The following is a 227,534-nucleotide window of genomic DNA, read 5'->3' on the forward strand; positions in this document are numbered from 1 at the left end:
GGGATGCAGCATGATACGTTTCTGTAAGTTCGGCGTGGTTTTCAACAATTACATTTATCCGTCTTTTGAAGTTCTACATTTCGACTTAGTTCTTCCAAAGAAAATATTTGGCTCTAAAATTTGCATTTGTTCCTTGCCTTTAAAATCTGGTGTCGCATAGTTGTGATAAAACGGTGAAAATTTGATCATCGATACTGTTTAACTTATTAGAGTGAAGTCAAGTATTTTCAAGTGCTGTTGGATCGAGTCAAGTAAAGTCACTTTTGTATTTCCTTAGAAAGAAACTCGAGTCAAGCCAAGACTCTGGAAAACGTGACTTAAGTTGAGTCGAGTCTCTAACTCCACCACCAAGCTAACTGCAGATGTTTTTGGAACACAAAATCCGAACAAGCTTTATTCGAAATATCCAATTACCTGCAATAATGCTTCAGAAATTTTGAAGCTGCCACGAGAGCGAGCTTCTCTACTCATGATGAAAATATTCGACAACATTCTTAACTTTAAAGAAGACAATAGCAGCAGTGACCAATCTTTGCAAGCGTCCGGAATTGATCTCAGAGAGTCGATATTGTAGAGATAGATATAAAGGTATGTTGCAGAAAACTTAAACAAAGGCAAGCAAAACAAAAAAGTATATATACAGTACATGTAAAAATGATGAACAAAATGAGTTACTTCTGGCGTTTAACCCAGTAAGTCAGTTTTGTTGTTAAAAATCTAAACATCATTCATATAAATCAGAGAGTTATTAATGGAAGATTTTAAAAAGTTTGGATTTTGAAGTTTGAATTTATTTTTCAGAAATATTGGATACATTAATGGATTTGTTCTTCGCAAAGCCGCCAAAAAAGTTCCAAAAAATTGTTTTACCAATGAATTTGAATTTTGGAGATCGTGTAATAGTTTGTGATTGCACTCGATTGCTTTCCCATGATAAAGTATGACATGGAATGTTTTTTTGTTGCAATCGATACCCCTGTGCACAAGTTATAATTTTCCAGATCATCTAAACCAGATTACAGATTACAATAAAACTCACTGGTACTTTTCTTTGTGTAACAACTGTTTTATATGATCTCCTTTACTACTGTCTCGTATTGATAAATAGGAGTTGTTTAGAGCATTTCTGTGGCATTTTTCCTCCTCTGATCTAGCAAACTCTGGACGCTTAATTTTAAACAGTGATCTTTTATTTTTCCAGTTATCCGTCCAGTATGTACACCCTGAAATGCAGCAGTTTTACATTTTGGAATGCACTCTAACCCTAAAACCTAAAACCATAATCTAATTTTTCAATCCAGGAGGAAAGTAATGGTAGGTATAAGTTATTATGTTGTGATATAAAAGTTATGTTTCTTATAACAATAAACTCTGAAAAATTACTTTAAACGTTTGCTTTTTGGAGAGAGTGAGATGGTGACAGGCCAACCTAGCCTAAACTTTAACATAGAATAGGAAAATACTTCCACCCGATTAATACCATAGTACAGTAGATAATTACGGTAGTATTGTTACGCTAAATTCTTCTTTTCTGGCTCTTCCCGCTTCTACGGCTAGTCACATAGCTAGCGTTTGCTCTTCGAACTTTTAATAATATTTAATTTCTTCATTGGTACGCAATAAAAACAAAATTCTTCATCATTCATCAGTAAAAACACAAGTCCATCTTACCGAGAACAAAACGTAGAAATCCCGGTAAAACTCTTGTCCACAAAACCACTGCGTTATCAACTATAATTAAGGTGTGAGAGTAGAAATTGCGGGCAGCGTCTAAAAACATATCAAAGTGCAGTGCTACATTAACACGCCTGTCAGCATGTCTAATACACGAAGAATCACCAAACGTGAAATTTGATGACAGTAGGCCTATAACATAGTCATTTTTCCGGAATTTTTTATCATCAATTCTGATTCAAAATTCTTCAAGAATCGAAGTCCTTGTATACCTATCATAAGCTCAGCGTCGTCAGCGTCGTCAGCGTCGTCAGCGTCGTCAGCGTCGTCAGCGTCGTCAGCGTCGTCAGCGTCGTCAGCGTCGTCAGCGTCGTCAGCGTCGTCAGCGTCGTCATCGTCGTCAGCGTCGTCAGCGTCGTCAGCGTCGTCAGCGTCGTCGGCGTCGTCAGCGTCGTCAGCGTCGTCAGCGTCGTCAGCGTCGTCAGCGTCGTCAGCGTCGTCATCGTGGTCAGCGTCGTCAGCGTCGTCAGCGTCGTCAGCGTCGTCAGCGTCGTCAGCGTCGTCAGCGTCGTCAGCGTCGTCAGCGTCGTCAGCGTCGTCAGCGTCGTCAGCGTCGTCAGCGTCGTCAGCGTCGTCAGCGTTGTCAGCGACCCTATAGAGCAGAGACCTATAGTGTGCTTATTCAACCTTGACGCGTTTTTAAGTTTTCTGCAGTTTCCATCCTTATTGTTAGCAGTCTTTCATACTACCACAAGAGCTCTTTCGACAGGACGGGGCCCTTCCAGTTTCAACAGCTACATTCTACAATACATTTACAAATACTGTATTTCACTCCGTTTATGAGCATTCTGATTCCCACTTTATCTTATTTAAATTTTTCTTTAGTGATCGATTTATCACGGTCTGCAACAACAAAATATACACTTCTAAGTTTTCAAACTCTGAAGTGAGCGTAAGAAGCATAGTTCTTCCATTGCAGAAACAATTTAATTTTTACCTTGCGTTAAAAACAAACGGTTCGACTTTATAAAATATTTAACCGCTCTATACATAACAACATATAGTTCACAATGCACCTATAATAATTACTTGGCAGCGAAAACTCAGAGTTGTTGCTTAGATATAACTTCAGTTTTACGTTCCTAGTCGCAAAACACAAAAATCTTCCACGTTCCAGAAGAAGGATGCCCAGGACAAAGTAACTATGAGGCAACTAAGCGAAGTCATGAATCCCACCATAGAACGCACTATTGCTGTATACGCTAAAACGTAGATTTTCGGTTTTAGTTCAATCATCAAATCGGATTGGGATAAACATCAAAATTTGAAAAAAAAGCGTTAACAAACAAGAAATGGAAGTCAGTGTTGTCAAAAACTTATCAACCGGAAACGTAACGTCGCATAAATCTCTGATCGGTATCTTTCGATATGGAATGTATGTTATTGTGGTGATTATTTCTGGAAGCCGTGTGCAAGTAACCATCAAAACATGCAAATTGTGCATATCGTCTTCTCCTTCCAGAGAAGAAAGCTTGTTGTAAGGTAATGAGAAAAAAAATAATTTTGACAATAGTTTATTACTCCATGGCATAGACACGCAATTGATAGCCTTGCTTCTGCCGCTAACTGACAGTAGAGGGATAGGCCAAGAAAATAGCTCGTTTCTCTGAAAAAACGTATTCTTTAGGTTTTCACATAGGCTTATATACTTCAATTAGAAAATTATTGGATTGTTTTATTTGTCTTTGATGGTCAATCGCAAGCGCAGAAGTTCGGTGTATTACGCACAAATTACTATATTCGAAATATTTCGGTGGAAACTCGGCGCTTTCATCAAATGGCTTTTGAAAAATCTAACACCAGATTTGAGACCCGTAGATTGTACATGATGGATAACTTATAAGTCTATGTTCTTGCACAGGATATTTTTTATAACGCAAACCTCTTTGTACAGGTTTCACGCTAACAAACAAATTTTGATTATAGCTGCTTGGTAGGGACTCATGATAGCATAGATAGATGGCTATAGCACTAATACCGATACTTACCCGCACAAATCGGCTACGGAAAACATTTCCATCAAAGAGTGATGCTTTTTGCATTCTTGAGATGGGCTCACCATGAAAATGCCTTCTTTGATTATTCCTTTCCTAAAACAGATTGCATATAACTTAGTAATGAAACTTTATACAGTGATGAAATTCAAGCTTAGTAGCTTGAAAATACTTGAATACCGTAGAATACGTCTACTTACAATCTTTGGTCAGATTTTATTTTTCAAATTTTCCAATGTTATACACAGACTTCTTACGCTCATAACTTTGTCCACGAGACACCGTAAAACCTTTATTTGCCTTTTAATTACATAACTATAAGTGAAATAAGCAGTGCAGCAAGGCAAGTGTCCTAAATTACTAAGAATAACTCAAGTTTTATCCAAATACTTATCACAGGCTTATACAGACCTACGAGTTATTTTGAGGTGTCATTGTAACAAAAACTCATCAACGCTTCTTGCGACTCTGCCTAATGATTGTGATTGCGCATTATTCTTTCCCTGTGCCGGGGTTTGGGAGCTGGACGTAAATGTTGCTTTTTTCTTGTTTTCACCCTCCTTTTTTTAACCAATTTAATGCGTTTTAAACAGTTGACTAAAGTGGTCATTCAGGATCTCTGGCGGTCCATTACAATGAAAAATAATTGAGAAGTAAGATGAACCTACTATGTGAATTGATGAATCTACTTGTTTTGTTTAGCTATAAATCACTTCATTAAACCATGCTATTAGGTTGTCCCCATTCGGCAACGAAATCATAAAGTTTGTTTTGCAAGTCTGCTGACACCAGTACCCATTTTCAATGCATGTCTTTGGATTCGTATTCGATTTGGCAAATCTTTACAGTCAATTCGGGTCGGTAGAAAAAACTACAAGTTTTATTTTTGGTTAAAGCTACATCTTTTACGACAAATTTTTTTAACGTTTTTGCAGGCCTACAAATGCTATTAAGATGGAACCGAAAATTTGACGGCAGTTGGCATAGCGTTATAATCGACAGCATTGTGACGAAATTGTAAAAACCACCACATATTACGTTACGTCCCGTTTTAATTCAATGCAAAATACAGCGTTTCCACATATAGACAGCGCTGATAAAACAACTTGGACCATGTGACTATGCAGACCCATCATTTACACAATATACAAAGCGGAAATCGTTTATAACGGTTAGAGTTAGCAATACCGTTATTTTGTCGTTTTATTGTTGCGTCCTTTCATGCGTTATGTTTTTCTATGCGATGCCAAAAGCAAATGCGTGTAAAACCAACCGCAGTTAATAATTTTCTTTTGTTAGTGCTTGTACTTGGTTGGGAAAATATTAGTTGCCTCAATTTTTCTTCTATAGACAATTTGTTATAAAACAAACGAAAAATTAAAATATAATTTTTTGTCTCTTTTCTCCCTCACCTATGGGGTCGTGTTTCTAACTCGACATCCGGGTTTGCCGCAAACTGACAAGAGAAATCACATTAACTGGGATTGCACATTACAGCAAAAAACAAAAGCTACTTTCCATGTGTTCCAAGTCAACTTAACCCACGGACGATTCAACCCAGGACGATTAAGCATAGGATGACCCAACGAACATACGCGTGTTAAATTGTCTTTGGGGTTGCTCACCCTGGGTTAAATCATTCGTGAGTTGAATTGACCAACCATCATTTTAACACCGTTCTTGCTGAACGTATTTAAAAACCAAAACCTTCAGTAAAAAGTCATAAGTTTGGTTATAAATTTGTCTATAACAACTAATAAAGCATTTCATCTTTTAGTGGTGGAATCTAAATGTGAAAAAAGTGCAGCATAATAGAAATATCGTCTAGTATATTGATTATATAGTTGCCATTTATACAAGCATGCACGATGTAAATTATTTCCCTGTAATGTAACTAAATATTCAGTAATCATTTACGTCATTAAGTCTTGTCATCAAGTTCTCCACTTCTATCAGCAGGGAAGCAATATTCGTTTTGCAATTCTTCCTTAAGTATATATTTTTATTTGCAAAGCAGGCTTTTAGTGAATTTGCAAGAAAGACGAGAAAGATATTGTTAGTTGTAATAGAACGTTTTATCAGAATGAGTAATTCAATTTGTATACACAATTTATTGCATTTTACAATACGTTTCGTTGTCGCCTCACAGTTTAACACTAAATACTGTACCAATACTTCTGCAGACACCAGTAATGCTGCAAAACATTTATCATTTGCCCCGTTGAGCACTTTATCACGATTTCTATGCAATTTCTTTTCAAAAAGACCAAATTTGCAGTGAAAAATACCAACTATAAGGCACATTCATAAAGTTGCTCCAGAAATGTCAAGGGAAAAAGCTGTAAAACGCAACTCAATAAACATAAGTGGAAACCAGCGTGTGCCGTTTTACCATGCAGTGCTGTGCATTAATGCATAACCACCAGTGAACTGTGTGAATCAAAGCTTTGTATAAGTAAAAGTATAACCAAATCGTTTTGTAGTTTTTAGTCATTTATTTTCCTACAAGGTAGTGTTATTCCCGTGAGCGTTTCTTTCCATCATTGCGATAAAGTTACCAACACAGGATGAAGGTAATTGGATCGTGCATCATCGTGTGACAATATAAAAGTAATTGGAACACCATATTACTTATAAAACGGAAATTGATAGAAAAAACGAATTAGATCATTTGTCGTATTTGATCGTGTATATGGCATGCAGGCCTGCCACTGTATTTTTAGTCGTAAAAAAGCGTTCAGTTTCATATACAGGCAACGTGCGATATTTTTCGTAGTTACTGAATAACAGATATAGAAAAAGTCCATTTTGGGCCACCAGTAACCAGCGGTATAACAACCTTTCTGTTTGCTGATGTTCAAAGCGACGCAGATGCAAATGGGTGCAAAGTCGACCTTGAATAAGGCCAGAGCATAAAACTGGTTATACATAAGCGCAGGTTAGAAAGAATTTTCGACTGCATTTGTCTGGCAGCTTACTTCGGACCCTGGGCCAACAATCAGGCCAACTAGTAAGCTAATGGCTTAGTATAATTCTAACAGCTGTTGCAGTTTACTCCCAGATTAACCCTACCCCAATTAGACTGTATCGATTCAATGCACAATCGGTAAAAAACCTGGCTACAAAAACAATTTCTGTCATAAGATTTAAAATTTTCTGAGATTTCCAAAATCGTTACTTGGCCATCACCCGATATTTGATTCATATTATTTTACCTGGCATTTTTCAAGATATTGATTTATTTGTGCGAATAGACACTTTACCCGCGATTAATCACCTTGATTTGAGTCAAGAGTGATGCTCCATTAAGCATAAAAAGAGCCATAGCAAAAGAAAACCTCTTTCTCATACCCTTTGATTTTCATGCGTTGCAGCAGCAGGAAAGCCGAAAATTCAAGGTTGATACAATGTTGTACAACTTGCAAAAGTCAGTGTTTCACACAAAATTATACATGTAATTAGATTCATATTTGAATTCAAATCGAATGCCTTTGATGCCACCTTATGAAAGTTGATTGTCCTTGACTCTAAAAAGAGTATTTTTCTTGTAATTAGCAATTAAAATATGTGATTTACTGTAATAGCCTACACACTTGTTTCTGTCTAGAAGTGATGAGCTTAGTTGGAATAGGGTTAATTAGAGTAAATAACATTTATAATGAATCGAAAATGCGAGTTGCTGGTTTTCCTTTTCTGCATGTCTTTCGTCATTTTATCCTCAAGCGAATCTAATCATCCGATGCTCTTTTTCTCCGAAGAGGATTTGCCGAAGATGCGAGAAAAAGCTGAATCAAGCCATCGCCGCATCACTGCCTTGATAAAAATAGCAGGACAAAGATTAAAAACAAAATCAAAAGATTACTTGCCACCCGAGTCTTTCGAAACATTTGGAAGCAAATGGAACGAGCGTTACGGCAATAGCCTGTGCACGTTTGCGTTTTATTGTACGCTTTACCCTGGCGACGAAGAAGCTTTTAACCTGGTAAGATATACTCCATTTTGGATATGGATTTATGTTGACATATGGCTTGATTAACCACATGTTGTCTATGGATTTTGTAACTTAGTTTTGCTGCGTTCGTTGATTACTTATATGTTGTAGTGACGTATTGAATGAACTAAGGCTACTAACTGGTTAAAATCATACACACAATCAATAATTTCCAAAGCAAACTATTTACGGCAGCTAACAAAACTGTTCAGGTTACACGTACATGAGGTTTAATGGAAAGAAACCTTTACAGAACTAACTATTGCAATGACGCAACGCCGTAACCCCTCTTCAGTTTCTTCAAATATATTCAATCTATTCCCAGATAAAAACTTACATGGACCGTATGGCGTCGTATCCGGATTGGTACGTCACATCCAGTCGCGGGAATGATGAAGTTCCCATTGGACACAGCTTAACAGGATTCGCAACCGCGTACGATTTTCTTCATGGTCGCTTCGAAGACGAACGAAAAAAAGTTTATCTTGAAAAGATAGTGGAAGTGACGTCAAACATGTACCGCCTGATGCGCAGCAAGTGGAAAGCATGGGCTCGGGAGCACACTCACAATCACGCCCCAACTAATATAGTTGCTGTACTACAAGGAGCTTTAGTGGCGAAAAAACACGAAGTAGAGAAAGGTGATCTTTCAAAGATACGAGAAACGGTTTGATTGTCCATTACAGTCTTATTCTGTTCTCTTTTTAATCTAGATATGTTCTATGTCACCAATTAGCCATTAAAGTATTCATGAAAACGTAACAAATAAATTATTCATTCCAATACATAATACATCTTTAAAATTACCCGATTGATGCCTATAAACATAGTTTTATATGTTGAATTCGAAATGGATTAAATCGTGACTAATCTGATTCGATTCCTAACAGTTTGAGAACTTGGTTGTGATGGTTGGTTCATTCAACTTTTCTTCTTCTTTTCTTTCATTCAACCAAACTTTTACATGTTTCATAGCCAATGTATGGAAGGAGAAAGCTGTCGAATTATTGGAAATAGGATTGAGGACATTACAATTGATCCCTGATGGCAGTAGCGACGAAGGCGTAGCTTACGCATCCTACGCTGCCAGAGGATGGATGCAATACATTTTTTTGGCAAAGCGTCATCTGGGCGTCACTCATGAAAACCACCCTTGGTTAAGGAACCATTTCTGGTTGTACTACTCTACCGTCTTGCCTGGTTATTACGGCAGCGTTGGAATTGCAGATTCGAATGCTAACTGGTTTCACGGTCCATGTAGCCAGCTGGTCTTTCTGGACGCATTTGTGATGAAGAATGGCTATGGTAACTGGCTTGCGGATCGCATTCGAGAATCTAGGATGGAAAAAAAGCTTTTTCTTCCGGATTGGACTCACGAATACAGTACCGTCCACCTTGAGTTTATATTTTATGATGAGCGCATACAAGCCAGACCCCCGCCCAAGCACTTCGAAAAACTTCATTTTTTTCACGATTGGGGTGTGGTAACCTACGGGGGTGGACAAGCTTTGAAGGACGGCAATAGCTTTCTATCGTTTAAGTCAGGCGCAGTGAATGGAGAAGCTATTGCTGACTCTGTTGAGCAACGTTTGTTCAGTGACATAATCAGACCCTGGGCAAGCATTAACAGCGGGCACGAACACCCGGATCAGAATTCTTTCACGTTTGCCCCAAATGGACGCCGTTTCATCACCGAGGCGCTCTACGGACCTAAATTCACTCACCTTAACAATGTCTTGACTTTTTCCCCGTCCAAAAGCGCTCAGTGCCACGAACCTTGGGAAGGGCAAATTGGAGAATGTAGTAAATGGCTAAATTACGAACATGTCCCGGTCCCTAGAGGCAAAGTTGTCACGGCAACGAATTGCGGCGACATGGTTCACATTGCTGGCGAAGCAGTAGATGCTTATAGGCAAGTAAATACTAAACAAAAAGCTTCTATCTGTCACAAGACGGTATAGAATAGCAATAGGGTTTGTCAAACTGTTTTTTGTATTTTTTTTCATTCTTCTTTTTATAACTTACATTACTTAAGTAATTTAACATAGAGCAATGTGCTATCGTCTTGGATTTAATTTGCAGTTCAGAATTGGCGCTAGAGAGTGTACAACGGTCAATGGTTCTTCTCAATCCTGAAGTCCTTATTGTTGTTGATAGCGTTTATCTCTCAACGAGGAGCCATTTGCGAAAAGCGAGCGCCTTTTTTCACAACATCGATTCTGCTTTCAGGCAAACTCAGTTTCAACAGTTAAACGGTAAAGAGTCTAATTTCTGTTTTTATTAATCTTTGTTATTAGTTTCGGCAACACCAACAGCGTCACTAGTACAACAAGGTATGGCTTTAGCAAATTATTTTCTAACTTCTTTTCTAACTAAGCATGTTTACGTAATTTCAGGAGCTGAAATTCTTCACGAAGACGGGAGCTATCGATTCGTTTGGCAACTTTGTGGCGGTGATTCCCCTAAACCAACACTACATGAAGAAGCCATCGCCACTGAAGGGCCACCAAGAACGACTCACTACGTGAACGTAACATTCCCTCTGAAGCCTGGCAAACTCACTCGTATGGCGTACGTATTTTTTGGACCAAATTCGAAGGTTGAGTCGATTCACTGTCCGAAGACTGGACCCGATCATATAATAAAATTTTCCGCAAAAGTAAACGGCATCCACTATAAATTAACTTCCATGCCGCTTAACGCAACGCTGAAGACAAGAAACGAATTTTTGGGCTTCGGAGGATACTTGCGCGTCGAAAATAACAACAGCACATATTACTTTGGGATGGGTGACAATTGCAATCTGAAGGATTATCCACAAACTCCAGTTTTCTTAAAAGAACTGAGGCTTCCGGTGTTATCATCGTCAGGAAAAGTTACAGAAAAAGAAGAATGTTTCAGCAAAAGTTCTGTATGGCACTGCGTCTTCTTGTACTCGTTTTTCGTCTATTTCATCATTATTATAAGAACAAAGTCAGATCGTTATTATAAAAGGTAAGTGTACGCAACTAAGTTCAGTCCCATAGACACGCTTGTTTGATAAAATTTCACTATGCATCCTATGTAGTACAGTATAGAGGTAGTACGGTATATATGTCTCTAATCTGCTTTATTCTACTAAGTTTTTACGTGATTTTAGGTATTATGTTTTTTGCTTTCTTGTATTATCCGTCACCTGGATGGTCGTCACACTTTACTTCTCTACTCGTGCTGCCTGTGGGCCTGCTTCAACTGACTCTACTGAAACTGAGCAGGCCATTGCTGAGAATAAACTGTGAGGGAGTCAACGTAGAATTGAAAAATTTTCCGCATAATTTTTTTATTCTTTAAACATTTATGACACTTTAATTTTAGCCTCACTGCCCCAAAAGCTTCCCTCCCTATCCTTCCTATGGTGGTAATTACGTCACTACCCGGTTCTGGAAGTGAAATATTGGAAACGGTTTTTCTTAATTCGAGTGATTTCACATATTTATCAACTCATGACGTCACAATTCCAGTACCGGATGACGCAACGAAATTTAATCCTTGCTACTGGCCAAAGAACGACATTAAAGTAAGAAAGTTGTGGCGTCATAATTTCTCGTGTTTAGCTGCTGTTTATAGCCTGAGCATTTTTATACGACTAACTTAATTCCGTGCAGTTCTTGGAAACGAAGTCGAAAACGGCCGGTTGGTTCCTCTCAATGAAAACAGAACCTTTGAGTTTCTTCAATAATATTCCTGAAAAAAACCCGAGAGTGTCCTATGCTCGACGAAGAATAAGAGAATTAACAAAGAACTCCAGCCCCGCAATCAATTTGTTGAACGGTTATTGGAACACAAAAGTAAAAGTTGATTTAAGTTTGATTTGAGTATCACAAAGGCATCCATTTTGGGAAATTCGCAGTCAAATTTGCTGCAAGGTTAAATTACAGTACTGACGTTACATAGATAGTCAAGACACGAAATGTTGATAGTTTTTTTACCGCAAGACGTCGCTGTTCATTTATTGGCAACGAAACGTATCACAAGTTTTAAAACAACCCAAATCTTTACTCCATATATTTTTAATTTGTAAATATAAGTGGAATTGTTTTCCGAAGACTTGTTGTCGTCGGCTAGCGCTAAACCCAGTGTTCCTGATCACTATTACAGAATGTTCTTCGGTATAAGGAAGACACATAAAATGCTATTGCTTTTGTTATTTATAAATCCATATAGTTAAAAAGTGCCATTTTCATATCAATAAATTTATTACATTGAGAAAATAAGTGCGTCAATCTGAGCGGGTTACCGCATATAGGACAGTTAGAATTAGACCCCGCCATGTAAAGCGAAACTCTTTGTGATTGGCTGATGACTAATTCTTTTCCTTTTATCTCTGGTTTGTATTTAATATTGTTGTGTTGCGTTTAGTTGATGAAATAATTGGTAAACATTTAGAACGTACTTTATTACAGATCTCATGGCTCAACGAGGTCTTGGGAGAACAAATGCGGTCAGTTTACGTAGTGCGTGACCCACGTGATTGGATATACTCCCTGATCCGTGACGATTTAACGATGGATAAAATGAGAATGTTAGTAATTTGGACGAACACAACTTTACTGCTGTTATCATAGCATCACCTGACTAGGAAAAAGTCTTAATTTATAAACTTTTTATGCAGTCAGCAGGTGCTCTTAAGAAATTTTCTTCATCCTGAAACATGTCGCTCGCCAACATGGCTGCCCCGACCTTATCGACAAACACAAAGTCACGTGACCGATAACTTGATTGAAATACTTTCCATGGTATGGAAAGCTGATGTGAAAACTGTGATCGGAAATGCAAAATCACTGCACATTGTACGGTTTGAAGACATTCTTACAGATCCTCATAAAACGGCGGCAAAACTATTGATGCAGTATGGGATAACGATTTCCTTGCCTCAAATAAATCGCATTACGAGGTAAAGTTTTGCTAAAATTTTACCAGAAAATTTATACTGTGCATAAACTCTGGTACAGCTTTTGTGCGTTGTAAGCACACGCTTGTTTTCAAACGACATTTGTAATTATTTGATTTATTGTAGTTGTTTCATTACCATTATTTAATTATTTGAAAGTGTAATAACAAGCTTATTTCGCCAGTGAACAAATATATCAAGCTATTAATAACCCTAACGGTATCACTGCACAGTATTTAACGCAGTCGTCGTGTTAGCCTGCTTACTTTTTCAGGGCAGCACATAGCGGGTTCTATAATATTTATTACGAAGGTCCGCTCCATAGAGATTACGCCGGTCAATGGAGAGGAAAAATGACGCTGAAAGATGTCAAAATCATAGAAGATATTTGTCGAAACCTCATGAAGCAATTATCGTACTTATGATAGCGCTTAAGATGTTTATTACAGTTTAACTCAGTGACATTACATGATTTACAAAAATCTCATTCGATGTTTTTTGAAAAATATTCCAGACTTATACAGTATATATAATCTACAAAGTTGATGTTGTCTGAACTGTGTTAACCAAATTTTTGAGTAAAATAAAATAAAAAGCAGGATATAGTTAGGTACTTTGAAGGTTAATTTTATATTTTTCGACACGAGCTTTCGCAAGCATAAATTTGCTTCTTCAGGTGTACTGTGAAATGATCACAGTAACATAAAGTTAACCTTCAGAGTGTCAAACTATGTCCCGTTTTTTATTTTACAGCATGTAATGTTTGGTTTGTATTTTTCAATTTTACGTGAAATAAAGTTATAAACGGCTTTCCGAAACCTGTAATTCTTGTCCTATTTGTCATACTTGTGATACCCTTTCTGACTTACAGTTTTTTTGTTGTTTTGATGACAAAAACTTTAAACGTGTCTTAACCCCAAAGTTTTTCTCATGAATCATAAAGCAATTTTTGTTATTACAGAAACTGACGCAATATTGTGTGAATGACGTTTCCATTTTAGCGGTTCCAGTTACTATATTTCTCGAATTGGTTTTTCCGAGAAAAGGTATTTAACTGGATTTACCTTTGTTATTGAGATTATTTGGGATCAAACGACTTAGGTTAATAAAGTTCATTTGAACTTTCTTTAAACGTGCCGTAAATCGTTTTCAAATATCCTGTTGTCATTTCATAAGGTTTACAAAAATAGCTTAGGAATATTTCTTGCTCAAAAACATTGCTTTATATAGCGTTGAAAAACATCCCTGTTTTTATCCAAAAAGCCAAGCAGTACATGCACGATTTCAAATCATTCACTGACAATTGATGGTTTTCAAAATCTGACGTGTACATCGGGTGAGGTTTCAGATGCGGGACCTATACTTGTACATCCGGCAAGCATGCGACGGGATCATTTCTTATGGTGTAGCTTTGTCTTTTTAATTCTGGGGCACGGATCATTGCATAGCAGCCTTGTCTGCTGGGATAAGTTTGCTTCATAAGTGCTTTTTGACGTCTATATGCTGGATTTTCTTTGTCTTGCCTTCTCACGCTATCTGAGTCGAGCCTTTTCTATTCTTGCGTGGTAATGAAATCTCGACAGTTATGCCGTTGCAGAATTTTGATGCATTTAATTTTTGCCTAACAACAGATGTTATCAAAGCTCTAGGACAATAAATACCTCCCAAACGGAAGGGGCTTGGCACTTGGTCCCCCAAAATGTCTGAAATTTCAGCTAATTTAGTCGATCTTAACCAAATTGCGATCTTAACGAAATTATCTATGAACTCTTGTTTGCACAAAAGATTTCCTTTCCTTAGGTTTCAATTAGTCTGCGACGAGACACCAAGGTATCAATAGTGACCCTTTCGTTGAAGCTGTAAAATTTGGCCGATTCTGATGCCTTTCACAGGTGAGAAGTGCGCTGTTTCCTTGTGGATAAAGCAACAAAGTCAACCGCGAAATACAAACTTGCTGGGAAACTTGTGTCAATAAAGACGACATTTTACGCAAATGACGCAAAAATCATTTGATGTCGGTGACGTTAATGACGCATTACGTAAAAGACGTTTACGCAAAATTCTTTTCCCTGCCCCAACCATATATGTGACGTAACAAGAAATAAGTTAATACCCTTTTTTAGTAAAGTAAACAAACTCAGAAACGATTCCTATATACCTTAGAATTTTGCTTACGCTATACTGTGACGAAATGTTAAGCGCCATTTGTAATCTAAACTTATACATTTTCACCATATATACAAGGACGTGATCATTTATTATTGTTTTTTATCCTTTGGCATGACTAACTATAGTAAATATTCTTATCTCGTGGTTTTAAGTTGTTTGATGTGATGATAAAAGGATCTACAAGCCATATGAAACGACAATCTTCTACGTCTAAAACGGAGAAAGAATTTCAAGTGTAAATTGAAACATTTCTTTGCGACATTTGAGTTTTTGAAAGACGTAATCGAGACCGGAAGCCTACGTCGTGCGTCACATTGTATTTCGGGTTGCCGCAACTCTTCAAAACATAGGGTTGAAAAAGGCAAAATATTTCCCCTGTGTATATAAATACTAGCATACCATCATTCAACTTTATCATTGACTGGCAATCAACGAAGCAAAAAGTATAGAACTTCTATTTGCTTTTCATTTGCATGTTTTATTGTGCTAGAGCAGGGGCGGGCAACTTCTTCGGTCGGCGGGCCTGATATGAGAAAATGAAGTACTTGGCGGGCCGGATTCCTGAATCGATACATTAATCGTGTATTTATCCACCTATGCAAGGAATAAATTGTATTTAATGTAAACTTTAAGTTTTAAGCATAGAGACCAAAAACAGTATCTTAAAGTTCTTCTTAAAGAATAACTAACAATCAATATATTTGACGTAGTAAGCAAGTAGTGAGGGATTGCGACAGACTGTTATCGCACCCCACATTATCATGTAAGACTGGATACTGTCTGCGGGCCGCTCAAAACCTCGTCGCACGCCGGGTCCGGCCCGCGGGCCGTATGTTGCCCGCCCCTGTGCTAGAGTTAGTGCGTCATAACTTAGACGTTTCACTGTAAACATATTAAGTTGTGTTTTTGATTTATTTACCCAGGTGAATTAAAAACTGTTTAAAATGCTATTATATTGTTATCTACTGCTATACACTACTTCTGCAATTGCTTCAGCCAATGAATCGACAGCGGCTTTAACAGAAGATTGTAAGTTTTACTTTTAACTTTGGTTTGCTCATTTTTTAATATTTTTTACTTGCGATAGAAACTTTTTTGAGTAGCTTGACTACATGTCAAGAAACATAAATAACTAATAAAAAGATGTTGACTTTAGCTAAAACAAATTTAAAAAATTTAAAATTATTTCATAACTAAACATGTTCTTATTGCAAGATATTTTCCAAATATGAAAAAAAAATCTAAGTCTATGCTAGACATTTAAACCTATAAAACTGTTTGCAGTCAATCCATGTTGTTCGTTTCCATGCCAACATAACAGCGTTTGCATGGCGCTTGCATCGAATTCCTACGAATGTGATTGCACCACTACAGGCTATTATGGTGCAAATTGCGAAACACGTAAGTTCTTAAAATGGTTCTTCTTATTTCTTAGAAACGCGTTTAATTCTTAGAATTCAAAATTTAGAGAAGTCTGCTCTATTGGGTCAGTCAGCATTTGCTTTACGGTAAAGTAATTATCGCTTTGCCGTATCGAGGTTTTGCAGAAAGCCGAGACCCATGGCGGTTTTAGGCGGCGGCCATCATTTGTTTTTAGCTATTTTTACTGTTTTGGCGGGACAAATTGGCCAATTTCGACCCTTCTGAAGAGGTGGTCCATTTGATTGCGGATTTTATAGATTTCATCGTCTTCGATTAAGTGATTTGGTCGATTTGATTACAAGCATACTGCGTTTATATGTTACAGCACGGTTGTGCAAATCGGCCATTGGTATTCCGTTTTCTTTTGATATGGTCAGTACGTATTTTACGTATTTTTTCGAATACCTCATTTTTCAATACCTCATACGCATTCTCACCGAAATTACCGTGTCGTTAATATACGATTTGCAATATAGTTGTGTAGACTCCACAAAGCAGGTAATTTTAATTTCACTGGAGCGCCAGTGCTGGTAACCATAAAAAGAGCAATGAAGGCAAAACTGACACCATTTTTAAGCAGATTATATATCAGTAATGAAATGTTTGTTTCACAGCCTACATCAGTACTACAGTGGTAAGTTGGTTAAAGCCGTCAAAAACCACTCTACATTACACTCTAACACATTTTCCATGGATTTGGAAGATCGTGAACAGTATTTCGTTACTAAGGCGATTTCTGATGAAGGCGGTGTTAAAAGGTTAGGATTGTAAAAAAGTGAAAACACTAAAGTTATAAACTTTTTGTTTGTGTTTAAAAAGTGGCTAAAAGTGTAAAAATGTTTCTCACCTCTTTTTGCTCAGTACTATTGTTTTTTTTTTGTAGTAAGAATTGGGTCGATTGTCGAACCCAGCCCATATGGGGCATTAACAAGCTACCCCAGCTGGGAAACTTACTCCAACAAAAGCACCTACGTTAGAACCTTACCAGCCGTACCCGAAAACTGTCCGACCCCTATGGGTGTGAAGGGTGAGTATTTCGTAACAATTATATAATGTTTTATTGTTGTTTAGCGTGTATATTTGTCAAGTATTTTCGAGCAATTGGATAAGTTCAAAACTTTTTGCAAACGACGATATTAAATTTAAGAAAACATAAACATTTTTTGAATTTTATTACTACTATTGTATTTTGTAAAAGGAAAAAAATATTTTCCGGACGCTGATATGCTGGTGGAAACGCTTTTCCGCCGACGAAAGTTCGAACCGTCCCCGATCCGCACATCACTTGTTTTTCCATTATTTGCTCAACACTTCACTCATCAGTTCTTTAAAACAAACACGTCTAAAGGCTTGCCGCACCAATGGGGACAACAATCTGTAAGAAAACGAGTTCATCTGAAAATAGACACAACAACAACAACACGTTTAAATAAACTTTAAACACGTTTAAACTTACACGTTTAAAACAACAACATGTTTAAATCTACGAATAGTTCAAGTTTTGCACTTCCCTTCTTTCGTAGGTCGATTTATCGCACATATACGGACATACCCAGGAGAGACAACACGCCTTGCGGCTCCACATCGATGGTAAAATGAAGTCTTCAAACATCGGAGGTGAAATGTTTCCTCCGCTTGTAGAAGATGCTCAAGTTTTGATGGACGGCATTGACAAAGTACCACAGGAATATCGCTTCGCTGTCGGACATCCAGGTTTCACAATGCAACCGCCGTTGCTCTTCTTCGCCACCCTGTGGCTAAGGTAAATATACTCTTAAAATATGTCGACTCGACCCTCTGAGTTTCAAAAAAATTATGTGCCGTCCACTTCTTTTACAGAGAACACAACAGAGTTTGCGACATTTTGAAAGCGGAACACCCAAACTGGGATGACGAGAGACTTTTTCAAACAGCAAGACTTATTTTAACCGGTAAGAGGTTTTTCATTTTTGCGTAATTGCTTAAAAATTGTTTTACACTAATGTGTACTAAAACCGGTACATTTCGTTCCATTTTTCGGTTCCAGTTAACTGATTGTTTTCTATTCAGGTGAAACCATAAAGGTGGTTATAGAAGATTATGTTCAGCACATCAGTGGATATTCCTACAAACTTATTTACGATCCAGAGCTTATCTTCGGAGCCGGTTTTTCCTACCATAACGAGATAGCAGTAGAATTTCAGCTTCTTTATAGATGGCATGCTCTTATGCCAGACGATTTGACAATAAACAACCAAGCTTATCCAATCCGTAACCTTATCTTCAACCCAAAGCCTTTCGTCGATTCGGGCATGGCAACACTGGTCGAAGACATGACGTCACAATTTGCCAGCAAAGTAGGTTTTCACATGACAAATAAACTCTTCGGTTTGACCAATATTTTTTCAGTTTTATTTTAATTTTAAGTGTACTACATTTTAGGTAGCCGGCGGCAATAGTCAAGGTGTTGCAACTTTAGGAGTAGCACGTCAAGCGATTATAGACGGCCGTCGCTTAAGGTTGCAACCCTTCAATAAATACAGAGAAAGGTTTGGAATGACACCATACAAAAGCTTCAATGAATTCACTGGTAGGTATAAGAAGATTTTATAGAGAACCAAACAAAACATTGTGCTAGAAGCATTTCCATACTTTAAGTGTTTTAACTGTGAGGACAAAAAAATCATGCCATTCTCGTAACTGTGTCATCATAATTTTTCAAGACGACCCCAACATGGCACGGGCCTTAGAAGAGCATTATGGCGACATCGACGCCGTAGAATTCTTTGTTGGCATCATGCTCGAAAAACGAAGATCTTCGCAGTTATTTGGACAAACGTTAACCGAGGTTGGATCGCCTTACTCCTTGAAAGGTATCACTCTCATGCAACGTAGCCTTGGATTCTAGTATCATTTTATATCATATGACGTTAAAATTGACACCGAACTTGATTCTTCTGTTAAATCTCAGTTTTTTGAGAGTTTGATTGACAACTGACGGTATTTGATTGTTTTGTCATCGGTGCAGGTCTCTTTGGTAACCCGATAGGTTCGCCTGCCTGGTGGAAGCCAAGCACTTTCGGCGGAAAGAAAGGCTTTGACATTATCAAGACCACAAGCTTGCAGGTGGGTGTACATTAATTGGTTTATCTACACTATTGTGATGTGATCTAAGTTTGTAATGCCTGAAAAGCCGGAAACTTTATAGCAGTGATTGAAACGGATGTAACTGAATCTTTTTAAAACGTCAGGGTTTGCTTAAAGCTGAGTTTTATCGCATTTAATTTATACTAACTCGCACTTTGTCTTACACGTATGTTGTGCAGACGCTCGTTTGTCGCAATGTCGAAGGTTGCCCTAGAATTTCATTTGAAGTACCCGTTGGTATTGCTTACCGGCCAAAAGTCAACGACACACAATCCATCCACAGAAACGACAACTCTTCTGAGATTCTCATGAAGATAAATCGAGGTTACCACGTTGAAGATCAGATTATCGAGCATTCAATCATAACCTCCGATGTACAAAAAGAAACTACTATTTCAGACAGCCCAAATCGGCGCAAGACCGAACTTTGAATGCTTTCAAGAGTGGTCAAAACGCTTGTGTTTGTCTATATTTATTGCAAAACACTCACTATAGGATAACAATTTGTTTTGTTTTTGTTTGATTTTGTTTTTTTATTATTGACTGTTTTATGCTTTTGTTTTTTTTATTGATCATAAGTATAGTTTACAATACACCATATTACCACCATTATTATTATTATTAACATAACAAAAGCAGAGCAATGCTGACCCCAAACACGCTTTTTGACGCGTTGAGAGAAAATTTAAAGAGCTCTTTTATCCTCAATTCGCTCATAAAAACATGCGTTCAGCCTTACAACTCAACAGACCAGAAAAACCTTAAACGACGTTGAAAACGTCTAAACATCGTGTCTCGATGTGATTGTTACGACATAATGAACAGCGAAGGCAAAGCAGTGATTACAAATTAACTTCAGTTTTGGTGCTGTACTGGAATACTTGTTGATACAATAAGTTAGTCTTCATCAATGGAAAAGTCTACATTTGAAGTTGTGTCGGAGTTGTCATACTGTTTCAAAAGTCAGATTATGTATAGCGGGTTACGGTGTATAAGACTGTAACCTAAATTCAATGTGAGGAACGACAAATCTTGCCAACTTTGTATGGGAAATAGAAACGTTGTTTAATTGGGCAAAAGCTTTTACCTTACAAGATTTAAAAGGCAAGAAGTTTAATTATTTTACCGCGCTTAGAGAAGCGTTGACTGCGATTGACTAGGCTTAGACTCTTGGTAATATAAGATTATTTTTTCGGTTGGCTTAACACTTTAAAAACGAAACAAATTACTGAACTCGACCGTAAAAATATGTTCAATGTTCATGGCGCATAACTCAGACGAGCGGCAAGTATTGTCAAGCTAGGCTATTCCATTACGAGAATCTATGTAATATCATTATATGAAATTTATTTCAGTCCCTAAAAGTAGCATAATTCATTGTAATTAGTTATCATAATATTCTCTGTTGCTTTTCCAATAGGTCAGTGTTGCCAAACGAAAGTTGCAAAAAGAAACTAAAGTTCAAAATAAAAACTGCTAAATCTTTTTCTATGTAAACACAGTGCGAAAACTCTGTAACTTAAAGTTTGAAGAAAAAAACTAATTGAATCACTTTACGTAATCCAAACGTGGGGAATTTCTGACAACCATATCCGTTTCAGATACTTCCTAAGCCTTAGTATGATATTTTTGAGCTATGGTTAAAAATTCGTAAAGCAACAATAAATTGAGCTAAATGTAGCTTCTCGAAACTAAATTGGCAACGCAGAGTAAGGATTAGTCTAGGGTAGACATCACCCATGGTATACACAGCAATGTACAGCACTTCGCATTGCTGTAATAGTGTTTAAAGTGACTATTTTACCCTTAGTAGCAGTCACCTGTTCAAGATAGGCAGCTGGGTTAGCAGAATGGGTATCCGAAGGGACGATTGTAGTTGCTTGGGAAGTAATTGAAGTTATTGTTGTTTAGATTAGAAAGCAAGCTTAGATTAGGTTTAGTTTACTGTGTTATAACATTTCAGTTAAATTAACAGTAAATTGTGAAAAATAGCTTCGCATGTACAATTTTTAAAAACAAATTGGTTGATCATACTGACCACTACCGATATGATATCGTCATATTATAACTTCCTGGTTGCAGTTATGGTTTTCTCAGTCGCAACAAGCACATACGTAACGGATTCAAAGGAAGCAACGTCATCGGCGTCAGACCAGTCGCTGCGTAAGTCATGAAATAAGGCAGTTATACATATGGTGTGATACGCTCCAATGCTCCACACTCTTAATGCAAAAATTGTAAGTTTTATCAAATGTTTTGGCATTTTTTCCGTATATGAAAACAGCTTTACTCAAACGTTTCAGACGATCCGTGTTGTTCTTTTCCATGTCTCAACAAAGGGGTGTGTACATCATCATTGTCTAGTTACGAGTGTGACTGTCATGCTACCGGCTTCTACGGAGCAAACTGTGAGATACGTGAGTAGAGTTACGAGTTACGTTACTACTCGCGTACATCGTGTAATCCATTTCAAAATACAATTTGTAATAGTACTATTAGTTTACTGTATTTATAATACTGATAGTGGACTGTTGTTGCCAATGATATGTTTCTAAGAACAATGCTAAACCACTTGTTTGTAAGGTTGTAAGGCTTAGTTATCTGTCATAAGTTTTTTTCTATCAGCATATTTTGGGACAAGAGTGAAAACGTGGCTTAAACCTCGCAAGGAAAACCTGCATTATTTCTTCACGCATTTTCAGTGGCTTTGGAAAATTGTTAATAACACAACATGGTTGAGGAGATACCTCATGAAAGTGGTGTTGCTGAGTAAGACAAAATGTCTAAACGTGAAAATATCTAAACTTTGTATCAATTTCCTTATATGACTATATTACAAGCACGAGTGTAATTATAAAGCCACTAGACATTTAAGTGCAAGTTATAATAAATAAAATTAACGTGATTTATGACATCTTTTTAATTTTGTAAAGTCAGAATGAAGTCAATTGCGGAACCAAGCCCATACGGTGCTCTGACGAACTATCCTTGCTGGGAAACGTACTCAAACAAAAGCATGTATGTTAGGACGCTACCCCCGGTCCCACAAAACTGCCCAACTCCGATGGGAATTGAAGGTAAAACCGTATGACTAACGTATATGCTATATATAAAAAGATATCTTTGCAGTCCCTATGCAGAAGCTTCGCAAAATGGCTACTAAACGAAACATAGTTTTATATGCAAACCTTCGAAACAATTCAATGAAACCACGATTTTTCCATCTAATTGTGTCAATGTTAATGCAGTAGGACGTCACAATGCAGGTTTTACATATCCTACGACGTTAATAACCAGGTAAATATCAATAACCTCCCTTTTGAGAGCGGCATGCCTGGGTGAACAAACGCTTAGACCTTGTTAAACAACAAAACAAACTCATTACGAGCGTGCCGTCGATTGCTAACATGAAAGATCTTTGCATTCAGTATCAACATTTAAACTTACTTACACGGGAAATTTCTTAGAGGAATTGGCTTTCAAGAAGAAAAAATAAGACGTGTCATATAGACTCCGGGTTGCCGAGTTATAAAGTATATAACCGGAAGCTACGGCATGCTTGAAGCACAAATCAGCCTTCACATTTTGCGATTAAAACTCAACTTACGGGGCTTCAATGATTTGAACCACATAGTGTATTATCAGCAACTGCAACATTTGCTTTGCCTTAAACTATACGATCAAACTTTTTACTTCCATTAGTTAACTTATATAAACTTGTATTATAAGTTACATTATTACTTATTTAAGTTATATCATAAGTTAATAGTTTAATATATAACAATCGATGGCCTAACAGTATACTCAAACACAATCACCGTGTTTGTTCGGCACTTTTGCGTAACTTGCTTCTTTTTGCTTTTAATTACAACAGTGTGTGTATTTTAGGCAGAAAAACGTTGCCCGATGTTGATCTATTGCTGCAGAAATTTTTTCGAAGGCACCAGTTTGAGCCTTCTCCTACCCGCACGTCGCTCTTGTTTCCACTTTTTGCACAACACTTCAGTCATCAGTTTTTCAAGACAGACTGGCAAAAGGAACTGCCCCACCAGTGGGGCCAAAATTCCGTACGTTTGCGTATATAATATGTATGACCAGTGTTGTATGGACAATATGAAGAATTGCAGAAAAAAGCGGCGATAAAATGCTTTTAAAGCTTTTGAACAAAAACAAAGTAAATGCTGTCAGATAAATGTTTGCAATCTACATTAACACTGCGTCTTTTTGTTTCCAATCGCTTTCATATATAGGTCGATTTATCGCACATATACGGACATACCCAGGAAAGACAACACGCCTTGCGACTCCACATCGATGGTAAAATGAAGTCTTCAAACATCGGAGGTGAAATGTTTCCTCCGCTTGTAGAAGATGCTCAAGTTTTGATGGACGGCATTGACAAAGTACCACAGGAATATCGCTTCGCCATCGGACATCCAGGTTTCACAATGCAACCGCCGTTGCTCTTCTTCGCCACCCTGTGGCTAAGGTAAAGTGATTGTTGCTGACATGACATGTGTTCCTGTATTTTGTGAAACATTTTACAACAGTATTTCGATAGCAAGTACAGTATTTTCAAAAGATGTTTAGTTAAAAGCAGTTTTAGTAAGTAAGCTTTAATTTTTGGCGGCAAAAAAGTGTAATAGCATGCGATTTGTGAACACTGAAGCACTATTATTGTTTCAGGGAACACAATAGGGTCTGTGACGTTTTGAAAAAAGAATATCCATCTTGGGACGATGAAAGGTTTTTTCAAACCACACGTCTTATACTCATAGGTGCATTATATTAAAACTATACGCGTTTAAATGATGGTTTGAAAAGATTTAAGTGTTAATTTTTTGTGTAAATAATTTAATCAAATCGATGCAACAGTGCTTGATGAAAGAAGGAAAATCATCTGCTGTTGTGTGTAACAAAGGCTGTAACCCATAATACTGTTATGATAAGACGAGCACTATTTCGTTGCCGTCGTCTCCAATTTTTTTATGTCATGCCTTATTCAATCATGTTTTACTTAGGTAAAACGCTGAAAATAATTATTGAAGACTACGTACAGCACAGCAGCGGCTACTTCTACAAGCTTATCTTCGATCCGGAAATAATTCACGATGTTGGGTTTTCCTATCACAACGAAATAGCATTGGAATTTCAATTGCTTTACAGGTGGCATTCTTTGACACCAGACCACATCAAAATTCAAGATCATATTTACGCAATTAGAAACCTAATTTTCAACCCGAAGCCAGTTGTTGAAGCCGGTATGAAGACCCTTGCCCATGATTTTTCGACACAATTTGCTGGAAAGGTGAAAACGTTTCTGTGTTAACCAGTTTTGGGTTCGGATGTTCTTAAAATAGAATTTTGTTATCTTTTACAGTCTACATGTTGGAATTTTTGTGATTGACTTTTGAGTGATGGTAACCGCATGATATGTTGTTTGTTTGCAGATTGTCGGCCTCAACGTTCAAGGGCCAGCGACCTTAGGAGTGGCGAAGCAAGCAATTCAGGATGGAAGGCGGCTGCGCCTTCAACCTTTCAACAAATACCGGGAGAGTTTTGGCCTTCCACCTTATAAAAATTTTTATGATTTCGTAGGTAATGCGATAGGTATCTAATCGATTTAAATGTTCTCACTGTCATGGGAAACATCACTGCACGTTAAAACAATGTAATGAGTAATGGCTTCAAAGATGTCTTGCAAAGTTTCTGCTGATTAAACATTGCCAAGGGGGATATGCTGTAAAACTACAACGAAATTGTTGTTCGATTGCAGATTTTGTTTAGCGTTTTTTTTTTGTTTTTAATTGCTCAGATAAGATTGCAAGGGTTTTTATCGCAAAGTGAAGTATAGGCGCCAAAAGACTAAAAAAGATAACGATAAGCTTCCAATAAACTGCATGCTATTATAATTGTAGGCGACACCAAAGCAGCTCAAGAGCTAGAGCTACTGTACGGTGATATTGGTGCTGTGGAATTTTTCGTTGGTCTCATGTTAGAGCAAAGAAGATCACATCAGTTGTTCGGCCAGTCCATGGCAGAAATTGGTTCGCCTTATTCACTAAAAGGTATGATTTCTTGTACATAAATAAGAGGCAATAACATACAGCTGGAATTACTTTAGATTTGTCACACATCTAAAAAAATTCTTAAATAAGCCGCATATTGTTAGGCGTGTTTAGCAATCCAATTGGGTCTCCAGCGTGGTGGAAGCCAAGCACATTTGGTGGTAAAAAGGGCTTCGATGTAGTCAACTCGGCTAGTTTAGAGGTATTACGTACACTTTATGCCTACATATATACTTTCTTAATAAATTTAATCCAGTAGAAGCTTATTAACTCGAAATTGAAGGTACCGATTAAATTGCTTCGAGTTAACGAACTTAATCCCACTGTAATTATTCTGAAACATTTTTAGAATAGGATATACTCCGGCTGATGCTGTGCTTTATATCAAACGGTAAAAGTTTTAAACTTTTGTTTACAGAAATTAATCTGCGAAAATATCGAAGGGTGTCCGTTGATAAGTTTTGAAGTACCGGATCATGTAACGTATAAGCCGTTTTCTGTTCATAATGGTAGCAACGAAGATAACTCTTCACACATTTTAAAAAAAGTGATGAGGCATCAGCATGTGGACGATGGAGTTTATGATAAACCGGTTATAATATCTGCACGGGAAAAAATATCAGACACAGAACAGGAAAGTGATAGAAGACCCCGAACGGAACTGTGAAAATATCTTTCGCTTTTTTAACAATTTTGCCTTTTAAATGTGTTGAAAGTGTTTGTGTTGGGGTTACTTGCTGCGTTTTCTCTGTCCCTGCTTGTTTGAGTTTCACTTCTTGTTACCCTTCTAATTATCACGTGACTTGGTATCGCAATTGATTCATAATTTCTCCACAAATGTCTTCTATGATTTTTGCCAACGTTCCTTTCCATTGGCCAAGGTAATCACGATGAATTGGAGCTTCGTATGTGAGATGGTGCAAACTACAAACCACTGTGTACGGCCCTATAGAAGACAATGATGACTGAAATACTAGGGCTGGCTATCTCGACGTTTACAATATTTATATTGTTTTAGGCATGTTACGTGCAAAGTAGATTTTACTTTTTCGTACACAACGCTTGTTTAACTTTGCTGAGATGCTTCGCTCTCCTCGTTATACTGTTTATTTGAAGTAATGAGACAGTAGCGTTGTAATGCGGTAATAACTCGGTCGCTGTGTACTCAGGATCAGCAATTAGGTCTTCAAATCGGTTGATCTCAACGGGGACAATACTTGACACAACCATGGTAACATCGTCACGCCATATCTGTGCGGGTATTTCTGGTTCTTTTGGCGTTCGACGTTGGCGTACAAACTCTATCGCACTTGCTTTTAGCGAGAATTTCTTTCTTTAAATTTCGTTGCCTATATGAAAAGATTAAGTGAAAGTGAGTTGTCAATGCATTCCGATATGTTGGAAACGTTTCATTTAAAATAAAAAAATCTTCGGCAGTCTCCGGTTTCGTGCTACTCCTAAAGCTATAACAAAGCTATTAAAGAACGTGCTATAACAAAGCTACTAAAGAACGAAATTTTTGCTGTTTTAGAAACTTCTAAATCTAGTTTTTTCTCGTTTGCTATGTCGCTACGCTTCAGTGAGTATATGCAGGGACGCGGATTACGTACAACTTAAGTTATTCTTGTTTGTCTTCCAAGCAAGTGTCCGATCCAGACAATTTGCAAGTATACAAAAAAGTTACAAAAACTGCATTTAAAACCACGTGATGACTGCACAGGGGGTCCAAACTTGCCGTAGTGTCTGACTAACAAGTTTGTCACAAATTGCTCCGGGAATTGATAAATTGTGCAGTAAAAAGCAACCCCATTCATCGCATTGATGTTGTTAGTAAACATGATTTAGTGTTATTTATTTTCGGGTTCGTATTATTCTTCCTCGTTGGTTAGACAGAAAAATTGATGCGACATACGGGGGTCCGAAAAAAAATATTTACAAATAGAGGTACGTGTCCCAAAAAGTTTGGGAAACCCTGGTATAAAACATAGGCTACCGTAAAAAACCTGTGCACGAAATTTGTCTTACTTTGCTATTCCAAATACCTGATAGTAAATTTAATGCCATGAATATGTGGCCAGATGCTCCATTGAGTCTGAAATATTCTTCTTGCAAATTAGCGCTGGAAAATTCGACAGAAAGAGCTTCAATGGAGTTGTGCGCAAGAGCAAGGCACCACCCAACGGTTAGTTGGTATAGCTGACATTTTGAGTTGGTAAGATTAGATTGATGAAAGGATTAAACAAAATATAACAAAGTCATGCTTTTAACCATTTTGTATACTATTTTTATGGCAAGTGTACAAATTATCAACGACTACTACCTTGTAATTTCATTAAGAGCAATTGCTTACTTTTATTCGTGCAGATGGCTGCCAAGAGCATAAATCAAATGCATTTATGTCACTGCTGCCAGGTATTGTTGTTTTAGCTGAAGAGATGCACAAAAAACTCACGCGAGTTTCTCCAAATGATCTTTTATCCGCTGACATTCCTCTACATAAGCTTAATCATCCAGCTTTAAAATCCTTGTTTGCCACTACAGGAAAGAATTTACCTTCTGAGACTGCTGCTCGAGCTAGCGTTGCCACGCTAGCAAGGCAAAAAGAAAATGAAATCCGTGATTTGGTATAAGATAAAAAAATTTTCATGGTCGTAGATGAGGCGGATGTGGCTGGGCAAAAGTACATCAACGTGCTTGTAGGAAGTTTGGAAACTCCAACTCAAACCTTCCTGATTGATTGTCTTGCTCGTGATGGTAGCATTAACAGCAGCAGCATTATTCACACTGTGGACGATGTCTTGCGACAACTTGGTATTAAGCGTGAACAATTTTCTTTGCTTTTGACGGATGCTGCGAGATACATGACTTTTGCCGGCAGGACACTCAAGGAATTTTATCCCTCTCTACTTCACGTCACTTGCTTAGCACACTTACTGCACAACTGCGCAATGCGAGTGCGTGCTTACTTCAAAAACGTAGACGCAGTCGTAGCAACAGTAAAGGCGGCAACAGTTAAAAACAAAGACCGGTCTAAAGATTTTCGTGATGCCGGCTTACCGTCGCCTCCGTTACATGTGGTTACGAGATGGGCAACCTGGCTTAGAGCTGCTTTTTACTACAGTGAGCACCTTCCTGCTGTTCGTGCCATTGTAAACAACTGGACAAGCGGCGGAATTTTGGTCACCAGGGCAATAGAGGCTATAAACGAAGATCAGCTGGCATCAGACCTGGTCCTTCTCTCAAACTATCAGTCGCTTACAAACAACGTCGAACTCTTGGAAGCTAGTGACTGCAGCATGGAAGAAGCGTTCAAGTTAAATAAAAAACATGCAGTTTCACGAGGATCCCTGTTCAATTCGAGATTACATCGAGCAACGTTTAGCCAATTCTGATGTGGAAACAATAATGTAGCCTACTGTTCAAACTCGAGCATTCCTCCAGCCACTTATGCGTTACTGCAAAAAGCTCAGCCAACATCAGTTACAGTTGAACGCTCATTTTCTATGCTGAAAAAGCTATTGAGAAAAGACAGAAATTTCAAGCTTGAAAATGTTAAAAATTACATGATGCTGTATTACAATAAATAAGTTGAAACACTTTTCTGTAGTGATTTCTTTAAAGCCGCGTGAAGGGGGTTACATTACTTCTTCCCTGTTTAATTTCCTGTTTATTAGAATTTACCATGCGGAGAAAATCGAGGCAAAGTGCCCTTTTCACAAGGAAAAAATAACACAAGCTACCTAAATCTATCGTCAAAAAACACGACGCACTTTTTATAATCCATAAAACACCTTGACTTTTCGACAAAATATTACGTTTGGGTCTGAAATCGACAAAATATTATGTTTGGGTAACTGGAGGAAGAACTGTGGCCTCTACAAATAAGCAATTTTGTTAGGTCAAAATTTGGTAAAAGCAAAGTCCAAACAAAATTTTTTTAGGTCAAAATAAAAATAGCCCTACTTTTGAGAAATCGTACTTTAATGATTCATCAAGCCAAACTTAACTCACGCATACATGTCAATAAATGTGTTTATTCCATCACAACGTAGAACGTAGAAACATTACTTTTCAGCCAGCAGCAAAGCCCAAGGACTTAAAACGTTGAAAAATGATGTTAACCTAAGATAAAGACGATCAATGGTTAGCACGGCCACTAAACCCAACGTGTAAATAACATTAAAAAAGGAATCATTGCAGGAATCATTGAAGAATCATTGCCGAGTTTAAGTCGTGCAAAACCTTTCCTCAGTCCGAGAAATGTTATGATACCATACCACCAAACAACCATACTAAACCATCAAAGATAGGTTTCAAAATCATCCCAAAAGAGAAATTACGTCTGCAGAAAATGCAGATTTAGCTAGCTAGCTAATTTAGCCTACTTACTAACTTAGACTTACAGAAGATACTGAATTTTGGTTCTTCAGAAATAGGTTCAAATTTGGTCAAAATATTCACCTCAAATTTTACTTTTTGCTTTTACCATGGAAAAAAAAGGGACAAGTCTTAAAAGTAGAAGTCTAGTCTTTTATACTTTTTGCTTTTATCAAACGCAAAAGTAACAGCTTGATTTAATAATTTTCCAGCTACCAACGACAGTGAAGAGTGGAGTAGCTCAAATGCTGAAAGTGTCGTTCTGCAGTGCCCAGTATGTTATGTCGATACAGAAAACTTTTCTTATATGACAAAAAGAGATGTAGACGATTGGTGTACACTTTACGTACCATGCTTAGCTATGGAGATTAAATAACATAAATTTTAGATATTTTAAGTAACCTAAGATCTTCAGATGTTCATTGTGTTTTCTCTTCATTTGCATGGCAAAGACAAGAGATAATGCCAGTTGGTAATATCGTTAATGAACGGGAAAAACCTAGGAAGCTTAAAAAATATACGAACAAATGATTGTATACAGACAACTGGTGACAACTAGCATGGCCTCTACATCTATCAAAAACAGAGTGTATCTTCACACTAAAACTTTCATAAAACTCTTCTTGTTTTACTTTAAATCTATAATCAGTTCCCTAACGGCCACCATTACTTGTAAAGACATCACAAAAAATGTGTTATCTTCCAACTGTGAAAAACCCACAGAATAAACGATTACCAATGGCAATGTCCAGACAGCTATCATGTGCCATAGACAGATAAGACCCTTTCCGAGATACCGCCGACATTTTTTTGGTTGGCAAGATTTTTTTGATCGCCTATACCTAACAATGGAAATTTTGATTTGTTTTTAATTTGTAATTAAATTTGTAAGGTGAGTTGCATATGAATTCCATTACGTGATAAAAAAAAATTTCAAATATGTTGCCTAGTTTTTATTTTACAGTGCTTTGCATTGTATGCACTGAACTTGTTCGAAATGACATCTAGAAACATGGTCAGCGAAGCATAAAAAAATGCGTAAGAGTTTGCCTGTAATCTACAATTCGTTACATTGGCTAATTTTCTTTGGCTTGTCAAGCAAAGTTTAAAATAATCAACTACAAGTAAATACAAACCAAATTATCACATTCAAATTCGCCACAGATACCACACAAACTCTTATACATTTTACTTTGCATGCTACGCTGACAACGTAATGTGACTTCGTATTTACCGAGTCCAGTGTGTAGGATTCAAATTGTTGTAAAATAAAAACTAGGAAACATTTTTTAAATTTTTCTTTTTAAGCGTAAAGGAATTCATATGCTACTTACTTGAGCGAAATCTTTACAATCCAATGGCCAGAATACTTTTGATTCAAAAAAGAATCAAGGTGGGTTAACGTTTCCATTGTTAAGTATAGGTTATCGAAAAAAATCTTACCATCCACACAGTAACTCGGAAAGGATCTATTGTTTTGCAGTCAAATGCATTATCAAACAGTAAATGAAGCAGCAGAATTTGAGTACCCAAGCCGGACATTTTTTTACCTTCACACTGATTTATAATAAATTAACAAATAATTAAAGTTTAGTGCTTGCTGTCACTCCAAAATTTGCGTCTTTGTCAAAAACTGCCATACTTGCCAGTCATGTTGCTATAAAATTGTATATATTGTTTTTTGAATGCTTACGAGTAGGCTATATATGTTATACCACATAAGTTGCCTACAAGTCGATCATAATTAATCAATCGGTCGGTCGATTGTTGTCTTAACTCAGGGGTGTCAAACTCAATCGCACCAGGGGCCAAAACTCAAAACTTATTTAACGCCGCGGGGTGTAAGGATAAAACTTGATTGAACGTTTCGTGACACGAGTACATGAATTGGAACAGGCAGCGAAACAACACCAAATTTTTGATGTTTTTGACGATTTTTGACTGGGATATTTTTGATTATTTCTCTCTTACATCATTATGTTTCATTCATACTCTTGCAAAAGCATTAAAGAATTAACAAACAATACAAAAAAAGCAGCCCAGATTACATGCATTAGAATAAATCGATTTGTTCTATTGTATAATGGAGCAACTGCTGTATTGTGCGATTTTTTATAATCTTCTTTCTTGCTTGAAAAAAGTAAGTTATACTGTACAATGATCTCGTGGGCCAAAAATAGTTCAATGTATAAAATAGCATTGCGGGCCAAGTTTTATTGTAAAGCGGGCCGGATGTGGCCCGCGGGCCGGGAGTTTGACACGTATGTCTTAACTGGTCAATTGCATTTGATTTTATGTTGACTTAACAAGATTCAAAAAAAATTTTTCAGTCGGTATTCCTATAGGCCTAGGGCAGTGATTCCTAAAGTATAGGTCGCGAAAGGTCAAACAATGGGTCATGCCAAGGCAATACAAATCCGAGTCTCGAAGGTCAAAAATGAGTTGTGTTGTATGCTTTTAAGGTTCCTCTTTTCCTCCTTTCAAGTTCTTTCATGATAGAACGAAATTTATATGATGCAATCAGTCAGTCTATTGGAAAGAAGTATTGCACCATACACATTGTATGTGTAGATACGCTGTTTGAGGTTTGGATTGCGAGATGTTCACCAAACTAGAATTTGGGTCGCGCTGATAAAAGTTTGGGAACCGCTGCTAGGGAGAGAAAAATTTTCCATCAACTTGGATAAAATTAAGCAAAACATTAGTAGACGTTTATTGAACCACATTACGACGTAGCAATGAAACAAGGCAAAAAAGATACTTCGGTTGCTGCTTGTGTTAAAATACTCCTGCATTTTGTAAAAATAATAAGTAAATTGTGGAACGTTCTTTTTGTATTTTATTTTCATGTACAAAATTAACTCTGAATTATCAAAATACCGCTTACTATGGAAATGTGTGATAAACATAAACCCATTTGCAGTAAAAGAGTCACAAATTGGGCATCCAGGCAGGATAGCGACTGTCAAAACAGCGACTGTCATAATGGCGACTTCATAATAGAGACGTAATCAAGTGAGCGACATTCCAAACAGCGATTGTCTAAATGCCGACCGCATTAAAACAGCGACTGTTATGATAGCGACTTAACTAGGCTTTCCATTTTTCCAAATTTTTTTGTTGTTTATCATTGCTTTTTGAAATAGGCTTGAACATTTGCTTAATTGCCTATTGATCCATCTTTCGATTCATCGAAGCTTTAAGACGGGAGGAAGCCCTTCAACGGGCAAACCGAACCCAGCTACTACAAGGCAGAGACCTGACTCAGCGAATGAAAAGATACGTGACAATGAACACACGAATCACTGTTGTACAGCAAAATCGAGGCCAGTATGATCTGCGGCAGTTCCTTCGAGCCCTTGCTCGCAATTTAGAAATAAACGTGTCTTGATTTTTATTGCATTTTTATTTTATTTTATTGCTTTTTAAATCATGTGACTATGGATAGTCCAAATAAAATGTTGTTTTAAAGTCCCTTTTGGTTTCAATCTTTCACTACGCAGTATTTGCCTGTTTCTGCGTGCATACGTGTGTAGAGAGGTGTGGGAGATGGAAGTGCGTGTGCGCGTAAGCCTTGGATTTAATAAAAGAAGTGAGGTCGCTGTTGTGGCAGTCGCTGTTTTAAATGAATCGCTGTCGTGTAGTCGCTCTATTGACAGTCGCTGTTTTAAATGAATCGCTGTCGTGTGGTCGCTCTATTGATAGTCGCTGTTCTGACAGTCGCTATTATGAACGCGAGCCCACAAATTGCATTATGACTTTTGTTCTTGTGACTTTATTTCCAATTGGTCGATCGCATGCCATTAGTAAATTTTGTAGTCAATCCATATCAAAGAAATGTTGACCACCTCTGTTATACGAAGTAATGTTTATCTCAACTCAAAGTATAAAGTTGTCAATCAACATTTTAGGCAAATTTATGTATTGTATAAATGTAGGCTTGATAAACTATAAGCAAATATGCCTGTAAAGTTTCGAGGTGTCAGTGAATATGCATCCACATATCAGTGGACCCCGTCGTACAGGTCAACTCAGTTCAAACCTACACAGCAGCAAACAATGCCTGAGGCTGGATTGAGATCTGATCAAATGACAATGCTTGTTGAACCAAATTTTACGAAGAAACGCCAGGTCCCTCATCGCAAGCCAGAAGCCAACCAGTGTCTCGTTTGGTTTCACGATGATGGCAGTTTTGCATCTTCTGACTCACCAAAGCCTGAAGAGAATGAAGTCTTGAAGAAGACCTATGTTGTCAAAGCAAAGAAATCTTCTAGCAAAACACGAGCAAATATTGATGTAGATGTTGCAAAAACTGGCACAAATGTTGCTTTGGAGAACAAACAAGTGAAAAGTTTAAATGAAAGCTTCAGCACATGGGAGAAAACCAACCTGGATAAAGTTAGAATTGATATTGAGCGTAAGAAGAGAGAAGAAGAATTACAAGTTTTGGCAAAACAAAAGAAATCTACAACCAAACCATTAACATTTGCAGTGAAGAAGCCGTCACCTAAACCCAGCCCAACAAAAGCTCAAAAACATAAAAATAACAGAACAGTATTGTCAAGTCCATCGAAAGAACAGAAACTGACTCCCAAGAAAGAGGTAAAGAAGACTCCTAAGAAAGAGGCAAAGACTGTTCCTTTAAGGTATCGACCTTTACATTATCGAATGCATACTGCGCATCAGTCAGAATACCAGCAGATGTTTAGAAAACCAGCCAAGTTTGTGCCGTCATCTCCTCTCATAAATGCACTTGATGTGGTACATGCTTCTTCTTCAGCCATCCCGCCACACAACAGAAGTCCTAAGATGCGTGCCAAATCTGAATATGCATCTAACTTCAAAAACCAGTCTCCACTGAGCAAATCCCTCCCTGCGTTTACATCCCCCGCATCACCATCAATGAAGCTGAAAGTGAAAAATCTACCAACCTCCCCTGCTCCACCTCGTTGCTCGCCAAGAAAGCTTCTCTCGGAATATACAAATCAATTTCCGGAACAAAAGTTCCCGGTGATGGATCATGAAAAAGTTCTCGATCAAGCAGAGCATAATAAAATGAATCGTGATGGTACAGGCTTTGATAGGGAGCACATCAATCAACTTGTCTCTCCAAAGAACAAGCTGTGGGACTTATCTTCAGTTACCAGCAGCCATGATCCGTCAGCAGACAAAGATAATCAAGGGAGTATGATAAGCACTGAACAAAAACATGTTCGAGCATCTGCACAATTCTTAGAGTCAAAATTAAAGAGGAGTAACGCTGGAACATCAGAAGCAGCCGATATTTCCGATAGTGTCAGAAGCAATGTTGGCTCCGACCACAATGCAGATGAAATTGAAAGCATTGCAACAGTGGAAAGGGATTCATTGGGTGCACCAAGTGTAGCATCAAGTGAAAGCATAGCAATTGGCATCAAGCCAGTAGCACGAAAATTAGCATGGGACGAAAACGATGAGGAAGATGGAACTGATGCTGTAAGTGAATCGGAAACTTTAGTTTCTACAGAACAGTCTTCAACCACTGGTAATAACTTTGAAGGACGACTCCCAACTCCCCAGCTAAAGGAAATTGGAGGCGGTTTACGTACTCATCATGATTTAACTACTCCCTGTTCAGGAGGAGCTCTTTTGACTTCACCAACTTCAAGCAAGAGAAAAATTGTGGTGAAACCTACTCCAGTTAATTCCCCGCAAACACCGAGCAGGTCCAAAATGAATACAAGAGATGAAAGCATTAAGAATAGGAAATCAGCAGCGGATGAAAAAAGTAAAACCTCACCCAGTTCTAAGGTATCAAAGAGTGTAGAAATACCACGTCGCATGCAACACACTTTCCATGCACCAATAAGAGGTTCACTACGAGATCAAGAGTTTCAACCGTGGAGCAGAAATTCCCGACCTGTGATTGCGTTTGATCAGCTCTCTCTTGCTTCGTCTCGGTCCATAGCATCTGCTGAGCAATTATTAGAAAAGTCACGTGAAAGAAAAGATTTCTGGGCAAAGTAGAACTGCACTTTTTAGTTGGTAGCTGTGTACATACATTTCTTGAAATATCATGCACCTGTATTTTTTTATCGCTTGGTGAAAGTTATATGGCATGTTTGTAGAACCGCTTGGTGAAAAACACAGACACAAATGAATTATATATCTTGCTTCAAATCCCATGAAATTACCTGATGTGTTTTGTGAAATTTAAATTAATGGTTTTTCTGTCTTTTATTTGGAAAGTTTTTTCTTTGATGACTGTGAAAATTTGTGTACCAAACTCTATTACTGTATTCATATCACTGTAAATGTTGTTCCTTAGTTTTTAGAAATATAGGGTTTTGGAATTTTGTACTACATTGTGTAAATAAGTGTAGGCTAATGTGTAAATGTTGTTTTTTGTTGTTCAGTTAGCTTTGCCTACCAGTATATTGATAAAGCTAACAAACAGCATGTTAATAGTAATAGTGGTGAGTAGTTTTAGTTGGCAATGTGCCAATATTAAAATAATTCATTATACAAGAAAGCCGTCATTTATGGGTCTGCCGCCCATACTCGGCAGTCTGTGACATACTCAGAGATTGTGCTTCGATTGTCTGGTGAATACCTTTAAATACGTTCAGCTTTTAAGCTGTGAAGTTGCAATGCGATCATAAAAAGGATACATCCTGGTTTATATTGATTCATTTCACTATGACTACCATCAGATTGTCTTTTCTTTTAATTATGACAATCCCCATATTTTGAAATTTAGGTTTTGAAGTCGGGCAAACCCAAATATTTTCAAAGCTTGACGCCTATGCATGAAAGATCAGCTGTCTTAATGTTAATGCAAACATAACTTGAAGATTTTAAATTTGACATTATATATAGCTATTTAATGTAATGTATTATTGTATTATCATCAAACATTGGTTTTGTAATGGAAAAGTTCTTGTGTTATTATCAGTAATTGCTTTTGCTTGACTTCATGTATGTCTACTCTATAAAGTCAATCAGGGAGACAAAATTATTGTGATTACTTGCTATATAATTGTGTGTTTTTTTGGCTTTGTGAAATTTTAAGGTATTTAAATACCCATTGTTTTAATTTGTATATATGTGTGCTATAAATTATGATTATGATACTGTATATTTTAGAGTTGACATCCTATATTGTGCAGCTTTCATATTTGTATTAGGTTTTATATTCTAAATTTTTTATATTTGAATTTATTTCACCAAAATGTTTTAATTTGCTACTTTAGGCATCAACAAAGGTTAAGACAATTTAGGAAATTATTTTGCATTTGCAAAGAAGTTAAATAGGTATAAATCTGATAATACACATTTACTGAAAATCAGAAATGTCGGATGATACTGGTGGCTATTCTGGTGAAAGTACTCCTTCTAGGGTACAATCATCAACAGACGACAAAAAGAAACGTTTGTTTTTTAAAGAAATCCGATGCATGATGTATGGCTTTGGCGACGACCAAAACCCATACACAGAATCCGTAGAACTCCTGGAAGAACTTGTCATTGAATTTATCACCGAGATCGCCCACAAAGCTTCCCAAAATGGACGCCAGGGAAGAGTGCAGGTGGAAGATATTGTTTATCTGGTGCAAAAGGACCCACCGAAATATGCCAGAGTAAAAGATTTATTGACAATGAATGAAGAACTTAAAAAGGCCCGAAGAGCATTTGATGAAGCCAAGTTTTAACACATGCATACCACCTCCTAAAAATATGCCATTCTATGCTTTTGTACATACTGTCATTTATGGGTCAAGTAAATGACAATCAAGGAGACCCACAGGAAAATGTGATTGCTTTTGAAATTAAAGCTATTTGATTATCTTGTTGTCAGAAATTCTACTACTTGCCTCTTGTGCAAATTAGCAGTGCGCATATAAATTATTATCAACTGGTATATTCTGCTTTTAAATTAGAAATATAAATGCTTTCACACTTTCAACGCTTTTGAGAATTGTACTCTTACTGATTGTGAAAACTGAAAAGTAGTTTTTTCACTGTGGTATTTGCAAACACATATAATTTGCCTACTTGCATTTTATCAGTTGTTGAGTCGTTTGGCTATGTACGTATTCATTAACTGCCAATGTGTATTAAAATGCCTTCTTTTTATGTAGGTAACACTTAGCCTCAGCACATCCTCAAAATGTCTGGGGATGCTGCCTTAAGTAATGGCGTTGAAACAACAGATTCAATACGCAAGCAGATACAGCGTCATGTGAATTGCTTATCCGATGATGGAAAAATTACCCGCAAAAGGGGCTTAATTGACCTGCGAAAGGAAACAATTGCTCGTCGTCTTGGAGGAACTCTGCTTCAGGAAATTGCGCCGGAAGTTTTAAAACCTACCCTAAAGTGTTTATCAGACCCCTCGGAAAAGAACCGGGAGTTATCTGCTGCCTTTATCACAGATTATGTTTCGGTTCTTCCTTCACCAGAACAGGTGTTACCCTACATTCTTCCAACACTCGTGCAACGATTAGGGCAGGAGGAGATTGTAGAACCGTCAGAAGAACTTCGCCTTCAGATTCTAGATGATATTTTGATGCCCTGCATCGAATTTAGTGGAAAAGCGATTGTTGGGTATCTCGACGAGCTCATTAATATTTTGAAGAAAACTATACTAGATCCTTACGCTGAGGTCAGGAAATCTAGCTGCAAGATTTCCAGCAAAGTTGCCCGCACTATACCTGAACACTTTCATCTACAGTCGGAGTCGTTGATAAAACCTCTGATGCTTTCGATAACCCATCAGCACTCTAAGGTTAACTTTTAGTTTGTTATTTAATAATGTGAAGTTCTTTTTTTCATATCACAATGTCAAACTTAACAAATACTAATATAGTCAGCCTCGTTAATCTGGACCACTTTGTTTTGTCACAGAATGTCAGTTTAGTGAGGTATTCGGGTAATTGGAATCAAAACAAGAATGGGATGAAATTTTTCGTAGTGAATGTCAAGAATGTAAATGAAAAAGATAAACGACGCTCAAATCTATTGGAGAAGTGTTAGGAGTCCGACTGCTGCTTTCGTCATCTACGACAAACACACAAAAACTTCACAACAAATCTTTTTCGCTCTACACTTTACAATCTGATTAATCGGATTCTTTTCTATGATTTGGCACATCTGTTCCAAAACTTCTATGTCAGAGTCGGACAACGGGGTTACCATATCAAAAAAGTAAAATGCATGGAAAGAAATCCATTCCCTGCAGTTTTGTGTCTGATAGCAGGGAGTCCGGTTGTTTGGGGTTCAGATTAACGAGGTCTGACTGTAGTATGTAAAACATTAGTTATATCAATGTGTGAAACATTAGGTGCGGGTTGCTGTGATAGAAGCGACGGCTGATGTTGTGCAGTTTGGGAATGGCAAAAGTGTTGATGATGTTGTGTCCCACCTAGCACAAAGGTTTTTTGATCCGTCTTCTCAGGTATGGGAAAATCACTGTTTTCACTTTTTTGATAACATTTTCAAAATCTGCTCTTGGGATCATTTTCCTATTGTGAGGCCGTTATTTCAGTATGAAGCCCACTATGAGCATAGACCACATATTGTTCAACCTACCTTTATCAAAAAGTCAACATTTTACTCCTGAGGTGTTCGCTTTAGGTAAACATCTTATGAAAAGCAAGATATAAATACAACCTTCATTGGCAGCTATGTAGTCTTGCTTGTCTTATTCTATGTTAACAAATTTTAGGTGCGGATGTGCGTTACTCGGATGATTGGAAGATGGTTATTGGAACTACCTGACAGATATTCGTTCTTCTACAAATTTATTCCTCTAATTTTGACTAGTTTTGATGATGAGATGCCAGACATAAAGTAAGAGAAACGCACCTTTTTAATCGATAATACACAATACATCCCGCTTATTATGACCACCTTGGAATCAGACCATTTTTGTTATAACATCTGAATGATCACAATGACCGAAACTGCTACAGTATCACACCTTTTAATCACACCAGGATTGATACAGTTAGACTGAAAATGACAAAAAACACCCAATTCATCAATTACTTCATTAACGTTATATAGCAACATGAAAGTGAATGTAGGTAGATCAAATGAGAGTACACGTGGCACAATGGCCACTGTCAAGTTGCATAACTGACACAAAAGATTGATAAAAAAAAAGCTGAAAAAGTGGTCAGAATATCCGAAGACTGATCACAGTAATTGGAGAATTTTACATGGCAAAATTCAGGATCATACCAAAATGGTCATATGAAGCGGGTGGTCATATTATCTGTAGTCACATTAAGCAGATTCTACTGCATATTTGGAAAAATAGATTATTTTTGTTGATGTACTCTCATTCATTTTGTCAGGTTTGCAATTTTTCCACCAAATAGGTCGCAGGTTGCAGTTTTTTGCGTTTAACACTTTTCAACGTTACGAATTATAAAGATTCAATCATCTTGTTACACCCTTAGTAAAACAGGAAATTCCCTTTTACAAGACTTGTTTTTACTTGTTGTACTTGGGCTGGTCTTCACAAGGCGATGTTTGGATTTTTTGCTTGGCAGCACTGCTTTTATTATATTGATATTTATACTTCGTACTTGCGCAGAACTGAAGCAAGGAGATTGTGGAATGAGGCAGGATTACTTTACGAGCAAGAAAACGAACAAGATTTAAAGGATAAGTTGGATTTTACGCAGCCTCTGCCACCATTGTATCCAGCAGGGGGTCTGTCATTAACCCAGCATATGTTGGACATCTATATTTTACTCAATCATAACTTATATTTTCAGTGGTAGCCTACACGGTGCCATTTTTGAATAATTAGATGTCTTATAAGTACATAGCTGCTTAACAGTTCTGTAAACAATAATTGTAAAATTCTGTTTATTTTTGTTAGTCAAACGGCCTTGTTTGGGATGTCGAGAACTAGTGCAACGTAACCTGAGTAAACTCACCTCTGCAATTATACGCGATCTCGGTGACTGGGTGGCTGAAACTCGAGTGAAAACATCACAACTTCTGTACGTGCTTCTTCTTCATGCAGAAGATTACACCACACAGCATATGCAGCCTCTTGTGCAAGCCCTTTTAAAAGCTTGCACTGATGATCAACCTATGGTTGTGCAAAGTGTAAGTTGTTATTTACCTAGCTATTTGTAATTTTCCTACTGTGATCAAACAATCATTCCCATATAGTCACCTATTTCAAGCCATGTCGGCATTTTGTCCAGATGAAACTTACCTGCCTATGTGTCAAATTGCATTTCCCATACCATTATGCTTTTTCTTTGATACAAGTTGCCTATGTTGTACTTTAATGATTTATTTGCAATTTCTGGCTATGTTTTTGGTGCTTTGGCTTACAAATACACATTATTATATCTGAAATTGTCTGTAACCAAAGTTGATTTATTAACCACATTCTTCTATAAATATAGTGTAGTATTTAAGTTGTCTAGGCTGTGGCATTACATGCTGCTTTCTATTGAATTTTATGCCATTTTAACTGCACTATAAGGTTAGAAGAATATAGGTTGATTATATCAAAGGACTTTAAGTAAAATGAAGTTGTAATTTTAACCATGAATTATTTTTACTTACTACCAAAAGACCATTTGTAATCATAACATCTGCCTAGTGTGCATTGATCACATGTATATACACGTTATTGTTGATCTCGTATACTCGGACAATTGTATGATATTTATTGGTGATAAATTGATCACACTTTTTGTAGGCCATGAAGTGTGGTAATCTTATCGGTGCGTTTGTCAAGCCTGAAGTATTTTGCAATATTCTTCTGCAGTCTGTTCAACTTCACTATGGTTCGTCGCCACCTTTACAGGTAAAAACTTTTCCCTGTTCACTGATGACTTTTAGCGTGTTTCGAGGGAACGAAATAGTCTCTTAAATATTTCTAATGTTTTCTCAAAATTTGTACTTCTGCTGCTATATATAGCAGAAAAATAGCAGTTAGTCTTAAAAATTCACAACCTCTTAAATTTTAAAGCGATCTCCAAAGCTAAACCTTAAAAAATCTGCTATTCACTAATAGTTTGTTTCAGTACGATGCTTTTCTAAACTTCGGTTATTTTTTCCCCTGGCATTTTTCTTATTGTCCCATACGTAGGGTAAAAAGTATATACACTATACTGTTGGCAATAAATAGATTTTACTTTTGTGGAGGCCTGTGGAAAAAGCACATGAAAATGAAAGTGATTTCATAACTGTAGTAGCACAAAAAGTTAAAAGATAAACGAGCTGACAGTAAGTTAAATTACAAAATAGTTTTTACCCCATTTAGCTATACAAATGTGACCAACAACAAGTATAGAGAGTTAGGTGACTTTTGTCGTGTATTTGTATATTTTAGGTGTTGTCTTTTTTAGATTTAATTTGTTCATATTTATGCAAACTGTGTTAAAACCCTACAATGCAATCTTGGTAAGAAGTAGACATTGAAATTAACTTAGTTTTCTTTATTAATCAAGGTAAATATTATAGCCTCATAATTAATCAATTAACTGTATAATCTTTAATTAAATATGAATGAATTTAATTCTTTTGTAAGAATAAAAAATGTTAACTTAACCTTAAAGTTGCCTACTGCGCTAAGAGATTAATACGGTTTGGCCATCATCCATTTGCATTTACTTACTAAACACAGATATTGTCATCGGCTATACGAGGATGCAGCGATGAAGTTATTGGTAAATTGTTATCAAATATTCTTTCACTTCTTGCTTCACCAGAAGTGTGCCAAGCATCTGAGAAGGTTGGTAACTAAGTATTTTTATCTTAGGAAGGGGCAAGTGCTAAAACTAGTTGACCTTAAACCAAAGAATAACTGTCAGTAAGCGAAACAGGACAAAAGCGTTTTCAAAGGTATTTAGTGGTTGGGCAGTTATTTCCAACAATACAGTATGTTCACTATTTGTGACATATGAGTATTTCATTTGAAATCAATGTGTTTGACACTGGTATTTGGTTCAAGTACAAATAGAAAGTTTCGTGCAGGCAACTAGAAACGTGTAGTTTATACGTACTTCAGTGCAAGACAGGAATATTATGCATTAGCTAGGTTTATCCTAACATACAGTTTGCGTATTTATACTGGTGAAGATAGTATGCTAATATGCCAAGCTACTAGTGAATATTGGCTGTTGGTGTTAGCCTATTCCAATAGGTGATTACGGTAAATAATGTAAAGACAAGGACGCTTCACTAGTACATGTACTGTCATATGTGACATTTCTGCGTTTAAAGACTACATTACCGGCTACTAATCCCCTGTAGGCAAGGTCGTTTTCCATCTGGTACACATTAGCTAGCCTATGCAGTGACTGTCATACTTGATTCAAGCGGCAGCTATTACAGGTATTGATTTCGCATTGTGACTACTACTGTGCTACTTCCATCATGACTAGCGACAACTTTGTGATACATTTGCAGCAATGATTGTTTGAATACTTAAAAGTGAGGGGCAAATCCAAAAACAAGTTGATCTTAAATGAAAGAACAGTACTCATTGAATATTCTGGTAAAATAGTTTTAATAAATAATTCTAGGTTAAGTAATTACAAGCAAAAGAAAATTGCAAAATTGGCCTTAATCGTGACGTTGATGAAGGCTCTTGTGATGTCATAGGTAACCACAGACAACATTCGCAAATTCATAAATCCAGCAATACCTACTGTATATTATGCAAGCAACTTGATATATTATTATACAAGCAACTTGACCAGTCTATGATATAACAATAGCCCTGTTCTACATCACAATGAAAGCCAAAAACTGAGATTTTTGTGATTTTCTTTTGCTGATAACTAACTACCTAATCTCTAATTATTTTACCAGAATGTTCAGTTAATAGTGTTCTTTCACATAAGATGAACTTGTTTTTGGGCTTGCCCCTCACTTTAATATTATTGAAAAATTCTTTCCCTGGTACACTTGTTGACAACTCTAGTTTGGTGTAAGGCTAACTTGTCTTAGAACTTGACCGTCACATTCATGAAATGCCAGATTAAAATTAGGTTGTGAATAATGTGGCCATAAAACCTTTTTACCTTATAAGGTAGGTATAAGAACGGAAAATAATTAAGGGATCGGCCAACTAATTTTGATATACTTCACCAAGCAAGTTCTTTAGTATAGTAATAGTAAATAACTTTACAAATCACTGTAATACAATAAGTAGTTTTACAAAATATGACTTTTATCATCAGCAGCATTATTCACGAATTAGATGTAATTAATAATAACCGGACGCTGAGAGAGGTAATATCTTTCTGTGTTTCAGGCAGATTATCATGTTGCACTTCTAGAATGTGTCAATGCTATCATTACTACTTGCAACCAAAGAGTTGAAAACTGTAGCTTACAATTATTCACAATTGTTGTCACTGTACTGGCTTTAAGCAAAGACGAAGATGTTCAAAACATGGTAACAAAGTTTTTCAGCTTTTTGAAAATATAACGTTTTTAGCAATGAAATATGTTGGTACAAAGTAAATGGTGCTTTCTGAACATCATTAAATTATGGTTATAGAAGTAGGTATGTAAAGTTTAAGTAAACACGAAAATGTTTTGTACCATTTAATTTATTTATTAACATATACTGTATATACACATATACACACAGCTTTTATCTATCTATTACATATTAAAACTTCAACTTGTGTACATATTCAGTGTGATGAGCAATTGAGAGCTGTAGCAGCTTCACAAGGCATTGAACCACAGGACTTGTTTGTACGTCACACCAAACAAGTGCTGGACTCGATGCGAGCTTCATATGAGTCGTGGACCATGTACTCAGTCGAGCAATTTATTTTTGATGCTCTGTTGTCAAGAGCAGGTTTGAAAGTCCAGCAAAATTTTCTTATACTTTTTTAACTTTGTCAGCAGTGGAAGCTTATACACTTACAATTTATGTTGAGGAAGTGAAGTTGGTATGAAAACTTTTTTTTAATTTTTAATTCGGCAGTTTTTCACACTTAGCAATAGTAGTAAATTAGCTTGGTTGGTAACGGCTGAAGATTAATACACAAAAAAATGAAACATGAGGAAACATTTATACAAAGTTTCCAAACATAAAGAAGTTTAAAAAAAAAAAATTAAAGATGATGTTCATATTATTTCTCGTATGCATGTAGGTCCAGTTGTAGGTGATGTTCTTAACGAAGTAATGCCGATGTTGAAAGCTAACCTACATCCCGACAAGGATCCCGAGTTGAAACTGAAGTTTTTCTCTCTCCTCTCCAAGCTTTTAATGAATGCAAGTGACACATTCAATTCAAAAGAGTAAGGTTGTGGTTCAGCAAACAAGCACCAAATCATTTCATGTTTTACTGTAACAGAAGTTTCCATGTAAAAATTTTGCACTTAACTTTTTTGTCAATGGTAATTTTAACTCTGTATACAGTACAGTTTGTGTTTTCAGACAATTCTCGGCGGACCATGCAGAAAAAATGGTTTGTGATATGATTGCACCAAACCTCGTGTGGAAAGCAGGGCGCAAGGCATCAGCAATTAGAAGTATTGCTATCGCAACACTTTGGGCGCTCTTGCGTAGTGGATTGGTCAGTACTGAGAAAGCTTGTCAGGTTTTTCCAGTTCTTCTTCCTCAACTAATTGTTACTTTGGATGATGACGTCAAATCAACTAGACTAACGACAACTAAAGTATTGACTAGGTGATTTTGAGCTGCTTTTTTTCATGGATTTCTCATTACAACATGCTTCTGAAATCTTACTCTGGATACATGTGGTAGTTGTAAATAATTACATATGTTTGTGAGTGATTATTGTTTATTTATACATGAATTGTTTTCATGAAGTGTTGTTGCAATTTGCGTCATTGCTGCTTGAAATATTATCATCACTTGTCTTATTAGGAAGAAACATTTAAACAATTTTTGCTAAAACGTGTCATAGCAACAAGCTCAGTATCAGAGTTTTAAACAAAGAATACTCAATGTCCTCAGACTGTTCCACACATGTGGACGAGAACTTGACCTGGACCAGATTCTCCATAAGATCTACATGGAGCTTCTCAAGAGGATGGACGATGCGAGTGACGAAATAAGAATCGCAGTCACTAAGGCATGGTTGCAATATTTCAAGGTATGTGGGTAGATTTTTCATTTTGTTGTAAATTTTTACTTAATTTTCGCTTTTCGCGTGATTGTAGTAATTATTGTAATTACTCTGGGCTTTAGCATCTTTTACCCTTGTTAAATGTAGGGCTGAGAGAATTTGGCCGGCTAAGAGCTTTTAGCGACTAAAGGTTTCAATAGCCATTAGCCGAAAACGTACTTGTAGGAAAGAATTTGGAGCAAACTTTTTGGTTATCCATCGGCTCACGGAAATTTGCTGCCCTTTTATAATTTAATCATTTTAATGTTTGAATACTTTGTTTTTCTGATGAAATTTGTGGTGTAGCATGACGTAAGCTGCTAAATCAATCCTTTTCATCACATACCTTAATAAACAACAGTAGTTTTGCTTGCAATTATCAATGTGACATGACAATTAGTGACTATGGCAGCTAACCACAAGCCAACAACTAAATTCCCAGCCCTACTTGAATGATGCATTTTACAGTTCCCTCAACCCTTATCAAAGTCTTATTACAGTGCTTTAAACCTGGCTATGACGAAGGATTATACAAAGCGCACTTAGAGTGTATGTACAGCGGCTTGCTAGTGCACATGGATGACCCGGAAACTGATATACAACTTGCAGTACAAAGTAACCGGCGTTTGTGATTAGTAAACAGTGATGTGAAGTTTTACTAATTTTTATTATATTACAACATTAGTGATGATAATGTTACACTTGCAGTAGAAAAACGTTACTTAATTCTAGCTGTCCTTAGCCCAGTGACCACTCAACGTTTTGCTTTTGCCCGATGAAGATAAAAACATCTTGATTATATAACATTTGTTCTTCAGGTGTTTTAAAAGAAGGCGGTGCTCTCTCTCCAACCATTTTACGTCAAGAAATCGAAAAAGTGAAACACAAACATCGGACTCAAGCATACTGCAATCAACTTTTTCAACACTTTCAGGAATAAGAATTGTTTCGCTCATCTGCAATGCGCCCATGATTAGGAACTTATTACGTCAGCAGAAATGTTGCTATCTATTTGTGAAAGTTATTAGATGCAAGTTTTTTGTGCAAATACTTTTTAATTGGTTTGAGATATATATCATTTCAATTGCTGCTTTATGTAAGCAATTTTGGCACAAGTTTCTAGGAGTGCCATAATCCATAACTAGTTTGTTATGCCGTGTGGTAGTTCGTTTTTTAATTTTTTTAAATAAAATCTGTCAAGGATTTGATGTCAGCACTGGTACCAATTTCAACACAAATAGGTTTACAATTACTGTTGTACTTGTCTACTTAACACTGATCCATCTACTGAGCTTGGAAGAAGACCAACACTGTGTTCAAGCTGTTAGCTAAGCTTCTTCGGTTGACAGGCTTAAATCGAAGCATCGACTGCCCCCTTTGAAAATGTGCTCCAAGTTTCATGATCATAACATTTGTGAATCACTGTCTGGTATCCTTAATTTTGAAACATCTTGTTTCAGATATCGGCAGTTTTCTGCTATAGTCACCAAACTGCGCTTTTGAACTTGAGACAACATGACACATTCTTATTCCACTTTCACCATATGCAAGGATGCTTTATAATATTTACGTCAACCATGACCACACAAAAGTAGCAAAATACAAGCTGTATAAATAAAACAAAAATAATAAAAAATATTAGAATTGCAGACCATTGCAAAATATAAACAGTATAGATAAGATATAAAGTTTTATAAATAGTAGCCATGAATTCTTATTGCTCTATACATATTGCCGCTTGCTGTCGTGCCATCAGAAAACTAAAATAAACCTACGTATTGTATGCTCATTCATATGTTACTAAATTTAACTCCAATCTTTGTGTTGGTGTCACCCACAAATCACATGCATTACATCTCGAGAATTCTTTGCATAACCCGCATACAATATTCTGGACCTGTGTTAGTGCCATGTTCTCTATATCGGTCTCGTGTTTATTTTTTACCTATTCTAGTTTATCAGAACTCTCAGGTTGCATACACAGCTGCATATTGCATTTATAAAATTGATAATCTATATTCAGGATGTAGCTGCATAAATACGCGCGATGTAAGACTTTCATTTTTTAAGACTCATGTGTACATGTAAATAATATGTAGGCCTACACTTAATAAACATTGATCGCGACTTCACTATATGATTGTTAAAAACAAATATTGCAAATACAGTAAATTAAAATCCTATGTATTTCAATTGATTTAGAAGAATGTACTGGCTGTCATGGAATTATGCGTTTTAATTGGGATCGAACTGTGTTTTTCTGTGTCTAAACCCTTACAGTGTGCCTGTTTAGAAAACAAGCATTAAATTTATTCATAAAACATGGCCACTATAGCTCTGGGATGTAGGCTATAAATAGGTTCGATAGGTGCTTGTGTTAAACGCACGCTTTCGTACGGTCCTAGTCTAAGACATATTATATGTACATTGTACCATACATCGTTCCTATAAAACCCCCTATTAGTTTATAGTCAAAAAGTGGCACATTAAAGAATTGTGATGTGACTTATCAACGTAAACGTCAAATAATAATATTCCATCAATGCAAATCTGTTCGTTAGAACGCACTTTATGATGATTAAAAAGAAATGAAGTCTCAGTAGACAATGTCAGGGTGAAAATTACGCCTTTGCATGAACGATTTCTCGTCTAGAACTCACCTACGTAGGCCAATTTCAGTTGGTTCGCAAAGTTATTGCCGTACCTTTTTGGTATCATTCGACTGAACTGTTAAACACTCACACCCAGTGACTTTGTTTGAACTTTTTAGTGCTTTATTTTTCTTCACTTGAAGCAAATTTGCAATAATACAAAATTGGAAAAATTACGTGAGACGATAAAAGAAAAATTAAGTCGCTTGCCGTCTCGTTACACCTTAGTTAAATAATAATCTTTTAAAAGCAACATGAAGACGATGAGGATGTTAGAGTTTTCCTCTCGCTTTCAGTGCTCTGCGGAGAATCTTTCCACTTCCTGTTTTTGGTATGACGTCACAAAATTCCACCCCTCCTCGTAAATACTTGTATTTGGCCACTTTTCCTTCGTTTATAAAAAGACATGGAAATCTTACACTTTAGTTTGAATAATTTAATTCATTGAAGTCACAACATAACCGAAAGTAGAATGTAGAGGTTAGTTCTATTTGTTGCATCATGAAATTCATTGCACCATTTACAAAAACGGTGACAAACTAGAACCACGTACAGTACACACAGTCAAGATTAAGCAGTAACATATTACTTCGCCGTAGAGACACACGCAGTTAGAGTCTGCACCCATGTTCTATAGAAGTGTAATTACTTGCTTCAGTGGATTTTTATACAAGTCAGAGTAACTTAGTGAAATAATAATCTTCGGTTTTACCAACACATTTGAATGTGTTTATTTTATTGTAAGTAGGTCACGCAGTCCGTTGTTAAAGATAGGCGGTTAGGTTAGGCGAATAGATGTGCAAAGAGTTGATTTTAGCTATTTCATGTTTAATTGAAGGTATAGATTTAGACAAGGTTTGTGTTATACTATGACAAATTTTATATTCACTTGTGCACTACTTGTGTGAAGTATTACACAACGAACATCTCTGTCATAAAGACCGCATATGCTAGCGGTAATTGTTTGAATATGAGTGAGGACGATAGATGGTTGATAACTTGTTTTACTTCTGCTTCGATGGATGAGTTCTCATTTCTCAAATTTGCGTGACTATGCTGTTAGTTGCTTGATTCTGTCTATACAAATTACTAAATTATAAAGTTCCCATTTTTATTTATTATAACACAAAGGCTTTTGCCTTTGGGGAAATCTTGCTGAATGTTACATCGCGCTCAGTAACAAGTGAAACGGTAAAAAGGGAGATCGTAAACATTACAACAGTATATATATGTGGCAAATCAGTTCAAGCGAGGAAATTATCTGACGTCATTAAGGAAAACTCAAGTCTGGTAAACAACTGAATTACAGGATTCCAAATTAAATTCCAAACATCTCAAAACAACTCGTGACTCGTGACGTAATCGTCACAATACTAAGCCAAAATATTTTAATTGAATTAGCAAAAGGTCGAGAAAAATAGCTTTGCAAAATTTTTCGATAAAATAGTGACAGGCAACAACCAACACTTCTACATACTGTCTACTGACCTTCAAGAAATGTGTGAATTTCTTCGGCTGTCAAAGTCGTTGACTTCCGAACTACAAATGCTTTGGGGAGTTCCCCAGCTTCGAAATCGGGTATTCCCACGACAGCGACATCTCGTATCAAGGGGTGACTTAATAAGACCCCTTCAAGTTCTGCTGGTGCCACCTTGAAACAATGCAAAGTGGGTCTAAATAAAATTCAAAATTCAAAATATTGTCCGCCAGTAAGTCCACACAAAAGTGAAGAAAAAATTTTATATTTCAAAAAGTTATGATTTAAAATAGGTCTATGCAATGAGAATATTTTTCTTAATTATTTTTCTTGATAAGTTAATGCAATTTAACTCCAACTCCGAAGCTTTTTCTACCGATTTCGCACTAGTTCTACCTGGAAGGCTTTATACTTTACTATTTCCTTCAACCGATCAATTAAAAAAATATTTCCTTTTTCATCATAGTAGCCGATGTCGCCGCTTCGAAACCAACCATCTTCATCAAAACATTCGGCGTTTGCACTTGGATTTTTGTAATAACCTAAAATGACCTGCATTACATAACAAATTAGTAGAAAAAGGTTAGGCAAAACGAAAAGCTTAAAGACAGTAGTAAATAATTTTGTAACCATGTTGAAAATCTCAATAACTAAATTCTGTATTGATGCCTACAATCAGAATGCACAATGGTATATCTAATACCAGCGCTTTATACCGGATATGATACAGGCTGCCACTATTTCACCAGAAAAAATCGTGGGTTTGAAGCTATTTTGCAAAGATTCTTGTCAACTTAACTTAAATGTTGTGACATTTTAATCTCAACCTACTTTCTAATCTAAATCTAACTCCAATAAAACCGAAATAACAAAAATTAGCTTTTTGCATATCCAGAATGGCCTAAACTAACAGCCTAACGTCAACAGCAAGCTGTTTAACCTACACATGGTGAAACTTCGTACGGTGAAACACTTCATTTATGCTTTACTTGACAACTAGTCACTGCTGAAAAACTTGACTTTCAAGAAAGGAAGGATTATTTATAAAAGCCACCCCGAAATCAGTAACGTCTTCCTATTTTTGGACAACAAGAGCAAAGTGATTCCTTTTATCATGTATTATCCAGATTATATTGTATCATATCATAACATATTTTCAATCGGCCACTAAAGTCATAATTATAAAAAATAAACACGTGATCCTCCTTTCCACGCGTCCCTATTTTTCCCTAAATTCTGTCACTGCATGTGCCATTAAGTTTCAAGGTTGCACTTTTCAGATGTAATGTGATTTTTCAGATTCCCAGATGACCAAACAACGCTAATCTGGTTAAAATACAGCAACCATAACTTACTTGAGGTCCTTTCAGCCATAATTCTCCCGACTGATTTGGTCCTAATTCCTTTCTAGTGTCTAAGTCCAATACCTATAAATAATAATAATTAATTAATCAGTAGGACAAGTATGAAAATGGAAATGTTAACGGCGTCCACATCACATCACACCAAGTGTGTCAGCTTACCTTTAGTGAGGTATTGGCGCAGAGATGGCCGACAGATTTGACGGGGCATTCTCTCGTGGTCATAGAAACAGGGCACACTTCTGTTAATCCCCACACTGCAATCATATATGATGAAATCATACCTATACTTATACGAAGCTTGATTACAGAAAACAAGACTTACTCTGTGATACGGTGGTCTTCATTTTTTGCATTATTTCCAGCGATATACTTTCTGCGAGGGGAGCACCAGCGGATATCACATGACGTAAACGTGACGTGTAGTACGAAGTTAGCTTGGGATGTTCATTCAAACTTATTAGCATTGGAGGTACACAATAGAAGAGGGTGATCTGAAGCAATATTTTAATTACAGCAGTATAGCGGCAATTTTGACAGAAGTCGTATTTTTAGTAAAGAAAGTAAGGGAAAGAAAATATTTTTAAATATTGCAGGTTAAATGTAAAAAAAGCAAAAACAAAAATCTTGGTTATAACTATATTGTAACCTAGATTTAGATGTTAGGAATTATTTTTAGGCCGGCTTACGTTGTATTTTTCGAATGCTCGAAAAAGGTTGTCGGCAGCAAACCGTTTGCTGATGACCTGCGTGCACCCTTTGAATAGCGCGGCAAACATAGACATCATAGCGAATGCGTGGAACATTGGCAGGACAAGGTATAACAAATCTTCTGGTGACATATTCAACGGTTCACTAGATAATATAACCTCAAATTGTTGTAAATGCAAAGGGTTTCGGTAAAGAGAAAAACGAAATATACTTACTCTGTAACTTTTGTTATCGCAGTCATAATAAACTGAGACAGATTAACCGCTTTTGGAAGACCAGTTGTTCCGCTGGAACTGGCCAAAATAAATGGATCGTTCTTAACATTTAGTTCAATTTTTCCCGGGAAATCTGTTGCATATATCAACTTAAAGCGTATGTTGCAATTACGTAGTTTTTGAAAGGCCTACACATTTTATCAACCATTTGTACAAAAGTATTACAGTATACAGTACCTTCAGTTTTGCCTCGACGAATATATTCCGTTAGGGATTGGCAAAATGAGTTGCTTTCAATGCAAAGCACATTCTACATAAGTATAACAGCTGTAAGCTTGTGAGAAAACGCTTTAATGTTATATGATATGTATTTTTCAGTATTTTAAACTTACTCGGAATGTTTCTCCTTTATTACTAAATAAAAAGCCTAGATTTTACTCTATTACTATTGAAAACATATTCACCGATATGTAGCCTATAGCCTAGCGACTGGTTCTAATCACTCAAGATATATAATACCCCTGCCTTAATCGAAGTGACTTTATCTCTTAATTGACTCAGCTTGGACCAAATTGCATCATCCCCAATGACCATTTTCGGTTTTGTTAGTTCCATTTGACGCTCTAGTTCGTCTAAGAAAAATCTCATATTAATGACACAAATGGTGTCTTAAAAACAGCAAGTGCAAAGATAAAAGATTCGAGTCAGGTTTTTGTAAAGGATGGCTCGACTTGTGTTAGCGTGTCAAAACAACTCGTGTGAAAAAGACTTTCCTCAGTCCAAGGACAAAGATTGTGATACATCGTGAAAATTTCAATTGACTTGACTCAAGTCAAACCCAAATTAATTCAAGTTACCATAGCATCAGTTTTTATCTTTATGAATTAATTTCTTAAAAAATCCTTATGCAAAACAGTTTATGGAATGCTGAAAAGTGTCAGAAATGAATAAAATTAATGGTATGTTGAAAAGAGCGCCGGCTTGCATTTGTGCTTACCGGGCTGGACATTTCACAGCGCTTATCATTGTAATACCCTTTATGCAAAATAGCTCTCCCTAGGAATGCCGGGTCGGGATTACAGTATCTATGTCTTGCGGGAAATGTAAGCAGTTTCGTAGCCTGATTCATCTTTTAGACTTTCTAAAGTCTAAGGATAAGTTATCAATACCATATGTTATCATCATACCTTAGCCAACTAAATCATATTTATGCATTTTAACCCTAAACAGGAAATGACTATATAGCGTTTGTCTCACCTGCTGTATGGCTGGGATTGCACGGGACAACTGCCAAGCCGCAACAAGCCGCCGCAATTAAGATGATGGGATATTCGATGATATTGCTACAACATAATGCAATGACGTCACCTTTAAGTAGACCAGAATTTACAAATGAAGACGAACATTTCATGACGTAATTGCAAAATTCTTTAAACGTGATTTGTCTTCTGGTTTCAGCGTCAATCTGTGATGAAAGAAAATAATTAAAGTTTTATCCCTGTTTAAGTTTTGGTGTTAATTTCGCATTTATATTTTCAACGCAATAGAAGTACGTCATTAAGTTATAGTGAAACTGGCTCTACATTAGTGTTGTCGTGTCGTTATAATTTGCACACTGACACAAAACTTTGCTTTTTGTCAGTTGTAAAATGTATCTACTACTATCCAAGTTGTAGCATGTCCTTTAACCTATCTGACAGCAATTTGATTACTAACTCAAGTTCCTCTTCTTGCATATGAGTGTAGGTTCATCAAATATAATCGGCCAAATGTTGGAGCCAGCCCTTCATCTCTTCACCCAGAACTGTGAGGCTTTGCGCAGTGTTGGGAAGGAGAAGGATCCCATAGTCATAATAGTAAATGGTCCGCGGTCGGGGACACTGCTGTACACACACATGCTGCTCATTCCAGGCCTCTATGGTGTTTTAGTCAGATCTATGACGTCTTGCTGAATAGCGGCGGGAGCTCAGACATTAGGTGTCAAGGCTATGAGAATCCGGGACAAGGCTGTGCAGAAGGTGTTCTTCAGTAGCCCAAGTCTTATAAGCTATCTTGTTGTAGCAAAGTCCCTTCGCAGCATTACTGAAGCAATTCCTGCTAATACCGGCAGCAGGTGAGTGGGGGTGGGCTTCAGACAGCCAGCAATGATCTGCAGTTTTTTGTCCTTCGCTTGTTTTTAGTTTTAGTTTTTACTGCGGTTGGACAGAATGTTTATGATGAAACGCACAAGGTGACGGTCTGGGATGGTGCAAAGGAGTTTTAGAGTGAAGCTCTGGTGCCAGGCAGTGACGTAGGCAGCTGTGAGGTCCACTAGGACAACTCCTTTTAAAAGCTCTTTACGACGTCGCTGGTAAGTTTGAGTACCTGTTGTACAGTGGAACACCCTTGCCTGAAACCTGACTCTTCTTTGGCAGTTGGGGATCAACTGCAGGATCAAGTCGAGCCAGAATAAGTCTTTCCAATACCTTGTAGGGCACACACAACGAGATGGGCCAGTAACTCTTGAGATCGTCCTCAGGCTTGTTAGGATAGTGGCTCTGCGCCTTGGGTACAACTAAGCGTTCAAGGCACGATGAGTAAAACTAACGGAGCCTGGCAAGGCATTTAGAATTACAGTCCATCAAGAACCCTGGTGGAATATTGTCAGGACCCTGTGCTTTCACACTTTTTAGTTGTTTGATGGCAGTCGAGAACTCAAGTTAAAGGAACTTAAAGCTATGGTATTAGTCTAACAAGCTTGGTATCTGTTAGTTTGTCTTGTAACGCAATCTTTCAAATGTTGACTGTTGCTTACCAGGGCAATCGAAGTTCCATGCCGAGAAGCGAAATGCAGCATATACCGGCCAAAGTTGCTTTCTGGAATATTGACTGTTGGCCAAGGACTCTGCAGTATCATTGTAATATACCTAAGCCAATAAACTGTACATAAACATATATTTCACAACTGATCTGAACTCTGTAACATCTTTACATCAAAAGAAACTTATCTCAAGTTTTGAACTTTGAACAGTATTCAACGTGTTAGTGTAAAATGGCTGACGAGTCGTCAGTTGCATTGGATGATCATAAACGATTGTGTTGGCAAAGTAACCCATATCGCTTGGGGTTTACAGTATACTGCATGCAAACCCTCAAACTTATTAATGAAGTCGTAGTAATTCTCTGCTATCATAGGGACAACTATAAAACCTTTCTGAAAAACTAAAACGCAAAACACGTTTTTATAACCACAAGTAACATCAGGCTATGCTTGAAGCTTGTATCATAATTGAAACTCAAATAAGCCTTGGGACGTAGGGTAACAAGTGCAGCGAAATCCACTCTCCGTGTCTAGTTTACTAACAGCCAACTTTTGCGACAAACCAAACAAACGCTGTTTGTTGAAGATCGACGTTTTAGTTTAACCCTATCCAAACCGGGCTCGCGACATTACTACTTTAACTGTGTAGCCGACACTGCACACAAATTTTAAATCGTTAAATACTCGAAAACTATACGTCGTATTCGTAAACTGATCAGATTTTTACAGGTTAGTAGCAAAAACATCTCGCTTCCTGTATACATCATAATTGTAAAGCTAAAGTAAGTGCATTTGGTGTAAATTAAGTATTTCTACAAGTGATACATTTCTAGAAGTTTTTCTTGTTACGCCGCGCCCCCGCAGTGCGTAAAACCAGCTGACCGCGAGAAGAAAACATAAGAAAATAGTTAGTCGAGTTAGTGGTGCGTAAAGCCGTAAATGAGTAAACAGAAACGATACGCTTTAATGCGGAGAGAGAGAAAAATTATGAAAATATGACAATATTTCAAAAATTACAAAATCCAACTTTATAAAACAAACATGGACAGATAGCAGAACGTTTTTTAGGAAAAGCCACCAAATTTCAAGTTTCTACACTCTACAGCAAACAATGCAAATATATGCCAAGTTTTGCTGTGACTTTATGCAGGGTCGGCCACAAATAGTGTAAATAGGGTTAAGTTGTTTCTTCTTCTGCAAATAATATTTTGTTACGTATTGAGTTACACAAATTAGTGTTCTAAACCCCACCGTAGCTGCAGTAGGCCTACATGCCCAACACAATTTTAAATAGAACTTTATTTTATACAGCACTATTTTATCTCTTTGCAAAATTGAGTGAAATTGTTAAACCATTTTATAGCCAATACATCTATATTTCGGATAACCAGCATATCTCAACAAATATTTTAATCTTTTTTTTTACTTTTGTAGTGACGTCACGTGCCGATGGTTTAGATTTTAGAAAATCCAGCGCCGTGGGCCTATATTAAAATACTAATCTGACGTATAGAAAGCATTGATTTACGCGCCATTGACTCATAAAGCCTTGATCTGTAGCACCATATGGGTACGTACGAGCGGGGTGTTTGTTGGTGTGTGCTTGTGATAATGGTCACGCATTTTACATAGATTGCACAGTATTTCCAGTATGTCTAATCGGTCCTACGCCCTTGTGCAAAACGTGGCTCATAGACTGCAGCTGTTAGTTGTTCCCGTTCGGCTATTGTTTTTCGGAATCTTGTGTCCTATGCCAATATCACTATACCGATAGTTGATTGACTGTCTACTTGTGACTTGACCACTAGTAAAAGGAAAGACGTGTGTATTCCAACAGTGTGAGTTGTCAAGAAAGGTGTTTTGTAGGTAGCTCATGTAGTATAGTAGGCTATGTAGTCACTACTTATACAGTAGGCTACTCAGTAGCCTACAACCAACTGATCAGAATCGTTCCAAAATTGTTTACCGCCAATTAAACAGTTTAAGCTTATTGAAGTCAACCCAACACAAGCAACGTCATTTATTTAAAAGTAATTAAATTTTTTTTCTGCATGAATGTTCAACAACGTAGGAGGCCCGACTTTACATACTATTGCAGTTTTTTATGGTGAGACATATAAATATCAGAATTTACATTGGCCTACTCGTCAACAAACGCGTAAAGCATTTTGGTGCCAATATATAATAAATAAGCAAGGCAATTTAGCGTGATTCAACTTCAAGTTATAAACAAACAATTGAAGCTTCTTTGCACACCGTCATAGTAGATTTTGTGTCTTAGGCTAAAATGTAAGCACGAAAAATTACTTCCCGCAAAAGATAAACAAATACTTTTTACATAGACTTGTTTATCTATGATTCTAGATTAGAGAAACAAAAACTTTTCTGGCACAATATTTTATTTTTCACCGTTTAACTAATTAGCGCACAGGTCTCGTGCCTGCAGGTGCCAGTGACAAACTTTCCACCATCAGACAATATTGTATGCCTGTACGGGAAAGGCACGCAACCAAAGTTGGTTAGTCGAGCAGGTTTCGGGATTGAAGAACGTAAACTAAAATTTAAGTCACTTGTTAGAAAGTGTTAAAACGTTAAGTGTTAAAACATTTTAGTAGCCTAACATTAATGTTTTGTCGACGGCAGTAATTTAAAGACGGGTTAAGATGAATAAGGGCTAGGGATGTGCCTTTCGCCTTTTGGTGGTTTCTATTTGGCCGGACTGTAGAATAAGGCAGTTTTCGCCGAGATCTCCGGTGTGCAGAAGCAAAGTTCCGGTGTGTTGGTGTGCAAAGTAGCAATCAGTGTGAAATGCAAGTCCTGGCCCAAGGCTTCCCGGCGTTTGTGCAGGTAAGGTGCGGCCCTATACGATATTAATAGGGGGGAAAATTAGTGTTAATTGATTTTTTTTAGAGATAAGCCTATCGGTTTTAAACACCAATTTTTTAGTATAAATCAGAGCAAGAGCTAGCGTCTCTTTAGAAAAAAAAATCCAGGTGTGCACTTGCCATACTCTCCAGTCTTTAGTATACTATTGCACTTTGACTTGAAAGCCTAAAAAGATAAAAATATAAGGTATCAAATAAAAAAAATTGTAATGTAATAATCCGAATTTCTCCGACGCAGAAAGTTGGCTTCGGTGCCGATTTTCTGGCGCAGAATTGCCGTTTTGCCCTATCTGCCTGTATTCTATATTACTTACTGAGTGTATTATATGGTAAGTATTCTGTTGCTGTGATACAAACTTTATCATTACATTTGTTCCAAGTTGTGACAGCTGCAAGCACAAGATTCATCAACGTGCGCGCCTCGTTTTTTATCTTCACCCTGATTTGTAATAAAAGAAAAGCTGGTTGTTTCAACATCAATTTATAGTAAATAAACAAAGAATTGAGGCTTTGGTGCAGGCCATCACGCCAAAATTTGCATCTTTGCATGCACGATTTCTCATCAAAAGCTGCCATACTTCCCAGCCTGGCATTTGTTGGCATATTTATCCAGCGCACTGAAAGCAACTTTCCAGTATGGTTTGTGTACTATAGCATATAGGCTAGCTATGCTACCTTTAACAGTTGTAGAGTTGACGTCTCAGATTTCGGGTTTCAATTAGAATCTGAGTTTCGGTACATGTCTAGCTTAAAAAGGCTCACACTCTGTTACAGCGTAATAATACGCTAGCAGGGTTTACACTTTTTTAATATCTGCCAATTAGGCCTAATTTAGCGTTTGTATAAATGTGTGTCCGCTGTTTCTGTTAATTTCTATAGCCTAGTTTAACCCTTTGCTTTGGACAAACTTTTTTGGAAGTAGCACATTTACTACCGGCAGTGTTTATGTTTTTGGCCACTGTTTCTATGTTTACTGAAGTTGTAAATCTGAGAAAATTGCGTAAATGGCATTTTATTCTATGAATTTGTGAACTACCAATTTTCAACCTAAACTATTTAAAATAGTGTTTTTTTTTTGAAACCTTAATTAATTTGGAACTGATCCCCTCAGATCCTAATTTTCACCTTTCACGACTTAATTACTATGTACATGAAATAAACCTTTTCAACCTTCTTTTTCTTAATCAGTCAAATGAAAATAATTGGAGGTAACCTAATTCAATTATCTGGTGAGTCCAAATGAATTAATTTTCTTTAGTAAAACCTTACTGGTACTTAGACAAACCTATAAACCTGTTTTAAAAACTGCTGCCAGGAATATTTAAACTGTGAATATTCAGCATGGTAATGACTGATTCTATTTAGTGATACTGAGGGTCTAGTATACAAGTGCACAACCACAGGATGCCTTTGTATACTAGGCACCCGCTACTCAAATTGTGACGTCATCTGGTTTTGCATTTGTATACTAGACCTGATACTTGTGCTTGATTAAACATAAATCTGCATATTTATGGGTGTATATCGAAAAAATCTTTCAAGCAGATTCAGGTCTAATTTTTTTTGCAAAAAATTAAGAAATACATACGATGAAGCGTTCAAGTATTCTGTTTAATGATCAATCATCAAGATAGTTAAATGGTTATGGGAAGCATTAGTTAAACCATATGAGCAAAACATAGAAACTTGTTTTTTCATTCACAAAGAAATTGACATATCTATGCATAATTAAGTAGTAGTTAGATAACTCTATAGGTAGTTAGATAACTTTTAGGAAAATGAACGAATTTGGCAGATTCGGATTCGCCTTTGTAGGCTAGCTTTCTTTCTTGGGTGATACCTTAGTGCAGCGGTTCCCAACCGGGGTACTCGTACCACTTGGGGGTACGAGATTGAACATCAAGGGGTACAAAGATCCTTGGGCCACAGAGCAATATATACATGAAAATGATTGAATTTTTCAATATATATAGATATGAAAAATTCCATCAGAATTTTTTTGGGGGTACGAAGAATGCTTTGACCTGACAAAGGGGTACGAGCAGCAAAAAAGGTTGGGAACCACTGCCTTAGTGTGCTTCGTAATTTGCTTCATAACATGGCTAGCTGTTTATTTATTTTATAATAAATTGATATTTGAACTAAAAAGTTTGCTTTCAAGTAAATACATACTATTAGAATGGTACTGATACTGATGTGAAATGAAAAAGTTAGGAAAGTAAACGCTCAAAAGTCAGTGACCAAACTGCTATTACAATTTTTATGATTTAAAACCTGCTATACATACTGTTTGCTGATGTAACTGCTCACTTACAGCTAGTGTAGGCAAATATATATAAAATTGCAAATTTGCAAGTATACATATGTACTGGCTTTTCTTGTGTAAGAAATGACGACAATGTGAAGCAGTTATTAGTCACTTAAAACACTGAATAAAAATGCGTAAAAGCCCAAGTGTTATAGGTGGTCACTAACTCTGGCCGAGATTACCGCTCAGTGCAAAGAAAAAGAGAAATTAAAAAACATCATGTGCTTTGCTTCAATTTGAATTAGTTGTGACTAATGCAATTTTATCTTGATTTTTGACAGAACTTTTTTCTTATAAAAATATTTATACAAAAAATAGCACATATACAGACATAGGCCATTTATCATCATAATTCTGCGGAGTGCAATATGGAAATTGTGTCAGCTTATTCACCAACAGAAATCACAAAGATCTTGCATGGAATTCCACATCTGACGTTCAAGTTTGTTCTTTTAGAAAACCCAATATTCACACTAGATGACCCAAAATACCTAGAAGTAAGTTCATTTTGTGCTAGAAAGTACACAAACTACATATATCAAGTGTGCCCATACACATTTAAGGCTTCAAGTGTTAAACTATAGACACCGCGGAGCTACTTTTACTACTACATCTGGATAGATATAAGGCCATTTGATATATATATATCAATTTTCTTTAGAGTCTGGCTATTGTGGCCTTGATGCCAGCATGTATTTTGCTGATCTCCATGATTGCCTTTCTGATCTTTTATTGCTGTGTTGGAGTAAAACGAGCCGCCCCAAACAAAGTCAACAGCTCATCGTGCTATTGCAGTGTATGTCTGATGGCAATATTTATCACGCTTGCATTGTAAGTACATACTGTAAATAAAATCGTATATGTTATAACTTATGTATATAATTGCTTCATGCTTTATATACTAACTCACCACAAGCTATCACAAAATTGGTGTATGCAATGTATAGCATCCACCATCATATATTTCTGTAATATTTTGCGGATATGGTTGTAACTAGTAACAGTGCCGTATACCAAGACGTCAATTGTCAGTATTAGGGGCTTTATTCATGTTTCTTTAAATTTTTTGTTGTATGTGCATTGAATATTAGTAACAGCACCATACTTGTATGTTTGGTAAACATGGAACTTAAGAACACAGTGTGTTGGTATAAGTTCATTAATAGTGTGCATACAAATATTTTGCTGAAATAAAGAGGTTTTAACATTATATACGATTCATCGAAAAATTCTCCTGTTTAGGGAAATTCTTAGCCTTGATTTATTATTGTGTCAGACAAGAAGACATATATGAAAGTAGTGATAACAATATTATGCTGTGGCGCATTGACAGATCACAGCCGTTTTTCAAATCAATCAATTTGGCATTAAACTGAAGTGCCTTTGTACTTTGCAGAGGTGCTGTAGGTGTCGGTGTGTACGGAAGTATACAAGTTCACGATGGTTCCACTGCTGCATCTGATGCGACATCGGAAATCAATAAGTCATTTTCCGCAATTACCGTTGTTGTAAGTAAAATTTTATTTAAACAAATTCATGCTTCAAATCAAGTTGCTTGGAAGCCCTAGTTAGAAACATTCAGTTTTTACTGTTTCACCCAAAATAAGATCATGAGAATTGTAATCTTGCAATAATTACAGTATAGTCAAACTGTCAGCCTAATACTTAGCTTCAAATACCTTAACCTTGTCAAGTGCCTCCTCCCAACTGATAAGTGGCCTTTCTGATTGCTATGTGGTTTGTGTGCACCATACTATGTGTATAAAATTTATATTTTTATCAAAAACTCCAGAACACTTGCTGTATGTATTACTATTACCTGAGCAACACAGTTTGTTACGTGAACTCCAATACTACTGCAATAATAGTATGTGTAAAGTGTTTCTTACAAGAATCTTTAAATGTCAGATGCCTTTCAACAGATATCGTGGTTTTTCGTTTCTCCCAACTCTTTTCGTATGAGTAACCCATATCAAGGTGTTTGGTTTTGGCTTTGTTACATCACTTTAAAAGCGCTACAAGTGGAAATAAAATTATATTGTACCTACAATTATAGCATTCCTGACACATTTTACAAACATAACTTTGTTTAGTTAAGGACCTGTAACACAGGAATTTGGTTGTGAGTTACAAGTATATTTAGTATTGCCCAACTTGACACTTCGTGATTAGGTCTAAGCTATAAGTTTGTGTCAACCTTGCATTGAAGGATACTGGTCATTCTAGTTATACTAAGTTAATGTTTAAACCTCATTATATATGTAATTTATTGGTGGTCTCTCAAGTATATTCACAATTCTCAGCACAGTTTCAAAAGAAAAACTATGTACATTTTAGAATTTACCTGTTATTGTGCTTTCAATTGTTCAAAAGCAAATGATAAATCACTTTACTTCATGTCAAACTTGTAAGTTGTATTTATAGTTCTCATAGCTTAATAGGTAGCCTGTTACCTTCATTTCAATCTAGCCAAGAATAGCTTTTGCAACAACAACTTGGGCTTTGTCACTTTAATCCATGTTGACATTTAGCATCGTAATAACAAAAGCTACTTTCATAAACATCACAAGCAAGATTGGTTTAAAAAAGTACAAAATTTTATCTTGCCTGAGGGAACATGCATCCAATAATTATTTTCACTTAATATCCTTAAACTCGTGTATCTACTTTTCCCATATATTAATTTTTGTATGACCACTGGTTCTGTTTGTGAGGCATTTGCTATGATCACATGGCCTCTTTATTTCTTTGACATTATTGCCTGTGGTTTTTTAAGCTTACTATTTCAGTGACTAAGCACCCATAAACCTGACTAATAGACCGTAAAGGGATCATAACTGTGTAAAAAATATAAAGCCTTGTATTGTTTGGCTAAGTATCAAGTGTTTATTTCATCTCTTCAAAGTATGTAATTTCATAAAATATTTTATCGGTAGCTATTTGGTATTAAAGGTATTTCGATGTTTGCATTGTCTTACCCACCGTTTCCACAATGCACTTTATCGCAAAAGGTTGTCAATGATGAAACTTTATTCATTCTAGTCAACATAACATAAACCTATATCACAGATGACTTCTATTAATGGAATAATGGATGAGCTCAATGAGCAGTCTGATGACCTAATTGCAACTGAAGTCAATAACTCTGTAATTGATGTTTTGGTTGAATCAGTTTCAAATCTCTCAGAATCTGTAACTCGACTTCCACAACAAACAGAAGGTGCAAACGATCGCCTTATGTGGATGGTGCAACTTTTTCAGTTGGTGGAATACTACAGGTTAGCTATAAGCATTGTTTCTAGTAGATTTTTCTAATAGACCATATCTTAATTTATGTATGTATAATGAAATAATGCTGAAAAATTTATGATAATAATGTTGCCAGGTTAAAGACTGAAGTTGGCTCCATAGTTAAATTCATGACAAATTTACAATATATATATATAATAATTTTTACAATGAATAAAGTGGGGTGAATTTTTGAGTTCAAATATTATGTAGAATGTAGTGTATTCCCAGTATTTAATGTGGCATATTTCATATGTTCTTATTAAAAACTGAATGTTTTATTACTTTAATTCAGAACAACTTTTTATGAATAATTAATAGAAAATCCACAAGGAGGTTATATCTGTTTGTAATGTAGAGTAGGTATAGAATACATGTCTACCCAGGCTGGGAACACATTATATATAGTTTTTTGATGTGTCTCTTGTTTTTTTGCACATAAAAACATACAAAATGCTGCAAAAACATTTCATTTCATAAAATCATGCTTTTTGTATAACCATGATTTGATTCTTTTCAGAACTATAATAACATTTCTTTTGATTGGTTGTCATGGATTGGTGTGTATTTTGGCGTTGATGGGAATATGTTTTCGATCAAAATGTCTACTCATGGCGTAAGTAATTTACCATTACTCAACTTTGCAACCAATCAACAATTTATTCCACCAGTTTTTGGTTAGGTTACTTGATTAATTTACTGAATTTTAATCACGTATTGAACCTGGAATTATGTTTTCAGCACCACCTTCATCGGCTTGATATGTCTAGTAGCTACATACCTGTATGTTGGCTCTCTCTTAATGGTAGATGTGGTAAGTATTGTTATCTGAAATTTCAACACTTAAGTTGTTTACTTAAATCATTCATTGCTTTCAACATGCTACTATTCTAAGCCCCCTTTCCATATTGAAAGTTATTTCATGGATGAATTACTGTTTACTTAAACTTTCAACTGTGAATTGAATTTTGATGAATTGAATTTGATGAAATGAATTTGAAATGATTGTGATGTATAACGTGTTAAAAACTGTTTTTAAATGGATGTTTTTGTTATTATTATCGTCCATATTACATTACATTACATTACATTGTTATAAACTTAAGTTTGGACTTCGGTATCTTAATCACTTTAAACCATTTTATTTCCATTGGAGCAACATTAATCAGACCTAAAAGCAATTTGGCCAAAATCTCAACAACAGTTCCAACTAATATGCACTCATTTACAGGCAGTAGCTGACCTATGCATGGATCCATACACGTACATCAAAACACAATCAGTTGACAAACTTTATATGGATAATTCAACAGCCCTCTATTACTTGACATGTTCTCATGAAGACGATGCACGAGATCCATATCATCAAGCCACAAAAGACTCCCTAGATGCAGCAGAGAGCATGGAAACTGCCATACTAGAAATAAATGGTTTATCATCCAAAGGAGAGGTGCACTTCAATATTTGATTTTGGTTTTAATGGAATTGTTGTTTGTAGAACTGATTGCAGTTTCTTACTTAGATAATAATGAAAACATTCAAATTTACAACTTTGAAACGGCAAGTCGTTTCAAAGAAATTTGTGCCAAGCAATTAGTTACCTGCTCTTTTCAATCCCAGTGGTATTATTGTAATCTTCATATAACTACCGTAAATCGCAGGATGTGCTGGATAAATTGTATGGGAATGTCGGTACCATGATAAAGCGTCTTCAGTCACTTGAGGGAGACCTGCAGTGCCAAGGAGTCCACACTGCATTGGAGGAATTTGTTCCAGCGATTTGCATCTCATTTGTGGAAGGATTCTTCATAATTGGCGTGGCTTTCTTGTGCTTCTGCTTTGCACTCACTGCTATATTATGTGCTGCTCCGAAAACTTGGAAAAGGTTTACTTCGAAAAAGTGAGTGAGCTACGTTGCTTTTGGAAGGCTGACAATGCACTTTCCTAGTTAATACCATCTCATACAATAAAAGCTTGTTGTAACTTCATTTACTATTTTGCGCCCTAGTTCTTAAATGACTATTCTTAATATATGTAGTCAAAGTTAATAACCTTATTTTTTCAACTATTGTTTTTTACCGCTTGCTGTTGGGATGTGCTGATCATTTGACACTTTACTTAAACAACCCATTAGTATAACTTGTCTAGTCCATTTTTGCGAGACAAATCACAGAAGTTTTTATAGATGATGTAATCATTAGCCAAAAATATATATCTAGGACCAGAGAAGAATTGGATCTAGACGATGTGTTTCTGCCTTCGAACAACCCACGACCTATTGTGAGCCGAACAAATAATCCACTCTTCGTTCCTCCTGATGACCGCCATTCCAGGAGGATCAGCAGCAATACCAATCTTCCAGCTGCCACTAACAGCCTCAGCTTCTTCCGGAGGTCAGAGGAAGACATGACATTGCTTGAGCACCCACCTCCAGTAAGTCTTCCAAGTTATTTGCTTGATTTTGAGTAAGAGATTAACTGTTTAAGGGCAGTAAAATAACATAACGTTAGTTGCCTTTTGCGACCTGAAAATATTGTTGAGTTGTATAATTCTAACTTGAAAAAAACTGTCAGAAACAAAAAGCAAACTATTCAATGCGTATTAATGCTGGAGGCCTTGAATGCAACACCAGCGGTTGTATGATCAACCAGATTATTTTAAATTATTAATTAATCACAGCTTTAACAAAGCAGCAAACATTGATTTTAATTCAGGCACTATGTCCCATATTGCTTTCGATTGAACTTGAGTTCTAAAGGCTGCCGGCATTTCGAAAGCCCTTGAAACTCTAAAATGACCCTCCAATTTCAGTGTCATAAGACACTTGCTGTGATCAAAGTTGGACACACTGTAAAATTGAAATATTTGACTTTAACTTACTTGTTACAGGACTATTCCCCGCCCAGGCCAGGCTCGGAATACTGAGACAGCAGAAGTACCAAAGATGGCGGTCACGGCTGACGTTGTGACTTGTACATAGACTTTACCTATTATTTTTATGTATTGCCCACCTCGTTTTTTGCAGGTGCCTTTTTAGACAGTATAGTTTTGTGAAAATGGTGTTGCGTTGGTGCATTGTAAACTGCCTGTTTTTCTTTGTTACTGCAGTAGACTTACATCATTCGTTAATTTGTTGCAACATAGTGGTCACTATTTTTTCACAATTCATATATTTAACGCTTTCATTGTAACGTTTAAACTTCGTTAAACTTTGCGCAAAGTATTACACATAAGTTCATCGTGGCCACGTCAACATCGCCTCACAGTGAGACTTTGTTCACAGGATAACAGGCAAAATAGGAGTGACGTCGTTCGTTGATGGCAAGCGCATTCTTGTCCGTAAATAAGTCCAATTTTCTGTTAAGTATTCTATCTTGTGTTCAACCCGTTAAGGGAGGAACTGAGTGTTCTAAGGGAGATTGCGTCATCCTCATCCGTCGGTCCACCCAACGCGGCTCTCATTTGTGATGCTGTTATCAAAAGAAAGCGATCTTTGAGCCGGTATTTTTCGATATATATCAGGGTATAACTAGTAAAAGTTCCCCTTCACAAACAAACAGCTTCTACTAAAATGTTTCCCTAGTAAGTGCAGCCATGCGTAACTCTCATCGGTACATGTTGAAAACATTATACTGATAACAATTGATTAGGCCCATCAAGCATGCGAAATAACGATTACAAAATACCAATTCAAAAGTACTAACAACCCTTAACACACAGGTTGGTGGGTGCACATGTAGCCTACTTGGTACATAGTGCACCTAATGCAGATGGAACCCATTGTGTACGTGGCACTAAAGCTTTTCAAATATGCCAATTTTGCGTTTCGAATCAAAGTAGGCCTACCGCAAATATTGTAATATTCAATCACTTTGCAATCTTTAGCAAAGGTTGTGTGATGACTGATGAGTAAAAACATCGAAAATTGATGAAAAATATCGCTCTGTAAACTAAATAAAAGGGACTCTAGTACATCCAAGTACTTGATAATTGGTACTCGAATGAAGTAGTTCTTCGTTCGGCACATATTCCATCAGCATTTTGTCTGAAGAACTCTTACTTTAAATAAATCAAAATACTCACAAGATGATTGGCCAAGTCTAGTTGAGCGGGGCGTTGCTGTCTGTAACAGATAATTTAATTACAGGCCATAGAAAAAATAATATAGGCTACACTGTGATTCAAACTCTTGCTTTTGTTTTATAAGCGTTAATTGAATTTTGTTGAATCAGGTTATTACACCTACCGTAGATTCTGTTGAGTTTCTTCTGATAAGTCCTTTACGTATTAAAGCGTTCTCCGAAGTCCTACGTAAGAAATTAGACACGCATTTGTTTGAATAATTGGACAAAATATGTACAGTACTTTTATGTATTTTAAATTATATAACGCCCATGGTGACGCGAAAAAATGTAATCGACAATTGTTTGCAGTCATCACCATAAATGTAATGCAAGGTAGAGCATGTTTAACAAAAATCTGGCCCACCTTTCGCACTTCATACGTTCAAACCTTTTCCATATTTTACTCGACGCCGATGCCATGTCGACGCACGTCCTCCCTTGTTTATCTTTCGCTCTGACATTGGCCCCCTTTTCTATCAACAGATCAACAACCTACAAGCCAAATCACGTCATGAAGTCTCTAAAGTTGCACTGAACTTGCCTGTCGAAAACCATATTTTTTAAAGTAAACTTAAACATACTTCAAACACCTCGGAAAGATCTAAACTTAGCAGACACAATGAGATCTTAAAGCTTTTTGCGGTATGTTCATGAAAATTAATCGGTAAGTTTGCTTGTTGCAGTGACTTTATAGGTAGACCTATACATTGTTCGGTAAGCTATTTAAATTTAAAAACGACCTTGTCGTGTTCTTGAAAACAAGCAGCGTGTAATGGTGTCCACAGCGTGCCTTGATTTTTGTGATTTAAATCTAAAGATATTTAATGCAGAGTATAAAAAGAAAGTTATTGCAGTTAAAATAAGGCGAGATTCCATATTCCGTTAACTCCATTACCTGCACCATATTCAAGCAAAACAATAACAACGTCGTGAAATCCCCAGAAAGCGGCAGTGTACAACTGTCCTTGCAGGAATTCCTTCAGAGACGTTTGTTTGATAACTGGCGTGTCATTCAGAAACTCTTCTAGCAGCTGCCGTTAAAAAGATTATAATATTGTAATAATTCCAAAAGCTATAAACTTGCTTTCCATTTAAATAACTCAGCAGGAAGTAAGCACGGAAGGTGAAGAAACTAGCCTGCTGATGTTGCGATACAGTCAATGAACTAATGACTACGGTAAATGCAAACTAGCTGCTGACTGTTATAGGCTGTCACTTACAGAATTTATTAGTTTAACAGTTACTATTTTTAGTTTTATAGTTTACTTTTTATAGTTCTAACTTTTTCTAACTTGTGCTGGAAAAAACTTACTTTTTCATCACAGTGCATTGCAACAGTTGAGAGTTTGTAGGAATTGCTCGCCACATCCGTACGAGCTATCAGCCTGGTCAAATTCAAGTAAATCTCTTCTTGATCCTTTTCATTTGGAATTTTCTGACGTTCTTTATTCATTTTGTTGCTACTGAAAAATTTTCATTTATTCCAGCTTTATTCTACAGCCTTTCGTTAATCTTTACTTGTAATACAAAATAAGTAAACGTACTGTATCACGTTGAGAGTTTATTCAAAAGCAGGTTGTTGACATATTTCTCCCAGCACAATTATTTTCACAACAACTCATGAAACGTTAAATTTTATTTTAACTTAGAAGGAAGTAGTACAATATTGAAACGGAATTTATTCAATATTTGTTTTTCTTCGTTAATTCTTCATAGGAATATATTGACTAATCATATGAATTTTTATGCGTTATTAAAAAAAATGATCAATTTTTCTTAGCTGATTTTAAAATTAATTTCAAACGCACGTGTTCTTTGGACAATTCAATCGATTAATTTCAATAAAATGTTTTAAACATTTCTGAGAAGTGTTTAATATTGCGACTTGCGAGAATAAGGATCGAATCTTTTCTTGCTTTAAGATATAGGCTACAGTACTAGTTTAAGAGAAAATAATTCAAATTGCTCGCCAATCAACTATGTTGTGTTGTATTATTATTTTTCTGTTTGACGGCAAGATAAATATTGCTATTGACTGTGCAAATTTGTTCACAATGTTAAACATATCACAGTTAAACATAACTTTTTAGTTAAGATTAATAATTCGTTTCATGAAATGATTTGACTCGAAATCGATTTCATGTTTTCTAATCAAAAATTAAATCGAACAAAGTTTTATAGTTGCTGAGGCCCAAACAATGAATTTTATTAACGGGATGCAAAGGGAAGAAATATATGATTTTTCTAATCCAATCTATATACAGGTTAACATATTATATAATATATAGACGTTGTTCCAATAAAGCTCAGATATTGAGGGATGGCTCATGGGTTTGGCAATTGATTGCAAATAATGATTATTTTTTTTAGCTCTGAATTAAAATTTTTGAATTTTTAGATTATCGTGTTTTTATTAAATTCATCCTTATATGACAATTGAAATTAATGATGATCTGTTGTGATAAAGTTTGCATGATTTCTATGCGAAAGGCATGACCCGTTATTGTGATGACATGGCATTGAAATGCTGACTCATTGTAATTAAAAGAAGTAAAACCTCTTACGTGATGTTGGTCAGCTACAGCCTACAAGTTGCAACAGTTGGTGCTGAGTTAACTTACTTTTTCACTATCTCTTAGTGCACCTGATAAAGCAAGCTGATGCTTGCGAAATCTTGTGTAAAGAAATCAAAATTAAAGGTTAACCTCAGAGTGCCATCCAATATCCTGGTTTTGTTCTATAGCTATTAGAAGTTACTGTAATATTGATAATGATATAACCTACTGGTAAAAACAAAGAAAAAGTAGGTCTAATGCAGAAGTACACAACCAAATGAGGTCACAATGTAGGTAGTTGAGGCATAGTTATAAATGCATCACGCAGTTTTGCATTTATGCACTAGACCAGGGCTTCTCAAACTGTGGGCCGCGACCCCGTTTGGGGTCGAAAAATGTAATTTTGGGGTCGTGAAACAAATTTCAATTTTTATAAGTTGAATTGTTTTCGTTATTTTTTTATTCGTTTTGCTGTTTCCATTACGTGGCTCTTTAATTACTGTTATTGTAGTTTGGTGGATTGTGTGCATTCATATCATTTTGCTATAGACAAAATACCATTTGAGATACGTAATTGGACGTTTATTGTTTTAATATCATTAATATATAGGCTACCCATTGCTTAAGGCATAGGTGTCGAACTCCCGGCCCGCTTTACAATAAAACTTGGCCCGCAATGCTATTTTATACATTGAACTATTTCCGGCCCGCGAGATCATTGTGCAGTATAACTTACTTTTTTCAAGCAAGAAACAAGATTATAACAAATCGCACAATACAGCAGCACAACAGTTGCCTCATCATGCGATAGAATAAATCGATTTATTCCCAGCCAAAACCGCCAAAAAAACAAAAATTTGGTGCTGTTTCGCTGACTGTTCCAATTCATGTACTCGTGTCACGAAACGTTCAATCAAGTTTACGGCCTTACGGCCCGCGGCGTTAAATAAGTTTTGAGTTTTGGCCCCTGGTGCGATTGAGTTTGACACCCCTGGCTTAAGGGGTCGCATAGAAATTCATTTTGAAAAATGGGGTCGCAGAAGTAAAAAGTTTGAGAAGCCTTGCACTAGACCAGTAAAAGTGGTTGTTTGAACACCAATTTATTATAAATAAACGAAGAATTAGCCTAAAAGGCTTCAGTGCATGCCATTGTGTGTTTCCACGCACAGTTTCCTGTTTTAAAACTGCCAATTTTTGCTATAGAGTTCATCGAGGTTTAAACAAACTAACAAGTCACGTGTACACAGTCGTTTGAAGATTTTGTTGTATTTGCATATCAGTGATATCATATACTCACTCTTATACAAAGTAGATAAGATTTGATGAAGGTTTTGTCATCAGGTGTGATTGTGATGTCTGCTGTCATAATTTACTTTTACTAACCTATTAGACAATCATATACGATTAAGGCGGATCTCTGACTTTTATCCTTGCAAAATGGAAAATTATGTGAAAAAAAGTCAAAATATTTTGATTGTTTGGCACGAGGGAAGGCCAGAGGCAGATATGAAGAAAATCCTTGAAAAAATCAAGTCCAACATTGGTGGTGGAAGTATCCAACTTGAAAACCAGCAAAGACTCAAATTGGGTATGTAACCTGTTATGAGTATGGGTGGCTCGATTACTGTAGAATGGGAAAACTTCGAAAGCCAATTATATATATAAATGATAAATAAGACAAAAATGATACAGACAGTAAAATACATTGGGATATTTTTATTCTGTAGTTTAGTTTTGTAGTTTGTCCAAAGCTTTAACCATTTGACACAATTTGTCATTACTGATTTTTTCCTGTGCATTGTAATGCATTGTAACCCATTTCAATATTCCAAAAGCTTACATATCCTTCATTAATAACATAAACAGTTAAGTGAAATTTAAAAGCAGAGTTAAAGCTAATTAAATTTGTCACACATGTCATAGTTTACCAATTTATGGTAATAAAACTGAAATGTTACTTAACTTTCTTATTAACATTGTTATTTTATTATAACATTTATTCTAGCATCACATGGAAAATCATCGTTTGACATTTCTTTTCTTGGTGTTTTTTCACCAATCACTGCTATTTCGGAAGACATATTGATAGAAATTGCTCGAATAGTTAAACCTGGCGGTAGAATTGTTATTCGATTTGCTGAAGCAGGTGGAGTTTTGAGTATTTGTAATAATTTTGTATATATTGCAGAAATATTTCTATAGTTGATTTTATTTTTATTTGTAGACTCACAGCAGTTTTACATGTTCCCGATATTTACCCTACCTTGTTATGTGTATTAGGATATACTATGCTGTAGTTGCTTATACATACAATAAAAGATAAGAAACAGAAGTACTGAAACAATTTAAACAAAGTAAATTTTACTGTTGCTATTTACAGATTTTTCTGATGTTTCTTCAACACTGAAGTTGTCAGGCTTTGTTAATATTCAGCAGGTAGGCTATCATGTTCATAACTTGTCGTTTTTAACTGCTAAAATTGTATATTTTGTTACGTGATTTTTGCGTATGTTACGTCATATATAATGTATTTCTTCTTTCATAATTGTTATATGTGCATTGTCAGGATAAGGATGGTTTCGTTTTTGGCGAGAAACCTTCTTTTGAAGTGGGTTCTTCATTGAAGTTAAAGAAAGCTATCAAACCCACCACACCATTGGATAAAAATACAGTATCTGAAGCAAAAAAAGTTTGGAGTCTTTCTGCGATGGACATGAACGACGATGATGTGGTAAATAACCCGATTCTTTCAAAAACTGGACCGGTTTTATTGAAATAGACGTTATATACTTTTTTTTATTTTTGGTAGTAGTACAGACTTACAGGGTTAAATGAGGTACCAGTTTATTCGTAGATATATCTGACACGTATTTTTCATTTATAACCTTAAAGGATTTGATTGACGACAATTCTCTTTTGAATGAAGATGACTTAATTAAGCCTGATGCCGCAAGCCTTAAAGTTTCCTGTGGATCCGGAGACCGTCCAAAGAAAGCATGCAAAAACTGGTTTGTTTGATTTTTGGTACTTGCAAATAAACAGTAATATTTTTGAATAACTGTAAGTTATTTTTCATAAATTTTTGAAGTTGAGAAAGACTTTTTTCTAAATTATTTGGTTATTGTAAACAAGCGGTAAACTTGTAAACTTTGGCAAGCATTGTTATTTCTTTGCTACTTCTGTAAATTTTAGCTCACATAAAAATTTTACAATATGCCTTGACGGAGTTTTTCATTTATTTTTGCTGATTTTTCAATGGCATCGTTTTTAATTTGCAGTTCCTGTGGTTTGGCTGAAGAACTTGAAAGTGGAAAGAAGCCACAACCTAAAGCAGTGACATCAGCATGCGGAAGTGTAAGTTTCCGACTTTCAAACCATTGTGCAACAAAATGCTTTATCAACACTAAAACAATTACTGCAGTTAATTTAATATAGCGTAGAATCACGTGTGTGATTTTTGTTAACATGAATTGATAATGTTTCGTTAATTCCCCTTTTCTTTGCAGTGTTACCTTGGAGATGCTTTTCGTTGTGCAAGTTGTCCATATTTGGGCATGCCTGCTTTCAAACCCGGGGAGAAAATCTCTCTATCAGATCGTCAACTGAAGGCTGATGCTTGATAACGATGCATTAGCTACGTTTTTCTATACTAGTGTAGTATGCCAGTCTGTCAAATGAAAAGGATTTGACTGTACAAGGTTGCTTCTGGCAAAAATATTTTTCTTCTAGTTCTGTGTACCGTTGTTGCTTTTATAAATCTGTTACTTTTTACAATTGTTTGATTAATGATTTAAACGTTTTCAAAGTAGTTTGTGATTGGGTAGGTTAGGAAGGTTTGACTGTACTGTGTATACTGTATAGGTTAGGTTAAAATTAGTGCTAACTTTGTCAGTGACTGTGATTTTTCGTTTGCTAATATCACTACTAAGACAGAAGTGTCTTGCGCCATGTCGGGGAAAAAGTGTTGTGAGTAAAGTTTCCAGATGAGGCAGCATTACTTTCAGAAGTCTTGCAGAAAAAAAGTTGGAATGATGTTTGCAGTATTTTTGCGCGTTCATAACACCTGCCATTTCTAGATCGCATGTTCCAACACAAGCAAATACTTTAACTGAGTCCCGCTCTGTATGTATCCGTTGTATGTTTTGTGTCCTCAACGTAAAAGAAAAACATTGAATAAGAAACCTCAAATATACTTTCATAAATTTTCCCGTTTCGTTATCGGCAACATTTTTTTCAAATCTTTTTTTCTGATGATATTTTGACGCATTTCTATTGTCGTGAAACATTGGTCAGCTTTGATATTGCTCGTAATCAAAGTGTACAAATATAAGCCATGCAGTCGCCTCTTATTGACTAATGATGGTGCTCATGCATTACCGAGCTTAAATTACAGGATGGTGTTCAAAGGACCATGTTATCACAAATGTCATGTGTAGTGTAAAATTATTGTATTGGAATGCATTCGGTTAATATTTCCTTCCAAATTTTTCAAGTGTTAATTTATTTAGTTGTGTATTTGATGTAAGTCGGTTTTCATTGCGTTTCTCGTTTATGTTTTTCTCTTATGAATTTTTTCCAGTTGCTTTGATAACAAAGCTCAAAGTTTTTCATGCCTTCATCGAGCAGTCTTTTCAACCGCAGCTATCAAAATACTTCAAAGTATTTTAAATAATTTAAAAGATAGAAAAAACGGCTGTCGCCATTGACAGCGAAGCTCATGGTTTGCTAAGAACGCGCATACCTATGCTCCTGTCAATCACATTTTAAACGAATCGAAACTGATGTTTAATCAGTCGTCAGAACGAGTTAGTTGTATGGCTGGTAACAAGAATGACCTATTTTTGCTTGGCCATTGTTTGGCTTCAAAACAGAACGAGATCGCTTTTATACAAGTATAGTGCCCTCTGCTTTTTATATGAGTAATACTCTGCTGATAAAGACGACCACCCGATGATAACGAAGCGCTTTTTTTCTGAGAAAGACTGCAGCTCTTGAGAAAATTGAATTGTAATGGAAGGAGGGAAGAACAGACCTAGTTTTTGAAAGTTTAAATTTATTGTTTCCATTGTACTCGAGCACTCTCATCTACTAGTCTCGCAAGTTCCTTTAGCACTCAATGAAGTGGAACGATTATGACGTATGAATTGATAATTCTGCAGACTTACAGGTTTGTTTCGTAGTTGTAAACATAACCTTGCGCGAAAGGTATTAGCAAATGCTCAGAAAAAAATGCTTTTCAGTTTTCGGTTTAGAAAGGATTATTGAGTCCCCGAACGGGCATATAAGTCTTTGCAAGTTGTGCAGACGCCTATCTTTTGCTGATCCGCATTGTGGTAGTGTTAAAAGGCCCATAGTAATTATAGCGTCTACACTAGAACAACCTGCGTAGCCTGGGGCAAACGCCTTACAAAAACTTGACGCAACACTTGTTATGCTGCCAATGTTATACTGGGCGAGACATGTGATAGTAATAACAGGTGATCTGTTTATGTATTAGATGTTTCTCAGTGTAAGTTTTCCATAAAATACCAGGCCTTTGTTTAGCGCTGCTGGAGATTGTCAAAACATTTGATAATGTTGTTAGCATCGGATTACATTTTGATTGGCCTGACGTTAGGGATGGTAGCTAAAGACATAATAAGTGTCCTATAATGTTACTTTAGGAAATACTAAGGTTGATTTCCAATCAATTTAAAACCTGTCTTGCTAAAGGCCCGTGACTAAAGACATCTTGTTAATTAAACAGATTTTAAGGATTGAGTTGGCAAACTGCGCAGTACTGTATAAAGAAATAAGAAATGATACTCTATTATGTTATAGTTAGCTGTACTTCACAGTGTTATTTTTGCGCAACATGGGTGGAGTTATGTGATTTGTGTATTTGCGTTTCTTTCCTGGATATGATTTGTAAGGAGGATTATGACTTGCCAGCTCTGTTGACTTTTGTAGAAGGTTAAAAGCCTTTAAAACGTTAAGAAAGGGATCGCCGGCATGTTTGCTGGTAATGGCGTGGGTGCTGGTTAATAATTGTTATGGTGTCATAGCCGTCTCGCTCTGAAACACTATATGCTTCACTACTACCAGCAATGGCTTGCCGTTTTCAAGTGTCGTAATGTGTACTGCAACTGGTTAGTTTAAGACTTTGAAGTAGGTAGGACTTTTCACTTATTTATTTTTAGGTAACATTGCCAAAATGTAAGATATCGTGATTTTTGTAGTTGACTATTTATTGCTATTTTCAAGTTTAGAAGTATTCAAAATGAGATTATGTTGTAAATTTCAACTTCCGTGGATATATTTAAGTGTTTGGTGCATACTTGGTAAGTACAGTTTTGTCTTGCATCTTAAACAAATCTGGCTATACCCTGGTTAACATAAACAACAAACAATACCGTTATAATATTTGCCTGTGACTTTATACGCCTTAAAGGTAAAGTTTCGCTTCTGGGGCAAAGTTTTCTCGAAAAAAAGACAGTCAGAGTTGTTGGAGAAAAGTGGCTTTCAAATTTTAAGATATCATTGCATGTAAATTCGTCATTAGTTATTTAACACTTGGCGATGCTTGGTAGGGTCAAATTACGCATATTTGTGGTGTGCAGTTAGCACTTTCAAGTTTTTGTACTACAACCACGAAGTATTGCCATGAAACATCTTTCCTTGTTTATATTCTGTTATGCTATCTAACATGGCTGACCGTAATCTGTAGTTCCTTGCTTTATTAGAGTACTCTGTCGTGCCCATAAGTATTTGTTTTGTGTGGACGTGAAGTGACGTTCGTTTCGGTGATAAAATATTGGAGCCACTCTAAGTCAGACGCTTGATAGGACAAAATTTATTATTATTTTTATTCTTTACATTGGGCTATTCGCGATGACCAGCACAGCGTTTAGACTTTAGAGCTTAGATTATAATTATAGAACACCAAAGCTCAAATGAGATTTACAAGGCACCTTAGTAAAAACCAACCAAAGCTTTAAACTTGTCGGAGAAGTTTTTGTGTGAAAGTATGGTCGTGCAATCGTACAGATCACTCTAAATTCGTCGTGTCGACATTCACAATTGAATCCAAAGCATCCACAACGTGTGCCTGTCACGAAATGGACAATAGTTAAAGAGTAAAATAAAAAAACGACCTTGACATGATAATAGTTTTTTTTATCTCGTTTTAAATTTTTTATAGTACAGTGTATATTTTTGATTTCAGTGCTTCGGGTGTACGGCTACCTAAACATACTTTCAAATGAAGAGGTCCAATCGGTATTTAAAACCACCGCCGAACTACCCTGCACCATAGAGACAGACAAAGTTCTTAAAGAAGTTATTTGGTAAATTATGGAAATATTGTTTGGTCAAAGCTATGGTCTAAAACTTTTACCGTTCATATTTTTATGATTTATGCTTCTGGTATTTTAATTTTTACTCATCTTTTAATGGCGGATACCGTAATTCTTTCTGCGTACAGTATTTAATTTACTTTAAATGCTATAAGAAGGTGGTTGATGTTATATATTTAACATTCTCTCCACAATCGGGTTATTAAATACTTGAAATTAATTCTTGTCTATTAGGTGTTGCGTCAGAATTGATGTGCAATTTATCAGATATTTGGTGAGATAAGCTATAACTGTTATTACGCGGTATAGGCTAGATTAAGTAAGCTTGCTTTTGTACATTCCCGTTTGAAGTATTCAATTAAGTATTCAAGCGAAGTTTTTCGCGCTTACCATTTTCATTTAATGTTCCTGCACTCCGAGTTTACTTTGATTGTTGGAGATTTTGATTCATCTAATTTAAAGTAACACAGGCCCATAGAGGGTATGGGTCAAATGAACCGCTTAAAAATGATTGCAAATAATTATGTACCCCACACCAGGGTGGGGCGCGTCTCGAAAATGTGCTCTAAGGTAATTTTTATTTGGAATTAAATATTGCTCCCGAATTTGAAAATCGTTGCAGAACGTCAAAGACTAGAGGCTATATAAGCATTTACGTATTTTTAGTTTATACTCAGTCTATACTTACTATACGTACACATCATATGTATAGTACACGCATTTATGATATGTATAGACATACTGTATATATAAATATTGTATGATTGCAAAAGGCCGCCTAAATAGACAATAAGTTATGAAAATAGTGACTGTCCATGTTGCCCCACGTAATCTTTTGACCTTCTTTAACTAAGTCTAAGCGTTCAAATAATACGGCGGTGTGGTAGAGACTAGAAATATATACTAGTACAGTGGTACTTACCTACTTCATTGATGGCTGTGAAGTGAAACTAACTTTTCATAGTTTAATGCACTATATTCGTTATACAGGTACCGACTGTTTGGCAGCAACCAGCCAAAAAGAGTGGTTTACTACTACGAACCACCGAAATACAATGCAACCGGTCTTTTATATAAGGTAGAATTGGCAATTGTATACATTAATTTTAATCAGACACTTTGGATTAGAGCCTCTGGCTAACTTTTACATGCAAGTGGCAGAGAAAACCGAACCTTGCCGCAAACAAAATTTTCACTATAGAAATTACAATCCGATAATTATATGTAGTCTACTGCATGTGGAATTTGAAACCCGCACACCAAAAAGCAAAATTTGCAAGCTTCCAAAAATGTTTTAAATTTTGCTTGACCGACGTCTTCCAATAGAGCTTCTTGTAGCCTTATTTACCGAAAAAGGCCCCTACAGTTTCTTATAAAGTAAATGAGTGTAATTAGCTATGGTTGTGGAGTTTGCAGTTCTTGTTATATGCGTTTTTGTTATACATACTACCACACTAACACATAGAAAAAGAACAACTATATATACGGGATGATTTGTCCAGAAAGGTTCTGATACAAAGAATCCCTTCGAAGTTAAAATGACCATTCTGTTAGAAACAATTTTCGTGTGTCCATCAAATTAGTAATCCTGACGATACGCTATTTCAACATATGTCTCCTTGTCTCTGGTCTAACAACAACCATGGACAAAATAAGAAGAACTTAAATATACGCTATGGCAATATGACGTACGGGTATAGGCAATCACAACATTTGTGGCACACATGTCCACCTTAAGACTGCAAATATGCACTAAGATTTATGAAATTTTGCGTTGAAAATATGAGGTCACGGCTTTTTAATTTCCTGTTTTTTTAGAATCGAGCCCAGCTCGCGAGTGACGCGTCATCGCTTTTACTCAACTCCGTCACGATGGATGACGAAGGTGTCTATGACTGTCACGTGGCCGTTGCCGCCAATAATAATTCTACAACAAATCAGATTCCTGAAGAATCGGTGGCAACCATGTTGTTATCCGTAAACGGTACTATAAATATTTCAGTCAATTTCTAGTTTTTTGCTACTATGAAATGTTAATCTTATATTCTGCCAGCTTTGGCTGGGATCCAGCCCCTTAGTAAAGAATTATAATTATATTCTATTAATTAATAATTATTAATTGGGCAAACATTACTAAAAATAGAAACTTGAAATTTACAACGCTTCTTAAGATATCGGTATGTCTCGTGGTAAGATTATTATGTTTTCATCAACATATTCTTCGTAATTTCGCAAAAACTGGCAAATTCTTTCCTGCTTGTATCAGGAATATTTTGAACCTTTGAACTATAATGACCTTTTCTGTAGTGAAAAGCTTGAACAGTAGAAGCAGGTATATACATCAACTATAAGATCTCCTGCCGAGTGGACGACTCTGCCACCTTGTGTCCATGTTAGTTGCGCTCATCGCTCACCAGTATAACGGAAAGTATTTTTATCATTCCACGCTGATATTATCACGGAGTTATTTGTTAACAGCTAATTAAAATCTGTTCCAAATGCTTTTGTCCGTAGCCACATCGGTTAACATAATGCATCTGAGAGCTTTTTTACTCTGTTGTCCCAATAATAATAATGTTTTTCTTTGCGCACAGGCCTTTTTCTATATTAATCAATGCACCCAAGTGATTTTTATTCTAAAATACGTATTACATGTAACTTGTATTCATTTTTGTTTCATGTGTCAAGCGCTTAGGCAAGTTCTTCACGCAAAACCATATGATCGGCAACCGTCTCATAATCAAAAATGAATTGTGGTATCACAGTTATAAAATAATAAGGTTTTAATTAGGTCAAGACAAAAACGAACCACTACAAGCACTCAGATCAAGGAAACCCTTTTCCACTCTACCCTTGCTGCTTTGAGTTGCGAGCAAGGTAGAATACACGCTTGTCAATGTCATCGAAAAACGGCAACTCCGAGGAATTTCTTTTGAGAACCTCAAAAACTATAAACCCCTATCTTGCTTAAATAAAGATTTAGGCCTGCCCTACACCAAAGTATAAACTCAATGTCCAGTGTAAAGAAATAACAAGACAGCGTATGAAACTTTGGTTAAGAGTGTGCCAGAATGACCTCTCTATATAGCTATTTTAGTTTGTTTGGCATAGGCAAGCATTTTAATTTGAAAGATAGGGTTAAACAACAATTTAGGGCGAGAAGTCAACCATTATGTTAATCGTGTAATTGTTTTAAGCTGCAATTCTTGGGAGAAAATATTTTTCATTCAAGATCCCATTTTGTTTTTACTGAACACATTGCGTGTGAGGGTATTTTAAATCTTTCGCGTTTGGAATAAAATTATCATTGTTTATTATATGTTCTAGTACCTCCAAACGATGTGAAATTAACCACATTTTCCTCTGGAACAAATCTGACATTGACATGCCATGCGTTGGGAGCAAAGCCCGCTGCTGACATCTCGTGGACGATCACTGACAAGAATGGTAATTCAAGGGACACAAAACCGGCAAAGGTAAAAACTAATTTAATTAAGGGGTTTTGCAGCCTGAGGCGTTAGCCGCTATTTTGCGTTTGCGTTTTGTGAACAGTTGCATTTTCCAGCCTAACATGTTCAATAAGTAAGACGTTTTTTAAATTGGCTCGTCTTATTGAAGTTTAATTAGGTATATTTATCTGCATTGTCTAATTATAACCTTGACCAATTTTCGTCAAATCACCATGGCAATCACTATCATGTACAATTACAGAGTACAAAATATTTAACTTGTCCAAACAATTACAGGTTGTTATCCAGTACAAAGGCAAGTTAGCAGACAGCGTCGCTTATCTATACTGGAATGTCAAACCAAGCGACAAAGATTCCAATTTCGCTTGCACAGTGTTTCATCCAGACACTGGGACTTACATTGAAAATTCAAAAAACTTGAGTAAGATACTAATTAAACACTTTTTTAGAAGCCATACATTACCAAAGTAATGACACCATATTTCGATATCTTCGGCATAAACAATGAGTTATATGCGGTCTGGGTATATGCTAAACACAGTAACCTTACGTTGTTAGTGAGTAGGTTCAAATTTCTGCGTTTACAATTTTCCCAGACCGTGTATAACGCATTTTTTATGCCGGAGATATCGAATTTTATGATCTCACGAGCCTATATTTGAATGTCGTGTATCTGTTTTCTTAATCAACAAACAGCTTAATAGAATCAATCCTATCGTTTAACAGTCCTTGTATTTTTTTAGCCGCACCATCACTGTTACATCCCATAACAAAGTATTTTGACTGGTTAGGAGCCGATGTACCCTGTAAGTTCTTTTCGCGTTTAGTAGTTTATTGCGTCTAACAAAAAATGTGTTTGTTGGCAGATAAAGAGTCGGTATTAAAATTAAAAGCAAAAGTTGGACAGTTTGTGGCTTTGAACCGTTTATGCTGTAAAGCTTCTGCTATTATTATTGATGCTTGTTTCTCTTCTGAATTTACTTTCATCTTTTTATGACTTTTATCTTCCGACCAGACGCAACTTACGAATCCATGGTCTATTACGAAGAAAATCCTTCTTTGGCGCCACCTGCCGGCGCTGTGAAAGTGGGTGTTTTTCCGTCACCTAACGTTCTTCTAAATACGTCGGTTACCGTTTCTATTTCAGTGCCAGGAGCATTCCCAGAGCCCAGGTAAAACTTAAATGTTATATCTTATTTTTAAAAAGCGCACTGCTTTGTTGTCTATAGACGTACGGCAGCAAATCTCCGATGCCTACACATGTTCTTTTTAAAAAATTGCCATTGTAATTTCCTAATTGTTGGTTGTTTACCCGCAGACAGGTTTGTACACGATGCTAAACTCTGAATGTGGCGTATAGTTTAAGCTCTAATCGAAGTTTGTAAACTTTAGAGGAAATTTTGATTCAACAGAGATAAGAACAAAGAACTTTTTTCCTTTTTATATGTATTTTATGAGTAGAAGTTTGTCAACTCCGGAAGTGTTAAGTTAAACCTGCATTACCTTTTCATTCGCCACAGTAAGTTGAAAATGACCTGGATAAATGCTTTATGCTGCCCAGTTAGAACTAAGTTCAAATGAGCCATCGCGCGGTTCCCTCGCCCTGACCGGAACTCATCAAGCGCGTTACTTATCGCCCATCAACACGTCGTTTTACCTAAAGCTGAGGTCACATGGGAATTAACGATCCATAAAAGTGTGATTACGTGCTAATTGGACAGATTTATTGCAGTTGTTTATCAACCGCATAATGGTATCGTTAACGTCATGTTAGTAGTTTGAATGAACGTTTAAAACGTAGGGTTATTTGAGCAAAACGTAAATCAGAATATTTTGTATGATTTATTGATAATTAATTTACTGGACGTCGGAGGCACATTGTTACTTGCGGTTAATAGCTATTTCCGAATTTCCTTGTCTGTTCTGGTTAATCAAGCAATTTGCGAATATATCGCAGCTACACTTGGTGGTCTGAAGATTCTGAGACGAAGACCGGCAGAGTGTACCCGGTAAAACATCTCACTAGAAATCAGATTTTATTCTGTTTGGTAGAAAACCCGCTTGGAAGCGTTGTCATTTCAGTTAAGCTTGCAGTCACGACAGAGTCGGGTAAGTCAAAATGTATGTTATTTGTTAAATTTAGTATCGTGTATTTATGCTTCATATTGGAAAAAGAGATGTATTTGGGAAGTGCGCCATACGGCCATATAGGGGTACGTGAATTTACAAGTTTTCTGAAATGAACTGGTTAGCTTTCCAGTTGTTATTTGAACCAATTTTCAGGTTGCTGAAATCATTTCGAGTTTTTCACTTTCGTAAATTTGCATGATGTTTATACAATAAAATAGTAAAAATTTCCATGACCTATATTTCACTGTATAAAAACCCGAGCAATCGTAATCCATTTTGGATCATCAGCATAATACGCATCTCCAGTAAATAATGTCAAAGAGTAGTAATTTTTCCGAACAAATTAACGCGAACAGTAGCATCGATTTTCATAAAAGATTACACTTTTAAAGACGAGGGATCTAACGACTCTTCCAGGACTGGCGGTAACTCGGATGAGGAAGAGATGGTCAGTGGGGGAATTGTGGCCGCTATTGCTTTTGCAGTGATCGGCGTTCTTTTTCTTCTTGCCATCCTCATCTACTGTTGCCTGTTCAAGAGAAATTCGGAAAAGCCTTCATCTGCTGGTAGCGTTTTTTTCCTGCTCTTTTTGTTGCCTTTGAAAATTGGCCTGTTTTGTTCCTTAATTCTCGTTTTTTAATTCGCAGAAGGTTTGGAAGGGGGAGATTTCGACTCCTTTGTAGTCAAGCAGTAAGTTTGCGTTGTTAGTAGCTGATATCTTGTTAAATGTTTTCTGCTTTTGGTTTTCTTATGTGGTTTCACATTAAACAGGTTTATACTCTTAACATAATTTTTGTTTATTTTTTATATTAACGTGTAAGTTTTATGTCGTTTATTGTCTTGCAGAAAACCACTTTACTCGGCGAATTCTGCTGGTCAAACTGAGGTAAAGGCAAATTTTTCTACAAACGCCTTGTCACGTGTTTTATGTCAACAATTTTGACCCATTGTTTTAATTTACAGTACCGCCAGCATGACTACAACGAGGGCGTTGTTATAGCAACTGAAAGCGATGCACTTTTAAAAAGTGGCCAAGATGACACTCCGCGCAAGGACAAAGCGATATTTTCTTTGACTGATCAGGATGGCACCTCCACTTCAACATCGGGGTATGGGGACGAAAACGGCGGGAGAAACGCAGTCGAAAACGGGTCAGACGACGAACTATCTCCTGATGAGAAAGAAAGAGCCATAAATAAGCATCTCCATGACTTCGATGAAAACGCTTCTTTCGTCGACGAGTACGGTTCCACGTTCGGCTTAGACGGAGCCGATCCACCGGTTCTGGTGGAATCCGAAGCCCGCCAAAGTCCTTTCGATAACACGACGTCTGAAGACAACGAAAGTGATAACACTAGCATTGGCAGCGGTGCCAGTGGTGTCGAGGGTCATTATTCCTTGACCCACAGTTGGGACGAGATAGACCCAAATCAACCAGTACAGATACCGATATGATCACATATTTTTACACGTACCTTTACATACGTATCCGTTGGTTGTAGCCTGCAGTTAGATACGAGCCGTTTTAGTAAGCTTTTCGTTTCAGCCATAATATTCATTTCAAAACAGCTAGTGTGCCGCAATAAAACATTTTGTAATTCGCTTCTTAAATAAAAACGTTTGCACTTTTCACCTGTCCTGTTGTCACAATATTCTCTACATCTTGTGGTCTTGTTGCATTTAACAACATTGGCGAAAAGTTGCAGAAGGCGACGTGTTAGATAATATTATTTTAGTCTGGGAGGTAATCTTCCTCAGCACATCTATAAGGGCGTCCAGTGGTGCATTGGAGGGGGATCCCCGTCACCCCACTTTTTTGACGAGAGATCACGATCCTTTACTTTTTCTTGCTTTGTTTCATTTTATCCCCATTTTCATGTACATTTGGATACAATACCATACCTGTTTGACAGCGAATCTCACTTTCTTTTTAGGAATACACCGCTGGGGGCGTCCAAACTGCGGCCCAGATCTGGCCAACCGCCATCAGTCCAATTTATTTCGTACAATATATTCAAAAGGTAGCCTTGTGATAAAAACAATGGTTGTTGCATAAGATGTTTGACCACATGGTCAGAACGGAATGCCAGTGTGATATTCTTTCAAGCCTACTCGTTGTTAAGTTTCCGTATACAGTACTGTAGTTCATTCTTCAATGAGAGCCGCCCTTCAAGAACACTTTTCCATCAGAAAAGGCTTCAGAACTACGCACGAGTTATTGGCGGTTCAAATTTATGATTGTGTCTGTACATTCATCAACTCACTACAAATGCACTTATAGTAAACTATCAGTATTGGCCGTTGTTTGTCTATATTTGTCCAAATGTTTTGTGGGATACGACCAACATCAATTCCTAATCTCATGTCAGCTTTAATTTTGGCAACTTACCGAAAATCGATGCTTTGGAGTTTAAGGCTCATTTGTAAAAAACTCCGCCGTTTTCACGCCTGGTCTGCGGCAAAGCAAAAGCAGAGAGAAGTTTTTATTGGGATCAGCAGAACGTAAAACCGTCGTTTAATGATAATTCCCGAAGTTGAACTTACTTATCATTACCAGATTCACTAACGCTATAGCCTACTTTACGTTTGAAATGCAATATCTCACCACTAAACTGTCGGAGAGGGATGTAGGCTGCCCCGGAACAATTATTTGGTTGAATAGTCAGGTTAAAATATTAACCACAAAAATCGCACCTCGCAAAAATATTATTAGTGTTGAGCTGAAATTGATTCTGCGATAATGGTCCTAGCTCTGCACTTGATAAGAACACAAAATATGAGTTAAGACTTGGAGAGTAATTGAAAATTCATTAAGAGGTAATGGTGACGTAATGTTTATAAAAATATCTTTGTAGAAAACTACGAGCGACTAATCGTACATTAAAATGCTCTATAAAAGTTATAAATATTTGGCCATAAGGTATAATATGAAATAAGCACCGAAAAACACTCTCGAGTGTAAAAGCAAAGCACGATAACTGAAAAACACAGCAACAGCGCCTCTACCGCTAATAAAAATCGTCCTAGCTTTCGAGACAATTCGCATTACAGTGCTAGAAATCCTGGTAATATTCGTACTAATAACCCAGCGTCTGCGGCAATTTTTGATGCTATAACGTATAGTTGTAATGTCGTCATGCAAGACTTGCTAAACGAGTCCATTACTTTAGCCCACTCTTCACGATAGATCGCATTATTTGCCAGTCAGGCAATTTTTAGCAAGGTATTGAAAACATTGAAGTTGTGTGACGATTATGGTATTATTAGTCTCATACCTCTAACATGTGTTTCAAACAGTTCTTCATACTTTTCATGTTCAAAGATTACCGAGCATTTCAATGCGAATTATCTCAAAGGCTGGGCTGTAGCATTATGACGCAAGAAAGTAAACAGAATTGTTGTGTTCTACGAGTCGCTTTCACGCAAGCGAGCGTGCAGTTCCTCCTTGATAGCTCGAAGTACCGCAAGCGCTTCGATTGTGACGTTCAGTTTGCCGACCACCTCGTCAGGATTACGTAGGTCTTGCACAGGGACGTCACCATCGATGATGTCACAGCCATCTTCCAATATGGCGGCGAAGTCAACTGTCGCCGTTCCTTAAACAAAACCTTCTTGTGACGGAAATGCACTTGTTTAAAAAGTATTTCACAAATTTTCGTAAAATTGTTCTTATTCAATATAAGCAATATCGAAGAAAATTGAAAATGTTGATTAACGCTGAGTTTTTATTAACCAGAGACCACTGATGTTCAAGATATCGCGGTTGAAAGGCTGCAACTTAGCCTTGAAAAACGTCCCATACAGTCTAGGGTTGCCATACCGTCCGGAAAATTCCGGACATGTCCGGAATGTAGGGTTAAATTTTGCGTCCGGGAGGAATTTAAAAAAATGCTCAAATGTCCGGAATTTTATGATGGGCGTTTTGGGGGAATTAGAATTGCGGGAATAATCCTGTAAATCAGAGGTGTCCAACACGTGGCACGCGACGAGTCTTACCTAGACCCTAGCGGCCTAGCCTAGAGATCAAATCAGAAATAGTCCAATAGCCTAGTGAATTCACGACACTATGTTCAAAAATCCACTCCGGTATACAATGGATAGGCAAAGCATTGCTAGTGTGACGTCATATTGACAGACAATGTGTTCATACCTTATTTTTAAAAACCGCTAGTGGGCACTAAAGAGTGTCCGGATTTTAGGCCACGAAAATATGGTAACCCTACCATACAGTCTTTTTCATTTCACTAAACTAAGCAGCCAAAGTGTATAAGATTTAATATTTTAAATGTTTATGTGAGTGCATGAACTGTATCGCTTTACCTATCTCTTCACAATCGCCTTCCTCGTCGTTCGCTGGTTCTGATACCACCGTCATTTTGAATGACGTATGACCTGACGTCATCATGGTTGAAAGAAGGTTACGTTGTTCTGAGTGTTCTAACGCGTCCACCTTCATTTCTGCCGAAAATAAACATTTTCGAACAAATATTTTATTTATGTCGAAAAAAGTGACAGTGCAATTTACTTTACGGACCAACAATTAATGCGAACCTAATGTCTAAATCTAAATGTAATCCTTCAAATCATTTTGATTTTTAAAAAACAGAACGACTTAAACTTTCACTTAAAGTAGAAAACAAAAACATCACAAAGTAAACTTAACGTTACTCTGAGCACAAAAACTCTCAATACTGTTCACGTCGCTGATAAACAACCCATCAACTTACTCTTGTCGAACGTATACATTAATTTTTCCTCTTTGTTTTGCGGTTTGTCAACTGCGTCTGGGGTTTCTTCAACCGTTCCCAGGAAGTCGTATTCGATGAACAGTTTCTCAATTTCATCATCTTCCCAAACACTTGTATTTGGGTCAAGGGTCAGGTGGTTAATGCAAATATGCACAGTGTCAGAAACCTAAAAGAGCATAGACAAGGAAACGACATCACATGCAGCTTGGGATGACATGAATAAAATCTATTAAAATACAACTTGGCCAAGCTAATTACACTTTTGAAATGCTCAAAATACCACAGATTTTAAAGGGTTGTCGGTCCCAATCAAATGAATAGAATGAAAGTAAAATAAACCTGAAGGACATTTTGTGCCATGCCATACCTTGCTCCCTGGTGCTGTCTTTACCTCCTTAGAATCTTCTTCCACGGTCTCATCTTTTCCATCGGTTTCTTCTAGATCGGTACTGGCTCCTCCAGTGTCATCAGGAATTTCCTCAATATCTTCTTCAATCTCTGATTCTATTTCAATAGATAAGAGAAAAGATGGAAATGGTGTGCGTTGGTATATGAGTAAAATCATATGGTAGCACCAGGAAGGAGATAATAATCAAATAACCATTTACACTTGATACATCACGCATGGTAATATTAATTAAAAGTTAATCTTATAAACATCCAGCAATATATTTCACAATTATATCATAAAATATAACGATCAACAGCAATAAAATGTTAAGTCTTTGCAGTCACCTTCCTCATTCTGGTGTGGACTCCCTGACTGTTCATCACGATCATCTTCTTCATCCTGCCTAGCTTCCATCTTTTTCTCCGGTTTAACCACAAGAATCTGAGAATCCATAGATTCCACTTCTGATATATCATCATCTTCATGAACCAAACTAAACAGAATGATGTTGGAAAAAGTATGTCCTGTTTCACAAATTTGTGGCAGCAGAATGTTCAAAGACAGGTAAAACGTTCTTTACCAATGACTTTTAATATTGGTACCAGACATTGATACAAGTTATTTCATAATATTTTAAACTGCTTTAATTTCCTTCTTACTATCTTTTACTAATCATGATTAAAAGTACTTCAACTATCAATAACTTTACAACAGAAATCGCTAACACAATGTATTACACAATCTATGCACAAAAGCTTAATAAAATTTACACAAGATGTTTTTGATGTGTTATGCTATGATATAAAGGTTATGTGCATCTGAGTAAATTCCAAATTTATAAAACAGATAAAAACACACGTTTTTGATTCCTCTTCTTTCGTAGTAGGGGATGGTGTCTTCACATTCCTAACAGAGGAATCCTGCTTCGATGTGACTTGGATCGGTTTGGGGAATTCGTCATTTTGTAAGATCTCTTCCAAACTATCTACATCCTCATCATCAACAACATCAACTTTCTGTATTGGCTTCAAACTGCGAGTCTGATAAAAGATTTGCAAAATGCAAAAATTTGTATAAATAACATTGTTAATATTTTTACGAGCTGTGACAATCATAATTCTAGTTTAAGCATATTTAAGTGTTTATGGTAACTTTATTTCTAAAGGTCTGTTCACAAAACACAGATCGACAGTTGTATCAACATCAATCTACAGTAAACATGACATACTGTTCTTGCAAGAGGTATTGGTTTTTCCATTCCTGGTTCCACCAGAGTAACTTTCTTTATCTAAGATTAAAAAATGTTTATAAAAGAAACAAAAAAGTTATTATCTTCGACATTCAAATGACTTTAATCTAAAATCTTTCTTAAAAATGGTAGACTTAATTGATTACTAAATCTCTTCAACAAACTTGAAATACTCAAAAGCATTTAAACCTCTAGTTTGTCAGCATCCACGTCTTTATCATTTTGTTTAGTTTGAGCCACTTTGAGAGGTTCAGTTTCATCGTCTTCATCATCAAACGAAGCAACTTCGTCCTGAGTATCATCTTTTTCATCCTCATCAACTTTCTCAGCTGATCTCACTGACTCCTTTGCATCACTTTGCACTTCTTCATCGGGATGATCCGATTCCTCCAGTTCCTCTGAGATTTCTTCTTCAATTTCACTTTCCATTTCTTCTGGCTGATCTTTCTCCACAGTTTTCTGCTTTGCTGGAGGTTCTTCCTTAGGTTTTTCAAGCTCTGAATCATCAAGTAGGATTGATTCTTCCTTCTTGGGAAGAGGACCAGGATTGTCTTGCAGAACTCGTGTTGGTTCATGGTGTGGTGTTTGGATTGGTTGGAGAGCTGGTTGTGATGGTTTTGGAAGTTTGGTTGCGACATTTCTAAAAACACTTTTTATTTTAAATGTAAAAACAATAATGTACAACAACTGACAAAACAACGTGTAAATTCATTCATAACTTGAATAATAGTACAGTACCAAAAGTATGAAGAAGACGTAGCCAACACGAACAAAATAAAAACATACAACAGGTCCCGTGTAATGATCTTACTGTCTCTTCTTGGGGGTAACAGGAGGCTTCTTCATCAACTTCTGAGCTTCATTGATCTCCTTATCCTCCTCCACAGACTTTTCGCTCTTCATCACTCCTTCTGGGGATTTGTACGGCAACTGCCATCTGGCTCCAACCTCAACTGTGCCATTGTCAGATCCATCTCGCTGCAAACAATCCAAAGACTTATAATTCTAAATGCAAATTGCTGAAAATCGTGTACCTATGGCTACTTATTTATTACTCGTGTATTTCTTGCATTAAATTGGCATTTCAGTGACACTACAAGATCGTCTTGCTGTAAATCTCTTTAAAAGCAATATCATGTATTTGTTGTAAGGATAATATGCTGTTGTTGGGAGATTCCAGATAACTGTGAGATTATTGCCATACAAAGGTCAGCATTTTTAGCATTACCACGGTGCGGTTTAGTTATGCATCTAGACTAGTAGGCAAACAAAGGAGCAATGATGTCAAGATATCCTGTGTACAAAGATACGAAGTTGGGTAGAAAGCCATACCAATGATGGCAATAATATACACCATATTTTATACAACATACTCAATTTACTCATACTAGTAAAGCCTGAGAAGAAATTATGCATATATTGTTCTCTTCCAACCTTGATAAGCTGGAATGGGGCTTTGATGATCTTGTTATGTGCCAATGGTAAGAGATCAATCAATGCTTTGCCAAGATATGACGATACTTCAGGGTCGGTATCGTCGAACACGTAGATAACCAATTTCTGTGAAACAAAAATCAGATACATCATAAATTGCCTATGTTTATGAAAGAATAATTTGGCCTTGCATGATACCAGAAATTAATTGTTTTTGATAAAAATTTTAATAGAGAGCTAAAGGCTAAAATGTGCTAAAGACTTCTTATGGTAACAAGATACACAAAAAGTAGATGACCACTGTCCATAACAGCGCTATATGAGCTGTTGTCTATTGGCTCAATGTCTTAGTCAAAAAGGACAAATACGTTTACATGACATGATTGCAAGATTTTTAAAAATTGATCTTACCTCCGACTTAAGATAAGCATCAAGGTCAGAGTTCATGTGTACAGGGTACGCTTGTCTGTCATCAAAATGCGGGTTGTTTGTGCTCGGAATTATATTTGTGTCATGATCGGCAAAGTCGAAGAACTTGTATACACAGTAGATGTTGGGCTGTACACCTGGGAAAGTTCAAATTTTGAAATGACGAAAAGGCATAAATGAAAAGAAAAATTACCTGCACAAATGTAGTTTCTAAACAGAAATCTGATTGTGTTTGTGATTAACTGATTACAAAAACGATAAGAAAACACAATAAAATTTTGGTTGTAGTCAAGTCCATTACAAAGTGTTTCTTTATGACTTTATTATCACAGAAAAAAAAATCAAAATCAAGTTACCTTCCCTACGGCCCATTACGTGATTGCACGATATTATTTGCAAAAGAATTTGATTGCTGTTATCACTGGAGGTCACCTCCATTTGAGAGTCAAGAACTTCTAAGGTCTTCCTGGTTGCGGCTGTGTTTGCTGACAAGTAACCAAGCGCTTTTGTGCGCTCCTGCACGGAAAACAAGTTTTGAAGTCATTTTAACCATTGTGCTTCATATCAATAAATCACGTTCAGTTACAGCTAAGAAGAACTGGATAGATAGACATGGTCAGATGCAATGTTGTTAAAAAAGCTCTTTAAGGAACATTTTTCATGCCACTTTTGAAATATTATTATCTCTTACTCGATAAAGTCTAATAGCCTGATCCATTGGAACTCTCAAACGAACCCAGAAGTCTAAAGAACCATAGTTGCTCCCGTCCAAACCTAGAATAGATCATCAAGCTACACAAAACACTAGCAACCATTTACACAACATATCTGGGAGCTGACTTCCTCAAAACAAAATATGCAGTCACGATATCAACATAGGTTTACCAGTTAAACTTGCAGATCCATGTAGTTTGCCGTGCGGCTTGTCCAGAAGTTGATTGAATTTAATTTTACATGCAGCAATAGTCGTGTGTTCAATGCCCATGGCTTGATGCAGCTCAAATATCGTGCTTTCCTGTGGAAGCAATGAGTAAGGTTCATGCATCCACAATGAGATGTACAAAGAAATACTGATAACACAGCTTAACTTTGAAAAAAGCAAATTACTGTACGCAGGATTGCACATATATGGACCAGTATGAATAAGGACGATACCTAATCGATGAAAAACTTGCTCTCAGGTATAAAAGAGTTGAAAGCAAAGCAAAAACATGTTATAAAGTCTTGTCATATGTCTAACCCCACCTTTTGTAAATGATGTAGAAAAAGATCGTTCACTTTTACTGTAAACTGTGCAGTGAAGTCAAAAAGAGGACTGCAAGAGACAAAAACACTTTTCAAAAACGATGTCACAAAAAAAGAGAACATTCAACCATCAAAACACACACTACCTTGCACTTTTCTGTATTGGTGTGCTGACAAGCTCATAATCATAGAAGGCGTACGTCACGAACAGCGACGGATTTCGATCATCGAGTGCAATCTGCGCATCTTTGGTCAACGTCACTTTGCTGACATTGATCTCAAACAGATTTTCACCGCGCTCAAGTTGAATTGTTTCATCCAGCTGACTATCAACTTCCCACTAAAGCAAATTGTGATTTATTCTCTGATATTACCAAACAATGGTAACTAAATAGTAACCATCGGTAATTAGATAATCCACAAGACGTTAGAGTATTTTTGAGACCACAGGTAGTTATAGCTACTTCGTTATCAGGCTGGAACTTGAACTGTTTGGTTCCATATGCAACATCATGAAGTTGGTTTTCTAATTTCTGTAGACATAAAGGTATATAACCTATAATGTAATTACCAAATCAATTTTCTTGCAAACACCATTAACCGAGTAACTTAACCAACTTAACTTTACTGTAAATGAAATTTTACACACTGATGTAACTATCAAAAGCTGCAGCATACAATGTCTTTAAACAAAACATATTCTTTCCGACCTTTATCCTAGCGGCACGTGCATCGAGTAACCTTGCGTTCCGATCTAGTTTCTCTTCATAACCTCGCTTCACTTCTTCAAGTTGATTTGAGACGTTTTCCACCTGAATAAACACACCAAGACAAAAAACATGCTTGTAGAGAAAGTGAAGTAAGGAGTGAAATCAATCTAATCAGTGAAAAGTGACACTTCAGTGAAACTAAATGGTAGCCCCTAAATGCAATGATGCAAGGCAAAAAGCAAAAAGCTAAATGCAAAAAGATAAAAACATTAAGAGATAAGAAAAAAGGGGTCATAACACTATACTTAAAGTCTGATCATATGAAACGAAGGTTCTTGAAAGCAAAAACAATCGAGGCCATACCAAAATGGTTATAAATAGCAATAGTCATATTATCTGTGGTTACAATACGCATCTGCTACTGTAATTAATTAATCAAGCCATTGCAGGAATGGAGAACTGGAGGTATTACTACAATGCTGGACTACACTACTAATAAGCTCAAACAGTTCTGTAATTCAATAGCAACTGTAGTTGCTAAAACGGTACTACAACAATTAATCAGAAGTAGGGGGCGATATTAATATAATGGGACTAACAGAATACTTATTAACACCAAAGCAGAGATTTCATAACATGCCACACCTCCATCTGATAGTCCTTGTTTATCTTATGCTGCATCAGCAACATTTCTCTGGTCTTGTCAAGTTCCTGAATTGTTTCAGCATGCTGCGCTTGTAGTTCCGAGAATTCAACATTTATATCTAAAAAAAATTTATCTCTTCAATTTAAAATTTTAAGTAAAAATACTTGGCGACAGTTTAACAAAACTTTTTTAATGACATTACGACTACATGAGTTGACATAGTATATTTTTCAAGGATCCTCATGTTCAGGGAAATCATTATCGAAGTTGCCGGCTAGCTCGCCTGGGTATTGTCTTATAATAACAAATCAGTCTTTCCTGTTGACAGAGGTATTTGTCAAATAGTCATGTAAACTAAAAATCATCTCTATGTCTCCATTCTGCACTTGACTGTGAATGCAATTCTGCATGTTTTGTTTCCCAGGATAAAAATGTTGGTGCAAAATTCTTGAGAAATATTAAATTTGTTTAAACGGCAAAATATGACAAATCCTTCAAGTCCTAGTACAATGAAAGTTTAGTCATCACTAAAAAGGCATAAATGAACAAGTCTTCTCGACAGCCATCTCAATTCTGAATAAGTTTGTGGTTCTATATTTTTACACATGAACAATATTATGTTCGAATCTCGACTATAAATTTTATATACTACTTCTACATAGCACTTTTTGGCATTATTTGTTAAGATTTTGTAACGTACCAAACACAGGGGTTACGAAGTATGTAGAGTGTGGCACATTACAAACAGGAACAATAAAACCGGGTTTTAAATATTTCATTTGTATCAATATGCACGGCAAAGTTTTCTTTTCATTTTGGTCATTTACTTATCCTGAGCTTCCTAACATATCAGAACATAACCTTATGGTGGTTCATTGTAAATCTGAAGCAGACCAACTAGCTTCATTTTCACTTAAAGAGCCGCTGACAGAATTTTTAGCGTGGTTGCTCTTTTCAAAGAACATGAAGTATAAATGGTATAATGCTTAACGCTGTTTTGTTGCCTTTGTTTTTTAAGTGATACTAAACATTACAATGATTAGATCAAGCTTAGATTAAGTAGAACTATGCCGCTATACTGTAGCTAAAATAAAGTAACACTTACACTGTACGTCTACAATGAAAAGTAGCAAAGTCATAGCTGCATGCTAGCAGACATGACTTCAATATACTGTTTTAATCAAAAATAAGCATGCAAAAAGACCAAGTTAAAACTGTCCAAACATTATTGCGTCATAATGCGATAAATTCAAGAATATCTTCTGTAAAAACTGACACATCAAGCTTTCAAATTATAGCGTTAAAAACAGCACTGGCTTTTTAACCGTGGGATACAAGTAAAAAAGTAATGTTCGGTTTGAGCTGGTGAAAAAATAACACCGACTCATATCGGTCCAGTTCATAAATCCTGATATAAACCACTGAACTTCATGTGATAACGTGTTATAAATACAACTGCCAGTATTTTAGTTAAATCCGACAAACCTTTTGGCCCATCATCTATGCTCTCAAGGAAGTCGGGTCGTTCTCTTTGAGCTGCAGCATGTCGCCTCTGCCTAATAACAGATAACGCTTCACGAAGTTCTTCCACATTAACAGAATCATCTGGAAAAAAAGAGAGTTGATGAGTGTGGAGTTGGAGTGTTATGTGAGAAAAAAGGGTCTAAATCTGGCGTTTACCTGCTGCAGAATAAAGCTTTAACCGTTCTCTTAGGTCTTGATTCTCATGTTTTAGTCTATCTAATTCTCCATGGGCCTTTCTGCTATCAGAGTGTATTCTACTCACATAACCTGCAACATTACATGATAATAAGAACCTTCAATGCTTTAATGAAAAGCATATTTAAAATTTTTTTCCTTGGCTGATGATGATTAGATTTATTTTTTAGATGCAATATATAGTAGGCATATATATTATTTAGTAGTAAAGAAGAACACACCTATCCACTATTGTTCAAAGGTGTATCACTTGATAAAGCGCTAACATTAAGTTACCAAAAACCAAGCTAACTTTTGGAATAAAAACGCTAAAAACAATGGTAAGAATGTGCGGATTTTCTGACACATAACCTCTTTCATTTGATATTCTCTCTAGTACAATGTTCTTATCAGACATGTCAGCTTTGATAGCGACTTCTAATTGGGCAATTTGTGTCCGAAGTTTTCGTTCCATTTCTCTCCATTGTTGTTCCTTTTCTCGATCAAATGCACTGCAGTTTAGAAAATGCAGCTTAATTTCTGACGCATATTTAGCAGATGTGGTAAATTACTGTGTTGCCCCCAAGGGAGTATACTTTAAAACTGTAAGAATTAGAAATACAAACTTAAAATATCTGTCTCGGATTGGCGAGAAAAATACCTTAGAAACTTTATTGAAACTGTGTAATACAGCAATATTGCTTGTGAAAGGGTAAAATGATAAACGAGGTATTACCTGTCTGTAAGTTTATCATTTGCATCTTTCAATATGGCAACTTCATTTTCAAGTTCTCTTACGTGTTCTTGAAGTTGAACAATTGTCCTTTGATGGCCACCGCCGTGTTTTAATGAGTTCTGTTTAAATGTCAAGTGCGGTTATAAGATAGGTTCTGTTTGAAGAGTGGGTGGAAAACAAAGAACTTATTTGCAATGTAGTTTGTTGCGAGATTTTATGACTTTTGGCAGTATGAGCTTCGCCATTACTAATATACAATGGTAATTGGCACTGCTGTCAATCAATCAACCAATCAATATGCACTTTCCATGAATATATATATATAGATACAGTACATATAGGCAATAGAGGAAGTGTATACAGCGCATTGTGTATGTGCTTATAAATGTATATCAAAAAACGAGTTAATTATGTTACTTGTGTGAGAAAAGTTAAGCTGGTACTGTTTTTCAAAGCAAAGATTTTACTTATTGAAGGGTATATGCTTTAACACTCTTTTAGCTGTTTAAAGTATTTAGAAGCTTATTACTACTCAGGATCTCATTTATTGCTGTAAAATTAAATCTATTTTAAAAAAGTATTTAAGATTAAAGTCTTGTGCTTGTCCATCACATATCAGCTGTTTTAAAAAGTTATTGATTCAAAATATGAAGAAGAAAATAGTGCAATAACCTGAAGTGAGAGATTTTTTCTTTCTTCGTCTGCCACTTGTGCTTTCAATCTCTCCATTTCATGAATGACGCTGTTGTAACTGTCCCTTAGTCGTTCATAATTAGCATGGAGTTCACGCAACCTTAACATATGGTGATTATGAGATTAGTTTTTGAGTGCCGGTCTGATATTTTGGGTTATTCAATCGCTAACATTAAAAAAGGGATTCCATTTTTATGAAGTATTGTTTCCATGAAGGTTATCAACAAACATTATCTCAAGAAGTTTATTTTCGTGAAAGTTGAAGAAAAAAATACAATTACCTGGCATCTGATGAAATTAATTCGTTTGACTTTTCTTTCAGCAATCTTTGCACCTTTATGATTTCAATATTATCGCTCAAGGTCACCTTTTTGGATGAGTTGACGTGCTCATGAACCTTTAACAGCTCATTTTCATGATTTGCGTCTGTTATACAACAAAATCAAACATTCAGCTAACTGCATTAAATGACTTTTGTTTTTACTTCTTCTTACATTGCGGCTTCTGCAACTTTAAGAAATTATCACAACTTTACGAGAAAAGTCACAAATCAAATTTTGAATGATGTGTTGTACAAATATCAATAACTGAAATCTTCTTAAAAGCATCTGTTGATAGCAGTGGCAAGAAGTGACTATTTACTTCATAAATAGCGAGTTAAGATGCTTACTGTTTTTCAGTATGTCTTTCCTAAGACCCTGGGTTTCTTCTTCCATCCGTGCAATTTGCTCATGAAGAGCAAGTAGCTGCTGATGGAGACGATGGTTTTCATTTCTTGCTTCCTCCAGCAAACTGTGTCCATACCTGTTTGGTTGAGGTGAAACTGTACGAGTGCTGCAAATCAATAATGGACGTGATTTAAAATTCATAAACTAGAAAATACGTCATTGATCAATTTATTTGGTTCTTCATTTAGATGGCGGCATGTATACTATTAATCATCACCATAAGAAAACTTCAATTAAGTTGGTCTATTGTTTTCATAACTACCTTTTTCTGTTACATTGTACCTCATACAATTCCTGTTACTATAATATTATCATAACTGATATCAGAAAGACTCCAAAAAATACCTCATTTTGTCAGAGTATGTTCTTCCTCCTGTGCGTGATCTAGGACTCTCGTCAGGTCTCTTCGGGACTCTTGAATCGATTCGAGACTGTACTCCGCTGTAGGGTGTTTGGCGCTTTCCTTGTGTAGACATTTGCTGGTGCATCACACGCATCTAATATTTAAAGTGTCATTTCTTAGAACATTACTATTCTTATCAATCATTAATTCACATGTTCAATTTGTGAATATGGAATCAGACCGTTCCGATACAAATGATGAGGCAATTATTTGGGAACAGTATTAATTAATCAAAAGATATGTCAATTTTTTGAAAATTGCTATTGGAACCAAAAGATTTTTATGACATCTACAAATTCTCAAAACAGTGCAGGGTGTGAATAAGTGAAGTTCATCTCACTCTGTATATAGCTGCCTCAGTCAAAAATAATCTAAAGGTGGTTTTAAAGAGCTGAATGTACAATTATATATTCGATTTTAAGGGAAAATTCAAACTTATCACCAAGAAAAAACAAATAATAATATTGCACATGACATAATCTGTTAGCAAAGTTTTACATATGCTTTTAAATGTTAAGAAATGAAACAGGCATCACAATTGTACTCATTTTAATTGCATATAAACTCGCCTTGAAAAGTGAAATGGCATAGAGGGCTTTTTTGCTAAGATGCATATTGCATACATACATTTAATTTCGTTACCAGCAACTAACATGCAAAAGGAAATTTTGAATGGAAACGTTTTACTTTTTGTTTTAGCGCTTCGTTTTCTTTGTTGATGTCTCTGATAGTCTCTTGCTGAAGCTCAATTTTTTCTTCCAAATCAACCTCTCTTCCAGTCCGACGTTCTGCTAATTGAGACGAACGCATTCGTGACAGCATTCCACACATTAAGTAGCAAGTCAAAAAAACAATTTGCAATTGGTTAATTTTCCTAGTTTTGCACTTAACATTACCTCCTCCCATTGCAGCAAGTTTCTTCCTGTCACTGGCAAGCCTAAGCAGCTTTGTTGCCATTCTGCAAAACAACAATGCACTCATTAAATCAATAGATTCGTGTACAACCTGTTGTAAGTTAATTAATACTAGCAATGTACTTGCAAAAATTCATTAAAAATCAGTGAAATTTTTCATAAATAAGCATTCTCAATTGCATTAAATTTAAAGTGGTGAACAAAACAATCGCACATGATGCAAAAATTTTACATCTTTCGGCTACGTCAAGAAATACACATCTACAAAGTCACCTCTTAATCTTTTCCTCTTGCTTGCGGCCATGAGATTTAAGAATATGGTTTTCATCTAAAATTCGAAGATGCTGATCTTCTAATTCTTCTCGTGGTAACTTGGCAACCATTGTTCTTTGCTGAGTCTCATTTTTAGCAGTCATCTTAACATCCTAGAGTCGAAGCTTCGTAGGGTCTAGTATACAAGTGCACAACCAAATAACGTCATAATTTGAGTAGCTAGGGTCTAGTATACAAAGGTATCCTGTGGTTGTGCACTTGTATACTAGATAGAAATATCGTTACACCAGCGCTGGCATAAATATAAGCTTCAGCCTTTCTGGCGTTGCCTGACAAAATTGTATCAAAAAATGTCACAAAAAAACACACCAACAAAGATTGCAAGCGCAGTGAAATTTCTTTTAGTCTAGTTTAATCTCTTGTCAGTGGCAAAAATAACTAGGCCCATAAGAAGAAGTCGCAGGGCGAAGGCAATGGTTTTCTAATTGCCAATTCAGAAATTGGCTCCATTTATTAAAATAAGAATCAGTTGTGACAGAAAATAATTAATTACAGTTTTAATACTGGCATGGCGTAAAATATAGACCCTAATTTTTCGGTGTATAGGTCTATCTCTTTATGCTAAAATGCAAGCTTTCCATAGCCCACGGTCACATAACACATTCAATACTAACCTAAGTTTAACGGTCTGTAGCAAGTCGTTTGTTTTATGTTACTGGTAGAGTGGTAGTCTTGCTTATGTGAGTTGCAGAGTTGAAAAAAATAACAGAAATATCTTAATCTTTACCGTTCCTATCTTAATGAACAACTTAACATGAACATCAAGTTAAACGTCAATAAAACCACAATCTTTCAATAAAATCTTTCACGTCTGTTACGCTTGATTAATTTAAGCATCCCACGTGACATAACAACTTTTTGCAACCACAGACATCTTTCATAAAATTGAATCGAACTTTTATTAAAGTGAAATTCTTTTTTCTAATATTTTTTCATCGGATACAACTTGCATACACCACAACCAATGGATCAAGGATTTCTAAGTATTTGATAAACTTCCATTCATAAAGGCAATTGATTATTGGCAGCTATTAACAGCTTTAAATGTTTTTTTCAGTGGTTCCAAACATGTTGATTGTCGAGTATATAGCCCGACGAATCGCTTTTCAAAAAAAATCAGGATAAACTTGTGACCTCAACTCCTCGTACCGTCCCGTTTATTTTTTGCCATGGACTGTAAAGAACAAGAGTATATTGTTAAGCTTGTTATAGCATAATAAAAAAGCAATATGCTCAAAAATAATCAACGAACGAGAGTTATAGCCGATACATAGTCGCAAATAAGAAATGCAAAAATAACAAAAAACGTAAAAAGGGCAATGACTCCCAAGAATATGATTCGGCAGTAAGGCCATAGTCCAATGCACAGGAGTCCTGCATAATGTGTAGCTTATAGCCTACGGTACTCAGAATTTATAATAACGTAATCAGCCACGAAAAATCACTCAGTGGGTGTGGCTTCCTGCAAAAAAAACAAAGTAATTACAACATACAACAGTCGTAAACGCCGGGCTACAACTACCGGGAAATTTCCAGGCTTCCCAGCGGGCCAGGCTGACTCTGTATACAGAAATGTTTCTGGTTATGATTTTCTTTCTAGAAGTTATCATTTTAAATTAGGTCCAAGTGGAGCCATTTGGTCCGATAAATTAAAAAAGTTGAAGGCTTCTAGCTTGTGTTTTACTAACAACGTTCGTCACACTGATGTCGTGCTTTGATCTCCATAGAAACAGGAAATTGTGAGACGTTTTCGTGTGTCGCTGAAACTAGTCAATCATTAAGCAAGCTACGGTGCTGCTCATTTTTACTATATTATCGAGCTAAGCAATATATTTTAATTTGACAACAACAGCTTCCTTGTTGAGTTTCATAAATATCAAGAAAGTAAACTCTTTACTTACAATAAATTAGTTTGCCATGCAGTAACTTGATCATTAGATTTATGGTTTGTGGTAATTGTTAGCGCGCATCGTTAGTGATATGCTTTAAGCATACCTTAATCGTTAACCTTAACGTTTACCACATGTGCTTAAAATAGAATTCATTTATGTATTTACATTTGTTGTGGTTTCAGGGAGAGATCTCAATAATAGCCTGAATCAAGCATGGCATTATTGAACGTTTTTGCCTCCGTGAGAGAATACGGTATTAGTCTGCAAACACGATCATCATAAACGACGTCTTTTACCCATACATAATACATCCTAATTGAGATAAAAACTAATATTTTTTGAATTTACATCTGTAGTTTGCTGTCAACAAAATAATCCTTTGGGTGTTTTTACGATACGACACGACCCGACATGACAAAATTGTTATCGTCAAGATAGCTTTACTTTTTTATAACCAAAGCAACTTAGCATTGTTAAAAAGAAAGTTAGGCTAAGCCGAAATTAAATTTTTAGAATCGGCAAAGACCACGCCCAAACTCTTTTACGACACCAAATATATGATCACCAAACACGATTAAGCTACATGAATAAAAAAAATCTGAACAATTTTTAGGAATCTCGTAAACCAGAATTATGAAGCAGCTGCAACTTATGTATACAGAGCTAGCCTGGATTGAGACACTGACCTAAATGTCATTGATCGTGGGCAGATTTTTGGCCATCACCGCTTTGCCGTAACGAACAGAGCAATTAAATTTAATAGTTGGTAAACAAAATACTCCAATGAAATGCAAGATCTGGAGCTATACGGTTATGTAAACCAAACGATACGCTTTGTAGAAAACGTATTACATTGTTTTTACTAATGGCAAAAACAGCCTGAGTTGAGAAAATGTTTCTAATGTTTGGTTTTTGTGCATTAACCTAAAATTGGACTAGATTCATTAGGATGTGTTAGGAGTTGTGATAAAGATTTTTCGAAGTGACAATAGTAGATGCTGTCTAATCCATCTTGAGTTGGATTAGGTTTTAATACTTTGAAGTGATTGTAATATTTGCTGATGGACCAATCGGAATTTAAAGGAGTGTTTGGTCGTATCTAAAGCTTGTGTTCCAGTGTTCGTCGTTCAAAATATTTGCAAAGAAATCTGCTAGATAAAATCGACGATTACAAATGCATTATGCTGCCGTAGTAACTAAAACTATTACTAAAAGACTCGTCGAAAGACAGAAAAACCAGCATATATTTTTCAAAAACCAGCATATAGAACCAAAATTCTTTTAGTTGGATTTAGCGTTTGATAAACATATGTTCAAAGATTAAAATTAAATTAAAAGCGTCGTTAGAATTTAGAGGTAACGCCTTAGCTTCTAGTTTACTCTAAACTGTAACATACATCATTTTGGCGTGTTGGAATAAAGCCTTGATGAATTTCGAGATTTATTTGTGTGTAAGACAATATTATAGCATGACAAAGTTATCAATAATTTTCAAAGCGGTTAACATACTCATTTGTAATCTTTTTTTAGCATCAAAGTCATAAAAATATATTGCCTGTACAATCATGCAGCTGGATGATTAGGCCAAAATTAATTGAACTCACTCATATGGACAAATATTGGATCATCGTACAACAGCTTATAATGAAAGTTTGATTGAGTGAAACATCGCCACGAACAACAAACCATAGAGGCAGCACACACAAATATCGACTATCCAAGGTACGTGCTGAACTTGTTGAGACATGTCAATTGAAAACGCATATAAGACGAAACGTCGTAAATATTGTGCCACTTACTTTAGTCTTCTGTTTCATGATGTTCATTTTATTTACTACAAAATAGATAGAACAAAACAAGAAAGCTTTTCAATTAAAAAAATATTGTTTTAAGGTTTCTTATTTATCAGTTATATACATTGCACCAGAAAAAAGCAGATACATCAAAAACTATACGGAGTTTGTAGGTTCGCATTTCAGTGCTAATTTTTGTCCTAATCGATATGGGTTGTGGATCAAGCAGCGTGCAAGTTTCAATGGCTGCTGAGCCAAAAAGTAATCAGGCAGAAAAGGCATCTTTGCAGCAGGTGAATGACAGTACGTCGGATTACTCAAGTTGCGGAAATCTCACATCTGTAGTTGACGAAGACGCTAGACGCCTCAGTGTACTTACGGTCAGAAGCGGTAATCTTAAGTTTAACGAATACTCCAACGACGACTCGCCTATGATTGCTGTGCGGAGTTTGAGTACTGTGAGGCCGGCCAACTTAACCGATACGCCACCAATGAAACAAGCAATTAAGAACTCTATGTTAGTGAACAAAATTGCTAGTAAACGAGATGAAAAATTTCCCGAGTTTCGTCCAAAACGGACCAGACCGGGACACAGAATCAATCTAGTTCCGCCTACGTCACAGCGTTATGCTTCATTATCTCTTCCGAATTCACCACTGGTACGTGTCAAGGAGCGACCCGAAGCAGAATTCAGTGGAAAATCGTCGATGGTCGATCTGAGAAGTGACAAAAACCTATCGTAAGATGATAAGATCCTATTCTGTTTAGAGCTCGAAATATTTAAGACAAATTACAAAACCGAACCCCATGTTTTTCGATTTGATATAAACATCTTTCATCTTTCATCTTTCATCCAAGTCAATGTCAAATGTCAATGCAAATGTCTTTTTCAGGCAGGAGGAAACGCAAGTTTTGTTGAACAGAGCTCTCAAAGAACTCAGCAAAAGCTTATCGGACAGTCACGGAAGTATATTCCATATAGGTGCTGAAGATGACAACAATACAACAAGAACCGCAAGTAGCTATGCAGTTTTACTTTTATGCTATATGTCTTTGATTAATTAATCATATACTACTTAATGTTTCTGTTAATTAGGCAATTGAAACATATCACATATGCTAAACAAGTGCCAAAATATTGTCAAAACTAAATTAAGTTTTGGAGAGTTTTTTTTTTCTTTTAAAACTTGTCTGATTAATTGCGGTTGAGTTTACTAATGGACGTCATATGATTTTCAGGCTCCAGCCCGACTCTGTCTCCTCATCTTCACCGGATCAGCGTGAACTCAACAGAGCAGCTTTGCCTTCAGGGAAAAGCGGTTGTCATGGACATAGGGAGCGGATTTTGTAAAGCCGGTTTATCTTACGATGACGTGCCGTCAGTTGTCTTCCCAACTTTGTTGGGGAGAGCAAACGATGCGTCCGCTATTCCAGGAGTTTCAAAGGATGCGATATTTGTCGGAAATGATGTGATGTTGAGAAGGGGTGCGCTAACCTTGTCGGTAAGACATTCTAATATGGAGTATATTTTGAAAGATAAAAAAGAAATACGGGGAAGAGAAAATAAATTGTCTTGCTGTGAAACTAGAAGATAATGAGAACTTATTCCTTTGTGAGACAAGAAGATATCAGTATCTGATCAAAAATCCGAATAAAATCAAAAAACTATTTCATATTTCAGAGACCAGTGCAAAGAAGTGTGGTAATAGATTGGGACGACTGGAGAAACACTGTGGATCATATCCTCAACATGGAATTAAAACTTGATAAAGATGACATTTCGGCCGTCTTCCCGGAATCTCCCCTAAGTACTAGGGCAGCAAGAGAGACGTCTACCGAGGTTGCAGGAGGAAATGCGTAAAAACTAAAATAATGAGATTTTTGATGACGTAGAAGCATTCGGATATATGCCTTGGCTCGTAAAGAATTTCTTGTTTTCAGATAATGTTTGAAAACATCAGTGCCGCACGTCTTTATCAAGGCAGTAGTGCACCTATGACGTTGCATGCTTTCAACATGACGTCAGGACTTATGGTAAGCGTTGGACATGACGTCACGAGCTGCGTTCCGGTCATTCAAGGTAATAATAATAATCGTTAATTCAAGAATTTCTCGAAACTGATTTTGCGGGAATGCGGTTTTAAAAATTATTAAATTACAGGGAATGTTAAAAAGGGCAGCGTTAGGGCGTTGGAACTCGGGGGAGCAGACATTACGAAGAAGTTAAAAGATTTTCTGCACGAAGGAGGCAAAAAAGTGAAAAACGGAAAAGGTTTGTGGCGTCTGTAATTGTACAAAAATTAGAACATAACCTTTGAAGAATAAGAACGAAACTATACGCCGCTGATGAACACGCCACTTACCACTTGTGGAACAAGTTTTATTTAATGATCAATTCATGATAAACGTTTAAAAAATTTCTAGGAGACTCAATCGCAAAGGCGATGATGGAGCGGCTTTGTTATGTCACATATAACGGATCGCACGAAGATGACAACACGATCACAAGAAAGCAGAGGACTTACTCATTACCGACAGGGACAGCAGTTAACCTTGATAAGGAGAAATTCCTTGCTCCTGAGATCTTATTCAGACCTGAAACTTATGACGGTATGGATCAGCTTTCAGTTCAACTTCAAGTTTTTTTACTTGTCATAAAGTATGTTTAGTTTCAACAATCGCTTACTGAAATTTGAATCAATCAATCGCACATATAGGCCGCTTTAGCCAAAATTAAAACAGATTTAAACTATATGAAAACATTATAGCCTACTTTCTTAAATATACCTCAGCTTATGCGGCCACATTTACATATCTAATGCTTAAAATAAGACAAACATCAAAGCTAACGATGCATAAACAAATTTTAAATTTTCAAAGAAAAGCTACAGACATTGTTATTAAAACGTCATTAGATATCTTGTGATTCCAATTAACTTACATCAAAGCGTTGTAATTTATATCACTGCCGAACAAGCTTTGATTTTTAAGCCATTTATCAAAAGTGTCACCATCAGATTTCCCAAAGAGTCAATATTATTTAAGACAGTACATGCATCTTACGAGAAAGTAACTTAATCGTCATAAATAATGATAACTATGAGTATAGTATTGACTCTCAAAATCGAACGGGATTCACCGACAAGATTTTCGAATAGTTTTCAGGAGAAAAGAATTCCTTGGCACGCTGAACGCAACTGGAACATATTTCTTTGATATATCTCTTGTTCGCACATCGGTCTTGATATATCATACGTAGTATAGAAACAATATTATTGTGATTCATTCACAACGTGATCGCGTGTTTCAATAAACACGCTATGTGACTTTATAATGAACCGGACATAACCGCGGGCTTTTACGACGGTAAAGCAAATATTTGATGACAACCGTTTGTGAAAAAGTTTGTTTAAAAGGTTCGGTGTTTGTAAAACCTAAAGGTAACGCTCATCTTTTCCAAAAACGCACAACTCAAAAAAATTCTTGTTGAAAATTTAAACACAGCAAATTTAGTCGACCTATGTAAGAGTGCTGTAGAAGAAACCAAAGCGAACATAATTGTTAAAACACCAGTTTTTGGACAAATTTTTCAAAAATAACACTACGCAATACTATAATTTTAGTGCTTTACTTTAAAACGACGAAATAACCACGGTTGATACGTTTACAGGTAACTCAAGTTCTCAGACGGGTTTGCACAAATTATGCGTTGAAAGTGTCAATGCATGCAAGAATGACGACAACGATGAGGTCACACAAGACCTTTACAAAAATGTTGTATTAGTTGGTGGTGCTTCATTGCTTCCAGGTTTATCACAGAGACTAAAGGTACAATTTTTTTGGTTCAAATTTAGACGTAATTTCAAGATTTCAACGCAAAACTGAGCGAAAATATGTATTATTGCCAAGCCACGCTCAATAGCGATGAAAGGTTTATTGTTTAGATGTTATAAAGTGCAATGTTTTTAGTTATGCAGCCCGCTGTCGTGTTCAACTTCAGTAAATATGCGTGTACTTTTACCAGTCGGTCTAATAATATATAACCAATGACGTTTGTGTTATACGCACGGGCACACTTTTGATAATAGCAAATTCACAAGCATCTTTTTACATTCCAGGAAGAATTGGTTGCTCTCTTACCCCACCTGACGGAGTCAGATATCAAAGTACATGCTTATCCCAAACGCCAGTACGCAACTTGGCGTGGCGCGGCTTTGATGACATCATTGCATTCGTCACGAGGTAGATGGATGACAAAAGCTGATTATGACGAATATGGGCCGACAATCGTTCACAGAAAATTTTTTTGAAAGATTTTGGCGGCAGGAATTATTCAACATTTTTTCAGGGCACTTATTACAAACTTGTTCGTCTTTTGCTTTGTGACGTACTTGTTTTTTATGATTTAAATCAAATCTTGGTTTTGTATTTTATACCATATTGAAAACGTTTTTGTGATAACGTAGGTTATTTATATTCGCTGATCAGATATTCTTGAGTTTATAATAACTGCATATTGTAGCCAATTAAAAACGTTAAGTTATTACACAACCCAGAATGATCCTCAATTCAATTTTACTTCCACTAGTTTTAAAGTAGGCCGATGCGCCACTGTCAGCAAGGTATCACCTTGTATGCATACTCCCACAAAGCATAAATGTTATGACCAAATGAGCTTTCAAACTTTTTTTATTCTATGGCAGCGACACTTGAACATCATGGTTGTCGAATAAAGCTATAAATTTAACCACTGCCCAGTTGTGCAGATTACTTTATTTGGCTTATGTAATGGGCTAAGCGTTTAGTTTAGTACCGTGCTGTTCGTTCAGTCATTCGGATTCTGCGATTGTGCCCAACTCGCAGTTAATAAACTACCAGTGCAAAATCTGCGCCAGATAACTTTTTCTGCGCCGGCTGTAAGCCCTGGGCAAATTTACAAAATCTTTTCGGTGGCAGAAAAGCGTTGTGTCATGCGCCCTATACATAGATTTGCTGAAGCTGGCCAAACTTCGTGAAATCATACAGTGTATACCAACCGGGACGAATCAACACGATGATAGGTGCGATTGCAAACCGCTCCACAGCTGTTAACGTGCCAACTGAAATCCGAACCAGAATACTGACGCAAGTCGGGCCAATTAGTTAGCACTGATTACAGCGCTTAGTGGGACTTGGCCGCAAAATATAAGTCGCAATTTGGGGTTCAGATTACAACAGGTGGTTATGAATGTCTCCCTATATTCTCATGAGGCCATGTTTCAGTTTTAAACATTACACACTGTAGCGATAAAGAAACGTTGACCTATGAAACAATAAGATACAGTAGTAGGCTGCAAACTAAACACAGTAACTGAAGTTGATTTTCCTTAAAATAACTTCTTGTAAGAGTCTTCTACACTTTACAAAGGTATACAATAAGCACGTCCGTATAGTTCCTAAACTACTTACGCATTTATTACAAAAATGTTTCTAGCAACACTTTGTTGTGTTGATAAGATTACTGAAAAAAGGCCGTTTCCGGTTAAAAAAATGAAAAAATTGTAGTCATTTGTGAAATACTACAACAAAACCATAACTGTAGAAAGTTTTACATGTTGTACCAGCCCAACAAAAACCAAAATGCGCGCGTTACTAATCCTACGTGCTCGGAGCAAAGTTGTGGTCTCTTCCTGATATTGTGATTCTTAGTTTTCGCCAACACGCCTTTTCATTTTCTTTAAAAAATTCGGATGTTCACCAAACAAGGGATAATTTTTCTACGGGATTCTACCATTACCGAATTTACCACCGGGAGAGGTCCAGTATTATTTTACGTCTAGCGCCACCCTTGCGTATAATACTATATATTCTCAATTCAAAAATCTTCCAGTGGTCAACATAATTACATTAATCTCCAGTAAAATTCATGTGAAACGTTTGTATTTTACAAACATAAAATCACAGTGCGTTGCAAAGCTTTGACGTTTGGTTAGTAAGGGAACAAAACGGAAACAGACGATATTGTGACTCACAATAAACGATGGTGACGCAGCGACGATTAGTGCAAAACTTTATACAAATAGATTATTGGGCACCTTTTTCATATAAATAAGCGGTTAGTATAATAGGCAATCTCAGGCAGTACCATGCTGCTTCACAATGGACACTGAAGCCAAAGGAATGACCTAATAAAGATTGGTGCAAAGATAATTACGTACAGAAGTAAAGAAAAATATCAATATGCAGCAGAACTTGCATAAGAGCAACAAATCGGGTTTGATTGTACAAAGCAAAGACGAAGCGATACTTGAACACTTGAAAAAGGTAACAAAACGAAGGGGGCTTTCGTAACATTACAACATAATAGGTATTACTAGCAGTAAGTACTGCTCAACTAACGCCGCGGCAAATTTGCTTTTTACAGGAAAGCTGTGCTATTACAGTATATTAATTTGAAGGTAACGTATGGCTAACACATTAGATACTGTACATTAAACAAGGCTAGTGTACTTTTAGCAAAGACAAATATGCACAGAAAGCACAATGTTTGACAACATCGCTTCCGTTTTCCTTGCTTCGAACAGAGAATTTTGTAAAAGATCTCGCCAAAAAAAGCACTAAAGCAGATTTGCATTTTATGGCACAAGGCACAAATAATAGCCACCATGGTAGAGCAGAACTTCAGGGAAAAAGTCACTTGCAAAACTTGCAACAAACCAAAAAAACTAGTAATAACCGGTTACAAACTACAATTGCCGCAAAATACTTAGAAATAGCTTTGGTTGAGATAACCCTTTACTGGGTTCGGCAGCGGAAGCTTTTCAATGTGGTCTATTCTGGTGTACTGGCGTATTACAAAGCGGCAAAGGTACTGTAACGTCCGTACCTGGAGTAATTAAACGTGAGAATTAAAATTACTGCTACCTTTTTCTTAAAAATATGAAAATATACCTACGTGATACGTCGCAATAATTTGCAAATACAAGAAGTAGGAACCAGTGTTGTAAGTAACCAAGCCATTTTTTTTCTGATCGGAATCAAGTTGAATCAATTAAAATTGTGACTAGATTCAATGACTTGAGTCATTACAACAATGATAGCAACACAAGCAAATATTAACATTAGTCAATAGTTCAGATATTTAAGATAATATTGTGAGTTTGGGAAAGTTTTGGTAGTAAATAAACTTCAATGAATTGCAATATGAGTGTTTTTAAGAAGAGTTCATCACAATATTGAGTTAATTTGGCTTGAATTCAATCTAGATTATCGGAATGGAAAACAACTATTAATCTTTCTGATACAGTACCTGTGACAAACGAGATACAGGACTGGTAAGACGAACTGGAAACGTTGGACTTTGAGGAGACCTTGACCTGGAATAACAAAAGATTCCCGCTTCTTGAGAATCACGAACCGACTCCGTGATTAGATCTATCACCGACTTGTACGACTGAAATTGTTAAACATGAATTTCAATCCCGGCTCTATCAAAAACTTTAAAACTTTTACAGCAGAAAACACTATTTACTTCAAATGGTGAATTGTGTAGGTCAAGCATATACCTGAGCACCAGTGCTTGTATAGAAGCTAAACTTCCCGGTCGAATGTTCAATCCGCGTGTGCAAGGTGCGCCCGAAAGATCGAAAACTTAACGATAGCAGATATCTCTCATCTGAACTATCTCTAACAAGAAAAAAATACAAATTTAAGAGCATTGGTCATCACAATGTCAGTTTTGCATAAAGCAACTATCGGGCCCAATGTTTCAAACCCTGTAACTCAATTAAATACAAATGATCTAAGAACTATGGTTCAATTTTGAAACTGCTAACCGAAATACAAGTGACGATATGTCTGGCACAAGTTACTTACCTAACTAGGAAAGAGCCATTTGGTAAGTCGAACAACTTTTCCTCAGCTTCCGTCCTAGATAATGGTCCCCAGTACCAACCTTGCCTTTCCAAAAATTAATTTCAGATTTACTTGCAGGGTAGTTTAGGAGCTAAATCTACAGTATGTGCACATTACATAAAGGTGGGCAGTTGGTGCTTTGAAAGTACGGTCAGCAACAGTACTGGTACTTGGGAAAAAAATGTATCGACAGGGCCAGTATTCAAAAGTAGCTCGGTACTTTGTCGATACGCGACACTTTTTGTATAACGGATCCTGCTGCAGGTGCAATTTTTGCCTTGTTATATGGCTAAGTAACAGGCTACTTCAGGTCAAAACATTAGTGACCTCTCTCCTTGCAACTTTATTAGACATCTTTAGATTAAAAAAAGAACAGCGAAAGCTAAATATTGGAAATTAAGGTTTAACTAAAAATGAAGTTTTGAAAAATATATTTCTGAAAATCTTAAAATAATAGCTTAAAAAGTACCAAGTACCAGAACCAACTAAAATTTCTTGATTAAGTATATCGGTATAGGGACTTGGTACTTTCTTTCAAATGTACCAACGGTGCCAGTATCGGTATTGAAAAAGTATCACGGTACTATAGTACCGCCATACTGCCCACCTCTGACACTGCAAATATGTGTTACACCATAATATAGTAGCGTTTCTCAAAGCATGGGTTGCACTTGCAAGTGATATTTGTATTGGTCAGTGGTGGGTCGAAAATATGTTTTACTCAAGAAAAACCCCACAGTTAATATAATTGCTAAACAGCATTATATGCATACTTATTAACTTTGAACACATAAAACTAGTTATGGCAACAACAAATGCATTTAAAACATATTTTATTCATGTGCATTGCTGATTATACTTTCAGAGGATATTTATACCTAAAATCATCAAAATTTAGGTTTTTAAGTAAATAAAATACATTGCAACGTATAAAGAAAGCCTAAATATGCTTTATCTGCATTTTTATTTCCATCATTACCTCATGGCATTTCAGAAGAGATTTTACTCTCCCACCTTATATTGTTTGCGTTTAGACCTGCAGATATAGTGCTGAACATTTTTACAAACATTTGTGGGTCACAAAACCATGTTGCTGAGAAACGCTGCCGCATTATATATAATAATATGTACGCATTTATATCAAAACCATTGTTTCAAATTTACACAAAACTAGACAATCATCATCGCATAGATCATATTTTAATATGCAAATGGTGTTAATATTGAAAGGAAATGTGGTGTGTAACACAAGCCTTTGTTTCGCATACAACTCAAAATTTATAATTCATTGGCAGTAACAATCAAACTATCATAAACTAATGGGACAAATAATAATTCTACCTTGGCGCCAAACGCAACAACAGTATTAAATTTGAATAATGATAAGACTGAGTAAGAGCAATTCAGCATGGACTTAGCTGTCAATATCATCAGCAGAGCAATGCATTACATAAATTGATTTGGTAAGCAATGTTGATCTTAATCTCCGAGTGTTTCTATGCATGGGAGTCATTATCTCTGGTATTATGCACTTGTCAAAATACTGTGCCTTAATCTCTTGTGATGATTTAAACACCACATTATAGTTCATAACGCCATGCCATGATAGGATTGTTTCAATATAAACAACAATTTCGCACTAAAAAATTCAATTTTCCAACTAAAATAATTTCTCAGTTAACATCTCAATAAATGATCGCAGTCATATACAATTCAACCAATTAATAACTAAAACTTGAATTAAATGCTACTTACTGTGCTAATCTTTTAAACTCAGCAGTTATAGTACTTCTGGGTATGTTGCGAGGTACAACAGGATGGGTGAGGCTTTGCAAATCATCGCTGATGTTTGGTGATGGGGCGTTTATTGCAGTCGAGTAAGTGGATGGATTGAAATTGAATTGAGAACGATTTTTCATTTCTAATTTTGGCAATCGAGTGTAACGACTATTCCTAGAGGAAGTGGCTCGATTTGATGCCTCCAGCTGATCTCCATTTATCTGTTTCGGAACTGTTCTTGACAAGAAATCACCATCTTCGGAAACGTTTGTACCTTCGTTACATCCGTCGCTGTTTTCTTTCCTTTCTTGGCATTGCTCAAGATTATTGGAAACGTTTTTATGGCTCGCCATGCCATTCTCTACTGATTTATTTTCAATGTCTTCATGACATTCTTGTACCGAGCTGTTGCCACCGTTGCATGTACTACCTCCAACTGCTATGCCTGGAATAAAATCATAAAAAAACAGCAATGAAAGATGATGATTTAAAAATAAAAATCAAAAAAATTCGTAGGTATCATGAACAAGAAAGAAGATTTTCATTTATATTTAGTTTGTTGATTTCCCCCACAAAGCTGAAATATTGTGAAACTGCAAATTTCCAAGTCAAAAACCTGCTGAAGCTTCTGGTTCAGATGAAATGGTGACATTTAACTCTTCCTCAGGCAGTGATTGTGACCTTTGGCAAAAAAATCATTTAATTATAATATAAAAACAAAAATGACAAATATTAACATGATTAGAAGATCTTACCGTTGCCCAGAAAAAAATTTCTTTCTAATCTTATGGGTGAATGCACTTTTAACAGGACTCTTTGCAGGATTTTCGCTACATAAAATAAAAAGTTTTACAAATAAAAAATGAACTGTAACAGTTACATGATTATTGAACTACATCAAAGCTTATGATGGTACAGTACAATCCACAAACAAAAAATCCAGTTGCCTACTAGGTCCAATTTATCGTAGAACTTTTAGATAAAAAATTCAAAATCAGATCCAAACTACAGTTTCAAAAATCCATTAGTATTCCTCATGAGCAAAAAATTATTCAAAGATCCAATGGTATTTTTCTGTTACATACACCAGGGCTCCGAAAATGGTGGGTCGTGAGATCTTACCGTCTGGGTCGCGAAATATTTTAACTAAAATAGTTATATAACATTTTATTTAAAATTTATTGTTTTCAACACAGAGCCTATAGTTCTCATTAGGTAGAATAAATGCATTTGTTTACTTACTGTTTTGTGTGCTAAGTTTCACACAATTTTGTGCAAGAAAATAGCTACCGTCAATAGTAGTCTTAACATCGGTATTTAATTACATAGTATTTTCCACAAAATTATATGCTCACAAAATGCTTGGGTGGTGAGAATTTAGAACTATTTTCTAAGGGTCACGTCAAAAAATATTTGCGGACCCCTGACATACACTTAACTCTCTAAATCTTAAGGTGGCATAAGAAATTGGGAACTCCCCCAGATTATTACACAGATACTTTTAAGATAGGTGGCTAGATTAGGAAAATGGTTATGCAAAAACTCAATTTAAGCTAACTAGAATTTAATTAAAGCTAGGTTTAAATTAGAAGGAAAATGTAGATAAACGCAATAATATACGCAAATTAAGATGCCAGATATCACTGCAAACAACATATCTTGCATTTAGCAAATGATATTATGAAAACTGTATTTTTACGCCAAGCAATTTAACAATTTTTATTTTTGCGATGATAAATAAATGTGTTACAGATCATGTGTTTTGCATTGTTATATCTCAGAAAGATAGAAAACTTTAGCCATTGTAGGGGCCTATAACGATGCCCTTCATAGAATGCCTGGATACAATGCGGTAAAAAATAGAACACCGTAAGTCCAGACCATTTCATGCTTTACTGTACAGTATTTTGTCACATTGAAACTAAACCGCTTTACATTAAGTTTCTAGCTGTTTTGCGCAAATCATTTGCATCAATCAATGCAAAAAAAACTACTGTAAAAATCGTCTATAATGACTGGGGCTATAATAATGTAAATTGTACAGTGACACCAGTTGCAAGGTCCCATTTGCAAGTTATATTATACATATAGTCTAGCGGTTAAGCTTATGTAAAAATGGTTTTGTGAACTTTGTGATAAAAGCACTTAATGTTTAGGAGTGTTAGTCTATGACACAAAGTTTATCTTTTGATGTGGAGGCATTTTAGATTTTAGTTTGAGAAAAAGTCCAATCAATGCGAATTTGTGCATAATTTAACAAAATAAACAACACATACACCTGAATGAAAAGGGGGGAGGAAAGTCAGGCGGCGCTCCCCTTACCCAAACTCGACACCTATGGTGGATGTCATTTAAATGCAGTACTGGTAGATTAAAAAAAAAATTCTTTGAAACATGAGCTGTGGGGCATAGACAAATATTTCTAAGCATGATTAGCTACCTCTCAGCTGTATCATCCCCATTGTCAGCGCTCGGTGTCTTCTTCTTGTAAAGTGACAGTTTACGAATCTTCTTCATTGCTATTCAGACATATGCAAACACCCTACATATACCAACATACGACTTGCACGGATATGCAAGCTGGCAATAAACGTCTAAAGAAAACATAAGAATGAAATCTCGTGGCAATGACGAATAACACATGATTATAATCAAAAAATATGGCATTAATTGAAAGCAATATACGGTAAGAAAAATGACAAACACAAATAACTTATGCTGTGGTAAGCTAAGCTCATTGGACTTAAAAAATATCCAAACTCTTGATTACAAAAACTAAGCAATGGTTGTTGTGTATCACATTAATGACAATGTAGTAACACAAGTAACTTTCAAAAATCAGAGGTTGCGAAACTGTCATGAGACTCAGACTTCAAGCCCTAGCCTAAATTACTAACCATAGTTTTATCAGCAGTAAAGGGAAAAGAGTTCAGGATATGCGATGACTACATGATTATCATTAAGGAAAAAAATTCATATTCTTGTAAGAGTATTGAGTATGTTGTGAAATACTGTAATGCTCATTGACTTTATATTAATATATACGTCCAAAGTTGGGCACTCCCGTATCTAGTCAAGTGGTCATTGATGTCAGGTGAGTGGAACAATACACTTCCTGGCAAACATGAGTATTTAGACAAGTATGAAAAACAACTTCGGAATGACATAAGAAATGTGGTTCTTAAAGAGCAGCTCGTCCCATATATTAAAATAACTATGTTAAACAAATCAAACATATATAAATAATACATTGCACTTATTTGGACAGTATTGATTCAAAATGTCAAGCAAAAGCATCAGCTAATTTCATCAGAACTACATTTTAAACAGATGTTGATGTCTTCTTATTCCAAAGTTCAACACTTTTAATAATATTGTATTTCATTACTTGTAATAAGATTGCATTTTACAAACCTCTGATTAACGTATTTCTATGAATGGATTTAAAAATTGTGAAAATTATAAACTTTTAAATTTTTCATATACAAAACTGCTTAAATTCTGAGCAAATAACAAGTAAACTTAAACACAGTAAAACATAACATATATATATTCTGTATAACGTAAGTTAAATACATCAATGAAGTTTTGTCAAATACAAACACAAATTTTGTAACATTCCATAGAAAAAAAGCTTCAAAATTGAAAAGTTCTCTTGGATTGTAAATTACAAATTACGAAGTTAATCAAACAATTAACAGCCTCAGTGTAAGTGGATATGTTTCACAGTTATTATATCGTAAACACAGACATATTTTATCACTTCAACTTAGTAGCCAATGTTAAGCTTGCTGTTGGAACAAGTCGATCCATATAACGTTATGAACAAAAGACAAAATTTTTCCAAGAAGAACAGAAGAAATTAATGGAGGAAAACTGCTGTACATAAATGAGCAGCATAACACAGGAGATTAAAAGTAAACAACAAACATACAATGAAAACAAAATGAAACAAAGCACTGAAATGAATGTTCTGATGAAGTTGGAATTATTACACTGCATAGTGCAATGTTGGTATTAGTAATAAATCATGTTCTTGTAGGCAAGCAAGCCTGATATATATAAATGTAATATATGTCTATTGTGTATTATGTGCTACAATTTGCCCCGAACATAAAATAGGGCACAGGTTCAGTCCAAAATACTCAAATGTTAGTCCATAATCTCAATGTTTCACAGTTGCATATCTACAACTGGCAAGTTCAGATATGTGTATGAAATTCTACAGTAACTGGCAGTTATTAAAAACATAACAATTATCTCCAAATTTATAAATGCAATTCCTTTAACATGTGAAAGTCGTTTTGATAAACGGGTGTTTAGGATACTAGATGATTTCCTATGCAGACAAACTTGAAGAACATGACATAATTGCAAAGATCAAGAGAACACAAGATTGCGGCAAAGCTTTAACCAGGAAATAAGTAACGATATATAAATCAAGGATGTGATTATTTACTATATAATATTAATCATGTTTACTCCAGTTAACGTTGGAACAGATATAGATCAAGCATGGCAATTACATGGCAGCATGCCTCCACAACAGAAATCCCCTTAAAAGTAATTGAGGAACGCACAACGCATAAAATGCTTGACAACCTTCATGCCCAAACTCTTAGTGTGGTATCCCAGCTTCCACTACAAAAAGCTGTTCCGTCTGGGGACATTTTCAAACAACTCACTCGATTTTCATGACCAAGGAGAGAGTTTATTTTAGTTCCTTTGATAGTGTCCCAGACATGTACCAAATAGTCATTGTAAGCACCGAAAATAATGCGCCCACTGACTGAAAAATCCACAGAATTAATTCCGAACAGGATGCTTTTCTTTTCGTAACAAGCTATTTCCCTATCAGCGCGTAGGTCGTACATCCGAATTGTGGCGTCATCTGAGCCAGTTGCAAACGCTTCTCCTGTCGGAAACCACCTTACGGAATTTATATCGGACTTGTGAGTTTGAAAGGACTGGACACATTTTGCAGTGCGCATATCCCATACACAGGCCCTTTTATCACAGCCACCGGATATGAAAAGATTTCCTGTTTCCATGGGATTCAGAGCTGCATCCATTACGTCAGACTGATGGCCGTGAAAGCTTTGCAACAGCTGACTACTTTCAACATCCCACAATGCGCAGGACCCATCACCAGATGCTGTTAAGATCTGATAATCTGAATGTGTGAAAGAGCATGCAGATATATAGCTTGTATGCATTGCCACAACTTTTCTTTGTTGCATAATTGAGCCGGAACATACATCTGAGGGACCAACAGCACCACTAGGCCTTATTGTTGCTGAACCCGCAACGTTACTGCCAGAATTTGAATAGCTACATGCATTGACTGGAAAAACGCAACATTTGTTGTCAAGACCACCACATGCAATTGAACAGCCAGATGGAGCAAAAGCACAAGCATTAACCCATGTTGTTGGCAGGCTTATTAATTGTTCCTTGCTGGCAGCAAAGCAGTCCCAAACTAGCACCTTACCATCCTGAGACGAACTGACTATCCTTCGTTTGTCTAGTGACCAGTCCAGATCTAACACCTTACTGCTATGACCTTTAAGAATTCGTCTACATCTCGCTTGGTAATTGACGATGTCAGGCTTAGCACCCATTTCAAAAAGTTTGGCATCGTCCAGATTTTTTCGATCTTCGTTAAGTTTTATTCTCAGTTGGTCAGCCTCTTTCCTCAATTCTGCAATGCTTGTAGATTGACTTCCGGCTTTTGGATTAGCCATTGAAATTTGATTAATGAGCCTAACACTTTATGCTTTCAATGGTATTATTGCTTATTGAAAACTACGTTTAACCTTTAAATTGTAACAACACAGTTACACGAGTAAGCTGCAGATGTAACTAAAGGCCTACTTGGAAAGTATTTTAAACTGCAGACAGGATGTAACTTAAATAAACTGTAACAATCCTGCAAAAGAAAGAATGTGCTAAAATACTTGTTTTTATGTATTAAGCAAACACATTTTTTGTAACAATAATATTACTACACCAATATTATACAAAGCTTATATATATATTGTGTTTACATAGCTGTGTTTATTTGTATGCACAAGTACTATGATATAATTATGACTTTGAGCCTTAGAAGTACACCGTTATCATACAAAGAATATCATAAATCCCATTTAAACTTTAATGTAAGCATAAGTTACTCACTCATATAAGAACACAAATTAAGCAAATATCATAGCTAGGAAATGTTAACAAGAATGATAAATACAGCCGGAAGATATTGTAAAATTCAACGATCTGTGACATTTATCTGAAAATCAATTTCCTATTAAAATGATTGTAGCATTTAGAGCTGGGTAAGACTAAATTATTAAAAGTTAAAATGCTATGCATTTAATTTTATAACTATATCACATGCAGCCTTGGTTTGGAGGGCATTATACAAACGCACTCCAAGACAAATAATGAGGTGCTTTCATCCCTATACATTTTCATGCAAAATACATATCATTTTATCAACTAAGAGCTATTCTACATAAAGGTAGATTTTGTGATGCTTGGCCTATATAGTTCTTACAATGTTAAATAGCAAAGTAGTGCACAGACTAACCCAAAACTATTTTTGCTTCAGATACAGTATCTCGACTAGAATTGCTTGTAGGACATGTAGGGCTCCTAATAAGTGAACAAAATATGGTGAATATCACATAAAAAGCCAGAAAATGATCTTACATGGTATGGTAAATGAGCAATCGTTAAGCAAAAAGCAATGTAGTGCCTTAACTTGAGGTTACAGTTGTAATTCAACAGACTCAATGAAATTAAAATGAACATAAAGATCAGCAAAAATTAATTTTAGCTGCAATATAATCTGCTGGAGAATCAACCTGTACCCTACAAAACAGAAAATTTATATAATTATCAAAGTTGCTTCACCGTAACTGTGTACCCTCATGATAATTTTGCCAGCTTGCTAAACTCCAAGGACAATTTAACCTTAAATGACAAAAACACGCCAATAACAGTGGCAGCTATAACATCTTGAATAAATCAATATTGTTACGAGAGTAGAAAAAGGTCAACAAAAAGATCAAGCCTAATTTCAAGACATTGCTTCAACTATGACTTACTACAGATTAATATGAAAAAACACAAACTTGGAAAATATGAACAAAATTATACACACCGAAAATTATATATCTATATAACTCAGAAGAAGGACTTGCCATTTGTACATATAAGTAATTTTTATACACTGAAATTAATTTGTTTAAGTTTATTAAGAAATTAAATTTTTGCAAGACAGTTAGAATTACATTAAAAACAGTTACAAACGCAAATTTCTATATAATTTCATATTTAAATTTAATATATAGATATTAACAATCATTTAAAATATAACTCTAACAGCAAAAAAACTAATACTGACTGGAGCCAGCAGCTAAGTACTTTACGAAATGGGAAGCCAAATACAAGTTGAACCTAAGAGCGCATCGGATATTTCGAATAAGATGGGTTAATTCTAATTGTTTTCAACAAACCTAATTGTATCAAATTGCACACATAAATCTAACCTCTAAATCAATACAGGTACCAGATTTGCTGTGGTATCATGATCTTTATCCTCGGACTGAGAAAGGTCTTCGCGTAACTTAAACTCGTCAATGATTCATTCATTGCTCAAATACCGCTAACTGAGCTAGTTGTTGCACAAATTCTTACTGATAGCTACAGTTTCTCTTTATATAATATCATTGCTCGAATTTGGAACTATTGGTCAAGACCACTGAACAGAAGCAAACGTCGGTAATGCCTTGCCCAAGGGCATAACATTAATAGTGGTAGTGTTACTGGGCATACATTGGCAGCAGCTCAGCAAAATAACCGGGCATGCAGTGTAATGATATCGATGTTATTATCGTTATGATCTATAATAAAAATTTATTACTTAGACTAGGGATCGACCCATGATAAACGGGGCTGATATTTCGCATTCTGACGCATATCAGCATCAGTTTTTTTTGTAATCCGGCGGCCGATATCAGATTACTTTAAAACCAGGTAATTAGGCTCGCTCCAGAAACGGTACTTCCTTGTCTCCGGCATTGTCCTAGTCAGTGCCCCACCAGGAACAACAAGTCAGAAGTGAAATTTTCATAAACTTTTTACATTGCAGACTTTGTCAAAAATAAACGAATTTTGTTAAGCTTAAAATACAATTGTAAACGATATTATTATATAAAAAAGTAGGAATAGTCTATGCTTGACCATTTGCATTACCAATTTTTTTCGAGATTGGTGGTCAAAAATGCCTATTTATTTTATTGCATTTTTTGATGTGGTACATTGAGATGAAACACTGTGAGCAACTTTTTTGGACAAAAATCGATAGTTTTCGAGATATTCAGATTTTAATTTGGAATATACAAAGCACAAAAAATGGTCAACGAAACCCCCAAAACAGCACAAAATCAACAGCAACATTTTGTTTTCACACAAAATCACAGGTAATATTAATAGTGATCTGATTCACTGCAGTTTGTTGTGTAATTGTTCTTAGAAAGCAAATTTTGTGTGGTTCACTTGAAAACAAGAAGAAACACACAAGTAACTTCACACTCTGCGCTAGCCTAGTTAGAGATGAACACTATCAGACTCTTCAGTCGCCACAACTAGTACAGTTACATTAATTAAATACATTAATTACTCTATTCGCCTGAAAACTGCTGAAAAGAGGAGCCTGTAAACAGATTTGAATTCGCTATGCTATTGGCTCTCCAGCCCACACTGCGGCAAGATTAACAAAAAGATAGATGGTAAATGGCGCTATTCATTTAAAACTACAATTAAATAGCTAAACGAATTTATTCGAGCATATGTGAGTGCTTTTGTCCTAAAAATGAGTTAACTCGGGATAGTCAATTTTTCTACTGTCGAGCGATTAAGAGTTAACTCGGAGTAGTAAGGCAAGTAGACAAACAGGTCTTTATATCGTAAATAAGTTAGCACCTTTAACAGTATTATACATTACATTTCGTGTAGTTCACTTACCAGGGTATCTTTTATTAGATATATGGCATCCCAATTATCAAAGAAAATTTATTCTTTTTTTGACATTACGCATGTCAGCACTTAACCAGCACATATATATATTTTACAATCTCAATAAATGCTCAGGCGATAAAACATAGTTTTTTTGTCAAAGACACAAGCTAAATGCAAATTTGTACTAAATATGTAAATTTAGCTTGCATCTCAGAACCATCAGTATGCTAGTACATGAATTGATAAATAAGACCCTGAAATTGTTTTCAAATTTCACTTATATATAGCCTTTCTCAAATGAACACTTGAATGATTGATTCAACATTTTTCTCAACCATTACCATGTACTGTGTTTGGAACTGACCAGAGTTGTGTAGCATCATACATTATGAATGCTGTAAAAGTTTTTTGCCATTAACTCAATCAAACATTAAATCTGATGTGAGCGCAGTCTTAAACATTGAGAGATATAGATGACTTTCTGTAAGTCTAATGAAAAAAAATTTATTGCAGTCCCTTTGAGAAATAACATGGTTAAATACCTGGGGTATTTAATTTGTGGTATTACAGTACTGTAATACAAGTTTACATCCAGTTAACCACAGTCGTAATGTCGCTTAGGCCTACTTTAAAGTTCGAAGTTGTTGCCTATAAAAATGCAAAGTTTTCAATCTAAAGTCTAGATGCAAATAAACGACGTTGCTTGCGCAAATCTAGGGAGGACATAAATTAATATGAAATGAGGCTAAGGGTATAACCTTATGAAAAAATGGGGGTCTAGGCTTAGTATACAAGTGCACAACCAGATGACGTCACAAAAAGAGTAGCTAGGGTCTAGTATACAAAGGCATTCTGTGGTTGAGCACTTAATAGTACACTAGACCCAAAAATGTTGCCTATAACAGAAATAAGCTGCAGGTACCCGGTAGGCCGAGGTCAAATAGCCTAGCTTACATGTTTACCTAAGCCACCAGAAAAATTGCTGACTTCGCTTGGACGCATTGGATCGCTTGGATCACTTGAATCCAATAACTTGGACAACATAATTTAGTTCGGTTTACCCATAAACTACTATTTTATTGTAGACTTACTCTATGAGTCTATGGTTTGCCGAATTAGATCGTTTGGATCGATTTATATAAGTATAGAGTAGACATTGGGCAATTTAAGATCGCTTTTAAAGTTATGCTATGTCCCCTGAAAAATGCAAGTTAATAACGTTAAACATCCGCTAGGTTGCGGCAAGACACCACGTTGATTTGTCGAAAAAGTCTTGTTTTGTATTGTATTGTACTGTTGTTTATTTTTCGCCATTGATATGGGGAGCTAAAAGTGTGGTACCAACCTCGAATGGTCAAATAAGAAAAACGCTCACAAACAATCAACGAACGGGAAAAAGAGGCAAACACTGTGGGTTTAAAACGTGCATTTACATTATGTAAATTACAGCGGTGCTACAGCGATAGAAGGTAAGCATAGCCACCAAACTCTGAACGCGTTTACATTAAAAATTAAACTAAAGTAAACCATTGTGTTTTTTCACAGTTTGTATTTTACATCAATCGTCTTTTAGACAAGGACTCTTCAACCTTTTTTCTTCTTGTTTTCTTTGAATAGTGAAAATATTTTTTACGCAATAAAATTAACTTGAACAATTGTGTACCCCTGCACCAGAGACTATAGTATATTATCTAGCTATTGCTCTATTATCTACTATCTCTACTATCTATTGCTCTATACCAGGGGTGGCCAAACTGCGGCTCTCGAGCCGCATGCGGCTCTTTGAGCCTTTGATTGCGGCTCTTTAATGAATTACCATTGTTGAATTAGACATGCAATTTTCCCGGTCTAGACGAGTTGTTTGATCAGATTATGAAACAATGCGTTCTATCACACGTATTAACAATGGACTCATTGTTAGCAATAATCAAATTACACTCCGAAAAGTACATTATTGTACAGAAGTGTGCTAACTTGCACACTGTAGTTAAGTAAACTGTCAGATTGAAGCTGTACGTCAGGGCTGACCTAGTTTAAGTCTTCGTTACGGTTATAATAATAATTGCAAAAAGAGTTGGTGAAGCCCAGTTGGAGACTCATAGTATCACCACGCAGCACTAATGTTAATCAATAGCTACACTTCTTTGTGAGTGAATAAATTCGTGTATTTAATTGTGTTTGTGTTGTGGCTCTTTTAAAACTGGAATATGTTATATGCGGCTCGAGCATGAAGCAGGTCTGGCCACCCCTGCTCTATACTATGTATAGACTGTCTATAGCAGGGGTGGCCAAACTGCGGCTCTTTAATGAATTAGCGTTGTTGAATTAGACATGCATTTTCCCGGTCTAGACGAGTTGTTTGATCAGATTATGAAACAATGCGTCCTATCACACGTAGTAACAATGGACTCATTGTTAGTAATAATCAAATTACACTCCAAAAAGTACATTATTGTGCAGAAGTGTGCTAACTTGTACACTGTAGTTAAGTAAACTGTCAGATTGAAGCTGTACGTCAGGGCTGACCTAGTTTTAAGTCTTGGTTACGGTTATACTAATAATTGCAAAAAGAGTTGGTGAAGCCCAGGTGGAGACTCATAGTATCACCACGCAGCACTAATGTTTATCAATAGCTACACTTCGTTGTAAGTGAATAAATTCGTGTTTTTTATTGTTTTGTGTTGTGGCTCTTTTAAAACTAGAATTTGTTATATGCGGCTCGAGCATGAAGCAGGTCTGGCCACCCCTGGTCTATAGTATAGTGCAATAAACAAAGAAAGCAAACAATAAATGCCAATTTCCCGGAATATAAGTTTCCCATAATTTACGTATAGGCTATTCCGTTGATAACATAAGTCGTTTTGAAAAATACCGCGCGGGCCACGAGTTGGACACCCCTGCAGTAGCACGTCAACTGTGATTGGTCATTTTCTGATTTCAACACCACCTTAGTTTTTTCACATCAGCTAGTAGCGTGATATCATGTACAACTTAGGTATTTTGCAGCTTTTAGTGTCTCAAAACGTTTCTTCTGAACAGGCTGTTTATGTGATGACGTAATCTTGAAATAACAAACCGTTTGGGTGCACGTTGTCTAACCCTCTACATTACAGCGTGACACAAACTCGAGCAGACAGTAAAAGATCAATAATTGTGTGGAGATTTATTAATTTACATTCGTTAAAATAAAAAACCTTTAATTATAAACTGTATGATGCAATGCACGACAACCAACAAACTTATCAGTTTTTTGTCCGTCGTTTCAGAACCCACTTTATCTTCCCAGTAGGGTCACGGGATCAACAGTTTCCTATAAGCAGTCTTTCAGTGCGTCTGCTAGTTCAACTTAGCAATGTTAAAACGGACACAAACTTTAGGGCAATGAGACACTGTTTTGATAATGGCTGCTATATAGTAAGCTACCATCAACTTCGTACCCTTACAGCATACTCTCCAGAGCTAATTTGAAAGACTCTATCCTACGTGTTTTCGAAGCAGGCGTAAACATCTTATGCTTGTATTTCCAAGATTTTAAATCCAAATTTATTTAAAAGTGAAAAGATGCTCTGTTTTACTTCGATCAGAACAAAAGCCACACTTTGCTGTAAATATATCCTATAGCCGGTGCTGTACTGTATAGCCGGGGCTAAATAATTTTGTGACATCGTTTTTCAAGACTTTCAGCATGCATGTCACCCGGTAGACTCAGGAGAAAAATACCCCGGTAATTGGAAATTTCCTTCTTGTCACCCTTCTTGTGAATTATGGGATGATAACAAGCGTTTGCCAATCTCTTGGTGTTTTAACTGTACTTCATGCCACTTGACACATATGCGTTAGACATCGTTTGTCCATGTCTACATTTTTTTCAAGACAAATTTTAGCCTATCGCACAACTCTATAGCGGCCTTACAAGCTTTCAGAGACTTCACAGCTTAGCTAACTTTAGCTTCAGTGAGACTTTTTAGTGGAACTGCAATATGTAGCTGTCAAGCGATCAACAACATTTAGGAAAAAACTACCACTTGCAAACTTCTCAGCAACAGTTGAGTACATTTGGTGTGTACATTTGAATTTTATACAAGAGCGTTAGTTGCGCAAGTGAAGCGAGAAGCGGATATACGTGCCAGCATCCAAGCAAACAATTTGAAAAAAGTTAAACTGCAAGCATTTCGCAATATAAGTGATGACGTTTAGCCTCTTCAACTAGTTCACGGTTCTTCCATTCCCAGAAAAGAACAATAATATAATAATTAATAGAAAGAACCAATAAAACTTTCCAACTGTTACCTTTTGATATAGATTAAAGAGCGAATACGAGTATGATCTTAAAAAGTACAAGTAGGCTACTCTGAGCTGTACCCAGTCGCTATCCCACACCAGTAGCGAACTGATTTATGAGTTTTCGTTTACGGGCGGCGTGCTGGGGCATACGGCACGTAAAGAAATTTGTCACATTCGTTTTTAAACAAAATTCACTATTTATAACTCGGACACTTTCCATGCTATCCGGAGCGACGGACTAAGGAGAATAGTCATGATTTTGTGTTTCGAATCAAATTTACTCTGACCTTGCTTTCAAGCTGACTTCGTATGGAGTTTCATAAAGGAGCTAAACAAAGCGCGTTTTATTAGATATTATTGGATTACAATGCTGAGCAACATAGCCCACATGTATAATGTGTCGAAGTAACTGATGCAAAGACAGAACGTGACTGACATGTTGGAAAATAACTGAAAGCAATCTCCTTATTGTTTTACGTAAACACTGCTGATGACGCTTTTTATAATGCGGTAAGCATCTTCCCAAGATTGCATGACGTCATCAGTCGCCTTTTCCCCAAGGACTTTTTTAATCACTGCAAGCAAAACTGATCCCATAGTCTAAAAAAAGAAATAATATCAAACCAATAATTTGAGCATTAGACATTTAAGTGTTATTAATTCTTATATATCAGTTTAGAACCGTTCACGTATTTGAATACTGATATATATTTACATCGAAATGTTTGAAATCAACATTTTGAAGTTTATGGCCGTTTCCCAGGTCTTCCAAGTAAGATTTTAAGTCGTCTGACTTTTCTAGCAATTCTATTATCTTACCAATTGAGCTTGCTACCCTGAAAACCAACCACACAAGATTGAAAGCTGTATAGCTAAGACATGGGTAGAAAATCTAAAGGCAAAACGAAACTTTTCACAAGGGCAACATATATATACACAGTTAGCCCTTTTGTATGTATTCAAAATAAATAGGAAATAGTTTTTTTAATAAAAATAGACACATGCTTATGTGAGTTATTCACTTCACTGCGTGATCTTCTATTTCGGGGTTACTTGATAGAACCTCCATAGTGAGATCGCCGTCTTGCGATAAACTAAAACGTTTGAAAGCAGTCCTGGTATCTTTGGCGTCATTATACAGCCTGTAACACATGTTAATAACAGTAAAGTGGTCCAAATATCAAAACACAGTCGTGTAAATTATGCAGCTTAAATTTATGGAATAGAAACTTTTACGAAAAACAGTTGGAAACAAAAATAACGTTTACAAAACACTTTAGCAATCACAAACACCGTAAATACAACGCGGTTTACAAAATATTAATCATAACTTTCTATTACAATGTTCTTCCTTATTACAGTTAAACATATTAAAAGCGTTACAATATTTTCGGATAAAATCTGAAATTGTGGTAAAACGTACCTCAATAGCACTGACAGCCCAACCGTCTTCAATCCTAGATTACTCAAATCGCTCCAAGATGATCGAAGCAAACTTACATCATTTTGGGAAAGAGCCATTACGCAATAGTGTTTTATTGGTGTATATTTATAAAATAAATTTACTCTATAGTTACTTAGTTTTCGCAAATGCTTCTGTAGATTATCGTTTGTAAAACAAAGTAAGTTTGTAAAAACGCTGCAACAAACTCTCCGTTTTCGTCTGATCGTGCACTGCATTGCTCTGTAGTCTCTATCATCGCGTCTTCCTTTATGTTCCAGTGAACTTTAACCACCCGTCCTTTAGATCTTAACGTTTCGCATTGACGAAGCGTGCTCAAAATCTTTGCCAGCCATCGCTCATTGTAACTGCAGTTATACGTTCTTGGGCACCCTTCTTAGCTAATGCTGACTTTGCAGATAGGTAGGCTGCTAAAAATTATTTTAAAGTTTTACTTTTCTCTTAGAATGACAAAAAATAAAAATATTAATTACGACCATATTGACTGTCAAACTCTACTGTCTTTGCTATATCTTAACGCTGTAATACCGTAAGAGAGTCCATAATAAGGGAGCGGTAAAGACGGTTGGCTTTTCTCGTTTGCTTCACTTAACAGCGTTATGGGTCATGTCTCTTTGTATCTGATGTAAGCATTCATGGCAACCAACCTAAAACCTTACACGAAAAGGTTTTCTTGTCATAAGCATTAGCCCTGTTCCTCTGACTGCTTTTGACAGCTTCTCTCAAACATAATAGTTGTTGCTTTGCGTGTTTTGTTGCCACCTTTTTATTGTTGCTTTAAATTGCGCATTGTTGCCAAGGTTGCGACAAAGTTGCAACACCTGCTTTCGTTAGATTACCGCGTATTTGCAGCATTATTTCCTTAATCAGTTTTCTGCTTTTGTTATTCAAACGTTTGCAGCAAAGCGTTTTTGAACCGGCAATCGTTTGGTGCTCGTACGACAGTCATCTGATTTCTAATTGAATCGTTAAATACAATTTTTGATTTTTAATCTCTTTCTACGTGCGGTTACTCAAGTGAAAAGACGGTAACACGCAACCTTGCTTCTTGAAGTCATCTAACCAGCTACCTTATGGCCACATAACTATAATGCTCAAAGCCAGAACCTGAGATCAGCAAATCCGCACATGGCCACATTGGTATACTAGCAACAAAAAATGTTCAATCCAAACTGCAAGAAGATAATTCAGCGAACTCTTGAACTAAAAACTTTGTTATCATTTTCCCTTTTTGTTATATGTAAACGGTTGAAGATACAGTTAGATAGTGGTTTTAGTGCGTGATGTGTCACGGAAAAAGGCTGCAGTAAAACGATATTTTGTTCCGTTGTGCATTTTCACATTTCTAGGAACATCTGTTCGGTCAATCGCTTATGTTCTATAACAATTAACGAACATTTATCGTCGTTTGCCATTCCTATGGTGATTAAACCGCGAACAAAAACTGTATATAATTCAAGCCATATTTTTCAGGAAAAAAATTATCTCAAGCCCATAAGTTACGATTAATTATTTTAGTTGTAAGTCTTTTCTGTAAATGTGCAAGTAGTTTAACTAAAACTCACTAAACTTACTGTAACCAAAATTTAATATAATTCCTAAGTTCACTCACTTTAATGCACTGCACTTTTATGTTCATTTCTATTTAAACCAATTTGTTAACGGCAACAGTTTTTTCTGTGATAATTTAAGCTTATTTGTGCTATATAAGACTTGAAAAATATTTCACGAGTTGACGTAACTGTAATCATTTACAGGTAGGTATGTAAAAGAATTTATCTCTCTGCCATTGTGCAAATATACTGTTGACAACCATTTACAGCATAGTCAAACTTCCTCTTTAGTATGGTTAGTACAGTACTTACTACGGACAGCAAATGAAAGAGTCTTTTGAAAAATCAAATATTTGCAATTTTATATCTTAATGTTAAATCAACGCATCAAAGCGCGGACAAATAAAATATTCATCGCCGCCCAAGTCAAAGGTATAGCATAGACAGATCGAGTTTTACACATTGAATAATAGCAGATGAGTCTCACCGAAACATGACATAAACCCTATCAGTCGCGAGGCGGTTTTCGTTTGGAAGAGATAAAATGTGCAAGCTGTGTATAACAACAAGAACAGTCAAAGACCAACAAGCTGAGCTACTTTCATGTTTTCACATCCCTGTTATTTCTACATATTCATGGTGTTGCTATCAAATCTTGACCCTTTTTTAGCTCCTTTGTTTCTTGCTCTTCAACTCTGCATATTGTGATGGCTAAAGTGTTTTGTAAACGTTATTTTAGTTTCAAACTGTTTTTCGTAAATATTTTCTATACCCTAAAATTAAGGTACAAAACTAACACGTTTTTATTTTGATATTTGGACCACTTTACTGTTATTAACATGTGTTACATGTTGTATAACGACACCAAAGATACCAGGACTGTTTTTAAACTTTTTAGTTTACCGCAAGACGGCGATCTCACTATGGATGTTCTATCAAGTAACTCCGAAATAGAAGATCACGCTTTAAAGTGAATAACTCACTTAACCATGTGTCTATTTACTTTTCCATGCAGCTTATCCACAGACATTTATGGAGAATAGAATATTTCCTTTCAAAGGAATCAACTGTTGCTGAGAAGTATGAAGTATGAAGCAAGTGGAAATGAATGTAAATTGATAAATCTCGAAAGAATAATTTATCTTTAACTGTCTGCTCGAGTTTGTGTCACGTTGTAATGTAGAGGGTTAGAAAACGTGCAACCAAACGGTTTGTTATTGCAAGATAACGTCATAACATAAAATGTCAGTTCAGAAGAAGCGTTTTGAGACACGAAAATCTGCAAAATAAGTTGTACAAGATATCAAGCTACTAGCTGATGTAAAAAAAACTAAGGTGGTGTTAAATCAGAAAATGACCAATCACAGTTGACGTATAACTGACATAATTAATTTGAATAACATTATCTAACTGATACGACTAAAACCACATCTTTGCAGAGGCATGATAAATCACCCTTGCATAACTGGTCCGACCAGATGCAGCTGCATTAGTGCAAACCCAACTTTTTTGGGGATTAAGTCTTTTTATGTTGTCTTTTGTTTTCATTAATCACATTTCCTTGTTTGTGAATACTGACTACGTCACAGCTATAAGCTATATAAGAAAACATATCATAGACGCCGTTTCGAATACAATGCAATGGCCTTAAGAGTTATATACGGCGTTTCAAAAGTGTAAATTGTAACTTGGCAATTATCGCATGTAAAAATATCAGAATAGATTTCATTTTCTTCTACGGAACATCACATGTAAAACGTAGCACAGTAAAAGAATCATAACAATAAGATAACCTACCAGAAATAGAGAAATAAATAAAATACAAGTATTACAAGCAAGTACACAACATGTACAAGGTCACAGACCAGATTGTGATTTTAGTTTTTTTGCCTTTTGAAGCTGTCACAGACGGTTGTGTTCTGTTGATTCTTTCCAAAGTCAACACCGCCAAAGAAGGCATTGGTTTCTAGTTCTGGAGAGGTAAGAAAAAGCTAATTTAAAACATGTTTTAAGATTTACTTTCCGGAGTATATTGCGTTTATATACTTAATCAAACAAAGCACTGCTGTCTGAAAAGAACACGTCCCGTTTAAAATAGTCAAGTCAGAATTTTAACCAGAAGTCATTTATTACAATTGACAAACAAGCGCTTCACGGAAATAACCAGTAAACGCCTCAGACATTCTCTCTGCTCCATCAGCTAACGGAAGCGTTGTTTTAGCGTCCTCAGAATGCCGTTGATTGAGATATTTGTGGTTCTATTGCAGCAGATCTGCAAACATTTTTGTTGCACATTTAGCTTTATAACACGTGAAAGAAACTTTCTCTTAATCTAATATGTTTTATTCCGTTCACTCTGGCAAACATCGTGATATACACTAAGCTAAGATATACTTGAACAGTGACATAGAATTATAATTGAATTTGGTTTTGTTAAAATAAAACGGTTTTTCAGATGATGTGTGGGCATAGTGTGAACCAGACATATTGTGATCCCCAATATGTTTTCTATTTATTGAAATTTGTTTGTTTACTTTTGTTGCAATGCCTGCTGCATATTCGCTGCTTGCCTTGATGATTACCAGCACAAAATTCAAGCTAATTTCAGATAGTGATGAAATTTCAGATGGCTATGTATCATATGTCTTTATGTCGCTTGACACGTTGAGCACATTTCACATTTTTCACCCAAAATAAATAGGCTTGTAATATCGGTTATATAAGAATCTTGTTGATACCCAGTAATTTCTCGTTGATATTAAATTTCAGCATTAAGGCATTAAGGCATTAAGGCATTAATAGGCTATATGCACAAGTCCAACAAAACATTGTGGTCGATATACTTGAACTATGTTGGTTGTTTCTAGCTGGTATTTATAAATTCTAAAACAATGAAAGAAAGAAAACAATAACTGTAAAAATAGAAATTTAATGCCAACACCGTGAAAGTGAAAATGTAGGATCGCAAAAAGTTTGAAAAATGCAATCTTATTACGTTTTGACCAATACGTCAAAGGATTTTGCCGTAAACGTTATGAAAGGATTACAGCGGTTCTTAAAACGTGACTTTCTTAATGTCAACCAAAAGGTATTTAAAGGGCGCTAACACAATACAAGCGACCACACGGAGAGACAATAAGAAGTGTCTAAATATTTTGTGAAGGACTCGTTACACTGTAAGCACTTTGTTCGAATGTATTGAATTTTTGTACTTTTTTAACTGTAAAAACCATAGAATTTATTATTTATGTTCAAATTGATATTTAGGATAGATTTGTCCATAGTATAGGCTATTTCATCTGCACTTTAAAAAAGATTTTCTCTGAAAATGGCGTTATCTGTGTTGCATTTGTTTTGCGTTGTGTCTGCCCTGCCGCGTTCTCTCTTGAGGCCTACTGCGTTTTCCGTGTTTGATTAAGCACACGTGTCTTTTCATTGACGTATTCCAGCCAAGTGTTCGTAGAGTCAGTCCTGATTTAAGCTCCTGGAATGAGCTGCTGTGAATGACAATTTAACTGAGCTGCTTTTAATAAAAGATGTGCCTACTGTGTATCTAAGACTGAGGACAGTAAAAACGTAACACTGGCGAGCACGGCAGGACCTCTTAGATCAGAGGTGACGAACCTATTCGATGACGCGGGCCACTTTGTCAGTTACGGCTGAGCAAGCGGGCCGCACAATTTTTTTTAACATTTTGCATAATAATTAGCATTCAAGCACAGCCGCTTCATTTGGCAGATTTTTAGCTGCTCCCGCGGCCGCAAAAAATACATCGATTGAGTGCGGCAATCTATTGAAGACATACTGCTGCGACTCAATTGTGCTATCAGCTTTTGATATCTCATTGCGCAATGATTAGAAACAGGTGAAAGAAAGTTCAAGACTGCTGGTCTCACCGGACGCTTCGTTCAAGACTGCTGGTCTCCCGGACGCAAAATTTAACCCTAAATTCCGGACATGTCCGGAATTTTCCGGACGGTATGGCAACCCTTTTCCTATAAGTCCTATATGCCTTGCATGTATAGGCGTTTGTCAAATCGTTTGGTGGGCCGCACAAAATTGTTTGGCGGGCCGCAGGTTCGTCACCTCTGTCTTAGATACACAGAAGATTTTATGAAGTTTTACTGAAGAAGCATGAATTTTTTTTATTCTCCGCCTCGTTACCAACGTGGCAATAGTTTTTTATCTTTCCTACAAGAATTTGAATCCTTCTGCGACAGCGTCAAAGCATTGGATGCGGCAAAGAAACATGCATTTCTACAAAGCTTGCCGGAAGATATGAAATTCTCCATGACCGATGGTCGTAAAGAACTCTACGATCTCAGTTATGACGAACTCATTCAACAAGCAAAAGACACGGCTTCAGGTCTATCTTCACAAAAGCACGCCATGCAACAACTCTTTCAGCGCACTCAAGGTTTTGACGAATCCGTAAGAAGCTTTCTTGAAGCTATAGCCCAATTAGGAAAAATGGCTTATCCAAACGACGAACAGCATGAAATGCGCAGCAGTGTGCTGTACAACCTACTCGTTCAAGGACTGAGAGATCGTCAACAAGCCTCTCAAATCTTACGCAACAACTCTAAAAATGCACAACCGGATTTTTATGCCACAGCAAAGAGCATTATTGAAAACGCAGAGCGGACGCATCATGAACCACGTATAATGACGTCAGAAGTAGCAGCGGTGGCAAGAGATCACCAGGACGTATCCCAATTAAAACTAACTGTCGAAAAACTTCGGGACGAAATTTCCCAACTGCGAAACGAAATGAAGACAACAAGAGAACCTCGGGAAGAGAGAAGAAGACTTCAGTGTTTTAACTGTGGAGAATATGGTCACATTGCTCGACGCTGTCATAGGCAGCGTGCAAGAAACCTTTGACGTGTTTTTGATGTACATGGAACTAACAGCAATCCACCACGGGAAATCTACCAGGTTCAAACTATGGATCAGGACTTGCATAGGTATGCCAACATAAACATTAATGAGAGTTCAGTGTTTGCTTTGATTGACACTGGGGCTACCGTTACAGTTATAAGTAAGAGTTTGTATGATACGCTACAGACAACATTAACAAAATGCCCTACCGGAATTGGTTTTGTGGGTGCTGGAGGGAAGCCTATAAATATGTTGGGCAGATGTAAGGTTAAAATCTCAGTCGCCGGTTGTATAGAATTTTGCAATGTTTATGTCTGCGACTCTATCGCTGATCATTGTATCTTGGGAATTGATTATTTACAACATAACCGGTGTGTTGTGAATTATGAAAAAATGTTTTTAAAAGCGGGAGGTGGCACCATTCCCATACTAAAATTCCCAGGCCTAGCAAATAGTCATGTTGTTAAGTTGTTAGATTTTGCACGTATTCCTCCTTTCACCGAACTGTTACTCCCTGGGACATTTGACGGCCAACCAGACATGCCAGATGTGGAAGTTTTGATCGACGCCTTAACAACGTTCAAGAGAAATGGAATGTTGCAGTCGCAGAGTATGTTACCTCTACTCAAGCCAATTTAGTCCAGTTACGCTTGGCAAATCCATCAGACGTCGAAATAGTAATTCCAAGCGGATCTTCCGTGGCAAGAGTTGTTCCAATTGCAGGTGAAGGCAATATTCAATATACAAACGCTTACTCAATTCTTCCTATTACAGAGAATAAGTTTGCCGACGTTGAGTTGCCTGCACTGCACGATGAGTTATGTTTGGACAAATTGGAACTGTCAGAAGTTGAACGTCAAAAGCTGTTTTCCGTAATCTCTTCCTATCGTGATGTATTTTCGCTGCACCCGTACAATATTGGACAAACAGAACTGGTCGAACACTCAATCGAAACAGGAGACTCGCTCCCTATACGACAGCACCCAAGACGCTTGTCTGAACCCCAAAAGCAAAAGGTAAATGAACTAATTGAGGATATGTGTGACAAAGAAATTATTCAACCTTCTCAATCACCTTGGGCTAGTCCAATTGTATTAGTTCGCAAAAAAGACGGTGATGTGCGGTTTTGCATCGATTACCGTAAGCTGAATGACTGTACAAAAAAGTCTAGTTATCCATTACCTCGAATTGATGAGAGCTTAGACCAATTGTCTGGATGTCGTTACTTTTCAACTTTAGACCTTCGTTCGGGCTACTGGCAAATTAAAATGAAACCCTCCGATAAACCAAAAACTGCTTTTACGTGTTATAAAGGACTCTACGAATTTAATGTTATGCCTTTTGGACTTTGTAATGCGCCGTCAACCTTCCAGCACTTGATGAGAGTGGTGTTAAACGGCGTTGAGTGGAATGGTGCGATTGCTTATTTAGACGATATTATCGTGTACGGTCGCACATTCAACGAACATATGGAACGTTTGGAAAACGTTTTCTCTCGACTTCGACAAGCTGGCCTGAAGCTCGGACCTTCCAAATGTAATTTACTTAAGGAAAAAGTAAAATTTCTTGGCCACGTTGTATCACATGAAGGGATATCGTGCGACCCACAAAAAGTAGAAGACGTTTCTAATTGGCCAACACCGAAAACATTGAAAGAAGTTCGCCAATTTTTGGGCTTGTCATCCTACTATTGGAAGTTTATTCCAAGTTATTCTCAGATTGCATCACCACTGAACAATTTAGCGCACTCAACTAAAAAGGTTTTTTTGTGGACAGAAGAATGTAAAAAGGCGTTCGGGCTGCTTAAAGAATTCCTGCAAAATCCCCAGTTCTCCGATACCCCGACCTATCCAAACCTTTTATTGTTGACACAGACGCATGTAACACAGCTGTTGGTTGCGTTCTTTCGCAACTAGTGAATGGCGAAGAACATCCCGTCTCGTACAGTAGTAGATCACTCACCAAAACCGAGCGAAATTACTCAACAACCAGGAAAGAGCTGCTAGCGGTCATTCACGCGTTAAAGGTTTTTCGATGCTATTTAACCGAAGAGTTCCTGCTTAGAACAGATCACGCATCTCTTCGTTGGCTGTGGGAATCACGAGACACATATGGACAATGCGCTCGCTGGTTCGATTTCTTGTGCAATTTTAACTTTAAATTAATTCACCGCGCAGGAAGAAAACACACGAATGCCGACTCGCTTAGCCGTCGTCCTTGTTCAGATGATACTATAAGGGCAGAGCAATTAGACCCCTTGTTTCCGTTTCAAACTGACAGCAGCTATGAAAGTTCAATTTCCGCCAAAGAATACCAAGTGTGTTTGATGAATTTTTCAGAAGCATCTGGATGGTCAACCGAAAACACTATTAAGGCGCAGCAAAAAGATCCAGTGTTGAAAAGACTGTTTCAGTGGATGAGCCAGGAAAGCCGACCATCATTCAAAAAAGTGAAAAATGACAGCAAAGCCCTGCGTCACTATTGGAATATATTTGGTGAGATTTTTTTACATAATGGTATGCTATATCGAAGAATCGAGAATTCTGTGGAAGAAATTTATGCTCAGTTGCTGGTGCCCTCAACAATGAAGAATGATGTGTTGAAGTCTGTTCACGATTTGATTCACGGAGGTGGACACATGGGCGTCAAAAGGACGTTTGCCAGGTTAAAGGAGCGTTTTTTCTGGCCATTTTGCCACAAAGATGTTGAAACATACTGCAAAGAGTGTTGCTTGTGCGATTTAAGAAAAGTACCAAGGCGAATTGTTCGTGCCCCATTAGTTCCGTCAGAAGAGAATACACCTATGCAGAAAGTTGAAATCGACGTATTAAGCGGTCTACCCGAAACACGAAACGGCAACCGTTATATTCTTGTCGTTTGTGACACCTACACGAAATACATGCAGTGTTGGCCAATGAAATTTCAAAATGCCAAAGATACTGCTTATTTGCTTTACCACCGTTGGGTGACGATACATGGCGTCCCAGAAACAATTCACTCCGACCAGGGCCGGAATTTCGAAAGTATTTTTTTTCAAGAGCTCTCACGCTTAATGGGCTGCAACAAGACAAGAACCAGCCCGTATCACGCAATGGGAAACGGTGGTGTGGAAAGAAACAATCAGACCATAATTGCGATTTTAAAAAATTACGTTCAGGTTGACCCAACTTCTTGGGATGATGCGCTCTCATCGGTTAGCGCTACTTACAATGCAAGTGTTCACGAGGAAACTGGAGTTTCTCCTCATTACTTACTCACCGGAAGGAATCTGAGGTTGCCTGCAGATCTTATTAGTAAAGCACCAATTTTTACCCCAAAGTGTGAAGACATCCTTCATCTGCAAGACAGAATGAAATTGGTTCACCAAACAGTTCAATCAAGGTTGGGAAAACGTAGGTTGCAAATGAAGAAACGATACGACCAAAAGGCGTCTGACGATCGGTATGAAGAGGGTGATGCGGTCCTGTTGCGAGACGAGGCTCTTCAAAAACATGAAACAAGAAAGTTTCACTTTCCTTATAAAGGCCCTTACGTGGTTAAAAAAGTTATTCCTCCTGTAAACTATATGATAGAAAATCGCGAAGGTAAAACCTGTACGGTACATTTTAATCGACTGAAAAGAAGTTTTGGCAATTTTTACAGATCGGTGGACAATCCTGTTTCAGAAGGTGTGAGCGAGAGTGAAGGGCAAAATTCTCGCTCAACATATCCGACAAACAACAGCCATCACTTTCGAGCATGCTGCAGCCCGGAACCAGAAATAACGTCTACTAATTATAACCAGCTGCGACCAGGGGTGTACATAGTGCCGGAAAATATTCAGAACGCAGTTCAGAATAACAGTTTAGTAACCGATGATGTTTTACATTCTCCAACCCGTCCACAACGCATTAAACGGAGACCTTGTTTTTACCCAGATGTCGAAGGTAGAATATGATAATCGACGCATCTTTTCTCATCACTCACGCACGTTTACATAGAGTTATGAATAGTAAATTTTTGTGTTTTGTTTTCGTGCTTTTATACGTGTTTTATATTGAGATTATATATTTTTATATTGTTATATTATTTTGTTTATACTACGATTTTACAGGCGATTTATGTATTAGTTGTTTGGGTGTCTATTTGGGTGATCGTTTTTTTGCACGTCATTTTTGTATTGTTCACTTCCTGGTTTTCACTTCGTTTGTTTATGTAGGACATGCGTTGTATTTCTGGGCAAGCATTTGTTTAGTGTTTGCAATTTTGTGGGTGGGGGGAGAGTGTTGCATTTGTTTTGCGTTGTGTCTGCCCTGCCGCGTTCTCTCTTGAGGCCTACTGCGTTTTCCGTGTTTGATTAAGCACACGTGTCTTTTCATTGACGTATTCCAGCCAAGTATTCGTAGAGTCAGTCCTGATTTAAGCTCCTGGAATGAGCTGCTGTGAATGACAATTTAACTGAGCTGCTTTTAATAAAAGATGTGCCTACTGTGTATCTAAGACTGAGGACAGTAAAAACGTAACATCTGTGTTACAGATTTTCTATTGCCAGTTCGTCTTCTACCGCTTTCACGGCCCACTCAAAGCCAACGAACGTTTTCCAACGTAGTTCGATTGTATTTCACATGAGATTAAAAACACTCCTCTCCGTTTGGGGCTTAACTTTCGGGACACACATTAAAAACAATTCGGTAAAATCTACTAAAAGCAGCAAGACAGATCTCAGGGACCAAGAAAAACCATAGGTCCTCGTCTTGAACGCTCCTACCACGACTGACTTCGAAGGCCACGTTTTCTTAGGAAGCACACACTCCCGCCTGAAGCACATGCGTGACGCCAACCAAAGAAGGACACGTAATGATTACGCGTTCGACCACATCCGAACACTTGAGGCGGCAAAGAAGAGAACACCAGGAAACAAAGCAGTGGACAAGAGAAACCATAACAAACACTATAAAAGCTAACTGATAACTAACAAAAATAAAGCGTGGAAAAACACACGAAAAACAATCAAACAATGGTGCGAAATATTATTTCGCCACACACCCCCCACGTTAAAATTCTTACGTCTGGGTCAGCGAGACAAAATAATATATAAAACATTGAAACTGCTACCGGAATAAAGGCTTAGATAAAATTCAAACGAAAACTGTGCGAAATGATTAAAAAGTGTTCAAACCGATTGATCGTGGTCAGGGTAAAATCGTGTCGGTCGCCTCGTTCGCTTGGGTCGATCATTGATCGATTCGGTACCCAAGTTGGGAACAGCGTCCATTATTGTCCTATTTTCACTAATAGGGGCCGATCGTGACCCCTGCAACTTTGACCTTGGAACCCGCACATGGCACTTCATTGGGCTTGACTCGTCTCGGACGGGAGCGTTGTTACCTTCCTGAGATTCGACAGACTCCTCCAACCTGTTCACGTCCTTGGACACCCTCTTCAAACGATTGTGGTGGACCGTTTGCTTTTTCCCGTGGTCATCTTCAACTTGGTAGTTGACTTGGCCAACTTTCCCCACTACTTTATATGGCCCTTTGTAGGGTAAATGAAATTTTCGGCATCTATCGACGGGAACGGCAGGGTTGTTCAGGAGGACACGGTCTCCGACTGAGATCTCTTTGCCGTGGCATTGCTTGTCGTGATGTCTCTTCATCTTTGCACGTTGTTCACCGAGGACCTCATCGGTAACTTGATCTGCTAACAGCAATCGGTCGCGAAGAGCGTCCATTTCAGTTTCGAGCGAAAGTTCGGCAGCCACATTCTTTCCTTGGAGGTCCGCTGGCAGCCTGAGCATACGACCTGTAAGGAGATAATGCGGAGAAAGTCCAGTGCTGTCATGTGCACTTGCGTTGTAAGCCGCGACTACCGCGGACAGTACCTGATCCCAATTGCGTTCATCTTCCTGTACGTAATTACGAAGCATCGCAACTATCGTACGGTTGTTCCTTTCTACGCCGCCGTTTCCACTGGGATGATATGGGCTTGATCTGGTCTTATTTGCTCCCATGAGAGCCAGAAGCTCTTTGAAGAGAGTGCTTTCAAAATTTCTTCCTTGATCGGAGTGCACTGTTTCTGGTACCCCGTGCACCATAAACCAACGGTGAAATAATAGACCGGCAGTTTCTTTGGCAGACTGGTGGCGCATTGGCCAAGCTCTGACATATTTCGTGTAAACATCACACGCGACGAGGATGTACTGGATTCCAGTGTGAGACATCGGTAGTGGTCCAAGGACATCGACTTCTATCCGCTCTAGGGGCCGGCATTCGTTTGATGGAATCAGTTCCGCTCTGGAGGACTTGGATGGCTTCTTATTAAACTCGCAGCCGAGGCAATGTCGACAATAGTCTTCAACTTCTCTTCGCCACTTTGCCCAATAAAAACGATTGCGGATTTTGGAAGAAGTTTTGGCGATGCCCAAATGTCCACCTCCAACGCGTTCATCGTGAAGATTTCGGAGCACTTTTAGTCTCAGTTTGGCGGGCAAAATAAGCCTGTACACACTTTCCCCGAGTTGCGTGCAGTTCTCATCACGGTAGTACAGAATGCCGTTCCGTTGTGAAAGTTTGCCAAATACTGACCAATAATGGCGAAGAACTGCTGACAACTTCTTGACGGACCGGTAATTGGGTCTGACTCCTTTTTCTAGCCACCGAAAGAGGGGTGAAATGTCTTCATCAGCCTCCTGGGCGGCTTTGATCTCTCCCACGGAATAGCCCAATGCTTCGCGCAACTCGATGGTGTGAAGGACGTTGGTAACCGTCGTAATATTTTTACCTGGATCTTGCACAACGTATGGGAAGTCAGCTGGTGTTTCTTCAAGTTCGACTCGGCTTAAAGCGTCTGCATTCTGATGTTTGTTACCAACTCGATGAACGAGTTCAAATTCGTAGGCTGACAGGTGTTGGACCCACCTCGCGCATTGGCCATACATCTCCTTCGATCGCCAGAGCCAACGGAGAGAAGCATGATCTGTACGAAGAAGAAATTTATTACCAAGTAAATAGCACCTAAAGAGCTTCGACGCGTAAACAATCGCCAACAACTCCTTTCTTGTCGTAGAATAGTTCCGCTCACTTTTAGATAAAGAGCGACTGCCATAAGCAACCACGTGTTCCCCGCCACTAACATTTTGCGATAACACACACCCTATGGCGAGATCGGAAGCATCGGTGTCCAATATGAAAGGGTTATTGAAATCGGGATACCGCAAAACGGGCGAGCTCACTAAAGCGCCCTTCAAATTTTCGAAAGCCGTTTGGCATTCTTTGGTCCAAGAAAACTTCTTTCCTTTCTCAGTAAGTTTATGCAAGGGAGCTGCAATATTCGCGTAGTTTTTGATAAATTTTCTGTAGTACGAAGTCAGGCCGACAAACTGTCTGACGTGTTTAACGCAACGCGGTATCGGCCACTCCACAACCGCTTTTGTCTTATTGGGGTCACACTTGACACCTCGCCGAGAGACCACGTGACCAAGAAAGTGAACCTCAGCATTGAACAATGTACATTTTGTAGGCTTAAGGGTGAGACCAGCCGCCTTTATTCGTTCGAAAACTAGTTCAAGTCTCTCCAGGTGTTCTTCAAAAGAACGCCCGTACACAATTACATCGTCGAGATAAGCCAAAACGCCTTTCCACTCTACCCCATGCAAAACGATACGCATTAGACGTTGAAAACTGGCAGCAGAATTACACAAACCCATGGGCATCACATTAAATTCAAAAAGACCAACGTGGCTTGTGAAAGCTGTAGCCTCGCGGGACGCCTCATGCATTGGTATTTGCCAGTACCCAGATTTCAAATCAAGAGTAGAAAAATATTCACACCCCGCTAATTCATCGAGACTGTCGTCGATACGTGGAATAGGAAAACTATTTTTCTTTGTTTTTGCATTGACCTGGCGATAGTCAATACAGAAACGCGTTTCACCTGATTTCTTCTTTACCAAGACGATTGAACTGGACCAAGGTGACTTGGATGGGCGTATCAGATCACCTTCCTGCATGTCATTGATAATTTCTTCCACCTTTCTTTTCTGTTGGGGGCCCATCCGCCGTGGAGCTTGACGCGATGGACTGGCGCCGCCCGTGTCTATGGCGTGATGAATAAGATTAGTGCGACCAAGATCATTTCCACTTACTGAAAACGCACCTTGATGCTTTCGTAGAATTGCCAGCACCGCTTGCCTTTGTTCGTCAGACAATCCTTCGTCAATACCGATGTTTTCCTTTATCTTGTTCCACCGGTCCGGGGTACTACACGTCGCCTTCTCGATTACATTCACGCTATCGGATGCATTTATACAACCGCGTCCGACACAACCGCAGTCTCTTCGAACAGGTTTCCCAACTAAAGCACATGTGCCGGGCAATTCGCAAGGTACGTTACCTGTAACAGAAATGGGAAAAACCGTAGCAACCCGTGTACCATTGTGTATTTCCACATCGTCATCGCTGAAGTTTGCCAGCCACACTGGAATGCGCGCATCTACGGGTGTTGCAATACAATTAGCAGTCAATATCCCATACTTGGCGTTGAATTCGACATTTCGCTCCACATACACTGGAGAGGACGAGAAGTTATCTCCGCCGGCATGGTTAGTAAGTTTGGCCATCACGCGGATCTCGGAGGAAGCTGGAACTACGACGGACTCCGTTATGAATATTTCGTTGCGTTCTGGGATGATCGGCTGTGTTCGTAGAGGAACTTCTATTTCTCCTATGGACAAGCTCATGGAATTATAACACAAAGCGCAATGATGAGACTGAAGGAAGTCAAGACCCATGATAAGATCATGGACTATATTGGAACACACAAGCAGATCAACTTCAAACGCTAACGTTCCAAGTGAGAACGAGACTTTACCTTTACCCAATATGGATAAATCACTACCGCCGGCTCCGACGAAACGTGTACCCTTCGGGGAGGCTGACAAGGGACCTTTTTCGGCAGAGCTCAACCCATCCCAGAGTGATTTCTTAATGAGGGAGACGCTTGCACCGGTATCCACCAAAGCACACACTGGCTTATCTCGGAAACCTATAGTTACAAAACGATGTAAATCTGCACTTTCTTCGTGGCCAGTGACAACAACATTTTCCAATTTAATCGCAGTCTCCTCTGTTAAATTATTCATTGGCGTAGACGCCCGTCGGCCTTTGCAATTGCTGTGAGTAGAAATATCGAGGTTGTGAATGCGTTTTGGACACTCCTTTACAAGGTGTCTTACTGAACCGCATCCAAAACACTTACGGCGGCGTCGGGCGTTGTTGGTTGACAAGCATTGATTGTCATCTCGGTATACAGAATTGCACAAAGCTGCATTCATTCGATCGTTGACCGTTCTCAGGTCGCCTCTTAATTCCGAGATTTCGTCACAATTGCGTTCGCGATACGATTTTGTTTCCCGCTCTATATCTTTCAGTTTGTTTAGGATGGCAGACACATCCGTAGTAGAAGGTATCGCCGGACAGGTTTGAATCGATTCCACTCCAACAGATGGGCATATCTCGAAAACAGCCTTAAAAATTACGTCGGCCGCTTCCATGAATTTACGTTCGTACCTGAGAGTTACCGGAATGCTGCTAGCCAATTGCTTGTCTCTCAAGCCTTTGATCAGGCATAAATAAAGTAGTTCGTTCTTCAGTTGGCTGTCTTCGTCCTCGGGGTAGCATCGGTCGCCGAGGGCTTTCAGCGCGTAGACGAAATTCCGTGCGTCTTCCTGAGGCAGTTGTACGCGTTGAATCAGTTCCAAGCGCAATGTGTGCGAGAATTCTGCGCCGTTGATTGCTTCAAAAGCTCGCTCAACCAACGTCTTGTAAGATATGTCGTAGATATTTTTGTCCTTCCCCTGGATCTTCCATTTAAGGTCTCGGTCGATTGCGTCCAAAGAAAGGTGTCTTTTTACGTCGTCGGATGCGTCAACGCTGCCACAATATGAATTAAAAACTTTCAAAAACTCGGATAGATCGTCACCTGAATTGAAACGAGGTGGTGTCATCATCAGGTTAAAAGCCATATCCGGGTAGTGAGGCTCGAAATCTCTCGAGTGACGGTAGATCCTGGCGCGCTCGCCAATTTGTTACAGATTTTCTATTGCCAGTTCGTCTTCTACCGCTTTCACGGCCCACTCAAAGCCAACGAACGTTTTCCAACGTAGTTCGATTGTATTTCACATGAGATTAAAAACACTCCTCTCCGTTTGGGGCTTAACTTTCGGGACACACATTAAAAACAATTCGGTAAAATCTACTAAAAGCAGCAAGACAGATCTCAGGGACCAAGAAAAACCATAGGTCCTCGTCTTGAACGCTCCTACCACGACTGACTTCGAAGGCCACGTTTTCTTAGGAAGCACACACTCCCGCCTGAAGCACATGCGTGACGCCAACCAAAGAAGGACACGTAATGATTCCGCGTTCGACCACATCCGAACACTTGAGGCGGCAAAGAAGAGAACACCAGGAAACAAAACAGTGGACAAGAGAAACCATAACAAACACTATAAAAGCTAACTGATAACTAACAAAAATAAAGCGTGGAAAAACACACGAAAAACAATCAAACAATGGTGCGAAATATTATTTCGCCACATCTGCAAACGAGGTTTGTCAACTCCAACAATCCTGGGACAACATGATAAAGGAACATGGTTTTGATGGAGTCGGCTTGGCAGTACTTTTGGGGTATGAGCCTTAATTTATTTAAACAAAATTCTTTTCCTAGCATTCGTTGTGGATATTCAGCATGAAAATTACATAAAATATGACTGTTTTATGCAACATTACAAAACATTGCACAAGTTCTTGCAAATTTGATAAAGTTTTGAATAAATTATTTCATCATTTTTCCTTTTTTTTTACAAGTACAGATTATACAACGAAGCACCCTCTTCACGGTCACTGTACGGGTACTCGCGATTCAGCCTACCACAAGATGAAGTTATTACCATAGAAGATTTGACTAGCAGGCCCTTGGTCATCGAACATGCAGTAAAGTAAATGGTTAATTTTTTACAGATTATTTAAGTTTTAACAGTAACCCTTCAATCTTTTATATTTAAGCGCTGTTTCATCAGAGTCCACGCCGTTCTATTCTCAATACTGAACTGTAAAAACAAACGTAGTGATAGAAGTTAATAAAAGTCATTAACTTGTTATCCGACATTCTTTGTTAAATGACGCCTACTGCATGTGCTTGTGTTTTAGAGTGGCAAGTGCTCTGGACAGAATCATAAAGTTGTTAGGTAAACAAGATGACTTGAAAGCGTTTTTGGAAGATGTTGGTGAAGCTCACAAGATGCTCAACGTCGGTTCAAGAAATTTTGAAGTGAGTATATTGTGAACATTATACTAATAAACAAGCTTTTTAAATGTAAATGTTTACATTGCGCTAAATTTTTATGTTTTCATTATCTTTTAATTCATATTTGCTATTTGTATACATAGAAAATTGAAGACATTTTATCGAGGGCAATTGGTGAATCTCTTGGTCCAATGAAAACAGATGATCTCATGCAATCGTGGGACAAGGCTTGCGGTGTCATGAAACAGTTCATCATTAGTGTTTATTAATGGCCGCCACTAATTCGCTGGACAAAATATCATGCGTTTGAATCTATTTCACAGTTTCTTGTTAACTTAAATGTGATAACTTATAACATAGAAGCTTAAACCTAACCTAAATCTACCTTCCAAACTAAATTTAACTCCAAAAAAAAACATTAAATGGTTGAAATTAACTTCTTGCACGGCCTTTTCCCTAACCTAACCGTCTATAATGTATAGAGGTATGAAGAATTGCAAACCAACAGTGAAACAAATATCAAGTAAAATTATGTAACTTTAGTAACTATGTTTGTATCACTCGCAAGACATAATTGCTCTGTTTGCTCGTATGTGTGTTTCGTTGTGACGTGTTTCCTGCTAACCAAGAAAAATGCGGTTTTATATCGCTATTAGTTAACGCCAAGAATTTTTCATTATTGTCATGAAATGGCCCGGTCGAGAAGACGTTAATATTTTGGTTGTTTCGACACAATGTTATGTAATTACCTTGTTTAACAATGAAGAAACAATATAATCAAGATAAATCGAAGTGACCAATTGTGCTTATTGATGTCACGACCATTAGACAGAAACTGCCAAGAAATTGTCTGCAATCAGACAAGAATAATTCTGCACATACAATCGAACTTTTCATTCGTCAAAAGTGTGTACGACCTTGTAGACTGACTCATATCATCGATAGACCAAAAATCACAGTCAACTACGTGCTGCAACTTTATGACTTGATGATGTGTTTCACTTGTTCAAATACAAGTTATAGCTACATCAACATACATTCGTCATACGTCTATTTTTAACAAGAGGCTGCGTGATATATTTACGTAGAAATAGTCCCTCTCTTTATCAACAAAATTTTAATAATCTCAAAATCATTTTTTTTTCGATATCGACGAAATTCTTGTCATGTTTGGGCATGTAACTTCTTATCTCATAACATTTTCATTGCAACCAAATTTTCAACGTTTCTTGAAGTTGTGTATGTAATAAAGTATATATATATGAAATCTTATACAACTTGTGCTGCTAATGGGCATGTAAACACGGCGACTGAAAGCGATAACAAGGTATAATGAATCGTTCAAAAAGAGTAGAAATGTTTGGTATCTGACATATTTTCTGGTTTCATTACACTGCATTGCTCATCACGCGCTCACTAGCATATATAGGTAATAAGCGTGTCATTTTTTAAAGTTGGTTTTAGCTGTGGCAAAGCTAAAAACCGCTGATTCCTGAGGTAAATTTTTCTTGAGTGTTTGAACAGCGCATACTTTGCAATTGCATTGCGTAGCTGAAAGCTATAAAACGTCGGCGTAGACTATTTTCCCAGACCAACAACAGTTTATAGGCTCATGAGGGCTCATGCGTAGGCTACAGTTTATACCAGGGATGTCCAACCTTTTATTATAGTGGGCCCCACTGTCACTTGAAATAATTCAATGGGCCGCAGAACTTTCACTATAGGCTACCGAAGCACTAAACGCGTGATTTCATTTTTCGAGTCTTATAGTTATATATGATCCTGTTGCTCCCATACTATACTATTACTGTCCCCCTAAAAGCTGACTGGTACATTTTAATTAGGCTAAGATTCAAAGTTCAAAATACTACTTGGAGTGAAAATGACTAGCGGGCCGCACAAAAATCTCAGGCGGGCCGCAGGTTGGACATCCCTGGTTTATACGTTCAATCTTGCAAATCCTATGCAAAGCTTTACGTCCACGTATCACAGAATAGTTGGGAAAAATGCCAATTTCCGGTTAAGCTAAACCACATTTGAATAAAAGTACTGCTTTCTGTCTTAAGGGTAATTTCTTGAGGCAAGCAGAACAAAATATGCTAACCTCGGTCGCTAATAAAATCTATACTATTGTAGGCTACAGTTTGTCCTATGTGGCGGTCGACAGTTTTACCACGTTTTTCGTATTTTAGCAAAAATATTTACATCAGTTATATGGTTTTTTTTATTCCAATCAGGGTATAGATAAAAAAGATTAGTAAGTGGAAAACAAAGCTACAGTATAGTGACCAGGGATGGGCAAACTGCGGCTCTTTGGCATGTTTTTTGTGGCTCTTCTAGTCGAATTGTAAAATTCCAAAAAAATTGTAAAGGCTACCAAGAATACCGTTTATGAACGTTTCTGTCTATTTTTTTCTTTATTTAGACCAGCATTTCGTTTATGACGTAACACGAAACATAGAATCCGACATTGTTTTCAGGTATAGATTCTATACTCAATGGCAGAGGTGGTCAAAGTACGCTTCGCTGACATGTTTTTATGGGTTTTCTAGCTGAAAAGTAATATCCCAAAATGACTACTAATAATATAATAAACAAATTGACAATCATTACTGATTTTGCGGCTCGCTGGTGTTTATAGTTTCCTGCAAGTGACTCTTTCATTGAACAAGTTTGCCCACCCCTGGTATAGTGGTATAACGCTTGTCAGCCATCAACTAAACAAGCATAACTTTCTGATTGTGAAATTGCTAAACAACAAAATAAAAATATGGCATTTCACTTGGACGATGTTATATAGTTAAACTTCTGTTGATCTTTGTGTATGACTTCTAAATTCGCCAGAAAATGAGAAGCATAAGATATTCAGATTAATCTGTAAACATCAAATCATGCAAGTCAATCAGTTGTCGTCATAAAACTTATTCATACTTTGTAGAATTAAGCCAAATTATATACGTTTTCTTGGCTATAGCAGCATTAATTTTTAATTATTTATGTGTAATGTATGGCATACGATGAAAGTAAAGTACGTAAATATTTATAAAAACAAATGAAAGAAATCCTTTCGGGAAATTCCACTGCCGACCGTTACTATTTCTGCAGATAACCGAAAAGTTAAAATTTGCATTCGTTTCTTTAACACTCTAAATTTAAACCGAATTTAACTTGACTGAGATCATATTGGCCAGAGTTGAGTTGACCAAAGTTGAATTAACTGGGGTTGAGTTTATTGAAATTTGATTGACCGGGGTTGAGTTTACCGTGATTGATTTAATCGGTGCTGAGTTGATCGGGTGTGTTGACCAAAGTTGATTTAACTGGGGTTGAGTTTAACCGGGATTAAGTTGACCGACCAACAGTGAAATATCGGTTGAATTTTTTCATAACTTGTTCCGAGATTGATTAACATTATACCGCGAACTATCGTGAAGACCGTTATGCGTTTTGTCTATTTTTTGAAATTGCTATGACGGTCTTCCAAAATCATTTGTATTTAGACCTGTAAAAGACTATGTAACCGTCACGGTGATTACTTTCATTATACACGGATCCGTCATCCGTCCGTCAATGTTACATGCCGGCTTCTGTCATTCTAGAAGCTGAGTGAGATGGATGGTGAAGTTATATGCCAGGGGTGGGCAACCTTTTTGAACCCGAGGGCCGCTTTGGTTGTTAACTTTTTACTGACGAAGCAAGTCATAAGAACTTATGACGTCATAAATAGTTTATGTCGTTTAATTGTTCCTTATCTGCATTCCTCAATCTAAAAATATCATTAAATTGTGGATAATCAACATCTTGTCATCAATATCCTAGCCTAAATAAAGAAAAGAAAAAGAGAGAAACGTTCATAAATGGTACGCTTGGTAGCCTTTACAATTTTTTTGGAATTTTACGATTCGACTAGAAGAGCCACAAAAAACATGCCGGCGAGCCGCTTGCGGCTCGCGACCCGCAGTTTGCCTACCACTGTTTTATGCTTTTTAAAGGTTATTCCTCGATACCAACGAATCTCATCTTAAGACGTAAATAATTGATGGTTAGTAGTTGTCCTAGGAATGGCGTATATACGTTCAGATAAACACTTATCAATTTCCAGTTGCTTTATTAGTTCAACCGTCTAGGTTAATAGTTCGACATTTTAACGTGGTCACACTAGTACTACATTTGAGTTATCAATTGAAAAACTTGGTGTGTCTGATATAAATACCGTCCTTTTTAAAGACAATTTTCCCGAGGGTAAATAGTTATGTAAGCATAAAATTTGCAACCGAATACGGGCATCATAATGTGATTAAAGCTATCATGCACCTTACCGGTTACGTCACAACTAGGCGTTAAAAACGCAACGAACTTCGCAGACCAGCGTGAAGCTGGTTACCGGTTCCCTGTTTACTCATTTAAAACGTAAAGCTGTATGCTGGGTACGGGTTTCTGTTTATTTATTCATACTTATTCAACGGAACTACAATATTGTTTTTAATACATGATCACATGACTGTATCTAAGAGTGTTGATTTCATGATAAACTCGAATATAGCGGAAGATACTTTTGAATAGGTTGTCAATTTTTCTTGTTAAAAGAAGCGGTATACCATTATGGGTGTCAGTTGAGTAAGACAGGAAGGAAAATGATTAAACTTTTCAAGCAAACTATAACGTTACGTTGGAAAATTCATCATTGCCTCAGTAACATCGTCATACTAACCTGATATTTTGTCGCGTTTGTGTATTGTATGTTCAAAATGTACACAGAGTTTACCACAATTACAGTCCAAATAGCAATAAAACGCACAACGCATATATCGAACTAAAACAAAAAATATATCATGCTTCATGTAAGTGTGGTATAACGAGAAAAATGTTAATTAGCGTTTAAATTCAGCTTATGTATCTTTCCGGTCAAGCAAGCAGTTTTATAACAATGAATAATACGGCTTTTATCTAGTACAGAAAAAAGGATTCAAATTACCCTATATACATGAACAAAAATAATATCATTAGGCCTACTTGCAAAAATATAAACATGTATGACATGTGCAACATAACATGAATGCAATACAAACGAGAGCAGTAATACAAGTGATGTAATGTTTGAAGTTTAAAAACCTACAATTAACTTGAAAATTTCATTTCTAACAAGTAAATCTGCTATATACAAACGATGGACAATTCTTTCCACTATTTCAGACACAACGACAAGGTACAGATGACACAGAAGAAATTACTATAAAGGGTTTCTTCAATTGTTGGTCGAATTATAATCAACGGGGGCGCTCTTTTCTCCTCCAGCACAAGTGTTAGGCTTGTAACGTCCGCACCAATCATATTCCTTCAATATATAATATAAACGATTAAAAGTGTCAGACAATTGTAAACTGTTACGGTATTAATAACTGGGAAGCAAGTTGCAATAGTATTCTGGGCTTCTTACACTGTTAAATGTTTCGTAATGATGAAAAATATTGAGGTGTATTTGAAAAAGGCCAGGGAAATCTTTGGCCTAAACGTCATCAAAATATCTTAAATCTTTTTTTGCAATTTAGAGTAATGGAATGGAAGTGTAATTATTGAAATTTGTATGCGGTTTGTTTGCATGAGTATATAAGGGCGATTAAGCAATATATATGTACACTAGTACATAGGCTATAGTAAATATACACAAAATAATACCGAAATGATCAATTACAATCTGTCGTTCAAAATTGGTTTGACACAGTGCGTCTGGCTTCTAAGCGGTTGTGTCATTACGATGTATTTTTCAGTTTGTGAATAAACTCATCAAAATGTTGATTTTGAAGGCCTGCCTTATAAGCAATGCATAATACATGTGTGACGTGACGTTGTTGTGAAAAATGCACCACATCACACAACACCATGGTCAACAATTTTGATGATTTCCATACTATATCATATTGTGATTGTGATAATTCCAAAACCGTTCGATTATGTTTAATAATGCTACGTCGTATGAACAGGTCACACCGAAAACATTTTTGTCATGATGAAACCATTAATCACATGATACAGTTATTCGCGTTAAGCCTGTTTCAAACCTTTGTCTGTGAAGATAGCTAATAGCCGTAATGTACAGTATATAACTTTTATTGCCTTAATAACTTCCAAACTTACTTCTGTTGCGTCTGAAGTGCTAGAATAGATATTAATGACGCCTACGCCAATCCAGAAGATTGCCAGTACCCAGTAAACAGCATAGCAATATCCATATTCCCAACCAGCAGAAATATTTGATGCAGTGGGTGCAATAGCCGTAAAGCATATCACCCCAATGAGCATGAACAAACCTTTTAAAGCATAATTTTAGTAAGGTTGTCGTGGCAAACCTATCCATGATCGTAAAAACTTTGCCAGGCATTAGCTACCGTTCTTGCAATCGAACTGCATTATGTCTTCTTACCGGTAAAAATACTGAAAGTTCCCTCTATCTTTAGGACAGTTTTTAATGTTTCCAGCCTGCTGCACCATCCCTTAAACCATGATATGATGGTAAAGCCCATGAAAATATCAGCAATAATAATGAGTATGCGAGTCACGTACGAAGCTGTGTATGGGTCTGCTGCTGTCCAGGCTAAAAAATGACATTTATGGCAAACGTAAAAACAACGAATAGCAGTTTGATATAGGTTTCAGTAAGTCATAATTAGGGCAACCAGTTTTTTGACCTAAAAAGTTTAAATTTTGACCTTAAAATTTGCAAATTTTGACCTCATTTTGACCTAAAAAGTTTAAATTTTGACCTTATTTTGAAAAACGCTATACTGATAGTCTCTACACTGTCTACAGCAACTTTCTAATCTAAAGCTGCATTTAAAAATGACAAAATGCTTTTCTAGTGTTGACTTTTTTTCGTTTCTGCGTATTAAGATTGACAACTTGCAGTTTCAAATGCAATGCCGTCACATCGTGACGTCACCAAACGCGCTGAAAAGCCTTCCCTCTCTTTGTGGCTTTGGTTCTAAGTAAAATTTGCGGCACTGGAATTGTTTGCGGTACAAGAAAAGAGAAAAACGGAAGAATAATATTACAAAATGGTTACAAAATTACAAGTTTAATAGATTTTGACCTAAAAAAAAGACCTAAAGAAACAATTTGACCGTATTTTGACCTAACGTAACATTTTGACTTTATTTGACCTAATAACTTCTATACCACACGTCGTACAAAGCTGAAATTTGTTTTGTGCTTGTTTGATAACATTCTGGGCAGGTTAAAAAAATTGACCATATTGACTTTTGGTTGCCCTAGTCATAATACAGTACTGTGTTTGTTACGTTGTGAATTGGTTGGCTATTTTGCCTACAGTAACGTTATTTACGAAGACTGAGCCACCGGCCCGCGCCCACCAGTTATGTCATATCCTATGAAAATAGCCAGCACTTCCTGTAACCGTATTTGAGCAGAATAGTTACAAAACATTTTATTGTGTAAAAACGTTCATGTTTATTTTCCAATTGAAGCTATGTACTTACGGAGAGCTGTACAATCCGGTGTGCAAACCTGATACAGGCCTACTCTTTCAGTTGGAGTATAAATCCATTGGGTGTTTATTTGAAAAGATATACTCAATCCGAGCAAAGCACCTCTTGTGAGATTGGAAGCAAACTGACCTAGCCTTGGATGCATTTTGAAAGATTTTATTTTTTCTGTAGAAAAAATAATTATTCATACCTTTGAAAAACTAACACATTAGGATATTACCACAAAAAATCTTGGCTTCATTGCGACCTGGATGACGTAGCCTATACTAACCAGATTTTTTCTCGACGCCTGCCAACCCTATCTAAACCGGGTGCGCGACGTTACTATTTTTAATGTATGGCGGACACAGCACACAAATTTTAAATCGTTAATTACTCGAAAACTATACGTCGTAAGCTGATCGGATTTTTACAGGTTAGTAGCAAAAACATCTCGCTTCCTGATTGCATCATAATTGTAATACGAAAGCAAGTGCATTTAGTGTAAATTAAGTATTTCGACAAGTGATACATTTCTAGAAGTTTTTCTTGTTACGTCGCGCCCCCGTTTTGCGGAAAACCAGCTGACAGCGAGAAGAGAACACAAGAGAATAGTTAGTCGAGTTATTGGTGCGTAAATGAGTAAACGAAAACGATTCGCTTTAATGCGGAGAGAAAGCAAAGTTATGAAAATATGACAATATTTCAAAAATTACAAAATCAAACTTTATAAAACAAAGATGGACAGATAACCGAACCTTTTTTTTAGGAAAAGTCACCAAATTTCAAGTTTCTACTGCAAACAGTGCAACTGTACGCCAAGTTTTGCTGTGAGTGTGTGCAGGGTTGGCCACACATAGTGTAGCTAGGGTAGATCGGCGTATTTCACCTCTGAACTATCTAGCTACAGCATAATCTATTAGCATTACTGTATAGGATAAGTCAAAACACGTTGCACTTCAAGTAATCATTTTTTCTGTCGATTTATTTTCAAAACGTCATCTGCCCACTGTTACAGCCAAAGCTAAGAAATCACTATCCTTGCCGCCCAATGATAAACTATGCTACATACATAAAAATCTAACAGGTATGAATATAACATGCACAAATATAACATCATTGAAGCACCATTGTCTCACAATTTGACTCACAGATTTTCGACATATTGTGATGGTTTGCTCCCTATTTGTACCCTAAGTCAATTGCTACCAAAAGAAGGCTGGGGTTGGTCGCCTAAACTCTAAAGCAAACACTTAAGAAGAATGTTCGTTGCCATGCTTGGGTTAGATTGCTAATGACAGAATGAAAAAGGTAAGAGTGCAGCCAGTAATTGTTTGAAAAACTGCTGAATCATTGGCGTATGATAAATGATTCATGGCGTGTGCACTCTATGCGTGGGTGATCTTTTGCCGTTTATGCGATCTCAAACACCATTGTTTGAAACACGATTGTGAACTGTTTGTCTTCTCTGGAATCTCACGCACTATTGTAATACGAGAACAGTAGCGTTGAAACAAAAACAAACTTTCCCATACATTGACAACTGGTTTTTTCCCGTTGCCTCATCCAGACTTAAAAAGGATAAGGCTGGATTCAAATATACATTTCGCGAGAACAGAATTTACGTTTATTTAACATAACGGAGCCGACTAATGGAAAAAAAGTAAAATACGTGCGGAATCTTTGCACGGTCTGATGTAAAAGAAATGGTTTAAGTTTCCTCATTACAGCGAAATATTTGCCTTAAATTTGTTTCTTTTCTCCCCATTCATCAGCATGTCATCGCTTTCTATTTTTGTAACTCTTTAGCTTGAATAATTGTGTTCGGATTTGTACTTCGCATTATGTGCAGTGCCTTGTATTTGGTAACCGTTAAAAGTCGTTTTATTGACTTAATGCTTTTTGACACAAAACTTGTTTTCTGTTAGGCAAAACTTTATTCAATAGATTTATGTGATGCCCCAATACTAAATGACAATCTCAATGATAAAGCAAACATTATACCAGGGGTTGCTAATATCACGTAATATGTAGAAACCGAATTTAACAAATCAAAAATCTTGAAAACAGCAAAGTCCACAACAAAATCATTAATAAATTTAAAAACATCAACTTTTTGAAGTGTATCATTTTTTAGACAAACAATGATAGTTTAGCGGTGTTCTTTTTGCGAATATGTTTAAAAGTTTATATTTATACAGCTTTTCTCATATAAAAAAATAAAATATCATGATTTTAAATGATTCTAAAATTAATCCCTATCCCTAGTATTTTATAGATACTCCCAACTGACCACAAATATTTGAAACACTTTAAGCACTAAGCGCTGGATCTGGGAATTTCCTGAATTTGTTCCAAGCTTACAGTCAGTTCGGCGTATTACGTATAATTACATATAATTACGTATAATAATATAATTGTGAAATTGGAAATTCGCGTGTTTTTTGACACATGCACTTCTTTCTCTTTTCGTTATTTTTTATGCCTCAGAAATCAGCATCACTTGCATTGCAAATAACGTAAAATAAGTCCTGGGTGGTAAACTATTAAAAAATCAAGCTGCAGGCTTACCGCGCTGTACAGTACGTCTATAGTCTACATTACTACAGTACAACAAAAAATAAACCATGTGACTATTTTGCCATATTGTCTAGCAAGGTAAAAGTTTTTGAAAGAGAATAGCCTATAGCCTAGTCAGATTTGGATAAAAATAAGCCGAATTCAGATATTTTGGGCCTAAAATTGACTTGAAAAGGTACAGCACATAACGGACTACAGTACCAGTAAACGGTGATATAAGCCAGGTCTATATATTGGAACTTGCACAAAGGCTATAGCTCGGTAGTCGGTAACTGTGGCTCGAGCGACAAGAAATCGTTGCCCGGAGTCGTGCAACAATTTTTTTAACTAAATCTTGCTGATCTTGCTGATTTTTTTGACTTTAGATTATATACTACTCCCTTATTCTATTCTAGACCTATACGTGCACCAGTTACGTTAGTCTATAGTTGTCAAACGTTTACTTACTGGTAAAGAAACAACAATTTTTGAAACTTTAAGCAATTTGTAACCAAAATGAAAATCGCGTTACTCGAAAAATATTTTTTAAACTTTACAATGGTAAACTGTGTGCTGATGTTGGAATGTCTTTATTTATTCCTACCTGCCTGCCTGCCTTCCTTATCTTTGGACAGAAAACAGTTTTTGCACGATTTAAACTGGGCGATAGTTTACTGACACTACAGAGCGAATCGTCTTACGTTTTCGAGTCCTTGTTACAGTGCGTGTATTTGCTAATCGATTTGATATTTCCTTTACCATTTTGTGGTTTTCTTTTTATTTGTCATTCAAAATGGTCAAAAGAGTATAGCTATGAACCGTTATTGCTCTATCCATTGCTGTCTACTGTCGTGCCTACAGAAGATAGACACAAACACCAACCTGTGTACACTGCATGATAGGTCCATTGCTCTTGCATCACGTTTAACCTCATGAATTGCGATGAACTTATAACTTAATAAACTCAGCATGAAAAATATCATGGTAAGGTTTCGTTTGACTTGCACTTATTAACAGCATGTTTGTTTTGCAAAATTAACTTTGTTTAAATCTTAATTCTTTAATATCACTTTTTTCTGTTTTTTTTGCGTTCACACCGAAGTACAGTGTTGAGTAACATACTAGAAATTTAGCAAATCAACGCCTTGGTTTGTTAAAAATAAGTTACGTTGTCGAATAATGTAATTAATTGATTTTAATTAACGAAGAAATAATGAAATAAATTGTGTTGGCAGGTAATTCCGTTAATATGCAGTTACAGTTCAAATTTCCAAACCAATAGTAGAGGTAGCCTCTAGCGGTTAGATTTTATTTGGCCGATTAAACAGTCAAAGTTTTTAATATGATTTATAGGATATGGGTTGATTAAATATGTAAAAGATTATGAACTTTTACTACATGTTCTGGGGAATACTGTTTGTGAATATTCTGCATGCATTTTGTTCTATATTAAATGTTATTTATCAATTGACAAAATTTTGCGTATGGGCCCCCTCATCTGCACTTTTTCGTCCCAGCTCCAACACGGACTTAATCCAGCTTTGATCTCAAGTAGATGTCCTTATACCCTCTACTATATACTAGGCTATAGTGTCGTTAATAAATAACACAGTAACAACTTCGCCCGTGTTTTATCTTTAAGTGTTATAACTTTTAACTAACTTTTAACTTGAAGTGAAGAAAATTTGTCAAATTGTCTACAATTAGAACCATAGGGAAAAATTCAACCATGATGCAAACCTAGGCTGTCGTCGTATTAAGTTGCTAGATGTGGACAGAAGTTGACTGAGTTAACAGAATGATGATTCGCTTGCAGTGGTTCTGTTTAAATGTACTAAATAAGTTGTGACCAATGCATCTGCAAATAAAGCGGTCTTATTTTTGAAAATATTGAAATACATGCTGCGCATACTTAGTAGCCCAGTAACAAGATGGCAAACGACGCTTAATAGGATATGTGTAGAGTGTATTGAATTAGCCGAAAAGAAAAACATCAACTGTTATAATTGATTTTAAAGCGTTTTTTCTATAACAAACCATAATTTCTATAATGTGTTCTTCACGCAAGAACAGTCGCAAGATTATATACATATCACGGGGTTAGATATGTTGCAGGCAAGCACCTGATGTCCAAATCATAAAGGAAGGCGCCGCATAGGCTACATAAACGTCCTGAAAAGATATTTCGCTTGTTAATATGACGTAACAGGTAAAATCATAACAGCAAAAAGCTTAGACAATCCAACGATATAACGGACGTGTTTTATATATATGTTTTGGTCAAACAAAGCATATTAAAATTTTCGTGTAGTAAGACTATAGATGGAAGAAACGAAGTAAACCCCATAAAAGCACAATTTTTTGTTTGTAAGTAGTCTAGCTTATTTAGATAAATACGCAAATGCACTATGTATATTGTCAAATGCACATGTTTCATCGTTGATAATTAATAATTAATAATACGCCATGCAAAACAGCATATCTACCTCAGAGATACGGTAGATGAATAAAGAACGTTTAAACACGAAATTGACAAGATAAATATCAACTCAGAGATCGCTTTGTGAATAGTAAAGAATTCACTGACTGGAAGTTAATTGTGGTGACATTCCTTTGTCTTGCTTTTCTGCCTCGCGCATAATCACGCCGCCTTAATTGGTTCTTTATATGTTGGTTTCATCTCTATGACGTTATTCAGTTGTAAGCGCAGTGTGGGCGGGTCGGCTGCTCAATACTAAGAGTTTATCTATATATAGTTTACAGTCACGTGCGTGACTAATTATATTTTATTTTAGGACTTGCAATTCTGTTTTTAATGAAGCCTTAGTTACTTTGATTTCACATTTGAGTTTCGAGATCATGACATTAATTATAGGCCCTATATGGGTTCCCTGGTTACTTATTCAAAACGTGAATTTTATTCACTACATGCATTTTAATCAGTTACTTATCGCTGTATTGGGCCTTTACCTATTTATTTATCAATCAATCATTTTAGTTATCGTCAAAAGTCCGGCGGTCTGGACGAAAAAATCAACCCAGTTATTATTAGAGCGCCTTTTAAGGAAAGGGAAAAAATGACAAAACCGAAAAGACTTAAATGTGCTCGAAAAAATTAAGGTAATAATTGCTGGAAACAACTAGCACGGCCACTAAATCCACAGTTCCTATTGGAAAGTTTGCTTTCAGTGCGCGGGATAAATACGCAAGTAAATGTAGCCCAATGCTAAATTTTGAACGTGGTCTTTTTAACAATGTCCTGGTAAAAATTTGTGGTTCAGTTCGCCCCTGGACTGCGAATACTATTACTTCTTTTTGTCAAACTTTAAAATTTACGAATATTATTTTCCTTACAAAAATAGCCTACAATATTTTAAAACGCATCCAAGGACAGGTCAATTTGCATTCAATCTTACGAAAGGAGCTTTGCTCGGATTAAGTATGAAGCACGCTTTCTATTAAAGTTTATTAAACGAACATTTACACCTGTAAGCCTATGATAAACGCACGTTTAAATCGTGAAAAATACGTTACGTTTTCTAATTGCATTCGGCATGTAATTTTCACGCTTTTTCTGCCAATATATTCCCAAAAAACTCACGTCGTAGCAACGTCACTTTTTGAGGTTTTCCATCAATATATGACGCAAAAATCACGTGCTTATAAGCACGTGAACTGTAATTTTATCACGTGGTCTTCAATTATGCTTGGCACGTGATTTTCATTTTCTTTAGCGTCGCACAAATGTTTCCGAAAAATCATGTCGTAGCAACGTCATGATCACGTGACGTTTCTCAAAGATAAACCACCTTTTCAATCACCTCAAGTCAGCAGATTTGAAAGAGAAAATTCCATGAAAAGCTGCTTTCTACTCAACGAGGCCTCCGTGTTGCAATAGTTGAACATAAATAGAAACAAAAACCAAAGTTGAGTCAAAGTTGTTGCTGGTTTGAAATAAAATGTCCCTTCGTAAGATGATACAATTCTTGTTATAAACTCTTACGAGTTCGTCATGATTGTTATTGATAAAAGCAGCCTTGAGTTTTGCACGGTGAGGAAAATGTTGTAAGGCATTTCTGTGCCAGAAAAAGCATTTGTGTGGCATTTTGCAGTATATAATTCAAATCTTAAACGTATTGTTGTATCATAATGCTTTCGCAAAAGACTTATTGTCGCAAAATTCTTCTGCATTGAAAGTAAAGTTTGAAGTAGCAGAAGCGCTAGCTAGCACAATTAAGACTAACAGTGCTTAATTTTTGTCTGAAGCAGGAGAAGTATTAATTAATATTATTTCTGAACGTGTTGATGGAGAAAAATCGGTTGTCAATGTAAGGAAGTTTGTTTGTTTCAAACAATCACTGACTGCTCTCTTACCTTTTTCACTTTGTCATTAGCAATCCAACCCAAGCATGGCAATGAAGACCTTTCATAAGTGTTTGCTTTAAATAATATCAATACCAACCTTCTATCAGCAACAATAGGCTTTAATTTCTGTATAAATAGTGGGCAGGCAACGTTCTAGAAATAAATCGACAGAAAAAATGGTTGTTTGAACTGTTGTACTTTAAAGTACAACATGCTTCGGCTTAGCCTGAAGTAATAGATTAAGCTGAAGCCGGAATTTTTAGGAGTAAAATACGCCGACCCAGAAGGCAGGCGGCAAGAAAAAACTAGTTTAATGCATCGCATTCAGGTGGTAAATGTAACCTAGAATTTTTTGTGGCTTTTATTTGTTAATTTTTCAAAAATCATGATTAATTTTTTACAGAAAAAATAAAATCTTTCAAAATGCATCCAAGGCTAGGTCAGTTTGCTTCCAATCTCACAAGAGGTGCTTTGCTCGGATTGAGCATATCTTTTCAAATAAATACCCAATGGATTTATACTCCAACTGAAAGAGTAGGCCTGTATCAGGTTTGCACACCGGATTGCACAGCTCTCCGTCAGTACATAGATTCAATTGTAAAATAAACATGAATGTTTTTACACAATAAAATGTTTTGTAACTATTCTGCTCAAATACGGTTACACGAAGTGCCGGCTATTTTCATAGGATATGTCATAGCCTAACTGGTGGGCGCGGGGCGGTGGCTCAGTCTTCGTAAATAACGTTACTGTAGGCAAAATAGCCAATCAATTCACAACGTAACAAGCACAGTACTGTATTATGACTTACTGAAACCTATATCAAACTGCTATTCGTTGTTTTTACGTTTGCCATAAATGTCATTTTTTAGCCTGGACAGCAGCAGACCCATACACAGCTTCGTACGTGACTCGCATACTCATTATTATTGCTGATATTTTCATGGGCTTTACCTTTATATCATGGTTTAAGGGATGGTGCAGCAACCTGGAAACATTAAAAACTGTCCTAAAGATAGAAGGAACTTTCAGTATTTTTACCGGTAAGAAGACATAATGCAGTTCAATTGCAAGAACGGTAGCTAACGCCTGGCAAAGTTTTTACGATCATGGATAGGTTTTCCACGACAACCTTACTAACATTATGCTTTAAAAGGTTTGTTCATGCTCATTGGGGTGATATGCTTTACGGCTATTGCACCCACTGCATCAAATATTTCTGCTGGTTGGGTATATGGATATTGCTATGCTGTTTACTGGGTACTGGCAATCTTCTGGATTGGCGTAGGCATCATTAATACCTATTCTAGCACTTCAGACGCAACGGAAGTAAGTTTGGAAGTTATTAAGGCAATAAAAGTTATATACTGTACGTTACGGCTATTAGTTATCTTCACAGACTAGTGTTTGAAACAGACCTAACACGAATACTGTACCATGTGACCAATGGTTTTATCATTTTCTTTACGGAAAAATTTGTTTTGGTATTATCTGGTCATAACACTATTGATTAATTAATTATCGGAATGGGTTTTACATTTATCACATGATATAGTATTGAAAACATCAAAATTGATGATGGCGTGTGCTGTGGTGTATTTTACCTCATGGAGCTAGACGTCACACAAACATGAGGCAGTTGTAAAAGTCAACATAAGACTGATTGTAATTGATCGTCTCGTTATGATTGCGTGTTAACACCGTTCTATTACTTTTACCAAGAAATAAACATGCAAACAAACGGTACATATCCATTGTATTATTCTATATTGCAAGAAGAAATTATTATGAGATATTTTGATAATGCAAACCAAAGGTTTGTTAATTGTTTATGTTTTACTTTGAAGGAATATGATTGGTGCGGACGTTACAAGCCTAAAACTTGTGCTGGAGGAGAAAAGAGCGCACCCGTTGATTATAATTCGACCAACAATTGAAGAAACCCGTTATAGTATTTTCTTCTTTGGCATCTGTACCTTGTCGTTGGGTTTGAAATGGCAAAAAAATTCTCCCTTGTTTGAAAATAGCGGATTTATGTAACCTGTAAGAAATTAAACTTTTAAGATGCAGCAAAAGCAGTTTTTTAAACTTCAAAGATAACACCACTTGTATTACTGCTCTCGTATGTACTGCATTTATACATAAAAATACTGCATTTATATAATGTTGCACATGTCATACGTTTATATTTTTTTCAATTCGGTAATATTTTTATTTCAATGGTGCTGTATTACTTTTGTTGACGTATACAGGGTAATTTTACTAATTTTTGTGTACTCTGTACAAAGGTGAAAGCTGTATTATTTATTGTTATAAAACTGCTAGGTTGACTGAAAGGAGTCATAGGCCTGAAATAAACATCTAACGTTGTCAGAATTACGCTTTGGGATATGTATTGGCAATTTTGTACTACACTACTACAGGTTACTTATATATGTATCACAGTGCGCGAGTAGTAATCAGCCGCAAGCGAGTTACACACCAAAATAAACCAAGTGCTGAGATCCGTGTAAAGAAATACACTACCATCAGTTATTATGCTGTCCGCCACTGTTCCTTTCACCAATATCAGCACGAAGTGACTATACGTGCAGCTTTATGCTCATGGGCGGTGGATTTTGTTTTGTTAGCTGCAGGTTTGGCGTAAAGAAAATACCGTACATCGAGTTAATTTTTAGCGACATGCAGCAGGTGTAATCGCAGTTGCAATAACGAAAAAATATCCTGTTTTCACCAATGAATTTCTTTTCCTTCGTTGTAATGTTATGAGAAAATGTGATATCATTATATGAATTGGTTCAATGGACGATGTATGCTGTAAATAGCTTATTGTATGGACAGGTGCTAATCAGCAACAAATCTATCACCCCGCTCTTTCTCAACAATGCTTCTGCAGTCACGGTAAAATTTTCCCCGCACCTGTAAATCTTTTGTCTGAACCGTAAACCTATAACGTTTATTTACTCAAGCCAACGTTCGGAAGAAAATATTTTCTCTACTTCTAGGACGCATTATTGTTAGCTCTGCTTAAGTAGTTGTGGAGTATTTAATCGGACTGTAGTCTATTGTAGAGTATTGGGCATGTGATATCATCTTGTGCTTGCGTTTTGTTTTCTTTGGGGTATCTTTTTGTCTTTGGCCTGTTATTTTTTTGAAAAAACAGAATTCAGGTTTCATCTCCACACTTTTGTCCAAAGTACCACATCCCTTTTCGTATAAACACTCCATATAAGTTAATATATACACTATACAGAGCCAATAAGTACTGTAGAGCGGCGTGGCCAATGTCCTAAAAAAACATTTATTTCTTAATAAAACGTAACAAAAATATCATCGCTAAAACGTATCTCAATATAGATAGAAGTAACAAAATGCAGCGAAACAGAACAATTTTTTAATTTGATAAATGTTTTAAAACATTTGCAAAAATTTGTTTCAAAATCATTTTAAACGATTGCTTAAAAACTGATTTATACCATTGTATTATACAGTAACCTTTTTGAATGGCACAAAACGTATGCAGTTTAACCATAGTATACTAAGAGACATTTTTTATAGGCCTACTAGGGTTTAACATCATGTTGGTTTCTGCAGTGAGAATCACTCATCGTTGTGCGCTGTTGTTAAGCAATCTTACACAAGGCAAGGGTTGTGATTAACACACAACTGACCAGCGAAATTTTTAATAAAAACGTTTCCTTTAAATGTATAACCCACCTTGCAGCCGTCAAAAATGTAAGCCGCCCCAAGAATTGTTCTTGAGGATGTAAACCTCGGAAAGTCGGTTTCCGGTATCTGACTCCAAATTAAAAGACGAAGAGGGTTTCGATTTCTTTCCAGCTGTATCACTTAGCAAGAGCTACCCCAAACGTAATAGTTAAAAAAAAAACTTTAGGCCTAACTGTTGATCAGCAGTAGGCCTAACCCTACATGATTAAGTTTAAATTTTAAGGGAAGATACCCAAACAGCGTTGAGGACACATCAAAGTCAACGCGTTGTAGCCCCAACAAAGACAAGGCCATGGCTAAAACCATATTTCACCAAAATAAACTCCCTGAACTCTGCGTCACGCAGGGAAGTGAACAGTTAGTTAAGTGACCTGAATCGTTGCCTGAACAATTTCTGTAAAAGCACTCACCCGATTGGGCGTCATGATGAATTGGTTGGAAATTCGTTGAATCTGCTTTCTCAGTAACTTTGCGATTGGTCGGCCGTTTTAAACAACACCTGCACATTAATTAAACAGTAGCATTGCCGCGCCAGTCACGTGTGATTATATTATTTCAATATACAGTATGGCTCAGGTGTGGACCTTTAGAAAACATGGGGCGGCAGATGACTTGAAGATGGTGTCACCCATAAAAGCTAAATGCAAAAAATAAAAACATTTTTGTCTTCAAGCCAAACAAAAAGCAAGCTAAATATGGCTGAACCAATCAGGCCATTATCGAAACAGTTTCAAGCCAATACCTCTGAGACGACAACCAGTCACACACGATAGCAAAACGTTTCCATGTTGCAATAAATTTATTTAATTATTTGTGAGGGGTGCGAGGAGATCAACAAAATAAACAAACACAGATTTTCTTATCAGAAATCACTTATGTTAATTTCTGCAAGTTAAAATATGACATTCGTAATTTTACGACACTGTATAGTCATGGTTATTGCAAAGGCGCAAATATTACCTATAATAAAAAATTCTCTACATTGTGCAACGTACAAGATTGCCACAGCATTGAAATAATCGTGTACTGAATAAGTTTATTCAGAAAAAATTGAAAATGTCTGGGAGTGAAGTTTTGAAAATTTGGCTATACGACTTACACGCAGAACAATTTTGAGGAGCCAAAACGACAAAAACATATGAATTAATAGTACACATTTCGTTGGCTACATTCAACATTATTAACGTACTGATGGCAATTTGCTCGTTTTGCGTGTCTTATAAAAGCTAACTTCAAGAACCTTGATTAATTAGTAATAAGCTTTTCTAGAAGCACTACCTGTAATGCACCAGATTCTGTACCACTACAGTAGACGGTAACTATTTAGCACAGTAATGATTAACATCCGCATATTAAGCTCAATTATAATGAACTGAGTGCAACTGCAGTACAAATATTGTTTCAACAACTTTCAATTAAACGTTCCAACACATGTATTTCACTTCCATGAATTCGTCCAACGCATAACATGAACTCTCACGTCCAAGACCCGACTCTTTTACGCCACCAAACGGTGCTTCGCAAGTGCTCACCATACCCTCATTGATTCCAACCATTCCTACTTCTAACTGCTCGGCAACACGCCAGCATTGGGCAACATCGTTTGAGAAGAAATACCCTGAAAGGCAAAATCAACATTCTTTTACTGAAAAGAAAAATTTATACCGGAAACGGTCAGCAGGTGATTCGGTTTCTTGCATGGGTTAAATATTTCATGAAAATAAGCGTTAAGGATTTTATTTGTGAGAGGGTAAATCTAAAACATGGACGGTTCAGCTGTGTTTTACACTGGAATACGAAACTGCCAAGATGAGAAATGACATTACTTGTGTCCATCCGCTAACCGAGTCTATGCAGTGTATTCTATGCATTTATGCATATCATTACATAAAATTCCATATCATTACTGTACATATCCATCGTTATGTATTGGACTTGCACTAACTTCTTTAGGGGCGCTCTTTCAATAGAAAGAAAATTTACACTTCATACCTGCGAGTCCTGATCTTGTATTATTTGCCATTGCAAGAACCTCCTCCTCAGTTTCAAACCTGCAGGAAATGCATAGTATCAGCAGATTCGCTTTTCTTGAGACATACACTTAACTCCAGTACTGATTTTTTAGTACTCAAGTATACATAAGTGATTTTGTATACTTTAATATACCCAAGTACTTGAAGATATGCACTTTGTGTTTTTCTACTGTGATTTGAGTTGGTGTTCTAGTACTTACTGAATATTGTATAGTACTCATATTTATTCATAAGTATTTTGATAACTTAAGGTACTTATACTTGAAGTGTAAAGTTAGTACTTGTATGTAGCTCTGAAAGCTGTTTATTAATTATTATTACTTCTAATCAGTAAGTAAGTTATCACATTCACCCAATCAAATGTAAACTTTGTGGCAGCTTACTTTATAATTGGAGCAAGAGGTCCAAAAGTTTCTTCATGGCAACATTTCATGTCCAGATTCACGTCTGTGATAATTGTTGGGAGATAAACACCCCCTTCACCCCTTGAACCTCCCATGACCACCTTACCACCTTTCTTAATGGCATCTTGGACCTGGTCTTCAACCTAAACAGATAGAAAGAGATTTATGGATAAGCTAGATACAGAATTGCCTAAGTATTTTATGTTTATTCAATGGGCAAGTCTTATGAAAAATGCAACTTAACAAACACGATAAAAGGTTGCTGCAAAACTTGGATTTCAAATCACACAGTGACATAGTCACAACATCAGCATATCTTAATGAATTACTACTATCACCTTCAAAATGGCCTTTTCATTAATCAGCGGACCAAAAGAAATACCGGAGTCCATAGGGTTTCCAATCTTTAGGTCTTTTTTCACTGCACGAGCCAGAACTTGCACATATTCATCATAAATTTTCTCTTGCACGTAGATTCTGTTTGGGCATACGCAAGTCTACAAAGTTGAAAAACTAGTTAACATGTAAATAATTAATCAAGGAATAATTTAACACAAATACAAAAGTAGAGCCTTACCAATAAATATGCAAAAATGCAATGATAAATGGTAAGAATACAAATTAGTGTACTCCAATTTCAGTTTTCTGTTTTATCTTTACCTGTCCCATATATCTAAACTTGCTTATCATGGTATTCATAACAGCTTTGTTGATGTCAGCTGAGTTAAAAACGATAAAAGGAGCAAGACCACCCAATTCCATCGCAACCTTCTTAACAGTACCAGAAGCTTGCTTCAACAGAATCTGGAATGAAAATGCAAATTAAGGTACCGGAAAAAGATCACAGACTGTGACTATAATACATACTTTTCCGGTAGCTGTTGATCCAGTAAAAGACAATGCCATCACACCCGGATGCTGGGAGATCACTTCACCCACTTCAGGAGCTTTCTCTCTTGAGCATGGTAAAATGTTAAGCACGCCATCTGGAAGTTTTGCTTTCTCAGCCAACTACAACGTAAAATTTATTCCATAATGGCCTTGTTTGAGTAACATTATGTACAAAAGTTTGAACTTTAAGTGCAAGTTTGATGTAGCATGTATATATGCATTCACAATAAAAGACACAAGTGCAATTCAACAAATGTACGACACATTAGAATAGCAGTGATACTCGGTACTATGTGATATGGCTATAACATAAGCTCCATATTTACTTTTGCAATTGCAAGTGCAGAAAATGGTGTGTCTTCTGCAGGTTTTAAAACCACAGTACATCCGGCAGCAATTGCTGCACAAGCTTTGCGAGTGATCATGGCAATGGGGAAATTCCACTGAGAAGCAAATAATTATTATAATTATAATCAATACTAAAATTGCAATCAAACACGCATTATCATGACAGCAGCCAACAACTTTAAAACAGAAATCAATACCAATATACGTCATGTATAAAGAAAACAACAGAAATATTTTAACTTGTAACACAAATAGAGATCTATGAAATAACAAATATCGTTAAACTTCTAATGTAACAACAAATTACCGGGGTGATCATTCCCGCTACACCAATGGGTTGCTTGACTGTCATCATCCTTTTATTTTGCGAGGTGGTGGGAATAGTAATACCATAAGTTCTCTTTGATTCTTCTGCACACCACTCCAAGAAAGACGCTGCATAATTGACTTCACCAATAGATTCCTGAAGTGGTTTACCCTGCAATGGCAATGGTAACACTTCAACACATTAAAGCAATTATGTGAGACTCTTAAGCATTTATTTAGCACTCAAATGATACTAACATGTAGTATCACATGTACTTACATTTTCCACAGTTATAAGTTGAGCCAAAGTCTGTTTATTTTCAATCATGAGTTCATACCACCTTCTAAATATTGCAGCTCTTTGCTAAAGAAAAATGCAAGTGTGAATACAATCACCAACAAATGGACAAAACATGAGGTAATAAACACAGTTGCCAAGAAGTCAGAAATACAAGCACATAAGCAAAACTAAAATCAAAAGTATGTAGAAATGTATAGAACGTACCTTGGCACAAGTGTTTTTCCAGCTCTTAAATGCATCCTTTGCACATTTCACTGCATTTTCAGTATCTTGTCTAGAGCAGTCTGCTGCTTGTCCAACATTCTCTCCATTAAATGGGTTTAAGACAGGAAAAGTTGCCCTAGCAGATTGCCACTTGCCATTAACATAATACTTATCTGTGATAAACTTTTCCATATTTCTCACGCTGTAGCTCCTTGAGTGCTGAACAAGCCCTGACAAGTTTTTGAGCATAGAAACGGCCACGTGAAAAGACGCTGGGTTGTAAAAGGAACATCTGCTAGTGTTTACAGACAATGTTTGAGCAGTAATATAGCAAACTTTGTTGAAACCATGTCTGATAGTCATCGCAAATGTGCTATGATCCCTAAGAAGTTGGCACCACACTGGAAAATTTAGTTTGCCATAATATACTAATTCTAATTCTGTATAAACATAGAAATTATAGGAAGAATTAAGGTAAATATGGTAATTAACTTGATAGATTGTAGACGACCAAGTGATGTGGAGTGATAAAAGAGCAGTGGCCTGAGAAGCAATGATGGAAGTAAATAAAATGCTAACAAGTACAGGAAGTTCAACAATTAGAAAGCACAAACAATATAATATAAAAATTTTGAGCTACGAAAATCCTTAAAGCTTGAAGCATCAAAACCTTAGATTCATTAATAATTTCTTACCCAGCAAAAATGTTGACCATGTCAGGCAAAGCAAACAAAAGTGTTCATGGTAAATATTTACCATCGTGACGTGACAATGCTTAGTAACTTTCCACAATGAGCTACCAAAAATTTATTGACGACTCAGTCCTTTTTAAAAAGCTTTGGATCTTTTCTACTTAAACGTAATATTTTAGTTATAGAATCTCTTACATGTCAAACGTGAATACCTAGCACAAGTCATTTTATGAAAATTATCAATAAACTGGCTATTGGTATGGATATGTGCTGTTACTACAGCATATTAGTAGGTGTTTGTAACTAAACACAAAGTTTTTTTCTAAATAATTTATAATAAATCAGACTTAAATTCTTCAAAACAACTAAACAGTATTTTATGTCATTTATAGTTTAGTTAGTAAAAATCTGTTCCAAGATAAGAAAAGTAGTAGAGTTGAGAAAGTAGTTCAAGTTAATGAAGATGAAAATCTTTCTCATCTTGAGTTTGTTCATAGCAAGAGGTAAGGCATAAATCTAGAACATTAGGAGTTAATTGGTAGAAAGATAGACATTAAAAACTTTAAAATCTACTTGGTGACGAATAGAGTTTCTTTAACATCTAGGTAGAATTCACAACTCTACATGTAAACAGTACTTAAAAGGAATACCTCCAAGTATTCTTTCTCATACTGCTATGGTGATAACAAAATTTTAGGCTTAGTAAATAATTCATAGTATTTTGATTTTAAATGTTGAATGATTTTATAGTGGTTTTGTACAATTAACATCAGCCATATCGGGTTCAACCTTGCAAAAATGTATAACTATTACTTTTCCAATACCAACTACAATTATTACCATACTACAACAGATGCAGCTTGATTGTAATATTAAAGATTATTCAAAAAAAAAATCTATAACATTTTCTACTAGAATTAGATAACAGTCTAAGTCACACAATTTACAACAAAATTAGCATAATGGTAAAAAACAACTGATTATGCGTATGTGTTAAGAATTATTTATCTTTTTGTCCTATCAGGTTCCTCATTAACCTGTGATCCTGCATCAAATGAAGTAAAAGTTACTGTAAAATTAGCAGATCCTTCTGAGGTGAATTTATACATGTAAACTGAATGAATGAATGTGTACAACTGTTAACTGCACATACTAAATAAAAAATTTCTTAAGTGTTATCTCAAATAGACTGTAACAAGTTTTTAAATGTGACCAGGTACATATGCCTTCAAATATACGTTACATGCCTTACGATACTTCTACTAACTACCGAAAAACTATCAGAAAAAGATATTGTTGCTTAAAATGATATTCAGTAGTATCACAGCAAGAATCTCATTACATTACATTAGATAACAATTGACATGATGTACAAAGCTTATTTAAAAACCATGATATTTTGTTATCGCAGTTTGACGATTATGATCAGTATTTATTCAAAGGACTCGTTGCTTATTCATTGCAAAAGTACTGTGGCACCACAACATGTAAACCTTCAAGCCTGGAAGAAACAGAGTAAGTTAAGTATAGTTATTCAATCTGGTTTTATTATGATTTGAAGACAAACCTCTGCTATAAAACGAATGGTTAACAAGCCGGACATAGTAGATAGTTAATAATGGTGCATTATATGGCTAGCCAAACTTTTCTTATTATGTTAATGAAATATGCTTACATAATAATATACATATTTGTTTTAAATGAATCAATAGTAAAAATTGAGTTAATGAAATTAATGTTTTGCTCAGCACTGTCAACGTGCACATTAGTAATAAAACAGATCGATTTGCAATGTGTGTGGCTGTTGACGACTGCACTATTGACACTTTGACAAAAGCTATCAAGTGAGACAAAGTTTTACTTCATACACATTGTTTGCTGAAAATAGGTTTTGACAAATTTATATAAAAAACATTAAACTTCACTGAATTATTTTCAATATCTTTATGTTCCTTAAAATGTAATTGTAGTTCAAAGTGGTTGTATGCTGTGTGCTTATATTTTTTCAGACAAAGCAAGCCACAATTCAACGGAGCTTTGGAACTTTCTGATACCGTTCTCTTGGTTGATGGAATTCCACCAACATTAAAACCGCAAACTATACCAGACTTTCCCACCTGGCTGATTCCTTTCATCGTATTCATTTGCCTGACAGTCATTGCAGCAATAGCAATCATTGCCTACACTGTTCACCAAACGTGAGAAAATTTCTAATTGTACTCAGGATAATTTTTTACATTGAATAACTGGCCTACAGACTTTGATTTGAATTAATTCGCAACATCTGTTGGATTATAATAACATGGATAGTTCAACCTTCTACAGTAAAAAACTTTTGTTAGCTTAAAGTTTGAACAATAATGAAACACACCTGAAATCTTTAGTGTCTTACAGTCAAGCATATATGAGATCTCAAGGGAAATACCGTAGCTTACTTTCCCCAGTATATCACTAATTAAATCAATATTTTCACATTCTTGCTTTAAAATACATCTTTGCATTGACAATAAACAGAAAAAAACGAAAAAAGAGGATGTTGAGCAGCTCAAGTGATGATGATGATGATGAAGACAGTGATCATATTTATGAGAACCCTGGTGCAGCTACACAGCTGTAAATGATAACTAAAATACCCTCAAAAATATTTCCAAATTCCAAGTAAACATAGATTTTCTCAAAGCCCTAGATTTTCAATGTTAAATGCAGTGTAACATTTTATGCATTTTAACATACTGTAGAAAGACATCAACTCCACAAAACCAGTGCCGATAATACATCAGAATGTTACATTCCACTTAGTTAATACTGTATTGCTTGTCATATGTGTTTGTGATCCATGTACATACATCAGGGTTTGAACAACGTAACTTGGCATTTTATTTCTGCTGCAGCATTAATTATTATCGACATTGGTGGCATTTTTTATGTTTTACATATATATATATACTAAGTATATATAACATAAAAATGATACCTTTCCAAAAATATGTACTAATTCTTTAATCAATTTCTTTTTACCAAAATTGTGTTAACTGTATATATATCATGAATTAAAATCTTGTTAACATTTTCTATAAGGAGCTTTGTACTTAGCAACATAACCCATTAGCATATCAGCAGGTTGTGCTTTTATTCTCTTTGAACAATAACACATTCTTAATAGAAGTGTTGGTTTCAATTTATTTTTACTAACTCAGCTTATGTTCAGGTTACTAATTCAGGTTACCCAAGCATAATTGCCTTACACCTGCTTGATAAAAGTTACTTAAGAATCAGTAAAAATCAAAACAATATTTCATTTGCAAAAAGCAATTAATTACCGTACCATTATGTAAAACAATAATAAAAGGGTATTTCAGTTAGTATGTAAACTGTGTATTGTCCCACTTGTGGTAACAACTAATTAGTAGAAAAAAATGAGATGTTACGCCCGAAAGCTAATTCCCTTGCATACTAAAGTTCTAATTTGCCTGTCTTTTTCGTTGAACTGCAACTTGTAATTAGCCAGTGGTAGGCCATGACAACCTCTACTCCATTATCTATTTTGACTGTATTAAAAGTAACAAATTTTGAACACATAATCCAAAAATGTAAGACTCAAGTACACGGAGCTATGCACGGCATGCTATAACATAGGACGCTTCATGTCATAAAGTATTAAGCAAAATGTCATGGAACTCATTTAGGGTATATATTATAGTATAATAAAAATACCTAGTCAAGGTTTGTAATGTTCAGATGTATCTTTCAGTTCTATGATCTAGAACAGCGTGGTCCAACTGCAGGCCCGCGGGCCAAAGTTGGCCCGCGAGCACCGATTTTTGGCCCGTGAACTGATAATAAGCTTTGATTCAATCTGGCAACATAACTTCAATTTTTGTTTCTTTGTTATTGTGTAATAATATTGTTATTGACAAAAACTTTTTGAATGATCCTTTGTAATGCGTAACAATACCACTTTGTCCAAAAAGTTCTCTTAGGTTTTAGTTACACGCCTTGTTGTCCTAGCCCAGCTTGGTCCAACTACAGCAGGCCCGCGGGCCGCAAGTTTGTCTCAAAGGAGAGGTTTCCCCTTTTAAAAGATGTTGCTATGAAGCTGTACTCTATGTTTGGAAGTAGGTACATACATTTGTGAATGTACGTTTTCAGCAATGAACAATATTAAAACAAAAAATCGAAATCAACTTGGAAACGAGGCTCTTCAGGCTTGCCTTCGCATGGCCACAACTACGATTCCCGTGGATACCAACGCTATTGTCGACCGCAGATGTCACATTGATCAGCATTTAATAGCTAAATTTTGAACTATTCTAATTTCAGTTTTAATTAAAAAAGAGAACTTTTTTCAGTTCTAATTTAAAAACATTGGCCCGCAAGATAAAAAAAATTTCTGATTTTGGCCCGCGATGAAAAGAAGTTGGACCACGCTGATCTAGAATGAGGCAATCAGAAGGATAATGGTACAACACAAGATTAAAGGGAACGGTATCATAATATATTCATTTAATCAAGGAACAGCTTGCAATAATTTATGGGTAATTAAAGTTAAGTATGCTGTTTTCCATTCGGTGATTTAACAGTTAGGGAGGTGATGGTGAAGCTAGATCAAGCAGTTACCAGGGTAACTAGTATAGCGACCAACACATCAGCAATAACAATTTCTTACAAACATTATCACAAGGTTTATGAAGAATTGTTTTCAAGTGTGATACAAAAGCCCTGTCTTTTGTACCAAGTAAAAACATTTGCAATTTAAACGTTGAATTAAAAGCATATTTTTTGTTTTATTAACCAGCTTAAATTTTATAAAAACTGAGTTTAAGAAAAATATCTATTTCTCAAAGGCCTTGCAACCCCAGAAATGTTGCTGATGAAATGTATGCACTAAATTAGTGGTTCTAAACATATTTTCCTCACTATCCACTTTTGGCTTAGACTGAATCTTCATATCCCACAATTTAACCCAAAGCAAACTGAACTATTTCTAAATTTCATTATATAGCGCAGACAACGCGCTCAAAAGACAATAGTGATAATCAGTAAATTAACAGAACATTTTAATGCCAAAATAACATGAAAAACACCCACAACTTTTTACAACAACATGAATGGAATTCTAGATTTGATTCTTGAGATTGCATCACAAATCTAACTCCGGATCCAACAATCTATTGCAAAGTTTTGTTTCAAAAGCAACCAACACACATGAAAAAACTGCCTTACAGACCATAGTGGAAAGTGTGGCACCTGTGCCGCTGAATGCACGAGATTCATCCATATGCACGCCAGTACGGCGAACATTCTACTCATCACGCCAATTTATAATAAGTACACAATTGAGGCTTCAATGTACGCCATCAAGCCAAATTTGCATGCACGATTTCTCATTGAAAACTGCCGTACTTTCCACTTTATTTCTCAGCATCTAAGTTTGCATTGAGGGAATGTGGTGCAAAAGTTTATGAATTAAAATTCTGGTTCTAGTGCTGAAGTGCACAACCACAGGATGCATTTGTATAACAGACCTCAGCTACTCAAATTGTGACATCATTTGGTTGTGCACTTCTGCACTAGACCCAAAATTCTTGTGTTTGCCTACTCTGCTCGAAACATGCACAGCTCAAAATGTTTGGGCTTTTACACGTTTAAAACCACTTAGAATGCCTACAAATTAAATGTATTTAGCTATTTGTGCATAATGTGGGGATCAATTACGGTGTGGGCGTATAATTTGTAAACGGTGTATAAACGCACAACTCGAATATGCAATAAACAACTCCATATCAACAACTACAATGCACGTTTTTGTTGGTAGTAGGTTATGGATTTTTCTCTTAATGCTGGGCAACTAAAAGAACGAGCAATAGCAGTTTTTGATAATCAAGCCGTTGTGTTCTTGACTACGGAGTCTATGGCAGTATGGTGATTGTTTTATAAGCTTCAGACTTTGCTGGGTGCAACTGCACGTTGCTTTCATATAGGAGTAGTAACTAGTATGGTAATACATATTGCTACGGTAATAACCGATAATGTGCTGCAAACAATAAAAATACTAATCATCACAGGAGAAAGCATATTCACAGAACCCATCTTTCAATAATAATAATAAGATGTTTAGGCATTTTCATGTGACAGCCGAACCAATTCCTATCTGCTAAGGAAATCTCAAGTACCGCAAGGGAATTACCCACAGCTGAAACACTCTTCTAGATACACCATAGAGTACTAAAAATTAAATTTAAATCGTTGTTAGATTTCTATAAGGCTATAAATAAATGTTATAGTTATGAATTCTTTGTCATTTGAAATAATGGAAGAATCATGCAAAACCCTTTGGCTAAACAAAACTTGCTTTCTTAGCCACAAGACGGACATGAAAATATGCATTGGAAAATCTGTAGGAGTGTACCGTACATGCAAAACCGGTGACCGGTTTCTTGCCAAACGGCTCTATACAATTTTTGAGCTTTTTTATCCATTCAAAAAAAAATTCTCCTTTACCTTCTGAATCGAAAGGTAGAAGGCATTGGCTTTCATGTTAATGTGAATTCTAAACTCAAGTTCGATACAAACAATTTTTTTATTTTTTGCGGTGACCTTATATTTGTGGTTTGCACTATCGCGAAATTGCATCTATTGTGAAATTTGCAAACATAAGACTAGACTACTCACTTAAAAAGTTTTCATTTTACAATAAATAGTAATAGCCTACTGTAATAAATCAACCGTTTTAGGGACTATGGCAGTATTGTTGCAATAAACAGCGGTTACCATTTTTGCGTCAAAACAAACCGCTATAGGCAGACCGGATAGATTGTTAACATTTAGCTTAATGTGTGTGGGACCGTACGTAGAAAAGTTTAATGGCTTGTGGTTATTGCATATTTTAGTACCGGTAACTAGAAATAACGCGATCTTATGACGACTATTAGATTCGTGAAACTAGCCTACATGTTAACGCTATCATTTGCACGATTTTTGTCGTAAACAGTGAAGTAGCTTTATTGGTCGTCTAACAGTCCAACCAACTGTCCTAAGATTTTATAGCACCAATTTTATTAGCTTAGTGCCTGTGCCATCCTGTTAAATGTTTTAAGGCTTATAGTTTTGCAAAGTTTTTTACCGACTGTTACAGCCTTTTCTTCTTCACACATATATCAGCTCAAGCTACAAAGCTATAGTTTTCGTTTGCATATAGGCTATTTATCAAGCTTAAAGCAACTTTTAACCCTTGTCCCTTTGATTTTTTTTCAGCCTAACAACTGATTAGAAGTATTATCAAATCATGGACATCATTGCTAAGTTCGAAAAGCATTAAGTTTTTTTGCGGAATCAGTCTGTTACGTTGGAAAACTTCATAAATGGATAAAAAACCTTTTTCGATGAAAGGTCTTGAAGAAACATTATCAGACGATGATGATATTGTTTTACAACAACCTGGTAAACTATAGTTTATATATACACTTAGGCATAAGCTATGTTTGTGCAGTTTGGACAAGCATATATATTTTTAGGATCTAGTGCAGAAGTGCACAACCAGGTGACATCACAATTTAAGTAGCTGGGGTCTAGTATACAAATGCATCCTGTGGTTGTGCACTTCTGTACTAGACCCCATTTTTATATGGGCTGATACTTTTTGATGCCTGTACTTTTTTATGGAAAATCATCAAAAAACATTTGAAATCAATTCCTGACAATTAATTTAACATTGTTATTGTTTGTTAACCACACATCAAAACTGATGTACATTTTGTTATTGTTTAGTAGCCGAGTAATATAGAGCATTGCGCTGGCAATATTGCGACCTGTGTTCAATTCCCAGTGGTGCTACTATTGCAATGCTGTTGGGCGAGGCATTAATGACGCTTACTCCTGTTCATTGGACCTGATGAACAGTACAAGTTTTGGGCTATACGATATAAAAAAACAAAAAACAAATAAAAAAATGTGTGATAATTAGATCTTGCACAAAAGCTAGCTTGTTAACCATGGCTCTAGTGATGAGGAATCATCGCCAAGTTAATGACGTGCAAAGATTTTCTTCAGTTCAAAGATAAAGTTTATATTATACCATTCAGTTAACAGATTCACTATTGGATTTAAGGCAAACATGTTTTTTCACTTGTTCATTCAATAAGTTAACTTTTGTTGTTATTAAAAAAAGGATTGTCCAGTTTTATGAGCTACTGCTGGTATAAGTACATGACACATTTACTTTGAACCTGGATTTGCAATTGGTGTTATCTTAAGTCATAAACTTTAGCCATATGAACAGTAACCTAAAGTTGTTTTTTTTTACATAATAGAGTGTATAATTTATATTTATTGATTTAATGATACTAATACATTATATAATATAATTGATTTTATTTACAGTGTTTAATTTTGAATGAAAAATTGCTTTTTTAGAGAATACAATCAGCAAACTCAGTACTCAGACACATCCTTCCATTGAAAACAATGAATCAACATCATTAAGTCATCAAAGCAACAGACACCAATCCAATCAGTCCAGAAAAGAAGTCATTGTCAAGGTGTATATACTGAATGCTTACTATTAATTTTTTTCAGTTTTCAGAAAAAGTTTGACCTCTGCTTCTTAATTTTAGTAGGCTTTATTTTCATATTATAAGTTATGCGATACCACATATTCTATGCCAATGCAAATTCTTAGTTTTAAATGTACATACTTATGACAAGACTGTGTTGATGCATTTTGCAACTAAGAAACTAACATTAAAATCAGTTATTTGTATGTTGGCGCAGTAGCCGAGTGGTTGGAACGCTGGCATTGCAACAAATGTGGCTGTTTGATACCCAGTGGCGCTATACCGTTGTAATACCCTTGGGCAGGGCAGTAATGGCACTTGCTCCTGTTCAATGGACCTGGTGGACTGTTCTAATTTCGAGCAATAATTCACACTATATAAAAAGTCAAAAAACCAAAAAGTTTGTGGCAATTGTCGCTTGCACAAAGGCTAGCTGGGCAACCAGGTCTCAAGCGATGAGGATTCATCGCCAGGTTTAAGTCGTGCAAAGACTTTTCTCAGGTTGAGGATAAAGATTATCATACCATAGGCATATACACTACATGCGTCACATAAACAAAAAGGATGCAGCAAGAAATTTAGTTTGCACTGTGTTTTGTTATTAAAATTATTTTAAAAGTTTGGACTGAGTATTTGATGTTAAAAACAAATAAATGCACACATAGTTAAAAACAACTTTGCTTTGTTGCAGAAAGTATATGTCAATAGAAAGTCAATTTATAATATAGCGAATTGCAATAAATACTGAACTATTTGAAAGTATTTTTATCCTAATTAATTTGTAGTCAGTTGGAGTATCATAATTGTTATATCATTGCAAGTGTGGAGTAATTAATATGGAGAGGTAGTCATGAACGTTCAGTACTTTCACTCTCAACAACTATTCCTATGGGCTCCTGACTAGTGTTTTGATACCAAAATGCACAATATGCTGTAAGTATATCGTCAACTGCCCTAACTTCGGACAAATTTCATTAACAATCCTAAATAAATTTGTGAGTATTATTTTTTCGATACGTTTTCTTCTATGATTTAGACATTAATGGTTTTAAATTTAAGATATTACCAATTTGTTAATTCAAAGTTATATATCTAAAAAATGTATCATAATATTTTAACATTTTTATTGTCCGAAGTTTGAATCCTTTTTTCAACACTTCGAGCAAAGTACTTCAAAAATTGCTTTTCACACTTCTACTTGGATACAAAAATCAATCGATGAAATTTGTAGTTTTAAATTGTTACAAAAGCAAGTACGTAGTAACTTTATCAAACATCCATAATCTGTCTATTTTCACAGGATTAAGTTTTTAATAGAAAAAAATTTTTCTTTTTATCAGCATCAAAATACAGACTACTCCTAAAACACCAGAATTCTGCCATAAATTTGTACACTTAGCGAAAAATCTTTTTTTATTTTAAAAAGTGCTATATGCTCCATACCATTATCTAAGTTTTAGGCAAAAGCACCCTTTGGTGTTTGTAGCAGTGAGAGTTAAAGAAATTGTCCAAAGTTTAGATGCAGTCCGAAGTTAGGCCGATTGACGGTATATTTTTAAATGTCGTAAGCTGACACAAGTTTGTCAATGAGTTGCAAATTTTTGAGCTGAAGTATTTTCATTCTGTGTGATCATGGCGACTGATTACACTACGTAACACAATTTTTGTTTGGCTACTTTTTTAATGTCCTTTTATGTATTTTTGGGTGCTGAGTTCAAAAATCCAGTTAGTTTTTTCGTACCATCGTTACTTTTTGAGATATTCAAACTTTGATATAGCTGTAAGTATAGCAAATTGTGTTCTACTCTTGCAGTAGATTTTAACTCCACATCAAGGTTCCGATCCGTTTATTAAACGCAAAAGCCAGTTTAAAAACGTTAATAAGGAAGGCTTGAAGATAAATGTAACATAGTTTTGTCAAACAGTAAGAGTCGTTCAAAAATGTACTTTTGAGCGAGCTTTTCTTTTATGGCCGTGCCTGTCTTGCCTTACTAAAGACCAAATGTAGTCTCCCATCATTGCACTATCCCAGCGGCCTTTGTATCGTTTTTCCATTAGCTCAATATCCTGATGAAATCTCTCACCATGCTTCTCACTGAAGTCACCTAGATTTTCTTGAAAAAAATCCAGATGGGAACATAAAAAATGAAGTTTGACAGACATGCGACAACCCATGTTTTGGTAACTTCTGATAAGTTTCTCCACCAACTCTTTGTAATTTCTGTCCCTTTTATTTCCCAAAAATCCATCAACCACACCTCGAAATGCTTGCCACGCTTCTTTTTCTGTTTCATTCATTTTTTCTTCCAAGCTTTTACGCTTTACCATTGTGTTTATCTGGGGACCAACAAATATTCCTCCTTTTATTTTGGCAAGTGATAGTCTGGGAAACATTGAACGGATTTCTTGAAAAATTTGTCCTTTGAAAATCCAAAGCTTTCACAAACTGTTTTACCAGACCTAATTTGATATGAAGTGGAGGCAGTAAAACTATTTCTCTATTACTTTGATATGTTTATAGCAAAAATAGCAATCATCATGATGATTTTGCGGCTCTCTCCAATTTCTGGGAACTGCAAATGACATAACTTTTCCAGAACCCCTCAACCATCCTTCAAGATTAGATCGACAGCTACCACAGATTACATGTGGTGCCCATGACTTATCCTGATCACCAATGTCCATCCCAAAATATAGTCTATATGCTGTCCAATACTTTGTTCTTTTCACAATTTTATATGCGGTGTGTTTACTGCTGATGTAGAATCCACATACATAACAAAAGCAATCCGGTAAATTTTTGCATTGTCTACTAGACATTTTGATTTCTACTATTTAAAAGATGAACTGAATCTAAGATTTACAAAATGTAATCATATGGCATACTTCTCTCTGTAAACACTAAACACGACTTTCTAGTGATACTATACTGAATTTAACAAGCTGAGATAAAATGAAAACTGAGATAAGAAATAAAAGCACATTAGTCTGCATTTCACATTCCCACTCCCATTCACTTCCTCAAGTAAATAGGACCGATTTACAACTTGATAATGCTGACAGATACAGATCATAACCGCATAAAAAACCTACAGTTAATGGAAAATCACAAAAAACGAAAATCGTTGTATCTTGAAAACGATCGATGATAGAAAAAAACTGATAGCATTTTTGGAATCAGCGCTTGAAAATCATACAGATACACTTAATAAATGTAGCCAAACAAAAATTTTTTTAAATTTTGTTACGTAGTGTTATTTATTGCTAAATGGTTATGACTCATTCTGTGCATAACAAGTGTGATGCAATGTATGCAGTCACTGACACTGTCAGAGTAAAACTTTTTCAAAATTGTTCATTAGTCAAGCTATCATGTGAAGCCGGAATCAGTAGAAAAACATCCGCTTTCCAGAACCTCCTCTGGATCTTCATCATCAGATTTGGATCTAGATGTCACTTTCAAGAAATCGTCACCGAGGTAGGTACTACGATTTATTTGAAACTCGAACATTATATTCTCATCAAATCTCTACATTAGATGGTAGATGTACCTATGCTTAATATTATGATCTGTGGTATTGTATGCTATAATCAGGCCAGAACTCATGTGTTTGGAACTAATGGAATCCAAAATTCAGCCAGTAATTTATTGTGATATGTAATTTACACTTTTTATAAATAGAACTACCGGTTAATCTATTCTTTTTGTTGCTTGCCTGTTTTGTTATTTATAAATGTACCGGTAAATATTATGATAATTTTTTTTCAACTCAGTTCATAAAATAATCTCCACCATTAATTGTTGTGTTAATGTGCCAACTCCACGAACAGTTTGTTAAAAAATGATAGTTTAATAAAATATGATATATTTTGCTTTCAGTAGAATATATCTGGTAACCATTTAATTTTTGGTATAATTGTTTGATGCAACTGCGAGTATCCATAAATATATATATATATATATAAACAGCTAGAATTTAAAATTTGTTTTTTGCAAAAGTTACTTGGTAAGAATTTTTATTTCTAAAACGATGCATTCTCCACTGCACATATTACAAAAACCATGCCATGGTAAACAAAAAGTTTCCTTACTTTACATAAATATTTAGCACATATTATTCGTTTTCCACAAATTGAAATTCATACTTCCAATTATCAAAGTTACAATGTTCTGTTCATTGTCCAGGCTGTCAATAGTAACTCACTCACTCGCTACAAAAATTCCCCATTTCCTTTTTAATCAAACAGGATGTAAATATCGCTGACAAGAACAGGCTGCTTAGGTAATTAAGCTATATCCATATGCTCGGTATGGTAAAACAGCTCTTCACGCCGTTAGCAGAAATAGCATTAAACGCAGTACCGTATATATCGGGCTGTTGCTTGGAATGGGTTAGATGAAGTCTTAAGTTTTACCTAATTGTTCAGTGGCTATGTAATTGCTTTCATTGTGTGGTAATATGTGCAAGGTTTCTTTAAACTCTGTGCACAAGACTCGTATGCACAGGCATTGGTACTGTACTTACAGGCAGTCTTCTGCAGCCAGTATAAATTGAATTAAAGTCAAGCAAAATGGCAGGCTCTCAGTAGAAAAGGAATACAACTAATAAACTTGCAGAAATATACAGAAATGCAATAATACGTTAAAGTCTAAAACAGCAAATAAAAAATAAATTAATAATAGTACACACAATCATCTAAAATTTCTAAAAATAAGTATGGTATGGTGCTGAAGCAAAACGTTTACTAATCCATATATTGATTTTCACTAAAATAGGATATATATAAGTGGTAAGAACAAAATGAAATGTCAGTGTGAAAAAGTTTGTATACTCTCTTCAATTGTCCCACATATCCTTAGGAAGTGTAGAATAATATGCCAATGACGCAAGCTTAAGTGTGGGTGGAAATTCACATTTTCCCTAGCTATATTTGTCATGCCATAATCTACTCACGTTCTATATTTTAGAAACATGAAAGGTCGTGTCTCATCAGTTGGTCGCTTGCGAGATTTTATAAATAAGTCTGATGATGAACCACTGGAAGCGTCAGAGGGCGGTGGATATTATCAGTCTGCATCTGCCTTATGGCACAACCGTGGAAAAATATTTGAGAATATAAAAAAACAAGGTTTTGTTTGTTTTCTGAAAAACAGATTTGTTGCACCATTATGTGTAACAGTATGGGCTGCGCAATAAAGTAAAAAGTAATAAGGGCAATGTACGATGTTTCATAAATATACTTCACCTTTCATACAGTTGCTTAAAAATGACTAATACTAGGCGTTTTATATGGGGTTTAATAACTGGTAATTTATTTATTGCTTTTAAATTTTCCATGCTTTGTTCAATTTATTGTACTATTCACAAATATGAAAAGTATTTGCCTTTCAGCCACGGAAAGTGTAAAATCACTGAAGCAATCCACAAATCTGGAAACCAGTTCCCGAGAAGGCTTACTTTCGCAATCAACAGAAGTACCTGTGGTCATTCCACAATCTGATACTCAACCCCAACCATTACTGACCACTTCCGGCTTAATTAAGGTTAGTGTGATATGGCTTGAAAGCTTTTTTGCAATTCTTTGGCCTACACGATAGTCTCTGAACTTCGTCTCTTTCATATTTGTTTATTATTTTTCATTTTGTGCTAGATTGAAACGGAAAACATCTCTGAAAGCAAAGAGGACAATGAAGTTAGCTCATTCTTGCAAGGTTTCAAAGATAAAGTTTCAGATCCTCTTCAAGTTCTACGCAAGAAAAAAGAAGAAGAGGACAAAAAGCAAGAGGAAGAAGAATTTTATAATGTGATTATATATTTGATTTAAACACTTTTTTCACAAACTATTCTATTAGAGCTTCGTGCAATTCACATTTAACAATGGAAGTTTTACTGCCTGGTGCAAAATAAATAATGCTTGTTGATTTTTTGCAAGATTTTTTTCTGCTTATTGCTATTCAGCTAAAGGTCAAAACTTCAATGAATGACTTGTTGAATTAGTTTTAAAAACATCTTTTTTGTATAGAAGCCTGTTACTACTCTACGCCATCGATCAGTTACCAGTTCTACAGGTACACTTCCTTAGATAATGCTTTAGCCGAACATCGTTTATTTTGCTCATTTCTTTGTTATATCAAAGTAATCTTTTTAAATTAACCCATTTAACAGTAAACGATGTTTCGAGCAAAGAAAGGAAGGTGAAAGAAATGTCAAGGTCAAACGAAACACCGTTGTCGTGGCGTCCTTCTACTGATTTAGCCAGGTATAGTTTAATCTATTAATTATCATAATCTAAGCAGATTTTCTTTCTTATTTCGTTATATCGCGTTCTACTTTATTTTTATCTGTAAAATATTTGTGTGTTACTTTTGCACTGGTTCCGGTCATTTTCAAATAACCTGTATCTGAAGAATATTACTCCAATGTTGCATATTGACACGTTAACAGTCATATTGACAGTTATAAAAATAGTCTGACCATGAGCCTGTCTGCCCTCCTCGCTGGCAAAGGAAAAATAGATAAAGAAATGCAGGTCGTTGATGATGTGGAAGAGAAGGGAACAAGTTTGGAGGACAAAGATCTTGTTTATGATAGTATTGTCAAGTAAGATCACATTTACCTAACAACAGCGGATAGATAGCTAGGGCATTATCTTTGTTTAGTGTTTCCCAATACATTCAATATTTATTTCATTAGCATTGATATAATTTAAAATAAGTTGTTATTTGAAGTATTGATAAAATTATATGGAAGTTATTGATGATGTGCTTAACAATATTTTATCTTATAAATCTACAGTAAAAATGACTCTGAAGAATCAGTTTTTGATATAAATGACTTATCAAATGAAGAAGCCGTTCCATTAGATTACGATGGTTACGTATCTTGGAATGAGATTTTATTCGTTGTGCCATTTGTATACTTTTATTTCATCGCCCCAGTTCCTTTCATTATTCAAGTTATTATTACAAGTCAGTATCAGTAGTAAAACACAATAACAAAATTTTTAACTTGGTTGTGTGCGATTTGTGCTTACAGTAACGTGCTTACTGCAGCTAAACACGCAATCTCTTCTTAAGGTTTTGGCTTCGGTTGTGTCCTCTCTACTGCATTTTTGTGTATTGTTGCGCCACGTTCTCGACGGCCACAACCTTTCCTTCCAATGTTTGTGAAAGAAGTGACACCTATACCTGTACCAAAAGCAATTTTTGATCCAGGAATGCCCATTAAGGTAGTGCTTTTTGCTTAACTAGGTAACTTTTGTACAGGAAATGCTGTTGGACATGAAATGCATTTTTCATAACTGCCAATATTTTATAGAAAATTGTTTGGGATTTTTGAACTGAATTAAACTTTAAATTTCACTTTAGTACCAGTAGTTTTAAATCACTGTAGCTGTTAAACTTTCCATTTTTAGGGTTGGATGAATGAAGTGTTCTCATATAATTCCGAAACATACCACGTTAGCAGCACCCAGAGTGTTTTCATAACTCTTGATGGCGCTACCCTTAGGATACAAACGCCTCTGAAGTGAGTTTCAATATTCGTGGAATTGTCACTTAACCTTTGTAATGCATCATATAGATGCTATGTGCTGACTCTTCTTGGAGGCATTTACATATGTTCGAAAAAAAAAAACCAGTTTCTTAACTTCTTTTGTTGCGTAGTAAAATTACCAAAAATGCAATTATTTGAAAATGGTATCATGTGGCTCGCAGGATTTTTAAAGCACCACATAAGAGTCTAACAAAGTCATAAAAATCTTTATTTCTCACACATATACCTCCTTCAATGTTGAAGCTAGGAGTAAGTTCTGAAAGCAGAGTGGTTGTTTAACTTATATAATATATATATCTGTTTTGCAATGTGCAGGAGCATTGCGCGAAGAAGTGTCTACAATGAGGGAAACACTCCAGTGTCAAATGTAGTACAGCAACGAATGTATGATTTGACTTTTGCAAAGGTGCATATGCATAGTTATTAATTTGACTAGGTTTTGCAAGTAGTTATTTATCTTTTGTTTTTAACAAGTTTTGCTGGCTATTAAAGTATTGAAGTAAGGCTTTGTATCAAGTTACATATAAAAGCTGGATACTGGAAGCTTTTCAGCAAACTTTTAGTAAACATAAGTGATAAAAATTTATCGGTAATGTTTTATAATGTAATGTTTTTGGAAGATGTATTTACGCCCTCCTGGTTTGGTGAAGAAAAGAGTTTGGAGCAAAAAGTACCCCATTTGCTTGGAGTTACCAAAAAACAAAAAGTCCGACGGCAAGGATGTGGCAGTCACTGAGGAAACGGGTACAATTTCTTTGAAACACAATTCATACAATAATAGTCAAGATTGTAGCAATAATGTAGCAACGTTGGAAAAGCTGGCATTCATAGTGACCAGTTTTGATTGCACTAGATTTGAGGTATTTCAACTCCACTCGAACATTTGTAACGGCTGCTTGTTTCTATATACAGACAGACAGCCAGATGACAAAGATAACAAAACAAACTACAACAGCTCTGAGTTGAATTCGCAAAAGGATGTGGATGTCCTCTATTTATTTGGAAGAACTGATCGCCAGAAAGAGGAATGGTTTTACAGGTGAAATGACTTCCAGCTTCAGGATACCTACTTTATTCCTAATGCTGGAGTAATCCAAACTGTGTCATGTGATAAGAATCATAACTAAAAATTGTTAGGGATTTCTTCAATTTTATTTAATACTAATTGCCGAAACTGTTAAAACTGTTTATTGACAAGTTTCTTGTCATTGTATCTTTGTTATACAATATACACGTACCTTACAGTTGTTGTACAATAAAGATACTTCAACACTGACATACAGACTGTAATTTTGAAAAATGTTTGACAGTGTTAACATCACCATGCATAATTCGTATTGTGTAGCCCTTAATGAGTTCATTGGGTTGTTTTAAACATTGTTTAAACTTATTAGAATTCAACGCCAGATCAACATATCATTTATGAAACACACAAAGGAGCAAAAACGCTTGCAAAATAAAGAATCAGTGACAGGGGTATGTATCTGTTTAAAGTGCTAACAAGCAAACGCTAATGTAATTTTGGTTGAATGGCATGTTTGCTTCACCCTATATTTTTGACTTACCCAGTGCAAGATTCTTTTTGATATCTGAAATACCTTTTTGTTAAGATACAGTTTAATTTGAATTTTTCTTTAGTACGCAGATATAGAAGATGAATGGAGTGTCATTCAGGATCACTACGAAGAAGGTTGACGATTGCCGTTGAATTGTTGCATTCAAAATCTTCAATTTAAATGTAACTATTTTGTTGTTGCACTTACAGAAACCTACGTCGCATCGAGTGTTTGTGATGTTGCAAAAATAAACGAAGAGCCACTTCACGCAATACAAGATTACTTTGTTCACATTTCAAGACTGCTTCCTGAGATGAAATCACAACCAGGCAAGTTTAGAAGCATTTAAAATTAGCCGATGGTTGACATTTAACTTCTCACTTTGTCCAAAATATGCCCATGCACTTTGTGCACTATTCGTACAACATGCATGTTATTTACATTGCTGTTTGCATTATGGTTTGGTGGTATTAAGCTGAAACATATCATTTTGCTAAGTAGCAGTAACTAGTAATAGGAAGTACAGTATAGGAAATAAAAAAAAATCTTTTTTATTTGCAGATTTGAAAAAGTATGATTCACGACGGCACAGTCACGAAACTACCATTTCCACACGATCCAGCGATGTATGTGCCTGTGTCACCTTTCATAACTATGTTTTTAAAACATTGCATGTCAATAACAGTTTTTCACTTTAACAAACCCGCATAATTTGTTACATGTTGGCATTGACTCTGTGAATAACATACTAGGCCTTTAAACACTAGTTGTATCGGTTTGTAAGTTTTACTACACATGATCAATGATCATGTTACAGGCCAGTGAGCGTATTTTTAAGGAACCTGGTTTGGAAGTGTCATGGTTAAATGTTATGATCGGTCGTGTCACGTTTGACTTTCTACGCCAACCAGTATGGGCGAAATGGCTGTCAAACAAAATCCAGAAAAAATTGGACAAAATAAAGGTGAGTCCACATTCTTACATCTTCACACAAGTTAATTTAGATAAAAGTCCGCAACAGTCTTCAAGCTTGAACATGATAGTGTACCTGTGGTAACTAATATCTGGTATGTTTTTGCTTTACGCAGCTACCATACTTCATTGATGAACTAAAGCTTACTGAGATGAATCTGGGAAGTTCCGTGCCACTGATCCATGATATATCACTGCCTAAGTTAGATGCCCAGGTGATAACTTGTTTTTGCCAGTTACATAGTATTACGCTTAATTGGAACCACAACTAAAACTACACTGACACGCAAATTGGAAAATGGCGGAATATTCAGCTAATAGTGATTAAGTGGTCGCCTAAGGTATTAATATCTGTTGGATGTAATTATATGGTATCCAGGCAACAAGGTATAATGAACTTGAATGATCGATACGATATGGTTTAGATTGGACATGATATCATGTCCTGCTGTCCTGCTTTTTTCGTAAAAATTATTTGCTCTCTTGCTTACACAAATAGCCGTTTATCAAAACCAATTAATTGACCAAATAGCTCAAATCGATTGGCAAAATAGCCAATTATCAATTTGATATTCCAAACAGTCAGCGCAACCCTGTTCAGAAAACAGAAATCGGACAAACTTTCTCTGCACACTCACTTGTTGAAGTTGTTAAACATTGTGTTTCATTTGACAGGGTGTGTGGCTTGACATGGAGGTCACTTACACTGGATCGTTACAAATGACACTCAGGACTAAGTTGGTGCTCACTAAACTGGGCAAAAATGAGAGCAATGCAGAGTTGGAGAAGCAAAGACAAAAGAGGTGCAGTGTGGACACAAGGATTGTTATAAATAGCTGCGCAAAATAATCTAGTGTGAAGTATCAGCACAAAAAGTTACCAACACACCTACTTTAGCTTGTGTTGTTGTTTAACGTTTGTTGATGTTTTCTGATTAGCAAAATAACTTGAAATATACTTGTTCCAAATAGGAAAATTTCCAAACTTTACCAGGGATTTAAAATTTATACAATTCTTCGATTTACCCTTTCGTGTTTGCTGCACTGTGATTTCTCCGGCATTAAAAGCTTACTTTTCATTTTGGCCACCTAATACTATTTTTCTACACTATGCAAATAATAACCAACAGTTCCCATCTTATATTTCAGTTCGAATCAGCCGTCTGCAATCACTAACAGCGATGCTGAAGACAGTGCTGAGTCATCAGATGAGGAAGATGATGAATCAACAGTTTCTCGAATTGTTGGGCAAGTTCAAACAGCCGTCTCAAAGCTTGATGGGTAAGCAGCACAATATGTTGTTGGGATGTAAATTTATGTTTACCACTTTCTAAGCTTTCATGGCCAGTGTTGTTCGTACTGAGGTTGACGCTAATGCATGATAAAAATTTATGCAGACCATAATTTTGTCTTCAAACAATCATGATTATTGCGTTTAACTTTAGTTTTGTGAAATTATAACCACTTTTTCTAAATGCTATTACAGTCAAAAACTGATAAAAGATGCAATAAAGCACGTAGGAAACGAACCAGTGTCTGCTTCCCAATCCCCAACAAACACCCCGGCAGCTTCCCCTGCTGGTGCTCCACCAAAAAAATGGGTTCGCATCGTTGACAGCATTGCAAAGTCGAAGTATTTTCAGAAGGCGACCGAAAACGAGTATATCCGAAAAAAGCTGGAAACGGTTTCGAATACGCCCATGCTGTTAAGTGTTGAATTGCTACAGTTGGGTGGAACGGTAGCTGTGAATATCCCACCACCACCCACAGACAGGATATGGTAAGTGCACGCTCATTTTTAAATTGCTTTTAGTGGAGTATTTATTGATGACGATGCTAACATTTCTGTTAGAAATCGAGAAAATACTGAATAATTATACAATTGTTAGAAGACCCAAGTTGAATTGGACCACTTTGAAATTTTTCTAGCATTAACAGAAGAGTGTGTATAAAATTTCCATCATGCTCTGGTAAACTTTAACCAATACCAGATTTGCTTGGTCCAATAAAAAATTTCATTCCAAAAATGGATCAAAATGCTGATTTACCAACAAAAACTGGGCCACCTTCTTAGTAGACAATATTGAACTTTATAATTTCTCTTGTTAAATCCGGTAGCAAAAATTTGGCCAACTTTTAGTTTGTGATTCTATGTTCACATAAGTTTGACAGTAGAAGTAATAAGGTTTAAAAAGTGCAAAAAATCCGTTCTTTTACTCCTTTAAGTTGCTGAACTGTAAAAAGTGTTTTCAATTATTTTCATTGTGATGCAAAAGTTAAAATTTAAAGACTTTTTTTCTAAATTTTAATTTTTCCCTTGAGTTGGCTTCGATATTATGATATATGATATACCTCTGTCATAGTATTTCTTCAATAGATTAGTGTTTAACATCAGATTAATTGGTGATAGTGCATTTCATAAACTTGTAAAGCTTGTAAACTTAACCAGGTATGGATTCCGTCAACCACCGATGATGGTGTTAAAAGCGCATCCAAAAGTTGGGGAACGAGTCGTGAAAATCACCCATGTTACTGACTGGATCGAAAGTAAATTGCAGCAGGAATTTGTGGTAGGTTATCGCACATTTAGAAACGAGTTTGTCGCTGAACACAGTGCTTTTAAGGGTGTTTTTGGGGACCAGAACGGTCTCTTAAATTTCCCCAAAGGTCTCAAAAATTATAGTTTAAAATTTATACTTCTGCAACTACAGCAGAAATTAGCAGTTAGTCTTTAAAAGTCGCAGTCTCAAAAAATTTCTGAACTGATCAGACAGGTTTTTCTAATTTATTAATTGTTGTTTACTTTTCCAGTGGTCGACTTGTAACTTTTAACTTATTTCAAACAGATCTAAACGTCGCTCAAAGTTATCATTAACGTTAGATGAAAACCTAAGCATTTTCACCCTTGTAACCTAAACGCCGGTCTTACGCAACGTGGTTTGTGATCAAATTTTAATGACGTAGTCACTTTTTCATGCATTAAGACAGCACTCAATGGTAGCTACACTACCATTAGCGGTAACAATATACAGATAACGAAATCGCCATAAATTAATACTCTGTAATTTATTCTCGTTTTGTTACAGAAAATCCTAGTGATGCCGAACATGGATGATATTCCAGTTCCCATAATGTTTAACAACAGGCCGCCATCGTGATGCTCACAATCTGGCGTCAACCCATGATTGTTTATCTGTTGTCTGTTTTCTCATAAAATGCATTTCACGATCGTTATTTGTCGTCATGTGACCGCTCAGCATGAAGTTTGATCTTGTTTTGAAAGCCGCATACAGTCGTAATAACTCGCAATTGCTCCGGGGAACGTTCATGTAGAATGCTGATCCAGTTAAACGCCTGCATGTTGCAAGTTACAACACACTGTTTACAATTTCAAGTTATATTACCTTCGTCCGACTGCGAGTTACACGAGCAAGTCCACGTTTGCGTTTTGTTAGCCACAGCTGAAATATCTCATTTTTCTTTATTAATGACGCTGTTAGACATGTTTTAGTTTGATCATTGATGTCGTTTCCGTTGTGTACACCTAGTTAGTGTACTAAATAAGCTTTGTTGTTGTTTTCATTTGCTGAAATTTACTGCTATAGCTATTTTGACTCATGCTGTGTGATGCAGTGCCCAGTGATGTCACTATGTAATTAGTAAGAACACACCTATACCGGACTTCAGTAATGCTTGCTTAGCGCAGGCGAGCATTTTCTTTTCTTATAACAAATAAATAACAACCTCAAACAGGTTCAAGTTGGAAAAAAGTAAAAATTATGCAACGCTTTGCAGTGTAAGTTAATGCCAAGCAACACAACGTGCTTGCTATTGAATTAATTATTAATCGTCTGCTTGTTAAGATGTCGACAACTTATTCACTGTGTACTGGTATATGTACTTTCAATGTGCAAGAGCTTTCATGGATGCAGTGTTTTATTGTTCATGATTTCACTTTTACTTTTCTTGCCTTTTTCTCATTCAATAAACTAATGTGCAATTAAGTTTTGGCATAATGTTAAATAAGGACACTTAGTCAATCATCGTTGTTCTCACGATAAGTGACATTAATAAGCTTGTTTATTGTTTCTTTACCAGTAGAAGTCAGTACACAGTATTGTTACAGATTTTGTACAACCTTATCATTTAAAGCACACATGTTATTTATGGTAAATGGAACATACTAATGATTAATTTCACCAAGCTTAAGCTAAAATATTATTAAAAAAACCGCAGTGCTAAGGTTTGAAGCCAAATAAGAAATATCAGTTATCTAAAACCTTACTGTAAACCATAGCTAATCATGGATTAAAAACGCAATATTTAGTTGGAGCTTATGAACAGATATTACTCAAAAGCATTTCACAAAGACCGATAATATTCACAAATACATGACAGAAATATTGATACATCTAACACTTATCATGATATTTTAAAGCAAAATTTAAAACAGGGTAGAGTCTGCACACTTGACAATACAGTTTAGTCTTTACAGAAAGCTAAAAATAAAACAATCTCAACTATGTACAAAGATTGTATATGTGTTTTATCCACTTTAACATAAAAAGTTTGCTTAGTCAGCTACTAAAGATGACAGGGATAATACCATAAAATACCATAACAAATTAAAAACCAAGTTAGGCAGAAACCAAACAAAGCTACTTAGTACAGTTCTGGCATGCGAAATATGAGCATGGTGCATCTTTTAATGATAAGGAGAAACAAAATCACAAACACGTTCCAAAGACTTCTTGTGAGGCATATGTCATATACAAAAAGCCATCATCATCTCCTTCATGTTGATAAACTTCTGCAATTGAAGCTGATATACTCACCATGTTTCGCTGGTTGACAATAAGGTAAAACGCTTGACTTGGACTTAATTGTAATCGTCTCCTAAATTTAACAAAGGCAGATAATTAAGAAACTATAGGCTTTTACAAATAGAGTCTTAATACGAAAAATATCTAAAACTTTCACCTATTTGGCAAAGAATGCTTAAATACTCAAAATGTGCGGCTGGTAGTAAAAGTTGCAATTAGTTTAGTCTATCAACACATTCTTTGAGAAATCTTTTACATTATGGTCTATCAAAACAACTTTTTCTACCAACAAAGTAAGCTACCTTGACCCCATTTATCATTTTTACATTAGCCTATTGTAACAACATTAACATAGAAACCTTATGATCCGAACTAAATCATTCATTGAAACATGGTCTGGCACAAGAAATTTTGTTTTGTCAAGTGTTGGAAGTTGTTTTTCTCCTTGGTATCGCTCAATGATAACCTGAAAAAATACATTTTGGTGAAAGAGTGGTGATGTATTCACCACTTCATTACAAAAGCATCAAGTGTATAAGTTTTGGAGGGTGGAAAAGCATTGTCAATAAAAATAGTCACAAAGCAAGCTTACTGGTATTTTGTTGGGATGTTCTTTTCGAATTTCATTCACATCTTTAACTCTCTCCTCTGTACAAAATAAATAACAACAATAGAGCTTTTTGCACTTTTACTGTATATAAAAGTATGCATATAATGATTTCCAGAAGCTCGCGACTAGATGGTGATAAAGTGAACATGTTCCAACTGCATTGTTTTTAACTGTTTGACTCTCATCAAACATTCATAATAAATACATTACGTAGAGACCAGTTATTACATTGAAGATCCACTCACCAAAACTTCTTCTCTGCTTGAAATACCTATCTCCAGTCATATTTGTTGTAGTTATGTTTTGGGCACTCAAAGATTATTATTACAAAAACACACAACAAATACAGCCAATGAGCAACAACAACAACAATTGGGTACAAAAAGTTTAAGAAACCTACTTTACTTGATAGTAAATGTTTAATCTGCAACAATAAATTCATTACCGGTATATTATTTTGGTGGGCTTTTAAAAGCAATTTGATAAAATTATGGAAGCATAAGCATCTTCTAACTTTGATGGTGAAATACACAAAATAAGAAAAAAGGAAAACAACTGATTGTGAATACATTTAAACCAAGTGAGATTAAATACTAGACACCATCTTGCTTAATTACGCCACTTATATTAAAATGAATGGTATGTATCAAGAATTCGACATAACTAGAAATAAGTGTAAAAAAGTGTAGCAGTACACTCTTAGTTAGTGAGATCAATCAAATCTAAATTTCTGAACTAATGTGGCATGATCAGTGCCTCAATGACATGCAAACAATCAAACAAATGTCAAAGATGAGCGCACATTAATCAGTTATGGCTTCTATGTAAGAGGCAGCTGAATCTGATAAAGATGCAATTTAGAGACGGGTCAAGTCCAAGTAGTCAACTGAGTATACTGACATATTGAAATATACTTAAAATCAGCAGAGTATTGCCTAAAACCGGTACTTCGCATAAAGGCATAGTGGTTTTATGCTCTTTCACTGGCTGGTATGAGTATACATTTTCTATTTTCAGTCTGTATTGAACGTTTTAATCATTAGAAATATTGGGCGTAGGTGCCACTGGCGGATGGGTAGAGTAACATTTTCTGCCTTAAAATTTTATATTTCCTAACAAGAAATTTCAATTTTTTGCTCATTTTCTATTTCTCTTTGTCTTCATATGTGTTTGCCTGATAGAATTATTAAAACACCACAATGTATTTTCCTTGAAATGAGGAAAATATTGTATGTCAATAACCATAAAAATGTTTGACTGTGCAACAGACTGACACTGACTGTGACGAGGTACAAAAGATATTGGTAAGATTGAAGTGTGATGGCGGTATATAATAATAGTAACGTTATATTATGCCTCAATGCATTAAAACAATTCATAAGTAAGAAATAGGTGGTCGTAATATGTGAAGTGTAGTCATAATAAGCAGAGACATTGAAATTCCAAGAATATACCGAAAACATAATAAAAGCAGTTGGTCATATTATCTATGGTTATAACAAGCAGTTTCCAACGTATTATCAAACTGTGGACAAGCTACGTTGCATTGTTATAAATTCAATGTTTTGCATATACTTTATTTTTGCTATGAATCACTGGATGAAACACTATGACCAAACTACCTGTTTGCGACTTGCGTGTAACATGGGTGATTGTTCACATTCCACACTTTCTAAAAAATCTGCTGCTTTCGAAGTCAAAAGGTAGACACCTATATCACAAAGTGTTTCAAAAATGAAACGCTAAAATACACCAATAGAAATATAAACTGACAAATCTTTCAATTACACAATAGATAAATAAAAAGTACTTTTTAATGGAAAAGTGAATTTTCTGATAACCGGTTGCCTTATACTTTTGTAGTTGCATTTTTATAAAACCATGAGCCAACAACTATATTTGGTTGAGGCTAAAAAACCCTTAATCGTTTTAATTTTGTTTTATCCCTAAAGATTCCTCTGTATATATATGACAAAGAGATACTTAGTAGAAAGAGATCTCTTAGTACACCTGACGAAAAAAGCTTATGCTAGCAAAAGCTTCTGTAGAGAAATCAAAAATAGAAGTTAGCCCTCAAGTCGCTCAACAGTGCATGTAGCTTATCACCAAAAACCGACAAAAAATAACATTATATTCCGGATAAATTAGGACAAGGGATAAAAACTCTGAAACTTTCAAAATTATACTTTGGTTTACCCTATTTTTGACATAAGTCTCGGTGTTTGTAAATACAACCTTTCCCAGAAGGTTGTAACAAAATAAAATTTCTATGTGTGTAAAAAGTGGTTTTTCTCAACCTGGTTGATTGACTCCTTGAGAAGAAGAATTTTAGGGAAATTTAAAGATAGATGAATTTTCATAGAATAGATTTTAGAGGAGCTCAGCAAATAACTGTAGAATTTAAAATCATAAATTTCACAGAAATCACAAAAATCAAATCTGTAAATTTTTCCAAAATTTTAAATTAATGAGGAATTCTAAAATCTACCATAAGTTAAAAAATTGAAGGTTAAGTTATATATATTTCATGTTTTTTTCAGAAGTATGCGTATTTTTAATTGGTCCACAATTTTTTGCAAATAATATTTTTTTATCTTATGCAGGTGGAGGCAACTTTCAAAGCCTGTTGTTCTTTCATCCAGCCCGCAGTATTTTTTTTTGTGAAAAGCTAATTTTGGTGTATGTAGGAGAGATGAAGAACAACTTCAAAACGAAAAAAGAAGGCAGTATGTTGAAAAGGTTAAGAATCACTGGCGTAGAATTTGGTAACCACCAATCTCGCCAAGCAGGTCTTAGTGCTATTCCAACACCAATATCACCAAGCATCAGAACATGATTTCTCTTATCTTTTCTACTGTCTTACTCTTTTTGATCCTCTAGAGCAGAAGTGTCCACTCCAAACTACGGCGTGCGGGCCAACTGTGGCCTGGCACCTGTTGATTATTGGCCCGTGGCCATCATCGAGCTCACACGTAACTTTGTATCAAAGAAAAGAAATACAAAACAAACGTTGAAAAATGAAAGTTTAAGTCTAACAAACTTTATTTCATTATGGTTTACATAAAGCTGTTGAACTTCACACTATTCAGGGGCAAAGAGTCAGTATGTATGGCAAAGAGTCAGCCTGCATCTTCGCAAAACCAAGTCTATTATTCTAGAGCAGTGGTTTCAAAAGTATTGGTCACACCAAGGCGATGCAAACCTATGTTTGAAATAAAATAAATTTTTTCAGTGCACAACCACAGGATGCCTTTGTATACTGCAACTCAACTGTGACACCATCTGGTTTCGCACTCGTATATTAAATCCAAAAATTATCTAGACAATCACTATTTTTTCTATTTTTTATTTTCTATATATTTATATATGTTCTTTTATTTTTTATTTTTTACTATTCACTATTTTTAAATACACTGATTGAGGCTTGGGTCGCTAGACGTTAACCAAACTCAAATTTGGGTTGCGCTCAAAAAACTTTGGGAACCTCTGTTCAACAAGATAAAAGAGAGGAGATAAAAGAAGGTTAATCTTGTGTTAATGCTTGGTGAGGTCTGTTTCAAATAATCCTGCTGAGATTATCCTGGTAAAATCAGTGGCATTCTAGAATATATGCCTCTTTCCCTATGTTTAAACAAATGTGGAACAAAGTAGGCTACATTGTTTCAAGTGAATACTAGAATATATTTCGTGGGCACTTGAAAGTTGGCCAGTCTGCCTGTTTTCAGTCTGGAGTCTATGTAAACATAACCAATAAAATTCAAACCTCCAACTGTTTAATGGCAATACATGTTAGCGAAGTGTTCTGTTTCGCATACAAAAATTTATAAAATAGCAGTTATGCTATTTTTCTGCTCAAAAATATTTACAAATCTTCCAGTTGGAGTATATATTGCTATAGTGGTAATTATATTGCTATATGTAGTTACTTCTATAGCTGTGTAATACCGTAAATCGGTCAAAGAGGCTAGCATAAAACTGCAATCTTGCAATTTGACCCATGGGCAGGGAGGCCTAGGCTACAAAATACAAAGTTGCGCAATGAGATTGCATTGGAAATTATCTTCTGGGAAGCTAACTCCTTCCTTATACCTCAATTCAAAAATCTTTTATCAACATGTACGCTATTAAAAATTTCAATTTCTTTCTTGGTAACCTTCTCTTGGCAAGCCGCCATGTTAGACACCTCTTCGCTACAGCACAAAGACCTAAATACAGTTCTTTGTTGACAAACATTATCAGCCATCAGCTGATCTTTTATATCACGTGACCTACAAATTGCTGTTTATATTTCCGATGTCTATAGATCAAACTGATCGCGGATCAAAAATGGCATAATTTTATCTGAGATATTGATCCTGCGTTCCAGTTAGGTCAAAGCGTGGAATCGTAGATCATAATCATAGAAGTGTTCCATTTGAAACTTGCTTCCGTATGTTTCGCCTACTTTATTGCTTATGCTGCAATAGAAAATATTAGCAAAAGAAAATTAAAAAATTAGAAACAGAAAATCTCCAGTTAATTTACTGTAGGTAAGGCGCGTTATGGTTACAATATAGCGTTCGCCAGCTTGCCCGCTAAATAGCGGCAATACACGTCGCTATTTGCCGAAAAAGTATTTTTATTTTATTCACAGTTCGCATTTCGAGTCAGTCAACTTTACGACAAGGAGGCACGTAGACGCTCTTTTGAAACTTCTCTCCGCATCAGGTTATACCTGTGCTACCGCTCATGTTATCCGCCAATAAAATAATATCAAGTTAAATGTAGTCGTGAATCAGGAATAGTTCAACAAGACAACAACATATATGTAGCGTAATGTTTTTCGTTACGCTATATACCGTAAAACCTCTATTTCACCGCCATGGCGCTCTATTTTTCAACTCTTGTTTAAAAGTGGCGTTCTATTAGAGGTGACGTTCAATTAGAGGTGGCGCTCAAATAGAGGTTTTACGGTATTTTGGTGTCTTGCCGTTATCTAGCGGACTAAGTGGCGAACGCTACAACAGCATCCGTTGAAAAATATACCAAGACACAATAAACGCCCAACTTAGTGAAGTAAAGATAAGCGTTATCCAACAGTTTAATACCGGTAAACAACCACCCGTCAAAGTCAAACTAACGCTATAGTACAACTGCAATGCAAGCACTAGGAAGGAAGCTAACGAGCACGTTTTTCAGTTTTTTTTTTTCACCATAAATCAAGCTGCGCTTCACCGCCAGCTAGCGACACGAGAAGTTTTCCCCAACGGCCGACATAAGTTGTTAAAAAGTCGAAAACATTTTTTGGTGGCCAGCCAGCCATTCATTTATTCATTTTATTCTTAGTCTTCAATGTGAGGGACGAAAGAATTGTGTCAGTCGGTACAATACATTTTACTGGCAGCTGCTAGCATTCTGGCATATGCTGATTGCTGACATACTTGTGCTAGTGTCGTAACAAGAACAAGCTGACATACGTAACAAGAACGTTCAGAAGTGGTATGCTGCATTACTAGGCCTATTAAGATAAAAGATTGTGTGCAAAGTCCAATATGGCTTGTTTTTAAATAGAAATGAGTAAATCTCTAAATGACTTAATGTTCAAAGGTCAGTAGTCGTGCTATTGTTATGCATGCCCTCAGGAGCTTAGAAAAAGGTAAAATACTTGCATAGTATATACAGCAGTTTATAGACGAGAAGCCAGTAAGAGGTTGATATCAATTCATGGCAGTAATGTCACAGGCCTATAAGATTAGTCATCTATCAGTCTGTTGCAGATTTGCTCTGCATTTAGCTTATAGACCCAGACGGAAAATTTTGCTGTTTTTGGGTGGGAAATCCCCTGCACAACAAATGTAGCAATCAACCATTATACGTGCAATTAATTTTAATCCCCCTCGCACTTATTAAACTTTCCAGTTTGGGCCTAGTCTATGTTAGGTTTGAGTGCGTGACTTAAATTATATAGACTTGTGTTTCTGCTAAATAATTAGCTTAAGTAACTGTTTAGGCTACTATGCTTATACCAGCGGTATAATAGAACTTTATGTACCTACCACAGAAATTATGATTTGTATAGTTGATAACAATGTACTATTATATTTGCACAAGCTTTCAGGTTGTTGCCTTGTAATCGTTATTTTCTGTGAGTTGAAAATTGTTAGTCGTAATTTTTCTGAGTTAAACACCTAAAATGGTTAACTACTTGCCATATCTTGTAGCAATACCAGCTGGTATGTTTGTATTATGGCAATTCTTGAAATCTTATTTTCCTTGGATACCAAGAGATATTGAATATTTGCGGAGGCTGGTCAAATGTTTGAAAATGATAGGGCAATTTAGGTCCAAAAATATTACAATTAGTACAAAGCTTGAGGAAAATGCCAGAAAATCTCCTGATCATAGATGTGTTTTATTCGAGGATGAAGTTTGGACTTACAAGCAAATGGATGAATGGTCCAATCGCTGTGCTAGAGCTGTTAGATCTTTGAACATTTTGCCAAAAGACAAGGTTGGATTGATGATGATGAATGAACCAGCTTTTATTGCCATTTGGATTGGAAACATAAGAGCTGGTGCAATTACTTCATTTCTTAATTTCAACCTAAGGTCAAAAGCGTTGCTTCACTGCATTGATGTTGCTGAAATCAAAACCTTAATTGTCGGCAAGGACAAGGCTTTGGTTGATGCTATTATAGAGATTGATGCTGATTTGAAAGATCGTGAGATCAAAGTTTTAGTATATGGTGATGATTATGAAGAATATGACTCATTTGCTAATGTGGTGGAATGTCAGAATTTTGACCAGCCAGATTGGATTACTGGATGTAAGTTTGACGATCCTATTTGTTACATATACACTTCTGGAACTACTGGCCTACCTAAAGCTGTAGAGGTCAATAACCGCAAATGCTGGGGAGGAAGTTGTTTGATGACTTTCGTTCAACCTTCTCTAACAAAAGATGATGTTGTGTACACATCTTTACCTTTATATCATTCGTCTGCTGCATTGATCGGTGTTGGAGGTGCTCTCTTACATGGCAGCACCATGGCACTGAGGAAGAAGTTTTCTGCTAGTCAGTGTTTACCAGACTGCCGTAAGTTTGGCGTTACAATAGTGCAGTATATTGGAGAGACACTGAGGTATGTCTGCAATCAACCTCCTCATCCCGACGATACAAAGCACAGCGTGAGAGCGGTAATAGGAAATGGTCTGCGACCAGATGTATGGAAAATTTTTCTTAGTCGTTTTGGTCCCAAAATTCATGTCATGGAGTTTTACGCTGCCACTGAAGGGAATGTAGCATTTGTTAATTTGTTTAACTACTTTGGATGCATCGGTACCTTTACTCCGATTACCAGCAGACTGGGCCCTGGAAGAATTGTGAAGTTTAATACTGAAACTGAGGAAGTGATTCGAGATAGAAGTGGCTATGCCATGTCAGTTGGTGTTAACGAGCCTGGTTTGTTGATAGGCAAAGTTACGCCACAGTTTGCTATTTCAACTTACAAAGGTAACAAAAGCTTAACAGAGAAAAAGATTCTACGAGATGTCTTCAAGAAGGGAGACAAGTTTTTCAACACTGGTGATCTACTTATGTATAATGATAGTTACGGTGTAAGTTTCTGTGACAGAGTTGGAGACACTTTTAGATGGAAAGGTGAAAATGTTTCTACAAACGAAGTCAGTGATACAATTGTGATGCTAACTGGAATCCAAGAAGCCAACACATATGGCGTTAAAATTGAAGGCTGTGATGGAAGGGCTGGTATGGTGGCTTTGGTCTTAGATGAAGGAAAGGAACTGGACACAAAAGCACTCTATGACCACGTCTGCAGCAGTTTACCCTCCTATGCAAGACCAATCTTTGTGAGAGTTTTGACTGAGTTAGAGCTGACTGGAACCTTTAAACAACGAAAAGTTGCTTTGAGAAATGAAGGATTTGACCCAGATGTTGTGACAACAGATAAGCTTTATGTCATTGACAACAAGAACAGAGATTTCATCCCACTCAATACAGAAATCATCAACAAAATCAGTAGTGGAATGCTAAAGCTTTAAGACCTATGCATTTGGCTAAAAAACCTGTGTTGAAAAACCGGTGTTGGCATCGTTGTATTTTAGATGCAAAGTATATGTGTATTAAATACGTATGAAAGTGTATCATTGATTATTATTTTATTCATGTACAAACTGCTTGAGTATCACAACGTCCGTTGTTCTGCGTTTTGTTAGTATTGAGTTTGTGTGGTTAGTAGTGTAAGTCTTGGATACCAGTTTTTCATGATGGCAATGTACGGCACAAGTTGAACTAATGACGTATATTTTTTGCCAATAAAGTATTTCGGTTGGACAAAGCTAGGCTAGAATGTTTTGAGAAACAACTGTGACAATTAGTGCATCAATAGTGCATTGACACGGTGTAGTGTAGTGCATCATCATAAGGATTGTGTTGTTTCATTTCTGTCTTTTGTCAATTATGTTAAACTATAAAGCATTTATATATGATAGTTTAGGTAAGTTACGCAGAAATTATGCAATGTGTGGTTGTTAAGTTTTTTCTATTAGGCAATCCATTATGCAATTATGTGGTTAATTACTTACATGGTATAAAATGCTTTGCTGTGCAAATTTTTTTAACAACTTACAGAGCAAATAACACTGAAAATATAATTTTCGCTTTTATGATAGCCTAATCAGAATAACTATTTAAAAGATATTTTATTACCTTTTCGTCTTGTATGTATTACAGGCTTGTTTACATTCAACGACTATCATATTTTGTTAAATTGTTTTTTTTTAATAAAGTTGTATTGACAAGCTTTGCTACTGATATACACTTTTGACATTTTGCCTTGCTTGTATTATGGACATATTTACATTCACATTAGGCTATCATATTTTGTCAAAAGGTTTGTTTTAATAAAGTTGTTTTGACGTAAGTTTTTAAATGTAAAAATTGTAAGCAATTTGATCGAATACTTTTCAGATGTTAGTTATGCTTATGCTACAGTATTAGTTCAAAAACAATTTTCTTAACAAAGAATTATGGAAATCCATGATTTAAGCAAGTATAGTAATTTTTATTGTTTTCTAACATCAGTCTATTCACGTTTGTACTTTGAATCCAGGAAATTATATGTTAGTTTCAGCAAACGCTCTGTCTACGTTTAACGGACTTTGCCCTCAGTCAGGCGATTTCTGCAACAACACGCATGTACAAGTGTTTTTATAAAATGTGTGTATCTCTTGCCACCAAAAACCGTTCTATGGACTTACTTGCATATGTTCTGTATCTCAGTGCGTGCATTTATAGCAAACTTATATGTGATGTATATTCTTAATTGTTTTCAATCAAGATTAAATTCAATTACAATTCTTATATGCTTTCTGCGGTTTCCCAAACTTGTTAGCTTCTTAACAAATGCCTCAATACCAACTTCGACAATCATTCCTGCATTTAGTGATAATTCGATTCGTTACTCGTATCAAACTCGATGTATTGTAATTTACTGTTTAAAGTATGTACCGTAACTTTCCCTATTGATTAATTATTACTGTACTGTACTGTAATTTCATATTGAGTAGATCGTAATACGTCGCACGTAATATGCATAACTTCGCAATTTCCGTTGATTTTCTTTTAAGAGCTTTTCATTGTTATTTTACAAATTTCTGAATACGGGCCGTCTGCATCAAAATTTCATGTAATCGTTAGATGTAAATTGTTTGGATTGTAATGTGTTTTGATCTTTGATGTCACGACTCTGGATTTCTGGAATTGTTCACGCTCGTTTCGAAATACGTTACATTCATAAAAACGTAAGAGTTGTATGCTTCCTGAAGTGGAACATTCATTTATATTTCGCAATCATGTTTTCACAAACCATTAACTATCTTAAATATGGTTGTAAAGTCATTACAAATAAATAAACATTACATATTTGTAATTAGTAATTAAGATGGTTATCAGAGTGTTTATTTTAATAACGAGTTTTGCCCACCCATGTTCCCTTATTCTGGAGATTAGCCTGTTAGGTCAATTTGCGCGGGTTTCCAGATTACCAGGCTTTTGACTTCAGAACTTTACAGCTACTGGAGTTCATAATAGCAACAGCGGCTGTGATCTGAAGCCCATGTAAATTTTGAGCTCAGCCCATCGAAAACTTGAGCCCAGCCCATCTAAGGGAAAGTGTGGGACGAAAAAGACATAATTTCAAACACTGTAAAAAGTGTATAACATGACTAACTTCTTGTATACAGTTTTGTAAAGCAGTTGAATATTGCTTTAAAAAGTTATTTTAGCCAACTAAAGTAACTTTAAGTAGCCTACAATTTTTTAAGATTGACTTGAGTTTAGATTGTGGTAAGTTTACATTTACATTTTACAACGATGAAACCAATACATTCGGCTTAACTTAAACTTCAGTGGAATTCATTCATTTCTTAAAATTAAGGCATGTGAGACCGATGAGACAGCAGTGTCTCTCAATTCACGAAAAATAAAGACCAATGCTGAATTAACCTCACACCTTGCTTGAAGCGGATGATATCGCTTCTGAATCAGAAAATGACATCGAACGAGTATTGCCGCAGACAAAGCCCATCATTGTGCACACTAAAACACTCAGTTCGGAGCTAAACTCCTGGAGGTGAGGAAGAAACGAGACAAATATTAGTTTATTAGTGTTGTACAATTAAGAATCACTATGATAAACAAATTTCAATTCTTTCGATTTCAATTCTTGGTTAAGTTAAAAACAAAAAGCACTAAAATGCGTTGACAGGTTGCATTAGAATCTAATCTAATGATTAGACAGATCAATTGTTTAGCGACTTGAGAAACTTATTAATGAGGTTCAGGAACAGCACAGTTGCGAAAATAAGCAATTCTGCAATGTGATAGGTTATCATGAAAATGAATAATTCTGCTATGACTTTCTTTGCAGCTTTTTCTAGTTATTTCGTTGCAAGATTTGTGTCAGGATGTGCTTTTGAAATTTAGAATTTCTAAATTTCTTCCTAACTAAATTATCGATCAACCTAGTTTGCCTACGTGCGACGTAGGTGCAGTTGAAATGCTTGTAACCTTGTTAAAATTTAACCTGCTTTATTGTCAGCGTAAATGTAATTATTGTTAGCAATAAACAAGTGCTTAGCAGTTAAAAGTTAACACCATAAGATTTTATTGCTTGATACTGCTTTATTGCTTGAAATTTCAACAGAAATAAAAAGTTAAATAGGCTATTTGCAAACTTCTAAAACATAGTTTCAACAACAATCAACTTTGTTGGCAATTGATGGCAGCAAAAAAGTTTTTCTTTTCTCCTTTAATGAATCTATTTCGCAAATCCAACTGCTTTTATGTTGTCACCCAGAGGTTAAAAAGCACTGAAACAAAATAAAGATAACCCGACAGAACATACAACAATCGTTTGTATGGACATAAATTCTACTGCAATTCCAATACGACTTATCGTTGTTGATATTACTTGTAACGTCAGTTTAATACAAATAAAATGATCAACACACATTTAGAGTATAGGCCATGCAGGGCCTGTTGCCAAGTTATGTCACAAATATTCAACTAAAAACTATCTATATTACGAAAGTACGGTGGCGGAGATAGGACGTACAGCGTTGGATCCACAAACTTTTGGTACATTGTTAATCGACGAGCGTCCATTAGTCGCTGAAACAGTATCGCCAAAGACAAGTTATACCAAGAATACAATCTAAATTTCCTATCGGTATAACCTAACATACTGCACACAAAGAGCAGAAAAGCACAGAAATCGAAGATCACCGAATGAAAAAAACTCACAGAGAAAATTGCAGCCACACTTAAAGGAATTAAATTTATAACTGCCGCCAACAAGCTTAGAATGAAACATCGTTTGATAATTCTCAGTACTTTTTACGTCATTTATTTTTGCAATTCTCACATTAGACCGACGTGCTCGTAACAACGGATGAGCAAAAAGGTAAGTAGATTTACAATAAAATATCGTTGTTAAAACAGGTACAATGTTTATGATCAAAATTGTGCAATACTTTTGGTAAAATCAGAAGTGAACAAACCGCAACCACTTCAGTACAGATCCAACCAGCAAACCAATGCAACTTAAGACTGATAAGATCCTCGGAAAATTGTTGTACTGTATCCTACGTTTGGTTATCCTATGTTTGGTTAATTTCCATCCATCGAAAAATTTAGCTGTTACCGATATTTGTTTTCTATGTTTGTAAACATTCAGAGCGATTAAGAAGCAAAGACATACAAGAAAGTTTAGGAGATTCAGAACAGACACTGGCTGAACTAAAAGCTATACAAATGTTGTACAGTTGTTCATGATATTGCTGTCACATAACTTTATTTGCGATTCCGTATTGTTTTGCGACATTTTTTCGAAGCTAATACTTCGTCTTTTCCCTTCTAAAAACCTCTCTGGAGCAAAGTTTCTATATAAGAAGACGTGAATTTGCCCATTTTCATTTTTTCAAAAACAGCTTCTCCGTGTATACCCAACTGCTATCTATGCTTGTGTAGCCTATTTATTAAGAAGAACAAATTTTCTTCTCCACACTGCAACACTATTTATCTTTAAACTCTTTGCTTACAGGAAAGTCTTTGTTTGAACGTTGAAGCTTCGACACGATTGAACCTCGATAAATTATGGGCGCACCATAAAGTAAATTGGACCTATACAATAATAAGATTTCATTATGAAAGATGTTAATTTTAATCGAAATCTGTAGCACATGTTGTCGTAAAATCAGCTGAGAAGTCTTGCTGGGCTTGCCTACCGCAATTGTTTTATTTTTAATGCGATCTTTCCAGATACGAACTTGTTCTTAAGTATGGCAAAATGGTTTGGACTTGTATGTGAAGTATAAAGATTAGCAAATAACCGGATCGTATACGTCACAAAATGAAATAAAAAGAGACTTATCGAGGATAGCCTACAATGGTTTTCGGTGTGTTGTGCCAAGTAGCCTACTGTAATTTTATAAAGCAGTGCATGATGGTGTGGTAACTACTATTCAGTATTCAGCAACTGTGGTGAAAGCATTTCAAAGAAACTTAAACTTTATAGGCTAAATAGTAGAAATATGTATTCGTTTCGATAAGATGTTTATTTCGATAAAAAGTTTTTCTTTTCGATGAGATGCAGATTGAATTGGCCCATTTGAAGAGTGGGCATGATCAGCTAGCCAGGTAATTCAACCGATTCAACCAGCATGATAATGTATAACATTTTGCGAGTGAAATAGACATGTTTTCTAAATTTTACGACATTTCACGTACTATCAGAAGTCATACTCATGCAACGAGCCATGGTATATAAACAAATGCATTGACATAAAGTAGTGGAATAAAGCAGACTGGAATAAAGTAGATAATAGTTAAACGCTATATAAAAGACACGCGTCTGATACCGACATACCAACCAACCACGCATAGACATTTCAAATGTACTTCGTTTGCAAATGTATACAGCATGCGCCGATAACAACATCACAGGAAGTAAAGTGATGCCTGAGTCACGTAATTCCTGTTATGGTTTAAGATTTATACAACGATTACGTTTACCTATGAATGCGAGAGGTTTTACAAATGGTATTTTGCAGTATCATGCAGAGTGGGAGTTCAATTTGCAGGTTGGCGTAGGCAGCTTGATAGCATAATAGCAGCACCTTATAAATGATAACATACTTGCTGAGCAGGCTTCATTAGGTTTAAGGTTAGTAAAGTTTTGTTGAATACACGCAGGAATCCGAGATGAGAAGCAGCGGAAATATTGTCTTCATATGCTGCTTTTCGCGACCATAAACTTTTCATATACAGTACTGTACAGTAGTAACAGTACCTCCTGTTTTATTTACCAAGTGTATTCGAGCAGTGAGCATTTACGACTTTCTCTATTCAACAGTCAACCGGCATTGATTGAAACTTTCAAGCAAGCTGCTACAACACTAGTTTCTTTTCTCTCTTTAATGTCCTCTTCGAAGCCAATGCGATGGGATCGATTGAAGCAAACTAGTTGTTTTTGGTGAAGCGTAAAAGGAGTAGCATTTGACTGAGGTTTAACTTAAGTTTATTTAAACTGTACAAAAAGCCTTACTCGTCAATGAAGTGAGTTATTGTATAGGAAATTGTGGATGAAGGGTCGAGATGTATGAAAGTCGACACATTACGTTTAAAATCAAATTCATGTGATCAGTTGTTCTCACACTTCTGCATTAATTTGGTTTGTAGTTTTCTTTGGTTCGTAGAAGAGTCTTTGATATAATCTGTTTGCCCAATTTTCAGTTAATGGAGAAGTCAGAAAGTCATATCATATCAGACAAAATCTGCACTTCGAAGTTACTACTATACCGGTACACTATAGGTCAACTACTGAAAGCCAAGCTCACTGGCGGCAGCAATAAATAGCTTGTACTGTATTTTGTGTTAACTAGTATCAGTATGATACATTTCGGCGAAAGCCAAATATGGAAATCCGTCACAAAATTAGTGTGCAGTTAATTTAAAATAAGTAATGAAGGCGATATATGTTATTTGCTGTTAATATATATAATACGCTAGGATCGTGGTGATTTGATGGATTAAGCAACGTCCTCCCTGAACGCAAATAAAGGCTGCTTTATGTACTGGCAGGTCAACTCTTAAGTCACGCTATCGCTTTAGTTTGATTAATTAGTTGTTGTGAAGATGGTGCTTGGTGCTCAGAAGCTACAGGTACGAAACAGTTGTTAAAGTAACGATAGCTTCCGTTTATAGACCCATGAATATTATCGCGTAATACCGTCACATTACTTTTGCACTTTGCAGCAAGAAAAGACTGGCGTTTACACGTATTGCGTTTGCTTTTGTATATTCACTTGCATGTTTATTGCAGGTTTGGAGAATTGAGAACTTTGAAAAAGTACCAGTTCCGAGAAACAACTATGGCTACTTTTTTACTGGCGATTCCTATATCGTCATGAATGAAACGAAAGATGCTGACGGCAACGTTGTATACGACCTTCATATGTGGATAGGTAAATTTGTAGAATGTGTTTTGACTGGTATCAAGCACGCTTTAATAAGACGTAAACCGGTTGCGTATTCAAATTATATTCAATTTAACGATCAGTGGTTATGATTTAAGTATTTATTTAAAGTGACGCAGCGTCAAGGGAGTTCTGTATGCTTTTATACAAGGTCAGTTAAGTGCTTTCTCAAGCAAGATAAATTTATCCGGGTCGCCTAGGGGCATTCGTCTCACACCAACGAACTTCAAAGTAATAATCAGTATAAAATCTTTGACGCCATGGAGTCTTGCACTATACTCACATTGCATATACATTACATGAAATTATAGTAAGATTCAGGGTTGGCAGTTATCACTTATTTTATTATAATGTGTTTCGGTATTGGCAGCTTCAACCTGAACACGTTGTGCGCAATTCCTCTCGAAGCGTGACACGTCTCAGGAAATTTAACGATTTGATGTAATTGCATCTAACTTCAAAAGCTCTAAATTTACATATTCCAACCTTCAGCCCGTTCAAGCTGTAGTTACTTCTACGAAACAAAGGCCATCAGACATATTTCGTAATAGAATAATCAGGCTCATTTGGGTGGTTATTCTCAGCAAAGCCTCTCGTTGCTAGGTTGCAGAGGCCATAAATTTATTAGCGCTTTTTGATAATATAGTCGCGCGTAGTTTAAATATTTACAGGTTATTCTTCTGTTATGAACTTTAGGGGCGGTCGCGGTTCATTTCGTTTAGCGAAAAATGAACAACAAGCGGTTAAATGTTCGAAGGAAAGCGTTCCTATTGGTCACATCTGCACTTCATACCAATGTGCATTGATTTTCTAAACCACTGGTTGTCAACCTTTCAGGATTCGTGGCCTCCTTACAGTGACCCTTAAAATTCGTGCCCCCCTGCTTATCAATGTAAACATGTACATTGTTGATTGCAAAACACTTTTACCTCACTCCTGCGTATGCAGTAGTTTTCATAATTTCATGCCGTTAATTTTGCACAGCAAGCACAAAAACGTGAGAAACTTGTGTCCTGCTTTGCTTCGTCTTCCCAACTATTACACCATAACTCACCAGTGCAGCAGCGGTTGTGATCTGATGATGGGCTCAAGCCCAACCCACAAAATAGGCCATAGTCCAGCACATCTAATTTCTGAGCCCAACCCAATGAAGACTTGAGCCCAGATCGTTTCAATGTCTATACTCTATAGCAGGGGTGGCCAAACTGCGGTTCTTTAATGAATTAGCATTGTTGAATTAGACATGCAATTTTCCCGGTCTAGACGAGTTGTTTGATCAGATTATGAAACAATGCGTTCTATCACACGTATTAACAATGGACTCATCGTTAGTAATAATCAAATTACACTCCAAAAAGTACATTATTGTATAGAAGTGTGCGAACTTGTACACTGTAGTTAAGTAAACTGTCAGATTGAAGCTGTACGTCAGGGCTGACCTAGTTTTAAGTCTTGGTTACGGTTATAATAATAATTGCAAAAAGAGTTGGTGAAGCCCAGTTGGAGACTCATAGTATCACCACTTAGCACTAATGTTAATCAATAGCTACACTTCTTTGTGAGTGAATAAATTCGTGTTTTTTGTTGTGTTTGTGTTGTGGCTCTTTTAAAACTGGAATATGTTATATGCGGCTCGAGCATGAAGCAGGTCTGGCACTCTGGCCACCCCTGCTCTATAGTCTATACTACAGAGTCTATAGCGTATACCATTTATACCACCACTTATATCATTTCTATTATGAGAATCTGAGCCATTATTACACTATTTGGGGGCTACTTTCAATACCAGAATTATTGCTAATACTGTTAATGTTAGATGGTTATCAATTTAGTTAAACGCTTGAGTCGTTTTCTTGATTTGCAAAAAGTAAGACGGAAAGTAAATTTTGAAAGAAAAACGCAAAATAATTTTTGTTTTTCATTGGTCCCACAATTCTCCTACTCTGTATTCAGCAAAAAGAAAATAATTGAATAAAAATGTGAAATTTTAAATGCTGTAATAGAGATCACAGTACAACTCCATATGACGGACGGGCTAGAAATAGAAATTGGCAGGCCTTGAAATTAAAGTGCGCTGGCCTTAACAATGATATGGGTAGGGCTCAAAATTTAGAATAGGCTGGGCTCAAGGCCATTATTCGGTCACAACTCCCTCTCCACTACAGTGAGACATCTGCTCGTGGCCCCCAGTTGAGATACCCTATTCTAGACCCTATTACAAGTAGATGGTCACTAGCTAAATGCTCATAATTTTAGGTAGTGAAAGTAGCCAGGACGAATACGGCGCATGCGCAATTCTCACTACTCAACTGGACGATGAGTATGGAGGCGCCCCAATCCAGCATCGTGAAACTCAAGGCTACGAATCGGCACTTTTCATGGGTTACTTTAGACCAGCAATTAAATATGAGGTACATGCTCAGTAAACAAGCTTGTGTGGCCAGTTTTTATGCATCATTACAGGTTTTTCAATTCCAGCTCACTTAAACTTATGCTGTCGTACCATATTTGCTTTAGTTTGTAAAAAGCTTTGTTTTCGTATCAAACTTTGTTCAGAGCTTTGTTACAGCTGTAAGGCCCAACAATGAAAAATCAAGGCTGTAATAAAATCAACGTATAAAAGCGGTTGAAATAAGAACAAGTTTATTACTATTTAAAAAAATGTTGTCGAAGTTGGGTCGCGTTTCATTCATGGTTTTTAGAAAGGCGTCCACGGAATAAACGCATACTCGATCATTAACTAACGTTGCGGAAAAAGCAACCAACCGTAAAGGATTGCGTTTATTATTGGCCTCGAATAACACATTTCTTAAATAGCTCGGTTTATTTTTGGCTCTTTGAGCTCTGCGTGATACCAAACTGTTGTTTCAGAAAGGCGGTGTGGCATCTGGCTTCAAACATGTTGAAATCAATGACTATAGCGCGATCAAACGGCTGATGTGGGTACGGGGAAGACGCCAAGTCAGAGCTGATATCGTTCCCATGGAATGGTCAAGTCTCAACAAGTCGGACTGCTTTATTTTTGATATGGGTCACGTACGTTTATACAGTTGACTTTCTTTTGCTGTTCTTCGTGCATAGCGTTTTAAAAAAGAGTTAAAAACTATCGTTAATTTAATTGATTTATTGATCCATTTATGACTAATGAAATAACTAATCAATAATTTATTCCGATAGAAAATCTACACTTGGAGTGGGCCAAAGAGCAATCGTTTCGAGGGACTTCAGGCGACCATTGTAGCGAAAGGAATTAATGATGACGAAAGAGGCGGTAAAGCAAAGGTCATTGCTTTTTCTGGCTCCACTCAAAGGGTAAGTTGTCGACTAGAATTTCACTTGACCTATAGCATCCTTCTCCTACTGAGTTCTGACTATCTTCTATTATTTTATGCGCAGTTGGAGGAATTCCTGGGAAGCCAATCGGGAGATATTGCTGAAGGAGAACCAGAACCCGTTCGTGCCTCGTCGCAAGTCAAATCATCTGGAAAGGGCATTAAGGTAAATAGACCTTAATTTGCACCTGCTTTTACATCTTTTACATCGTTTTACATTATGCGCTATACAACGCGTAGTCGTATGTTGGGCGTTTTAAGCTATGGAGTTGCCGACCGATTGAGCTACCAGTAAATGTATTTTTGGTTTCGTTTGGTATTTCTATCATATACAGTAAATTTTAAATTCAAAAATTATTTTCACAGCTGTTTAGAGTGTCGGACGACAGCGGCAAGCTGGTTGTGTCACTTGTCTCGGACAAGTCTCCCTTCCAGCAGAGTATGTTGGAGTCCGGCAATGTATACATTGTCAGCAATGCTGAAACAGCCCAGATCTATGTTTGGAAAGGTCAGGAAGTGATTAATCTCCCATTTCTTTTTACGTTTGCGCAGCTACGTTTGTATTCAACGCAATTGCCAAAGTCGCATAAGTTGAGGCTGAACATAACAACATGAACAAGATATTTACAACAGAATTCTTTTGAAAATGCACATTTCTTCGGCTTTTGCGTGATTTTTTCACCATTAAGTTAAAACTTTTGCTGTTGTAATAGGTTTTACAGATATATCTTCGATTCTCCGTACTTGTATAGTACACTTCCCACTAACATAACTTCTATAGTGATTTAATGTCTTCTGCTAATACAGGTAAAGACGCATCGACAGGCGAAAGAAAAGGTGCAATGAAGACTGCCGACTCTTTCATTGAACAAGAAGGGCTTCCTAAGCATGCTAGGATCACGGTGATGGCGCAAAATGCGGAAACCTCTCTGTTTAAAATTCTCTTCAGAAGTAAATACGCTGAAAAGTGTGGTGTAGTGTATGTCAACTTTGTATAAGGCCTTTCAGTATAGTCGTCTATTCAATTTCGTAAAAGCTGCTGGAAACTTGAAAAGTCAACGCCTGGTGAAACAGTAATCCAAAGCTATATCACTTTACAGACTGGACTGATGCTGACTCCCAGAAGGGACTAGGTGAGGTATGGTCAATAAACAAAATAGCCAAGGTGGCCAAAGTTGATTTCGATGCGAGCACACTTCATGAGAAACCGGATTTGGCCGCCAAATACCAGCTTCCTGATGATGGATCAGGTGACGTTCAGGTAGTTCTTTCAATGGGGTTGTTCAAATTTTATGTCAACATGTGTTAAAAGGATAATCGTTAAATGAGAACTTAACGGTAATCAATAATGCCACATAACGAACGGTTTTTAGTGGTTAACGATAGATAATACCAAGTCAACCTTCTGCAGATTTGGCGCATTGAAGGGATAAATAAAAATGCGGTTTCGAAAGACAGCTATGGTCAGTTTTACGGCGGAGATTGCTACATCGTGCTATACAGTTACAAGCAGAAAAGTCGGCAGGATTATATCATTTACTATTGGATCGGTTCCAAAGCCACAAAAGATGAGGTAACAGCTCTTCCAATCTTGACTATCAAAACTGATGGTGAAGAGTGCAATGGGGCGGCGACGCAGGTATCAGCAAACGAATCACCATGTTACTAGCTATTTGCCTTAAGATTATGTTTTTATCTATGTAAGGTACATGTTTGAAATGACCCTGTATTTTTCTTTACATGTCATCTGGTTATCTTACATCTCATGTGTAAGCTAACGTAAATACATGCTTCTAATGTTTGGATAGCATAACCGTAAAGGTTTTAACCACATGTTGAAGGAACGTGGTTTGACCAGGCAACCCACAACTAAACTAAAAAAGACAACGTTATAGATGCTCCCTAATCGTGATGGTGGGTAGAAAAAGAATAAAATCTGTTTTTTTTTCTGAATCAGATCCGCGTTACGCAAGGAAAGGAGCCCCCACACATGTTGATGCTGTTCGGTGGAAAACCGATGATTGTCAACATGGGAGGAACCTCAAGGGCCGGTGGACAAACATCCGCTGCTGATACTCGGTATGTATAGGAAGAATTTTGAAAAGTTCTTAAAACTCCGTTTTTAACGGTAGCCTTGGTATTGCACCCACACGTAATTTCTCCCATGAGCTCAACTGGTTGTGATGTTACTCTTTTTAACTATTTTTGTCGCAAATATTTTTTCTAACGCTGATTATGATTTGTTATCAAAAATAAAGGTTTATCAAGTCAGTATGTAAATTTCACATGCGAAGCAACTTTCCAATGAAAACAATTACTGTACTAACATCACAATTCAGACCATTACAATCATAGGCGATCAATGCCATCTCCTTTGTTTAAATGGAAGACAAAAATAAGTTCGTCTTAAAGTAAGGCATGTAATATTGTAATTAGTGTAGCCTATTATTGATGCCCACTTTCTTTCAAAACTAAAATAACTACCTCAAAAACAATGACATACTTCGGACAAAGACTAAAATAAAAATTTGCTACTCGCCTCGTCAGGTTATGGTTCACCAGAAGCATCATTGTCTGTTACCACGCCAGGTTGGTTACTTTCCAACGCGAATATACAGTAACATCTAATTGTGTCATTTCTGTGTAAAGTGTGCCGTGCCACTGTGCTTAGACCGAGTGAAAATAATCCTGTTTTATGCTAGCTGCGCGTAAATTTAAGGTGAAAATATGCAAGAATTTTCTGGTATCAGACGTTAACTTTTTGACTTATAGCTAATATTGACGTCAAATACTGATATTGATGACAATACCAACTTTGTTGTGAGACAGTTTAGTTCGATGTTGCACTTTTATCTTCCTATAGGCCAACTCTTGTTTGTTTTTAAAGACTTTTCCATGTAAAGTCGGGATTTATGGGAAGATGTCGTGCGGTAGAAGTTGATGCTGAAGCATCGAACTTAAATTCCAACGACGCTTTTCTTCTTATCACACCTGACGGAAATTCTGTGTGGTGCGGCAAAGGTAAAATTAGATCTATACTGTAGGATGTTGCCTGCAGATTGAGACAAGTTTTATTAATTCAGTAAAAGCAAATATATTAACAAAGCGGTTACAATTTTATTTAAATAAATGTAACCTGTAATATAACTGTAGCTTACTGCATACAAATACGATCTAAATTTTAAATAAGCATGAAAGAATCACTGTAATGACTTAAATATTTTAACGCCTGTATACTTAGTACTGATAATTATTAGTAGTAGGTCTAGTGATTAGTAATAGCTGTATTATGTAGCTATTAATCAGTATCAGTTAACAAATAAATAAAATCATGATAATTTATCTGCATGGAAAGTAAATATCAATTCATTGTGAATGTATCATGTGACGAGAATAACTACAACACCATCGTATAGGCGCATCAGAGACGGAGATATCAGCGGCAAGCGAGGTTACCTCCACTCTTGGAACATCTTCGCCATCCAGGATCGAAGAAGGGGAAGAACCGTCTTCCTTTTGGTCTTCACTTGGTGGAAAAGCAGATTACGCTTCAGACCCCAGACATGAGGCAAGTTAATGACCTGGTGCCTGAACTACGTAAAAATGTAAAGCGATTACAAATTGTGACGCTTTCGTGACTACTGTTTAGCAAGAAACAAATATAAAATAGTGGATAGTGCATGTAATCCTGTATTTCCACCTTGCTGTTAAGCATTTCCGAGCGTAAAACCATTATCTCTTTCAGTAAGGACACATCCGAAATACTATTTACAGTATTTTGGGCATAATATAAGTAGGCTAGTTTATTCTTTGCGTAGCCCACATACAGTACAGTAGGATAAATCGTATATAAAACGCTGGGCAAATATAGACGTAAAGACTGTTGAATTCAATTCCTTACAGACTGAAGTGAAGCCGGCTCGTTTGTTTGAATGCTGCGATGCGTCAGGAAACTTCACAGTTGAGGAAGTGGTCGGTGAATGGACTCAAGATGACCTAAACCAGGACAATGTGATGCTTCTTGACGCCTGGACTTGTATTTATGTTTGGATCGGTAAGATCTAGGGCTACATCGATATAAGTAATTAGGCTGATCATACTGGTTGATCTGCTTTGTCTTATTGTGACGTATATATGACTTTAGTGTTCACCAGTGTGGCGTATGTGACTTCTGGAGTCCTCCGCTAAACGTTGGTCAAAAGACTGACAGAGCTATCTGACTCCAAATCAGAAATTAAGAAGGCTTGTACTTCCCAGTGAGCACTGCTACACTTAAAAAAAACTTAGCCACTCGAAATAGTCTGGCCACAAGGAAATAACAAAACAACTTGAGTATATTATAAACAGCGTTCAAATGGTGACACGAGACAACTAGCAATACTTTTAATGGGTACCACGGTGAGACAATACTATAAAGTATAAATCACGCAAACAGCTTCGCCATCTCGTCTGTCTTCATTCACCGCTCAATTAGATCGTGTGTCTTCCCCTTCTGAGGAGCGTTATGCGCAATGTTGCATTCTTGTGACGTCATAATTGTTGCGCGGAGTGATAACTCTACAGTGGCAGGACGCCAACCGCCACATTATCATTGGATACTTATCAATCACTACTTATCGGCTATAGACTAGAACTAAACTTAGACTAAATTACATGGTAGAAAAATGTTAAGAATATTCCAACGGTATGCAGCTCTTGTAAGGTCATATGTTAACTTTGATACACATGCTTAATTTTCCAAGTTGAAAATGGATGCTGTACAACAGGGGTTCTTAAACTTTTTGGCACACGCCCCCCTTGACGGTACCTAAAAATTTCGCGCCCCCCCTCATTGCAAAATAAAAAAGCATTAAACAAAATAGCAATTTATTTTCAATTAACTTTCATTAATGAGAAGGATGTAGTTGTTTTTGGGAAACCAAACGTTTAATTCGAGGCTTTGTGGAAGATAATGCACATCTTAGGTCGGCTGCACAGTCAAGTTTGTTCCTAGGTTTTGTCTTTATATTCATGAAGATGACGCTGCAAACGACTTGGTCTCAAAACGTCGTTGCTTAGCTTTTCTAAGCATATCACGCATTGCGGTACGACTTTTTCGTTCACTGTGGTATCTATACAGCCATACGTCACATAATTTTGGTCATACTTTCTCTTTTTTCCACTCAATACAATTAGTTTAATTACTAAAATACCTGGTTATTAAATCAATACTAAATTTAAGTTTTACTTCATTTTACGGTTTTAATGTTGGCTGACGTTGGTTTTACCGTATTTAAACCGGGTGCGCGACATTACTATTTTTATTATGTGTGGCCGACACTGCACACAAGTTTTCAATCGTTAATGACTCGAAAATTATACGTCGTAAGCTGATCGGATATTTACAGGTTAGTAGCAAAAACATCTGGTTTCCTGTATACATCATTATTGTAAAACTAAAGAAAATGCATTTAGTGTAAATTAAGTATTTCTACAAGTGATACATTTGTAAAAGTTTTTCTTGTTACACCGCCCCCCGTTGTGAGAAAAACAGGTCGCGCTAAAAGAGAACAGTTAGTCGAGCTAGGATTGCATGAATGAGTAAAGGAAAACAATACGCTTCAACGCGGAGAGACACCAAATATTATGACGTAACAATTGACGTATTTCAGAATCAAATTTCAAAAATACAATTGCCATGGTGACACACTTTAAAATTTTAGTAAAAATGAACCTATAGCGAAAGTCAAGTAAGCATGTTTAGACATAGCTCATATAATAATAGACAGTTTGTCATCTCTCGCGCCCCCCTTATGAATGTTACACGCCCCCCAAGGGGGGCGCGCCCCCCAGTTTAAGAACCACTGCTGTACAATAAAGCCAATAATAGTAATAATAATAATAGGGCGGCCTTAACGAAATAGTCTACTGTATAACGTAAAAAGGTCTACTTTAAATGTACCCAATTAAGGACGTGATGGGCATGCGCTTTTTCTGTTGCACATTATGGAATTAACATGACACACCACTTAAAATCGCGACTTGACACACGTTGTAGGGTAACTGGGTAATATTATGGTTGTCGACCGGCTTACTATATTGTAAATCGCGTTTTTAGGAAAGGATTCGAGTGAACAAGAAAAAACGAAGGCACCAGAAGCTGCCGAGGAGTACTTGAACTCTGACCCGACTGAACGTGATAGTACAACGCCGATTTGCAAAGTCCAGCAAGGAAACGAACCAATCTCATTCAAAGGTTTCTTTCAGGTTAGACAGCGTAACTATACAGGATATATATTTCATCAACATGCACATAAACGCTCACTGTGTTAAGTAGCCTTCGCCCAGTGTACATAAGTAGGCCTATTTATCAAGGTTATCAACGGACGACAGTGGATGACGATCGATAACCATCAACGATTTAAACTTTACTATGTTTATTTTATATGTAGGGTTGGGAAGATTGAAACGCGAAGTTGCTGTCCTACGTTGGCTAGCATGTTTTAGCCAAAATTCATCACTCCTAGAATATTTGGAAATTGTAAAATGTACACGAATGTGATCACTAGGGCAACCAAAAGTCAATATGGTCAATTTTTTTTTACCTGCTCAGAATGCTATGAAACAAGTACAAAACAAATTTCAGCTTTGTACGACGTGTGGTATAGAAGTTATTAGGTCAGATAAAGTCAAAATGTTACGTTAGGTCAAAATACGGTCAAATTGTTTCGTTAGGTCTTGTTTTTAGGTCAAAATCTATTAAACTTGTAATTTTGTAACCATTTTGTAATATTATTCTTCCGTTTTTCTCTTTTCTTGTATCAGTCCCGCAAATTTTACTTAGAACCCAAGCTACAAAGAGAGGGAAGGCTTTTCAGCGCGTTTGGTGACGTCATTGCATTTGAAACTGCAAGTTGTCAATCTTAATACGCAGAAACGAAAAAAAAGTCAACACTAGAAAAGCATTTTGTCATTTTTAAATGCAGCTTTAGATTAGAAAGTTGCTGTAGACAGTGTAGAGACTATCAGTATAGCGTTTTTCAAAATGAGGTCAAAATTTAAACTTTTTAGGTCAAAATAAGGTCAAAATGTAAACTTTTAGGTCAAAATAAGGTCAAAATGTAGACTTTTTAGGTCAAAATTTGCAAATTTTAAGGTCAAAATTTAAAATTTTTAGGTCAAAAAACTGGTTGCCATAGTGATCACGTATACTGAATCGCGCGTTTGTACCAATTCTGCTTCGTACTTTCCGCTATACACGTATTTGAAGTGTTTCAACGAGATTTCTTAATGTATTTCATTTCTATATTACTCAAGATATACTTCTATTACATCATAAATATTCGTCAAATTGAACATGAATGCTGTTTAACTTTTAAAGGTAGGTTATAACTTTGAGTCAGCGATTTTACAGATTTATTGCCATGCCGAACCTAACGTCGAATAGGTAACTGGCTGTATCTTTACTTTATTAAGCTTTGGCAACGTCCGTAGAACTAAATAACCTTTACGAACACTAAGTCATACCAGTCAATCACAAACCATTTACAAACCAAAACCTCGTGTAATTCATAACACAAGTCGTTGATAATTTAGAAATCGTATCAAACTAGGATATAATTTTGACAATTGCGCACTTTGTTACCGACAACAGCAAACATTACAAATACAGTTCATGATAACAAAAAATGTTATTTTCAGTTGCAACCAAATTGTTTGTTTTGTTAACCAAAGTGACTTCGTAGGTCATCTTCAACAAAGGTTGTTTTACGTCGAAAACATGTTCAGCGACCGATCTAATCTTTTTGCAGGTTCTTTCAAATACAATATCACCCTCAGTTTTATTATTGACACGGAAAGGTTTCGCTGCTTTAAAAGGAAAAAAGGCAGATTCCCAAAAGAACGTATTTCTCCCTTGCTGTGGCCTTGTGTCCAAAATAATTTCATCGAATAATTTTGCGGTAAAATATCCAGCAAGCCCACAGGCATCGTTCATTGTGTAATTTTGCAATAATTTAATATTAGCTTTTCCCGTTAGTGATTCACACTTCGCTTTACAATCGTTGGAATAAACTGGATAAATTTTGGATATCAATTCAGCGTCTGTAGGCAGGCCAAGAACGAACATACCGGAGTTTTCTTGTTTTTGAAAGTACTCTTTTAAGTGGTCAGATTTTACAACCGTCAAGTACGTCCCATACGACACGGGAATTGATATTGCATCTCTGTTGCCGAACATTCCGACACAAGTTGAGATGATTTCGCTGACAAACTCGTTGTCACCAAAACTACCAAATAACTCCGACACGAACAAAGAAATGTTCTTCTGCGAGTTGAGCTCCTTTAAACGTATATCGCATTCGTTGGCTTCCATGGCCAACAGCATCTCTTCCGTGCTGCGGACAAGCAGAGGACTGTACACCACCACCGAGTCTACGCTTTGAAATTTTTCTTTGAGGTAAGTGTTGGCAGCTTGATTCACTTCTAAAACATGAACTGTACCTTTTATGTTCAGTTCTTGTAAGCAATCCACGCAATAATCAACCAGCCTTCCCCTACCGGCACCTACTACCATGCAATCAACTTTAAAGTCGTTCTTGAAAGAGACACTGGAAGGTACATTATTGGATTTTATTGACTTCAGGGCTTTGAGTATGGCCGTGTAAAACAGAAAATATTTCGCTGTGTCCGCTTCCATGGCTTCGTATTCGACAGCGGTCCACGGCGGATTTACTGGGTCTTTGTTTCTAGTTGGCGGTAGAATCCCCTGCCTTTGAAGAACCTGATAGTAATCCCTTTGGCACATGCTCTCTGCTTGGTCTATCAGTATTTCAGTGTTCATATTTCAGGTTATAAATTAACGTTTCTATTTCGTTATAGTTGCCAAAAACCTGTAAATAGGAAATGCATTCGACTTACTAAAGCAACAATAGGCAAACATATTATTGTTGCAGCAGCAAATGCTCAAACAAGTGAGTCATAGGTATTACAAACTTAAAATCTGTGTCGCATAGGCCTACTGTAGGCAACGGCGCAACCTTACTTGCTAAATTGCCATACAAAGATCACTACGTTCCTCACAAAACACCTAATGTGCCATAAGGCGTTATAAAATGTGAGTATCCTTCCTATTTTAAAAATACCGTAGCAAATGAAACAAACCTAGCGTAACTTTGCAACTCTAAAATAGTTAAGTGTCATTCGAGCGATGTGATAAACAAATCCTACCGAAGATAATACCGACAAAGAGATGTTGGATTGTTGGTGATCATACTAAAAACAAACTATTTACAAATTAAATTAGATAACGCCCTTGGTTAAATGCCAGGCAATTGGAATCTATGTTTCGGGATAGGTTAGTAGATATTGGTAATCGAGCCTTAATTCACACACACAGCGTTTTATAAAGGGTTAACTTTGGCGACCGCTAAGAAGTTTCAGGAGACCGCAGTTGTGTTTTCTAAGTATGTGAAATGCATATAACGGTAATTGCTAATTTTCTGCTGTAGTTGCAGAAAAACAGTTTTTGAGAGACCGTTGGAGAAATTCAAGAGATCGTTTCGGTCCCTCAAAACGCCTTAAAAAACAACACTGCACAGTCTAGGGATGGGTCAACACGAACCCAAACCCGAATAGATTCGCAGAATATTGCCTCTGTGAGAGATTCGGGCGAACACGAATACTATACTACTTACAAATTTATCGACTTTATTATGAAATGATGATCTATTTTCCTGGCTAAGCTAAACTAGAGTCAACGTTTCTTACCAGAAATCATTTACTTAGGGATTTTACTTTTCTTATCGCTATTTAATCGTTCATTTCTAGTAATTACGTCACGATACAAGCAAGATTTGGAAACTTTTTGATAAAAATTTATCATTTGGTGCTGACACAAATAGATTCGGGATTCGTTCGGGTTAACCTATATTCGGATTCGCACGAACCCGAATAATCGTCCTCGCGACAAATCCCTACTGCCCACACAAACCGGCCGCAGTGAAACACGTGGTTACCAACACAAGCGTGACGAATGTGTAGACTATCACGTTCTCTCTCTATTCTGAAAGCTGTCTCCTTGTCTTGCCCAGCAACCTACCACGTGACACAAGTAGCGTTCTATATATTTCGATCTGACGTTAGATGATGCTACGGTACATTTTACAGTATCTTACTAGATTAATGAAAAACTTCAGTCGTTGCAATAACTAATGATTACCTAATATGACAGCATCCTAAACTACAGTAGCCTGTAGTAGTTATATCGAAAGATAATTAATAGATCATAATTGCCGGTCGCGTAAACGTACCTGTTTTAAAGTATATCTTTTTACAAAAGTTTGATGCTGTTATGAACCGAATACTCTTTAGTTATGGCGGTTTAAAAAATTCGTTTGTACCTTTTTCCTAGTACAGGCCTGCACAACTGAAAATGGTACAAGGGCCGCAACAAGAAAAACTATTTTTCGCGGGCAGCATACTAACATTGGTGTAACCATTGTAACGAGTATACAATGCGATACAGTTGAATAAGAGACATCGCCAAATTAGGAAAAAATGAAACGTTATTACATCGTGGGCCGCATTCAAAGGTTGCGCGGGCCGTATATTGTGCAAGCTTGATATAGTACTTTACTATACAAACATGGGTTGTACGTAACATTCTTGTAATTTAACTTGTAACTCATGGCAATTAACCAATTGAGAAGGACGTGTAGGCTACTTAGCTTCAACAACTGATATAACATAGGTAATAAAAGAAAGGGGTTCAAATTAAACGGCTTCTAGGATGATTTCAAATTAAGACCGTTACGAAGAAAGTCATTAAGTAAATTACCCCTTGAAATACAGTAGTATATTTAGTTGATCATGTTTTTTTCGTTGTCTGCCGTGCAATACATACATAATCAAGTACACTGCTTCACATAATCACGTCGTTTTGGACACGTGCAAAATACTACAAAACGGTAACTGTTTTAGTACTCTGTCCAGTTTAGAAAACCCAATATACAATACCTAAATTAATGACTGTTTTGAGTGTCTAACACATACGTGTCAAACACCCGGCCAGCGGGCCACATCCGGCCCGCATTACAATAAAACTTGGCCCGCAATGCTATTTTATACATTGAACTATTTCCGGCCCGCGAGATCATTGTACAATGTAACGTACTTTTTTCAAGCAAGAAACAAGATTATAACAAATCGCACATTACAGCAGTTGCCCACCATACGATAGAATAAATCGATTTATTCTAACGCTTGTAATCTGGGTTGCTTTTTTCTTTATAGTTTGTTAATTCTTTAATGCATTTGCAAGGAGATGAATGAAACATGATGATGTAAGAGAAGAATAATCAAAAATAGCTCAGTCAAAAATCGTCAAAAACATCAAAAATTTGGTGTTGTTTCGCTGCATGTTCCAATTCATGTACTCGTGTCACGAAACGTTCAATTAAGTTTTATCCTTACGGCCCGCAGCGTTAAATAAGTTTTGAGTTTTGGCCCCTGGTGCGATTGAGTTTGACACCCCTGGTCTAACATATGTCGTACGTCACCTAAATTCACCTGGGTCATACACCACCAAGTCATAGAGTAACACGCGGGTGAAAGCAGTCATTTGCAACTTCATATCAGTATATCACGCTGCACATAACGCTACAGCAAGCTGGGCATATAGCGGCAGCCAATCGTTTAAAGTCATATTCACAATAACAGTGATCTTTATTCACTGGTTTCATTAATAGAAGAGACGAAAACAAAATAAAATCATTGCTAAAGTTATTCTGAAACCAGTTTTATTTGCGTGAAGAAAACTAAATTAATTGTAGGCCAATTACACATACGTCAGATGGTTTGTGTTAAATAACACTTCATGGCACAGGTTTATTAGCTTCATGGTAATGAAGTTTGACAATGAAAAACTACAGAAGTAACAGCTTACAGACGGCCGCATGTTACGCCGTGGACCAAGGATGACTAACTTTTTCTTTTAATCTTTAAACATAACTAACAGGTTTGTACCTTTCATTCATGCAGTTTTTGGAAGGATTGATCCATTCATTATACGGTACGGTAATTCTGATAAGCACGCACGGCATTTATCGATCATTGTGTTACTGAAGTGTCGATTTCACCGCAAGTAGGTCACACAGCGCAAAGACAAGCGGTTAGAATTGCTTTGTATGCAGAAAGTCGATTTTAGCTAATTAGGATTTAATTAATGTTAGATTTAGGTTACGATGTTATAACATTTAATTTATATTGCCGTATAACATTAGGTTAAAAATAAACTGTAAAAATCCGTTTCGAACGTACAATTGGATTAGGCCGTGGTAGTTATTACAATTATTATTTTCGTGCACGTTTCGAAAGTTTTCGGCTTTGTCAGTTTTCACATTCATTAGCGCATGCTATAAATAATAACTTGGTTTACGTTTTCGTTCACACCGTGCTACTGACGAAAAATAAAATAATTGAAGTTTGAAATTTTTTGTTGTTCAATTTCTTCTTTTTGTTATTCTAACAGTCTAACTTATCAAATCCGACTGGAATCTTTAATTTTGTAAAATGTAAGAAAACAGAAGAAAAATAATTACGAGTGTTTTTGCAATTTGGTATACGCAAAAAAAAGCTGATAGCTTATTTATAATGTAACAACAATGTGACGAGTGTAGCCATGATTCACATGATCATCTGGTACTTTGATAAAGTACAATGAAAAAGGTAGTAGATTCGGGATTGATTTGAATACCAACATCCATTACTGTATTTGTCTCACAAATCCAAACTTTTTTCGATTTGGCATATCCCCAAGCATAGCCATGAAAAACTGCATGAATAACTTTAATTATTGTAAATAACCAATTGTTTGAAATGAAGTATAGTAAGGTGGGTCGCCGAAGCTTTTCGTGTTTAAAATTTGAGTCGCTATATAGAAATGTCATTAACCTCGGCATCAGACAAAGAAGAACATGATGAGTATTGAGCGAAAGAGCTATGAGTAAACGATTGACTCAACGTTAAAAACTGAGATTTTAGAACACTGATGGAAACAAATGCAATGCTTTGGTCTTCTATTGACGTCTTACGTAGCTTAGCCTAACCAAGTAAGGTAACCTAACTACATGGCTTACGTCCTATAAAAGTAGATAAAACGAGAAGGCATAAAAACCAAATCGCCTATAGAAAATACCAGAATGGAATTAAGCAAATTTGAAATAACCAGAAAAGTAATTTACCAACTTAGAAAACACAACAGCAAAAATTATAATAGTTACCAAAATACGATATTAACCAATATAAAACAAACCAAAAGGGATTTATAGATCTGAACATCAACTGGATATCATTTATATGGAAACACGCAATAAGAAATAACCAACATTGACATAACCAAGAACAAATCAGATTAAATGCCAAACTTTCCATATGTTTCAGTTTATTAAATTCTGTATCTTTCATGCATGGTTATTATCATCTTGGCAACTTGCGTTTAGACTATTTCATTTCCTTTACCTCCATTTCAATTGCAATCATGTTGCCATTTCTGTACTGGAATTTTACATTCTCCAGTTAAAACCAGGCGACCAAACACAATTTTCTTTCACTTACATCACACAACAATTATACAAATATACATATACTCCTTGACCTTGACGTGCAACTAAGAATATACTTCCAACAATAAACATAATCAAGGGAATTTATTATATAACATCCATATGCATGTTTAAGTTGACAAACTATTTAAGAGTTTCTCACACCAAGTTGCTAAACATAGTACTTTTTAATATGGGGCAGTTTGTTCAAATAGAGACTTTCTTTTAACAGTCTATATCAGTGGTTCCCAACCTTTTTTGGTGTCGGGGCCGAATTTCAAACTTCATAGTACGTATGGAGCCGCATGAAAACACTCAAGTAATTATAACCAAAATTTTAAAGCATGAAATCATGTACCAACGAATAGCAACACTAACAAGAAAAATAACACAAATCAATTTAATGTCCAACTTGGCATTGGCTTTGAGCTTTAACAACTTTGTCAAAGCGAGGCGCAATTGTGGTTTAGGATTCAGGAGGCGGTTAATGATTCACAATAAGTAGACAATGGACCATTCACAACAGTATAAAGTAGGCTACAAGGTGTAACTGTAAGATGTAAAATTTGTAAACAATTTTGACCTAACGCTATAAATTTTGACCAATTTTCGACTTTTTTTGACAAGTCAAAAAATAATCGCCCTAATTATTACAAATAGATTTTTAATTTTTTTGTGGGATTTTCACGGGTCATTGAGAGCCGCAAGAAAGCTACCGTGGAGCCGCATGTGGCTCTAAGAGCCGCGGTTGGGAACCACTGGTCTATATGGTCAAGGCAAGTTAAGCTGGTTTGCATAGTTACAGCATAACACTGTAGTACTACAAATTTCATGAACCAGTGTAAAAACTAAAATCATCAGCATAAATATATACATTGATAGAAGAAATAGTCCACCACATTTCCTACAACAAAGGCAGGTTAAATTTCTGTTCTGAAAGTTTCTGGAAACAAAATAACCAAAAGCCAGCACAACCTTTGATCAAGTCTGAATCAATAACCATTATAAAAAGTACTGCTTATGACCGCAAATCTATATGCATTTTCATCATAATCTACTTAACTAACATTTTTAAACTTGATGAATAATTAAATAATGTTGGTGTAGCAGTAAGTATTGGACAACAGTAGACACAAGAAAGTGAGGCATTACAGTTCACTGTGTTTATTTTTACACAGAAGCCAAAAATACAGCTATGCAGTAAACTTATATTTGGGGTTTAGATTTGTATTAGAGTTATTATTCAACAGATACTTCTACAACTAATTTAAACAGCAAGTTTTTATCAAGCATCACAAATAACAGTGTTCACAATTATATTTGAGAACTTTGCGAACATAAAAATCTCAAAATATCAACCCTTAATTTTATTTATGATTAGAGCTAAGAAAACTATAACAAAAAAAATGTGCCAATTTAAATGCAAATATTAACCGAGAAAATCAGACTGTCCAATGAATATTTTTCAGTTAATGTTATATGTAAGTTACAACCTTCATAATTATAGCGTACATATTTTTTCAAAAACACAACTTGACCCTGAATGTTTTATACTTTAAATACGCCCCTCCTCCGACTTATTTTTGAATGAAATCTTTAATTATTTCCATTGACTTATCAAAGTGACTATTTCACATTGCATTCACTTGTAGACGAAGCAACAAACAATGTTTTGTCTTCAAAGAGACAACAAGTAAGGTTGTCACTAAAACAAAGGAAGACAACTAAACCTTAATGTGTGATATGTAAATTGCAGTGAGAAACACTTAGTATAGACTTATCAAAATGCAAATTATTTAATGTGAACTTTGTACAGCTACTATACAATTGACTGTAGGGCTTACAGTCTAAAAAAAGCCTTAGAAGAATTTTGCTGGGTCTCAATTTTGGGACAAGTCGTGTTTTAGAAAAAGCATGGTATGTATCAAAATTTGCAAATTAGCTGGTAATAGATGTTAATGTATGATAAGGATATAATAATACAAAAGTAAGCTTCATACCACTTTTGTAGGATGCATAACAACATACATCATATTAAGTTTCCAGTAACATATCATGACATAGCCAAGCCCAAGCTCATAGAAATGTTTGTTTAAAATGCCTTCATCACAACTCTTAAACCAACATTAATATGCATTCCACACACAAAGTTGTTAAGTAGCATGATATTTCAATATAATATAAATTATAAAATAGTGACATGGAAGCAATAATTATCATAGTGAGAAGCATCAAGGCTTTCCCTGGTTCATAAATAAAAAAAAGTTGTACAGATAATATTCTTTCTGATTTGAGTCAAATGGCTGTTTGACACGAGTCAAACTAAGTTATACTAAAATCAATCCATATACTACTAACACCATATAGTTTCCTGACATCAAACAACATATTGCGTTGAAGCAGGTTAGCATTCGTCCGAGCCATCAACGATTTAATATACTTTTTTCAAGTTTACTTTATGACAAAAATTTACATTTTGTTACTGAAAGCTTAATTTTTTGCTGTCACACCTACCATAGCCTGATCTGAATCCGGTTGAACTATTTTGGACAACTGACTAAAGTCATGTTTAAGTCTTTGAAAAAAATGACTCAATTCAAGTCAATGACTTGAGTCGTCACAACAATTGAAGTAAAAATGTCTCTAACACAGCAATTTTTGCTATCTATTTTACAAATAAGAACACTTGCTTTGGTTAGGCACTAAATTATTGCATTGTATAAAGTTTTAAAGGAACTATGTTAGAATTACCATGAAAACAAAACAGCAAA

General features: G+C 36.2%; 25 protein-coding genes and 1 pseudogene across 35 annotated transcripts; 16 read left to right on the forward strand and 10 right to left on the reverse strand.

Moving 5' to 3' along the window:
• Nucleotides 1-7,339: 7,339 nt before the first annotated feature.
• Nucleotides 7,340-13,616, forward strand: LOC143453304 (dermatan-sulfate epimerase-like protein). The gene is made up of 11 exons (XM_076954583.1): nucleotides 7,340-7,710; nucleotides 8,045-8,360; nucleotides 8,695-9,631; nucleotides 9,802-9,974; nucleotides 10,116-10,713; nucleotides 10,859-10,993; nucleotides 11,074-11,275; nucleotides 11,364-11,546; nucleotides 12,162-12,280; nucleotides 12,371-12,652; nucleotides 12,924-13,616. Exons 1-11 carry the CDS (start codon nucleotides 7,387-7,389, stop codon nucleotides 13,072-13,074), a joined length of 3,420 nt encoding a protein of 1,139 aa, XP_076810698.1. The 5' UTR covers nucleotides 7,340-7,386; the 3' UTR covers nucleotides 13,075-13,616.
• Nucleotides 13,617-15,704: 2,088 nt separating this feature from the next.
• On the forward strand, nucleotides 15,705-19,975 carry LOC143453292 (prostaglandin G/H synthase 2-like). The gene is made up of 12 exons (XM_076954567.1): nucleotides 15,705-15,847; nucleotides 16,103-16,219; nucleotides 16,855-16,998; nucleotides 17,124-17,267; nucleotides 17,439-17,617; nucleotides 17,764-18,002; nucleotides 18,080-18,171; nucleotides 18,290-18,576; nucleotides 18,662-18,809; nucleotides 18,943-19,092; nucleotides 19,248-19,345; nucleotides 19,546-19,975. The coding sequence occupies exons 1-12, from the start codon at nucleotides 15,763-15,765 to the stop codon at nucleotides 19,795-19,797; spliced, it is 1,935 nt and encodes a 644-aa protein (XP_076810682.1). The 5' UTR covers nucleotides 15,705-15,762; the 3' UTR covers nucleotides 19,798-19,975.
• A 1,293-nt stretch (nucleotides 19,976-21,268) lies between these two features.
• Nucleotides 21,269-26,872, forward strand: LOC143451884 (prostaglandin G/H synthase 2-like). The gene is made up of 12 exons (XM_076952647.1): nucleotides 21,269-21,529; nucleotides 21,670-21,783; nucleotides 21,992-22,135; nucleotides 22,300-22,443; nucleotides 23,255-23,433; nucleotides 23,617-23,855; nucleotides 24,053-24,144; nucleotides 24,388-24,674; nucleotides 24,817-24,964; nucleotides 25,285-25,434; nucleotides 25,539-25,636; nucleotides 25,853-26,872. The coding sequence occupies exons 1-12, from the start codon at nucleotides 21,415-21,417 to the stop codon at nucleotides 26,099-26,101; spliced, it is 1,959 nt and encodes a 652-aa protein (XP_076808762.1). The 5' UTR covers nucleotides 21,269-21,414; the 3' UTR covers nucleotides 26,102-26,872.
• A 3,928-nt stretch (nucleotides 26,873-30,800) lies between these two features.
• LOC143451360 (nuclear protein MDM1-like) lies at nucleotides 30,801-37,043 on the forward strand. The gene has a single exon (XM_076951845.1). The coding sequence runs from the start codon at nucleotides 33,772-33,774 to the stop codon at nucleotides 35,815-35,817; it is 2,046 nt and encodes a 681-aa protein (XP_076807960.1). The 5' UTR covers nucleotides 30,801-33,771; the 3' UTR covers nucleotides 35,818-37,043.
• Nucleotides 37,044-37,046: 3 nt separating this feature from the next.
• Nucleotides 37,047-37,931, forward strand: LOC143451361 (transcription initiation factor TFIID subunit 13-like). The gene has a single exon (XM_076951846.1). The coding sequence runs from the start codon at nucleotides 37,143-37,145 to the stop codon at nucleotides 37,500-37,502; it is 360 nt and encodes a 119-aa protein (XP_076807961.1). The 5' UTR covers nucleotides 37,047-37,142; the 3' UTR covers nucleotides 37,503-37,931.
• A 21-nt stretch (nucleotides 37,932-37,952) lies between these two features.
• LOC143451359 (dynein axonemal assembly factor 5-like) lies at nucleotides 37,953-47,134 on the forward strand. The gene is made up of 14 exons (XM_076951844.1): nucleotides 37,953-38,578; nucleotides 39,134-39,247; nucleotides 39,518-39,642; nucleotides 40,394-40,512; nucleotides 40,685-40,917; nucleotides 41,525-41,632; nucleotides 42,455-42,562; nucleotides 44,090-44,233; nucleotides 44,482-44,647; nucleotides 44,946-45,093; nucleotides 45,233-45,484; nucleotides 45,776-45,914; nucleotides 46,427-46,541; nucleotides 46,745-47,134. The coding sequence occupies exons 1-14, from the start codon at nucleotides 37,961-37,963 to the stop codon at nucleotides 46,864-46,866; spliced, it is 2,511 nt and encodes an 836-aa protein (XP_076807959.1). The 5' UTR covers nucleotides 37,953-37,960; the 3' UTR covers nucleotides 46,867-47,134.
• Nucleotides 47,135-48,678: 1,544 nt separating this feature from the next.
• LOC143451885 (uncharacterized) lies at nucleotides 48,679-55,323 on the reverse strand. Of its 3 annotated transcripts, none has more exons than XM_076952648.1 (12): nucleotides 55,136-55,323; nucleotides 53,599-53,806; nucleotides 52,867-52,973; nucleotides 52,579-52,651; nucleotides 52,342-52,474; nucleotides 52,105-52,270; nucleotides 51,741-51,909; nucleotides 51,578-51,672; nucleotides 51,410-51,481; nucleotides 50,451-50,606; nucleotides 50,066-50,228; nucleotides 48,679-48,965 (listed from the first exon to the last, which is right to left on the reverse strand). In XM_076952648.1, exons 1-12 carry the CDS (start codon nucleotides 55,235-55,237, stop codon nucleotides 48,850-48,852), a joined length of 1,560 nt encoding a protein of 519 aa, XP_076808763.1. In that variant the 5' UTR covers nucleotides 55,238-55,323; the 3' UTR covers nucleotides 48,679-48,849. The 3 variants fall into 3 exon arrangements, with proteins under 3 accessions (XP_076808763.1, XP_076808765.1, XP_076808764.1); XM_076952650.1 differs by having other exon boundaries at nucleotides 53,599-53,684; nucleotides 55,136-55,312; XM_076952649.1 differs by lacking the exon at nucleotides 55,136-55,323 and adding an exon at nucleotides 54,058-55,051.
• A 2,452-nt stretch (nucleotides 55,324-57,775) lies between these two features.
• LOC143452560 (protein tweety homolog 2-like) lies at nucleotides 57,776-66,865 on the forward strand. 2 transcript variants are annotated; one of them, XM_076953587.1, is made up of 11 exons: nucleotides 57,776-57,988; nucleotides 60,734-60,831; nucleotides 60,996-61,165; nucleotides 61,731-61,842; nucleotides 63,404-63,612; nucleotides 64,143-64,238; nucleotides 64,364-64,436; nucleotides 64,854-65,072; nucleotides 65,284-65,522; nucleotides 65,842-66,055; nucleotides 66,512-66,865. In XM_076953587.1, exons 3-11 carry the CDS (start codon nucleotides 61,017-61,019, stop codon nucleotides 66,545-66,547), a joined length of 1,347 nt encoding a protein of 448 aa, XP_076809702.1. In that variant the 5' UTR covers nucleotides 57,776-57,988; nucleotides 60,734-60,831; nucleotides 60,996-61,016; the 3' UTR covers nucleotides 66,548-66,865. The 2 variants fall into 2 exon arrangements, with proteins under 2 accessions (XP_076809702.1, XP_076809701.1); XM_076953586.1 differs by lacking the exon at nucleotides 57,776-57,988 and having other exon boundaries at nucleotides 60,599-60,831.
• LOC143452561 (uncharacterized) lies at nucleotides 66,774-69,300 on the reverse strand. Its single transcript, XM_076953588.1, has 7 exons — nucleotides 69,059-69,300; nucleotides 68,642-68,777; nucleotides 68,487-68,557; nucleotides 68,111-68,238; nucleotides 67,869-67,929; nucleotides 67,706-67,745; nucleotides 66,774-67,092 (listed from the first exon to the last, which is right to left on the reverse strand). Exons 1-7 carry the CDS (start codon nucleotides 69,197-69,199, stop codon nucleotides 66,992-66,994), a joined length of 678 nt encoding a protein of 225 aa, XP_076809703.1. The 5' UTR covers nucleotides 69,200-69,300; the 3' UTR covers nucleotides 66,774-66,991.
• A 2,372-nt stretch (nucleotides 69,301-71,672) lies between these two features.
• Nucleotides 71,673-74,915, forward strand: LOC143452061 (anamorsin homolog). The gene is made up of 7 exons (XM_076952890.1): nucleotides 71,673-71,889; nucleotides 72,307-72,447; nucleotides 72,682-72,737; nucleotides 72,868-73,032; nucleotides 73,194-73,309; nucleotides 73,580-73,655; nucleotides 73,808-74,915. Exons 1-7 carry the CDS (start codon nucleotides 71,739-71,741, stop codon nucleotides 73,919-73,921), a joined length of 819 nt encoding a protein of 272 aa, XP_076809005.1. The 5' UTR covers nucleotides 71,673-71,738; the 3' UTR covers nucleotides 73,922-74,915.
• A 1,544-nt stretch (nucleotides 74,916-76,459) lies between these two features.
• On the forward strand, nucleotides 76,460-84,865 carry LOC143452060 (uncharacterized). 2 transcript variants are annotated; one of them, XM_076952888.1, is made up of 13 exons: nucleotides 76,460-76,621; nucleotides 77,506-77,626; nucleotides 78,626-78,713; nucleotides 79,454-79,619; nucleotides 80,963-81,111; nucleotides 81,382-81,526; nucleotides 81,849-81,911; nucleotides 82,121-82,277; nucleotides 83,063-83,214; nucleotides 83,628-83,801; nucleotides 83,883-83,925; nucleotides 84,082-84,121; nucleotides 84,199-84,865. In XM_076952888.1, the coding sequence occupies exons 1-13, from the start codon at nucleotides 76,561-76,563 to the stop codon at nucleotides 84,688-84,690; spliced, it is 1,851 nt and encodes a 616-aa protein (XP_076809003.1). In that variant the 5' UTR covers nucleotides 76,460-76,560; the 3' UTR covers nucleotides 84,691-84,865. The 2 variants fall into 2 exon arrangements, with proteins under 2 accessions (XP_076809003.1, XP_076809004.1); XM_076952889.1 differs by having other exon boundaries at nucleotides 83,886-83,925.
• A 1,151-nt stretch (nucleotides 84,866-86,016) lies between these two features.
• LOC143452448 (protein fantom-like) lies at nucleotides 86,017-100,309 on the reverse strand. 3 transcript variants are annotated; one of them, XM_076953430.1, is made up of 31 exons: nucleotides 100,207-100,309; nucleotides 99,533-99,707; nucleotides 99,242-99,303; nucleotides 99,033-99,133; nucleotides 98,288-98,439; nucleotides 97,885-98,048; nucleotides 97,496-97,640; nucleotides 97,194-97,314; nucleotides 96,522-96,640; nucleotides 96,158-96,297; nucleotides 95,768-95,878; nucleotides 95,573-95,692; nucleotides 94,087-94,205; nucleotides 93,442-93,543; nucleotides 93,196-93,264; nucleotides 92,878-93,071; nucleotides 92,732-92,801; nucleotides 92,372-92,501; nucleotides 92,178-92,260; nucleotides 91,843-92,002; nucleotides 91,469-91,623; nucleotides 91,058-91,183; nucleotides 90,435-90,601; nucleotides 89,813-90,272; nucleotides 89,603-89,662; nucleotides 89,233-89,414; nucleotides 88,719-88,867; nucleotides 88,351-88,487; nucleotides 87,963-88,149; nucleotides 87,556-87,693; nucleotides 86,017-86,831 (listed from the first exon to the last, which is right to left on the reverse strand). In XM_076953430.1, the coding sequence occupies exons 2-31, from the start codon at nucleotides 99,673-99,675 to the stop codon at nucleotides 86,641-86,643; spliced, it is 4,257 nt and encodes a 1,418-aa protein (XP_076809545.1). In that variant the 5' UTR covers nucleotides 99,676-99,707; nucleotides 100,207-100,309; the 3' UTR covers nucleotides 86,017-86,640. The 3 variants fall into 3 exon arrangements, with proteins under 3 accessions (XP_076809545.1, XP_076809543.1, XP_076809546.1); XM_076953428.1 differs by having other exon boundaries at nucleotides 99,033-99,136; XM_076953431.1 differs by having other exon boundaries at nucleotides 89,813-90,263; nucleotides 99,033-99,136; nucleotides 100,207-100,307.
• A 751-nt stretch (nucleotides 100,310-101,060) lies between these two features.
• LOC143453130 (actin-5-like) lies at nucleotides 101,061-107,845 on the forward strand. Of its 2 annotated transcripts, XM_076954291.1 has the most exons (10): nucleotides 101,061-103,206; nucleotides 103,412-104,016; nucleotides 104,171-104,295; nucleotides 104,517-104,779; nucleotides 104,959-105,117; nucleotides 105,219-105,357; nucleotides 105,439-105,549; nucleotides 105,702-105,887; nucleotides 106,948-107,105; nucleotides 107,396-107,845. In XM_076954291.1, exons 2-10 carry the CDS (start codon nucleotides 103,487-103,489, stop codon nucleotides 107,585-107,587), a joined length of 1,863 nt encoding a protein of 620 aa, XP_076810406.1. In that variant the 5' UTR covers nucleotides 101,061-103,206; nucleotides 103,412-103,486; the 3' UTR covers nucleotides 107,588-107,845. The 2 variants fall into 2 exon arrangements, with proteins under 2 accessions (XP_076810406.1, XP_076810405.1); XM_076954290.1 differs by having other exon boundaries at nucleotides 101,061-104,016.
• A 1,334-nt stretch (nucleotides 107,846-109,179) lies between these two features.
• LOC143451399 (uncharacterized) lies at nucleotides 109,180-115,532 on the reverse strand. Its single transcript, XM_076951900.1, has 8 exons — nucleotides 115,390-115,532; nucleotides 113,705-113,779; nucleotides 113,566-113,630; nucleotides 112,926-113,394; nucleotides 111,132-111,215; nucleotides 110,822-110,942; nucleotides 110,566-110,709; nucleotides 109,180-110,142 (listed from the first exon to the last, which is right to left on the reverse strand). Exons 1-8 carry the CDS (start codon nucleotides 115,464-115,466, stop codon nucleotides 110,023-110,025), a joined length of 1,155 nt encoding a protein of 384 aa, XP_076808015.1. The 5' UTR covers nucleotides 115,467-115,532; the 3' UTR covers nucleotides 109,180-110,022.
• Nucleotides 115,533-115,542: 10 nt separating this feature from the next.
• LOC143451400 (guanine nucleotide-binding protein subunit beta-5a-like) lies at nucleotides 115,543-120,178 on the reverse strand. The gene has a single exon (XM_076951901.1). The coding sequence runs from the start codon at nucleotides 118,691-118,693 to the stop codon at nucleotides 117,554-117,556; it is 1,140 nt and encodes a 379-aa protein (XP_076808016.1). The 5' UTR covers nucleotides 118,694-120,178; the 3' UTR covers nucleotides 115,543-117,553.
• A 6,402-nt stretch (nucleotides 120,179-126,580) lies between these two features.
• Nucleotides 126,581-128,299, reverse strand: LOC143452028 (uncharacterized). The gene is made up of 4 exons (XM_076952846.1): nucleotides 127,675-128,299; nucleotides 127,274-127,393; nucleotides 126,967-127,087; nucleotides 126,581-126,851 (listed from the first exon to the last, which is right to left on the reverse strand). The coding sequence occupies exons 1-4, from the start codon at nucleotides 127,929-127,931 to the stop codon at nucleotides 126,717-126,719; spliced, it is 633 nt and encodes a 210-aa protein (XP_076808961.1). The 5' UTR covers nucleotides 127,932-128,299; the 3' UTR covers nucleotides 126,581-126,716.
• Nucleotides 128,300-144,727: 16,428 nt separating this feature from the next.
• On the forward strand, nucleotides 144,728-145,748 carry LOC143451946 (cytoglobin-1-like). Its single transcript, XM_076952735.1, has 4 exons — nucleotides 144,728-144,814; nucleotides 145,000-145,125; nucleotides 145,337-145,457; nucleotides 145,577-145,748. The coding sequence occupies exons 1-4, from the start codon at nucleotides 144,765-144,767 to the stop codon at nucleotides 145,700-145,702; spliced, it is 423 nt and encodes a 140-aa protein (XP_076808850.1). The 5' UTR covers nucleotides 144,728-144,764; the 3' UTR covers nucleotides 145,703-145,748.
• A 4,400-nt stretch (nucleotides 145,749-150,148) lies between these two features.
• On the reverse strand, nucleotides 150,149-153,329 carry LOC143453099 (uncharacterized). The gene is made up of 4 exons (XM_076954246.1): nucleotides 152,927-153,329; nucleotides 151,855-152,025; nucleotides 151,569-151,741; nucleotides 150,149-150,768 (listed from the first exon to the last, which is right to left on the reverse strand). Exons 1-4 carry the CDS (start codon nucleotides 153,078-153,080, stop codon nucleotides 150,679-150,681), a joined length of 588 nt encoding a protein of 195 aa, XP_076810361.1. The 5' UTR covers nucleotides 153,081-153,329; the 3' UTR covers nucleotides 150,149-150,678.
• Nucleotides 153,330-159,977: 6,648 nt separating this feature from the next.
• On the forward strand, nucleotides 159,978-162,214 carry LOC143453223 (uncharacterized). Its single transcript, XM_076954413.1, has 5 exons — nucleotides 159,978-160,166; nucleotides 160,242-160,415; nucleotides 160,711-160,881; nucleotides 160,995-161,167; nucleotides 161,686-162,214. The coding sequence occupies exons 2-5, from the start codon at nucleotides 160,262-160,264 to the stop codon at nucleotides 161,773-161,775; spliced, it is 588 nt and encodes a 195-aa protein (XP_076810528.1). The 5' UTR covers nucleotides 159,978-160,166; nucleotides 160,242-160,261; the 3' UTR covers nucleotides 161,776-162,214.
• Nucleotides 162,215-164,347: 2,133 nt separating this feature from the next.
• Nucleotides 164,348-168,886, reverse strand: LOC143452203 (succinate-semialdehyde dehydrogenase, mitochondrial-like). Its single transcript, XM_076953073.1, has 10 exons — nucleotides 168,055-168,886; nucleotides 167,830-167,913; nucleotides 167,551-167,721; nucleotides 167,222-167,338; nucleotides 166,872-167,015; nucleotides 166,665-166,808; nucleotides 166,343-166,501; nucleotides 165,984-166,147; nucleotides 165,560-165,618; nucleotides 164,348-165,185 (listed from the first exon to the last, which is right to left on the reverse strand). The coding sequence occupies exons 1-10, from the start codon at nucleotides 168,415-168,417 to the stop codon at nucleotides 164,983-164,985; spliced, it is 1,608 nt and encodes a 535-aa protein (XP_076809188.1). The 5' UTR covers nucleotides 168,418-168,886; the 3' UTR covers nucleotides 164,348-164,982.
• Nucleotides 168,887-169,065: 179 nt separating this feature from the next.
• Nucleotides 169,066-171,911, forward strand: LOC143452204 (collectrin-like). The gene is made up of 6 exons (XM_076953074.1): nucleotides 169,066-169,249; nucleotides 169,771-169,841; nucleotides 170,158-170,261; nucleotides 170,495-170,590; nucleotides 170,756-170,944; nucleotides 171,261-171,911. The coding sequence occupies exons 1-6, from the start codon at nucleotides 169,204-169,206 to the stop codon at nucleotides 171,361-171,363; spliced, it is 609 nt and encodes a 202-aa protein (XP_076809189.1). The 5' UTR covers nucleotides 169,066-169,203; the 3' UTR covers nucleotides 171,364-171,911.
• A 4,093-nt stretch (nucleotides 171,912-176,004) lies between these two features.
• On the forward strand, nucleotides 176,005-191,385 carry LOC143451486 (testis-expressed protein 2-like). 3 transcript variants are annotated; one of them, XM_076952083.1, is made up of 26 exons: nucleotides 176,005-176,186; nucleotides 177,159-177,283; nucleotides 180,661-180,776; nucleotides 182,268-182,428; nucleotides 182,692-182,843; nucleotides 182,951-183,103; nucleotides 183,323-183,368; nucleotides 183,466-183,559; nucleotides 183,745-183,900; nucleotides 184,096-184,268; nucleotides 184,377-184,528; nucleotides 184,715-184,827; nucleotides 185,170-185,260; nucleotides 185,475-185,598; nucleotides 185,767-185,893; nucleotides 186,249-186,330; nucleotides 186,493-186,544; nucleotides 186,620-186,739; nucleotides 186,972-187,036; nucleotides 187,228-187,374; nucleotides 187,499-187,597; nucleotides 188,058-188,185; nucleotides 188,531-188,662; nucleotides 188,868-189,161; nucleotides 189,831-189,951; nucleotides 190,468-191,385. In XM_076952083.1, exons 1-26 carry the CDS (start codon nucleotides 176,108-176,110, stop codon nucleotides 190,537-190,539), a joined length of 3,174 nt encoding a protein of 1,057 aa, XP_076808198.1. In that variant the 5' UTR covers nucleotides 176,005-176,107; the 3' UTR covers nucleotides 190,540-191,385. The 3 variants fall into 3 exon arrangements, with proteins under 3 accessions (XP_076808198.1, XP_076808199.1, XP_076808200.1); XM_076952084.1 differs by having other exon boundaries at nucleotides 183,757-183,900; XM_076952085.1 differs by lacking the exons at nucleotides 176,005-176,186; nucleotides 177,159-177,283; nucleotides 180,661-180,776 and adding an exon at nucleotides 182,059-182,197.
• Nucleotides 191,386-191,443: 58 nt separating this feature from the next.
• On the reverse strand, nucleotides 191,444-193,258 carry LOC143451487 (microtubule-associated protein 1 light chain 3 alpha-like). The gene is made up of 4 exons (XM_076952086.1): nucleotides 193,060-193,258; nucleotides 192,797-192,852; nucleotides 192,564-192,670; nucleotides 191,444-192,277 (listed from the first exon to the last, which is right to left on the reverse strand). The coding sequence occupies exons 1-4, from the start codon at nucleotides 193,097-193,099 to the stop codon at nucleotides 192,109-192,111; spliced, it is 372 nt and encodes a 123-aa protein (XP_076808201.1). The 5' UTR covers nucleotides 193,100-193,258; the 3' UTR covers nucleotides 191,444-192,108.
• A 5,620-nt stretch (nucleotides 193,259-198,878) lies between these two features.
• On the forward strand, nucleotides 198,879-202,739 carry LOC143451990 (long-chain fatty acid transport protein 2 pseudogene; annotated as a pseudogene).
• Nucleotides 202,740-207,377: 4,638 nt separating this feature from the next.
• Nucleotides 207,378-218,518, forward strand: LOC143453301 (gelsolin-like). 2 transcript variants are annotated; one of them, XR_013115156.1, is made up of 17 exons: nucleotides 207,378-207,537; nucleotides 207,698-207,839; nucleotides 210,108-210,262; nucleotides 210,723-210,887; nucleotides 211,029-211,163; nucleotides 211,248-211,349; nucleotides 211,550-211,691; nucleotides 211,991-212,134; nucleotides 212,284-212,444; nucleotides 212,595-212,822; nucleotides 213,141-213,262; nucleotides 214,071-214,204; nucleotides 214,600-214,751; nucleotides 215,087-215,237; nucleotides 217,281-217,429; nucleotides 217,615-217,720; nucleotides 218,361-218,518. XR_013115156.1 is itself a non-coding variant. In XM_076954580.1 (16 exons), the coding sequence occupies exons 1-16, from the start codon at nucleotides 207,511-207,513 to the stop codon at nucleotides 217,627-217,629; spliced, it is 2,124 nt and encodes a 707-aa protein (XP_076810695.1). In that variant the 5' UTR covers nucleotides 207,378-207,510; the 3' UTR covers nucleotides 217,630-217,813. The 2 variants fall into 2 exon arrangements, 1 of the variants encoding a protein (XP_076810695.1); XM_076954580.1 differs by lacking the exon at nucleotides 218,361-218,518 and having other exon boundaries at nucleotides 217,615-217,813.
• LOC143453302 (uncharacterized) lies at nucleotides 218,243-223,298 on the reverse strand. The gene has a single exon (XM_076954582.1). The coding sequence runs from the start codon at nucleotides 220,002-220,004 to the stop codon at nucleotides 218,823-218,825; it is 1,182 nt and encodes a 393-aa protein (XP_076810697.1). The 5' UTR covers nucleotides 220,005-223,298; the 3' UTR covers nucleotides 218,243-218,822.
• Between the last annotated feature and the right edge of the window lie 4,236 nt (nucleotides 223,299-227,534).

Source organism: Clavelina lepadiformis, chromosome 4 (genome assembly GCF_947623445.1).
Source record: "Clavelina lepadiformis chromosome 4, kaClaLepa1.1, whole genome shotgun sequence".
Taxonomy (NCBI): domain Eukaryota; kingdom Metazoa; phylum Chordata; class Ascidiacea; order Aplousobranchia; family Clavelinidae; genus Clavelina; species Clavelina lepadiformis.

Coding starts and splice junctions, on each gene's coding strand:
- LOC143452448 (XM_076953428.1), bottom strand. CDS start 99,675: ATGACTGCTAAAAATGAGACTCAGCAAAGAACAATGGTTGCCAAGTTA. Junction 92,261..92,371: donor TGGATCTGCAAGTTTAACTG/GTAAACCTATGT, acceptor GATCTATTCTAG/GTTTGGACGGGAGCAACTAT. Junction 92,003..92,177: donor AGGCTATTAGACTTTATCGA/GTAAGAGATAAT, acceptor TTTTCCGTGCAG/GAGCGCACAAAAGCGCTTGG.
- LOC143453292 (XM_076954567.1), top strand. CDS start 15,763: ATGCTATTATATTGTTATCTACTGCTATACACTACTTCTGCAATTGCT. Junction 15,848..16,102: donor AGCGGCTTTAACAGAAGATT/GTAAGTTTTACT, acceptor AACTGTTTGCAG/TCAATCCATGTTGTTCGTTT. Junction 17,618..17,763: donor ACCAATGGGGACAACAATCT/GTAAGAAAACGA, acceptor CTTCTTTCGTAG/GTCGATTTATCGCACATATA.
- LOC143451361 (XM_076951846.1), top strand. CDS start 37,143: ATGTCGGATGATACTGGTGGCTATTCTGGTGAAAGTACTCCTTCTAGG.
- LOC143451360 (XM_076951845.1), top strand. CDS start 33,772: ATGCCTGTAAAGTTTCGAGGTGTCAGTGAATATGCATCCACATATCAG.
- LOC143453223 (XM_076954413.1), top strand. CDS start 160,262: ATGCATCCAAGGCTAGGTCAGTTTGCTTCCAATCTCACAAGAGGTGCT. Junction 160,416..160,710: donor ACCGGATTGCACAGCTCTCC/GTCAGTACATAG, acceptor GTCATTTTTTAG/CCTGGACAGCAGCAGACCCA. Junction 160,882..160,994: donor AACTTTCAGTATTTTTACCG/GTAAGAAGACAT, acceptor ATGCTTTAAAAG/GTTTGTTCATGCTCATTGGG.
- LOC143451400 (XM_076951901.1), bottom strand. CDS start 118,693: ATGGCTAATCCAAAAGCCGGAAGTCAATCTACAAGCATTGCAGAATTG.
- LOC143453302 (XM_076954582.1), bottom strand. CDS start 220,004: ATGAACACTGAAATACTGATAGACCAAGCAGAGAGCATGTGCCAAAGG.
- LOC143451359 (XM_076951844.1), top strand. CDS start 37,961: ATGTCTGGGGATGCTGCCTTAAGTAATGGCGTTGAAACAACAGATTCA. Junction 40,918..41,524: donor AACCTATGGTTGTGCAAAGT/GTAAGTTGTTAT, acceptor CACTTTTTGTAG/GCCATGAAGTGTGGTAATCT. Junction 44,234..44,481: donor ACGAAGATGTTCAAAACATG/GTAACAAAGTTT, acceptor GTACATATTCAG/TGTGATGAGCAATTGAGAGC.
- LOC143452204 (XM_076953074.1), top strand. CDS start 169,204: ATGAAGATGAAAATCTTTCTCATCTTGAGTTTGTTCATAGCAAGAG. Junction 170,591..170,755: donor ACTTTGACAAAAGCTATCAA/GTGAGACAAAGT, acceptor ATATTTTTTCAG/ACAAAGCAAGCCACAATTCA. Junction 170,945..171,260: donor GCCTACACTGTTCACCAAAC/GTGAGAAAATTT, acceptor GACAATAAACAG/AAAAAAACGAAAAAAGAGGA.
- LOC143452028 (XM_076952846.1), bottom strand. CDS start 127,931: ATGCAGTGCACGATCAGACGAAAACGGAGAGTTTGTTGCAGCGTTTTT. Junction 127,088..127,273: donor ATAGAAGATCACGCAGTGAA/GTGAATAACTCA, acceptor GTTGGTTTTCAG/GGTAGCAAGCTCAATTGGTA. Junction 126,852..126,966: donor TTGATTTCAAACATTTCGAT/GTAAATATATAT, acceptor TTCTTTTTTTAG/ACTATGGGATCAGTTTTGCT.
- LOC143452561 (XM_076953588.1), bottom strand. CDS start 69,199: ATGAATAAAGAACGTCAGAAAATTCCAAATGAAAAGGATCAAGAAGAG. Junction 67,930..68,110: donor GAACGTATGAAGTGCGAAAG/GTGGGCCAGATT, acceptor TTTCTTACGTAG/GACTTCGGAGAACGCTTTAA. Junction 67,093..67,705: donor TAGACTTGGCCAATCATCTT/GTGAGTATTTTG, acceptor TTTTGATAACAG/CATCACAAATGAGAGCCGCG.
- LOC143452560 (XM_076953586.1), top strand. CDS start 60,703: ATGGAAATTGTGTCAGCTTATTCACCAACAGAAATCACAAAGATCTTG. Junction 60,832..60,995: donor ATGACCCAAAATACCTAGAA/GTAAGTTCATTT, acceptor AATTTTCTTTAG/AGTCTGGCTATTGTGGCCTT. Junction 64,239..64,363: donor TCAAAATGTCTACTCATGGC/GTAAGTAATTTA, acceptor TTATGTTTTCAG/CACCACCTTCATCGGCTTGA.
- LOC143453301 (XM_076954580.1), top strand. CDS start 207,511: ATGGTGCTTGGTGCTCAGAAGCTACAG. Junction 212,445..212,594: donor ATGGATCAGGTGACGTTCAG/GTAGTTCTTTCA, acceptor AACCTTCTGCAG/ATTTGGCGCATTGAAGGGAT. Junction 214,205..214,599: donor TTCTGTGTGGTGCGGCAAAG/GTAAAATTAGAT, acceptor ACCATCGTATAG/GCGCATCAGAGACGGAGATA.
- LOC143451399 (XM_076951900.1), bottom strand. CDS start 115,466: ATGAAGAAGATTCGTAAACTGTCACTTTACAAGAAGAAGACACCGAGC. Junction 113,395..113,565: donor TGAACCAGAAGCTTCAGCAG/GTTTTTGACTTG, acceptor ATTTTATTCCAG/GCATAGCAGTTGGAGGTAGT. Junction 111,216..112,925: donor GAGTTTAAAAGATTAGCACA/GTAAGTAGCATT, acceptor ATTTTTGGAAAG/GCAAGGTTGGTACTGGGGAC.
- LOC143452060 (XM_076952888.1), top strand. CDS start 76,561: ATGAGATTATGTTGTAAATTTCAACTTCCGTGGATATATTTAAGTGTT. Junction 83,215..83,627: donor TGCAGTCACGACAGAGTCGG/GTAAGTCAAAAT, acceptor ACACTTTTAAAG/ACGAGGGATCTAACGACTCT. Junction 84,122..84,198: donor ATTCTGCTGGTCAAACTGAG/GTAAAGGCAAAT, acceptor TTTAATTTACAG/TACCGCCAGCATGACTACAA.
- LOC143451946 (XM_076952735.1), top strand. CDS start 144,765: ATGATAAAGGAACATGGTTTTGATGGAGTCGGCTTGGCAGTACTTTTG. Junction 145,126..145,336: donor GTCATCGAACATGCAGTAAA/GTAAATGGTTAA, acceptor CTTGTGTTTTAG/AGTGGCAAGTGCTCTGGACA. Junction 145,458..145,576: donor TCGGTTCAAGAAATTTTGAA/GTGAGTATATTG, acceptor TTGTATACATAG/AAAATTGAAGACATTTTATC.
- LOC143451884 (XM_076952647.1), top strand. CDS start 21,415: ATGATATCGTCATATTATAACTTCCTGGTTGCAGTTATGGTTTTCTCA. Junction 21,784..21,991: donor CGGAGCAAACTGTGAGATAC/GTGAGTAGAGTT, acceptor TTTTTCTATCAG/CATATTTTGGGACAAGAGTG. Junction 24,145..24,387: donor CACACGTCTTATACTCATAG/GTGCATTATATT, acceptor TGTTTTACTTAG/GTAAAACGCTGAAAATAATT.
- LOC143453099 (XM_076954246.1), bottom strand. CDS start 153,080: ATGCATCCAAGGCTAGGTCAGTTTGCTTCCAATCTCACAAGAGGTGCT. Junction 152,026..152,926: donor ACCGGATTGTACAGCTCTCC/GTAAGTACATAG, acceptor GTCATTTTTTAG/CCTGGACAGCAGCAGACCCA. Junction 151,742..151,854: donor AACTTTCAGTATTTTTACCG/GTAAGAAGACAT, acceptor ATGCTTTAAAAG/GTTTGTTCATGCTCATTGGG.
- LOC143451487 (XM_076952086.1), bottom strand. CDS start 193,099: ATGACTGGAGATAGGTATTTCAAGCAGAGAAGAAGTTTTG. Junction 192,671..192,796: donor AACATCCCAACAAAATACCA/GTAAGCTTGCTT, acceptor GTATTTTTTCAG/GTTATCATTGAGCGATACCA. Junction 192,278..192,563: donor GATTTAGTTCGGATCATAAG/GTTTCTATGTTA, acceptor TGTTAAATTTAG/GAGACGATTACAATTAAGTC.
- LOC143452203 (XM_076953073.1), bottom strand. CDS start 168,417: ATGACTATCAGACATGGTTTCAACAAAGTTTGCTATATTACTGCTCAA. Junction 166,809..166,871: donor GATCAACAGCTACCGGAAAA/GTATGTATTATA, acceptor TTTTCATTCCAG/ATTCTGTTGAAGCAAGCTTC. Junction 166,502..166,664: donor AGTTTAGATATATGGGACAG/GTAAAGATAAAA, acceptor TCAACTTTGTAG/ACTTGCGTATGCCCAAACAG.
- LOC143453304 (XM_076954583.1), top strand. CDS start 7,387: ATGAATCGAAAATGCGAGTTGCTGGTTTTCCTTTTCTGCATGTCTTTC. Junction 12,281..12,370: donor ACGATGGATAAAATGAGAAT/GTTAGTAATTTG, acceptor CTTTTTATGCAG/TCAGCAGGTGCTCTTAAGAA. Junction 12,653..12,923: donor CAAATAAATCGCATTACGAG/GTAAAGTTTTGC, acceptor TTACTTTTTCAG/GGCAGCACATAGCGGGTTCT.
- LOC143451885 (XM_076952648.1), bottom strand. CDS start 55,237: ATGATACTGCAGAGTCCTTGGCCAACAGTCAATATTCCAGAAAGCAAC. Junction 50,229..50,450: donor TAAAGTATAAAGCCTTCCAG/GTAGAACTAGTG, acceptor CATTGTTTCAAG/GTGGCACCAGCAGAACTTGA. Junction 48,966..50,065: donor AATTCACACATTTCTTGAAG/GTCAGTAGACAG, acceptor TTATAAACGAAG/GAAAAGTGGCCAAATACAAG.
- LOC143452061 (XM_076952890.1), top strand. CDS start 71,739: ATGGAAAATTATGTGAAAAAAAGTCAAAATATTTTGATTGTTTGGCAC. Junction 73,033..73,193: donor ACATGAACGACGATGATGTG/GTAAATAACCCG, acceptor ATAACCTTAAAG/GATTTGATTGACGACAATTC. Junction 73,656..73,807: donor TGACATCAGCATGCGGAAGT/GTAAGTTTCCGA, acceptor TTTTCTTTGCAG/TGTTACCTTGGAGATGCTTT.
- LOC143451486 (XM_076952083.1), top strand. CDS start 176,108: ATGGATAAAAAACCTTTTTCGATGAAAGGTCTTGAAGAAACATTATCA. Junction 176,187..177,158: donor TATTGTTTTACAACAACCTG/GTAAACTATAGT, acceptor TTGCTTTTTTAG/AGAATACAATCAGCAAACTC. Junction 183,369..183,465: donor ATCAGTTACCAGTTCTACAG/GTACACTTCCTT, acceptor CCCATTTAACAG/TAAACGATGTTTCGAGCAAA.
- LOC143453130 (XM_076954290.1), top strand. CDS start 103,487: ATGGGTTGTGGATCAAGCAGCGTGCAAGTTTCAATGGCTGCTGAGCCA. Junction 104,017..104,170: donor AGAAGTGACAAAAACCTATC/GTAAGATGATAA, acceptor TGTCTTTTTCAG/GCAGGAGGAAACGCAAGTTT. Junction 105,888..106,947: donor CAGACCTGAAACTTATGACG/GTATGGATCAGC, acceptor ATACGTTTACAG/GTAACTCAAGTTCTCAGACG.